The sequence below is a fragment of the Phoca vitulina genome, unplaced genomic scaffold, assembly GCF_004348235.1.
Source record: "Phoca vitulina isolate PV1807 unplaced genomic scaffold, GSC_HSeal_1.0 scaffold2, whole genome shotgun sequence".
Taxonomy (NCBI): domain Eukaryota; kingdom Metazoa; phylum Chordata; class Mammalia; order Carnivora; family Phocidae; genus Phoca; species Phoca vitulina.
The window spans coordinates 84,308,771-84,591,916 of NW_022589705.1; the positions used below are offsets into that span (position 1 = coordinate 84,308,771).

Genomic DNA, 283,146 nt, shown 5'->3' on the forward strand with positions numbered 1-283,146 from the left:
GGCCCCCAGAGTGCATGTCCTGGCTCCGACCTCCTCCCTCTCCCGTCCTCCTCCTCCAGCAGGGGCTGTGAGGCCCTGAGTAGAGGCAGGGTCCTTCGCTGGCTCTTCTCCCTCCCAGGAAAGCCATGTCTGGGTCTGGGCAGCAGATCTTGGGGGTTGTGGCGTATAGGACGCTCCAGGCCCAGCTGGAAGACCTACCCTGACTTTGCCTGGCCCACCTGGCCAGGTATTGAGGAACAGGCCTGGATTGTAGCCTTGGGAGCTGTGGGGTCTCCATAGGGTGGCTCTGGGTGGGCTGCTGGGCCCCTGTGAAGTATTAAGTTCCTGTTTCTTCTTACTAGATCAGCTTTCCCGAGGCAGCCTTCATGCTGTGAAGCTAAACTCAGAGAGACTCAGGGTCGGGGGGGGGGGGGTCTTTCTAATTTTCCTGAAAGCTTAGCTCAGTCTGAACACATTCCTGAGGGTCAGCCCAGCCCCCACTTCTTGGGTCTTAATCCATGTCTGAGTTCGGGCATCTTATCTGACGATGTCTTGCTTTTTGCTAATCCCTGTCTACGCCAGACCCTCCCTCCCAGCAGACATCAGGGCACAGGTTGTCATGGGAGAAGTGAAGAGATTTCTGTGTCTGGAGGAATCTCCTGGAGGAGTTTGTTAAAAATAGATGCCCCTGGGGCTGGCCTCGGGGATTCTGACTCAGGGAATCATGGTGCAACCCAGGAATCTGCAAGATGAACGGCCCAGGAGACTCTAACACAGGGGGCCATGGCAGACATGTTGAGAGATCCCATGAGGCGGGAAGGAGGGAACCTAAAGGCAGATGGCTTGGTTGGAATGCTCTGGGAATCTGTTTCCTCACTAGAGGAGAGGGGATGATAACACTGGTAAGAGCCCCACATGGGGGGTCTGGACTATAGACGAGCAGTTACTGCAATGTCTGTGGCATCAAGCTCCTGAGGCGAGCCTCCCACGGCAGCGTCCCTGAGCCTTCCTGTGTCACAGAGCAGAGGCCAAGTCATTGTCCTTGGTTTCCCTTAAAGGGAAACTGGCCAGCTCCAAGGCCACTCTTCACGCCAAGTGTTATGGCAGGAGCCATTTCATGGGAGGCTGGGTCAAGGCCAGCGAGTGGTCTAGGCATGCGTAGTGTGGCTCCCTAACCTCCCCTTGGGTTGTCTCAGCATAACACACTGTTGAAAACAGCAGGACCCCAGACAGACCCTTCCACCATGTCTGGGTAATCTCAGCAGGGCCAGGCCTCCCAGAGCAGAGATGGGCTTCTTGAGCAGTGTGCATGCCACCCATCCAACCCCTAGGCTCTGCTCACCCCTGCACTCTGCTCTGTGCCCCCAGGGCTCCGCCATGATCACCGGCCCGCCTTCCCATGCCACCACCACCATCCACACCCACTCAACTCGGGTCATGCCTGGCAACTCTCAGCAAGGCCTGGCAGGAATGGGGTGAGCATCAATTGAACACAGCTGAATTAAGAATCAGCACAAGTCCAACCCTGCTGTTGCAAGCAGCTGAAATGACTCTTTGGATTATCTGCCTCAGTGAGTGAGGATGGAAATTGAAGCGGCAGGGCTTGGGTTCTCCTGGAATAAATGAGGGCTTTTCCAGGGGGCTCTTCCTCCAGGAGGAGAGGGGGAGATGTGAGGCATCCTGCCCCCATCTGATGGCCGAACTGACTGTTCCTCCCGGACCCACTGCTCTTCTCCTCAAGAACTGGCTGTAGCTAGCCTGGGCATCACATTCAAGCTACCTTACTCTCTTAAATCAACCCTCACTCCCCACCACTCCTTTGGCTCATCCACACATGACTCCTCATGGTTGACCATTCTGGCCTCTGTATCTTTGGTTACATTGTACCTCCCACCTGGAATGACCTCTCTCTCAGTTTCTGTCATTTTCAAGACAGCCTCCTCCATGAAGCCCTCCCTGACAACCCCAGCCCATCTGAGCTCTCTCTTCGTTTACCAGCCAGCATCAGACACCACGTGCTTTATGTCATCTCATCGAGTGTGGTGGAGTGGGCATTGGGAACAGATGAACACAGCCCTGCTCTGCCCCTTCCTGGCTGTGCAATCCTGAGCAAACTACTTCCCCTCTCTGAGTCTCAGTTTCCCCCCTACCCATGGGAGGAAATAGTCCCTCCTCACAGGGCGGTGTTGTACAAAGTGTTTTGCATGCCTGGTGCACCCAGTCCAATTTTCTCATTTCACAAATGGCAGATGGAGGCTCAGTGAGGGCAAATGACTCACCCAGATCCACGTCTCACGTTAGTGACAGGAGCTAGACTGCCACTCTGGGGTCAGGATGCATCTTCCCTAGCATCATGGGGCATCCTGTCCTTTGAATGCATTTACATTATTCTCTCTGGCAAGAATCTTCCAGCCTTTAGTACAGTCTGGGAACCACAGGAACCCGGGAGAGAGACAGGAGTGCCTGAGGGTCTAGCACTGGGTGGGTGTGTGTGTGGGGGGGTGGCCTGGGCCCTGGGTCCTGCCTGGGCTTTAGCCAGGCAGGGGAAGGGCTGCTGGGCAAGCACAGGAGCTGCCAGTCTTCTGGGATGAGCCCCTGATCTGAGAGGGTGCAAGGCTAGTGACTGCACACAATGGGGTGGCAGAGAGCTCCCTGAGAGGTGGCAGCATGGGGACCAACCAGAAATGATGGGGAAAGTCCAGCTGATGCCATCTGAGCAGGAGGCACCGCTGGTTAGTAAACCGCACTGTCCCTTAAGTGTCCCCAACTGCCCTCGCCACCCAGCCCCTACTCCGAGGCTTCTTGGTCTATAGCACTAAGACCATCCTCTTTCTGATAAATCTGCCCACATCTTACCAGGTGATAGAGATTTTGAACATCATCCCCCAGGAAGAGCCCTGCTGATTAACAATAACCCCATCTGGGGGGCCTCGTGGGCAGTAGGAATACCAGCCTGGCCCTCCACAAATCTGCTTGTCACACCCCCTGAGAGCAGCTGGTCCCCATTTCCATGGTGCCCTGGCCCCTGTTCACAAGGCAGCTTTCTTTCCCCCGGTACCAACTGTGTGCAGAGCAGCCGGAAACTCCTCTGACACTGCTGGGCAGGTGGGGGCTGGCACTTGGGGAGGTTGAGCCAGGAAAGGATTAGTAACCAGGCAGCGGGAGGCTCAGAGCTGTGTGCCCAGGCGAGTGGGCCGCATCAGTGGAAGGCGCTTGGCAGCATGGTTTGCCCCTCCCCACCGAGCAGCGAGCAAGAGGGGGTGGGGGGGGGCTGCCCTGGCAGCAGGGAGAGGTGGGCATCCGCCCGCACCCGAGATAGTCACAGTGATATCTGTTAACCCTGAAGTGGGGACACAGAGGGTCTGGGTAGCACCCTCACTCCGAGAAGCAGGCACATGGGGGCCCAGGCCCACTGAGGACTCGGCCCTCAAGGGTGGATGGGCAGACGAGCTGGCTAGCAGACACCAGCCTTGCAGCTTAGGACAGGAAGCCATCTGACAGCAAGCACCGAGTGCCAGCCCCCTGTGGGGCCCCAGAGTAGTGGGGGGCGGGCTGGGGAGATGGAGTTAATCTGAGGAGCATCAGGGCAGCTCCCTCCAGAAGGTGACCTTGTGTGCTGGGACAGCTGCCACCCGTGCTGGGCAGCTTTGGGGCACAAAGGGCGGCTGGCTGGGCCAAGGCTGGCCAGTTCGTGGGCAGCCAGCCAATGCCTTCCCCGTGGCTCACTCTGCTGTTCCCCCCAGGGGCCCCTGCTCCCCTCTTAATCCCTTCCTTCCCTTTCCATCTTGGGTTCTGGAGAACAGGTGAGTGACAGACGACAGGCTGGTTCAGGCTGCCCCACGGGCCACCTGCGGCCGGGATCCTTCCCACGGGTCAGTCTGCATGGACAAAGGGGGACGGTCCCGAGATGTGGAGTCTCTGCCTCTCCCTCCCCAGCTAGACTTGATATCCACAGCACATCCTCCAACCACCCCCGCCACCCCCGCCGCCGCCTCCTCCTTCCACACAAAGATTTCTGATTACATGTGAGTAGGAGCGCATTTACACAGAGATTAGCGTTGACCAGGATAAGGTGATCTTACCTGTGGCTATGACTGGGGGGGTGGGGTCCATGGGTGCTCCAGGACCCCCACACTGCCACTATCACAGCTTACATAACACCCCGACCCCCTTCCTCTGGCCCGGGAGAGCCGAGTGCACCCCTGTCCACTCCCTGCTCCCGATGCCCCCCGTAGAGGATCCCCCTGCTTTGCAGGGCATCGGACGCTGAACTCTGAGCCACTCTCAACTTGCTTCTTTTGTTGCCTGTGCTTTGGACAAGCCAGAGCCAGAAAGGCCACGTGGACCTTTGGGGTCCTCCATGTGTTTTCTCAGCCCCGGGCCTTCTAGAACCCCGAGGAAGAAAGGGTCCCTTAGAAGAGCACCATGGGTCACTGGACATGTCCCAGGGTGTCAGGGTCTCTCTTGGAACTTACAGAGAACAGGGGTCATTTTATAACTAAAGTGTTTATTTCCATTCAGTTCACTAACCGATTGTTCTGCTCACATGCCTGCTTGTTTGCTCATAGGAGGGAGTGTGTGGCCAGACCCCAGGGCTGATGGATTTCCGCCCCCCCACCGCCCCCCGCCCCGGGGCTAAGACCTTGAGACTTGGGCAAAGTTGTGGGGGGTGGGGGGGAAGGGGGTCGGAGAGAAACCATACGCTTTCCCCTGGTAGAGGAAAGGAGCGTCTGCGCACGTCTCTGAGGGTGACACTCTGCAGGGCTGGGCTATCACAGTGAATGATCCAGGGCCCGGCTTAGGCTCCCAGAGGCGAAACTGGGTTCTGGCCATCTGAGGGCGCTCAGGAAACTCCAAGGGGCCTATTTGCCTGGGAGGCATTGGGCAAGGAGGGTGGAGAAGAGGATAAGGTGTGTGATTCTGCAGCCCTAGGGCCTGCTTCCTTCTCAATCTGGTGCTTTCAAAAGCAGTCCTGGGTGGGGGGCTCCTCCACCCTGGCCCCTCATCCTCCCAAACCTCACTCAGTCTCTGAATGGCCCAGATGGGCCCTGTGGCAGTTGGCTTTGGTGAGACCTGGCAGCGGGGGGGATCTCTCTGCAAGGGGAGGAGGGAAGAGTGTCAATGAAAACCATATAAAAAATCCAGAAATGTGCATATAAAATCTCGCCCTTGGTGTATTGCCTAAGTCAGTAAGCAGAAAGCACCTTCTTCTGGGAGAAGGATCAAGTCCTCAAAAGGTAGGAAATGTCAAAGTGTCACTTCATTGTCATAAAAAAAAAACCCCAACAAACAAACCCCCCAAACCAAATCCACCCCTGACCAAAATACCCCCGAGTCCACGAATTGCTGTAAACAAACCCAAATGCAGGAGCAATTCTTCTCAGTGGCAGTCATAGCTGATGGCAGTCACCCTGCGACAGGCCTCCAGGCGGGGCTGCCGGGCACCGCGCATGTGCGACAGGGACGTGGCGCTGCAGTCTTGGGGGGCTGGTCATCCTCAGGAAGGCTGACCTTTCCGGTGTCCCCACGGTCTCCCTGACTGAGGAGGACAAAAGCCCCCTTTCAGCCCCATGAGCCGACAGGAGAAACGAGTCTTTTTCATCGGAGTTTCTGAAATAGTCTCCAAAGACAGAAATTCTCCGGTTTGCCCAGCGGCTGCGGGAATGGCTCCCGTGGTGGCTGCCCGTCTGCCCGCCTGCCCCGTCTGCCTGGCATGTGGCTGCTGGGTGAGGCCTGGAAGAGCAGCCCAGGGACGGGAGAGAAGGGTGGCCCCTGTCTCTCCCTTCACATTGGTTTTCCTGAAACTGTTTCTTGGCTCTGGCCAGGTCGCCTTCCCAGAGGGAGTTGGAGAGAAACTGCTTTTGGTGTCCGATTGGGACAAATCGCGTGGATCTCCCAAGCCCTTTTTTTTTTTTCCCCTAAGAACAATGATCGCTTTCCTTATGAGAATCCTCTTTAAAAAATATTCCTTGTATTTCCCGCCCCCTCCCAGGATCTGTTTCCTTTTGTCCCCGTTCCCTTTTTTCCATCATCTGAGTTGCACATATTCCTGGTGACATCTCATGGCTGGAGCGCTGCTTGGTTCTTCCTGCTGCCCGTGGCCTCCTGGCAGGTGGCTGAGCCTGCGGTGGACGTGGACGGAGAACCAGGGGGCCGGCGTGTGGGGCGGAGGGGGCGGGGGCCTGGAGGAAGAGGTGAGCTGAGGCAGGTGAACGTCAAACCTCCACAGACTGGATCTGGTTCATCTGTGCCCGCATCACCTGGATACTGTTCAGGATTTTTTTCTGGTGGCCAGCCAAGGTGACCCCAACCCGGAGAATGTCCCTTTGGGAGAGAAGCATGTGTGTTAGGGAAATGTGGGGGTGGTGGGGGACTTGGGGCCAGGTGGAGAGCTGCCTGGGCTTCTCCAGGGGTTTCCTGCTGAAGAGAGCAAAGGAGGGGGTGAGTGGGTGGATTCCCAGTGTTGGAGTGACTAGTGGGGATGGAAGGAGCACGAGAATGGGAGTCAGGACACTCAGGGGCACGGGGTCTCCTCTACTTCAGGGAAGGAGAAGGGAACTTGCATTTATGAAGTACCCACTCACTTTATATCCCTTTGATCTTCCTAACAACCTCCGGTTTACAGAAGACAACTGGGGCTCGGGGAGGTTCTGATTTGCACTTGGCCATAGGCAGACCTGGGTATCGATCTGAATGTGACTCCAGAGTTGGCCATCTTGCTCCTTGGTCCCACACATCCCTGCTGGGACACTACCTATTCCTCGCCCTCCAGAGCCCCCTGCTTGGTGGGATGGCTGGGGAGGAGTACTGGTAACGGTGGGTGGAGGCAGCTGGGCACTTACTCCATCATCATCTGTGACACAACATCGAAGGAGGTGAAGCCGGCATTGGCGAAGCTCTCCTTGTACTGCCCCATCTTGATGGCCTCCAGCCACTCGTCCACCGTGTTAAAGCTGGTGTAGTCGGGGATGGTGCGGTCCAGCAGCGGCAGGTTGATTCTGGAGGCGGGGGTGGGCAACAGAGATGGTTAGGGCAGGTGCCGGGAGAGGGGCGAGGGTGAGCATGGGCGCCACTGCAGCTTTGTACCGGCACGTGTGTATCCACCTGCGTGGACAAAGGTGAGTGTATATGTATGTATTTCTGTGTGAGAGTGGGTGTGCGTTTGCACCTACATCAATGAGCACACGTATGCGCGTGAGGATGTGAGCGTGAGTGTGTGTGCAGGACTCAATGCTGAGGCCACCTGGAAAGCCCGGGGATGCCTCTGAAGGGGCTGCTGGGAGGCTGGACACAGTGGTGAGGAACGAGATGCTCCTCCAAGCCTCTGATTGTCAGGAGGAGGGAGTTCGGCCGGACTAAGTGTGCTACAATTCGCTGTCTCCTCCATCCTTCTCCACCCTGGGTGTGCTCTGGGAACCTGTGGGTTGCTCCTCCGAAGTCTAGACAAGGCTGGCGGTGCTCACGGGAGCTGGCCAGGAGTGAAACGACCCTCACAGGGCTAAAAGCTCAGAGTGATTTTATGCAGAGAGTCACGAGTGGCTGATGCAGGGTCATGGTGGGGAGTGACAGGTAGAGGCAAATGCAAACTGTGGGCCACAAAAACTTGGCAGGTGAAGGACTTGGGCCCAACAAGTCTCTGGACCAAGCCAACCCTGGACCCTGAGGACCCCTGGCTGGACACCCCTCAGAAACTCTGATAGGGTCCCAAAGAGAAAGAGTGTGCAGGGCCAGGAGGGACAGGGGTCGGGGACAGCCACCCAAGCAAGGCAGTGGTGGCCCCAGGTCTGAAGGAGCATGCCCGGGGACCACTGGGAGAGGGCGGGTCTCAGCATTGCTAGAGCCAACACTGGTCCAGCTGGGCCAGTCTCTTTGAGTTGGGGATGGAGACTGTGTGTGTTTATGTGTGGTATGTACTTCTGAACACGTGTGGGCTTGGGTGCCCAGGGAGTGTAGGCGTGAGGGCCTGAGAAGGGGTGCGTATCCGTGTGGGTGTGATTGTGTGTGTGGGAGCATAAGCATGAGCTCTTGTGCCTAATGATGTGCAGGACTGTATTTGTATAAGCACGCCTATGTGTGTGCGTGCACGTGCACGCACGTGCATGGCTGTGTTGAGGAGGATGCAAATGTAAATTAGAGGGTCCAGGTTTGAGCGTGACGGCAGCCAGGCAGGAAACCCGGTGACCAGTCAATCTGTTTACCAAAAAAGATTCTGGTAATTTTTCTTAAATGCCATCCTCTCTGACCATGCTTTAAAAAGTGCTTCCTTTACCATCTCTACCACTTCCTTCTCCTCTTCTGTGTCCTGGACTCCTCCGCACCCCAAGGCAGGTCTTCCCGGACCCCAAGCTGTAGTGCAGAGCCCTGCGTCAAGCAGGGGGAGCCTGGGCAGGGGCGGGGGGGATTTGGAGAGAGGAAGGGCCAGCTGGGGACGGGGCGGAGACGTACTGGGAGGAGGGGGTGGGGCCAGACCAGAGCCGTACCCAGAGGAGAGGGGTGCCATGGCTTTGAGGCTGTTGGGGTTTCGGATCATCTTGTCCAGCGTGTTGACGATCTGGCCAAACTTAGGCCGGTGGTTGCGGTCCTTCTGCCAGCAGTCCAGCATGAGCTGGTGCAGGGCGCTTGGGCAGTCCATGGGGGGTGGCAGCCGATAGTCCTGCTCGATGGCATTGATTACCTGGGAACGACACAGGGCCAGAGTGGGGTGGGGCGGGTGGGATAAAAAGCATCTGCCTCTGACCTGACCCATCCCCCCGCCCTCCATAGCGCAGGACAGACCTATTTGGTTGCCATGGTAACTGCCTCCGCCTCCTGGATGCAGCCCCAGGGATGGGCCTCACCTGGGTTCCCACCATCTATGGCCTTAGTCTGACCCGGGGTCTGTGTGCTGGCCCCCTTTCCCAATCTCGGGAAAACCGGCACCCTGAGATAACTTTTGCCTCAGGGTTTACCAGGTTGACCCTCCTGTGGACCACTTTTCCCCTCCCTTTTCTGAGCCTCCTCCTGGCTTTGATGGCCCTGAGGACTCCTCTCTCTGGCCCTTCACCCCAGGGTGACAACAACTCTTGTTTTCAGTGCCATTTACTGCTCCAGGTGAGAGATGTGTCTCAGGCCAGGCCCCTCAGCATGGCTGCACAGGGCCCCACCTGGCTTCTCTGTCAGGAAAAGGAGCTCAAACGCCTCTCTCTAATCTGTCCTGCCACTAGGCCCAGATTCACCTTCCCCAGCTGGACTGTGGGTCACCCCTCCTGTTCAAGAAGCTTCTTCAAGTCCTTCCTGTTCTGTGTCATTGCAAATCAAAATTTGTTGGGTTGGCTTTCAAATGCCCCATTATTGAACCTTATCATCCTTTCTGACCACATTTCTACTGCTCCCCAGCACGATCACTTAGCATCCCACCTTTGGGCCTTTGCACAGCTATTCTGCCCATTCGAAGCCCTCACGTCTCCAAGTCCTACTGCTGTGTGTGTTCCCCCTGTCCTGGGAAGACTTCCTGACTGACCTTGCTCACGTGGCCCTTGACTCAACACCTACAGGACTCGACACCTGCCTTCTCCAATTTAGCACCGGATTGTAAAGTTCCTGATAATAACAACTGGTTCCTGGAATAATTGTCTTGCCCCCCACTTATGTGGAAAACACCTCAGGGGCAGATATGGTCTCATTTGGGGTTGGCCACCAGGTGAACGCATCTTGAAGATTTGCTAAATTGTGGATGTGTCGGCCTTTCCTACTCTTGACCCCTGGAGAGTCCAGAATCCTGTGCAGACATTCGAATCAGCCAACATTGGGCTGGACCCAGCCCCCTTGGAAACTTACGTCTTGGTTGGTCATGTCCCAGTAGGGTCGTTCCCCGTAGGACATCACCTCCCACATGACGATACCATAGCTCCATACATCACTGGCTGAAGTGAACTTCCGGTACTGGATGGCTTCCGGGGCCGTCCAGCGGATGGGGATCTTCCCACCCTGAGGAACAGAATGAGGAGGGTTAATGGGTGGGAGGCTGATCCATCTGGCCTCTACTCTCAGTACTACTCTTCATCCTATGTCCCGTGCTGTACCAATCCCCATGAAGCACCTCATTCTTTCTCGAACTCACCATGCTGCTTCAGGCCTTGGCAATTTGCACATGCTGCTGCCCCCTTCATGAAATGCTTTTTCTCACTCTACCATCTGGAAACCTCTTCTCATCCTTTAAGTATCTCTGAAAATCGTTCCCTAAGTCCCAAAAAGTTACTCACTCTTTTTAATCCTACAACTGTGTCCCATATCTCTCCATCAAGGAGGCACTTCTAGAGAGCAATACTCAAATCATTTGCCTGTGTGCTTGGCTCTTCTTGTACTATTTCTGAGCTCTTTGGGCAGGGGCTGTGTCTTATTCCTTTCTGTTTAAAACTCTTCAGCAGGAAAGAGTCCTGAGCTTAGGCATCAGGGACTGCAAGATCAGCCCTGCTTGCCTCTCCCGAGTTACTGCCCACCGCCTTCCTGCTTACAGTCTGTGTTCTAGTCACATCTGGCCTTGAGAACATGGCATCTGACAACCTTTCACTGGCCCTTCAGCTTTCAGCTCAGATATCACCCCCCTCTTAGTAGGGGTCTCCCAAGACAGGAGTCCTGACTTATAGCTCTGTTAGTCCATGTTTCTCTGCACATCTGTGTCCCCGGACAGCCTATGAGCTCCAAGGCGGCAGAGACTGTGGGTGTCTCTATGTCTCCAGGGCCCAGCGCAGTGCTTGCATGAGCAGGTGTCAGTGAAAATGTATTGAAGGGAGAGATGGACATCTATGCCCTCTTGCCTGGTACTGCGACCCCACTGTTCTCTGCTTCCATCTTACCAGCGCACTGGTGTAGGTGGGGTCTGAGGTATCATCCTCCAGAAAGCGTGAGAGCCCAAAGTCAGACACCTTGCAGACCAGGTTGCTGTTGACGAGGATGTTGCGAGCGGCCAGGTCGCGGTGGACGTAGTTCATGTCTGCCAGATACTTCATGCCGGCCGCGATGCCCCGCAGCATGCCCACCAGCTGGATGACTGTGAACTGCCCATCATTTTGCTTTGGGAGAAGTGGAGAAAACATACAGTAAATGGAAGGGCATGAATCAGAGCTCTGGATCATCCACACAATGGAAAACCAGGGCAGGACCCTGCCACCCTGGCCTTGTGCTCGCTGTGGGAAGGATTCAGATGCTTGCAGCGGGTGGAGGCTTAGAGAGGCCCATGAGAGGTCAATTTCAGGGTGGTGGAAAGAACATGGGCTTTGGAGTAGACATAGCTGGTCTGACGCTGGCTCTATCCTTTGCTGGCCGTGCAACCTTGGACAAGCGATCTGACTTCTTGAGTCTGTTTCTCCATCTGTGAGTTAAATGGGGATAAGTTATACCCACCTCCCAGGGCTGTCTGAGTTAAATAAGAAGGTGCATGGAAGGTGCCTGGCACATACTAGATGCTCAATAAATGTTTGTTAAATGGCAACTAGTCTAGCAGCATGCTTCTGTGCTCTTTGTCCAGCTGGTTGACTGTGATCTGGGAGGATCCGGAAACTTTCCTCTCTTGACTTTGTGCTCTGGACTCCATCCCCCAGCACATAGAGCTTTGGAGAAATCCAAAATCTGGTGAAAACCCTGGGCCAGGATTCAAGAGACCTGGTTCCAGTCGTGGCTCTCACTTTGACCCTCTAGGTAAGCTTGGGCAAACTCTACCTGTCTTGGAGCCTCACTTTTCTCTTGTGCATAATGAGAAAGCTGGCTAAGAGCATAGATGGTAACAGATTTCAGGCTGTATGCCAACTCTGACTGACTGGTTGTGGTTTCCTAGATTGAAAAGGATTCTGAGATGGCTTCCTGGTTTAGTGGGACAGAGTTCTGGGCTTGATTAGCGATGCTTGCCACGGGGAAGGGAATGGAAAGAGGCAGCCTGCAAGCCATTCCTGACTTAGATCTTTCCCAAGACCCCATCAGGCTTTGACGCCATGAAGCTATGTCCACCGCTCCTTTTCCTCCCCATCCATGGGCCCCTGGCACTCTTGGCTTCCCCTACCCGGAGGAAGGAGTCCAGGGAGCCGTTCTCCATGAACTCAGTGATGATCATCACAGGCGTGCTCTTGGTAACAACACCCTCCAGGTGGATGACGTTGGGGTGGTCAAACTGGCCCATGATGGAGGCCTCGCTCAGGAAGTCCCGGCGCTGCTTCTCAGTATAGCCTGACTTGAGTGTCTTGATGGCTACAAAGATCTCTCTCTTGCCTGGTAGTTTTAGGTGGCCACTGCATACCTCGCCGAACTCCCCTAGGACACACACACCGAGAGAGGCAGGATGTCACTTGCCAGGTGGAAGTGCCATCTCCCACTACTTGTAGCCTCCACTCCTGGGTCCTGAAGGACCTTTTTCTCCCCAGTGGTCAACTCATCGTCTTAGACAAAGAACCCCTTTGTAGAATGTGGGGACCCAGAAAGGTCCTAGCCACTACTAGGAGTAAGAGTAAATACTTCGCAGGTGTCCCATGTTATTTGGCTGGGCATGGGGTAAGGCTGTAGGGGAGGCCGGGGAGATGGAGAGAGGGACCTGGATGAATGGTGGGAAGAACAAAGCACTAGACTGAGTCTAGAGAATGGGGTTCTAGACCTAGTTCAATCTCTGACATGATATGCAAGCTCCTTCCCAGCCCCATGCCTCAGTTTCCTCATATGTCGATGAGGTGATTTTACTGTATGTCTTTGAGGACTTTTCTACCTTGGGTATTCTGAACCTTCAGGTCTTGGAGGATCCTCTGAGGTTCCTGCCCCACATCCTGCGCTCTGCCCCAAGAGTACTCCCCACTCATGGCTGAGGCCATGGTACCTGGGAGAGCACCAGCCACCTACCTGCTCCAATCACCTGCTCAATTTTGACACAGGAGATGTCAATTTCCTTGGCAAACTCCCGCACTGCCTCATTGGGGTCCTCATAGGTGAAAGGGTCGATGTAGATCTTCATGCCTGGGGTCACTGGGGGATAAGATCAGGCTTGGTCACATGCACAGACTCAAGATGTGGACAGATGGAAAGTCTAGAGCTGGTCCCTCTGTGGAGGGAAATACACTCCCATGTGGCCCCATAAGAACTAGGCAACCCTTTGCAGGTCACTTGACCTCTCTGGGCCTCAGTGAGCAGATGGGCATTGAGCTGAGTAGAAGGGTGAGGAGAGCAGAGAGCTCAGCAGAGAGAACAAATAGGTTCTAGCTCTTGTTCCAACTCTAACTGATTAGTAATGTCTTCCTAAAGGAGCTAAAGGACTGTCAGGATTGATTAGCAATGTCTGTTAAGGGTATGGGCATAAAAGGATAGATAGGTTTGTCACTCTTGTGTTAGAGAATCAGGGGGTGCAAAGTAAAGGAAGAGGAAGTCAAGAAGGAAGAGAGATTTGGAACAAAAATACAGAAAGAGCAGGCAATAGCCCATGTTCTTGGGAGTCTGCTAAGGAGACCTCCCTTTCTTTTAAGGCCTAATTTAAGCATCCTCTCCCTTTAGGAAACTTCCTGGCTGTCTCAGCTCTCCCAGGCAGGCCCCAGAGCCTGGAGGGCTGCCCACTCACCAGGGTCTGAGGACCCATGGTTTCTGGGTTCACTTCCCAGGTTCCTCACTAGCTAGGTCTTAAACCTTTCTAGATCTCAAATTCCCTGGTGATCAGTGTGAGGCTGGACACGTGGCCTATTAATTTGACTCTTGATTTGATGTACTTTTTTATTTGATGCAGAAATTAAGGATGTAACTTGGATGCCAAACACCTAATTCTGACCCTACCACTGAGCCAGCAAAACACTTGGAGGGAAGGGAAGGATGATCCATCCCACATTCTCCCTCCCATATAACTGGTCTTCTGCTGCCCAGGCCTCCCTCTGGCTTCCCCAGCAACTTGCCCACGTTCTCCCATTGCTCCAGGAGCCATGACTTTGGAGGCAGTAGCTCTAGGAGTAGGGAGCTGGAATTCCTGGGCCATAGTAAGGCTTGACTGGTTGGTGAGTGGGGCCATCAACCCTGCTCAGCTGTGTGACCTTGGACATGTTAGTTGACCACTCTCAGTGTCTATTTCAGACATTACAAGAATCTAAAGTTGGAACCTCTAACACGTGGGTTGGCAAACTGGCCCACTGACTATTTCATAAATAAAGTTTTATCGGAACACAGCTGCATGCATTTCTTTGCCTGTGGATGCTTTCACACTCCAGCGACTAAGTTGAATAGATACAATAGAGACCGTATGGCTATCAAAACCTAAAATATTTACTCTCTGGTCCTTTACAGAAAAGTCTGTCAGCTGCTGCTCTAATACATTAGCTTTATTTTGGATTATTTGTGTGGGTGTTTGTCTAGCCCTTCATTTTATTTATTATTTAAAAGATTTTATTTTCGGGCGCCTGGGTGGCTCAGTTGGTTAAGCGACTGCCTTCGGCTTGGGTCATGATCCCGGAGTCCCGGGATCGAGTCCCGCATCGGGCTCCCTGCTCAGCAGGGAGTCTGCTTCTCCCTCTGACCTTCCCCCCTCTCATGCTCTCTCTCTCTCTCTCATTCTCTCTCTCAAATAAATAAATAAAATCTTTAAAAAAAAAATAAAAGATTTTATTTTCGAGTAATCTCCACCCGCAACGTGGGGCTCGAACAAAGCTCTGCACACAATATGCACTCAATGTCTATAGGGCTGAGAAGAATCCAGGTGACAGAGATAAAAGAAGAATGATTGCAGCTACCACTGACCGAACCCTTGTGCCCAACACTGGGTCAGGCTCTTTATATGCATTATCTCATCTGCACCCAACAACTCTTGGAGGAAGGGAATCATTATTCTCATTTCACGCATGAGGGAACTGCAGCTCAGAAAGCCTAAGTCATCTGCCCGGGGCCACACAGCTAGCAAATGGCACAGCCAGGACTTGAATCCAGGTCTGTCAGACGTGAGCCTAGGGCCAATACTCTTAATCATCACGCTCATGGCCTCCTGCATGCAATCCAACCAGATCTGGCCCAGGCCTCCTCCTCCTGGACTGTTCAGCCATGACTCCTTCCCCAATCAGCACTCCTCAGAGCGGGGACATCAGTTCCTGGGAGATGCTCTTTCTCGCTCAAACTCAGTGCCTGCTCTGTGGTTCTTGGTGACTTACTTTCAGCCTCCCTCCAACAGGATTGAGGGAAACCTTTTCTGTCAGGCCAGCTGCAGAGGGAGGACAGGAAGAGGTCAGCCCCGGGAGCTAAGGAGAAGTGCAGCAGGAACTCAAAGCTAACTCGGGCACTGCCCACCGATCAGATGTCATCCCTAAGCCTTGGCCCGGAGGGCTCTCTGTTGCTTGCAGAACTAAGGCAAGTGCCCTCACCTGGCATGCCAAGCTCTCCGTGTTGGGCCCCAACTACAGCTCCCTGCCCCTCTGTATGCCAGCAAAAAGAATTATTTACCCAGAGGTCCCAGACACACCTTATAATTTCTTGCCTCTGTGTTTTGTTTGTGGGGTTACCTTCACCTGCAATACCCTTCTCTTCCTCTCTGTGTCCAGATCAAATACCACCTCCTCTGTGAAGCTTGCCTGGATCCTTCCAGGGGAGATCCATGCTTTCTTTTTAGGCTCTGGAGCCCTGTCTCTGAACCCACTTATATGGCCCTCCTATCTTGTATTAAGTCTCCCAGATACGCATGCCCACAGCCTCCTGCCACCCCTTTCTGGAACACTGCTGCCTGTGAGGACTTGCTTTCCACTCTCTCCCTCAGGGGGATGGAGGCCATGTCTGTCTAGTTCGTGCTAGACCCTGGCACATAGAGGTGCTCACGAAATGCTTATTGAAAGAGTAATAGCATTACCTACTGGAATGTCCTCTTTTTCTCTTTCTGCCTGTTTGGGATCATGAATACCTTTGAGAATCTGACAGAAGCTATGAATCTGCTCCTTGGAAAATTATTCACCTGTGTGTCACACTCCCAGATTCAGCATATAATTTTGGAATGTTCACGGGCCCGTGAAGCTCTTGGGGTCTGTGAACCCCAAGTTACGAGCCCTTGCTCTAGAATGTTTTCTCTGGAGTACACATGTGAAGTGTAGATACTTATTGAATGTATGGCTCTGAGCTGTCCCTGCTTCTATGACCCTCTGGTTTCATCTCCTCATTAATAACACAATCTGCTCACAATTCAGTGTGGATTTGCCAGGTAGCAGGCCCTCGTAGCAGGTCTAGGTACTCTACAGGTATCTATCCAATTAACCCTCCTGAAAACCCTACCAGGTAAATGCTATTATTAGCCTGAGCCTTATGAAATTGTTAGTATTTGACTGTTTCTGACCTACAAAACGGGCAATTTCATTTGGCCAAACCTAATATTATCCCCGTTGTTTGGAGGAGGACACTGTGGGATAAGAAAGGTTAGATGACCTGCCCAAGGGGACATGGACAGAGCTGATAAGTGGCACATGAGGGGTTTGAATCCAGGTCATGTGGCTGTGAGTCTACACTTTCAACTGCTTCCCCATCCTGTATCCTGGAATGGAAGCGGAGCTCCTTGCGGCCGAGCCTTGCTCAAGGCCCGGCCCCCAGGACGGTATTTGCTGCACTGAAGCTGGATGAGGATCTCTGAAGTCAGAGTCTTCAGAAAATACTGAGCTGTTGTTTGGATGACTTACGACTGTCAGGGCCACTACCTACTGTCCTGAACCCAAAGGGGAAATTCAGGGAGAAGGAGGCAGGAGGAACCAGACATTCAGAGACCTGGTTTGAATTCTGGATCTGCCAGTAATAATAATCATAAATAAGCTCCTTTATGAGTTTGAATTGAGGATCAACCACAGTATTGATACTGCTGTGTGCCCTTGGGCAAATTATTTAACCTCTCTGTGCTTTACTTTTTTCCATATCTACAGTGGAGCTCATAAACAGCACCTACAAGGTGCTGGTCTAGGTACTTAACTGCAAGGATTAAATGAGAATCTTTTTAAAGGGCTTAGTATAGTAGTTGGCAAATAGAAAACACTGAATAATTGTTACCTGCTATAGAGAAGAGTTGGCTATTATTAAATATTATTAGGAAGCACTTTCATATCCATTAATCCATTTAATCCTCACAATTCTGTGAAAGAAGCATCATTCTGGCTACTTCCCATGTAAAGATGCCAAGGTTCAGAGAGGCTCGATGACTTCCCCAAGGTCACTGCCCAGTGGTGGAGCAGGGATGAGAAACCAGGTTGGTCCCTCTGGGTCACACCCAGGTACCATAGACCTTGGTCCTCACTCAGCACCTGCTGAATGATGGGACACATGAGCCGGTGAGGGTGACTTCAAGCCAGCCACGCACATCTCCAGGCCTCAGCTTCCTTCTCTGTCCCGGCCACACAGGGTTGCTGGTGGGTGTGGGACCACAGGGCTGGTAGTGCTTTGAAAAAACCAAGGCCCTTTCTTAGATGCAGGGAGTAGGAGCTTGAGCTTTAGAATGTGTTGATCCATGAACAAATCCTGGGCTCTATTTTAAAAATAAATCCCTGCTGTCCCCTGTTTCCTTGTTAGTGACTCACACGCTCAATAGTGATGCTCCCACATGGCTCCAGGTGACAGAGCATGTGAGCCCACCTTTTTCCAGCTTAGTCGGGTGTGGACAGCACGGCGTGGCGAGGAGTGTGGACCTCAGCTCCGGCCCTGAGCTGCTGTGTGACCTCTCTGGGCCTCAGTTCCCTCATACTCAATTATATTACAAGGATAATTATAAGGATTAAATGAACAAATGCACGTAAAGCATTAAAAGAGTTCTGGGCACACCGAACACCCTCAATACAGTTAGCTCTAACTATAACCATGATTTCATTACTTGGGGAATAAGAGGGGGTGACGTAATTTATGACTTTTACTTTTAATGTACAGGTGATTTCTAATTTCGGTGTAGTTAAATTGTTCTGCCTTTTTCTTGTGAGCCTTCCATTGCTTTTAGGCTTAGAATATCAGTGAAATAGTTAGCTAAATTGTCTTCTGAAAATTTTAATGGTTTAATTATTTTTTTTTTTTTTTTTAAAGATTTTATTTATTTATTTGAGAGAGAGAGAGCACATGAGAGGGGGGAGGGTCAGAGGGAGAAGCAGACTCCCTGCCGAGCAGGGAGCCCGATGCGGGACTCGATCCCGGGACTCCAGGATCATGACCTGAGCCGAAGGCAGTCGCTTAACCAACTGAGCCACCCAGGCGCCCATGGTTTAATTATTTTTTACATTTATTGTCTAAAATGGTTTTTTAAGCTCAGGAACATTTACTTCAAATTGACTGTTAACCCAGAGGCTCGATATCTAGAACTCCTTGACTCTGCTCTTTCTTGCACCCCCACATCCAGTCCTGTAGCAAATCTAGTACTTTTAGAACATGTCAGAATCCAGAATCTTCTCTGGATGATTCCAACAGCCACCTCACAGATCTCCCTGCTTCTGTCCTGCCTGGTGTCCTACAGCCCCTTCACTCCATTCTCCACACAGCAGCCAGAGAAGTCCTGTCAAAACTGTAACTCAGACTGTGTCAGTCTTTGGTTCAGAACCTTCTAGAGGTCCCCCATTCCACTCAGAATAAAAACCGAGGCCCTGCCATGGCTGACAAGGACCTGTATGCTGGGGCCCCTCATACCTGCCCCTCCTGCCTCCCCACTCTGCTCCAGTCACGCTAGCCTCCTGGCTGTTCCTGAAACCTGCCAGGCACACTCCAGCCTCAGGGCCTTTGCACTGGCTCTTCCTTCTGCCTGGGAGGCTCTTCCCTCAGGTCTGTCCATGCAGCTCACTCCCACAGCTCGTTCGTGTCTTTGCTCAACTAAAACCCTCTCAGTGAGGCCGCCCCCAACTGCCCTATCTGAATAGGCAGTTCTATTGACCTTGCAATTCTCAGCCCATCACCCTGTTCTACTTTGCCTTTTGCCGTAGCACTTTCATCTTCTAGCACGCCATGTGCTTTTCTCATTTACGACCTGTATTTCTTTTGTTCCCCGGCCCTCTCACCAGAATCTAAGTTCCGCAAGCATGGGGATATGTGGTTTGCTTACTTGTGTATCCCCAGCTCGCTAAAACAAGTGCCTGGCATACACAGCAGGTCACAAAGACTGTGTGACATGTGAAGGGCTATGCCGATGGCCTCTCTTACCCAGCGGCATCTCAGAAGCCCCAGGGTACCCCACTGAGTACAGTTTGAGAAGCTATATCGGACCCATTTGGAATTCCCATTTGCTGAGCGAGTGGAAGAGAGGATGAAGGTTCTCCCTGCCCTCCTCCCCCCAGCCCGCCCCATGTCGGTTCTGCCAGGGTAAAATCGAGAGGAATCTATGCTCTGCTTCTGCCTCTGCTGGGCCCCTAGAGAGGGGCTGTCTGCTCTGGGTGTGCAGCTCCTGTGCCCCCAGTCCTGGCCTGGGATGGGATGGGACAGTGGGGGAAGTGGAGGCACTGGGTGGGGGGCAGTGGCTACCAGAGGGGTCACCAAAGAGGAGCGACAGGGCCTGCCACCTCCCGGGCCAAAGCCTGGGGTCCTCAGCATCTCATGCAACTCATGGATTTATTGTGAAAATAGGGATCTAGTGTCTGCTAAGTGCCGGGCAGCGTGCTGGTGTTCGGGGGCACAGGTGAGTGTCAGAGCCACTTTCATGTCTCCGGGTGCTCCCACCATAATGCTGCGGAGACAGGGACATGGCCATCACGATGCAGGCAGGTAAGGGGGGCGCTGTGCAAGCACAGACGGGGCCCTAAAGCCAGGGTGGGGCGGGGGTCAGGGGAGGCTGCTCAGAGCGGTTTGTATGTGCTGCGGCTGAGGGAGAGGCAGTTACACGGGTAAAGAGAAGGCGGGTGATGCTCGGGGCAGAGGGGACGGCAGGTGCAGAGGCCAAGAGGGTAGAGTGAGCTTGTCCCGTTCAGGGAACAGCTTGACGTTGAGTCTGGCTGCAGCAAGATGGGAGGCAGTGGAAGGAGGCTGGAGAGGTTGCCGGGGAACTGACAAGCAAAGGGCCCGGGGTGCCGGCCCTGCTGGGGTGTACATACTGTGGCCACTGGTGTAGTGCTGCAGCTTGTCCGTGTACTCCGAGTCAGCACGCTCAAACCCCCGTCTTCTGGAACAAGAGCAAAGGGCTGGAGCCACCTGGAAGCCCCGGGGAGCTGGGAGCCACAGTAGGTGATAGGGAGAGGGAGGGCAGGCCCTCAAAACCACACCCCTGCCAGAGGGCTCCCTGCCTTCCCCTGGCCTAGCAGCCTCACCCTTCCTGGCCACTACCCTCCCCCCCCATCCCTTCCCACCTCTCCAAATCCAGGCTCACCATTGCCCCATCCCCTCTTCAGCCAAGCCCTTTTCAAAGTCATCTCTCATGGCCCCAGAAATCCCAGGGCTTCTGTCCATCTGACCTTAGGGCCCTGTCTGATCTAAGGAAGAAGAGCATTCCTTCATGCTGAAGTATTAGGGTCTCTATGTGCCACCTCCATGAACAGTGGGCTTGTCAAGGCAACTCTAGCCCAAAGGGATGGACTGGAGCTAATGGTGGCCAAGTAGGTGGGAGAGTATCCGGGCCAGCCCAGGCCTCTCCCTGGCCCTGGGAATGATGGGAATATCACTTCGGCTCACAGACACTGTTCAGGAATGGTTGAATAGATGGACAGCCAGGCCTGGACGGGGCTGGGGACACCCACCCACCTGTTGCACACGATGGCAATGACGACCACAGCAATGAGGAAGACCAGGCCAGCCGCCGAGGAGCCGATGATGAGTGGCAGCTTCTCCTGGATGCTTGTCTGGTACTCGGCTGGGGGAGAAAGCACGTGGATGTTGTCAGCCTGGCTCTGGGAGTCCTAACGCCTCCCCCCACCCCACCAGGCCTCCTGGGATCCCCAGACTCTGTTCCCACTCCTGAGAGAGCACCTGTCCCATGCCGAGATGGAGAACCAGCTGGGACACACTCACAGGTAACCTTGGACAAGTCCATGGACTGTCCAACCCTTAGTTTCTCATCTATAAAATGGGCATAATACCTCAATGTCGGTATGAAAATCAACCATAATAAGAAGCTGACATACAGAGAGGCAGCTGTAAGCACAGACTCGGAGGCCAGACTCCTTGGGTCTGAGCCCCGGCAATGCCTTCCTGTCTGTGGTCTCTGGTGAAGTGACTTGCCTCTCTGCAGCTTAGTTTCCTCATCTGTAAAGTGGGGAGAAGAGTCCCCATCTCAGAGGCTGGTTGTATAAGCACTTAGAAGGACAGGTGGCAGGATAGTAACCACTCAGTAAATATGAACTATTATTGTTATTGAGCGTTTCATTTTTTTGGTCACTGTGCTAAATATGTTACGTATCTTGTTTGATTCTCAGAATCCTCCTATGATTCAGTGCCCACGATCACCCCATGTGCAGATGAGGGCACTGAGGTTTAGCGATGCCATGACTAGCTTGGGGTCACAGAGTTAGAAAGTGGCCAAAGCCAGCATGTGAACCCAGGTCTGTGTATGGGCTTAAATGAGATAATGCATAAAATGCACTCAGCATTGGCCCGGCTCTTCGAAACCACTCAGCACATTTTCAATGCCATCAACACCATCATTGTTTTTAATTTTATTATTATTACTTCTCATTTGCTTCCATGACCAGACAAGAGCTTGTTGAAGTCAGGGACCGGGTAAGTTCTGGGTCCTTAGCACCAGCGCACATTTGCTGAGTTAATAAAGAAAGGATCTTGGGACAGTCCCCCACGCCCCAGGTCAATGACATCCATCCAACATGCAAGAGGGCCTAGAGAGGTGAAATTGCTGGCCACAAGGAGGTGGGGCTTTACAGAGGAGGTGCTGTTAGCGGTCCAGCAGAGACGGTGGAGTCATTAGGGAGGATGTTTGTGATGAGATGAGAGTTCATGGGTGTAGGAGCCTCTGAGATGTTCAGCTAGGCAAAGGCCAAGGCCCATGAGCAGTGGTTAAAGCAGACGCTAAGAGATGACGCTGGAGTCTGGTCATAAGTCAAGCTACCCTGGAGCTGGGCTGGTTGGTGAAAGGGCCGCTAGACTCACAGCAATGACAACTATGACCTCAACTACTATTCGGTGAACGCTAACTACGTGTGAGACCTAGTGCCAACCCTGGGCCAGGTTCTATATGTTTAGCCCCTATCTTTACACCATTTTGATAATGATGATGATAATGAGATAGTTGTCACCATCCCCATTTATAGATGAGAGAACTGAGACTCAGAGCTGCTCAGGGCCACACCGTTAGGGCTGAATCAGCACTGTAATTTCCATCTGTCCGGCATCAGAGCCCATGCTCTTAACTCTGCTGGTCCTCAGAGATTATTAGAGCAGGAAGGGTACTTAGAGACCATGGGGTCCCAGACTGGGAGCCACGCAGCATGTGGGCTGCAGCTTCCCCTTCTCTTGCCCAGGGCAGACATCACTAATCCATCCCAGCACTTCTTCCTGCTGAACTTCAGAATTCTTCTCAATCCAACTGCAAGTCACTGGAATAGCGCACGGGTGAAACAGGTGTGCTCTCAAAGACTGAACATGATGCTTTCAATTTGGAGATGAGAAAAATTTGGGCCAGGGGAGGGAAGTGACTTGCTCAGAGTGTCTCCGCAAGTCAGGGCTGAGCTCCTGACGGTCCTGCAAGAGGAAGCTGCCTGGCTGACAGGATGGCAACGGGGTAGTCCACGTGCTGTCCAGCCACGGACACCAGTGGACGGCTCGTTTCCGGCCAGCAGGGAGGGTTGACATCCAGAAGAGGGAGCGCCTTTTCTAATTTGTACAAAGGCACTTTGAAGGAACGGGGACCTTCAGGTTTATTCTGTTTGTGGAGCCGATGGCCTCCTCTTGCCCTCTGGACGTCGCTCACCTTCTGTCATGGTCTGGAAGTACATCTTGCCGCTGTAGCGCCCGTAGCCCGCCACGGTGCGTGCCCGCACCTGGAAGACATAGATGGCGCCGGCTTTGAGGCCCTGCACGGTGACCGTGTTGGTGGGGCTTTTTATGGCTGTGGCGTTGTACTCACTGAGCTCCTGCCGAGGAACAGAGAAGACCATTAGCAAGGTGGTTGCCCGCAGCGGGCCCAGAGCCCACTCCTGCCACTTGGGGCGGGTTTGGCCACTAAGATAAACATCTGTGGTTCCCAATTCTTCGCTCCCTCCCTGTAACAGAATTACACACCCATACTTTTTGCATGTGACTTCCCACAAAAGAAGGCAGAGTACGTTTCTCTGCCTCGTGGATGCCAAATTTATCCATGTGTCTTGCTTTGGTCCTTGGAACATTCTAGAGGACAGGATGCAAGTGGAGGCTTTACATGTGCTTGTTGAGCTGGCTTGGCCTCTTGTGCTCCTGCCTTAGGCCATGATGGGGCTGAACCTGGGTAACAGCTGGTTCCAGAGTGAGAAACATGTAGGGAAGACCTTGACCTAACTCCTAGGCTGAAACAGGGCCACCTCAGTTGACCCACAGACTCCAACCAATGAGCAAGAAAATCGGCGCTTAGAAGCCATTGTATTTCGGGGACTGTTTATTTTGCAGCATCATCCTCACTGATAGCTGATTAATGCACAGATGCTGAGTGGCCTAGACCCTGAGGTCTAGGCTGTGAGTTCTTGGAGACAGCAGGAAGAGGGCCTACCTTACCCACTTCTGCATCCTCCTCCCTGCCCCATGCCTTGATAGGTTACATGGAAGGACCCCTGTTCAGCCACAGTACACTTGAGTGAGGCAAGAATTAAGGCCCAGACAGGGAAAATGATGCTCAAGGTCATGCTTGAGCTTGTGGCTGCTTTGGCACTCAAAACCAGGCTCCTACATGGAGCTACCTCTAATGTCCAAGGCTTGAGTACCCAGGACCTAATGTTCCCTCCTTTGAGAGCTGCAGAATGCCAATTCTGACCTGAGGACTGCCCAGGGTGACCCAAGGAGTACGGGACAAGACAAAGCTGAGCTGCTGCAGTGGCAACAGAGCTGTGGTTGAGTTGGATGCAGGTGTCTGCCAGTCTATATGATGCTTGTGCAGACAGCGGTCAGCTACCCCCCAAACCATCCCCAAACACCCTCTTCGCACTAGGCCCTGGGGACTCCGAGGGACTCAGGTACGGGCGCTGGATTCAGAGAGCTCAGTTCAGAAACACAAACAGTGTGGAGACTTCAGCTCTTGGAGGAAGATCACGAACGCCTCTGAGAAGCTGATGAAAGCTATGAACCTCTGTGCAGAAAAATGCACACCTGATTGTGCATGCCGGTCACGTGCCCGTGTGCTGCACAGAGCCCTTGAAAACTCCCTTGAAACAATGAAATTCAGTGAGTGCAATGTCATTCTGGGCATCATAGCCTAGAGGTTCAGATCACAAATTGGAGCCCGACTTCCTGGGTTCAAGTCCTGACTCTTCTACTTACTCTCTTTGTGACCTTGGGGAGGTTTCTTAACCTCTCTTTGCCTCCTTTTCATCATCTGTAAAATGGGGATAATAATGGTCACAGCCACTTCAGAGGGTTGTTTAGAGGATAAAATGCATTAATATGAATAAAGGTAGGGTAAGCACAGTGTGCTGCGGGCATGTGACCTCGCCTGGGTGGGGGCCATCGGGTGACGTCAGGCAATGCTCTCTGCAGAGTGGGGTTATGCAATGGAATTTTGAAGAACAGACAGAAGTCACCCAGGTCAAAAAAAGGGAGGGCATGTTTGGCAAGGAGCACCAGGTGCGAATGCAAGGAGGTGAGAATGAACTTGGGATATGGGGGGCTAGAGAAGGGGCTGACCTGTGGGTGTCTCCTTCCCACCCCCTCACACCTCCCAGGGAGCAGCAGTACATAGGAAGTCTCTTTTCTTTCTTTTTTTTTTTTTTTTAAAGATTTTATTTATTTATTTGAGACAGAGAGAATGAGAGAGAGAGAGAGCACATGAGAGGGGGGAGGGTCAGAGGGAGAAGCAGGCTCCCTGCCGAGCAGGGAGCCTGATGTGGGACTCGATCCAGGGACTCCAGGATCATGACCTGAGCCGAAGGCAGTCGCTTAACCAACTGAGCCACCCAGGCGCCCAGGAAGTCTCTTTTCTTGAGCCAGCTCATCTGCCTCCTCCACTAGGAAGCCTGCTTGACCTCTCAGCCAGATGTGCCTCCCTTCCTCTGAGCCCTGGAGCACTTGCCTGGATGCCCTAGGAGGGGGTTTCTGCTATGTCCCCTCATCCTGGGCACAGGCTGATCGCACAACCTTGACCGTAAACTCCTGAAAGGAGTGGCTGTGTTTTATTCCCCTGTACTAAGCACAGAGGCCTGCACACAGAGACCTGCCCCGACGCCCACAGGGTAAAGGCTGTACTCCTCAGCTTGGCATTCCAGACCCTTCATGACTCACCCTTTGCCAATCTTGCCTGCACATCTCCAGTGTCCTCCCCTCCCTTTCTTGGTAGGGCTGCCAGATTTAGCAAATAAAAATGCAGGATGCTCAGTTAAATCTGAATTTCAGATAAACAATGAATAATTTTTTTGTATAAGTTTTTCCCATGTAATATTTAAAACACAATTATACTAAAAAATTATTTTAAAAAATTTAAATGTAACTGGTGTCCTATATATTTTTTTGGCAACCTTACCTTCCCTGGACACTCTGAGCCTTGGCAAGTGTTGTTTCCCCTATCTGAAATACCCTTTCCCCATCTGCCTGTTCATCGAGACTTAGTACAAGTACCACCTTTGCTGGGGAAACTTCTCCGATGTCCCAGAAAAAGTTGCAGGTCCATTGTCTCCTCTCCCACCTGTTGTTCTGATATGCATGTGTTTTCTCTAAGGACTATAGGTTTCCCGAAGGCAGAGACCTTGTCTCATTCATCTCCGGGACCGCAGACTCAGCACATAGTAGGTGCTCACTAACTACCGCCAGGAACAAATGAATGAACATCATAGACTATTAAAACAAAAAACAAAAAACAAAAACTACGAACGCAGGTTGCAGTATCAAGACTGTCCACTAGGTGCCGCCAGCCAACATGGAATCTGCTGGGGTTTGAAAAGAGGATGGAGTCTGCAGACTGCGTGGGTGGGTGTCCACTTAGAGAGGGTGGAAGTTTTAAGTTCCTGATTATAGGATGGAGATGGGAGGTAACTGCCAGGGGCATAGGTGCCTCAGGAGAATGAGGAACGAACCTCGTGGATCGCTTTTCTAAAGCAGGGAACAGGACAGAGCGGGGGATTGGAAGTCATTTCAAATGCTGCTTCTTCCCCTTACTTGCATTGTGACCTTGGGAGAGACCCTTCACTCCCCTGGGCTCCTGTTTTCTACTCCACAAAAGGAACAATAAACGCCAACCTCTCAGGGTTGTTGTGATCAAGTAGTGTCTGGCACAAAGGAACTGCTCTGGAGACATCAGTCCCCTTCTCTCCTCCCCCGTGGCTGAAGCACCTGTATCTGAATAAGGACTAAGCATTGATGGGTTAGGGGAAGAAATTTAGTATGAAATCCACTAGTCTGGGGCACCCAGGTGGCTTGGTCGATGAAGCGTCGGACTCTTGATTTCAGCTCAGGTCAGGATCTCAGGGTTGTGAGATCGAGCCCCACATTGGGCTCTGTGCTCAGCGTGGAGTCTGCTAGAGATTCTCTCTCTCCCTCTGCCTCTCCACCCCTCCCACTCACTCGTGCTCTCTAAATAAATAAATAAATAGATAGATAAATAAAATCTTTTTTTTTTTTAGATAAATAAAATCTTAAAAGAAAAAAAAAAAAAGAAATCCACTAGTCCTTAGTTTGAATCCTTACCCGGAGACTACGGGCCAGTGAGTACTGGGTGCATTTCTTAAGCTCTATGAGCCTCAGTCTTCTCATCTTTGAAGTGGGATAACATCACCATATGCCACACAGAGTGGGTGTGGAGATTCAACAGGAAAAAAATGGGTAAAGCTTTTAGCATAGTCCCCAGCACACATAGGGACTTAATAAATATTGGCCATCGCCCTCATTGTTATCAACACCGTGACAGGGTAAGCCTTCACCGATGTTCATGAAATGGATGAATGAATACAAAAGTGAGCGAGTGTCAGAACAAACCTCTCCTTGTCCACACTGGACAACCATCCACACTGCTCCACGTACCCTGGACAACAACCAATGCAGCCTGGATTTTCATAGCTCATCCCCACCGCGCCCAGCCTTCCTTCCCCTCTGCTCTGCCAAGTAGAAATTTCTGTTGAATAAACACAAATCGATGAGGCCTACAGGGGCCCATCTGCCATAGGTGGCCCCACAAATGAATCTTCTGGAGCGCTGGGGGAGCCAAAGGGAGCATGAACCTGCTCTGGGGCAGCTACCAAAGGAGGCCAACTCCCCTAGGACGGTGGAGCCAATGGAAACAGCCAGCGCGGGTCTGGCCAACACCATTCGTCAGCAGCATCCAGAAGCTTTCCAGCAAAGTGGTTTGTAGCTCCGGGCTCCGGGCAGGCTGGGAAATCCCCAGTGGAGCTGGGGAAAGGCCAAACGGAGAGCCCGCTCCAAAAAGAGCCCTTTCTAAAGAAGGAAAGGAGGAGTGGGAAAGATGGTGGGGGCGGGGCCCACACGGGACCGCAGAGCTCGCTGCCTAACTTCCCTACCTGGGAAGATCTGCAGCCTTCATTAAAGAAATCAATGGCAGGCACTGGCCGGATTCTGAAGTGTTAGGGAAGAGCCGGCTGTGGACTTGTCAGAAATCCATCCCGCATTCTGGCTGTCCCTCCGTGATGGAAGCCCGAGAGGCTGGGGACCGAGACTGCTCCTTGCCCTGCACAGCCATCTCCCCTGACACTTGCCATCAACTCCTTCTTCTTTCTCTCCTTAGATCTGCCATCTTCCTGATTCTGTCCGTCCATTTCCGTTTTATCTCTGCACACCCTCTTGTCTGTTCTTGGCTACACCTTTCCACCCCCGGCAAGCACCACAGCTGCACCTCCATATCACAAACCCACACTGGCCCCAGGAAAAGGCACCACCATCCATCGGGAGCTGTCCTTCACACTTCCCTGGTCCCCTGAGTTTCAAAACACCGTCTGAATCTGTGGGCTTCTCACCATCTCTGCAGCCAGCCCCTACGCCACGCCACCATCATTTCTCACTTGGTGTCCCGTGAGAGCCCTCTAAAGGGTCTGTGTCCCCAGGACCCCCTTCCAGTCTTTTCTCCACACAGTAAGCTACAGGGATCTTTAACATAATCTGAGTCAGATCACGTCATTCCAGAACCTTCCAACGGCTTCCCGTAGTACTTTAAATTGAATCCAGACTCCAAAGGCGTGGAAGGCCTACCACAACCCAGCCCTGTCTCCCTCTCCAACTCCTTCCCTACTAATCTCGCTCTTGTTCATATTGCTCCTCCACACTTGCCTTCTCCTGCCCCAGGGCCTTTGCATGTGCTGCTCTTGCTGTCTGGAATGACTGCCCTCAACCCTTGTCTGTCCGGTGAACTCCTAGCATCTTTCAAGGCTCAGCTCAAATGTCCCTGGAATGAAGATTTCCCCTCACTTATACCCAGATCATGGGTCCCTCCTTGGTGCCCCTAAGGACCTTTGCTGGCCCTTCTGTGACTGTGTCACAACTGGTCTCATGGCTATTTATGTCTGGATCTGTCGCTTCCCCTGGACTGTGAAGGCCCTGAGGCCTCTGGGCATGTCTGGCTAATCACAGGATTCCCAGTACCGAGCCCAGGGCCCAGCCCAAAGTTGGTGACAGTGAATACTGAATGAACTGGTGTCCATCTCCCACTGGCAGATGCCAAGCTGCCTCTCACTGCACCCCGGGCCCTGGGAGGAGGGGCTGACTGAGTAGGGCCATGTCTCACCACGGTCGCACCACCCTAGTCCTGTCCCTCTCTCGCCATTTGTACTTAAGCTCCTCCTTCAGAGCCTGGTCCTGTCCACCTTTAAACGGTCATCCCAGAAGCATCCCTGAGAGAAAACCAGAAGGCAGGAGAGCCAGGTGAAGAGCGAGGGCATAGGCCCAAATCCGTGCTCCCCCACTTAGTAGCTGGGTGCTCTTGGACAAGTCGCACAACTTCTCCCTGCCTCAGTTTCCCCTCCCATCCCAGTGGGGTGAATGGCACTGCTGTGAGGAGGAGCGACACGTTGGAGGCGGTGTGCGCTCATGACATGTGAGCAGGTGGTGGCCGTGGCTGCTGCAGCTGGTGGCCTGCTGGTCCTGCCACGGCGTCGGAGGCCTGGGGTTGCCGGGGGGCAGCAGAAAGTAGGGCAGAGCGGCCTCCTGGTTCGCGTCTCCAGCAGCCTCCCCAGCCCCTCCCGTCTCGGTAGGAAATGGGTCGGAGGCAGGACCCGCGCCGGGATTCCTCATTTCCGCTCTAGTCTTCGGGGACAAACACTTTCGGTTTCGTTTAATCATAAAGCTTCTTAATTAGTTTTTTTCGTTTTTGAATTCTGAGTTGCTAAGCTGTCCCCGCCAGAGGGGGTGGAAGCGCTGGTTCCTGCAGGGCCCGGGGCTTCCTGGGCCTGGGAACAGCTGGTCTGGCTCAGGCTACAGGATGCCTGGCTCCTTCCAGGCCCTGCTTCCCTCACATCCTCCTCAGCTCGGGACGTCCAGCAGCACCTCCTGAGCACCTACTGTGCGCCAGGCTGGGGAAACGGCAGACGTTAAGGCAAGGTCTCCTCCCTGGAGGAACAGGCCCTGGGAAGGGATCCATTCAATTATTCCTTCAACCAATATTATCAAGCGTCTCTTTGGTGCCGGGCCCAGGGTGCTGGGGGGAAGACAGTGAATGGGACAGATATGGTCCCTGGCCTCTCGGAATGTGCTGCCTAGAGCGGGGGACGAGCAAGGACACCAGAAATCATAAACCAGCTGGGTGAGGCTGCATAGGAGTTTGCAGCCCCCTGAGACCACGGGAGTTGTGCTGAGCCGGCAGTTAACAGCGTGGAAGGGTGGGGCTGGGCCTCAGGAGGCAGGGCTCCAGCCAGGGTGGCTGGAACTGCTTCCATCTCTCTTCCTCTCAGCCGTGGGGGAGAGCCTTCTTATCCATTTCCAGGTCCCAACCCTCAACCAAAGCACTTCCTATAGTCATTCACACCTTAGTCTGAATGCGATCCCCATGACACTTTTCCCAGGGGCCCTTGCAGCCTCTGTGGCTGTTTGGTGCCTCAGGACGCAGGGAAGAAAAGTCTCCAGTCAGAAAGAGAGTTTCCTGGACCTCTGCTGTCGAGCAGCTCTATCTACCCCCGGCCCCCACACCGAGCAGGCCCCACGTTCAAATGTATGGACCTCACCTGGACTCACAGGTGTAGCTCATGCCCACCATGCAGCAGGCAGGGCAGACAGGAGGAAGGGAAAGCACACTCCGCTAGGGCCGGGAGCCCAGCCGGGCACCGTCCCTGTCCCTGTGCAGCCCCCAGTCAAGACAGCCAATCTCCTTAGGACTCGACACAGGAGGAAATAGGCTCAGAGAGGGAAGATGCCTGCCCAAGGTCACACAGCCGGTTCTGGATGGAGCTGGGATCTGAACCTACAGCTTCTCACTCCTAGTCCAGTGCCCCTCTACAACACCAGGGGCTTCCAACCCCGGGTCCCCGGGTCCTAGAGGGCCCTGAGGGGGTAACAAGGGTCTGATTTTAAAAGCTCAAAGAGAAATTGCTCTCTCCCCGTACAAATGGCATCCAGGCAAATGAAAACAAATGTTTTAGCTGGAATCAGAACAACACGGGGAGGGAGGTCTACTCTCACCCTGGAGAGAAGCTGTCTTGAGCAGTTTTAAATCTTGGCTTCAGAATGGGTGACTATTTTCGGGAAACCAGTTCTTCAGAACCTCAGGCCCACTGAAGTCAAGAGGAAGGGTCTCGGTGAGGAAAGGGCCATGACCACTGCCTTTTACTGAGATTGCTGGCCCGGTGCCCCAGCCCAGAAAAGCACGACTCAGAGAGGTCAAGACACCTGCCTGAGGTCCCACAGCTGGGGAAGACCAGAGTCAGAATTGAGCCCGGCAGCCTGACTCGGAGGCCAGTGCTCTCTCTGAGGCACCAGGGGGTCCAGTCTTGCGGGATGGTAGAACCCCAGGCCCCAGGGAGGTGGGGGTGGGGAGTGCGCCCAGGAGCACAGGTACCTTCTCATAGTACTGCAGCTCATAGTCCAGGATGACACCGTTGGGCTGGTCAGGCTGGGACCACGACAGGGTGATGCTGTCCACGGTGCGGCTCACCTGGTGCATGATGGACACGGCCGAGGGAGCTGGAAGAGAGGTCAGAGGTCAGGGGTTGGGGCAGCAGGAGAGGGTGCAGCCTCTGGCCCCACTTTAGAGGTACCCAGACGGACAGAGTGGAGGATCAGAGAGGGGCAGGCATCTGGCTGAGGCCACACAGCCTGCCTAGGGGGCTGACAGGGGGCAGAGGGACTTGTGGAGGACCGTGGGTGCTGCTTTCATGAAGTACCTGCAGATTTCAGACACAGACAATGCTGGCCGTCCCCGGGGAGCTCAAGCCACACCAAGTGAGAGATAGATGCACTGGGCCCTTCTCTGGCCTGGCCCAAAGCAGCTGGATGAAAGGTGTTCATTCTCTCTTGGAGCTTACAGCCTACTGGACTCGGGAACTTACAGACCCAAGACATGATGATGGGACTGTGGCAGAGGGGAGCAGAGAGGGTCGGAGACGCCCCTGTTCCTTCCACAAATGTGCACCAAATGCCTACTATGCACCAGGGAGCTAGCACTGAATAAAAATGACTGCCAAAAATAAATTTATAAAAATAAATCCATAGCTCCTATGGAAAACAGTCTGGCAGTTCCTTCAAGAGTTAAACATAGAATTACCACATGACCCAGCATTTGCACTCCTAATTTTATATCCCCAACGACTGAAAACAGGTACTCAAACAAATACTTGTACATGAATGTTCATAGCAGCTCTATTCACAATAGCCCAAAGGGAACAACCAAGGTGTTCATCAACGGATGAATGGGTACACAAATTATGGTGTACACATACCACAGAATCTTATTTAGCCATAAAAGTAAATCAAGTTCTGACAGGTGCTACAATGTAGATGAACTTCAAAAACATGCAAAGTGAAAGACAGACACAGAGGTCATATATTTTAGGAGTCCATTTGCATGAAATATTCAGAATAGGTAAACCCACAGACAGCAAGCTGTTGGTGGTTGCCAGGGCTGAGGGTAGGGAGGAACGGAGAATGTTCTGGGCTTAGAGAGAGGTGGTGGTCATACAGCACTGTGAATGCACTAAATGCCACTGAATCGTACACATGAAAATGGTTAATCGGATAGGAATTCTACCTCAACAAAATCCCTCCCTCCCTCCCCCTAGTGCTGCTAGTTAAAGGAAGGGGACAGGAAGTCAGGGCGGCCTGTTTAGTGCTAGGAGGACTCTTAGACATAATTTAGTCCCGTCCCTTCATTTTACTGATGTGGAAGCTGAGGTCCAGGGAGGGGATGTGAGCTGCCCAAGATCGCACGGTGAGTTCATGACACACAGCCTTTTTCTGGATTCCTTATTTCATATTTCACCCGGGCCTATGTTTCTGGCCTCCTTTTCAAGTGGAATGAACCTATGCAAAGCACCTACTATGCATCACCCACAGCCTGGGGCCCTTTGCATCTGTTTCCTGAGCTGACCGTCGGTGAGGGTGCAGCATCGACCCCACTGACAAGTGAAGACCCTAAAGCTCAGAGGGGCAAGGGGCCTCCTGAGATCACACAGCCCCCACATCCTCAGTAGGGGAGCTGGGATTTGAACCCAGGTCTGCCGGGCAGGACTTGTCCCATGAGTTGGAGGGGGCCGGGGTAACTCCTGACGCGGTCCCTCCCCACGGTGTGACTGGAGTAAGCCTCCCCGCCTCTCTGGGCCCGAGGTTTTCATGGTCTCAGGAGCGGCTGAGGACTCACCAGGGTGAAGGGAGCAACTCCTGCAGTCTCTCTTGGCTCCTGGGCAAGACTGTGACAAGCAGATGCCCTGTCTCGGCCCACACAGGGGTGTCTGAGGGTTGAGACGGACCCTTTTCCTCCTCATCCAAATCTTACTTCCCAGGTGCTTTGTATGGATGTGAGCATGGAGCAGGGGCTGGTAGGAGCTCATCGGGACTTGAAGCCTGGCAATGACTCACCTGTTCCCTGCTCTGTTTCTGTCGCTTCAGCCTCAGGGTGGAGGGAACACTCTGTTGCTTAGAAGACCCAGGCTCTGCTCCCTGGCTTGCTGCTTACTGACTGTGTGACCTTGGGCAAGCTGTCCCCCATCTCTGGACCTGGCTTTGTCCTCTGCACCAAGGGCAGGCTGCAAGATCCCTGAGGTCTTGCAGCTCGAATGCTCCCTGCCTGTCCTTCTTCGGCAGCCCTCGGCCTGGAGTTGGATCAGCCCAGAGGCCAGCATGAGCCTGAGCAGGTTCGGCTTCCCTCTAGCACCCCTAGTACCAGTGGGAAATTGGCCCAAGACACCCGAGACAGGGTGGCAGCACCAGCAAGAAGGAGTGGACCTTGGTCCCGGTGTCCCTGACAAGCCTCTGTTTCTTCTGCACCTGAGAGTGTGCTGCCTGGCTCTTAGCTTGGCTCCTGGCCCTGCCTCTCGGGAAGACCAGGCCCCTGCTCCCCGCAGTTCTCTCCTCAGTCAAACAGGGGGACTCTGTCTTCCTTACTGCCTCCCAGAGAATCAAGAGACCCCGACGTGCGCGAAGGGGCCCCGCTAACCATTGTTTATTGAGCACCTACTACATGCTGGGCACCGTGCTATGCTCTGGACATGCATTAACCCATTTAATCCCCACCACAGCCTCGAAAGCAGACCTCCTTGAGCCCATTTTGCAGATGGGGAAGCCGAGTATGGAGTAAAGTGTCTTGCCTGAGGCTATGCAGAGTAAGTGGCAGAACAAAGCAATACATTCTCACCAGATGCCTGGGGATGCGAGGTGACATTTCTCGGGCTCCAGGAAGTCACTTGAAGGACTTTCAGGGCTGTGCATACATGTATCATAGTAACAATGATAAAGCCACGAACCTAACACTGACTGAGCCCTTACTCTGAGCCCAGCACTTTTCTAGGCTCTTTACACCTATCAACATAGGTGTAACAGAATTCTCACAATTGCCCCATTAGCTGGGGGCTACTAACATCCCCAGTTTATAGATGGGGAAACTGAGGCTTGGAGCTGTTCAGTAACCTGCTCAACGGTCATGCAGCAATGCAGGGCTGGGCCAGACTTGAACCCGGCAGCTCAGGCTCTTCACTGGCACAGTGCCCGGCTCCAGGGAAATGCTCCCCGGAGATTAGTGAGGTTAACTGCTAGAGCCCAGTGGAGGGGCGGTCAGAGTGCTCCGTGACTCAGTTTCCTCATCTGTAAAATGCGCCTGAGGGTAACGTGCCCCGAGGGCTGTTGCGGGGAGCAGATGTGTGAACTCGTGTCCACTGCTCAGTGTGGCATCTGGCAGGTGGTCAGCGCCGGGAGTGTTCACCCGTGTCACTGGGTTCTTGCCACCGTGCACTGAGCAGCTGACCCATGTCACCCCATTGGGTCCTCTCAACAACAATGCGGGATGGGAGTTAATATCCACAATTTGCAGAGGAGGAGACTGAGGCTCAGAGAAGCATGGTGGCGCCGAGCTGGGCCTGGAGCCAGGTCAACCCGCCCCAGCCATGCTCCCTGCCACTGTCCCCTCATTCTCTGATCCCATCTCCAGCCCAGACCCGTCTCTCCCTCTGGAATTGAGCACTCTGTTCTTCAGGGCTGCCGGAGGCCCTGGCTCCTCTGTGGGGCCAGGCCGTCCACCCTCCTCTCCCGCCTGCTGTGGTCTGCGTCCACGGGCAGAGTGCGCCGTCACTGCGCGTCTGTCGTACCCGTGAGCCTCGGACACACACTGCACCCACAAGCATGGGTGACCCGTACTGTCATCAAGCCACAGGGATGTGACCTCAGTCAGGTGGGGCTTTCTGCAGGCAACTGAACCCTCAGTTGAGAAGATTTCAACCTGGCCCCAGAGAGGCAGTCCGGTGCAGTGGTCGGGAGCCAGAGGGTGGAATCAGACTTGCAAGGAAATCTGCTCCCCTCTCCCTGGTGCTGTGGCCTTCAGCAAGTTCTCTCAACCTCTCTGAGCCTCCCTTCCTCCCCCGGCCCATCCACTGCGGACCCTTCCCTGGCAAGGATGTCATGAGCACGAACGGAGAAATGCATGTAAAGGCTTCACCACGGTGCCTGGCACCATCAGGAGGGACAGCTTGTTAAACACACGTCAAGGGCCGCCTGGCTGGCTCAGTGCATGGGGCACACGACTCTTGATCTCGGGGTCGTGAGTTTGAGTCCCACATTAGGCGTAGAATTTACTTTAAAAAAAAATTAAAGAACACTTTTAGAGGCAGGGGCGGGGGGGCGCCTGTGTGGCTGTCAGTTGAGGGTTCGACTCTTGGTTTCAGCTCAGGTCATGATCTCAGGGTTGTGGGATCGAGCCTGCGTCCAGCTCCCTGCTCAGCGGGGAGTCTGCTTGAGATTCTCTCTCCCTCTGCCCCTCCCCCCACTCTTGCTCTCTCTCTCTCTCTCTCTCTCTCTCTCAAATAAATAAATAAATCTTCTTTTAAAAAGAGGAACATTTCAAGAGTATAGAATGGTGCCAGGGGCTGTGGGCTGGGGGAAAGGAGATGCTGGTCTAAGAGCACAAACTTCCAGCTGTAAGAAGAATCAGTTCTGGGAGCTAATGGACAGCACGGTGACTATAAGAAACAATACCATAGGGGCGCCTGGGTGGCTCAGTTGGTTAAGCGACTGCCTTCGGCTCAGGTCATGATCCTGGAGTCCCAGGATCGAGTCCCGCATCGGGCTCCCTGCTCAGCGGGGAGTCTGCTTCTCCCTCTGACCCTCCCCCCTCCCATGTGCTCTCTCTCTCTCATTCTCTCTCAAATAAATAAATAAAATCTTTAAAAAAAAAAAAGAAAAAGAAACAATACCATATTGTATAATTGTAAGTTGTTAAGAGAGTAGATCTTAAATGTTATAACCACACACGCAAAAATAGTAACTATGTGAGAGGTTGGAGGTGTGAACTAACCTTACTGTGGTAATCATTTAGCAAAATATACACATGAATCAAGACATCACATTGTATACCTTAAACTTTCATGTTATTCATCAATAATATCTCAATAAAGCTGGAAAAATATTTCAATTCACAGAGTGGCTATGGGGCCAGCATGATGCTGGGTTCTGGGGCTCAAGAGAGGAACCTCTCAGGTCCCTGCCTTCCAGGGGCTCGGGGTCTAACGGGAAAAAGCATATTTTTTCACACAATGATTGCCACCTCCAGGCTGGAGCTCCTGGGTCCATGCCCCCGGGTCAGGACTCAGCCAAGGTGATCCAGGCCTAAGAAGGGGCAATGTCCTTCCCTTAACTTCTCTCCCCGTGATTTCACCTCCCAACAGTGAAGTGGCAGAATTCATCCTTAAAGATTAGTGCACTTTTCAAACTTGAGGGGGCATAAGGAGATAACCAGGAGACTTTGTTAAAACTCACTTTACTGGGCACTCCACCCCTCTCCCCAAGATTCTGATTCAACAGGTCTGGGGTAGGGCCTGAGGATCTGCAGTTCTAACAAGCCCCCGGGTGATGCCGATGTTGCTGGTATGTGGACCACACTTTGAGGAGCAGTGGATTCAGGACCAGAGAAGGAAGGGGACTTGTCTAAGGTCACACAGCAGCTAGGGGCTGGCATAAGAGCCTAGACTAGCTGAATCTTGATTGAGTATATTTTCCACCCACAACACCACTTCTCACAGCCCGGCTCCTGCAGAGACTGGCCCTCTCATCTGCCCAGGCTAAACTTCTGGAACCTGCAGGTCTGGAGTGTCTTGAAGCAGGGGTACAAGAAGTCGTTGGGGAGGTGCAGGGCTGAGGCTGCCCAGGAGCCTGTCCTCTCCTGAAGGCACTGGGGAGCCACAGAAGGACTGCAGTGGACAACCTGCTCCTCAAATAAAAAGCTTGTCATCTTCACAACACCTGTATGCTCCCACGGTGCCCAGTGGAAACACAAAAGGAAGGCCAACCCCTAACACCTCCTTGTTCACTCTGTGCCAGGCGCTTTTCCAGATGCTTTACGTAGTGAACTCCTTTGACACTCATATGGACCCTATGAGGCGGGTATTATTATTATACCCATTTTATAGATGAGGAAATGGAGGCACTGACGTTATGAAGTAACTTGCCCAGAGTCACACAGTTAGCAGGCAGCAGAGCTGGGATTTGAACCCTGGCCCATTTCAATCCAACGCATCCTTCCCTTCGTTGACTGTGGCTGATACGGGCTGAGCAGGGAGGTCTGGAAACCAGTGGTCATCAGAGGGCCTCTGAGGACACCCTGGTCTGGTTCCCGTCCTGTTGCTGCCAAGCGCACTCCGCCCGGCTCCCGCTGACTCACCTCGCCCACCACCACCCAGCCCGCCTCGGCTCTGGGAGCTCAGCTGTTGGTGGGGCAGGTCCCACACAGCCATGGGGGTCTGGGCTTGGTGGGCTTAGCTGGCAGGCTTGGGTTACAGACAGCTCACCCGGGCTCTGATCCCATAAGCCCCGTCACCCTGGGCGTGGCAAGGAGGCGGCATTTGCTGGGAAGATGATCAAGGCGGGCCAGTGGGGGCCAAGCAGGGCTGGCCTTTCTCCTGGAATCCGGGGGGATTGAGAAAAGGGAACAGCTGGATATTCTCCCATCCCTCCTGCCGTCCACCGCCCACCCTGGGGTATCAGGTTTCCCTGTAAGTTGGTCTTCAGGGAATTCTGGTATTTTCAATTACCAGCCAGGCACGCTGGCAGGGGGCTGGGGTCAGTGGTGCCCTGTGACCCCTGCAAGGAGATGGAGCCCCAGGGAGCAAGCACAAAAGAGGCTTGTGGCTGAGAGGGGAAGGGGGAGGCCGGCCAGGCAGGGCCTGCTTGGCTGGAGCAGGTGGTCAGGGGCCCTGCTGCCCCCAGCGAGCCCTGGGGGAGCATCCAGTCCCTTCATTAGCTGAGACTTGGGGAAGTAGCCTTCCGCATGTGCCTCCGTTTCCCCCTCTGGGCATGAAGGGGTTGAATGAGGAGGTCTCTCAGGGCCTTCTGGGACTAGGAGCCTTTGACGGGCAGGAAGACAGGAGGCCCGAGACCAGAGGGTGTGGGTTTGGGCTTTGTTCAGCTTCGTCTCCACAGCCCCGAGCTCCGAGGCAGGAAGGAGACCTCCGAGAGTACTTGGCCTTTACCCTTTCACCGGTCAGAAGACCCCAGGAGCTTAGAGGAGTAGGGAGAAGTCGCTGGGCATTGGCAGTGTGAGACCCCCACCCCAAGCCCCAGTCTCAGATCCCGCTACCTCTGTGACATCTTCACTGCTGTCGACAGCACGCCGTGACTTCCCACTGCCCCCCAAATAACACACAGATGCTCCACGTGGCCTCCGGGCGCACCTGCCTGGCACCCACCACCTCCATGCACGTGCTCCTCCACTCCCAAGTGCCGTCCACACTGGCCACCTTTCTGTTCCCTATCACACCAAGGTCATCCTTTGCTCAGGGCTTTGGCCCCACGGTGTTTCTGCCTGGACGCCCCTTGCCCCGGATCTCCATGGCCCTCAGGGAGCCCTCCCTGACCACCCACCCGCTCCCGTCCCCTGCCACCCCACAGAGGCTTTCTTTGCTTTGCAGTGTTAACAGGGACCTTGTCTCTCTTGTTCAATCCCTTATCCCTAGTGCCTGGGATGGTGTGACAGTGTGTGGCTCAGAGTAAGCACTTATCCATATTATTGGAGGAAGGAAGGAGAGAAGGAAGGGTAAGGCTCTCCCCTTTTTTAGCACCTTCAGGAACCTGGCTGAGTCACTGACCTTGGGGGCTGGGAGCCAGGGGAAGGCAATGCAGCTTCCATGATGGGCACTAACCATTCGCTCTGCCTCAGACCCAGAGCCCACTTGTGATGTGACCTGCTGCAGTGGCCTGGAGCCTCCCGCCGACCAGCTGGCCTAAAATACCACAACAGGGCATCGCAATTGCGCTTGCATTCTCCGGGACTCCTGGAGTTTCTGGTTGATAGCGGGGTCGCTCTTTTAACTGTGGCAATACATTAAACTCCTGATGATCCAGCTGCAATTCTGGGTGACCTGAACATAACTGTCACAACAGAATTTCCACAAATAAAACGCTTCCAGAAAATGGGCCTCATTTCTTTCTGATTGGACCAAACATTTGCGCTGTGGGTAGAACAAGGAAAAGCTGAGAACTGGTGTCAAGGTGGCACTTTGCTATGAAAAAAAGGAGTTCTGTGGCCAAGAAAGGTACAGAAACACAGAGTTCTAGACCCCTGCTTATGAGACCCACATTGTATTTGCCTTTGTTCAAGGCTCTGAGAAGTCCTGCAGGGGAGAGACCCAGTTAACCTGGCAGTCGAGGTCTCCTTTGGCTTCAGAACCCCTTTTTCATGTAATAGTTATTAATGTCTTTTGGAAGTAGCAATTTGTGGAACATATTTTTTTTTTTTTTTGGAAAAACCCCAAAACAACAAAAACTGGGTCTAGGAGATACTGTCTTTTTCCTTGAACCCAAGAAAAGCTCCTGTCTGCGGTGGCTGTTCATCTGCTCATTCATTCTTCCCTTGATTCAGCTTAGATTTAACAGCACCTTCTGGGTGCTACACAATCAGATGCAGTGAGGTTAATCACGTCTGTTTCACAGATGAGGAAAACGAGAGTCAGGTCAAGTCTCCTGCCTAAGGTACCTCAGCTCACAGGTGGGATCGAGACACAGACCTGCCTGACTCTACAGCCTGGGTTGGTTTGTTCTCCCTGATTTCTTGGCCTGAGCCATGTGCATGATCAGAGCAGGCTAAGGCCAGGCCCTGGGCTCGGTACCATGGATACATCCAATGGCCCACCTGCCCATGGGATGCTGGACAGCCTTGATCTTGCCTGTGGCTGCTGGATGGGACCCAGTCCTACCCCAGCACCTGGACTAGCAAGGTGGTAAGAGCCTGAGCTTCAAATCAGGTAGCCCAGGCAGCATATCTCGCCCTTTGGTGCCTCCGGTTCTCCTCTACAGAATGGGGACAGGGCATGGATGTTGGGAGGTTAAATGAAAACCTGCATGTCACTTGCTTAGCACAGGCTTAGGTCCAGAGTCAGGGGCCAGGGGACGTCTGTCATATGGAGCTGTCTGGGCCGCTCAGAATCTTCTAAATCTTTTTATTTTTTTAAAATTTTACTTATTTATCTTAGGTAATCTCTACATCCAATGTGGGGCTCGAACTCATGACCCCGTGATCAAGAGTTGCACGCTCTCTGACTGAGCCAGCCGGGCGCCCCTGGGCTGCTCAGACCCGTAAGCAGCACTGTGAGTAGCTGAGTGGTGGTAATGGTGGTGGTGGAAGGGAGGAGACGCAGCATTCATTCAGGGTTCAGATCCCAGCTCTCTTATGCCCCGGAGACTGTGTGACCTCAGGCAAGTTACTTTCCTCTCTGAGCCCAGTTTTCTCACCTGCAAAATGGGATGTGGCAGACATGACTTACTGCCTGCCCAAATATCCATTCTTTCTTTTTCAAATTAACAAAATCTTGGTTCTTAGCTAGGCACATTATGCCCCCAAAAAGACTATATTTTCCCCAAACTCTCTGGTAGCTACAAGTGGCCATGTGACAATAGGATTGCCAATGAGATATAAAGCTAATGTAATATGTGGGACTTCCAGGAAGTCTCTCTTAAAGGGAAGGGACTTCTCATTCTCCTTCTTTCATCCTGCTGCCTGGGACATGGATGCGATAGCTGGAGCTCTCGTAGCCATTCTGGCCCATAAGAACAAGAAGCTGTGTGCTGGGAAGCTTGGATCCCTGATGATTCCACGGAGTTGCCCAAACTCCCATCTTCTGACATCCTTTACATATAAGAAAAATAAACTTCCATTTTGTCTAAGCCACTATGGTAGACTGGTTGTATTATTATTATTTTTTTAAGATTTTATTTATTTATTTGACAGAGAGAGAGAGAGAGAGAGAGAGAGACAGCAAGAGCGGGAACACAAGCAGGGGCAGAGGGAGAGGGAGAAGCACGCTTCCCGCTGAGCAGGTAGCCCGATGTGGGGCTCGATCCCAGGACCCTGGGATCATGACCTGAGCCGAAGGCAGATGCTTAACGACTGAGCCACCCAGGCGCCCCTGGTTGTGTTATTAATCACGTCCTTATATCTTCACTCTTTGCCCTATAACTTGTGTCAAACTGTCCCCCAACTTTGGGCTGAGCCATGCGACTTGCTTTGGCCAATGGGATATTAGCAAACACGATCTAAGCAGAGGCTTGATAAGCCCTTGCATATATCTGCTGGCTCTCTTGGTTCCCTGTGATTGCCACAAGAACATGCCCAGGCTGACCTGCTGAAGAAGAGATACGCAGAACAGAGTTGTTGCCCTAGGGGTCCCAGCCAGGACCATCCTGACCATCTGACAGCAGCCAACCCCAAACGTGTAATAAAGCCCTGAAAATATCCAAAGATCTGCCGAGTGACCCAGAGTGCAAACCCATGAATGCACCCCCACCAGGACCCGCCCGGCCGATCCGGAGCCCCGTGTGCTAGAAAAATGCTTCTTGCTTTTATGCTGTTGGTGTTGTGGTTGATTGTCCAACAGCATTACCGTGGCAGCAGCTATCTGTTATTTTTTTTTTCCTGTTCTGTGCAGCGAAACTCAATCTTAACTGATACTCTAGGCCAGCAGTGCCTTCCCTGCAGAAAGCTTGGGGGGATCAAAGAGGCCGATGTGTGCGGAGGGCTTAGCCTGGGGAGGAAAGTGCCCTCTCCCTCTCCCTTCATTTCTCCAGGCCTGGGTCTCACCGGGGGCTCTCTCGGCCCATCTTCCTCTGATCCTCTTGGCCCCCAGGGAGAGAAGTAGGTGAATACATGCTCATGCGAGTTCTAGAGACTGAGCCACTGTATGCCTGCCCCCCAGGAGGGCAGGAGGATCAGAGGAGAACACACTGGCGGAAGGGGCTTTGGAAAGTTGAAAGTCTTTCCATGAGAAAGCCATGCGGAGTGGAGTCCTGGACAGGGGCCATGACGCCTGGCTGGGGTGCTGGAGACTGGCTCTACCACCATCTGCTGGGTCATCTCGGACAGCCACTTAGGGACCTCTCTGGGCCTCAGTTTTCCTCTCTATAAAAAACGAGGTGTGCACTTCAGGGCCCCTGACAATGCTGATGTGCTTTAATTTGGCTTATGTTACCTTCTGTAATAGGCAGAATGATGACCCCCAAAGATGTCCACATCCTGATCCCAGAATCTGTGAATATGGTACCTTACACAGCAAAAGGGTTTTGCAGATGTGATTAAGGTCATGGTCCTCGAGATGGGGAGATTATCCTGGATTATCCAGGTAGACCCAATGTAATCTATTGAGTCCTTAAAGGAGGAGAAGCTTTCGCAGCCGAGAGTCAGAGAACCAGAGGGCCAGCGCGTGAAGAGGGCTTGTACCCCGTTTGTAGCTTCTGAGATGCAGGAGCCACGTGCAAGGACTGGAAAGAAGGCCCCTCAGGTGAAGGGCAGTGGCCAGTAGGCAAGGACAGGGACACCTCACTCCTACCATCCCATGGCACTGAGTTCTGCCAACACCTGAATGAACAAGGAAACGGATCCTCCCTTAGAGTCGTCAGAGAGGAACGCCGCCCTGCCAACAGCTTGATTTGGGCCTGTGAGATCCAGACTAGTCTTCTGCCCTACAGAGCCGGGAGGCAGGAACTGCGGCTCGTTCTAAGTTGCTAAGTTTGTGGCATTTTGTTACAGCAGCAAGAGGAAACGAAGACACCTTCTGGTTTCATTTGAAGCCTAGCTGCCATGTCTCATCCACGGACTCTGTGCTGGGTGCTCTGTCTACATTATTGCTGATCTGGCCACCATCCAGCAAAGCGGGAATGATATAGATCGATGCCCATTCTGCAGGCGCGGACCCTGAGGCTGGGGGAAGCGAAGCCTCTCATGCAGCCTGGTCACACAGTGAAGACAGGGCCGTGCTGGATGAGGGCTGAGCCCAGCACTGATGACGCCTTTTTGCCCACATGACTCACTAGGACGGGACAACAGGGGAACTTCCTAACTAGTCAATCTCCTGTTCAGTTCTGGTGATGCCAAACACCGCCTTTGCCACCTGGGCTGTGGTGTGCACCGGCCCCTGCTCACATCCTGCCCGGCCTCTGCAGAAGGCCTGAGTCCCGCCAGCACTGGGCCCCAGTCTGCCACAGCTGGCCTGGTGACTGGGGACAAGTCGCCTCCCCCTCGATGTCGTAATTTCCTTACCCATGAGACAGGATAATGATAGGACCCACCTCCTAGGGTTGTCGTGAAGATGTATCATCAAGGACTCGGGATAGTGTCTGGCACGGAGTAAACGAACCATGGGAGCCATTATTATGATTAGGGGGGTCACAGAACGATCTCCGCTTTCTGACCGCCTGCATGTACCAGGCAGCCTGGGAGGCACCTTGAGACATGAGCTCAAAGCCTCCCAGCAGTCCCGCGAGGAGGGGTGGTGACGCTCACGAGGAGATGCATTCAGACGTGGGCTAAGTGACTTGTCTAAGGCTGCGTGCCAGTGAGCAGCCAGGCTTGATTCAAAGCCAGGTTTGTTTGCCAGATTCCCAAACCCAGACCCTCCCCACCCCTGCTGGAACTGGGCAGAGGTGCGGCTGCACGGAGCTTGCTCCGGGTGAGACCATGTCCGGCGCAGCCCTGGAGGGCGGCCAAGAGGACTGGACGCGCCCTGAGGACGAGCCCCCCGTTACTGAAATGCCGCATGCGCCCCCTGGTCTGCACGGCTGTCTCTGCCTTGTGATTTCGATCTCGGCTTAAATGCCACCTCCTCAGAGAGGCTCTCTTCTGATGCCCGCCCTGAGGGTCGCCCTCCTCCCTCCCATCCCCTAGGTTGTCTGGTTTGTTTGTGTCAAGGACCAGAGACTCTGGACAGGAGCCTGAATCCTGGGGCTGCCTCTTCCCAGCTGAGTGACACTGGGTGTGTGCTTGACCTCTCCCCATGTCGGTTTCCTCTTCCGTCAAGTGGGGATGTGCGGCCCAGCCTGGCCTCCTCTCTCCAGGGGCCCCCGAGAGGACGCATGAATACGGGGCAGAAAGGTGTTCTGGAATGGCAGAGTGTGGTTCAGAGGTGGCACGATGGCTTTATGAAGTCAGAAGACAGCTCTGGCCCCGGTGAATGCCAAGGAAGGGTGAGCAAGGCCCAGCCACTTGCCCAAAAGGAATACTTTTTCCTTTTAAGGCAATGAGCTAGGTATTTATATATTGAATTTTAGGGTCTGATTAAAACCGACCACTGAATGCATTTGTCTGGAAATCAAGTCCCCAGCCTTGCTTTCCAGCCTGTCGTACTTCTCTACACCCCACCTCACTCCACGCTTCTCTGAGCCCTTCTGCAAATGTTCACTGAGCATTCGCTGTGGTGCGCCCCTGGCCAGGTGCCGGGAAAATCGTGGTAAGTAAGGAAAAGCAGACCCATTGTGTACCACCACACGCTGATGGCGGGGGAGACAGACAGGAACGACATGATCAAAGACTTAAGGCTAAAATCTCAACCAGGGAGGCTTGAGGGCCACAGTGCTGGGGGTGTGTGATCAAGTGAGGAAGGGCAATAAAAATGAGCTAAGGTCTGAAAGAAGGGTGAAGAGAAAAGCAATCCAGGCAGAGGGACCATGTGTGGAGGCACCTCGTGCTCAGGAGGAACAGAAAGAACTCTCCCTCTAGCCTGCCTCCTGCACTTCCCTCTCCTGGGACACCTTCTCCTTGCACGATTCCATCTCTGCTTCTTCTAAGCATGTCCATTCTGCAAAGCCAAGCTCAAATGCCTCTTCTTCCAGGAAGCCTTCCATGATTTGCCCTTTTCCCATTCCCTAGGAGGCAATGCTCTCTCCTGCTTGTGATCTCTCTCCCCTCCCCGATACCTCCTTGGGCCCTCTTTCATGCCATCTTGTATGTAGATGCTGTGTCCATGTCTCATCTTCCCAACCAGGGCATAGATCATCAAGGGCAGGAACTGTGTCTTCTGCAGTGTAGACTTGCAGTCCCATAGCTCTGGGTTTAAATCCTAGTTGGCCTCAAGAGAGGCCTTAGTCATGGCTCCACCTCTCTGGATCTGTTTCCTCATCTGGCAAAGGGGGATAAGGTGGTGAGGGCGTGGTGTGGCTGCATGGTCCCCAGCTGGGCTCTGACCATCTGAGAAAGAGTCGGCTTGTCAAGGGGCTTGAAACAAAGAGGAAGGAGAAAGGTATTTATGATCCAGAAAGCCTCAGGGCTTTGAGGTCATACAGGGGCTTAGACCTGAGTTTCCCAAATCTGCCAGATGGTAAGAAACTCTTGAGCCACTCGTTAAACATGCAGAGTCCCAGGACCCACTTCTGGAATTCTGATTCCACAGGTCTGGGGTGGGGTCCAGGAACCTATGTTCTGGAAAAGCTCTCGTATTGTTCTGATGCACAATGTGGTGGAAAAATTGAGGCCATGAGGGAGGCAGTGATTTCCATGTGTGTGATGGGTTGGATCGGTTTTCTCAGTTTCACCTCTTGGAATAGGATTATGTACCCACACCCCTTGCCAAGTCACTCTGCAGGGTTCATTTGCTGTGGGTGACTGTGCCACAGGCGGAGGAGAGGCATGCATCTGTGTGCCATGGCTTGGCATGGATGCTTGCACTCCCAGCATCCACCATGACAGAAACAAGCCTGGGTGGTGGCTGGTCCAAGAGGAATGGGAGACATATGGAACAGACTGAATCCAACCCACATTCTGGAGTCCTGCCCAGCCCAGAGAGCCCTGCTGCAGATTAGCTAAACCCTAGCTGCCCCAGATGAGCGAGTGAGAAAATAAATATTTATTGTTGTAAACTACTAAGGTTTGGGTGGTTTTGTTATGCAGCATTATTGTAGCAATAGCTGACTGATACACTGAGGTCACACAGCAAATGAATGGCAAAGCTGGGATTCAAACTTGGGTCTGAATCCAGTGCTTGTTTCTCACTGCTTCTGTCTTTCAATTCTGAGGGCCTCCCCTTTTCCCCCCACCCCCACACCTTCCTTTCTGGAAGCCCCTCACTTCCACTCCATCCCACCTTTGTTCTCTGGGAACTTCCAGCTCCAGAAAGGAAGGGTCCACTTCAAGCAGCCCAGACTCTACTCTTTGCTACTAATAAGCTGAGGCTTCTTGAGTAGATAGTTCCACCCTCAGGGCTCCTGTATGGGTGTAGAGGAGGTCCCTAGAGCCAGGGAAAGAACCCCCACCCCTCTACCCCCTGGAGCCTGTGGGGGGTAGTAGGGAGCCTGGGCTTCCCTAACTCAGGGCCTCACAGCTGAGGCTTTGTAATCTGTTAGGTGTCTTTGCCAACAGTTTTTGGCTTTTGAGGGTTCTCTTGGATTGCCTGCCTTGAGTCTACTCCCTCTGGACCCCACTCTGAGCGGGGCTTAAATGCACCTATGACCCTGCAAGAACAGCAGACTCATGCTCACAACTATGTCCTCTCGGCTACAGCAATACCACAAACACTCACGAACAAAACCACACTCCTCGTACACAAACACACGGACAGACAGGACCACATTCAGACATACAAATTCATGCTCAAACACACCCCGTTCCAAGCCCCTCGGATTCAGACACACCCATGCTCATGAATGCATGTATAAATAAGAAGCCACATGGCCACAGAACATGGGATCCCAATCATAAACACACGGTCACCCAAACACATACAGTGACACACCCACACATTCTTACAAATACACTCACTCACATGCACCATCAGACCCATAGTCACACTCAAGGTTCCTTGGACATACCCTGGATTGTGCCCAAGCACTGGAATCTGGTAGACTTAGTTAACTCCTGTCCCTTACCCTTCCTGCTTTGTGACTCAACTTCTCTGAGCATCATCTGTAAAATGGGGACATGGATGCCTCCTATTCAAGGAGGCCAGGGGTATGCAGTGAGGTCATGTATAGACAGCACCCCTCAACCTGGAGCTGGTTGGACCCTCTTTTTCCATGTTCTTGTTCATGCCCTTCCTCGATCTCAAAAGACATTTCTATCACTCCCTTAAACATTTTATTAGTCCTTTAAACTGCAGGCCAAATCCTGCCTCCTCCAGGAAGCCTTCCTAGACCTCCATCTCTGGATCCCCTGAGCACTTACTGTGTGGGCCCCACTTGACATTCAAAAGATAAGGTGGGTAGCCCACTCACTTTCCCTCCCAGAGCCTGGCCTCCCTTGGCTCTTCCTTGGACAGGGCCCAGACCATGCTCTCAATAAAGGCTTGGCAAGGGTTGTCGAGTGAATAACTGAGGGCCAAACACACAGTTTTCAATCCACAGGTACCATGAGGTCCTTGAAAATCTCATGTGGTCCTTGGTTGGGGGATGAGGCTGGGAAGTGTCACAGGTGACCCAGGGGACAGTGGTCTCGGTGGAGAGAAGGGGCCGGAAGCCTAGGAGGAGTGGACTGAGGAGGGAATGGCAATAGTAGTGAGACTGCAACGTTTGGCAACTTTTTTGCCACGAAGGAAGCAGGGCAGAAGATGGAGGGCGACGGGCGGGGGGGGGGTGTCCCAGAAAGGATTATGCAAGATGAACTGAGGGAGAAAAGCTTGCTGGAGCTGGACTGGGGTGGGCTGAAGGCTCCTAGAAGGCGCCTGTGGAAACTGCTAGATATCTACTGGCTGTCTCCCCACCCCCCACTGGGAAAGGATCACATCGCCCAGCCTCCTTTGTGGCTTGGTGAGGCCACGTGACCAGGTTCTTTCCAGGGGCCCGTGCCCAGAAGGGATGGGTTCCACTCCTGCTTCCCTGGGTCCTCTCTCTCCCAGCCTTCCTGCAGACAGACACACCTGTGCCTCAGTTTCCACCATGCACACAGGCGGGGAGCGTGGGGCTTGCTAACGCCAACGGAAGACCCCAGGTCCCTGAATCTCCGAGTGGATCCGACCTACCCATGAGCCTGGACTGCTCACCCCTGGGCTCTTCCATGACAGAGGCCACCGAACACCGGGCCTTTTTGTTAGAGCAGCTGCACGCTTACCTTCAACAGCACACGCTCACCAAACGACAGCGATTATCATAAACACCACGGCAACGGAGAGGTGACGCGTACGCTCCCAGGGGAGGACGGCCTTGGAGAAGCGCAAGCCGCTCCGCAGCGGGGAGGGAGGCTCGGAGCGGGGCCGGCAGGGTTCCCGTGCGGGTTCACGGCCCTGCTCCCCCGGAGCGGGCATCTCAAGTGCTTACCCGCCTGGTTGGTGGTGATGTTCACGGAGGCGAACTGAGGGGAGAAGGGGCTCTGGTCGGTGACGCCGTTCACCGCCTGGATCTCGAAGGTGTACTGCGTGTGGGCCAGCAGGTCGCTGACGTAAATGCGCGGCTCGGTCAGGCCCAGCTGCCGGGGCGCGTACTGCACGTTGTCCCCGCAGCGGGTGCAGGCGCCCCGGCCCGAGCCACAGCTCTTGCAGATGATGTTGTAGACCAGGTCCTCGCGGCCCCCTGAATCGCGGGGCGGGGTCCACTCCAGCATGAGCGAGGTCTCGTTGACGCTGGAGATCACCGCCTGGGGCGCCGAGGGGATGGCTGAGGGTGGGGAGAGGTGTCGGTCAGTGGGGGCTGCGGAGGTACATTCCTAAGAGACGGCTCTCCGCCCGCTGCCCTGGCTCCAGCCCAGGCCCCCAAAGGCTTCCTTCAAATCCCTTCTCCCCTCCATCCCCCTGAGAGATGCTTCTAGAATATAACTCTCGTTTTGCTGCACATCTGCTTAACGCTTTCCCCTTGGACTCCAACCTCCTCGGTGTTTGTTACTAGGGCCGGTCTTTGTGTGTTGGGGATCATACCCACCCGGGATCTCTTTCCCCTTCTTCCTTCTAACAGAACCCAATTTTATTCAGGGTGGTAAGATCTCCAGCTAGGAGACTAATTTCCTAGCCTCTTATGATGAAGGGCTGGCCATTGATATACTGCAGAAGTTGTTGGTCAGGACTTTTTCTTAAAAGGAGACCACTGTAAAATGTCCCTTTGTCCCTTTCCTTCTTCCTCTGTCTAGAATGTGTGTGATGGCTGGAGCTTCAGCAGCAATGCTGGACTATGGACTATGAAGTGACCCAAAGGATAGAAACCACACACTGAGGATGGCAGCCCAGAAAGAGTGAGCCAGGTCCCAGAGAACTCCATGGATTTGTCGTAATATCCCAGGACTGCCTATCTTCAGGGTTCTGCTATGTGAGAGAATAGAGTCCTATGGTTTAAGCCACTGGGGTCAGCTCTCTGTTGCTTGCAGCTGAATTCCATTCCTGTCTCTACAGGAGATGGTGAGATTGCCCTCCTAGTCACTCCTTTCTTAGAGAACCTTGGCCTGAGATTCAGGCGGCCGCTGCCAGGTTAGAACACTGGGCAGGCTTTTCTGTCACACACACCACCTGTGTTGGTTCTCCTTCTGCCAAGCCTCCCATTCACTGTCCCTTTGTGAATCGAGACCTTGACTTTATCCTCCATGTGACTGGCAGGAGGAGGTACGGAGCCAGATGTCAGCTCCACGGTCGCTGCGCATTGGCAGGGCAGAGACCCCAGGATGGTCCTTTTCCAACCAGTTTTTCATTTCCCCTCCCACCAGGTGATGGGCCGCTCCCCGCTCAAGAAAGGCTGGCTGGAGCCAGGCAGCCGCCCACCCCTTGCTCCGAGCTTTCTGCAAGGGGACTCGGGACGCAGTGGGGCATCGCCCTCCAGGGGCCCCGAGCGTACTTGTGCAGGGCATGTCGAGGGGGTCCAGGTCTGCTCTGTAGTAGCCGTTGCGGCAGACACAGTTGGTCGCCCCTTCTGAGGTGGTCCGGCTGTTGATGGGACAGTGCGTGCAGGCCTCGTCCCCTTGGTTGGCCTTGAAGGTTCCAGATGGGCAACCTGGGAGAGAAGACAAGGAGAGTCGCTGGGAAAACCAGATGAGGACTCAGGGGCCACAAGGCATGGGGAGACCATGTAGTCTCTTGGAGGGGCCATGAAGTGCAACTGTTGGGAAACCCTGTCTCCTAAGGCTCTTGGGGGTCTCCAGGCTCCAACAGGGCAGTCCTATCTGTGCCCAGAAGGTTCTAGGCTACCTGGTTTCTTGTCTCTGAAGCTGTCTATGGGTTCAGCGGGATCCCTCGCAATCCCTCTTCACCTTTTCCAGGTTGGCTGTGGCACTGCTTCTAGGGTCAATCCTGACTTACTCTGAAGACTCTGAAGAGGTCTGGGGCAGGAGCCAGGGTCCAGTCTTGCTCACTGATGGCTGGCTGAGCCCTGATTCTTGTAACTAGATTCCTGGCTTCCAGAGGATCGTGATGATTACATTACAGCAGAGACTTCCTAGCACAGTGCAGGCCACACAGAAATGCGATGTTATAGAGCAGAAAAGAACACGGTCTTTGGAAGTAGACAGACCTGGGTTTGAGTCCCAGCTTGGCCTTGTGCTAGCCGTGAGGCCGTAGACAAGCGGCTTAACCAGGCCGAGACTCAGTTTCCTTATTTGTAAAATTATGATCCTAAGACCCATTTCTGAAGGCCCCTGGGGGAATTTGGTCCAGTGTGTAAGGCACATGGCAGGAGGCCTTGCACAGTAGAGGTGCCCAACGAATAGTAGCTGTTACTGCAGTAGGTGCTGGATCAATGTATCTCACCAAAGGGAGCCTGCAGTACCAGGGACAGCCTGAGGAGGGAAGTGTTTGCACTTGATGGGCATTCAGCAACCTGGGACCTCCCAGGGGATTCGGCCTTCTTCCCTGCTCTGGGAGGATGCTCAGGATGTGGGTTCAGGCCCTGCAGCTCAGGGCTTAGGTTCTACAAGCAAGGACCACTCCTGTGTGGACCTGTGTGCAAATCCACCCTACCCTAGCCCTGGGCTGGGCATCAGGAAGCCTGGGGTCCAGGCCCTGCCCTTTTCCTGGCCTCGGTTTCTTCTGCTGCTTACTGGGGTTCATCATCCCAGCTCTGCTGTGGAGCCTGTGGAGGGGAGATCACGTAAGGGGTAAGTGAGAAGGTGGACAGGGAAGAGCTTTGCAATGGGCAAGTTCCTCGTTGGGGTGAAAGGCGGCTCAACCACGTACAGGCCGGGGGGTTCACCCGGATCACATTCCAGGCCTGTGCGCTCTGTCACCTCCGGCAAGCCACTCCACCCCTCGGAGCGTCCGTCTCCTCACGTGCAAATGGCTAACATCCATTTCCCTAAATCATTTTTCCAGCCCCAGCCTTCCAGCTTATCCTCCGTGTTCAAATCTTAGCAAACTGCCCTCCCCTCAACCCCTCAATGAGCTCCAGCCTCAGAGGCCCCCCCCCCCCCGCCCCTGGTGCTTACATTACTCGAGTTCAGAAACCTTTACTCCCCTGCCACAATTATTCATCAAGGGGTCCCCTGGCCACGCTCTTGGCTCCCTCGGGATGGGAGCTACATCTGATTCACGGCTCCTTCCCCTGTGCCGAGCACAGAACCCGGCACTCAGCAGATGCTCCATACATACATCTTGAAGCTGCCTGCTAAAGTGGGAAGGGCTTGGGCTTTGGGGATCGTGTGAACAGAAAGGCAGTGAAGAATGGTGGTTAGTGTGCAGGCTGCTTGGCAAATCCCTGATCTGCCTGTGCCAGCAGTGTGACCTCGGGCCAGTCACTGAAGCTATTTCCTTATCTGCAAAATGGGCACAAGAGTATCTACCTCCTACAATTGCTGCAAGGATTACAGTGGTTAAATTTAGGCAAAAATGCCTAGAACAGTTCCTGGCATTACTGAACTGTATCTGATTCAAACACCAATCTGCTGGGTGACCTCAGACAAGGAGTTCAACCTCTCTGAGCTGAAGTTTTCTCATTGGGATGAGAGCATCTACCCCATAAAGTGGCCATGAGGACCCCATGCGATGGACAGTGTCTGGCGTGGGGCGGGGGAGAGATTGTAGTTACAACTCAGGGCTTGCTGGATAAAACAAGCACTCAGTGTATATGCCCCAGACAATTCCCCCTGGGGCACTAGAAAACAGCACCCTCCCCCTGGGGCCCTAGTTTACCTGCCTTTTGGAGGGGGCTTCCAGTAGGTGGCAGCCAACTTAACAAAGACACTGGCTGATGCCACCCTGACCAGGCCCCACGGGGATCTCGAGTCCAGCTCCAGTCCAGTCCTTAAGGAACTATAGGCAAGAGCAGAGTCAGGACTCTGATAGAACCACCCAGGCTCTCGTGACTCCAAGGAGGATGATGAGTGCTCTGGGGGTTATTAAGTCTTCCACTGGACAGATGGGGAAACCAGGGCTTCAGAGTGTAAATATGAAACAGTCAACATTTATTGAGTTCGTATAAAATCCTGGCACTGTCCTAAGGACTTAGCCCATAGTAACTCATCCAGTCCTTACCCAGCCCTGTGATGGAGGGAAGGTTATCACTCCCATTTTCAGATGGAGGCGTGAAGGCACAGAGATGGGAGTCATTTGCTAGGACGTGAGCTTACAGCGGCTCGGTCTCAGGTGGTCTGACTCTAGAGGCTTCCCTAACCACCACACTACACGGCCCTGTGCAACCTGCGTTCCTGTCAATGGTCCAAGAGCGCTGAGTGGGGATTGGTAGCTCTAGTTCTGGGGGCCCGCCCAGGGCTCTCGCCACTTTGCTGCACTGGTTTTGGGGTCCTGAGTGCTCCTGTCCTCTGCTGCCTGGCTGAAGAGGCAGCCCACCATCTTGGCACAATCCAGTCAAGACATGCAGCCTGCAGCTCTGGCTCAAGTTAAGCAGATGACGTCTCTGAGCCTCAGTTTGCTCTCCTGTAGAATGGGGTACAGGGCTCCTGTGGGGATCTAGGATCATCCTAATAGATGCCAAAAGGTTTTGTTCCTAAGATCAGGACCCTCCTGGCTCCCTTTCAGGCAAGAGCCTGTCCAGCTTAGCACATCTCTTCCATCTGCTGGCAATTCCCTGGGCCCGGCTGGTGGGTGGCTGCCCACTCTCCCCTCCAGCCCCTCCATCTGGGCTGCCTTCCTGGCTGTCCTCTCTTGTCACCATGTCCTGGCCCCATCTCAGACTCCCCGGGCTGCCTCCTCCAGAAGCCTTCCTTCATTAGGTGTGCTGCCCGGCCACCCCTCCACCTTCCCACTGGGCATCTATGGTTTCTCTATCTATCAGCCGGTGCTTCACCAAACCTGTTCTTTCATCTGGGAAGGTGACATCACTCTCCACCCAGTCACAGGAACTCTGGATGCCTCCTCCCTACCCTCAGCCCCTGCTGCCAATTACCAGGTCTCCCCCCCCACACACCGCCCGTAGCAGTGCCCCATCCTGGCTCTTCTCTGCAGCTGTTCTACCCCTTCGGGCATCCAGAAAGCTCTTCCTACCGACTCCTTAGCCTCGTATGGCCATCTGGCCTCCTCCTGCCCACCCCCACCCCCCCAGCCAGCTTTCTAAAGTCCACACCTTTCTGTGTCACTTAAAAACCCACAATGGCACACAATGGAATATTATTTGGCCATAAAAAGGAATAAAGTACGGATACACACCACAACATGGATGAACCTTGACGACATTGTGCTTATGAAAGAAGCCAGGCACAAAAGGCTACATAGTGTGTGCTTCCATTTATAGAAAAGTATCCAGAATAGCCGTCTATAGAGACAGAAGTAGATTAGTGGTTGCCAAGGACTGGGGAGAGCAGAGAATGGGGAGTGACTGCTAATGGGGAATAGGGTTTCTTTTTGAGGTGATGAACGTGTTCTAAAATTGATTGTGGGGATGGCTGCACAATTCTGTGCATACGCTAAAAATCACCGGATTGTACGACTTAAATAGCTGAATTCTACGGCATGTGAATGATGTCACAATAAAACTGCAATTAAAAAAATCTGCAACTCCTCAAGGACCCCAGAACCCCCGGGTGGGCACCTGCCCATCTCTCAGCACCCACCACCCCAAGCCTCGTTTCCCACTGCTCCACACAGTCGACTATGTATGGTGCCTGCCCCAGGCCCACCTCCACACCTCTGGCCTCTGCCCATCCTGCCCTCACTCCCTGCAATGCCCTCCCGTTGTCATCAAACTCCTACACCCCTTTAAGACTTGGTGGCAGGTACCACCTCTTCCAAGAAGCCTTCCCTAAGTCACCACTCAGGGGCGAGGTGCCTATTTTAATTCCTTACTCATGAATGTGTAAGTGCCTGGCTGGACTGTCAATTCCCAGTAAGATGCCGGGTACCTAGTGGGTGATGAAGGGATGACGTGATGAGCTGGAAGGGCATCCAGCTCAACCACCTTGTGTGACACTTGAGGAAACGGAGGCGCAGAGAGGAGCAGGCCTACATGGCTCTTCGGCAGCAGAGGCAGATTCAGATCCCAGGTGTCCTGTGTAACTGTGGGGTGTGAGGGGCCTCGGCTCTGGTCGGCCATCTCTTGGCCCACAGAGAGGTCTGGAACAGCTGCCTGCCCTCAGTACCCAGTGCCCCAGGGGCCGTGCTGCTCTGTTTCTCACCTGGGAGGGCACCCAGTCCTGCCAACGTGCAGGTTTCAGGCACAGAACTGGGAAGTAAACAGACTTGGCAGCTGCCCCCATGGCCCCCAGGCAGGCGTCTTCTCTGAGCCTCAGTCCCCTCCTCCGGAAAGGGGGCTGATGACACATGCAAGGTGTGGGTGCGGTCAGAGTCTCTGAGTGGGTCTCCCTGCCCCAGTTTGGCCTCCCCGCCAATCCCCCACAGTCGCTGGGGAGATCTGATTAACATGAATCGGACCCACCACACTCTGCTTATTTTAAACTCACCCGGGGCTCCCCGCGGCACTGAGAACTACCCCACCCCCAGCCCTGGCCCACGAGGCCTGCCAGACTGGCTCTGTGGTCTTCCTGTCGCTACTGGACACTCCCCTCGCTCAGCTGTGCTCCAGCCCCTCGGTGGGCAAGAGCGGTGTCCCTGCTTCCCATGGCTGATCTTCTTCCTTTAGGCCCCCACTTAAACGTCACCTCCTAGAGAGGCCCTCCCTGACCACCCTGGCCAGAGGGCTTCTCTCATGACACTTTGTCTCAGTCTCTGTTTCCTTTGTTGACCCTCATCACAAGTTGTAATTACATTAGAAAACAGCTTGGGGTGCCTGGGTGGCTCAGTTGGTTAAGCGACTGCCTTCGGCTCAGGTCATGATCCCGGAGTCCCGGGATCGAGTCCAACATCGGGCTCCCTGCTCAGCAGGGAGTCTGCTTCTCCCTCTGACCCTACCCCCTCTTGGGCTCTCTCTATCTCACTCTCTCTCTCAAATAAATAAATAAAATCTTTAAAAAAAAAAAAGAAAGAAAACAGCTTATAAACTGTGTGCTGTCTTTTCTCTGCCTTGGATGTGCCTGCAAAGGGGAAGAGGAACCAGGTTTGTCCAGCCCTCAAGGTTCCCTAACTCCTGGCAGACTGGTGGGAACATAGTGGGTGCTCAATACATACGTTTGTTTGAGGAACGAATATGCCCCTTATGGGTGTCCTGAGAAAATACGTGGCCAGTGAAGGCCACGTTCGGTGCCACCATTACCATGTCAGTTTCAACAGGCCGCGTGGCTGCTCAGATCCCGCTTTACCTCTCGTCTTCGCTCCCCACGGGTCGTCCCAGGAGCCTGTCCACTATGGTGACAACGCATCCTGCTTTTCAGACTGGAAGTCCCGTGTCCCAGAAATGCCCTCAGTCTCTGGTAAGCCTCCGGTATGCATCTCTGGGCCCATCTGTTACCCCCTTTCACCTGTTTGCAGTTCCCTAGATGTCCTGGCCACACATACACACACACAGGTCCCTTTGCCTGAATGCCCTTCTCTGCATCAACCTGCCCCCTGGGACGGGGGTCTGACATGGATGCCTCTGGGAGGCCCTCCTCCACTTGCTAGAGCAGACACCTCTGACCTCCACTCAGTACCCCAGACACACGCTCTGGGCAGTGGTGTGCTGGTACGTGGCTGTCTGCAGTGGGGAGGGGGGAAACCCTGATTTGTTGTTTGCCCATTTCTGTGGCATAAAGACTCCCACCAGGGCAAATTTCATGCTACCCACCTGACGCAACTGAACGTTGGATTGGGAAGAAATGAGCATAGTCGGCTCTTGTCAGCCAAGCGGGCACCAACCGGCTCCATCCTACCATGGACCTAACCCATATGTGACTCATCTCTGTGCTGCCCATTGGTTGGTGGACCCTGGCTGGGGCAGGGGCTGGGTCTTTAATCTCCACATCTAGCAGCTAGTGCAAGGTGTGGTACACAGTAGGTGCTCAGGCAGCTCGGTTTGCTAAATGAAAGCAGGTCCGTCTCCCCAAGCGGATAGTGAGGGACTCGAGGGCCGGGGCCGTGGGTCCGATCGGCTGATATGCACACAGAACACGCAGCAGGTACTATGTAAATGTCATCTGTTATTACTCATCCAGCAGGCAGGGACAATCCTAATTCCATTTACCACGTGCTTTCCAGGTGCTGAGCCCAGTGCAGGTGATTTGCATGGATTCTCTCATGAAATCTATGTGACTACTCGCTGAAGTGGTATCATTATCACGCCCCCCATTTTACAGATGAGGAAACTGATGCCCTGAGGGGGGCAAAATGTGCCAAGGTCACATAGCTACTAAATGACAGAGCTGAGGTTTGACTCCATGTCTTTGTGATTCTGAAGATCTCATTCCCAGGTGCTCCTGGATGTAGAAATTATCAGGCAGCCTGAATGTCAGTACTGAAGACCATGTTATCAGGCCTACGAGGGGACAGGGCTTGCTGGGTCACTCAGCAAGACAGAGGTAAAGCTTGACCCCCAAACACAGGACCTGGGACCGAAGCAGCCAGCTAGCACTGGCCTTCTGCAGACGCCCAGATCCCTTGGCCAGGCAACCCAAGGCACGGATGGCAGCCGGCCGGGAGAGGGAGGGAGGATTATGGGGAAACAGATTTTCTCCCCACCTGCCCCCCGGGCTCCAGGGATAGGTGATAATTGACCGAGTGAGCCCTGAGTCAGGCCGAGGCAGGGCTCCATCTGGACTTGGCACGGCGGGGCCGCTAATTGGCACTGGGTGATCCTTGCAGCCTCCTTGGCAGACCTGCTACACTGTTCCTCACTCTCTTCCCAGAGATGCTGCTTTAATCCCCAAACCACTGAGGGCATAGCGGAGTCCAATGCTCCGTCAGGCCCTGTGTGCCAGGCCTTGTTCGGGGAGGAAGGAGCTTCTCTGCCTTCCTGGGCGTCCTGTGGAGCAGACGGCTCTGTCGGGGCAGAGGCGGGCTCACCGTCTAGCTCCTGGGAACCCGAGCAGGAGGTCTGTTGGAAGTGGACCTGGGTGTAGACCGTGGAGCTGGCCTGCCTCTCGCTAACAGTGTGACCAGGGCAAGGTCCCTCGCTCTCAGTTCCCTTGTCTGTGTAACGGGGAGAATGATCACACCGACCTTCTATTTGGGGGGAAGACTGCGTGAGTTAATCTGGAGAAAGCACGTGCGGCAGCACCTGCCTGGATGACACTGAGCGTGACACAAGTGTTCGTGTACTATCTCCATTCAATCCTGGCCCGCCACTTGCCGTGTGCTAAGCCCTGGTGATGCAGAGACCAAGAAGCCGTGGTCCCTGCCCTCAGGTGCGTGGGTCCAGTTGGAGAGATGCTGAGTTATGAATTCATGCAGTAGGCATGTATTAAGCCCCGATTCTGTGGTCAGGCACCGCGACGTGGAGACAAAGCCCCAGGCCCTGCCCGTAAGAGGCCATGACCGAGCAGGGGGCCGGCACACCTTCCTTTAACCAGGCCTGACGCTGGCCACGGTGAGCGGAGGGAGTGGGTTCCCGGCTCAGCCGTGCCCGGTTTGATGGGATCTCTAAGACGTTCTGGGTTTGGGCTGGCGAGAGGAGTTTGAGTGGACGGAGGCGAGTCCTGAGCCCAGAGAGTGGGGGAGGCTGAGCTCGGATGCCCCTGTGGCTCCCTGCTCTCTTTGCTCTGTGAGCCTGGGCCCCTTCCTGCCCACTCTGGGTACGGCTGGGACCATCTCTGTGGCCTCTGCCACCTGTGGGACTCTGGCCATGGACAGGCTCAAGCATCTAACCCTGGGCCCTCTGTTCTCCTTGAGCTGTGGATAAACTGATGCATATATTTTCAGGGCCTTATGCTGTGACTACGTCTGAGCTGAGCTTGTGGTATTTCTGCGGTGGAGCAAGAGGGGTTGGGGGGGTCTTCCTCATGCAACATGGCTTTTGCATTTCGCATGCTTCCTGCTTTTGCTGCTGAGGTTAAACCAGTGGAGTCAGCTGCTCTGGTCAGAGCTGGGCAGAGTGCCTGATCCTCTGTGCCCAGCCATGCTGGAAGCAGGTGGCAAGCTTTTGGGCTAGGAGGAGATTCCGATCACTGTGTACCTGCCATGGGCCTGCCCGGTGCTGGGCCAGCAGCTTCTCCTGCTCATAACCTCACTCAGTCCTCACCATCTCTCTGTGTAGTAGGAGGGGTTGTCCCCATTTTCGAGATGAGGAAACTGAGGCTCATAGAGAGGAATGCCTTGTCCAAAGTGACTCAGAGCCTGTGCCCCCACAGTCCATGTTCTTTCTAACTCCTGCTTCCGAAACCCTCAGTGTTCTAACTTGACGAAGAGTGCCCCACTCTGCCCTTTCAGTGTTCTCCCTCTCTCCTCCCCTGAGAAGGGGGGCCCTGCCTGGTCAGGTTAAGTCCAGGGAGTGCCTCAGGCTCATTCCCCTGCTGTGGGAGCTCCTACTGGGACCACCCAGGGGATGTCAGTCATCCCCCCCACCGCCCCCACATGCCCGGGCTACCCTGCCTGCCCCTGCCGGGTCCTAGGCTCTGTGGATCCTTGCCAGCCCCTGACAGAACCACAGAAGTCAGAAGGCAGCTGCAGGAACTGTGTTAACACGTCTCCCCTTTGCCTGAGGGGGGATCCCAGGACCTCCCAAAGCCAGTCTCCGCACTGGCCATCTGTGGCGTCCCTCCTCTACTCAAGACCCTTCAATGGCTCCCTTGTGCCTGTGGCGAGCCCAGCCTGCCTTGGCCTCCGAGCTGCAGCCTGGGCCCCGGTCGCTGCAGGTGGCTTCCGGCTCCCCCACCAGCTGTGTTCCATCTCCCGTCTCTGGGCCTTTGCTCAGGCAGTTCCCTCTGCTTTCTGCCCCCAGCGCCAGCCTGCCTCACACCTTTTTATCCTTCCAAACTCGGCTCCACCCAGATCACCTTTTGACCTTCTCCTGGGATGCCATCCCCGACCTGGTTTGGGGCCTCTTGCCCGTGCTCCCGAAGCACCTGGGCTTTGCCTCTCCCGCCGCATGATTACAGGTTCTGAGAGTCTGCCTCCTGCACTCGGCTGTAAGCCTGGGGACAGCAGGTACCAGCAATGTCTAGAACCTCCCAGCACCAGCGGCTGAGACGTGATGGACAGGAGGCCTCAGGATGTCTGTGTTGATTGACAGACTGAGACTCAGAAATATGGAATCTTAGGCTGAAGGTCACTCAGCCGGTGTGTGGACTGGAGACTTGGTTCTAGGCCTCTGGAGCCCCCCAGACCATGTCAGAGCCCCCAGAGCTCCTCCACGTGCCCCGAGGAACAGGGTCTCAAGCCATCCCACCCTCATCCTTCTTGGCACTTGGCTAACACCTGTCTCTACCTCCCCCCTTCCCACCTGCCCGACTGTGAGCATCGTGAGGCAGTCACCATACCTGCCCTGTTCACGGACTGACATAGAGCCTGGCACAGGGCAGGCCCTCTGTGACACCTCACTGAATGACAGGCTACAAGGCCTGTGGGTGCCTCAGCCCCAAGGCCAGAGTCATCAGAACTTTCATGACCATTGGGTCTTCTGACCTCTACTCCCCAGTTGTATTCGTGTGTGTGTGTGTGTGTGTGTGTGTGTGTGTGTGTGTGTGGAGCAGGGGTGGAGCTCACAGTCTCCTGGGGAGCCAGACCCTGAACCCCACAACCTGCAAAGGCAGGTTTCACACCCAGTGCGTCCAGCCCCTGGATCCTAGGTTGGGCCCAGGTCCCGGGTCCCTGCCTCCCTTCCTGCCATCCCCACACAGGGGCTGAGAGCTCCCGCACGCCCCGCAGGCAGCCCCATTCCTCCAATTTCCTCCCAATTAATCAAGCTCTGAACTTTTTAATTATCTGCCTGCAGGGTGACTCCCCATTCTGGTGAAGCAATTAAGGACATTTTCAAGTGCTGAGTGGCTGCCGGGAGGCAGCTTTGACCAGGCCCTGATGGAGGAGGTGAGTGGAGGGAGCCGGCTGGTGACAGGAGGGGTGGGCAGGAGTGCCCTTGGGCCGTGGGGCTGCTGGGAGGCTGTCCTGAGGTCCTGGCCAGGGCCACTGCAGGAATCTGGGGCCACATTGTTCTGTAGCTAGAATCCGGCTTCACAGATCCCACGCAGTGACTACGTGCCAGGCACTGGGTTAGATGCTTTACAGTCTCACTGCATCCTCACCTTGACCCTGGGAGAAGGAAATAGAATTCTCTCTGGTTTACAAAGGAGGAAACAGAGGTTCAATAACATTAGGCGGTTTCGGAGATGCAGCTGGGATTTGAAGGCAGCTCTGCGTCCACAGCCACTTTATCTGCTGTCTCTTGGAGATTGGTAGGGCCTGTCAGAGTGCCCAGGGTCACTGAAGAAGGGCGGTGGGTCAGGGGAAGACTTTGGAGATGCCACCCGAGCTTGAGATCTGCTGAAGAACATGGGCTCTCCACGTGAGGGGGGTGGGGGGTGGCAAAGGGTGTTGCAGGTGGAGGGGGCGGCCTGTACACAGGCTCAGAGGCGTGAAATGGTATGGTGTGTGTATGGGGAGCTACAGGTAGCTCAGGGTCACTGAAGCATGAAGCTCGAGGCTGGGGAGGCACGTGGGGTCTGGGTCACCGGAAGTCAGGAGAACCTTCTCGATATTCTGGTCCAAGCTCCTCATCTTATGACTGCAGAATACACAACCCAGAGAGCAACAGTGACTTGCCTAAAGTCACACGGCCAGTTAGTGGCTGATGGAGCCTGGGCTGCAGCCCAGGAATCCTGACGCCCAGGTCGGAAGGGAAGCTAAGGGGGCAGAGGAGTGGTGGCCATCAGATCCCTGGTTTCCTGCCTCCCACCCTTGCCTGCTTACCTCTCCACTTGCCTTTAGCTGCAATCTGTACTCAACACAGCAGCCAGAGGGATTCCTGCAGAACAGGAATCAGCTGTGTGGTGCTCCTCTGCTCAAAGGTCTTTAACAGCTCCCACCTCAGAGTAAAAACCATAGCCGACAAAGCCCACTTTACCTCTCTGGTTAAATTTACCCATGGTATTTTATTCTTTGTGATGTAACTGTATCCCCCTCACCTCTCTGAACTCACCTCCTACTGCTTTCCCTCTTGTCTACTCCACTCTGGCCCTCTGGCTATCCTGGAGCCCATCAGGCCTCCTCTCACCTCAGGGCCTTTGCATGTGCTGTTTCCGCTGCCTGGTTCAAGTCCTAGCTCAGCTACTTCTTCACTGTGTCCCTCTCTGAGCCTCACATCCCTCATCTATAATTGGGGTTAATGCTGCACACCCCACCTGCCTCCCCAGGCTAACATGGAATCCTGATGACAAAGCAGGGAACAGAGAGAGCTCCACAAAGACCCTCCCTCCAGCTCTAGGCTATCACTGCAAGAAGGCTTGTAAAGGTCCTCACTGGGTCCTTGAGAAAACAGGCCCTTTGATGAGCAGTGGGCTCCAGGCCCCCAGACCTTAAGCTGGATCCACATGCTGGAGCCTCCCAGCCTGTAATCCTCGGGACTCACAGATGCTGGAAAAGCAAGTGTTAAATAATAATCACGATGTGCCGGAGGGGAAGCCGGATGTGTTGGAAAGCTTGACACATCTGGCAGGGCCAGCCCTAGTCCCCCGGCACATCTGGCTGCTGTATTGACAGGTGGTGCAGTGGGTCACTGAGGAAGGGCCTGGCGGGTCCAGACCCAGTGCCACGAGGGGGGGTGATGGCCGGATGGAGCCGAGGAGCATCTCCCACGCGGCCCACAGACCATCGCCCTCTTGCCGGTCCCCTTCGGGCCATCTGCTGTACTTTGGTGGCTGTGCTCTGAGAGGCCAACTTAGGATCCAGAACCTAGTCTGCCAGATTCTAAAACCCCTGCAACGTTTTGTCGGCACCAGCTGCCCCTGCCGGGGCTTGGGGAGCCAGGAAAGGCCCCTCCCCTCTCCAGCTCGGGGTGGGGGGCGGTGTGGATTTTCGGGGTCACCTCATGTAGCACTTCCCTTTCTATGGGATCCAGAAATGTGGTCATCAGCTCTACCTGAGGGAGCTCCCTGGGCTGAGACTGGCTTCCTCCCTCCTCCCACCTGCCCCAAGAAAGCCATGGTCATTAATAAAGGACACAATTAGCTGTCAGCGGAGAACATGTCTGGAATTTTTTACCTGCTCTGTGCGCTCGGTTAAGGCAACAAACCCCCGGACCCCCCGGGGAAGCAGCTACCACACACCTTTCAGGGGCCCCTTTGCCTGGGCCCAGGGCAGGAGGCGCCTGTGACTTTTTCAGTGTGGGCTCCACAGGCCTGGGCCTGCGCAGGACAGTTTTTTCCAGGCTAGTGGAGAAAGTGACCCAGTGAGAGAGAGTTCCTGGCAGAAGCCATTTTTTTTTTTTTTAACCCAATAGGCAATACAATTCAATACAGTCTTCTCCCCCTTTCTGTGCCGACTTTGAGTCTTTGGGGCTAGAAGGACTTTAGAGAAAAGCTAGTTCAGTCTCTCATTTCACACCTCATTTTACAGCTGGGGAAACAGAGACCCAGGGAGGGGAAGTGACCTTGTTTGTAGCACAGGGAAACAAATATGCTTCTCTTTAATGCAGTTTGGATTTGTAGCCAAAGTCTGAAGGAATGTTTCCAAAGACCCTCCCAGTCACTCTCCACACGCCGCCAAGCCCCGGCTGTGCCGAGGCCGGGGAGGAAGAGTGGTGAACGAGGAAGATGGGGGCCCTGCCCTCATGGAGCTGAGGGTCTAGGACCGTGACGGAGGGAGAGAAGCACCAGACAAACACAAGCACTCCACGGTTTGTGATGGCCACGGAGGGGACCACCAGGTGCTGAGGCAGGTGTAGGGGGGTCACCTTAGGGAGTGTGGCCTTTCTGAATGGTGGCATCTAAAAAGACAATCCCTGGGGAGAAGCACATTTGGCCAAGCAGGAGCAATATTTGCAAAGGTGGGACAAGCTCAGTGCCTTAGTTTCTCATTCAGTGTAATGGGGGAGAAGCTGGACAGTACTGGGCACTTGGTGCCCATTTGGCCCCACTGTCTTTGACCCCACACAGACACTACTATGCCTGGGAAGACACTTGCTGCCTGGGCACCTCTGTCCTAACCATGCCACGAGGTCGGGATTTGTCACCCCTATTCTGCAGATGAGAAATGGAGGCTCAGGGCAACGAAGGGCCTTTCCCAGGGCATAGGGACCGCAAGCTCAGGAGCCCGGGCCTCCAATACCTGCCTCTCTCTCCCTGACCTTCTGGGTGCTTCCAGAACCACTGCTTTCCCCAGGAATGCAAAGTTGGTCTGCCTGAGCCCTGGCAGCCTGTGACTTTAATGCTAATGAAAATCCCACTCAAGAGGGATGCCTCGAGGAAAGGAGGAAACAGGCTTAGAAACACAAACAGGGAGAGGGGGAGCTTACCCACATTCACACTGAGGCTCTTGGGTTGGGGGCCTGCAATCGCTCTCCCTCCTAGGGGTACAGAAACCATCACCTCCTCCCATTGGCTTCTGGGGAGCAGGAGTGGGCCTTAGTGAACCCAAGCCATAAATCAAATGCACAAGATGTGGCTTGGCAGCCATCCCAGTGAAAAAGATCTGGGGGTTTGAGTTGACCACAAGCCAAAAGCTGCTGAAAAAGCCAATGTGGTCTTAGACTGTAAGAGTAGAAATAGAGTGACAGCCCAGCATCCTCCCTGTTGTTCAGGCAGCGTCAGTCTTGAGGTCCGCATTTTATGGAGGTCCAATGAGTGACAGTGGCCAGGCTTCCAGCTCGTTTTCCATCTGCAGCCATCTCTGGGTTGTGCTGGAGTTGCTTGGAGTGGGGTCCCTGGTAGGAACTCTCCCAGACAGCATTTTCTAGGCCCACAGCAGAGTTCCAGAGCCCCACTTACGCTGGAACATTCTCTTGTCTGGATCCCTGGGAAGGATGAGTTCTCTCCTGAATCCTGCTCAGATTTTGTCTCCGTGTTCTAGCACTCCTGGACACTGGAGATTTGAGATCATGTGTGTGGTTTCACTAGGGCCCGCCCTTGATTTGAGGATGGATTTACTCAATAAAAAAAAGCCCAACAAGTTTTTCCGAAGTAATGACTTTGCATCCAGCTCTGTGTGGGGCACTCGGCACAGAGTGGAATAAGACACTAGCTTGAAGTCCACTTCAAGAAGGGGAAGAATGGATATGATCAGCTAGGGGTATCAAAGAAGGTTTTCCAGAGGAGGGGCCATTTGAACTGGGTATCAAAGGATGAGTAGGAGTCCATCAGGGCCGGAAGCAATGAAGGACATTTCAGGCAGATGAATAGTGTGTGCAAACGTATGGAGGGGGGAAGGGCAGGGTAGGGTGGCTGAGCTCGGATGTGTGTGTGGGGGGAAAGGTGGGATACAAGGCAAGAAAGGTGATCTGGGGTTATACCACCATGGGTTTTGTGTGCTCAGTGATGGGAGTCTGGGGTTTCATTTTCTAAGAGCAGGGAAGCCAGTGGTGGTCTTGTGCTAGTGCTCAGATGGCCACCCCGGGGCCCTCAGTGCTTTCCCCTCAACAGCCTCCCAGGCCCTCGCCAACTCATGCCCCAGCCCTGCTGCTCTAGCCTCTGCCCACCTATCCTCCAGTCTCGACTCTTTCCCTGTCTCCTCTCCTTGTTTTCCCCCATTCTCCCCTCTTGCAACTCTCAAATCCTTCTTCCTGTGTTGTGACCAGTCCCAACTCTTCCATCTAAAAATGGACTATAAAATGAATGAGCTATTAACAATTACTGACAATGGCCACCACCATCTGTAACAAGGACCTACTGTGTGCTGGGCGGAGGGCTCCATGCAAGTTATCAGGGAGCCCTGCGTCATAGCGGTCAGGGGCACAGGCTCTGGAGTCAGGGTTCATCTGGCCTTGAACCCTGGCTCTCCCTACTGACCTCAGGCAAGTTACGCAACTTCTCTTTGTGCCTCAGTTCCCTCATCTGGAAAATGGGTCTACCGATAGGACTTACCTGGTGAAGATGCAGAGTTAATACAGTGAGTTAGTGTCCTCCAACGATTCTTTTTTTTTTTTTAATTTCATTTTTTAAAGTCATCTCTGTGCTTTAGGTGGGGCTCGAACTCATGACCCCAGGATCAAGAGTCGCATGCTCCATCGACTGAGCCAGCCAGGCACCCCCATCAACAATTCTTAGAGTGATTCTATAAGGTAGGTCCTACTGATAGTCGCATTTATAGAAATAAGTAAAGTTCAGTAAGGAGACGTAACCCACCCTCAGGCAGCCTCAGGGCTGGGAGGAGAAGAGTGGAGCCCTACATCTGAGGCCAAAGGCAGGGTCTTAACTACTCAATCCCATGGCCTCACATCTTCCAGGCTCATGCCTGGACTGGGCCTAGGGACCCAAAGCTCAACAGGCTTCCAGCATGGTGGGGAAGATGCCCAAGTAAACAGGCAGTTTCCACAGAGTGTGATTAGTGCCAAGGGATACATGGGGGGAGGAGGTGCTGGGCTTGGGAGCAAGGAGGAGGGCACCTTCCCATTGTTATTTCCTGGAGGTGATAATATTACAACTATCTTGCAAGACAAAGAAGAAAGACAAGACAAAAGAATGAAAGGAGGGACATGCTGGGCAGAGGAACAGTCTGTCCAAAAGCGTGGCGATGAGACACTGCATAGCAAGACTGAGGACCCGCAGCGGGAACTTGGAGTCTGGGTATGCAGGGGTGCAGGGTACGAGGCTGGACAGGCGAGCAGGGTCGGGCAGCAACAAGCCTCCCGCCCAGCACTGGACGGTGTGCCCACGCCTTCATGACCACCTGCAGATCAAGTAACTCTGTGTATGGCATGATGGTTTGTGAACCTGCAGAGAATTGGGAAGAGGCTGGTCAAGTCCTTGGGCTGGAACATTCTTGGATCATAAAGTCCCCCATGGCGGGGCAGGGACCTGGGGATCCTAGCCTCCTCTGCAGAGCTCCTTCGAGCCTAATCCCAAACTTTCCCGGGGATAGATGGCTTCTTAAAAGGTTATTTAAAAAATACCCCATCCCCGAAGTTTATAAAAATCCCACACCTCAGTTTTAAAGGGTCAAAAGCTGAAAATTATGAGCCAACAGCAAGAATTACAGAAAAAATGATCTCTGGCAATAGCCTGAATACTTCATGACAAATTGCCCAGACATGGTCATTTTAGAGTGATCACCTTTTTTTTTTTTTTTTTTTAGATTTTATTTATTTATTTGAGAGACAGAGAGCATGAGAGGGAGGAGGGTCAGAGGGAGAAGCAGACTCCCTGCTGAGCAGGGAGCCCGATGCGGGACTCGATCCTGGGACTCCAGGATCATGACCTGAGCCGAAGGCAGTCGCTTAACCAACTGAGCCACCCAGGCGCCCGAGTGATCACCTTTAAATGATGCTTCCACTTTCCCCTAAATGTCTCCTTTATTTGAACAGTGTGTTTATAGGGCCTGGGGCTTCTCTTTCCAGCTTGCACTTCGGATTTTTAAAAGAGGAAGAAACTGGGAGAGAGAGAGGGAAGGAGAGAGAGAAAGAGAGAGAGATGGAGAGAGAACACGAGAGACATCAAAGCAGAGGATGATGACAAACCTCTAATCTCATAAACTCTTATATCAATCTTTATAAAAATGGGGAGGCCTGGTTGTCTCTGAAAGCTCACAAACTTGACAAACACGGAGCTCTAGCTCCTATAGGGAAGGACTCTAATCCTTGAAAAAAACTGGAGATGTAGATCGGGGAGGCAACTTCTGGTGAAGGGCAGCCTGCAGAGATAGCCCATGCTGTCACCAAGTGAGGGCTCGAGAGCACAGCTTCCCAGCTTACTTTCTCTGACCTCATGGCAACCCTGTGGGAGAGAGTCTCCTTGGTTACAAGAGAGGCCAGAACTAATATTTTAACATTTGTAATCTTCTGATAAATAATAGCTCACACTTAGAGCTTACTCTGGGCCAGGCTCTGTTTTAAGTGCCTTATGTGGATTAATTCATATAATCTCAAATTATACTATAATTATCCTCATTTACAGGGGATGGAGGCACGGAGTGGTAAGTCACTTCCCCAACGTCACCGATTTGGTGAACGGTGGCGCAGAGATTTAAGCTGAGGTGGACGCCATGTGCTTTTCCTTACCCATTGCTTGCTCACTATTTGAGGGGTGGGGCTCCAGACTGGGGTGGGGGTTTTACTCAGCTCTGTCAGCTCCTCTCCTCTCCTCTCCTTACAACATCCTGATGAACTTCTGGCGCTGTTTTACAGCTGAGGAATCCATGGCTCCAAGCTGTAGGCTTTGTTTACTTGACTGGGCTTGGAGTCCTTTTCTCAACCTGACGGATCTGGAGCCCTGCCCAGCTTTGGCTGGCTCCTCAGAGAGGCAGTACGGTGCAGTGGTTAGTGCCTCGGTTTAACTCTGCTTCGACACTTCCAGGCTGGGTGACTGTGGGTGAGTCACATAACCTCTCTGTGCCTTAGTTTTCTCATCTGCAAAATGGGGACAATAAAGCTATCTCCCTCCTAAGATTGTCGAGAAGATAGCACACACGAAGAATTTAGAACACTGCCACACATGCAGTAAGCGCTCAATAAATGTTTGATAGTGTTTTACCGTCCTCCTCTCTCTGAGGGTGTGCTCTGTGCCCTCGACCCTGCTGTCAAACCAGATAGCCACTGCTCAGGCCCCTTATATTACAGACAGCTACCGGGCTGGGTCCTGCCATCCCTGTCCCCGTAGAGAAGGCAGCATCTGAGTTCAGATCCCAACCCCACCTCTTCCTGGCTGAGGCCTTTAGGCACATGGGCACATCTCTCGGAGGCTCCATTATCTGTAAAACAAGGGTAGTAGCACCTGTTTTAATAACACAGACGTAGGAGCCGAGACTTAGGCTCAGAGAGATCTGGGTCTCTGCTTCTTACTATCTGCATGACCTTGGGACAGTTGCTTGAACCCCTAGGGCCTCAGTTTCCTCAGCTGTAAAATGGGCACATGCCCTTGCCAGCCTTTAAGTATGAGGACCAAATGAAGTTACAGCTGGATGATGCCATGGGCCTGGCAGGTCTGGTCAAGTGGCTGTCGATGTTAACCATGTCTCCTGCAGGGGTCATTCATTCAACAGACCTGAAGCCCTACTAGGTGCCAGGCCCTGTTCTGGCTGCTGGGGACACAGCAGCCAGCAAGACAAGCTAGTTTGCTATTCGTAGAGCTTCTACTCAAGTGAGGAAGATGGACAATAAACAGCACATACATGCAGGGCAACGTGCTAGAGGGTGCTGAGGGGGCACTCTTCCAGCTGGGGTGGTAAGGGAGGGTTTCTCTGAGGAGGTGACACATGAGCTGAGACCCTGAGGCAGAGATCTGGGGTGGGGACCGCACAGGGAAGAGGACTCTAGGCAGAGGGCACAGCACGGGCAAAGGCCCTTCCTCAGGAGGGACTAACAAGGATGCCTGTGTGGCTGGACAGGGCGAGCAAGGGGCAGAGTGGGAGGAGGAAGCCGAGCTCTAGGAGATGGAGCTTGACTCTAAGTCCACGGGGAGCCACTGGAGCGTTCTGGGCAGGGCTGCGAAGTGACCTGAGATTGAAACAGGTCCCTGTGTGTGTGTGTGTGTGTGTGTGTGTGTGTGTGTGGAGAGAGCAGGGAGGCTGCACCATGGTCCAGGTAGGGGTGACAGTGGAGGGACAGGGTGATGACAGGGAGGGTAGAGAGGGGGTCGGGTTTCACGAGGACCCGCGACCACCTCTTCTGCCCACGGTAGCACCCCGTGTGAACAAGAGGGGGGGCAAGGTGAGATGCCAAGCTCCGCTTCTGGGAAAGGAATACGATGTGTTTCCTTCGGAGCCCTTCACTCGTGGAGCAGTGCCTCCTCCCCAAGGACTCTCCATCAGCGAGCTGACTGCCCATCGAGAGCCAGTAATTAGGCTTCTGGGACAGGTGCCCGGGGGGCTGGCAGAGCCTCTCCTCTCTGGGCCGCGTGGAGCCTGTGGCCACGCTGCTCCTTGGCAGAAAGTTGAAAGGGAAGAAAGCTGCTCCCAGCATTCCTGGCCCCATTTTAAGGGTCCTCCTCTTGCCTCTTGCCCAACCCCAGGCATGCAGCTCCCCAGGCTGCCCTGAGGTGCCGCAGGACCCCTGCTCGAGGTCTCAGATCTCGCCCACCTCCCGGCATCTGCCCTCTGTCCCCAGCTGTGTCTCATTCCCTCTCAACTCAGCTCAAGCTGAGAGAGGCCAAGGTCGCCTCTCTGCCAGGGAATCAAAATGTTACACTGGCCGTACCCTGTGAGCATTCAAACAGGAGCCCTCCTGGAGACACCAGGCCTCCATCCCAGGACTTAATCAAACGGTGGACTTTTCAGGCACTGTGACAGGTAGGGGAGGGTGACCTTGGGGCCGACAGGGCCCCGGGCTGCCGTTCATATCTCCTATGGTTCCCTACTGCACCCACCTTCAAGACTGACCCCCCTGCTCCTGAAACTGGCCTGTACAGCATGACTTTCCAGAACAACCCACCCTCCTCCTTCCATGTTCCCTGAGCATGGCCACGGGTGCGCCTTACAAGGACACGTGAGAGGGACATTATTATTATGCCCCCAGTGCTGAGGAGGAAAGCAAGACCCAGAGAGAGAAGTGACTGCCCAGGGTCACATGGATGGTGGTGGCGGAAGTGGGCTAAGACCTCCACCTCCGGCTTTGAATCGAGTCTGGTCTCCTTGCCCCGGGGCCCTCCGCCAGCCAGGTTCCCTCCTGCTCTGCATGACAGACATGACAGCAGGAGGCCCTGGTTAGGATCGGAGGAGTAACTGAGAAGGCCACTTACGGGTGGTGACAGACAGGAATGGGCAGCAGAGCACGGGTCCTAAGTGAGCTTTAAAACTGATCATGATATTCGCTTCGATACGACACAGCCATCCTGGATGATTTAGGCACTGACCCACTGCCCTCTGTCTACTAATTGATAGCATTATGGGAGCCTGCCACAGTGCTCTAAGGGTGGGTGGTGTGCAGATTCATTCGTTCAGCTGTTCATTCATTCACTCCCCAGTGATCGAGAACCTGCCATGTGGCAGGTACCTCGCGGGACAGAAAGATGTCTGACACAAACCCTGCCCTTGGGTGCTGCTACCTAGTACCACAGCTCTGTTTCTTCCTTTTTTTTTTTAAGATTTTATTTATTTATTTGAGAGAGAGAATGAGCAGTGGGGAGGGGCAGAGGAAGGAGCAGACTCCCCTGCTGAGCAGGGAGCCCGACACAGTGCTCAATCCCAGGACCCTGGGATCATGACCTAAGCTGAAGGCAGACGCCTAACTGCCTGAGCCACCCAGGCGCCCCTACAGCTATGTTTCTTACCCTGGACTGGAAGCTTCCCCAGTGGTTAAGAAAGTAGCTTTAGGAGTCAGAACATGTCCTGGGTGTGTGACCTTGGGCAACTTGCTTCACCTCTCTGTGTCTCAGTTCACCCCTAAGAGAAATGGAGATGGTAATGCTGCCTATCACATAAGGTCATCGTGGGGGTTAAATGAGTTAAAATGAGTAAAAGTGCTTAGAACAATGTGTCTGGACAAAGTGCTTAGCTCTGTCCTTCTATGTTCTCAAGGGCTTGTAGGGTTTCCCGACCAAGGTCTTACTGTCCTGATGGGAATCACTGAATTTTATTTCTAACAATGGTTACAAATAACAATTTCAGGTGCCCTCCCTTTTTTTTTTTTTTTTTTTTAGGGATCCTGGCAGAGATCATGCAAAATTCATTTGTCAGGATCTATCTGCCGAGAGTATCTTTGCATTTGAGTTTAAACAGTCATCATTATCCCTTCAATAAATATTTTTTTTGAATACCAAGCAATATTCTAAGGGCTTTAGCAGCATTATCTTATTGAGTCCTAATAATATCCCTGTGAGGTTGGCACTATTTCCCCCATTTTGCAGAGGAGAAAACAGGCTTAGAGAGGCTCCATGACCATCCACCCATCCATTCATCCACCCACCCATCCATCCATCCTTCCATCACCCATCCATCCATCCATCCATCCATCCATCCATCATCCATCCATCCATCATCTATCCATCCATCATCCATCCATCCATCCATCCATCACCCATCCATCCATCCATCCACCCATCCATCCATCACCCATCCATCCATCCATCCACCCACCCATCCATCATCCATTCATCCATCTACCCATCCATCCAAGATTTATTGAGTACCCATTATGAGCCAGGTAAGCACTGTGCCAGTTCAAGTCCCAGCCAGTAAGAAATGAGACATAGTCTTTGCCCTATCAGGGCCTCTGGTCTCGCCAGGAAAAACCTACCTTTGTTAGATAATGAGCAGTATGATGAGAGCCACAGTGCAGGAGGGCACGGGTGAGTTGAACAGGGGCCAGACAAAGCACAAAGCTGGGTATATGTTGTTGGGTTTCAGCCCAACTAGGAGAACAACCTAGGAACTCCCCCTTCTACCTCCTAAGCCACTCCTCCTGAGCCCCATCTTTGCCCCATCAACATTGCAATATTCGTCAACATTGCAAACTCTGTTCATTGGGGTGGTGGCTCCCCCTGTAATCCCTTCTTGTCACCTCCTAGGCCACAGAGGTCACTGATCCCCGAAGAAGGCCAGTGTATCTGGACTCTATACTGGGCCTCGTGTTTATCATGTGTTTGCTGGCTGAGTGCTGACTGTAATGTCTCCACTTTGGGAAGTCTTCCTCAACGACCACCCAGTCGCCCTACCCTGTCCCTGGGCCCAGAGTTGCTCTCTTTGCATTCCCACAGAAACGTGTGTGTATCTCCAACCAGCCTCCCTTAATTACTTTCCCTTTGACTTTCTTCTGCACCAGACTATGAGCCTCTAAGCAGGCCTTACTCATCTTTTTTTTTTTTTTTTTAAAGATTTTATTTATTTATTTGAGATAGAGAATGAGAGAGAGAGAGCACATGAGAGGGGGGAGGGTCAGAGGGAGAAGCAGACTCCCTGCTGAGCAGGGAGCCTGATGCGGGACTCGATCCTGGGACTCCAGGATCATGACCTGAGCCGAAGGCAGTCGCTTAACCAACTGAGCCACCCAGGCGCCCTTTTTTTTTTTTTTTTAAGATTTAATTTACTTATTTGACAGAGAGAAAAATAGCAAGAGAGGGAACACAAGCAGGGAGAGTGGGAGAGGGAGAAGCAGGCTTCCCACGGAACAGAGAGCCCGATGCGGGGCTCGATCCCAGGACCCTGGGACCATGACCTGAGCCGAAGACAGACGCTTAACGACTGAGCCACCCAGGTGCCCCAGGCCTTACTCATCTTTGAGTCTAGCACAAAGCCGGGTATGTGGTGGGCACTCGATACCAGCTGGTTTCAGAAATAAGTGGAACGGCCGAGTGGGTGAGAAAATCTAGGTCAGAGTCCCAACATGAATGATTCTAGTCAAAGGCCTCAGAACAAGGGCAAGATGAGGATTCAGGGTTGGTATGCAAATGGTTTCATCTTGTGCTCCCAGTTCAACCCCTTGATTGGTAGCTGCCTAGTATTGTGTTGAGAAGGATCCTGGAGTAGCACTGGATTTAGTGGGCAGAGTATAATGACTGATTCTCAACGTCTGGATTAGAGTCAGGGAGGAATGGCAATGGGCGCTTCTCATTTCTGATATCCTGGGAAAGCCGTTTTCCTCTTTAAGACTTTGTTTCTTCCCCATCCACAAAACGAGGAGACTAGACTCAATTATATCTGACACTCTAGGATCTGAGCCCTGCATCTCTTCTAGTGTTGTCTTTCTTCAGGGACAGGAGTCACGTGCCAGCCTCGCCCAGGGCCTGGTATACAGCAGGTGCTCAGTGAATGCTGGTGGGATGAATAGTCCTCATTGGTCATTGTGAGACTTGGGGGAGAATAACCTTCCCGCCCAGACTAATATGAGGAAGGTGGGACTGACAGAAGCGAAGGGAAGGTTCATGCCCAGAGCCAGCTAGAGCCTCTTCTTGTCCCTGGGTCTTCTGACCCCCAGGTCTGTCGCTCCTGCCCCTGGTTGGTTGCACGTACCTATCTAAACAGATATTCCCCTGACGCCGATCAGATAATGATCCCAGCCACGATCTGTGTTGCATTTTGATTCCACAAAGCATTTTCGGCATCATTATTGCACTCAAGCTTCACAAGGACTCTGGCAAGAGAGAGCGCTAACCCTCACCCTCAGTCGACAGACTGGGACACGGATGCTCAGAGAGGGCATGTGATTTGCTAGGGTCACACAGAGCCGGTCTCGAACCCAGGTCTTCCGTTCTAAAACCTCATGCTCTATCCACCTGCCCCTTACCAGCCAGCTCCTCTGTTCCGCTGCACTGCCTCTCTCCTCATGGCCACCTCTGCATTTTCAGTAAAAGAGCAGAGGCACAAAGGAAGTGTAACAGGAGCTAAGCTCTCCTCTTCTGTGAGGCCAAACCCCACCTTGGGCCACATCTTTGAGGGAGAGGCCTTGGAGGGGAGAGAAGGGGTCATAAGACCTGAACAGCAGGATGCCGGCTGGACGACTGGCCTCCCAGGTCCTTGCCTGCGACCCCGGCCTGGGCTCACACCAGCTGGGTAAACAGGAGCCAGCCCATCCGGGGGCGGGGGGCATTCCTGCCCCTCTCAGACTGCCTGTCTGTTGCTAAGGATTCTGGGAAAGAGGGGGGAAGGCTAAGGTGAGCAGCTGACGAGGAGAAACCACACAGGAGGACTGGTCTGGAACTGTCCTCAGGAAGACAGGGATGACCCGGGAACAGATGGGAAAATGGCTGGACCTGGTCTGGCATCCACCCTCTGCCCTCTCTCCTGCTCCATACAAGCCTGGTTTCATCTTACTCTAAATATTCTACAACTCTGGGTATGTTACTTGGTCTCCTGTGACTCAACTTTCCCATCTGTAAAAAGGGCCTAGGGAGAAATCCTTCAGGACCAGAGACACTCTCTTTTCTCCCATCCCCACCCTCTTTTGAGAGATCCAGGCCCTCCAGGTGGAGCGGCTCCTTTAAACTTATGACCCTGTAAACATCCCCTTGTCCCTACCCCACATAGCGGCCAGCCGGACCAGGGAAAGCAGATGTCTCCGTGTGTCTCTTCCTACCTCCTGCACCCCTTTAGGACTTTGTCTGCATCTCTGAGAACACGAAAAGCTTTCTGCCTTTCTTATCACCGCCCTGGACTGCCCACCTCCTCGGACTGGTGGCTTTTCAAGGCAGGGCTCTGTCTTATCCGTCTTAGTGTCCCTAGTGCCCAGCACAGGGCCTATAGCGTTATGGGGTTGTTCGCTGGACAGAAGAAATGAGAAAGAGGGCCGATCACACCCCCTCCCCGGCCCTGGGTGTAAGTTCCAAGGTGGCACCACAGCTCTAAAATCCCCTCCTTTTCTTGAAACACGCAGGAACGGTGAGACAAGACGTGAGCCCAGGCAGTGAGGGCTCAGGGTTTGAGCCATCGGCTGGGATCTAAGGTCACAGAGCACAGGAGGGCCCCAGAAGGTCAAGTTCAATTAATGGCTGGCTCTAAGACCTTAGCTGGTTGATCCCTGACCCAGCAGCCGCCATGACGCACTTCCTCGGCCTGCGGGTTAAAACCCACCAGTGCAGAGCGTGGATCTCGGCTCACCAAGGAGGCACCCCTCACGACGCCACAGTGGCGCTCTCCCCCCCAACAGTGTTCTCAGATGCTGGGAAAACGGGGACAAGCGAGGCGGCCCTGACTCCTTGTCCGGTTCATCTTTGCGCCTCGAGTGCCTGGGGCGGAGCAGGACCCGGCCGAGCCCGGGGAATGAGGGGCTGACCCCGGCACCGGAGTGTGAGCCGAGCGCTCAGCATGCCTCCCCTCGGACAACACACGCTCTGTGAGTGCAGACGATCAGAAGGCTTGGGGGAAATCAAAAGCAGCTCCTCAGGAAAGGCCGGGCCCCCCCCTGCTGCAGAGGCTCCTCTGTGGGGGGCAGCTGGGCCCCCGGGCCGGTGATTCATGTCTCGCTTGCTCGGGGTGGGAGCACCGGCCGAGTCTGAGCTGAATTCATAAGACCTTCTCTGTTTTATCTCACAGATGTTTCTGGGATGGATGTGTCAAGGAAAAAAAAAGGCTGAAGTTGAAAAATCCCAACTCAGCACATGTCCTCCAGCCCCTGGAGACGTGACAAGGGATTAAAACGCCTTTCTCCTCATTTGCCCAACATCTCAGGAGAAAGCTAAATTGCATGCCCGTCAGGGCTGTTCTGGGCACCTGCTGGCTACGAAGACGACCTCCTCATTAGCGCAGCTGCCCTCTGGAAGCAAGTGCACAAAAACCGTGTTATGGGTACGCGTGCGAACGTGTGTGAGCGGGCGTGGCGTCACGCACTCCTCGCTGTGTCTCCACGACCTGTTCCCACACATGGCAAACGCGAGCTTCGGAGCTCCCGCTATGCGAGGCACTGCACCCAGCACCCTGTCATTTTATCCTCACCGCCCAGTGAGGCCTATGCTCTGATTTTCCCATTTTCTAGAAGATTCGCCTCCATGCAAAAACGCAGGCTCACGCACGTACACGTCTACTTGTGTGCACAAAACATGCTCGTATGTACACCTCAGGCTTTCTCCATGCATCCATATGCAGACAGATCTACACACGTGCATGTGCCTTTGTACATACGTGTGTCACGAGACAGGCCGTCCATTGAGCTCATTCCGTACAAGTCGCTTTGCTTCTATTCCTGTTCTTTATGTCATCCCTAATCCTGGCAAGGCAAAAGGTATTATCGACATCGGGGGTCGACAAACTATGGCCCTCTGGCCAAGTTCGGCCTGCCACCTGTTTTTGAAAATAAAATTTACTGGAACCAGCCATGCCCATTTGGTTATGTATTGTCTATGGATGCTTTTCTGCTACAATGGCAGCATTGGTTATATATTAACTCTCTGGAGCTTTACAGTTTGCTGACGGTGAATCTGTGTTTTTCACAGGAAGAAACTAAGACTCAGCTAGGGTATTTCACTGACCAAGGTCAGGGACCAGGTAAGTGTTTAGTTAGCTGAATACCTGGCCACACACACACCTTTTGGGTGTCTTTGTTGGTGTGAACTGCAAGTGTGCCCCCATTCTTGTCACTCTCTGCCCGTGCATGCTTCTGCACCTGGGGGAAGGCCGGTGGGTCTGTGCCAGTGTGTCAGGAATAAACGTGCAGCATTTATAGGTTGGGTTCAAGGTTCTTATATGCAGGTCATTCGAGTCTAATAATGTGTGTCTACTTAGTCACTTTCTGAGAAAGCTATGCTACAATATCTTACTAAGAATGTGAACTTGACAATTTCTTCTTGCAAGTATATCACTTTGAGTATTTTTTTTTTTTAAAGATTTTACTTATTTGACAGAGAGAGAGAGAGAGAGAGAGAACAAACAGGGGAAGCAGCAGGCAGAGGGAGAGGGAGAAGCAGCTCCCTGCTCAGGCTCCTTGAGTGTTTTTTAAAAACTTTTGAGGGGCGCCTGTGTGGCTCAGTTGGTTAAGTGTCTGCCTTCAGCTCAGGTCATGATCTTGGGGTCCTGGGATCGATCCCGTGTTGGACTCTCTGCTCAGTGTAGAGCCTGCTTCTCCCTCTCCCTCTGCCCATTACCCCCCCGCTCATGCTGTCTCTCTCTCTCTCAAATAAATAAATAAAATCTTAAAAAAAAAAAGCTTTAAAAAAATAAAAACTGTTTTGAAACTATGCTGAGAGTGCATGCAACGTCAGGATTATTATACCTTCCTGGTGAATTATTCATTTTGTCATTAGTAATGACCCTCTCTGTCCCCAATAATGCTTCTTGTCTTAGTCTTTTTATTCCCTGACATTTATCTCGCTACCAGTTTTATTACAGAGAACATTTTCTGATGCATCATTTTATATCCCTTTCTTACACCCTTTGCACATCTTTTAGCTGTGTCTCTTGTAAACAGAGATGGAATTTTTCTCCACCTAAACTAAGAATCTCTGTTTTTAAACAATTGAGTTTAATCCATTTCTATTTATTGTGGTATTAATAGACAGTTGACCCTTGAACAACACAGTTTTGAACTATGCGGGGCCACTTATATGTGGATTTTTTAAAGATAAATACAGTACAGTACTGTGCATGTGTTTTCTCTCCCTTATAATTTTCTTAATAATATTTTCTTTTCTCTGGTTTACTTTACTGTAAGAATACAGTATAGAATACAGATAACATAAAAATATGTGTTCATCGACTATTTATGTTATTGGTGAGACTTCTGGTCAACAGCAGGCTATTATTAGTAGTTAAGTTTTGGGAGAGTCAAAAGTGATACACAGATTTTCGACTGTGTGTGTCGGGGGACAGGGTCGGTGCTCCTAACCCTGGCATTGTTCAAGGGTCAACTGTATTTGACCTTATTTGTACTATCTTATGTGTTTTATTTATCGTCAGTTTAAAACTTTTTTCTCCTTTCTTGCCTTCTGTGGCATTGGCTGAATTTTCTTTATGTTTTTTAATTTCCTCTGCTGGTTCAGAAGTTTTATATTCTAGTCTTTTATGGCCGTCCTTACATTTTTAACATGCATATTTATCTCAACCAAGCCAAAAGTTACTTGATGTCCCCATCTACTTCCCAAACAATCCTAGCATGTTTTAATTCCAGTCTTATTCCTCCTATCTTTCATTTTATGGCTATATTTTTGTTCCACCTATTACTTAAAAAAAAAGAATCCCCTAAATTAAAAAAAAAAAAAGTCACCCAAGGATTTTCCTTTCTTCCAAGCTTTTGTCAAGATCATCTCCAGTGTTGTGTGTTTGTATGCGTGTGGGGAGGCGGGGGCATCCAAGTCAGCTCAATCTGCCACATTCCAGAAAGTTCACCCTTTATCTGTGTACGTGTGTACTCATCAGCCCCCATGTGTATAACTGTGTATATGCAGGACTGAATGCTTACATGTGACTCTATGTAGACCTGCATGTCCCTCTGTATGGGAGCAGCTGCCGTCATTAACAAAATATTCATCATGGCCCCTCCCCTTCTATAAAAAGCATGGGCTGGGCTCTCAGGGTCTTAGATGGGGGTACCTAACAATTGTGACAATGTCTGATAAATGCTTTAAAAGAAGAAGTCTGGAAGGCTGTAAGAGAGGAGGAGAACTTAACCAGGCTGTGTGGTCAAGGAAGCCTTCCTGGAGGAAGAGGCACCTGACCTCACTCCTGAGAGGAACAGACTGGAGAAGAGAGGCCTGGTGGGGGTGGCCCACTCTATGACCATCACTGGGTTTCATCCCTGCCCAAGGGTTAGAAACCATGTGGGGCGCCTTGGTGGCTCAGTCGGTTGAGCGTCAGACTCTTGATTTTGGCTCAGGTCATGATCTCAGGGTCCTGGGATCAAGCCCCAGTTGGGCTTCCCACTCAGCGGGAGTCTGCTCGTCTCCCTCTCCCTCTCCCTCTGCCCCTTCCCCCCACTCACACGCTCTGTCTCTCTCTCTCAAATAAATTAAAAAAAAAAGAAGAATCCTTGCATTACTTGAAGAAATATTGTGATGCCAACAAGAAAACGGATGTGAATGTGCCAGACAAGCTGAGAAGGGCTATATTGAGGTCACAATGTTAAAATCACGGCAATGGTAATAGCCACCATTTCTTGAGTACCTACTACGTGTCTGGCACAGTGTTACTTCTGCGCAGCCTGAAGAGGTGACACTGGTTTGCCTTTCCTACTAAGGAAGTACCTAAAGATCAGAGAGTTGATGTGACTTATCCAAGGCCACACAGGAGACGGGGCAGGCACGGTGACTCGGGGCTCTGTGCTCTAATGGCCCTCCCCCCGCTGCTGCACCCTAGCCTGGATTCTCTTATCCCTAATTTCTGGCTCTCCAACCCTCTCCCCACTCTCTGCTCAAAGAGCCAGGGGCCTCCAAGGTCCTCCCGGACTGCAAGAGAAGAAACTGATGCTATTGGCTGCTTCATTCAGGGCCTGGGGAAGCCCAATTCTTCCCCTCCCCAGCCCCCCTCCCTCCCGGGGCTCCCTCTGCAGGTTTATGTGGGGCAGAGAATCAGGTTAATGGAATCCTGGCTGCCTCTGGCTAGGCGGGGGTGGTGGTGCAAATAGCCCCCCTCTGGAACCCATCATGGTCAGCCCTCGGTCTCCAGCCCAGACTAACCCAGCTCCCTTGAAGAGCCCAGGGGATGGTGTCAACATTTCACACCTTCCCGAGGAAGCCCACATCAGCCTCTCCCAAAGGCCTCCCAAAGGCCTAGCAGGTTGCCTGGCACATAGTAGAAACTCAATGACGATTTGTTGGATAGATAAATGTTATTATTCTAAAAGAGCATGCAAAGTGCCTACAGCTGAGTTTTTGTGCAAAATGCTGCCATTTAGGAGGGGTGGGGTCAGCAGAGGACAGTCATTCAAACAGTTTTGTGTTTGTAACTAGTGCTCACTTACCTGACCATAATCTCTCCCAGAGCCTGAACACCTAACCATGTGCAAGACACTCTTCGAGGTGCTTTATAAAAACTGAGGGACAGAATGGAGAGGCTGCTGATCTGGACCTGTACAGGCCTGGTCAGGGCCTGCTGAGCTCATCCAGGGAGCTCTGGGGTTTATTGCTTGCCTTGTCATCCCAGGTTCGGATTTGGGACTTCACACCACCCCTCTTCACTCACCTAGCTCCCCAGCTCTGGGCAACCAAATGATGGGCCATTCTGCCTCTGAGATATCTGCTACCGTTTTCCGGTTTCTGTTTGCCAACCTGTAAAATGGGGTGGTTGGACTAAATGTTCATTGTGGATTCTAGGACTACTGGTGTAAAGGGAACACACAGGAATTGTAAGCCTACTGGGGCCAAGCATCCATTCCCTCCTAGCAGCCCTGTGGGGGAAGTTTGATCATCAGCCCTCAGTTGGGGAAACTGAGGCTTGGGAAGGTAATGTACCTTGCTCAACTTACTCAGCCATGTGAGGCCAGTCTGGGATTTGAGTGCAGAGTTGTCTGGCCCTTTTCCTGGTATGCATGGTCTCCTGCTCTGAGAAAACAACCACAGAGACTGCCAAGAACTGGAAGAAATCGTGCGGTCCCCGAGCGGGACCTGTTCAATGCCTGAGCACCTCCCCTTGCGCCTCAGAGCATGGTGTCTGCTGCCGGCCTCCGTGGACAAAAGCTACATTGCCAGCACCCCTTAGCACAGCCCTGGAATTCCCGCGAAAGCCCTTTCTCTGTGTTTTTGGAGCCCAGCCCAGGGTTGGCCCACCAGTCCTGGGAAGGAATTGGTAGTTTCTCATTTCGAAAGGAAGGAAAAGCAAACCGTACATTCTAGTCCTCCTTCCCTCCAGTCAGACTCAAGCACTGTCGTGAACCTGCGTAGCAATTTACCATTTACAAATCCCAACCTCCTTAGCCTGGCACTCCAAGCCTCCACCCAGTACTCAACCTACTTCTCCTGCCCCATTTCCATCATCATTTGGCACCTTTCACACTGCCTGAGCAAAAGCTCCCTGATCATTCTTGAACACATCCCACACACAGCTGTCTCTGGGCCTTTGCTCCTTCTGTTTCCCCTGCATGGAATGCCCTCATCACCATCCCTATATATCCAGATTCTGCCTACTTCTAAGACCTAGCCCCTCCACCAGGAAGGCCTCCATGATGCTCTGGCCGTTTCTCCCGCCTCTGACCCCATTGCACTTTCTCTGTTTTCCCAAACAGCCCCCACCACGCTGTTTCTTAGGGCAAGGGGCTATTTTGATTCATATTCATCTCCCCAGTGCCCAGAACAGGGCTTGGCCCTCAGAAGGTTATCTGAAAACAGTGAATGAATGAATGAATGAATGGCTGAATGAACAATGAGGGAAGGGTGTTGGGGGAAGATCAACATGGTCATCTGCATACCAGACAGGAAGGTGAGGGTCGGGGCAGGTGGGGGAGGCCTTTGGGAATCACGCACCCACGGCCCCTCACACCCTGGCTAGGAATCTGGGTGGGGCCTGCAGAGCCGACCCCATGAGGCCTCGGGCTTCCTGCCCACACACTGGAAGCTGACTGAGCAGGCCCCTAAGACTCAAGTTAACAAAAGGAGAAACACCATCCCATGCTTCCCCGCTCTGGGTATGTGTTGGGGGCTGTGAGGGGCCAAGCACAGGCTCAGGCAACTGCTCCCACCTTCCCAGCCAAGACTCCAGCCTCCCGGCCCCGCCCTGTGGTCTTGGAGTTGCCCCTTCATGGCTGCTGTCAGAAGTGATGAGTTAGTGGGTGTCCCGTGCTTTGCACAATACATGTAAGAGGTTCTCCCCGCTCTCACATTCCCTAATGCTTGACTGTGACATTATAGCACCTGAAGACTGAAGTATTCTGCACTTCTCCACTATGACATTCTACTCCGGTAGCATTCTAGAATTCCTAAGACTACAAGCGAATGTTCTGTGTATGTGCGTGTTTACTGTAACAGGCCACAGTTCGATGGCTGTAACATTCTAAAATTCCTGCTTGTAAAGCTAAATTTTTAATATTCTACACCTGTAAAATTCTATAATTCTATGATTATGATCTTTTATGCCTGCAATGTTCTAAAACTCTTGCTTCTTAGTCTTTTATGTGCTTAATTAGTCTTCTTAGCTCTTCTATGATTACATGATTGTAACATTCTATAATGCCATGATTATAACCTTTCCAGGACTGTAACATTCTAAAATTCTTGCTTGCCTGTGATTTTAATGCTGCACTATTCTGTGGCCATACGGGCAGCGACTGTAACATCCTGGGAGCTTGGGATCCTGGGGCGCCTGACCTCTGACATTCCCCGACCTCCAGCCCCTGGCTGTTTGCACTTCCAGCAGGACTCACAGTTCCTCTGAAAGGTCTCCGGCTTTCTTCCAGAGTCTGGGCCCTCGGGCCTCTTCCTGCCAGAACGAGGATCAGGCGAACTCAGTGCTCATCAGTGCTGATGTGAGAGCCCTCAGGAGCTCCTGGGGTGGGCTGGGCAGGGATTGGGGGCTTCTGGAGGAGGCCTGGATGCCTTGGCTGGTTTCCTGCCTCGATTGTTGGGAGGGTCTTGGAGCAGCCCAGGCCCTGCTGGTATGTCCCACCAGGGTCCACGAACACGCGTGTGTACCCCCAGAAGCCCCAAGTCAGAAAAAGCCAAACTACCATGCAGTGCCCCCAATACCTGTGGAGCTGAGACCCTGGTGGCGTTTCCGCTCCAGGTACCGAAATGAGATGGAAACAGCCCTGACCCCCTAGGGGCTGGCTCAGCCTAGACAGAACCGAGCAGGTGTGGTTGACCCCCTCCGGGGACAGAGGGGACGCAGCACAATAGAGACTAGAGTTCTCTGCCCCGCAGCTCCTGCTTTGAAATGTTTGCCTTTGCCTGGCAGCCATCGGAAGTGGCCTCCTTCTCCTTCTCCCCGAGCTGTGTGTGTGTGTGTGTGTGTGTGTGTGTGCGCGTGCGCATGTCTGTAGCTCTGGTCCATCTCCGTGGGTGTCTCTGTGCATGTCCCTGGTATGTAGGTCTCATGCTAAAGCCCCACAGGACAAGGCCAAGGCCAAGGGTCTGGTCACCTTTGGGCTGGTAATCCCTGTAGTAGTCGCCTGGGCCCTGGCCAGCAGTCTCCTGGTGAGTGAGAGAGGGAAACACAGGTCTCGCACAGGCCCAGCCCCTGCACTGAGAGCTGGGCTTTGCACTCCACACTGGGTCTGTGTGAAGCACCCGCCCCCAGACGTGGGGCTCCCGGGGCGCTGGCTTGGGGCTCTCGTGCTTCCTCCCTGCCATCCCCGGCTGGTTTCATTGAGCACTTACTATGTCCCAGACACTTTCCGTGGATTTCCTCAGTTAAGTCCTCCCAGAGATCCCAGGAGGTAAGTGCTATCATTACCCATTTTCCAGATGAGAAAAGAGAGACTTCAAGAGATGCGGCCCAAAGTTGCCAGTGAACTGGGGGAGAACTGCAGTTGAGCCCCAGGCCCGATGCCACCCATGACCGATATGCTATCAGCCAGGCTGGTGGCCACTGGCCCCTCTCCTGAGAATCTGGCTCCCAGAGCATGTCTGTCCACCAGGCTGGGGGTGAGGGATACGTCTCTTCCACCTGTTCTGCAGCCTCCCTGCTGTGAGCCAGGCACCGGGTGGGGTGGGGGAGGCTGTCGGGAGGGAGTAGGGGACACAGAGATGTGAGCAATTCAGTTCCTGGATGTGAAGACGGACGACACAAGGTGAGACAGGGGTCCGGGGAGCAACACATGTTCCCGGGGCTCCGAGGTCTGACTGACACATCCGTCTGGGGAAACCACGGAGGGCTCTCTGGAGGTGGCGTGGTCTGAACTAGACCTGGGGAAATGTGCAGGGTTGCCATGGGGCAGGGCACAGGAGAAGAGAAAGGCAAGTTTTCTTCTCCTTTTATAAGAGTTTTGTGCACCAGTGTGTATGTGGGGGGTGGTGCGGGAGTTCTGAATTCCACACTAATTTACTGAGAATTTCAGGAAAAACTGGTTTGGCTCCACTGGCCGGAAAACAAAGATCAACTGGAGGTCAAAGGCAGGGGGAGCGGGCTTGTGGGGCATCCAGAGAGAGAATTCAGCTCAATTCACAAACCCTGCCTGGGTTCAGACCTGTGTCAGGCCGTGGGGACGCTGAGACGGGCCAGAAATAGATTCGGTGTTGGAAGAGCTCGCTGTCCTGAGGGAAGGCGGGTCTGACAGCATTTCTCAGAGCTGGACAAGGCTCAGGCCCTTCGGAAAGGGAAATGTTCTTTTGTGGACCTTGGAGACTCTCTCTCCAGACCTCAGATGCCAGGCTGGGAAACAAGGATGTGTGAGACCATTGCAAAATTAGTGCTACTTTACAAGTGGTCAGAACAAAACAAAATTTTTTTGGATCAGCATTAAAATCTAAACATAAATGTTAAATTCTCTTACAATTCCTAGACCCCTGAGAATACATGTGCCCCCCCGCCCCGATCCTGGACTCTGCAGACCGAGTCTGAGAAAGCGTGAGATACAACCTCGGAGCTGGTGCCACACAGAAACTATTCTCAGAGAACATATTGGTGAAGCCCAAGGCCATGGGGAGAGGGAGGTGCACCCTGCCTTTTCTAAAGAGCATGCACTTTACATATATTAGCTTGCTGCTTCTGGAAGTCTTGCTGAGCTGACTCGGCCTCTGCAAGACTTCACTGCCTTGAGTAAGACAGCAGCCCCATCGCAGGCTTCTCCTGTCTCCTCATTCCACTTCACTCACCCCCTGCCGGCGGCCAGTCTCCTGATGGCGCCACACTCCCGCTCAAAATCCTGCCATGGCTCCCCAGTACCCTCAGGGTTACAGCTAAACTCCTTAGTAGGCATACCTGCCTCAGAGAGCGCCTCCTCACTCCTCGAGCCTGGGCCCCCACTCCCTGCCCTGCACTCATAGCTCCCAGCTAAGACAAGGTGGATGAGGGGTCCCGACTCAGCTTCTCACTCCTCCGCACATCTTCTGCCACTTGCCAGCCTCCCTTCAGACGATCCTCATTTGTCTAAGTACCTTGGCAGGTGCTTCTCTGGCTCCCATCATGGGGCGGGCACGTTGATTTGTTTCCCACCTGCAGCAGGACCTTGTAACGAAGGCAGCCACATCCTCCCTGGTAGTGCCTACTTTGCAAGGCAAAGTTCAGAAGCCTCACCTGACCCCCAGGCTGGCCCTAGCACCCAGTTCCCTCCTAGACCTCCTGCTCCAGATTTGGGTTCTCTGAGCCAGCCGCACAGCAACTCCCCAGGCCTGGGCAGAGCATGGCGGGGCTCAGCGCATCTTATTCTCCCCTCCCCTGCCTCTTCTGGCTTACGGATGCGAGCAGGGCAGAAGCCCAGAGAGGTTGTGAGATTTGGAGTTGTAGCAGAGCTGGGATAGGGACCTGGGCGTCCTGACTCCTGCTCAGGGGCTCCCCTCACCTGATGTAGGCTCCCTCTAAGGCCTCTCCATTCCTGCCGAAGGGTGGCTCTGCCTGGACCGTGAGGGAGTTGGGTGTGCAGCTCACCCCTGAAAAACTGCATCCTTGGTGGGAACAGGGCGCAACACCTAGATATCAGCTCAATTTCACAGGGGCTCAGAGAGGTCAGGTGCTTTTCTTAAGGCCACACAGCTAAAAAGTATCAGCACTAAAATATGAATCCTGGTCTTTCGGGAACGCAGAGCCCATGTCCAGAAAGTGTGGTCAGTTTATGGAGCCTGCTTGAGACCGAGACATGGTCACAGGCTGTGCTCCTGACTTACGAATGTTCTGGAAGCCACTGGTGACCTGCGAACACTCCCTTGAGATGGGGAGAAAAGTGTCCAGTCCCCAAGTTCTCAGCCCTCAGGGCCAAGGAGGAGCCAGGCTCTCTGTGACCAGCTTAGCCCAAGCCTGGGCTGCCTGGCAATCCCCCCTAGGAACCTGGCTTTGGCCAGTCCACCCTGCCCTGGCCAGGGGAGCCCTGGGACAGAATGCTCACCGGGCTGCCGTCCTGGGCAGGAGCTGAAAATTAAATTAAAACCACGACAGGGACAGTTAATTAAAGCAGATTAGCGCGAGACTAATTAGGGACACTGACACTGGAACTATCGCACTCCAAGATGTTAATTAGCTGTTCATTAATGTCAGCTCCCCGTTCAAGAGAGAAATATGAACAGCCCTTCTCCGGGGCTTCATTCCGGAGCTGAGTAAACGGGCGGCTGCCCATTGGCAGCCTGAGCCCCAACCCATGCTCCCTCCCTCCCTCTGGCCCTGGTGTCTGCTCACTCCCTTTGTCTGCCTCCTACATCAGCTTGAGTATTGACACTGCCAGAGACCCTGGGCTCACGGGAAGGAAGAGCTCAGCTGGGGCCCAACACACCGAGGCTTTAGAAGCAAGGTGGCTTATCTGTTTTGCAAACCAACGTTGAGCACAGGGAACCCCCTCTCCCTGCCTTATCACTCTTTGGTCTGGGTCAGGAGGAGGCCATTTGCTCTTCCTCCCTCCCACTCTCCACCCCCTTCCTTCCTTCTATACATCCATCCATGCTTTAGTCCCTTCACCCAAATGTCCTTTACCTCCCATACACACAAATGCACACACGCGTTCTGTGTACAATTTCCATCCAACTATCCATCAGTTCATCTATTCGAACATCCCATAATCCCCTATATGCACACATCAAAATTTGGTTAAAATTTCCATCTGTCCATCTGTCTACCATCCATCCACCCCTTCTTCCTTCCATCCATCCAGCCATCCTTCTACCCATCCATGCACAAATCCATCTGTGAGCCACTGAGTCACGTATTCATCCTTTTCACCCATCCACTGATCCTTTCATCGAAAACCCACCTACTTATCAACCCACCGCCAAATATCTATCCTTCTCTCTGCTGATCCATTCATCTAGACATTCACCCATCCACTCCTCTGTGAACCCATTTACCAGCCAACCTTCCATCCACGGATCCATCCATCCATCCATGAACTTACTGGTCCACCTGCTGAATGTTCACATAGCAGGTGGACCACCCCCCTTGCCACTCATCTAAACACAGACGCCTCTATCTGCCTACCTTGAGAGCTTGTTTGGAGGTTCTAGCAGGGGAGCGCAGCTACTCATATACCCTTGACCGAAGAATGGTCCTCCTCTATCGGGGAAGGTCGTCCTCTTCGACCGAGCACGCAGCTTCGGGAGGGACACACATGGAGCGGTGAGGGAGGAAGGGGACACCTGCCTAGCCAGCCAGATCAGCCGAATCAACCCTGGCGATCAATGGGGTGACAGATGTCGCAGCCAGATCGCCCTCACATCCTCTATCCGCCTACCCAATCACCCACCCATCCACTCCTCTCATACATGTCCACTGAACACCGACTCTGTGCCAGGCCCTCTGCTATGTAGTAGGGCAAGAGAAGGAATACAGAAATGAGCAAGAGCTGAGACAGTGGGATCCCTACTCTCATCTCCACTTTACAGATGAGGAAACCAAGACAGAAAGAGGCCATCCATCAAATGACTCATGCAACTGGTAATTACTGCCTATTACACACAACTGGAGGACACAGTGACAGACCCGGTTCCTAACTGCAGGAGCGCACAGCTTAGAGCAGTGATTCTCCAGAGAACACGGTGTGGGCTGCTCCCCCAAGTGCCCGTAAGCACACACAGAAAACATTCTGTGGACAATTCTAGTGAGTCTGCAAACCTCCCGAAAGCCCATCCACTCTGCTCAGGTCAAGATCCACGGTGCTGGTTGGGGAGACACACAAGTAAATACAACGTCAAACCCCGAGTTCTGCACATTATATGGCTGACCCTTGAACAAGGAGGTTAGAGCCTCCGATGCCTGCACAGTCAAAAATCCATGTATAACTTTGGACTCCCCCCAAACTACTAACAGCCTACTGTTGACCAGAAGCCTTACTAATAACATAGAGAGTCATCAAAGGCTTCCTGGTGGAGGTGATGCCCACGTTGAGCTGGGAAAGATGGGCAGGGTTAGCTGAGTGGAGGCTAGCCCAAGTCCGTTTGCATGTTCTGTGCGCATGCCAAGCGTAGAGGAGTGAGGCTGGGGAGGGTGCTGTCTGGGACCGGTGGGAATGCTGGCAGGGCTGTGACCGACCCCGCTGTGCGCAGGGATGTGGCCGAGTTAAGACCTGAACCTGCCTCTGGCCCCACTTTTGCTGTTTCTCTGGGACTGGCTGGGGTATATAGGGGGCTCAGGGGGGGCTTTCGGCTTGGGGATGGGCCCTGACTGCTGCCAGACGGTCTCTCAGAGACCCCCGGGGCCTGCTGTCCTCTGCCAGGCAGAGGGAGCTCTGTTCCAGGCATGAACCTCAGCCATGAGGCTCTGGGGGCACATCCGCCCTCATCCTGACCTCCATCTGAGGGTAGGGATTGGGAAGCAGGGGTGGGAGTCTCTGTGGGCACTGGGCCTGGAACGGTGCTGGAACCAGCTGAGAGTGGGCCATGGCAGGCACTCTGGGAGTCAGTCCAAACTCTGGCCCGGAGGCCAGGGCATGTCCTACTCAGGGATGGTCCCTCCAGGGCCAATTCAGCCTTCCCTTCACTCTTGCCTGCTCCAGCCTCACTCTGATGGCAGGCACCTGGCTCCAGATCAGTAACCTATCAGGTCAAGGTCATGACACCGGCTGACTATTGAAGGCAATTAGATCTTCCCAAAGAAGCAGGAACTTAGGAGACAGAAAGACCCAGGTTCAAATCATACCTCTGCCATTTAGGGCAGACATAACTTCAAGAGAGTCACCTTACTGTTCTGAGCCTCAGCCTTGAAAGAGGGATGATGAGGATATTGCCACCCCGGCATTCTTTTCCCATCTTGATTTTTAATTTGTTTTTGGCATTTATTTTTGCTTGGTAGGCCTCTTTCCATCCCTTCACTTTTGATCCTTCACCATTTTGCTTTAGATGTGTCTTTCAAAAAGGACATGGAGCTGGATTTATTCTATTTTTAGCTCTATAGAAGAGTCACTGTCTATTATTAGGAGATATAACCTATTCACATTTATTGCAGCACTGTATTGGTGGCTAGTAAATGCCTGACAAAGGTTATTCTTTCCTCTCAGCATCATCCAAGGGACATCATCCTCTATCCACTGCCCCTCCCCCAAGTACTGCCTCTGGAGCCTCATACACTGACACTAGGGTTATATTTGCTAAGCAAAAACTACCGCTAGCTTCTGAGTATCTCATAAGCTGACTGTCAGAGCAGGAAAGATCTTCAAGATCTGCAGACCAGAATACCAAGGGCCAAGGTCAGCCATCATTATTATAGATGTTGGGAACAGAATATAATTCTCTGTTACTCAGTCCGGGGGTTAAAAGAAGCCCCAAAGTGCCACTAACCAAAGGCCCTGGACAGGGAGAGGGGAAAAGGGGAAAATGAGAGGACTAATCCAAGAACCAGAAGAAAGGTCCCAGAATATTGGAAAGATGGAGGGTGTTGTGCTAAGAGCTTGGGTTTTGTTACTAAGATAGGTTTCTGAATTTGGTTCTGCCCCAATTTTCTGCTCAATCCTGGGCAAGTCACATCCCCTCTCTGGGCTTAGACTCCTCTTCTGGGCTATCAGGAAGTTGGGTTCAGTGACTCTCCAGACTGTACTATAAAATTCTGCTTATACATCTAGAGGGGCAGTTAGAGTGATGCTAATGGATTTCACTAATGATTGTCCCAAATCTGATCTCTCCTTCCTTAGTAACAGCGCCTGATTTTTAGCTGGGCACGTGGTTTCCCGGAATCAAGCTTACATTTCCTACCTGTGTCGCACGTGGGCACGGTCATATGATTTAGTGCTGGCCAGTGAGATGTTACAAAAATGGTAGGTGCAATTTCTGGGCAGTGTCCCTCAAAGAAACATGTGTGTCTGTCATTAATCCTCTCTTCTTTCTTGCAGGCTGGGGTATGGATGTGATGGCTAGAGCTCTAGCAGCCAACTCAGACCATGAGACCAAGACAGAAGGAGCATGGGACCTTGATGATGGTGGAGTTGTCATCCAGCCTTGAACTACTTACCTGGGACTTCATTTAGTTCAGAGAGGAATAAATAACTTATCTTGTTTAATTCACTATTATTTGGTTTTCTGTCGTTCACAATCCAAACTGAAACAGTTGGTTAAAAGCATATGTTGTGGATTCAAACAGACCTAGTTTGAATTCTAGTTCTAACACCAACACTCTGAGTCACCTAACCTTAACCTCTCAGTTTCTCTATCTGAAATGGTTATAACAATGCATATTTCTCAGGAGGATATGAACTACAGGTATAAAATTGTTGGCATAGTCTTTGTTTCACAATTAAGGGCTTAGTAGGTAATAGCTGCTGTTGTTGTTGCCCATATTATTCTCATCAGCCAATCCCATTCTTAGGAGCTCCATGAAAGCTGTGAATCCAGGAAGGGCCTATGGCGGGGTCACTCCCGGAGGAAGTGGGACATGAGGCTGTGCCTGTAAGTGCTGAATGGACGAGACATGGGCAGCGTGGGTATGACCAGCCCTGCTCTCGGCTTTTCTGGAGAGTAAAGTCATGCGATCACTCATCTTTTGGCCTAACTAGCCCTGAGGGGGTGGTTAGGATGCAGGGAGAAAAACCAAAGCTCCATTAAAAAAAAAAACCAAAAAAATCCAATCAATTTGCAGCAATCCAAATAAAAGCCATTAGATGTGGCTTCCCCACTGGAGACACCCAGGGGCCTCTTCCCCACCAGGATCCCAGGAAATTGATTGGCAATTACTGACACTAATGGGGGCCAGAGAGGCCTGGTGACTTCCCCATCACTCTCTGGGGACAGTGATGACATGTGAAGATCTGTCAGGCTGAGTCCATCCTGCGGCGGTCGGGACCCCAGATCTGGCCAGAGACGGGGCAGCCAGCTGGGCTCGGGACCCCTTGGGACCCTCACCCCTTTACTTATTTATGGCTTCGTTTGACTCATAGTGAGTTAATGGCCCTACTGGGGCTGTGCAGATGGCAGGTCCTGCAACGGGAGGCTGGTAGGGGGACCGGGGAGGCTTCCAGGCCTGCCCTTCGACCTGGATCTGGGGTTGCATGAAGGAGGCCTCAGTCCTCACGGGAAGTCTGGGGCAGAAAGGGACAGAAAGGCTCACCCAACAGGCCGAAAGAAGTTGTGAGAGGCGGTGCCTGGAGACGGAAAGAAAAGGCACACAGGGCCACGGAAAGAGGAGCATCATAGGAGACCACGCCGTGGACCTGTGGAGTGGGCAGAGCCCTGGGTGGTCTCCTAGTTCAGCGTCACCTTTTTACAGATCCTCGGCAGCGAAGGCACGGAGAGGGGAAGGCACCGGCCCCAGGTTTCAGAGCACAGCCCCGGAGCAGCTGGGACTAGAGCCTGACCGGCTGGTAGTGAGCACGGAAGCGAGATTTGCCCTGGTACAGGGCACCTGGGAGGCCATTCACACTCACTTATAAGGGCCATCTCGGAGCCTGGGGAGGGGTGGGTCTGTCTCATGGGCAGGGAGACGTGTAAATAGATGATGAGAATGTGCAGGGACAGTGGCTGTGCTGGGGTGTGGGAGCTCAGCATGGCCCAGCCTTGGGGAGTGGTGGTTAAGGAAGGTTCCTGGAGGAGGTGATGTCCAAACTGACACCTGAGGGATAAGCGGGTATTAGACAAGAGGGGAGGAGGAGGGGGAGGAGAGAAGGGAATTCTAGGCCGAGAGAACAGCGGGTGTGTGCAAAGGCTCAGGGGTAAGCCCGAGCACATCTAGTGGCCCAGCGTGGTGGGAGGCAGAGGGGTGCTAAGGGGAGAGGTGGGCGAGGGGGCTGGGGCTGTCTCCAGATGGTGACAGGCCTTCCCTGCAGCATGGGAAGGAGTGTGAGCTTTCCTCTGCGTGCAGTCAGGATGCGTTAGGTAGACGCGACCAGCTTTCCATTTTAGGAAGATGGTTCTGGAACTGCCAGAGGGGAGGTGGGGGGAGGCAGGAAGCAGTTAGAAGGCTGCTGCCCAAATCCAGGGGAAAGACGATCAGGCCTGGACCAGAGCAGGGACGCAGAGGGACCTGAAGGAGAGGTGGCTACTCCAATATTCAGCAGGGGAAAATGGACAGGATTTGGCACCTGACCGCATGGCAGGCATGGTGGTGAGGGAGGGCTGGAGGAGGACTCGGGTGGGACTGAGGGAGGCGGCAACGGGGGGCTGGCCAGGGGCACAGGGCTTGAGGGATAGAAGGGACAGGCACGATGACTCTGAATGAGGAGGATCCATGTGGTCTGGGGAAAGGTGAAAGGGAGGTGATAGACTGAGGCTCAGAGAGGTTAAGTGTCTTATCCAAGGTCACACAGCCAGGAGGGGCCCAGCCGGGTTTAACCCCAAAGCCTACAACATTTCCTACCACTTACAGAGAAGACTGAAGGGCCAGGCCCTTCCCACTCAGCAGCTCCACATCTTTTTTTTTTTAAGATTTTATTTATTTATTTGACAGAGAGAGAGACAGAGAGAGAGACAGCAAGAGCGGGAACACAAGCAGGGGCAGAGGGAGAGGGAGAAGCAGGCTCCCTGCTGAGCAGGGAGCCCGATGTGGGGCTCGATCCCAGGACCCCGGGATAGTGATCTGAGCCGAAGGCAGACGCTTAACGACTGAGCCACCCAGGCGCCCAGCAGCTCCACATCTTGTGCCCTGACCACCTGTCCCCGCTCCCAGCCTAACCCCGGGAAGCTTAGGGCTGTGGTTTCTCCTGCCTCACCTGGGAGGTGTGGGGCTGGCAAACCTCAGGCTGGCCCGTTCTTGGCTACAGGCACGCCATCCTGTGGCAGATGGGCAGTGAGGCTGAGCTCACTGCGGTTTAAGGGTTTAGGCCCCTGAGACTTCATGCCCGCCACAGGCTCTGCCACGTCCAGAGTGACCTTGGGGGCCAAGTCTACCTTTAACCTGCCTGCCGTGAGCTCTGGCAGAATAAGGCTGAGGATGGGCACCTGCTGGGTAGGTGCCTTTCTCAACCTGTCAGGGAGTACCTGGCCAAAGCACATTCCAAGCCCTGAAAATATAGCTTCGGAGGCTAAGCCCCAGTGCCCAGAGTATAGAGAAGACTGGAGATGGGGCCCCAAGTGGGCCTTCTGAGTGAGAAGGGGCCTGCTGGGGGTGTGTGTGGCCACAGAGCGCTCTGCATGACTAAAAAGGCAGAGTACCCTCGCAGCAGCATGGGCTTTGGGTCAGGCAGGTGCAGTGGGATCCGGTTCTGACTGGGATACTTCCTAAGCTGTGTGACCCTGGGCGAGTCACTAAACCTTCTGTGTCACATTATATATCTATAAAACAGGGATGATGGCAGTACCTGCCTCAGGGGGTGGTTGTGAGGATCCAATGAGTTAACACATGCTAAAAACAAGCTTAGCAGGCTGGGTGGTACAGTAATATTGCTTGGGTCCAGGGATGATGATGATACCACAGGTGGTCACATCAAATCCACATCTTTCTGGTCTGGCCTGGGCTGACCCTGCAGAGGGAGCAGGCCTGGCTATATTTATTCTTGGCCCATTCTCCCCCTTGGGGGCTGGCTGTGGCATTGAGCGAGGCTGCCCATCCTCCGTGGTATCGATCTTCCTGTCTCCCAGGAAGGCACGATGCATTTAGCGCATCAGTCAGCTCCGGCGGATCGTCCCGGCTGGGAGCCAGCCTGCCCATCTGCAGCTCCGCAAGTGGGTCAGGAAGTTGGAGGAAGTAAAACTTCTCAGACGGGCCCCGAGGATGGTCCAGGGCTCCAGGGGGTAGAAGTCCTCAGCGATGTCCCTATAGGAGCCTTGGACTGCGGATCTGGTTTGGCACCCAACTCCCCAGGGTGACCTTAGGCAAATCACTCAGCCACCACTGGCCTTGTCACTTCTGAGTTTATAAACCTCATTCCTATCCATCACCTCATTTGACCCTCACAATCACCCTGGGAGGTGAACAGAGCATGACTTATCATTCCCCCTTTATAGAGGGGGAAACTGAGGCTCAGGAGGGCTCAGCCACTAGCTTGCCCAAGGTCACGCTGCAGGTAAGAGGCCTGGTCAGGCCTTGTGTCTGTCTGATTCCACACCCAGGCCTACCCCACATGGGTGCTGTGGGGAGTTACCGAGCAATAAGAATGTTAGCTGAGGAGGTGACAGACCCTGAGAGTGGACCGTACCTCTCTGCTCAGTGACACGAGAGAGGCAGTGGGAGCTGGTGGAGAAGGAGCTGAGGGGACCGAGGGGGGCCATGGGGGTGTGTGTGTGTGCACATGCATGTGCAGTGTGTGTCAGGGTGGAAACAGGCATTCTGGGCAGAGGGAATGGCATGAGCAAAGGCCTGGAGGAAGCTGAAGGCAAATCTGAGACATCAGGTACAGGTGGATGGGGATAGGGTCCTTGGGCCAATGACAACAACTGGAAGGAGGAACCCCAGGGATGGCAGTGAGGTATGGAGAGGCCAAAATGCAGGGGTAGGGCTGTGACCAGAGAGAGCCTTCCATGGTGACATGGGCAGGTATGAGCTTTCTGATCAACCAGGGCCTTCAGCCCGGCTCACGGTCTCCCCTCTCCCGGCCCCCCCGCCAATGACAGGACGCAGAAGGGCTGGGCCTCAGGGTCAGGAAGGCCTGGTTGAGGGGGGCTGGCAGTCCCATGACTGCAGGTCAGGCTTCCAGCCTGGGTAGGGACGGCCGAATCCACATCCAGAGGCAAGTGTTTACCTGGGAGGGGGCTGTGCTCTGACTAGTCCCCCCAGATGCCTGAGAGGAGATGGGAGCGGGAGAGTTGGGCCTGCAGAACAAGTGGGAGAGAGGGGGGCCCAGAGAGGTGAAGTAATTGGCTCCAGGTCACAAAGCCTGTGAGTGGCAGAGCTGGATTTTAAACTCTGTCCCCCTGCTGCCAGCGCCCACGCTCCTTCTGCTCCTCAGAACAGCACACGCTCCAGTCAACTCATGGCTTCGCAGGCTGGGTCTCAGGAGAGAAAGCGGGGGGCTGGGGCTGCCAGGACTCCACCTCCAGTGCCAGGCAGGGCTCACAGCATGCCTCCAGCCCCGGACCCCCACCCTGCCTCGGGGACCTTCAGCCCAGGACCTCAGACCACTCTGGAAACCACGAACAACAGCCTTTGTAAACACAAGATTCTGGAAACTTTAAATAGTTTTTGGAGCCTCCAAACAGCTTCCAGGACTGACAAATTGCTTCCAAAATGTTCAAATGCCTTTGGAATCTTTGAACAGCCCCTGAGACTTGGACCCAGATTGAGAGCCAAGAAGGGCCCGGGGCCAAGGCAGGACTCAGGCCGCCTTCCCAGCCGGCAAGCCCTCCTGCAAACGTGGGCTGGCTGCTCTCTGGCCGTGGCCTCTGCAGCGGGGCCCAGCCACACCTCAGGTCTGACTGAGCAGCTTCATGGTGGCCCGGAACGAGCACTGGACTCGGAGGAGGGGGCGACCAGGCTTCCTCCGGCCTCTACTTTGTTGGTGACCTCGATCAAATCACTTCTCTCTGGGCCTTGGTTTCCCCCACTTACAGAACGGGGTAGCTGTGTGAGAGTTTTAGGGTGTATGGATGTGCAGCCCATCTTTGGGATTCAAACCCGGCCCCCCCCCCCCCCCCCCCAAGCCCCAGTTTCTGCCCGGCTTCAGCTTGTCCAGAGTCCAAGGGCAGTGGGCTCGGGGAAGAAGCACTGCTTCACCGGGCAGAGCAGGCACGTGGGGCCCGAGAGAGGCGCCCCTCCAGCCCACGGGGCTCTACTGCCAATGCAGTGGACTCTCGACATTTTCGCTTGTCATGGGAGCCGGATTCAAACCCCCACCCCTGGGCCTCAACAAGTGTGTCTGAGGAAAGGCCTCTGTGGGTGCCCCACCCAGCGTGGCGCCGACCCCAGCACCTGGCAGCCTTTCTGCATGGCCACAGAGGGCGGCCGGTTCCAGCCACCCAGAGCCGTCTCCATGGTGACGGGCACGGAGCCGAGCTGGGCTTTTGAAGAACACTCATAAAGACGCAAACTTACCCCAGATGAGCCGTCGTGCATTTGTGAAGCAAAACATCTCGGGCCAGCCCCGTGCCTTGTAAAACCACGGCTGGCCAGTGGCCTCGGCTGGCCTGGCGAGGACACAGCTTCTGACCTGCCAGGCGTGGAGCTCCCGCTTCCTCACCGTATCTTTGGGCCCCACCCCCGGCCCACCCACCCCACCTTGGCAGCTTTGGAGGTAGTTGCAACTCAACTGGAGTCGGCTTCTTGGCTGTGTGACCCTGAGCAAGTGCATTCACCTCTCTGAGCCTCAGCGTCCTCATCTGGAAAGTGGGCAGGAGGCTAAAATCACGCATTGTAAGGGGGACTGACAGAGCGGTGGATAGAACAGGCACAGCGTGGTACAAAGGAGGTGCTGGCTTGCCTCCATTTCCCCCTCCTTCTCAGCGTCACCCCTGCATAGGTGCATAGGGCCACTTCCTCCTGGCGGTGTCAGAGGCCCCTGTCCCCTGCTCCGGCGGCACCCTGCATGTCTACCTGCATTAGAGCACTCAGCATCCTGAACTGCAATGTCTGTTTACTCGTCTCCCAGCCAAGCCTGAGTAACGGGCATTGGTGCCCTACTATCTTCACCGAGCCACGCTCGAGGGTGGCACTTGATAGGTCTTCAGTAACTATGTAAGAGCAAACCAATAAACATGGTGCCTATTGCTTCTGAAGCTCAGATCGAGGGGTGTGGTCTAGGGAGCGTCAGGGGGCGTATTTCAGGGTGGAGGGTGAAGGGGATGACGGTTGGAATTGAACTCAGGTGAACTGATGGGGGTACAGCCACGGGGCCCTGGTGCTTCTTGCAAAGGGCTCTGGATGCTAAGCTCCCCAGCTTCCACTGTGGCTTCCATTTCGCAGAGAAAGAAGCCAAGTTCTGAGAGGTGAAGTCACCTGTGGTGGGGGACAGTGACGTCAGCGCCCATGCTGCGGCCAGGAAAACCCGGGCATGCCCGCCCATCTCCCGAGGCCTGCGGTGTCGGCCACCATTCCTCCTCTTCCCTTCACCGACATGCCCTCAAATGCCGGGCCTGAGGTCCTCCTTCTGTGGCCCAGGCCCCTCTTGCCCCGACAGAGACACTACAGCCCGGAACAGGCATTGAGCTGCTCCCACCCTCAGCCTCTGACCTGTGATACCCAACCTCACCCCCTTTTTCTTGATCCCGCCCCCTGTGGCTCCCTTTCCCTCCTTTACTGCTTCGTGTCAGGCTCCAGATTGCCTGGAATGTCCCCACCCAGAATGATCCACTCCAGTAGACAGGGCACCATGAAGACAAAAGACCCAGACTTTGAATTCTGGCCCTGCCACTTATGAGCTGTGTGATCTTTGACAAGTTACTGAACCTCTCTGAGGCTGGATTTCTCTCCTGGAAAACAGGAGGAGAAGAGGACCTGCCTGACAGGCAGTTGGGAGGGTAAGGCAAGTTCATGGGTGTGCACGTGTTTTATAAACAGAAAAGCACTAGGGAGGTGGTGGACTCCAATTAAAGAACTATAATGGACTGTGATATCGAACCAAAACCTAAATACATAATATGCCTAATTCTAATTAATTATAAATAATCACTGGAAAGGGTTGTGGCTGTCAGCAGCTGGCTAGGGGGCTGTGGGTAAAAGAAGAGAGATATATAATGCAGATTTCAGCTCCTGTGCCCGTAAGTAGGGTCTGCAGTCATTCATTCATCTCTTTGTCCGCCGGTCTGTCCATCTACCAGCCCACCAAACAACAATCTGGCCATTCTACCAATACTCATCAAACCCCTGCTGGGTGCAGGGTGCTTGCAAAGCTTCAGATGGGGTTAGCAGCAGCGCCCCTCCCACCCACAATGAAGATCAACACCAGCGACTGATCACGGAGCCCCAGTGACACCAGACGTGTTCCCAGTCCTCCTTTAATCCTCACGCCCATTTTACAGATGTGGACACTGAGGCTCAGAGAGGCTGAGGCCAGGGTCCAGCGACTGGGAAGGTCCTCCTCACCTCTGCGCCACATCCCTCTCCCTCACTGGCTGGCCCTGAAGTCTCCTCCTATCTTCATTGGCAACGTCATTTCATTGTGATTTCCGAGCACCTCACTCTCCACAGCACCCACTCCCAACTTCCCTCATTCTGAAAGACCGCCCCCAACAATGTAGGTGGGTGGGTTTGGCAGCCCTTACCCCTGGTTTCCAAGGGCTCACAATTTCCATTTCCTTCCTTTCCTTATTAATTTTCCTTCAAAATGTGTTCCATGATTTTACTGACATCACTGCCAGGCGCTCTGAGTGGGAGACCTGCAGAAAGTTCCCAAGCGGGCCCCAGAAGGGCCCCCCAGCTGCCCCTTCCCTGCTTCCTGCAAGGCTCTCTGCTGTCCTCTGCCAGGCGGGGCATCTGGGGCAAGGTGGCCCTGGCTGGCAGGGCCTAACTCTGCTGTCAGTTCTTGCTCCTTCTAATATCCAGAGAGGTAGGTGCCTGCATTTTACGACAAATGGCCAGGGATGTGAAGATGGGAGCTGACTGGCTCAGGGCCACACAGCTGAGCAGGGCTGGGGCAGAGGCTAAGCCCGGGTCCAACTCTGCGGGCTCATCCCCATTGGCCCAGTGTACGTGGTTTTCGCCCTCCACTCCCAGTGCCCAGGTGGGGTTATTTTTAGCTCTTTATCTTGGCCCAGCCACTCATGAGCACAGACTGGCTGGGGGACCAGCCATATTGACAGGGGAAAGTGAGGGAAGAGATGACATTCTGGCCCGGACATCCTGAGTGTGAGGGGCCGTCGCTGACCTGCTCTGTGGTCCTGGTCATCAGGGCGTGAGCGGTCAAACCTGGGTTAAATGCCGAAGCAGAGTTGACAAGTTGTGGAGCTGGACTTGGCCCTCAGGGATGTCCTAGGGCGGCAGTGCTCAACGCACAGAATGGTTGGGGGCTTCTTCAAACCAAGAGCATCAGAGATGGGCTTGGGGCCTGGGAGATTCTCATTCATCTATCTGAAACCCTATCACTGTACAGCGGAGAAAATGGAGGCTCAGAGAGGACAAGGAACCCACTCAGGGTCACATAGCAAGTGGGCTAGCAAGCTGAGACCAGATCCTGTTTCTTCTGATTCCCCAGTATAGGTCCTTGTCACCTCACTCCAAAGACAGGGAATAGGGCATTTTAAAAAGGGACCCCTCGGGGCTGCCAGTGGGCTGGGTGGGGCGGGGATGAGGACTTGAAGTCATCGGGCTCCTGCCCAAATATATACCCACTTTGGTGTGTCAGGATATCAGAAAGTCCCTCATTTGAGCTTCTCCAGCCTTGTGGTGGGATGACAGGAGCTAAGTGACACCTCAGGGGAGATTAGGTGACAAAGAATAAGATGGGGCCCAGATTGGGGTGGGTCAGGGAGGCAGAGAGGTTGGAGGACAAACTTCCTGCCTTGTCAGCTCTGCTGAGGGTAGCTGTCACGGGAAGTCCTTAAACTCCCTGTCCCCATCCCCACCCACTGGGGAACTCCCCAAAGGCAGAGCTTTGCACTTATTTCCTCAGAGAACTCTGGGATGCAGAGGCGTAAGGGCCTTAGGAGACCTCTGGTTTACTTCCTTCTTTGACTTTTGGGGAGACAGGGAGGACAGATGGATTTGGAGCTCCTGGAAGACAGCAAGGAGGAGGTGGCTCAGTGGCCAAGCAACCAGCTTGTTCCTCCCCGGCCACCAGGGAAACAGGAGAAAGGCCAGCGGCCTGGGGCACCAGCTCTGCGGTCCTGAGCTGGGAGGTGGGTCCTTCCTGCTACAGGATGCGCTCGCAGCAACTGGGCTCCAGCTCCCAGCCCTGTGTCCCTTCTCTAGTGCCCAGTCCAACCTGCTCAGCCTGCAAGGCCCTTAACCATCTGTCCCACTGTCCTCTCTGCTCTCTCTCCTCCTTCCGCACCCCAGTGATGTCACCAGACACCAGACTGAACCGGGCGCCATTTCCCCAGCACACGGAGCACTGGAGTGTTCATGCTGAACTCTGCGCCTGGAGCGTCCTTTGGCCCATCTTCACCTGGCAGGTTCCTATTCAGCCTTCACAGTCAAAAACAAGCTTTGTTTCCTCAAGTGAGGCCCTGCCTGCCTTCAGATCCTATTCGAACTGACCAGACCTTCCTGGGCCCATGTATCAGACGACATACACCTCTCACATGGCACCTCCCAGGGAAGGGAGGGGGTCTCCCCTTCGTATTCTTCTCTGTGCCTGGCGCAGTGGAGGCGCCCAGCATACACTGGGTCTTTTCTTGCTCGTGGATCATCCTAGGGGCCTAACACAGTGCTACATATACTCAGAGACTGGGAAGGAGACCCACTCTATGGTAAGGAGCAGAGCCTTGGAGTCAGATGGACTTGCGGCCAAATTCCAGCTCCCCTGTGTGACCTGGGAGAGGTCTCCTAACCTTGCTGGGCCTCAGTTTTTTTTATATGTAAAATGGGAATAACTATGTCAACCTTGCAGAAAAAAGGAGAGGATTCAACAAAGGAACCTAGGTAAGGAGCCTAGCACATAGAAAATGCTAAATGAATGAATGTATGTGTGTATCCACACACCCACACACACACACACACACAAAATATATGTTATATGTATTAATATATCATATACTTGTAAGAATGAATAAAGACCCCAGTTCCCTGGAAACTTGTTCTCAGGCACTGATCCCTTGGAAAAACATCTTAGACGGGTTTCCATCTGATCTGTAGACATCTCTGCACCCCAGCCTAAGCTCCACTTAATTGTCTTGCTCCGAGGGTGCCGAGTAAATACTCCAGGCCAGCTGGTGCCTGGAAACCGCCAATTGCCGGGGAACAGCTCGTTAATTTTCCCGTCTCTGCATACAGACCCCGCAGCTTCTGCAACTCATCTTGGGAAATTGAGTGAAGCGGGTCAGGCCGGGGCCAGGGGTCACAGGAAGTGGGGCTGGGGGTGCCAGGGGACTTGAAAGGACCTGCAGACAGGCACCACTGGGAAGTGGTCCAGGCTGGAGGAAGTGGGCCTGGAGCTGCCGAAAGGCAGATGGATCCCAGGCCCAGCCTGGCCCTGCCGGCTCTGACTCAGCTTTTGGGTCTCCATTCGGAGGGGAGGAAGCTGGGGGCTCACAGCAAGGCTGGACGCACACCAGCTCTCAGGGCAGCCAGCTTTGGGGGCCAGGAGGTCCCATGCCAATGGAGGAGAGGCTGGGTGGTGTGGTGGTTGAGAGCCCGACTCCTTGGGTTTGAATCCCGGCCCTGCTCTTGGGTCAGTTATTCAACCCCTTTGTGCCTCAGCTTCCCCCTCTGCAAAATGAGGAGGAAGAGGGAGACTCATGTCACAGGGTGTTGTGGGAATCAAATACACATTATGAGCTTAGAACGGTGCCTCGCATGTGGAAATTGCTCCGTAAATATGAAGCTATTAGTACCCTGATTACCATCCCTTCCTCCCCGTTTGGAAGCATCCTCCCTGGAAATTCTCCTCTACAGATGTGAGCCTGGACTAGACTGCAGTACCACACACACGTCCCGACCCTTGCCAGCTCCGAGGGGTCTGCCTGCAGCCCTTCTAGAAGGGGTGGAGGAGTGCGGCCGTGGACTTGGGATGTCTGCCCTGGGCCCGAAATGGAGAGTGGAAGCCCAGGGGCCTATCACATGCCTTCCCTGGGACACTTTCTTTACTCGCAGAGATTTACTGAGCTCCCGCTCGGTGCCAGCACTGGGCTAGGCCCGGGGATACAAGGGTGAGCAGAAACAGACAGGGTTTCCCACTGGCATCAAAAGTCCAGTGGGGAAGGGGCGCCTGGGTGGCTCAGTTGGTTAAGCGGCTGCCTTTGGCTCAGGTCATGATCCCGGAGTCCTGGGATCGAGTCCCACATCGGGCTCCTGGCTCAGCAGGGGGCCTGCTTCTCCCTCTGACCCTATCCCCTCTCATGCTGTTTCTCTCTCTCTCTCTCAAATAAATAAATAAAATCTTTAAAAAAAAAAAAAAAAAGTCCAGTGGGGAAGACTCTCATTAACTGGTCTCAAAAGTCTCTGTCAATTTAGAACAGTGGAAAGTGCGGAGAAGGGGAGGAGGGTGCAGTATTGCCTGGCGGCGGGGGACAGGCCCCCTCCCTTCCAGCACTACTGTTCTGTGTGACCTTAGACCAGTCACTCAGCCCGCCTGGGCCTCTGTCCCCTCATCTGCAACGGGCACGGTGACCCCTGTCCTGCCTGGATGGCTCATCTTTCTTGAAATTTGCTTTCCTTTTATGCTCCTGCCCTTTGCCTAGAATGCTTTTGCCCACTGTCCTCTTTTTTTGAGAATAACTATTCATCCCTGAGCATTAGCTCAAATATTCCCACCTCTCCCTGCAGTCACTCCTCCCTTTGTGGTACTAGAGAATTCCGCAGAGCCCTCTGCTACTGCGGGGTGCTGCCACGGGTCTGTCTGTGGCATCTTCCCTTCGATGGGAGCTCCTGGAGGGTACGGTCTGTCTGCGCCTGCTTCGACAGCCCCAAACCCCACAGAGTGCCTGGCACATGGCACAGACTCAGTCCACGGGGGCTGAGGCAGGTGGGGAGCAGGACCAGAAGACCCTTTGACCCCTAAGAGGTTGGGCCTCTAGTATGCTTAGATCCAACTAGTGCACTCTGGTCAGAAGGCCTGGCCTTGCATGCTGGTTCTGCTACTTCCTTGTCACGCTTGGCTAAGTTACTGAGCCATTCTGAGCCTCGGCATCTCCGCCTATAAAATGGGGATACCTCAGAATTTTGTGCAGACTCAGAGTCCTAGCTTACAGCAGGTGCTCAACAGAAGCCATTTCTCCCTTTTCCTTCCTTCTTAAGGTGGCCCTGGGGGCCAGCATTTGTGCCCTGCAGTGCCCAGGTCAGACACAAGGTTCTGGAAGAAAACACATGGGTAGCTTGTATTCTGAGAAGCAGGGCCCAGAAGACCAAGGAGACAGAGGGGGAGGAAGGAAGGTGGCAGGTCCCTCGAAGGTGCCCTGCCAGAGTTGGCACCCACAGGCTGTGTCTCATAGAGGAGGACCCACGGCCCACGTGGGATAGGTCCCCCGTAATTCCCGAGGCCCAGCCTCTCTAGAAAGTGCTCCCATCCTTCCCTTGCGTGAGCCGCCCGCCTCTTGGTGCTGCAGCCTGAGTGCTGATAATAAAGGCACCTCTGTGTGTCTCTGGGGAAGCGGGGCTAGGGGCGGTGGTGAGGGGGGGCCCACAAAGCTCCCTCAGCTGTGTGTTTGCAAACAGGGGAGCTGAGCTGTGCAGAGGGGCTGAAAGCACTGATTGTCTTTAATTAAAGGAGGTTGGAGGCAGCGCAGGCTTTGACAAAAGAGGTTTCCAGCCTGTTAGCAGCTTCAGCCTACGCGGAGGCTGGGCCGCCCAGGCGCGCCCCCGGCTTTGTCCCCATGGGGCCTGGCCCCGTGGAGGGCACAGCCAACACCTGCCTGGTGGGGGTGGGGGTGGGAGCCAAGCACACACGCAGTAGGGCCGAACGAGAGCGCTGGGCCCCGGGGCCTGGGAAGATGTCCTTGTGGCGAAGCCCCCTCTCACTCACTTGCTCATTCACTCGTTCGCTCAACAAGCATGGCCGAGCACTTGCCATGTGCCGGGCCGCTGCTCAGACCTGGGGGCACAGAGATGTGACAGTCCCTGAGCTTCGGGGCCTCCATATCTTAAGAGGCCGCACAGTACAGTGACTGCAAGCACAAGCCTGGCCTTGAACCCTGGCTCTGCCATCTACGAGCTGTATGGTCTTGAGCAAGTCACTTCGCCCCTCTGTGCCTCAGTTTTCCCGTCTGTAAAAGGAGGATGATAAACACAGCACAGGCTTTATGGGCTGTGTGCGGATTACCGAGGTAGCCTAAAATGTTTGCCCACCAGGCCGCGTTACAAACATCAACCGCCATTATTCATTCCTTCATTTATCCAACTCTGTCCCTAGCTGGAGTCCCCGGAGGCGGTCAGTTACGGAGAAGAACCCTGGCCTAGGAGGCTGGCCGGGCTCTAGTCCCAGCTCTGCCAGTCACTTGCCCTGTGGCTTCCCAGCCTCAGTTTCCCCACCTGTAAAATTGCGGCTGGGCCCTGTAGACACAGATGTCTCAGTGATCCCTCCAGCGTCCTGGGAATTGAGGCTGCTCTGAAGAGCCTGTCTCTCTGGGCTCTTGCTCCGGCTGCATACAAATGGGCTCAGCTTCCCACCCCAGCGGCTTCTTCAGCTCACTCCATTCTTTTGTCTTCTCTCTCCCAGGCTTGCCTTCCCGGGTCCTCAGACACATCTGCAGCCCCCTTAGCAGGCCCACGTGCACTGGTGATCTCTCTCTCTCTCTCTCTTTCTCACGCACGCACACCTGCCTGATTCTCACCCTCACCCCCACCTGATGGAATCACAGTCTCTGTCCTCCTCCCACAATTCCAAGGCTTGCTGACTCCCTGGGTCCAGGGTGGGTGGGAGCGGGGGAGGTGGCTCGCAGCCTCTGATGGCCTCCAGCCCAGCTGGCTGGGCTGGGTGGTCGCAGCGAGGAGGAGAGAGGGGGCAGAGGGCCCCAGCGCTCTGGGGCCAGACTCCTCAGGCAGTGGGAGGGGAGGTCAGTTCCTGAAAGAGAGAGCCCAAGTCGGGCCATAAGGAGAGGGCAGGTCTGGAATCTGCACGTGGAGGGAGAACTGCTGGAGGCTGGGGCTTTACCCAACACCCACTCTGGGCCCACAGCCCCTGTTTAATCTACTCAAAGGCCCTGACGGGGAAACCGAGGCTCAGAGAGGATGATGTGGCACATGCTGAACCAGGACACCACTCGGGCCCTTCAGGACCCATTTTCTGAAGTTCCTTCAGAATGAACAGGCCAGGCCCCCTGATAGAGATGTCAGGTGGATCATGTGGACTCTAGGGGCAGGGTGACTCATCCCATACCTGCAGGGGACACCAATGCAAACCTGTGGGAATCTAGCCTTGGTGGGAAGGAGAGGAGCAGACAGACAGACAGACTCTATGCTGGCCAGGCCTTAGTCTGCATCCTCAGCAATGGCTCCCATTGAGGCCCCCACCTCAGCATCACTCAGGACTGAGGCTGACCTCTTCCCTAGGACCCCTGACCCCCACCCAGTCCTTCAACCTGCTCTTTATGTTGACCTCAGGGGCAAAGGGCTGTACCAGTTCTCCAGAGCCCGAAGGGGAATTCTCCCAGTTATCCACCTTCCACTGCACTGTGAGTCCCCGAGGGCAGAGCCCAGAACTTCTGTCTTGTCTTCCATGGTCACCCTGGAGCACCTACTATGTGTCAGGCAGAAACAATGAGCGCTCTGCCTGCTTCAGCTCATCTGAGCTCCACACAGCCCTTCCAGCCTGAGTCTCCTGTCCCTATTTCACAGACAAGAGAACTGAGACTCAGAGGTGGAGGCTCCTGCTCAGAGCATGGAGGACATCTGAGGCAGGGCTATGTGAATCCTGTGGAGTCTGTGTTGGCTTCCTCCCAGGCCTCACCTGGGCTGGGCATGGCGCCGGGGCTGCTCAGCAAGTGTGTACAGCAAAGAAGCTGGTGAGTAAGGAGTGTGCTCAGCCTGCCCAGATGATTCCACCAGTTGGCAGGTGAGGAGACTGAGGCAGCCAGACCCCCTCCCCCCACCTGGATGTGTGCACCACACCCCTCCCTAAGGGAGAAGGTGGGGGGCTGCTGGACCCCTGAGGATCTGGGTAGAGGACACTCTTGAGCCTACAGCTCACTACCCCACCCCATCCAGGCAGGGGCAGGTGGTCCCCTTAGGGCCTGAGGGAAGAAGTGGAGAAGGGTGTGGGGAAGGGGTAAGGCTAGGAGAGTGGAGGCAAGATGGAGAGACTGAGGACAGTCAGATGATACAGCAAGAAGGGCAGACAGAGGACTAGACCAGAAGGTGGATCAAGGCAGACAGCAAGGAGGAGAGAAGAAAGGAGAACACAGAAGAGTAGGGGAAGGAAGGACCAAAGGAGGGAGGAGGGAAGAAGAAGGCGGGAAGGGGAGGAGTCGAGTTCAGAGGGAGTGGCAGGGGGCTGCTGCTGTGGGAAGGGCTGGCAGGCCAGGGCTGAGCCCAGAGAGGCCCACTCCGAGCTGGGGGTGGGGGGTGGGACGAGGTCCCTCGAAGGTTGTCACTGGAGCTGCTATCCTAGCCTGAGGCACCAGCTGGGAGGAAGGCTGGGAGTGGGTCTGTGCGGCTGCATGTGTGTGTTTCAGGGTATGCATGTGTATCTCAGGCCCAGACAGGTGTGGGAAGCACACCGGAGTGTCTTTTCTTGCTCTCTTGAGTCCACATGCCCTTCTCATTTTGTATTCACAACAACCGAGCTGAAAGATTAATTCATATTTAATATAACCTTCACTGGCAGGATGGGGGTTGGCATAGTTTATGATTTTAAAAAAAGGCACCAGGTAAGGAAGAATCGATCAACTGATTGATGTTTTATCCATCCATCCATCCATCCATCCACCCACCACTCATTCACTGAGCACCCACCATGCGCCAGCCACCACGCTGGGGTGAGAGCACCCAAACCACAAACCCAGTATACTCAGATCTCCACTGACTGCCACAGCTTGGAGCGGTGGGAGAGGTTCGTGGGGGCCCTGAGCTTTAATGCTGGGTCCATAAATCAACATGCTCTGTCAGTCTGGGCAAGTCCCTTGACCTCTCTGAACCCATTTTCTCACTTGTTACACCGGGTGGCGATTCCTGCCCCCTGGGGTTGGTGTGGGATGAGGCGATAGTGCAGATAAGGGGCTTGGCTAGACAAATGTTGGTCCTCTGATACTGTGCTCTCAGGCACTGTGGCCTCCTAACCACTACGACTGGCCAGGGACCACCTGGGGACTCCCCTGGCTCTCCAGTCCCACCCTGTGGTGATCCTTACCGAGGATGCTGAGCATCCAGAAGCTGCCACGTCTGTCGGGCTGGGGAGGCGGCCACAGCTGTGCAGGCCCGCTGGAGTGCTGGGGTGGGAGGTGGGTCAGCCCTACCTAGCCCAGGCAGCTGTGGAATGATGGGGATGGGGGTGGGCAGGTGCCCCACCCTGGGAAGCCCCACATCTGCCCTGCCTCTCAGGCCTGTAATATCCAGGGTTTCCTCAAGCTATTTCTGCTTGTCCTCTAGGTCTTAGCTCAGGTGTCCCTTCCTCCAAGAAGCCCTCTGGGACTCCCAGGCTGAGTCTGGTCTCATCCCCACCCTCTAGGCCTCCTTGTGGGTTCTCATAGTCCCAGCTCCCCCGTTCACACCCTCTATCCTCTGGACATCAAGGTCTTGTCTTTCCTGGTCTCTCTCCACTAAGAGCTCCTGGAAGCAGAGACCATGTTGGATCTCTCCCCTGTGTTCAGGCCCCGCAAGAGGCCCAGCACACCATAGGCTCTGGCCATTTCCAGAGGTGCTGCGGCATTTGCTGGTCATGGGCAGAGGGCCAGATCATATTCTGTCTGGTGCTCCTGGGGACAGGGATGAGGCTGCTGCTTTCCCTGACGGCCAAAAATCCACTTCCTCAGATACCATATCCCTCCTTGGGGAGGGGACATAGGGACTCTCCTTGGGATCAAGAGCTTGGGGGTGGGGTCAGAGTGACATCAGGGTTAGGGATAGGGAATAAGGAATTCCAGCTCTGCCCTGACTGGCCTCATTTTCCTTAGCTGTAAAGCAGGAGGGAAACTTCCCGGTGGTGGGTGGAGAAGGGCAGGGTCTTGGTCTTAGCCTCGAGGCCATGCCAAGGAGTGGCTTGTGGTGGCCCTCTCTTTAGATATCATCTTTCATTGGCTGTCCCCTTCCCATTACTTGGGATCCCCCCCCCATATGTAAAGTATTTAGCAAAAGAAACTTCTAGGGGTGCCTGGGTGGCTCAGTCGTTAAGTGTCTGCCTTCGGTTCAGGTCATAATCCCAGGGTCCTGGGATCGAGCCCCACATCGGGGTCCCTGCTCAGCGGGGAGCTTGCTTCTCCCTTTCCCACTCCCCCTGCTTGTGTTCCCTCTCTCGCTGTCTCTCTCTCTGTCAAATAAATAAATAAAATCTTAAAAAAAAAACCCAGAAACTTCTAGACAATAGCCCATCCTCGCAATCACATCGACCGGGGAAGCCTCTCCTAGGTGGATATTCTGGTATCGTCCCCCACAGTAGGCAGACCCAAGCTTGGTGGCCAGCTCTTCTCCATTCTAGCTTTGGGCCTTGACCCTCCAGGCCCCAAATGGGGAACCAAATGGCCCAACTGGACCCTCACTTCCCCAAGCACCCCCTACAGGTCAGAGTGGCCACTCCTTACCGAGCCAGCTTGCCTCCCACCTCCCTTCCTCCCTCATCCCCCAGCTGGATTCCGCACTGAGCAGTGGGGACGTGACATTCACCAGCGTCACTTCTGGTCCCATCTGCAGAGCGCCCCCCACCCCCACCCCAGCAGCTAATCCCCACAAAGCCCAGCGCAGGGCCCGGCATGACAAGCAGGCCCTGCGTGCCTGCAGCTCTAGCGGGCGTGCTCAGAGGGGCTGAGGCGGGATTCGGCGCGGCTGTCACTCTCTCTGTCCGCTCCTCTAATTGGATTCCCAACACGCAGAGGTCAGCAGAAACGCTGGAGAGAAGAGAATCAAAGGGAAGGGGCATTGGGGAGATAAAGAGAGGCATTCTTCCTGGGCCACAAAGACCGCAGCTCGAGGGGTGGGGGGGCCCCATCTGGAGGGGGAAGGGGCAGGGAGAGCCTGAGCAGGCGGCGCTGGGCGGCGGAGACCACACGGGCTTGCTTTCATCCAGCCTGGTGCTTCCTCACCTCACTCACACCGTGCCTTGGCTTGTGCGCCATCCTGCCCCCCATGGGGGTCTGGGCATCTTTCAAGGCCTGGCCTCTTACTCCTGCCCACTCTAGGAAGTGTTCTTGGAATGCGGCAGGAAGGCTCGGGAGATGGATGGACCTGGGTCCCCATTCTGGCTAGCCACCTGCTGCCCCCGTGGGGTTCAGGCAAGTCCTCGCGATTTTCCTGCCTCAGTTTCCTCCTTCGTGGGATGAGGATAACACCAGCTGCCACAGAGGGCAGTGGCCAGTGACATGAGTGACATAGAAGTGACATTAGCCCAGTCCTTGGCACACATGTGCCCTTCCTTCTCTTATAGAAGAACCACGGCTCCTCCACTGGCCTGTCCAGGACCGCCTGGCTTTGGGGTATTGTGTAGACACAGCCTCTCTCCCAGGAAGAAGGAGAAAGTGCTGCGTAAACATAACACCCGAGGAGACAGATGTGAGAGGAATGACAATCCCCAGCCTGGGCGAGGGCTTCATCATCAGGCCTTTTCCACCCTCTTTGGCAGACAAGAAACTCTGGGCTCCGGGAAGTGAAGGGAAGTGCCCGAGGCCAGCCAGTTGGAAAACAGCCCCAGATGAGGACCCTGACCCCATCCCAGCACTCTCACCGAAAGCCCCCAGGGTCCCGCATGCTTTCCCGTGAATGATAAGCACGTTCTGCATATCCGTGTTGTCTGCACAACCAGCGGGGGAGGCGGGCAGGCTGGCCTTGCTACAAAACGGGCCCTGTTTGCTTTAAGAACATTGCAACTGCTGACTTTGGTTCATGAAAGAGACATGAAGAGGACCTCAAAGGGAATTTCTAAGAGACAGAAAATCAATGGCCCTGACATCCTGGCCCCCAGAAAGTGTGTGTGTGTATGTGTGTGTGTGTGTGCGCGGTCCGCTAGTTGATCCAGTGTATGCACACACACACACGCTCACAAATACTCACTTTCAAGTGCATGTACCCCTGGCTTCTGGCTGGATCTCCCGTGGGCGGGTGTGCACAAATGCACACATACCTATCTGACCCAGGACACACACACCCAAGAACACAGGCAGGGACCCTCACGTGCAAGGATGGATGCACACACTTGTTTGATGTGGCACACACATTCCTTTACACAAACCGGTCCAGCTGATCCAGCACACGCATGAGTGTGCGCCCCCCTGCACACACACATGCTGGGGCAGGTCAGGGAGACAGAGAAACACACAAACACAGGGGCAATAATGGCTTGCAGTGGGCCCCAGGGTGACCTGCTTGGACAAGAGCCTGTATCTGTCCCACCCGTGAAATGTACGCACCTGCTCATACGTCCGGAAATGTTCCAGCCACACACGTGGATGTTGGGTCAGCGGGTGCACTTGTACACACACAGATAGGAAAACACACCGACGGCAGGCCCAGCAAACACTCTCAGACACCGAATGGGGCCAGCACACACACATACACGGATGCATGCATGCACACACACGCACGCACACGCACACGCATGCATGCACACACACACGCATGCATGCACCCACCCACACGCATGCATGCACACACACGCACGCACGCACACACACACGCATGCATGCACACACACGCACGCACGCACACACGCACGCACGCACACGCACACACGTACATGCATGCACACATGCTGGGATGCTCCGCACTGACCCAGCACATGTGTGTACGCACACCGCTCCCAGGCCTCCAGGGAGCTCCCACAGACAGACAGCTCTGACAGCAGGGTGTGGGGGGAGGGCAGCAGCCCAGGGCTGGGGTTGCCAGGGATACGGATGCGGGGTTCCCAAAGCTGCACGGCCGCCCAGGCAGCGCAAAAAGGCCAGCGACCACTCTTAGGTCTTGAAAATGTTGCTAAACAGATGGCAACACCTTTAAGGGAAGAAACTTGAGTCTGGTTTCCTAGAAGAAGCCAGGGTAACATGAGGCTCTGGGCCAAGAATTTGCCGAGGACATAGGGACAGAGGTGAGCAGAGCTCTGATGGCCCCCAAGGCCCACCCAGCCCACTACCCATGTGTCACTGCATAATAGGTTATGGGGCCTTACTTGCTGTGTGGCCTGGAGCAAGTCACCTGCCCTCTCTGAACCTTACTTTCCTCCTCCGTAAAAGGGGTTGGTAAAAGCCCTGAGGGATTAGATGGCAAGTTCCAGGCACTGACCCCACGCCGCCTACTGGGTGCTGTGCCTAAAGCTCTACTTTCATTATCATTGAGTCCTCACGGCTTCGCAGGTAACATTCCATTTATTATTATACCCACTTTATAGATGAGGACATCAAGGCTTTGGGAAGTGAGTCACCTGTCCAGGGTCACAGGGGTAGTCAATGTTGGAGCCAGGATTTGCACCTGGGCAGCTGGCTCTCAGCTCTGTCGCTACACCCTCCCGGCGGGCAACGTGGGGTCATTATCCTCATGTCACCGATGGTCACAGCTGCCCTGCTGGCCTCACCTGGGGCACCGTGAGGACCAGGCACTGCAGGACCAGAGGCTGTTAGCACATCGGAGTCAGTCTATAGGTGGTGACGCGGACCCCCAGAGGTAGGACGGGAGGGCGTTGCTCTGCTAGGAACCCAGGGCAGGGGGGGCAGAGCCCAAATTTTGACCCAGGCACCCTGACTCTGTGAGCTGCGCCTGTGCTGCTCAATAAAAGTACCCTGTCTGGTTAAAATGATGACATTCCACAAGTACATATTAGGCGCCTGCTGTATGCCTAGACTTGCTCGTAACCGAGAGGGCATTATCAACCAGCCCCTGCCCCCTGGGATATGGACACGCAGCTTGTGCTCCAGGAGCTCTGCCAGGGCACTGACGGGTGCCCGCCCGAGAAACATTCCTTCCTAGAACAAGAGCACCACCTCCCCTCCCTTCCCCTCCCCTCCCCTGTCTTCTGAGCTCCCTTAACTCCTCTGAGCCTCCCCCGAACCTTGTGAAGCTGGGACCACAGGCCCCATTTAACAGCGAGGAAGCCGTGGTTCTGACCCACTGAGTCAGGTAGCAAGTTCGGGGCCAGAACCCACGACCAGGAGAGACTTAGGGTGCTGGGCGCCTCCTCCCTGTCTCTTCCAGGTCTCTGTCCTCACAGACCTGGGCACAGGGTGGGCTCCCCCAAGCTCCTGGAGAGAGATGGGCGCCCCAGCAGGCTCTGTGCAGGGAGGGCAAACACTGTCAGGCGGGCGCAGGCAAGGGAGTGGGGGGCCGGAATGACGTTTGGTGAAGTAAGAACACGAGTAAGATGGGAAGATGCTCTCTGAGGCCCCCAGCTCCGAGAAGGATTTGGGATTTTATGGGAAATGGTGAGTATCAAGAATAAGGACCCTCCATCCATGCCTAGAAACATCTGTCCTAACAACAGACAGACCCGCTGGGCATTCTGGCCATGGTGGTCCCCCCCCAGAGCCCACCAGAGGTGGTAGGAAGAAGCCCAGCCTCACCAAGGGCCTTTGCTAGTATCATCTAGTCTCTGAGACGGGGTGAGTGAGCTCTGCAATAAATCTTGATTGAGTAGCTCCTAGGAGCTGGCACTACTCTAGAAAGTGGACACAGTGGTGGATAAGACAGAAATGCCTGTCCTTAGGGAGTGCACATTCCGGCTGGGAGAGACAAGTAGTAAAGGAACAAGCAAGTGAGCACACAGTATGTCTGATGGGGATAAGGCTCATGGAGAGAAATGAAGCAGGGAGGAGGGCAGGATGTACATAACTGTGTGTGTATACACAGGTGCACTCTTTTCAACACTAGGGCAATGGGGGGTCTTGGTGAGAAGGTGACATTTGGGCAGAGACCTGAAGAAGGTGAGAGGGATAGCTGACAAAAGAACATTCCAGGCAGAAGAAACCACCAAGGAGACCCGTGTGTCTGGAGTGGAGAAGGCAAGAGGGAGATCTGTCAGAGAGACAGAAGGGAGGGACAGCTCTGTAGGGCCTTGTGGGCCATTTTTAGGACCTTGGCTTTTGCTCAATGTAAGATGAGGGGCCTCGGGGGTTCTGAGCAGAGGAGAGGTATGATGCCCCTAATTTTTAGATGGAGCTCTGGCTGCAGGGCAGAGAGGATACTGTAGGGGGCAGGGGCGAATTAGGATGGAGATGTCCAGGAGGTAGTTGGGTACGTGAGTCTGGCTTCAGAGATGGAGTCCAGGCTGGAGATAAGCCCAGAGAGGGCATCTGAAGCCAGGGGCCTAGACAGAATTACCCAGAGACAGGAGAGAGAAGAGGAGGCCAAGGACTCAGCACTGGGTCTTTTGAGGTGACGATGAGCTGGAACGGGCTACCCAGAGAGGCAGCAGGGATGCCAAGAGACAGCGAGGGCCCAGAAGACGCAGTGGTCACTTTGTCAAAGGCTGCTGGGAGGTCAGGGAAGCTGAGGCCTGGGAACTGACCCCTGATTGGTGACGCGGATGTTACTGGTGGTTCTGATTTTGAGCAGTTTTTTTTTTTTTTTAAGATTTTATTTATTTATTTTAAAAAGAGAGAGAGAGTACAAGCGGGGGCGGGGGGTGGGGGGAGCGGCAGAGGGAGAGGAAGAGGCAGAGAATCCCAAGCAGACTCTGTGCTGAGCCTGATGTAGGGCTCGATCCCACAACTCATGAGATCATGACCTGAGTGGAAACCAAGAGTTGGATGCTTAACCGACTGAGCCACCCAGCCAACCCCGATTTTGAGCAGTTTTAATGGAATGATGGGGCAGAGGCGTGACGTGAGTGGGTTCAAGAGAAGCCCTGGAACAGGACTGAGCTGCACAGATGGGGGGCTGGGAGGGTCAGTGCCTGGGCACCAGGGTCCAAGAGGCCTGGCAACTAGCCATGGTCCCAGTTCTGACCCTTCCCAGCTGTGAGCCTGGGGCAGCTCACTCCACCTCCCTGAGCCTTAAAGTCCTCATCTGAAGAGTGGGGGTAAGACCCTCTTACTTCCTAGGTTGTTGAGAATCAAACAAAGTAAGAATTGTGAGAACATTTTTCTGACAATGAAACACTGTACATATATTCCAGGGGGAAAGAGGACCAGTTTTGGATTTCATTTCTGGCTCATCATCCATTAGCTGTGTGATCCTGGGCTAGTTTTTTTTAACCTCTCTGAGCCTCCACTTCCTCCTCTCTAAAAACGAGAATATCGACCGTAGCCAACTTCTGGGGCCTGTAAGGATTCAGTAAAGTATCATACACCAAGCCTGGGGCCTAAGCCTAACGACTAGCAGGTGGTTCTACCCACCAAGGTGTGTCCCTTCTTTCTTGGGCTTTTGTCTCTGTTATTTACAACTGGGGTCTGGCAGGAGATACAGGGAGCTGAGGTAGGACCCTGACAGGATGCTGGGTCCCTGGACGGGCCATTTCATCTGACATCTTTGGGCATCAGGTTTCATAACCATGAGGCTATCGATCAGCCGCCGCGGACCCTTCACTTGAGGGAACAGAGAGGACAGGAGACAAAGCGAGTGTGCTGTTTAGACACTGGTGCAATAGGAGTGTGTGTTTGCAGACCTGTCGGTTGGCTGGGCAGACAAGTTACCAGGACCAGGAAACAAATCCATGTGATTAAAACAATAGCATCATGCAACCTCCATGGAGCTCCATGGAAAAAGACTGGAAAGGCTTGGGAGAGACACAAAGAGCCGGACATACCAGACAGGGTAGGAGTCCCAAGGCCAACCCACCTTTCAGGGGAATCCCGGCTGGTCCCCCGGCCATGGATTGGTTCATCAGCAAGGTTGTCAGGAGCAGGTTGTCACCTCTCACCAAACCCACCTCCCCACCCCTCTGCACACAAACCTTGCTTTCTCTGACCTGCGAGGGACTCTTCCCTGGGGCAGACCACCTGTTCCCACCCAGGATGGAGACTGAGGTCCCCTGCGGTGTTTCAGGCTGTCTCTCTGAACATCTCAGAGACAAGAGTCTCCAAAGGGAGCCCTGCAGCACTGGGTTCTAGTCCCGCTTCCACCCCAAAGTGCAGTGTGACCCTGGGAAAGTTAGGTCCTCTCTTGACTTCAGTTTTCCTTGTCTCTAAAATGGCGATAGTAACCTTCGCTTTGCTTCTCTCCTGTGGGTATCATGCAGATCAAAGTATCTCATAGGGTGAGACCAAATGCTATACAAAAGCAGCCTCTAATCTTTTCTGGAACAAGGCAGGGTGTAAGTAAATAAATACTGTACATATGTAAGACATTATAATTACAAATGGCATTTCCCCCCCGAGCTATGGAAAAAAACCCACCAGTTTGGTAGAGTGCGAAGAATTCTCATTAGGACTTCGGGAGGCCTGGGTTCTGATTCTAGCTCTGTACCTGACAAGGTGAATGAATGTGGGCATCACCCCACCCCCTGCCTGTCCAAAGCCTTGTAGGGATGGAACACATGTTGCTCCTAGAAGGGCTCTGTCAGTTCTGCCGGCGAGGAATTAACAGTATAATGCCCCCCATCTCCCCGGGAAAGCAGTCTGGGGGGGCGGGGAAGGGACTCAGGCTTTGGCAGGCAGGTCAGTTCAAGCCTCTTAACCTGCTGTGTGGCCCTGGCCAACTCCCGGAATTCCCCTCTCTGGGCCTGTTCCTCCTCCGAAGTCAAAGTTCATCCCTAAAGGTTCCGAGTAGGGGGAACCCGGGAGAAACAGCAGGATGGGGGCTGAGGACAAAGGGCCCTGGGGAAGGGGTGCCCCAGCAGGGTGGGGTGGAGGCCGGAGTGGGGCCTGTGGGGCCTGAGCCAGCTGCCGCAGAGCAATGAAAATCTCTTAACCACACAGAATTGTTAACGGCTCCCAAATCCTGTTGTACCACAGGCTTAGAAAGGCTTAAACTGTTAAATGCATAAACTTCCTCAATAAACGGGCCTCTCTCGCCAGATGTAAAGGCAGCGGCTGAAGGGAGGGGAGCTTCCCCAGCTGTTTATGGTCTTGCCGGAGGGCTATGGAGACAGCCTGTGACCAAACCGTCCACCTGGTGCCTTCAGGGTCCCCTGCCAGGCCGGGGCGGAGAGAGGACAGCTCTCCAGGGGGGCTCCAGGGGCAGACGGCCCGGGTTCAAGGCCTGTCCCTTCCTAACCGGGTCACCTCAGACAAGCTGCTCACTCTCTCTGGGCCTCAGTCTCCTCTTCTGTAAAACAGAAATGATGATCCCCGACCCCAAGGGGGACTGAGAGTCAGTGAGACCCTGGGTGAGAGCGGCCTGGTCCACAGGAATCTCCTAACAAACGTGAGCACTGGGTGCCCGCCACAGAGCCTTTCTGCCACCTGCAAGAGCGGGAGAAATCAGAAGTGGGGGGCACGAGAGTGCACACCTACCTCTGCCACCTCCAAGGAGTGTGACCATTGGCCCCAGTCTACTTCCCACTCCGATGGGGGCGTTCAATAAGATTAGTGTGCTGTTAGAGATACAAGGTGAGCATTCGGAAAATGCTGTGTGGGGGCCGACGGGCTCTTCTGTCTGGCCAGAGGTTAGCCACAGATGGGTGGGTTTCCCTCCTGGAGGCCTTCTCCCCCTGAGCAGGAGGAGAAGAGACCCCCAGAGACTTCTCCACCCCTGAACCTTTGCCCTGGGACCGCATTTCCCCGTGCTCAGCATCTCCATAGGAAAGCACCTTGTCCTTCAAGGCCGACACAAGCCTCCCTCTTCCACCCAGGAGACCTTCTAGTTGCCCCAGCGGGGTGGCCACAGTCCTGAGCAAGAGTCCCTCCATTGGTTATTTGTCAAACCTTTCACTTCCCCCATCTCAGGTACCCCCCCCCCCCCCCCCCCCAGTAATCTGGGAGGTGAGCAGGACAGAGTACATTCAGGCCTCGCCCCATTCTGGTTAATCAATTGTCCCAGCAGTTGGAGAAAGCCAGGTTCCCATTCTGCCTCCACTGCTTACTGGCCATGTGATCTTGGGCAACAGGCTGACCCTCCCTGGACCTCAGTCTTCTCATTTGTAAAATGGAGCTAATCTTATCAATAGAAGATTCCAAAGGTAATAGAGTACAGCATGGAACACAGAGCTGCGCACACAGGAGGGCCTGCCCAGTCCCAGCCCTCAGGACTCCTTGCAGCCTCTGCCTCACCCAGCCCTTTGACAACATGGAACTAAAAAGCCTGGCAGCCCCTCTAGCCTTCTCCTTTAGCCCAGCATTTCTGCTCTCCCCACCCCCCACCCCTAGTTGGCTGCATTTTGTCTGGGGGTCAGCAAGAGGCCAGAGTTAAAGGTCAGTATCATTTCTGATCATCTTTTTTCTGGACTAATTCCTGCCTTTGGTTCCTTCCATTTTCCAAAGCCCTGGGAAAAGAGCTCCTCCTCCAGGTAGTCTCCCTAGCTTTCCCCTGACTCCCTCCTAAGTGCTCCAAGGCTATAGTTACAGATAGAGCCATCTCCCCCACCCCAGACTGGAAGCTCTAGGAAGGAAAGAAGGGCCTTCATCATCTCTGCAGTCCCCACATCTGGCCCAGGGTCTGGTGCACAGCAGGTCCCTGGGCGGGGGGGTTGTTACGAGTATCAGGGGCCAAAACTGTTCAATGCTTCTTGCCCAGACCCCTGAGGGAATATGAAGACCATGTCATCCCATGACCTGATATCCAGATCCTTCCATTTGGTTGACTCAGAGAGGAAACTGGGCTGAAGTGGCCCTCCCTCCCTTTCTAAGAACACCCACTCTGCCTGCCTCTGGGTCTTTGCACCTCCTCCTCCTCACCTGGCTAACTCCTGCTCCTCACTTGGCTTCCACTTCAACAGCTTCCCTTCCCGGAAGCCTTCCTCTGAGCACCATGACCCCAGACGATGCTCCCCTAGGTGGGTTGGGTGCCTTTGTGTGCTTCTACCTCCACTTTCTGCAGATGCATCTGTCGGTATCTCTAGACTGGGTGGTCCTTGAGGGCAGGGGCCATGACTGATCTTTCCAAACACCCCAATGCCTGGCACAACACATGGCATGAGAGGCACTCACTATGTCTTAGCCTCTTGGCCCTCTGTGAAGACATCACTGACCCCTCCAAGAAGCAAAAAAAAAAAAAAAAGAAAAAATCAGAAGCTGGTGTTTAGTGAATCCCTGACGGCTGGCTGGTTGGACAGGTGGACCAATGTACAGACAGACGGATGGATGGTTGTACACAAAGATGCTTTGGGAGCATATAGGAAGGAGAAGTGGGGGAAGGGGCACTTCAGTTTTTAAGAGCCAAGAATTGAATAAGCCGAGTGTGTTGGCCAGGCTCCCCATCCAGTCCCCTTCTCAAAAGGCTGGCCTGTGTGGTCTCAGGCCTGGCCTGAGCCTGGGGCTTTGGAGAGGGTGTCTGTTAGCCCTCCTCCTCCCCTAGCTGGGCGTCTCCACCCTGCCCTTGAAGAGATGCATCAGAACTTCTGTGTGGGGGTCTGGGCCTCTCCTCCCACCCACCCAGCATTCCAACCCTCACACCCTTTCCCCAGCCAGCATAGGCCCTGCCAGCTGGCGGCCTCCCTCCTCCTCACCCTAAGACTGACCGCACCCTACCCCACGGACTTGCCAGATGCATCTGGGCCACTGGTCCAGCCTCTATGGGAAGGGCTGGAGCTGAGAGCATGCTAGGAAGGAGGCCACCCCAAGCGTGGCCCAGAGCCTAACCCTGAAGGCCCAGAGACATCCCTGGGTCTCTCCCTACCTTGGCTGAAAATAAAGCGGAAAATAAAGCGACAGGCAGATTATCTCCTGCTGGTGAGCATGTGGGGAAAGAGGCACTCTGGAAGTCTGCTGCCAGGAGGGTACCCGGGGCCGTGCCTTTTTGGGGGGTACCTTGGCAGTGTGCATCAAACCTCTAAAAAACATACATACCCTTTGACCCCACAATTCCACATCTGGAAACATATCTACTCAAATACCAGGAATAGTGCACAAAAATTCAGGGACAATGACATGCATCCTGGCACTTGTTAAGATAGACAGTGAAAAATGGCCAGCAATCTACGTGTCGATCAACAGAGGATTGGTAAATAAAGTATGACACATCTTTCCTATGGAATTCCAAGAGCCTTCCAAAATGATGCTGGTGATCTAACATGACATGGGAAAGTGTCCACAAAATATTAATCAGTCAAAAACCCTTGTGTATTTTTAGCAGGAAGTTCACTTTTTCTTTAAACATAATCAATATGTGTAAATACACCCAGAAGGATCTCCACCAGTGGCTATCTCTGGATGATTTTAATTTTCTCCTTTTTGCTTCTCAGTAATTTCTAAAGATTCAACAACAAACCTACATTGCTTTTGTGATAAGAAAAAGTTTTTTTTCCCTCAAAATAAAAAGCTCATCAGAGACCAAAAAAAACCCCAAAACAAACCCAAACATTCACAGCAGAAGACAGTTTTGGTAGAAGTCCCTGTTCTTATTTTTATAACACTTCTCTAGGTATCTTCTCATTTACTCCGCACGGCAGCCTTTGTGTTTATCCTGTTTTACAGATGGAAAACAAAGGCTGGGAGAGTATCAGTTGCTTGCCCAAGGTCACACAGTTAGGCAGAGCTGGGGTTTGAAACCAGGTCTCCAAGGCCAAGGTCAAGGAGAGGCCATGGCTGCGGGAGGAGAGCGGGGCTGGGGGCTGCCAAGCAGGGCAGGGTGGAGGAGAGGGAGAGGCTGTGAGAAGCCCAGCAGCTGGGAACTGGGAGTCTAAGCTAGAGCAAGAGGATCAACATGTGCGTGCAACCGCCCCCCACCCCCGGGCCCCTCCCCACTGGCTCGCAGCCCCTCTCCCTGTCCAAGCTAAATATTAAAAAATCCCATTACGCCCCAACAGCACGCAGCAATCAGGATCGCTGTGGAGCTGCCTCCAGATCGGTTATAGATGCGGGTCTGCTGTTGGGAGAAAGGAGGGCAGGGCCCCCAGCAGGGGTTAGGATGGGAATCTGATGGGCAGGGGCAGAGCAGGGGCTGAGCTAGGGAAGGACAGACCAAGAGAAATAGGGCTACGGAGACAAACTTGGAGACACTGAGGCAGGCACCTTCCCAATCGAGCCCATGAACATCTGGAAAGAGTCAGACAGACTTGAGCTTGGGGGGAGCTACTGCTGCAGGGGAGGAATTCCAGGCCCCCCCCCCCCCAGCAGATCTGCTGGCAGTGAACCCCAGTGGGGACTGTGGTGCTGAGGAGACTGGGGACTTGGGGAGGAGAGGGGGCCAGAGTTCTTCTGAAGAAAGTCCCCAGAGTCCCTCACCTGGCAGCTGTATGGCCAGTGCAGGTCCTGATCAGGCGCCCAATAAAAAGTGAACCAATGCCTGAGTAGGGAGAAGTCATACCTTGACACCCGCCCCCGGTAAGGCACAGGACACCCACCAAACACACCCTCTACTATCGTACCTTGGGGCCATTATTCATGCAGTTGGTTCTTTGACCTACAATGACCTCCCTCCCTTCACCATCCAAATCCTACTCACTCTTCAGGGCCTAATTCAAATGCCACCTCCTCCGTGAAGCCTTCCTAGACCTCCAGTCAGAAAAGATGCCTTCTTTCACATATTCTCAAAGTGCTTTGACTGGATATAATTCATTTCTGGAAGGACCACACTCTGCCGCCTTCTCCATGTGTCCAAGTGCCCTGCTCACCCAGGAGCCAATGAGCCAAACCCTGCATCTCAGGTGCTCTCCTCCAGCCTTCCCAGGGTGGCCACTGTCAGCTCAAATGACACGTCTTCCAAGAAGCCTTCCCTGGCCCACCTGGCTAAAGCGAGTCTTCCTTTGACCTCTATTGCTGCATCTTTCCCCCCCTTTCATTCATCACAGCTTTAACTATTTTATTTATCTGCTCACTAATTTTTTCCCTCCATCTTCTTCTGTCCTCCGACTCAGACTAAAAACTCTGGGAGGGCAGCGAACGTTGGTATGTGCCTGGCTCATAGATGGTACTCAATACATACAGATCTGCCTCGACTTACCATGGGGTTATGTCCTGATAAACCCACCATAAGTTGAAAATATTGAGTGGAAGAGTCACTTAATACCCCTAACCTCCCAAACATCAGTTCTTAGCCTAGCATACCTGAAGCGTGCTCAGTTGAGCAACATCGTCTAACACAAAGCCTGTTACAACTCATGCAATTTATTGAATACAGTACTGAACGTGGACAAAAGACCGGTCACGTGGGTGCAGAAGGGATGCACGTGTCACTTGTTTACCCCCCTGCTCACGTGGCTGACTGCCCAGCATAAGGAGAGAGTATCCTGTCACCAGCCCAGGAAAAGATCAGAATTCAAACTCTGAAGTACGGTTTCTGCTGAATATGCATTACCATGGCACCGTTGGAACGTTGAAAAATGACAAGTCGGACCGCTGTAAGCCGAACCATCGTAAATCGGGGACCGTCTGTATTGGCTGGAGGGCCAAATGGCACACGGAGGGTATGTAATACATGCTTGTTGAGAGGTTGACTGGCATCTCCAGGCCCCTCCCTTCCCCACTATCCCTAGCACACTGTTGGCACTGGAGGAAGTTGGTCAGATTTCATCGGTGTAGCCTACAGTTTTGGGAAACGCTCAGGGCGCTGGGAACTCCCGGCCCTTCATTAGCTGCCCTGCCCACCCCTGGGATGGCTGTGCCACTCCCGTGAGGACTCACCTACTTGCCATCTGTCAGGTAGACTTTATCCAGCCTTATCTTCTCAAATTTGTATTAACGAAGCAATGGATTTTTTCCTATCAAATTATGGTTCAATATTTTTCTAAAGATTTTATTTATTTATTTGACAGAGTGAGAACACGAGTGGGCAGGAAGGGCAGAGGGAGAGGGAGAAGCAGACTCCCCACTGAGCCAGGAACCTGACGTGGGGCTCAATCCCAGGACCCTGGGATCATGACCTGAGCCGAAGGCAGACGCTTAACCGACTGAGCCACCCAGGTGCCCATTATGTTTCAGTATTAAATGGATCTTTCCAAACCACACTCTCCCAGAGATTCTGCTAACAACCCTTCCATCCCTTAGGGTGGATGCTCTCTGGGGTGGTGGTGGCAGGGGGGGTGCTCGCCCCGTGGTCATCCGTCTGGCCCTGAGTCCTGTTTGTCTGACTGACGGTATGTTACCACATCACGTGTAAAAGCTAATGGTCCTGTTACAGAAGCATGAGGGCTGCTTGTTTAAAAATGTTGATTCTTGGCTCCATCTCAGAACCACAGAATCAGACCTGGGGGAGATGTCTGCACCAGACCCAGGAATCTGCATTTTAACGAACTTCCCAGTAGATGCTGAGGCAGAGTCAAGGTTGAGAATCCCTGAGCTGGAGACAGAGAAAGCACTCTGTCAACCACCATTCCTCTATACCCCAGGCCAGCAGGAGCGGTGCCTGTGGGACCTGGGCTGGAGCAGCCCCACATTTGGGTGGCTGCAACATAGGCCACAGCATGAGCTGGTGTCCTTCTGGCTTCCTGAGCTCATTAATCACAACCTGACTGGCCTCCATTCACACCCAGTGGCTGGCTGGGCCTGGGCCTGGGGCAGGCAGGCCAGAGGTCCAGGGAGGTGGGTCAGAAGGGGCCAGGGCCTACTCGTGAGGAGAAGCTCAGCCTTGGAGAACCTGCCTGTGCCAGGCAATCTCTCTGATGGCCCCGGTGACCCCAGCTCCTGGCACTCACACCCCATGTAATGTAATTCCCTCTCCTGGAGTGGGGCCTGAACTGTGTGACTGGCTTTTAACAAAGAGAATATGGCAGAAGCGATGAGATGTCACTTTTGAGATGAAGTCATAAAAAGATTATGGTTTCTGTCATGGGTGCTCTCTTGACCTCTCTCAGGTCAGTCGCTCTGGGGGAAGCCACTGCCCACGTGAGTCCCTGTGGCGAGGGACTAAAGCCTGCAAACAACCATGTGCGTGAATGTGGAAGCAGACCCCACCCCAGCACTGCCATCAGATGACACTGCAGCCCCAGGAGAGACCTTGCACCAGAGGTACCTGCCCTGAGCCATACCTGGATCCCTGGCCCTCAGACACTGAGATTACAAATGCTTGTTGTTTTCAGCTGCGACATTTTGGGGTGACTTGTTGGGCAACAACCGGTAACTAATGTACCTCTTCATCTGGGCCCCATCCAGGGACAGCTCTTCCCGCATCGCTTCCCGAGCCCTTAGCCACGGTCGTGCCGGACACTGTACTAGTCCCCCCAGTGGGACGTGCTGCTTCACGTCCCCAGATCCTTGCAGATCCCTCCTCTGGAAGGCCGGGGCCACTAGTCAACATATCCCTCTCCCAGGACTCAGCCCCAATGTTACCTCCTCTGTGTCACCTCCCCACCTCCCTCCACCGATCCGCCCAGCCCAGGTAGTTCCAGTCAAAGCCAGTCAAAGGCATTCCCTCCTTTGTTCACTTACAGCCTGTCCCCCCGCTAGACGGTGGCTCCTAGAAGGCTGCACCACAGTCACGTTCTTCTGTCCTACCTGATGTTCCGCACAAGGTCTGACACAGAGCAGGCACGGGTGAGGTTTGATGAGCGAATAAATAATGAGCAACGAGTGACTGATTCTGCCCCCCACGGCCTGCCACCTCCCAAGGCCGTGCTCTTTTTACACTTAAGTACAGAAAACCAGCTCTGTTATCCTCCCCCAGAAACCAGCCTTTTTTCCCAATGCCCCTGACTCTTTTCCAGGACCATCACCTCCCCACAAGCTGGAATTCCCTCCTTCCTCCTTCTAGCCTGTGTGCTCACGCCATTCTTCACATCCCTTGATCCTAGCACCGTGGGTGGCCCGGCCAGACAGCCACCATCTCTCGAGAGCACGGCTACAGCTGTCCCACGGGCCGCTCCTCCTCTCTTGGGCACCCCCGTTTATCCTCCTGGGGACCTCTAAAATGCTGCTTAGAGCATAGAGGGGGGAGCCATGGGGACGGTGGACACGACAGCATTTTATAAAGGGTAGGATCCCTGCGGCCACCTCAGGCCACACGGTGACTGGCACCTCAGGAACCCTAGAATTGGGTCCAAACTCTTAGCCTGACATTTGGAGGACCCCCAGGATCTGACCCCAACAGGGAAGGCAAGAGGAGGTGGTACAAGTAGGCTTTAAATCACCATCCAGCTCACACCGTGGAGTACTTGCACCAGGCCAGGCTTCGTACACATCACATCTCATTTTGTTAACATTTATTAAACTCCTACTGCGTACTACAAGCCATTTAAGTGCTTTACAGCCTTGAATTGTTGAGTCTTCACAAATGCCCTAAGAAAGACGGTTTCATGCGCAGCCCAAGACAGACAGCTAATAACAGGCAGGGCTGGGATTTGAACCCAGGTCTGTCTACCTTCTCAGCCTTCTTACCACCATGCAGTCCCTCTTACAAACTTATGTTTGCCAACCACCTTCACGATTGTTTGCCACAATCAAACAGCACCTGCACTATTGCTTACTTAGGACTTCTTATATCACACCAAACGGTGCGGTGGCTAAGGGGTGGACTTGGAATCACACTACCTGGATAAGACTCCTGGCTCCCCCACTTAACTCTCTGAGCCTCAACTTCTTCCTGTAAAATAGCACCATCCCTCCCAGGGTTCTTGTGAGGAGTAGTAAGTTAGACATACAGAGTGCTCAGCACATAGTACGAGTGGCGGTCAGGAGGCCTGGCTTGCGGCGGGCCTGCGCATCCCCCTGCTCCTTGCATCGGAAGGAAGCGTGTGACTCGCCTGGGCCGCTGAAGTGTGCAGGGGAGCGGCGCGTGCGCCGCGGCAGGCAGAGCTCGGGAGCCAGCATGCCATCCACCTCACACTCCTTCTCCCTGTCCTCATGATCGCCACACTCCAAATGGGGGCGCCTCCATCCTCTTGGCTCCCTGAGTGGGGGATCCCCAGCCGACCCCCGATGGGCAGGGAGCATTGAGTGAGAAATAAACCTTTATTGTTTGGTCACTTCCGTCGAGCCTGGCCTGTATTGACGGATGCAGCAAAAGTCCAGTAAACATTAACTTATCCCTGTTATTTACTAGGTCTTATTTCCTTGATGAAACGACATCACTTTTGTAAATGAAGACATACAGCACCACTTGCTGTTGTTAATATTCACATAATAATTAAGATGAGAAACGTTTATCCCTGTGCCCGCGAAAATCACCTTGCCCGCTCCCGGTCGGACATCCGTGTACCACCATTCTAGAAGTGCTCTTCAAACGTTGCCCTCTGAGACATGGAACATTGGCTGCAGATTTGGGAAGCCCGGCCAGAGAGTGCCTCACGGTCGGCTCCAGGCCACTGCCCTTGCCAGCCTGAGTCACGCCCCCCCAACCCCCCCAGCCCACGTCTGCAGCCGAGCGCAGCTCCACGCCCGCACAGGGGCACCTGCCCCGCCGCGGCCCTTACCTCTGCAGACCGTGCCATTCTCCACCGCCTCAAAGCCTGCTTTGCACATGCAGCGGCCAATGGGCACCAACCACTCGCCGTCCCCGTTACAGTAGAGCTTGATGGGCACGTCCACCTCCTCGGCGTTGGCGATACAGCTGCCCCGGGCGGCCACCAGCGAGGTGCTCTCGGCCCCCGAAAGGGTCTCCTGGAAAATGGCGCCATTCTGGATGATGCGGGGGCACTTGCGGTAGAAGACGCGCACAGCGATGAGGGACATGCAGCCACCATAGTCCTGGAAGGCCAGGTAGAAGCCACTGCGGGACACAGGCCCAAAGCTCCGCACCTCCGTGTTGATCTTCATGACCCGGCCACCCAGGTCCACCTGTGAGAAGCTCTCGTCGGCCGCGATGGTGTCCACCTTCACCCATGGATTCTCCATCCAGTTGGGGAAGGTCTTGGTGGCCGAGTCAAAGTCGGCCTCATAGTAATAGAGGTTGAAGGTCTCCTTGCAGGAGCCGGGCACGCTGGGAATGCTGCTGCAGTCACGCACCGAGAACTTCATCTCCACGTGGATGCGGTGGGCGCCGCGGCGCCGGATGAACTTGGTCCGTAGCCAGTTGTTCTGGCTCGACTCAAACACATTGCACACCTGGTACGTGCGGATCGTGTTCATGTTCTCATCGTAGCCACTCACCTCTTCCCACTGTGGGTGAAATGCTAGTCAGGTGGGGGAGATGGGGCTCAGCCCCGTGGGTCGTCTGGCTAGAGGGGAGACACAGACCCTGTCTTAGGGAAGCCTTCAGTCGGATGGGGGTAAACAGGACTCTTACCACTGGGGGCCTCCTAGTCTAATGGAGGAGGCACACACTCTACCTTAGGCTGATGATGGAGACATGATTCGTATCATCAGAGAACTCCCAAGCTGAGGAGAGACATGGCCTTGGCCCCGAGGAATTCCCCAGTCTGTGAGGGAGACATGCCAATCTGATGGGAAGGGCACACACCCTGTTCTTGGTTTTCCCCTGATTAATATGGGAGATGTGACCCTCCCCCCTGGGGTGGAAAAGGAGATGTGGCCCCCGATCCTGGGAAGCTCCCACCTAGAAGGGAAAATAGGGAGAGGCCCACCCTGAGGGAATTCCCTCTGCTGAGAGCAGACATAGCTCTGTGCTTGGGGAGTACTAGTCTGATGGGGCAGTCAGAACGTCTGCCTACTGGGAGCTCCTATTCTGACCAGGGAGACACGGTCCTTGCCCCAGGGGATTCCCAGTCTGACAGAAGAAGAGCCCTTATCCCCACGATGCGGAAGATAAGCAGTCTGTTCTGGGGCCTTACGTGGTTAAGATACCACTAAAGGTTAGGGGACCTGGAGAGAGAGACTTGCTACCCTTCCTGCCTGTGGCAGGTGCCTCGGCACCCTCCCTGGGCCCCAGACTGGCTCTCTCACATGCAGCTGAGAGTTCCTGAGCCCCGCTGCTGGGGGTGTGGGGCAGGGCCATGGAAGGCTGGGGATGAAGGGCACCGGCCCCATGGTGTCTCCTCACAGACCCTCACAAGCCAAGCTCACTCACATGCTGAGCCTTTGTTCACAATTCTGTGCCCTCCTCGAGTACCCTCTCATCTTCTCTGTCCATCCTTCTGGAGCCTCTCGCAGCAGAGTTTGCATTTGCCGACTCTCCCGTGGGCCTCTGGGGACACCAGCCTGGGCGAGGGCCGGGCACCCTGGGCCTCTCGGCCTGGTCTCCCCAGTGGGGCTGAGAGCTTGCTGAGAGTAGCTCCATACCCCTCCTGTGTCCCCATTGGCACTGGGCTGGCTTTCCCTGGGCTAGAGCCAAAAGAGCCGAAACAGCAGAGCACCCCCTCCCACCCATGCAGGCCTGGGGTGGGTGCTGGAACAGGACCTCATTTCTTTGTCCTGATTATCGCACATGCGATATTATCATCACCATTTTACAGATGAGCGGGTAGAGACCAGGGAAGTGAGGCCACTTGACCCAGATCCCACAGACCTAGACCCGTTCCCATGCTTGGGCACGCTGCCTTGAAACACAATGACCCACAGGTACCCCAGGAGTCCTGGGTTTTGTTCCAGCTCTGTTAACTTGATGCATGGCCTTGGGCAAGTCACTTCCCCTCGCTGGGCCTCTATTTTCCCAACTGCCAAATGGGACTGTGGGTGGGGGATGGTGAGGCAGGTGGTAGTAGAGGTGTCACCCTCAAGTGGGTGTTCTTTATTCTTCTGCCTTCCTCAGATATCTGGGCCAAGTCTGTGTGGGGCGGTGTAGTGGCTGCTGGCCTGGGGAGGGTTGATGTTGTGAAGGGCCAGTGCCTGTGGGGAAGGCCGAACTGGAGCCTGCTGGCCCAGCCTCGACGTCAGCGGTGGCTCTGAAGCTCCCTACATTGCATTTTTTTTTTTTTTTGGTGGCACCATGTGACAAAGTCAGCCCCTTGTTACAACCACTGCTCTTCTTCAGAACTTAATTAGAGCACTTAATTAGAGCACTCTGCCTTTCTCCCCTCTCTCTAATTAACATGCGGAGGCCCTGCAGCCTAAACACCCCAAATAATTGCGTCCGGGGGCCCTGCAGCCGAGCCTGGCCTCATTCCTGTTAGGGTGGGGCTGTGGGCCTGGCCGCCTTCGCAGATGGAAAACTGGTGACAAGAAAGAACCACAGAAAGAGGCCTGACCCTAGGGCCCTGCCTATTGAGAGCACAGGCCTGGGGTGGGGGATGCAGCTCTTTGGGGCAGCAGCCGAGTCCCAGTGGGAGGAGCTGGGATGGGAGGAAGGGAAGGGAGGGGCTGGGGGAGCCCAGAGCCCTCTCCCGAGCCCAGGGGACGTAATGATACCCTGAGGACGTAATGACATAGAAACTCATGACCGTGACAATGATGATGGTGGTCCGACTACAGCTACTCATCGTGGGGGAGGTGGGGAGGGGGTGCCCTCTGCCAGGCACTGTGCTAGACACTGTGCAGGAAAACCTCACATCAGTCCGGTGCAGAGGACATGACCACCATCATTTCATAGATGAGGAAACCGAAGCTCAGACAGGTTAAAGAACTGGCGCCAAATCATGCAGCTGGTGAGTGGCAGAATTGGGACAGAATTTCAGGCACGTCCGGCCCCACAGCCTGCATGTAAGTCGGTGCTAGAAGAACGAGGAATCTCAAATTGTGCCTGTTCTTGCTCCTGAGCGATTCACAGCCTACCTGGGCTCAAACCACTGGCCCCAGGGAAGTAGGGGCCTCATGGAAGTGTGAGAATAAGAGCTCAGGGAGGGGGAGTCTTGTGTTATGGGGACCCAGAAAGGGGGCCCGGAGGACTCAGTCACAGCCCTGGATACAAACCTGAGCCCCATCACTAACTAGGTGTAACGCCCCTGGCAGGTGGCTACAACTCTCTGAGCCTCAGTTTCCTTACCTGTAAAATGGAGGTGTTTCCTCCCCATATGATTGGAGATGATGTGTATAAAGGCGCTTCCTTGATTCAGTATGTAATACAGTGGGTGCTCAGAAAATGATAATTCACTTTCCTCATCTGTAGAATGGGGGCAGCACGTGTTCCTACTTCTCAGCCTCGCCCTGAGGATGCCACGGGATAAAGACTGAAAGCAACCAGCATGTTGTCATGGTAACCGGTGCTCCATCAATAGTAGGGGACCAGGAAGGTGGGGCAATGAGAGGCCAGCCTCGGGCCCTGAAGGAGGGAAAGGAGCTGGAATTTAGGGGCATCCAGGCCCTGCAGCAGAACCCGAGGTCTTCTGAGGGACCAGGCAGGGTTTGGGGACCACCAACTCACCCCTGATGGAGGATGCACGATCCAGCCCAGCTCCGCTGTCGCTGTGGTTGAGTCCATCAGCGTTTCTGTGAGGAAAGCAAAGAGTCACTGCCGCCCACCTACTGAGTGCTGTCAATCACCCCAAGACCCCCATCCCTCAAGGGCCTCCTTTACAAAGCGTCACCTACTTCCATTGCACCAATCAATCATCTGGCTATACTCCGGCAGACTACCCTCCCTCTAGGTCTCCCACTCCATGATCCCACCCACTCCCACGTTCCGGCCAATCGTCTGATTCTACCTCTCCAGGCTCCACCCCTTAAAGCCCAGCTTCAGCCCTTCTGCCCGTGGTCATGCCTCCTCTCAGCCCACCATGTCCCACCAACCTGGCTATTGACATTTCCCTCCCTTGTTGGTGGAGAAGGGTCTTAACCTGGACTCTCCTGGGTGGGCTTCAGAGAGTCCACCAGGCAACCCTGGAAATTTTACATCAAACTCAGGGTGTCTGTTTGCTTTTCGGCTTGCATCAAATTCTCAAAAACTGGAATGTGGCCCTTAGAAAGGCCTCTCTTTGGTCCCATCAGTTACCCCACCTTGGCTCTCTGGCCTAAACTTCCTATCAGGGACACTCTCCCCCCTTCTCCAGGCACCTGGAGTCCTCCATAGCGTCCCCACACTGGGGCTCCCTCCCCGAGGGCTCGGTCAATTGTGCTCCTAGGATAGGGCCCTAGGAGTGGGGTGGGGGTGGCTTGGTGTTGAGCGTGAGCACTGTGCCAAGTAGCTCCAGTCTGTCACCTGCCCTCTGGGGGTTGAAGAAATTCAAATGAGCTTCGGAACCAGCCAGGGCCCCACCTGCCCCTCCCCCCACTCCAGCAGCTGGAAGGAAGGAGCCACGCAGCCTGTTGATGAAGACCGCCAGGGCCAGAGAGAGGCCCATTCTGCCCCAGATAAGGCCCAGGACCCCTTCCCGCTACCCCATAGGGAATTCAAAACACTTCTTGAGCTGAACTGCATTGAGCAGATTTTTTTTTTTTTTAAAGATTTTATTTATTTATTTGAGAGAGAGAGAATGAGAGACAGAGAGCATGAGAGGGAGGAGGGTCAGAGGGAGAAGCAGACTCCCTGCCGAGCAGGGAGCCCGACGCGGGACTCGATCCCGGGACTCCAGGATCATGACCTGAGCCGAAGGCAGTCGCTTAACCAACTGAGCCACCCAGGCGCCCTGCATTGAGCAGATTTAAATTGACCCCGTTCAAGCATTCATTCAACACATATATCCTGATGCTCCTATGTGCCAGGCACTGGGGACCCCGAGAGAGAAAACGGTGAAGAGTAAGGCCCTACTATGGAGTTGTTCACAGTCCAGTAGTGGTGATAAGGTGTGAATACAAATAGCCATGAGAGGGTGGGCAGAGAGACCTAGAAGGTCCCAGCCGGACCTTCCACACCAGCTAGCTTGGTGGGCATGGGTGAGAAGTGCTTGCTGCTATGCTCGCCTCTGGGCCCCAGCAGGCCTCACGAATCAATGCCCACACTCTGGCTGCACGAGGCTCCTGGCCTCTGTGTGCCAGGACGCTAACACCCACCGCTTGAGATGCTATCCGGGCCCAGCCCCACTGCTTCATTTCGGAGATAGGGCGGCTGAGGCACAGAGAGGGGAAGAGACTTCCTAAAGATCCCGTAGGAGTTGGTGGCAGAGTGGGAGGTACAGACCTCCTGCTTCCGACCCTATAAACTTCTAGATACTTAGTTGGATAGCCTGGGCTGGATGAACTCGGCTGAGGATAGTGGGGGCAGGGTGCACAGTGCCCAGGCCGCCGTGAGGGTCGGAATGGGAGCAACAAGATCTTGAACTAGGGCAGGAGCGGCGTGGATGGGAGGAAGCATTCAGCCAGAGGTGACCCCAGTCAGACCCACGAGCTGACAACAGAGGAAGCAGCAGTGTCCCCATGACCGCCTGTGGCTTATGTCTGCGGTCACTGTGTCCCTTTGCACGGGGGGCTAGTGAGGGGGGAGGAGGGGTGCCAGGGACGGTGGAGTCCAGTGCCAAGGGCGTCTTTTTGATGGCAAATTGGAGGGAAGTTCTATTGTGCTGCTTTGGAGCTGAAAAAAGGGTTCCTTTTCACACTCCAAATGCTACAGATTTTTCTTCCTGGAGAGAACAAGGGCTGAACTTTTAACCTGTTTTCTCTCATCGGCCTCAGCCAGAGACGCGCCAAGCCGGGCTCTCTGCCTGGGCCTGAGGAACAGCTGCTGGGAGCCGTGTGGAACAAGGGAGAGGAGACTCCGCTTGGGACTAGAAAGGGCTCGGGTGGGGGAGGCAAGCGTGCCAAGCAGGTGGCCCCACCCCTTGGCTGGATTCTTGGGCTGACCCAGAGGCCAAGCACTAGAGGATTCCATGGCCCAGAGGAGGGGCTGTGAGCTACATCCTCATTGTATGGGTGGAAGCTCAGGCCCAGAGAGGGCAAATGACTTGCCAAAAGTCACAGACTAAAGCCTGGTGCTCAAACTCCAGGCTCCCAGGGAGCTCAGGCTGGGGAGTGCTCCACGGCCCCCCCTCTGCCTCCCACCACACCTGGAACCAGCAAGGGGAGAATCTCAGGAGGCCGGAAGTCAAGGGGCTAGTTGGTTCACAGATAGGAAGGGGCTAAGAGGGAGTGTGAAGTTTGCAGATCCCCTGGCGGGGGGGGGGGGGGGGGGATGCAAGAGGCTCCCTTCTCCCCATACCAGTCCTGGCTTTGCCCGGAAGCCTGCCTCTGGGAAAGCTGTTACCCCTCAGGGCTGTGGCAGGAGGACACCCATGGGTGCTCTCCCCCCCCCTTCCCCTCGGCCTTTTGCTTTTCAACGTTGACACCTCCCTCCACCCACCGCACATAAGGCCGGTAGGCAGAGCAGATAAAGTAGGGGTCAGGAGGTCAGAGGGACTTCGATTCTAACACCCGCTCTGCCACCTACTCGTCTTGTAACCTTGGACCTGTAACCTTCCTAAGCCTCGGTTTCTTCACCTAGAAAATCGTCATAGTGCCTTCTGAGTGGGGCCAGGAGGACGGAAGGACAGGGAAGCGTGTTAACCTGGAGCCCAGCGCAAAGCAGAGCCTCGGTGAGTGGCAGATATTCTTTTTTTAGACGGAGCATGGTGCTTTTTGTCTGACCCCATGCCTGCACACATGCCATTTCCTCTGGGCTCATGCGGTGGCCCCTGAGAGTGAGGCTCCCCCCACACTCCAGACGGCGCTTGCCAACATCTGACAAACATCAGCCTCTAGCCCCAGCGCCGCAGCCTCCGAGGAGCTTTCCTGGTCCGTCTGATGCTGCTTTCCTGGGATGTCCTGCATTTCCTCTTTGTTCCTCTCAAAATGAACACGAAAGTCACATTCAGTTCCCCAGGGAGTCTGGGGCTAGTCATTCTTGCCCCAGGAACCTGGGTGGGTTCCGGGAGCCAGGCCTCCTTCCACCACCAGCATTTCCTTCCTTCTCCCCATATCACCCCAGACATCTCCCCTCCAGCCCCAAAAATCTGCAAAAGGGAGAGAACTCATGGTCACAGAGATGGAGACCTTTCTATTAGGGGCTGGAGACCCTCACCGACGTTCTTCCAACAATGCCAAGACATAGTTGATACAATCCCATTTCATAGATGGGAAAATTGAGGCTTACAAAGGCTCGGGAGCTTGCCCAAGGTCACACATCTTGCATTCACAAGCTGTGCTCCAGCTGTACGGACCCTGTGGCGCTCTCTCTCAGCCCTGTACCCCACACATACTGTTCCTTCTGATCGTCTCCCCCTCCACACCTCCTCTGCCTGCCCCCAAGACCCAGCACAGGGCTTGGCACATAGTAGGTCTACAGTCAGAGGCTGAAATCACCCCCCCACCCCCGGGCTAATGTTGTTCCACCAGAACAACATTCATGACTTCAGCCATTGCCACCTACAACCTGCGCTGTATTTAGCTACTCTTTTTCTTCCAGCTGACTCTTCTTTTAAGTGCATTTTAAGGAGGAAAAAGTTATCATTATTATAGACGGGAAACCAATATCACTTGCCATAAAAAGAAGGAAAATAAACACACGACTATTACAATTCAAAATGTTCCTCTGCAAACTACCTAACATCATTTCACTTCCCACACTTTGGGGACCGCGAGACTGTGCCGAGCTGCTTCTGAAGTGCTAGAAATGTCCCCATCACATCCCCGCTGTGACAGTGACAATCCCTCATGCAGGGGAAGCTGTTTTCGCTGTACACAGATAATTAATCACCGTACGATGTGACAAAGACTGTGACAGGGACGTGCAAGGGGTACTGTGGCTGTGGAAGGAGAGGAAGAAAATGCTCAGCTTAGGGATGGCTTTCCTGGAGGAAGTGACGCTTGAATGGAGGCTTGAAGAATTAGTTAGGAGGGAGACAGGAAAGGCTGAATGGGAAGGGCATGTGAGGCAGAGGGAACAGTGGAGGCAAAGGCGAGGAGGTGAGTGACAGCACGGTCCGTGGGAATGAGTAAGTGTTGGCAAGGGTTGGCAGCTCTCTGAGGCCCCCTGGCTGGACTACGTCCACCTGCCCACATCCCTGCCTGCTCCTCTGGTGCTCCCCACCCCTGCCCTGCTCCACACTGCCCTTTTCCTCGCCTCTGTTCACTCCCACCCCAGCGAGCCCTCTGGAAATGTCTGGTTTGCAAGCCCTGAATGTGCTCCGTGACCATCTTTTAGAATCCCAATGGCTGGATGAGGAGACTGAGGCTGTGCGGACAGATTCTCAGCACTCCGGAGAAAGCTGGAACCAGGGCCTCCAGCCGCCAACTCGGACAGCCCGCCTCGGTGGGAAAACCGGGTTCACACCATGGCAGTGGCTTTGGCCCTAGCCCCGCTGAGCCCACACCCCCTCTCCTTCCTGGAGACTGCACAGAAGAAAGCAATCAGGAGGCCCTGATTGCACAGGCTGGGGAGGCCCGTAGGCCCCTCTGGCTATGTGTGAACGAGCAGTGTGCATTTCAGAAATATTTGAGCTAAAAGGGGAGACACACTGAAGTCGTTAGTGTGGAGCCGACAGGAGGGTGGCTGCACGCGGAGGCCCTGGCGGACGCTACCACCACCCCGTTTCAGGCTGGGGCAGGCGGCCACCGTCTACTCCCGATCCAGCCCTGGTCAGCTTTGTCTGACCCCTGCGGGGGCCGCGGACACTGTTTGTCTGGACTAATGGCAGTGTGTGAGAGTTCCAAAGAGACGAGGAGGAACTTTCATTAAGCACCTACTGTGTGCGGGGCATTGAGACAAGCACTCTAAATACGGCTTCGGCTCATGACGACCTGTGGGGTATATGCTATTAACCCCATTTTATAGATGCAGAAACTGAGGTCAGGGAGGTAAAGCAACCTTCACAAGGGCACACAGGTGAATCTGGCATTTGAAATCACATCTGTCTCATTTTACATCTGCAGGACTGCTTTTTTTTAAGTGAGAGAGTGCAAGTGTGGGGGGGGGGCAGAGGGAGAGGCAGAGAGTCTTAAGGAGGTTCCACACTCAGCGCAGAGCCTGACGCGGGGCTCGATCCCACGACCCTGAGATCATGAGCTGAGCCGAAATCGAGAGTCAGACGCTTGACCGACTGAGCCACCCAGGTGCCCCCATCTGCATGGTTTTTAAGATGTTGCAGCTATAGCCTTAAAAAAACAGACAACATACACACGCACACAATCACTAGGGCTCTCTGTATGTTTATTCTCCCCCTCTGTGTGGGCCTGAGTGAGGACAGGAGGGGAAAGAGGGGAGGGCAACAGGGGAGTGGGGCTCAGACAGTCCAAGCTAGAACCTTAGCTCTGGCACTCTCCAGGGTATGACCACAGGCGAGCCTGTGTTCCTCTCTGGCCCTCAGTTTCCCATCTGTAAAATGGGTCATGTGAGCATTAGGTGACATCAGGTAGGGGAGTCCTACCGACCTGCCGTCTCCCAGGGCCCTCATTTTCGGGGAGTTTTGTCTCTGCCTCCTTCACTGCTGTATCCCTAGCACCGAGAACTGGTTCTGGCCCCCAGTAGATGTATTTGACCTCTACGTGGCAGCTGGGTGATGTTTCTAAAGTCCATGTCTGATCATGTCTTAACTGAGCTTAATGCCCTTCAGAGCTCCCGCTGCTGGTGAAAGTCTTAGCCCTTAGCTCCCTGCCTTCAAGGCTCCTGCTGGCCAGGCCAGTAAATTATCTTCCAGCCATACTCTCTTGTGTCCCTAGTGTCCAGCCACCCTGAATTTCTTCTGCAAGCATGGCCCTGGTCACTTGACCATTCCAGGTTTCTCTGCCTAGAATGCCTGGCCCTTCCAGCTTTGTTAGCCTGGCTAACTTCTCTTCCAAAACTTAACTCGAAGGCTCTTTCTTCCTGGCAGCTGTCCCTGAATTCTCCTGGGTTAAGTAACAAGATCATGGTCATTCCATGAACATCTAATCTACCTAATGTGTGCCAGGCCCTGTGTGGGGCACTGGGGATGTCAAAATAGATCAGCAAATCCTTCCCTCAAGGAGCTTCCAGATTAGTGCCTGACCCATGAACTTTCTACACAAAGAGGCAGGGTGAGAATCCTGGTCCCGGTCGGGGCCCAGGAAACCCAGGGGCAGAAGGCATTAGCTTTGACCAGGAAATTAGCAAAGGCGGAGGCAGCGTTTGAGCTGTGGCAGAAGACGGCAAGGGCATGCCACGTGCAGGGCACAGAGGCAGCAAAGGCTCAGAGGCGGGAAACTGCAGGGCACTTTGGACAACAGTAAAACCTGAGGAGTGGTTCTCAGTCGTGAGCTCTGGGCTAAGAGTTTAGCATTCGTTATCTCGTTTCGTGGTACCGATTTGTGAAGTAGGTAGTACTGGATTATCTCCCTTTACGGATGGAAAAACTCAAGTTAGGAGAGAGGGTTCAAGGTCTGCACGGCCAGGGAGGGGTGCATCTGTGTCTGCCTCCCGTCAAAGCGCATGTACTTACCCCTGCACCATGCTAGGGTTTCTGTCCCATGTGGTAGAAACAAAATGCTTCATGGAAGGCTGTGGGAGCTTAGGATGGGGCCAGAACTTGTAGGGCCCTGAATGTGAGTCTAAGGAGTTTGGATCTTGTCCCATAGGCAATGGGGAGTTATGGAGGATTCCTGAGAAGGGTAGTGACGTGGTCTCTCCTGAAAATGGACAGACTCCTAGTAGTTGTTCCCTGGGGTCTTTGTTCCAGACTGGCCAGCAGCCCACAGCCCAGGTAGCAAATCAGCCTGGTGCATGACCCAAGCAGCAGATGCTGCTCTGGACCCTTTCCGGCTGCTCCCTGTCTGGGGCTGATAGGGCTGCGGTGACTCGAACACAGGCCTGTCTACCCTACCATGGGCCATACCAGGCAGTCAATGGCTGGGAGTTGGAGCATTCTTTCCACGGTCCACAACCACATTAGAAATTCCAAGAGGAGGCAACAGGCAGGAACCAGGAGATGAAGTTCAAGGCCATTGACAAACTGCATGACTTGGTAAAGTCACTTCACCTCTCTGAGCCTCAGTTTCCTTGTCTGTAAAATGGGGATCACAAAATCCTTGTTCTGTGTACTTCGCAGGGTTGCTTTGAAGATCCAAGGAGGCATTGGGTGCAGACTTTTTTTTTTTTTTTTTTTTTAAGATTTATTTATTTATTTGAGAGAGAGAGAGAGGAGTGCATGAATGGGGTGGGGCAGAGGGAGGAAGAGAGTGAATCTCAAGCAGACTCCCCACTAAGCATGGTGGAGCCCGACGCAGGGCTCGATCTAACGACCCTGAGATCATGACCTGAGCCCAAATCAGGAGTTGGATGGTTAACAGACTGAGCTACCCAGGCGCCCTGCAAAGGGAAGGCAACAGTGAAAATGGCTAACGCTCATGGAGGCTGATGGTGGGCAGGTGCTTCATCCGCACTGTCTATCTCACTGTCACCCCAGAGCAAGCTTCTGGGGAAAACGAGGCTTGGAGCGAGAACTCCCCCAGGACCACATGGCCAGTAAGGGGTGGGGCAGGATCTGACCCCTTTGGTCTGACCTGGAAACCACCAGGCTATGCCGCCTCACAAATGGGAGGGAAAAATCACAGCTTCATGTCCCATGCCCTTGGTCCACGAGCCAGTCACACCACACACCCTGCGAAGCTAACACTATTGTCCCCATCGTGCGGATGAGGAACCCGAGTTCAGAAAGGCTAAGAGCCTGCCCAAAGTCACACAGCCAGAAGGAAGCAGAGCTGGATTTGAACCCAGATCAGCCCCATTGGCTTCCCCAAGACCTCTCCCCTGAAAACCAATGAAGATCCGCGGCTGCCAGAGTCTTGGCCCAAAGCAAGGCGAGTGGGGGGTGGCGGTGCCCAGAGGAGCCCCGAGCTGGCTCCAGGAAGACCGCGGACTTTCTAAGGTGACACCGGCCAACAGGCAGCACGTTGTTTTTCCAGCTCGGGCCCCCCTCTCCGCCCTCAGGCTCACGGAAAGGGGACCCAGCTAATGTAAAATCCTTCTGCCCCTACCCCTCCTCTGCCTCGGTTGCCTGCCTGGAGCCGGCTCTTGTTTTCTCAGGCTCAGGCAGAGGAGTCCCCGCGACGCCGGTTCCTCTGCTCCGTCCCCCACCTGCCCGCTGCTGGCCTGGGCATCCGCCAGCGCCGGCCGCCCGCCTGAAACCCAATCCTCCAGGCCAGCCGGGTTGCTCGCTAACAGCGGGCCGCATTGTGCGGCAGGGGCTTCGGGAGAGTTTGGATTCGCTGCTTGGGGACCCACTTAACCTCCGCAAAGGACAGGATGATGGATGGAGGTCTGGGAAGGGGTGGCTGGGGGTGGGGCGGGTGGTAAATGAACACCAGGGCTTGCTTGCGGAAGGTGGGGGGGGGGAGGGTAGCAGGCACGAGAAGAGCTCTGCACATAGAAGAGCTTCGGGAGTCCTCACGACAACCCTGAGGGATGCTGGTTACCGGTCCCACTTGATGCACAAGCAAGCTGAAGCTCTGAGAGGTTAGGTGACTTGGCCAAGGCCGCACAGCACAGCAAAAGTTGAACCCAAGCCTATTGCCCTTGAGCCTTCCTGATGCACCAAGCTGCCTCCCGCAGGAAGCATCGGCGCTGTGATTTTTAACCTTTAAAGCCCCTTTCCTTAAGTGAATCCACAGACCCTTCCCACCTATTAAGTAGGTAATAAAAATAAAGTGATGGCAGTCGGCATTACTGAGCACCAACTGCCTGCCCTGTGCGGTACCAAGCGCTCTTTGACTTCATTTCCTGAGATCCTCACAATGACCGATTAGTTCAAAACAATTGTCATGGCCATTTAAAAGGAGGGGAGAGAATGTCAACTATACTTCAATAACAAAATTAAGAAAATAAGCAAGAGGAGAGGAAACTCGTCCCCCTGCCCTGCAACCTTGACTCATCAGCCCAACTGGACTGTGAGCGCCTTGCGGCCCAGGCTGAGTGTGGCTCGCTGCTCAAACCATCTAACCCCCCACCCCGTCCTCCCCCCCCCCCCCCCCCCCCCCCCCCCCCCCCCCCCCCCCCCCGGCCCACCCAGACATCAGATGCTCTCTCTTGCTTACACCATCAGTCTGGGTGTCTGGATTTTTCCTCCGGGAAATATGGTCTTTGGTATCAAGATGACTCCATATACTATGTCATTCGAAGTGCTTACTTAGTGCCAACCACTGTGCTGTCACCGCTCGGGTGCTCACAACACCCCATGAGACAGAATTATTATTATTGTCCCCATTCGCTCATCCACCCGTCATCCGTCTACCCATTCATCCACTCACCCTCACTTACCCTCTCCATCTGTCTGCCGTCCCACTGGCCCAATAACCCACCACTGGTTCGCCCATCCACTGGTACATCTAGCATCCCACTTTGGTAATCCATTCATCATTCATACATTTCTCCATTAAACCAGCTTCCCTTCCTTCCGTCATCTCTTCCTCCCCAGCTTCCTACACATGTGGGGAAATGAGCTGCAGAGAGGTGAAGCACCTTGCCCAGTGTCACGTAGCTAGTGAGCAGCAGATCCGGGAGCCGAACACAGGTATGCTTTGTAGCCTCCCACTTTCTCACTTTATTTTTAACTGTCCTGTTGCACGCAGGTTTACTATTACGTCACCTGAAATCCTTCTGGATGTGTGTGGAGTGTAAATTACAAATCAATAAGACACAGGCCACTGTAAGTCCAAGCCAGGGTCTGTCAGGTTGGAGTCAATTAGCAAGCCTGCCGCAGGACCTGCTGGGACTGGATTTATTTGCCTAATTGGCACTGGTTTCTCCCAGTGAAGGGCAATTAACTCAAATCCCAGAATCCAGACCACCCCTCTGCTTCTGGGCAAGATGTCAGGCATTTAGCTACATGAAATTTTATTGTTCGTTCATCTACCCACTGACCTACACCCCCACTCATCCATCTTTCCAACCATCCAATCCTTGCAATCATCCATAAACTATCTTGCTATCTACTCACCCATCCACCTATTTACCCACCTGCACACCCTTATCCTTCCATCCATCCATCTACCCACTCACTTACCCAACAGTCCACCCACCCATTCATCTACCTACCCATTCTCATACCCATCCATCCACTGAACCAGCAAATCCAAGCAAATCCTTAGGAAATCATTCTGCCTTCTCACCATTTGACCATTCATCCATCCATTCACCCTCTCACTCACCCCATCCATCAGTCTATTATTCCATTCCCCAATAATCCACCATCCATTTGCTGTGCCATACATCTAGCATCCCACTCAGGTATCCATCCAGCCGTCCGCCATCCATCTTCCCATTGAACCAACCTCCCTCCTTCCCTCCCTCCCTACCTTTCTTTTCATTTATCTACCCACCTGACCATTCACTTACCTGTCCTTCCATTCACACCACTTATATATCTAAAAATCTGCTACCCATCTATCTACTCCTGCCATCCAGCTAGGTTGCATTTATTGAACACCTACTATGTGTTAGGCCCACGCTAAGTATTGGAGAATCAAAAATATACACTGTCGGGGCGCCTGGGTGGCTCAGTTGGTTAAGCGACTGCCTTCGGCTCAGGTCATGATCCTGGAGTCCCAGGATTGAGTCCCGCATCGGGCTCCCTGCTTGGCAGGGAGTCTGCTTCTCCCTCTGATCCTCCCCCATCTCATGCTCTCTCTCTCTATCTCATTCTCTCTCTCAAATAAATAAAAATAAAAAATCTTAAAAAAAAATATACACTGTCACTTTCCTTAAGAAATGTTCTGATTTGGGACAAACTCAGAGGAGACTTCCCAAATGGGTGACACCTGGCCTGAACCCCAAATACTGACTAGGAGACAGCTAGGCTGGAAGGAGGGCAAAAAGAGGAGAAAGGAACAGCTTGTGCAAACGCCGGGAGGAGAGAATGTGCACAGCCCCTACAGGGAGCCATAAGAGGGAGAAGGAAGGCCTAGGAGAAGAGACTCCAAACACCACAAGGAGCCTTGAATGCCTGGCCAAATGGCTAAGATCATCCTGAGGGCAGCAGGGAGCCATTGGAAGGGGCCGGGGGGGGGGTGGCCTGATTCAGCTGTCACTGCATTCTCTTGAGTCCATTGATTCATGGGTCTCTTGATCCATTTTGTAGATGAGGAAATTGCAGCCCAGGGGTCAGAGAGGTACAGAGGACTGTCCCAGGCTGCACAGCTGGTCATGGGCAGAGTAAAAATTCCACCCCAGTTTTGATGGCTCCAAAGCCCTCGCTCATTCTGAGAGTAGCCGCAGTTTCCAGAATGCCTGCCTCCGCCCTATGTTAACACTCCCCTCCAGTTCCGTATCTGTGGCCCTCGGCAGCAATGGGTGCAGTGACAGAACCCCCAGGGCACCGTCTCTGCTCGGCATGACTCCACCTTCTCCCTTGGGGTCCCTGGGCTCGCTTGCCAACTGCGCCTGGCATCTCGGGCGGGTAAGCGCACATGGCTCTGCTGGGGCATTCGCTCATGTGTCCGTGTTTCACAGGAGAGCCACCCAGCAAGTTCCTGTCATTGTCTTCGTGATCAGAGCCTCCATGTCTTTGTCATCAGCTACTGCTCATTCCCCACGGCCCCCAAGCCCTGAGATGAAGCCAGACGAAGAGCCAGGCCTGAGAGCTCCCGGCATGAGCTGCTGGGGCTTGCGGCATGGCTGTGCTCAGAAGCGTTGATGACAAAGGAAGGACCTGGGAAGGAACAGGGCTTGAAATGAGGGGGCTTTTAGGGTGGGGAAGACACTGGGGGAGGGACACCCTGAGCCAGATATAGGGAGGGGACAGGCCAGACAGGGAGGGAATGCCACCCCCGCCACCAGCATCCCCATCACCATGGAGAGACCGTTCACTGAGCACCTACTCTATGCCAGGCCCCGTGCCATGCCATGGACATCCAGGATCGCACCTGAGTTCATCCAAGCTTCCCAAAAACCTTCAAGGGATGTAGCACTGTTCCCATTTTGCAGATGAGCAAACTGAGGCTCAGCGAGGCCAAGGTAGTGGGCCAAGATGTCCTACAAGTCGGTGATGAAGGTGGACTGATTTCTGAGCTGTATGACCCAAACTCTTTTCATGACTCCAAGGCAACTCTGGGGAGTCCACAGGCTGCGGTGGGGGGGCAGTGGGTGAGGGCCAAAGCAGGTGGTGGGGTCAGGAAGTGGGAGCTTCTAGGTCTGAGGGTGGCAGCATGGAATCAGGGAGTAGGCATGGTCTGATCTGGAGGTGGGAGGCTGTTGCCAGGGAGGCTGAGTGCTGAAGCTGAGTCCTGTGCTCTTCCTACCGCAACTGAAGGTGCCTTTGCAGCCTGATGAGTGTGAGGAGGAGGGCTCTGCCTGCCCAGGAGGTACCCGGGGTGGGCTGTGATAGTCACATCACCTGCAATGGGGCTTTTCTGGGCTTCTGGGAGTGGCTGGCGGCAGAGGAGACTTCTTGCCCATGTGAGAGATCCTTTCGTTTCATGAAGTCATGGAAAGCTTCCAAGGGGAGTCGGCCACCATGTTGGGAGGGCAGGGCCCCTCTTCCTCACCTATGATTTTATAGCCCTGCCCTGGGAAGCTGACCAGGTATTGCTGGGCCAGGCAGAGATGCTGCCATCAGTCGTCCTGAGGGGATGATCCAGACCTGTCTGACAGTCAAGACCTTCTATGGGCTGGCCCTGGCCTCTGACCCCGACTGCACCTCCCCCCACCCCACAGGGCCAGGCTCCCTGTTGGAGGCCACGCCTTCAGCTCTCCCATGGTTGAGCCTTTGCTGTTGGTCATACCCCTGCCTGGAACACCCTCTCTGAAAAGGTGGGACCATGGCAGGCAGGCATGCAGATAGCAGGAGCGAGGCCCAGGGCAGGAAAGAGGAATTCCTTAAATGTGGTAGACACTTCTTTTGCCCCCATCGGCTGCCTAAGCTGCTTCCCCTTTCCCCCTACCTTCTTCACTTGGAAAATTCCTCTTTACCCTTTAAGACTTAACTCAGGCATCTCTTCTTCCAGGAAGCCTTCCCTGACCACCCTTGACCCCCTTCCCTGGCTTGGGTTAGACAGGCTTTCTCTGGACAACAAGTTTGTCTGATGCCCTTTCCTAGCTGGTATTTGGACAGGGCAGGGGTCCTGCAAGGCTGACTGCTGAGTGGAACATGGTGGTCCTTGGTGTCCAGGGTGACCAGGAGCTGGCTCCCCCCGGGGCACAAGGAGAGGCTATATCAGACAGTGAGCAGATGGCCTCAAGCTCACAAACATGACAGGCTCGGCCTGCCTCAGAGCTGAGCCAAAGAGGAGCCTTCCCAAGCTGCTGGCTGGGCCTCTAGGCTTGTCTATCAGGGAGCAGGAGGCCACAGGACCTCTGGCCGCAGTCAGGCCAGCTTCCTGCCCTGATCAGCCCTCAATCCCGCAGGCCCACATGGGCCTCTCCCTCACTGGGAATTCTGTGGTGGTGGTGGTTGTGGGGGCAGCTCTGGCAGACGCGATGCTGGCAGCAGGCCAAGGAATTCCTGTTCTAATTGAGAAAGTGGGTCTGGAACCTCATGCGTCTCAGCACGCTGCTGTGTACCCTACTAGGATGGGATGCTTCTCTGACAGGGTCAAGGTGTGTGGGGGGCGGTCCTGCGCCCTCATGCTGACCGGAGCTCCTGATCCCTTCCCTGCCGGCCCTCTCCTCCCCACACCCACCCCGGGTCTGGCACTTCCGTGACCTCATCTGGGAAATGGGAGCACTAAACAAGACTTACCCCTAGGTGCGGATGCAGAGCTCTGATCTTAGCACAGGGCCTGGTACAGTCACCCTGGCTCGGGAGAGGTTAGTACCAGTTTTTATCACCCCTGCTTGCCAGGAGGCCATGGGACTGAGAACAGCTCCCAGAGAAACCTCCGGGTAGGGTGGGACGGGCAGCTGCGTTTGAACAGGGATAATCGTCGGAATCCGGATGTCCGGCTACTGAGTACCTACTATGTGTCAAGCACTATGGAGCTGCCATTTGGTCCCCACTCGACAGATGAGAAAACTGAGGCTCAGAGAAGGCCAGCGACTTGCCTGTGGTCTCTAGGGAGCTTGTGGTAGCATGGGGATTCTGAGCGTGGTCTGGGACTTCCTGCTACCTCCCGTCAACACTCAGAAAGTGCCCCATGCTGGGCCTGGCAGGGAGCATTAACTTGGCCTTATTTAAAGTTGCAATTATCTGTCCCATTTCCCGCTGGTTATAGCTGAGCTCTCCGGGGAGGCAGGAAGACCCTGATGGAGGATGCCACGAACAGGGAGTTTCTCAGGAATCCTCCCCTGAGCCTGTGACTAAGTGAGCACAGAGGACATGGGTTCTCTTCCTGTTCCTGGGCCTCTCTCCCTCTGCCCCTGCCCCAGGGAGCTGACCAGGCCAGCACGGCGGCTGGGAGGGTGGACGGGCGCCTTGTCAGTCCTGCAGAGGCGGCAAAGGGCTCACACCACAGGCCAAGGCACAAGACAGCTCCCAATGTAGAGATGGGGAGACTGAGGCTGCAGTGTGCATGGAACACAGACCCAGAGATGGGCCTCAGAAAGCCCACTGAGAGGTGGAAAGACGAAGCTAGGGAAGGGCCCTGAGGACTGAGCAGAGAGTAACAGGGCTCAGAGAATGGATTCGGGCTTTTCAATGGGCTGCTGCCTCCTGAAGGCCTTACAGGGGACAGAGTGCCATGGGAGCCCCGTTCCACAGACGAAAAGCCTCAGAAAGGAAGGGCTGGGCCAAAGATGCATGTTGGCCGCTCAGTGGTATGGCCAGCATCGGGCTCAGTGAAGACAAGGCAGTGGGCCAAGATCCTGTGCAAGTTGGTTGGGGAAGGCAGACTTGATTTCTGGGCTGTGTAACCCAAACTCCTTTCCTGACCCCCAAGCTCAGATAGTCTGACTCCCCGTCCCCCTCTTCCCACTCAGACACAGGATGATCCAGGCACACACCCACTCCTCTTTCCTGCGTGCAGTCTCAACAACAGCCCCCACCCCATCTTCTCCCCTCTGATTCCAACAGGCTCCCTCCCTGCGCACCTGCCGTGCATCTGCAGCCCCTGCCTGGAGGCTCCCAGGCTGGCTAGAGGGATACCCCAGCAAGCAGTGCTGGTGCTTGCCATGAGGGTGAGGCGCACACGCTGGGCTGGGGGACAAGAGGAGCGGGAGAGTAGGAACCCAGGTGTTTGGTCCAAACACAGGGAAGCAGCATATCCTGCATATCCCAGGGAGCGGACGGTGTGGGATCAGCAGCCAGATCTACATTTGAACCCTTCTTCCTACCCCAGTGACCTCAGGCAAGCCACTTCCTTCCCTCTCTGAGCTGTGGACTGGGGATAACATTAGCACCTGGCAGGTGGCTGTGACAATTAGTGAGCTCATACACGGAGGATGTTTAGCTCAGTGCCTGGCTAGAGTAAGTGCTCAGTAAAATACTGGCTGTCATTACTAAAACTCCAATTTCTACACAACCTGGCACAGTCGCTCAGTAAAGGAAGTTTTGGTATTGTGATTATCCCCAACATTAGCCAGACCCCTCTGGTCAAGGCTAAAGCAGACTCTGGGTCTGTGGTAGACAGAACTATGTCCGCCCCTCCCCTGCCCCCCACCCCCCGCAAAGGGGTCCCTGTCCTCATCCCCAGAACCTGTGATGGTTTTACAGAGCAGAAAGGACTTTGCAAACAAGATTAAGTTGAGGATTGTGAGATGGGGAGAGTTCCCTGGATTGTCCAGTTGGGCCCAGTGCAATCACAAGGATCCCGGCGAGAGGCAGGAGGGCCACAGTCCGAGAGATGGGGGGATATGAGCAGAGGGCACAGACGGCTGGAGGGGCTTACCAGCCAGGGAAAGAAGCTGGAAGAGGCAACGAAATGGATTCATCCCCAGAGCGCTGGGGAAATGCAGCCCCACTGACACCTCGATTTCCGCCCAGGGAGACCCAGTTCCGACTTCCGAGCCCCAGTGCTGGAAGATAGGAACTGTGCTGTTTTGAGCCACTGACGTGTGGTTGTTTGTTACAGCAGCAGTAGGAAAACCACGAAACCATCCTTAATCGAGAAAGTGCTCCTTTCTGGCACCCTGGCAACCGCCCCAGCCTTAAGAACCCATCGAGGAAAGGCCCAGCCCCTCTGCCGAGAGAGGGCAGCAGTGGGGGCTGGGGGGTCCGCGGCTGTGCTGATGACAGTCCCCTCTCCAGCGTTCCCAGCCCTGCCTTCCAGCGGCACACGTGTCCAGGAGAGGCCTGTGGCTGTGGCAGGGCAGATACTGGTCCCATGTCACTGGGCACCGCTGGGCCCAGCAAGTCTCTGTTCTGGACTCACGAGAGAGCCGGTAGGGATGGGCTATTCTAGAGGCCACCGTCTATCCAGTACTTACCATGCGCCAAGCCCTGCCCAGGGCCCGATCTTCACAGAGGCTGGGAACTATGAACCAGCCCCATCATACAGATGAAGAAACCGAGGCTCAGAGAATGAAGCAACGTGCCCAAGGTCGCCTGGCTTCCACAGGAGCAAGCACAGGCGTGGGCAGTCGCAGCCCTCTCTGGATTCCCTGTCTGCAGCCAGTCCCACCAGCCAGGGGCCCTCCGTCGCAGGCCAGGCTGTGGCACCTGGGGCTACTCCCTGCCCCAGATCCCTTGGGGCCTCGGGGGTACGAACTGTGCTTCCTCGGCCTCGCAGAGGTCGGCACAGTAGGCAAGGTCACAGGGCGGGAGGCCCCTCCGAGTGCTGGGCCCCGCTGGGGTGGAAGAGGCGCTCTGAGAAATCGCGGAACCAGGACCCCTGGATGGATGCCAGGCCTTGCTCACGGGGAGCCGCGGCAGCTCCGTGCAAAGCCCCCTCCCACATGACCTCACTCAGCCTTCCTCCAGCTCACCGGCCCCTTCCCATCTCACAGAAAACAACGAGAATGAAAATGATTAGAGTAAGGGCCACTTTCGGAGCCCCTAACCATACCAGGCGCCAAGCTAAGAGCTGGTCGCGGTCCTCTCATTCTGTCCCGTGACGCATCCCCTGGGAGGACACTCCGAAATCACGCTCATTTTCGACTGGCACACTGGGGTTCAGAAGCCCAGCCCTGCACCCCTCCGGGCCTCCGTTAATGTCCTTGCTGTACAGAGGGGCGAATGGGCCCAGGGAAGTTCTTGGCCTGCTCCATGCCCAGCAAGTGAGCACAGGGGCGGGCTGCGAACCCAGATCTCCGGGCCCCAGGTGAGTCCACCTTCCTTTGGGCCACAGGGCATCCCCTCGTGTGACATCCTTGGGAGGCAGGGGTTCCAGCTGAATGCCCTGGGGACCTGGGTCCGCCCAGTGGGGTGGCATATGGCTCTAAATGCATCTTCAGCAGGACCCCACAACCCTGGACACGAGCAGCTAGGAGCTGGGAAGCTGGAACTGGGGTGTCCCCAGTGAGCCCTGGTACTAATGGGGACTCTGCCTGTACCCCAGCCCCTCCTAGGAGCCGTTCGCCTCAGATGACTTCCCGGTGGTGTCGGTGCCAGGCTGGGAGGAGGGAGGAGGCAGGCTGCGCGTCTCTGCCACAGCAGGGCCTCAGAGCCCCGCTCGGAATCCCAATTGAGCTATTTTTAATGTGCTTCAATTTTCATTTTCTTTTATTGGAAAACACAGATGGTGACTTGCTGCCCCTCACACACTGAGCAAGGCGCCAGCAAGGAGAGATGTGCAGCGAACACATGTACACGCCTCCTCCCGTGGTGGGGGAACCGGAGCCAGCAACCAGGTTCTGCAGCTGCTCTGTGCCTCAGTTTCCCCAGCCGCAAAGTGGGGCTGGCTGAGGCGGCCCCCAAAGCCCCTGTCGGCCGCACAGTCTCTGAGGGTCTGGGCTAGAGCAGGGGAGGAGGCTCCAACCGGACGCTGGCGGCAAAGGGTGTCCAGCGAGAGGGACAGTGTCGCCAGAGAAAGAGAGGAAGGACAGTCGCTGGCCGTGGGGAATGATCCTATTTAGCACTTGCAGCCACACTTTGAGGATTTCCTATTTCCATTTTACAGATGAGGAAGCGGAGGCCCTGCCCGAGAGCCCAGTAGCTGGGGAGGGGCAGAGCCGGCCACTCACTGACCCAGGTCTGTGCGGGCACATCGCCGCTTCTCATTCTTGCCCCTCTCCAAATTGCTCCTGTCCGCTGTTATTTACTTTTCTCATTATAAAAGCAATACATGCTCATTACAGACTATTTGGAAAACGTAGCAAAGTCAGAAGGAAATGTGAAGTACAAAATCATCATCTCCCCCCTTTTGCCCCTCCACCCCATGTGACCTACCGCTAACATTTTGGTATGTTCTTTCTGCTCTTTGTTTTTTAATTCACATGATTTGTGATGCTTTTAACAGCATCTGGTGGTGGCGGCACAGGGTAGGGGCGGGCTGTGCATCACAATGGACTCAGGTGCCTTTTAAAAACACCCATCCTGGCTGTCCCTTACCCCATAAGACAGAACGAATTAGAATCTTGGAGAGGCTGAAAGTTGGTGGCTGGGAATCTGTATCTGCCACCAGCTTCCCAGGCAATGCAGAAGCAGCCTGCCTGGATCAGCCCACAGACATGCACTCAGTAAGACCGTGGGCTCCCGAGACGGCTGGAGCCACCTGGCTGGACCATGGTCTGAGCTGTGTGGCCTTGGATGAGTGAATCCACCTCTCTGAGCTGCAGTTTCCTCAACTGGGAAAATGGGAACCTCCTCTGCAGGGTGATGGTGAGGAGGAGAGAAAAAGGCCAAACAGGATCTTACACCCACCTGACACACAGCCACCCTCCCAAGGCTGTCATCCTAACTGTTCCAAAACCACCAACGTACGTGTCCTAAGGCCGCTTTTCTGGGGTACAGCTGGTACGGGGGAGAGGGTCCCAGAGGAGAGAGATGGATACAACAGAGGAAGCAACCACCATAGGACTTGGGGGATGATCAGCTGTCTCATGTCCCCAGGCACATCAGCCCTCCCGGACTCAGGAGCACCTGGGAACCACAGGCACGTGCCATCCCACCTGCAGCCAGGCAAGACAGGATGCAGATTCTTGGGGCCCAGGCTTTGGGAAGGATGGGAAGCTGCTCCCTGAGGCTCGGTGTAGAGCCACCTGGAGCCAGGGAAGAGGAGCACAGGTGAGGCAGGGGGCACTTTGAGAAGGAAAACCGCAATAGATGTTGACCAAGACCCTGTCTCTGCCTCCCCAGAGCATCCCTTTCCACGACACAACTCAGACCCTGTCACTCCAGGATTATCGGTGGCTCCCCACTACCACAGGTGGAGGGCCAAATGAGACTAGTAGTCATTGCCATTCACTTACTGAGAACCCACTATGTGCCATGCCTCTAGAATGAAGCTCCTGCCGTTCCCTTCCTTGCTCCTACCTGCCCCTCCTACTCCATACACCAACCACTCTTGTCCTTAAAAAAACAGGCCCCCTAGGGGCACCTGGGTGGCTCAGTTGTTGAGCGTCTGCCTTCAGCTCAGGCCATGGTCCCAGGGTCCTGGGATTGAGCCCCGCATCAGGCTCCCTGCTCGGCGGAAAGCCTGCTTCTCCCTCTCCCACTCCCCCTGCTTGTGTTCCCTCTCTCGCTGTGTCTCTGTCAAATAAAATAAATAAAATCTTAAAAAACAAACAAACAAACAAACAAAAAACAGGGCCCCACTGCCATGCCTGGAGTTGACCTTAACCCAGCCCACCCTACCTGCCAAAATTCTGTTCATCCTTCAGGGCCTGGCTCAAAGGTCACCTGCTGGGCTCCCTCAGCCCCCTTTCTGTGTGTCCCCGCCCCTGACTAATGCTGGGATAGAATGGTTTGAGTGCCCCACTCCCAGCAAACTGTGGGGTCTAGGGGGGCAGAGTTGGGTCAGATTCTGTTCTCTCTGAATAAACCAAGCATGAGCTTCTCTCTAAGCCTCAGTTTTCCTAGCTGTAAAATGGGTGAGTCATGTTATTTCTCTCACCTGCCTCAGAGGATTGTCATCTATAGCAAATTAGAAGGTGTGGATACATTTTGAAAACTGTAAAGTACATAAGCCTTAAGCTGATGGGCAGAGAGAATGTTGCATGGGTGGGATCTGGAGCAGGTCCCTGAGGTCCCCCTGCCACACACACACACACGCCTGCTGTCAGCTGGGCCCAAAGTCCGGCGTTGCAGGCCATGGGCTGCAGGAGCCGTTGGGCAAACGTGGTTGCGGTGGGGGTGGGGGGCCCTCTGGAGGGTGCTATTGTCATCAAGGGAGGTGAGCTGCTCAATGCCCCATGTGAGAACATTTCCCACATCTCCTCTACAGTGTGTCGCAGACCACAGTGGGGGTGGGGGTGGAAAATGCTTTGAATTCTCTGCCCAGAGGCTCAGAGACGCATAGAGGGGTAGCCCTTAAAGGCAGAGCCATGGAGGGTAGGTGGTTGGTGTGGCCAGGGGCCAAGACAAGACTCCTTGCAGATGGTGGCCCAGCGCTCCACAGTTTACAAGGCACTTGCCCCTTCATTGTCTTATGCTTTTCTTACCACAATTCTGCAACATGGACGTTCATTCATTCATCAGACCTTCCCTGAGCATCTACTGTCTGCCTGCCTCGTGCTGGAGGAATGGGTTCCAGCCCCTGGGGCAATGCAGACTAAGAGGATGTGGGGACAGGAAGAGCATGAAGCAGACAGACCACCCTTACATGCAATAAAGGGTAACACGTACCGGCACGATGGGCGCACAGGGACACGCAGGAAACAGGTCTCAGTGGCCTCATCGTACAGGTGAGGCCAAGGGTTTGGCTCAAGGCCCGTGGTGACTGATGGCTATGCTATGCTCTTTTGGGATGCCTTGTGGCCGGTGAGGGAGTGAGCCAGAAAAATAAAGGGAAAAAAGGTTCCAAGCAGAAGAAAGAGGAAGTGCAAAGGCCCTGAGGAGGGAGTAGTCATTATCTGATTCCAGTGTGTTCATTGGCTACGTAGTGGATGGGCGCCATGGTGTCCTACTTGGGGGTGTCACGGACCCCCATTCGGGAGGCAGCGCCCATGCAAATGAGTGCCGGCTGCCACCTGACAGCTGGCCCCGTGGGGCTTTGATCCAAGGACTGACTGCCTGGTGCTCTTGCCAGGTGTGGCCCATCTCCCTGCCCCCGACCAGCTGCCTAAGGAAGCCCTTCCCAGGAGGAACTGCCTCCCTCCTATGTTGCTTCACGCAACCCTCTCTGACCCACTGCCTTTCCAGGTTGAGATGCTGGACATCTGGCAGGGTGCGCTCAAGTTCTGCAGGGTCATCCCCAGCTTTGTGGACCCGCATACCTGAAAATAATAGCTTACACAGAGTGAGCACAGTCTTATTTTTAGTAACATTTAGGATCCCCATTACACAGATGAGAAAACTGAGGCACAGAGAGAGGACAAAATTTACTCAGGGTCCCAGAGCTGGCAAGTAAAAAGAGCGAAGATTTGCGTTCACACCTGACTCCAGACTCTAGTCTGCTCCAGTCCTTCTAGAACGCCCTCGCTCTCTTTCCGATCTAGCCAAATCTTACCATACTTCAAGGGCCACTGCCTTTGGGAGACCCTCCTCGACTGGCCCAACTCACCTCAATGCTCCCTACAGCCTGTCTGCATGTGGGTCAGCAGGGTCTCCTGGGGGTGGGGGGTGGGGCAGGGCTCTCAGCAGAGACAGAATGACCCAAACCCAGAGTCCCCGGCAATAGCAGCCCGCCCATCCCCCAGAGCATGGAGAAGGTCCTCCCTTCTCTATCTGACATCGCACCCTGCCATTACTCTGAATTTTAAAAACATAGTTTTTAAGTGAAAGACGTATATGCTTATTATAAGACATTGAAACATTATTGAAGAGTATAAAATGGAAAGTCAAAGCACTTTCTCCAGAGGGAGTCACAATTAGGAATCATTTAGACATTTCCCGTGCATAAAATGTATATAGAGAGTCATAAATGCATATCTATCTCTTTGAAAGTCACAAATGAAATCATACTCAACATACTGCTTATAACCTGCTCTCAATGTTTTATAGACATCTTCTGACCCTGGTACAGAACGTTCCGGCACATTCTTTCTCCTGGCAACTGGTAATCTAGTGTGGGACAGCTTCCTCGTATCTAAGATTCGAGATGCAGCCCCTCTCTGCTCACCCCTCAGGGAGTCTATGAGGAGAAACTGAGGCAACAGGTGGGGGGGGGCTCTCAGGAATGGTGGGTGGAATAGCATGGGGTTGTGCCCTCTGCTGGGCCAGCTGGGTTCCAAGGTGGAAGTGGGGTCAGAGCAGGTCCACAGGCTGGAGAACATCCTCCCACTCTCCCCTCTTCTAACAGGCTTGTCTCCCGCGCCCACTACCCCCGCCTGCCCGGGCCCACGTCCCCCACACCTCATAAATCTGCAGACAGCCAGGCCTGCTCAACCCCGCCGGGACACCCCCCCGAGACTCCCAGATAAAGCTGCAAACTGGCAGAGAGTTGGGTCTCTAGGGCCTGTTCGGCACCTCCGGCCCAGGCCCTGATCCAGCTGGGCCTTGCCCCAGGGGGTCCTAGGGGTCAGTCTGACTGAAGGTTGCCTGTGCATGTCTCAGGGGACCTTTCCAGTCCAGCTGCCCAGCTAAGCTTCAGCCTCCCCTCTGGACCCTTCCACCGCCCATCCATCCTGAAACCGCAGCTACACAGACCTTTCCCGAACACCCCTTTTATCATGTCACTCCCTGCTCGTGGCCTGTTGGCGGCTCCCCACGGCCTGTGGGAGAGAGTGCACACTTCCTCCTCCCACGGCCCTTCCAGCCCCATGTCTCCCCACCCCCAGCCACCCCAGGGGCCCTCAACCCTGCGGGCTGGGCTCCTCCCACTGCACGTTCCCACCTTCCCACTCTGCCTAAGTCCGCGGAGTGAATACCCATGTGCCCAGAGACAGATGTGGGCAGCACCCCCCCAATGATGTGACCGTGGGCACATCCCTTACGCAGCTGGAGCCCCATCTTCTTATGGGACGAAGAGCTGCCTTTCTAGAGTTGTTGTGCGGACTGCACAGAAGGAGCTATGCAAGGGCGCCCGGGTGGCTCAGTGGGTTAGGTGTCTGCCTTCGGCTCAGGTCATGATCTCGGGGTCCTGGGATGGAGCCCCTCATCCCTCTCCTTCTGCACCCCCTTGCTTGTACTCTCTCTCAAATAAACAAAGAAAATCTTAAAAAAAAAAAAAAGAATGAGCTCTGCTGATTAGAGGCCCAGTGCTTGGCCCTTCACAAGGACCTCCTTCCTTCCTTCCCCGTGCTGCTGCATCATCGTCGTGACCATCATATCAGCAAACACACACCGTGCTTGTGCCCGGACAGCTGGAAACAGTTACTGTATCTCACTTTATTTAATCTTAATATTCCTATAAGACAGGCACTGTATTACCCCCATTTTACAGGTGAGAAAACTTAGGCTGAGCGCAGTGAAGTAATTGTCCAAGGCCATGTGACCAATCGGCGGCGGGGGGGGGGGGGGGGGGGTGCAGAACAAAAACTTGAGCCCAGGGGCACTTAGCGTCCCCAGGAAGCCCCTCCTCCAGAAAGCCTCTGGAAGCTTAGTGGGCTGGTCCCCGCTTTTTTTTTTTTTTTTTTTTTTTTTAAAAATGAATACATTTTATTATAAATGAAATTGGTTTCCAAGAAATTCCTAAATCCTTAAGGCTGGAAGGCACATTGAAGGTCATCTCATCCATCTCCTAGGACTCGACTGTTCCAGGCTAGTCATCATGCAGAACTTGCTTGCCTGAGTTCAGTGAAGGGGGACTCACAGTCCATGTGGCCTCTCATTCCACCTGAGGACAGCAGCAACCATGTGGATGTTCTTCCTGCCGCAGAGCGGCAACCTGCCCCTTCATAGTTCCCTCCACCAGGCCCATTCTGCTCCCTGGAGGGTCACGGTAGATGCCCTTCACTCCGGCAGTTGAGAGCCCACCATATATGTGGCAGCTAATGCATCTCTTCCTAAGTTTTCTCTCTCTCTCTTTTTAAAGATTTTATTTATTTGTTAGAGAGATAAGAGAGAGGTCCCCGCTCTGTCTTATGTCATTTCTCTCATAGCAAGAATTCAGAGTCACCCTGAGGGCACTGAACCTGGGTGGGGGCAAAGGGTGGGGAGGAGGAGGGACAGTTGGGACAGATGAGCCTTTCTTTCTGAGGCTCTGTCCTTTCCGCAGACCACAGCTTTGCAGATGGCAGCCTCTTGCCTATTCAATTTTGGGGACCCCCCTCTCCTGCATCCATGTAAAAAATATTTCCTGGTCTTTATTTTTCAAAACCCTGTAAAAGTGAGTGAAAATGAATCTGGGGAAGGCAGGTCAGTGTTGTGAAAGGAGAACGGAGCTTTCCAGCTTCCACGTGACTTGGACAAGCCCCTTTTGCTCCCCGGACCTGTTTCTCACGGGGGCAGTCTTCGAGAGGATTCAGGGGGACCAGACACCGCTTCCTAGAACGCTGCACAGTGAGACCGTTTCTCCCTGTCCAGTTCCCTTCAACCCCCTGCCCTCAAAGAGAAAGCCTCCACTGAGGGCTGCTGAGACTTTAACACCTCCCTGAAACATGGCTGGTGTTCTTAACAGTGAGCAGCAAGTGGGCCTCAGACTCAGGACCTGTGAAGAGCTGCCCCTGGTGCTCCCGCTCTTCGCCTCACCTGCAGACCTTTCCTTCCTGCCCCAGTGCCTAAGGAACTTCTACCCTTTCACATTTAGCAAACAGGGACATGCATGGGAAGCGAGTCCGTGTGAGCAACCTTGGCTAGGGAGGGGGATGGGGTGAGTCTGAGGCTCTGCCCCGACATCCTGGTGAGACTGAGCCCCAGGTGCCCGCAGCCGTGATTGGCTTCGGGCCATGCCTTTGCATGGCCTTTGCTTGCTTCCTGGTGCCCCCCTGGCCCTCTAAACCCCGCCTCGGGCTCCCGTCCTTTCTGCCAGGGCCCAGCTAGGAGAGGGAACATTGGGCTGGAGCTGGACCATAACCATCCTGTCCTATCTCTGCTGTGTTTATAGTTAGTTACCTTCTGCTTGTGTCGAGAGATATTGCTGTTTTATTTATTGCCGTGATACGGACTTTCCTTCTAATACATTTACTCCAGTAAACAGAAAAGTGAGTCATTTCAAGAACAGCAGTGAGAACATTGCTCGAGCAGGTAGAAGTTGAGACTGACAATCGGGTGCCACAGGACGAGAAAGGTTTCTGTGCCCCTTTAAGCCCTAACATTCTGGTTTGGTCTGGGGACATTCCTGCTATTTTTGTGCATTGAAATAGCTTCTTGGCTGCCCCGTCTCTCTCCTGGGGTGGCCACAGTGGGCCTGACATCTCTGCGGTGTCCATGAAGGGCCCACTGATGCCCCGGCATACAGAGTGCTCAGGATCAGGCTGCAGGGTCCTGCAGCAGAGCCTGGAGCCCCGACCCTGAGCCGAGTGTCTCAGGCCCAAGTAAAGATGAAGCCAGGGTCAGGGAGCAGACTAAGTCCTTCCCTTGTCCCCCCAATCCCAGCACCCTCTGGGCTCGAGGTAGAGGTTCTGGGAAGGCCTCCTCACCACATCTGGAGCTCATTATGCTGAGAAGCTGGAGAGTCTGAGGATATAAATGGGTCCAGCAAGGGTTTAGATAAATACGGGGATGATAGATCCGCACCAGGTTATTGAGGGGAAGTGAAAGGATGTTCGAGGAAGATCCTTAACCTTGTCAAGCTCCTCGACAAACTGTCCCCAGGGGGGCCGTCTACTCAGCAGCCTCATCTCCTGCCTCTCCCCCACACGCAGCCCAAGTGTGGCCAAAGGCAGAGACAGCTCCCCCTCAAGACGCCAAGTGTGGATCCCTCTGCCTGGTGAGCTCTTTCCTTCCCCTTTCACTGGTCTCTGGGAAGCCTTCCCTGGCCACCCAGGCTGGGTGTGGCGCCTGGCCTTCCTCCACCAGCGCATGGGACTGATCGACTTGTATGTCTGCCCAACTACTCGACTCGGCCACAAGAGTCTAGTGGAGGGCCCAGGGTGTCGTAGTATACGACAACAAGAACTGCCCCCATTTAGTGAGTGCCCGCCATGGGCCAGGATGTACACTAAGCATTCCACAGGCATCCACTCATCTAATCCGCACAACACCCTGGTCAGGCAGGGCCTCTGATCATCCCCATTTTACAGACAAGGAACCTGAAGCTCAGAGAGGTGAAGCAACTTGCTCAGGGTCACACAGCCAGAAAGTGGGGCACGGAGCTCAGGCTCTTTCTTCTACACCACGATGCTTCACCCAAGTTGTGGGTGAACAAAGACTGTGCTCCGGGAAAGTGAATGGGAAACCAAGTATCCACTCAGATCCAACTCCGTAGGGTCCTTTCCAGAGCCTCTTACCAAAAAGGGGGTTTTAATTCCCTTGTATGTCTTGTCTACACGGTAGGAGTGCTGCACAGTGATTTTTCTGTCACACAAGGCACGTAGATGGTCATAAATAATCTGTAGAGTGCCTTGGACATTACAGAGAACATTCATCACGTAAGTCTCCAAATAACCCTGTGTGGTAAGTTTCACTTGACAGATGAGGAGATGGAGACCGAGGAGGAGAAACAACCCACCCAAGGCCACAGGCGCTAGCGTTCACCCAGGGTCCAAAGCCGTCCACAGGGTGACATGCAGACCACTGCCCGGCTTTCAGAGGAGCTGCCCCCCACCCTTGAAGCCTAGGTCTTCTCATCTCACAGTGACCCCTATTCAGTCTCCTCTTCAGCGGAGACTTCTGCCCTTCCAGGACAGAGGTGGCCCTATGGCTCAGTGACTCCGAAAGAAGCTGAGCAGTGACACCCCCTTCCTGCCTTTCTGTGTGGCAGGCCCACTTCAGCTCACGCACCCCCCCCCACCCCAGCTAACTGTCCCTGATCTTGTTTATCCTCACTTTACACATGAGGACAGCAAAGCTCAGAGAGGCTAAGCATCTGGGTCCACGGCAGGACCACAGTCTGAACCCAGCTCAGTTATGTCCCTGCGAGGCAGAGGCTGTGGAACCTTCTGGAAAGGTATGAAGGTGGGAAGGTGAGCAATGACACGCAGTTGAGGACAGAGCTCTGCACTAAGGCTGAAATGAGTCCTGGGAGAGGAGGTAGAGAATGTGAGGAAAGTCAGCTCAGAGGAGGCCAGGGCCTGTCTGTGTTGGGCACGGCAGACACGGGGATTGTGTTACCAAGACACTTGCAGGCAGATGAGTGCCTCTCAGCACTCCTGCTGCCTGGTGCCCCATCAGCCCCCGTGCTCAAGGGAAGCAGACAGGTGTGAGCTGCAGGTGAGCGTCCCACCCTTTCTGCCCTGGTGACTGTGTGACCTCGGGCAGGTCCTGTCCCCTCTCTGGGCTTCAGCTTCTCCATCTGGTATAGGAGGGGCTTGGACTAGAATGGAGCTTCTCGAACCTGTCATTCCTGAATTATTTTTAGGACTTTGGTCACATCCATGTAACCACTTGAACTCTGCTTTACTTTTAAATTAAGTCACCTGTTTTTACTGAAATACGCTCATTAGCGAAGGAAAGATTAGGTTGCTACTGTAACTAGAAGAAAGCCAGCACCGATTCCTATAACCAGACATAGTTCGGTGAAGTGGTGGAGAACATAGCCTCAGCCTATTCATCTGTAAGATGCAGATAATAACAATGCTGATCTCATAAAGTTGTTATGAGGATAAAAGGAGTTTATATTTGCAAAGCACCGGCACTTAGCAAGTGCCGTATACGTGTCTGTTAAATAAAAATACGAAAACAAGCTAGGCACCCTGGAAGCAAGACGACACCCTGGCATTCCAGCTCCCCAGTAGGGTCTGAGCCTGAGGCCTGCTTTTCCCTATTGAAAAGAGAGATTAGCGGCTGTCAGAGAGGTGTGAGAGACATGTTGGCAGGAAACAGAGACTTTCCCTGTGAGTAATCAACAGGCGAGAGGAAGGGAACTTTCTTACTGTGTGATTCAGTGTTATTTAATGCCATTTCCGTGTCCCCCCTCCTCCCCAGAATCTGTGCCGTTGGGACACCCTGGAAAACACAGGGCCAAAGCACATCCATCCCAAGTCTGGCTCTGAAGCCCTGGGACTCCAGGAAGAGAGGAGAGCAAACCTCTGACGCCACACAAGGGTCCGGGCCAAGGCACCCTTCGACCCCACGCCCCTCCCTGTCCTGTCCTGCCCGCTGAAGACCCTCCCACCACCCGCCCTGGATTTTCTCGGTCAGCCCCATTTCAACTGTCCCACTCCGTCTCTCTTCACAGGGAGGTGGTACCCGGTAGGCATTGAGCGTAAAGATTCTGGACTTTGAATTTCATTTCTGACTTGCCTCAGGTGAGTCACATCCCTGGCTCTGCTGCATTTCTTCACCTGCCAAAGAAGGATAAAAGTACCTACCCGAGGGGGTTAGCGCAGGCGTCAACTCGAGAATGCCGCTTAAGGGCTCAGCACAGCTCTGGGCACAGACCTAGTGTACAATCAATGATAGTGGCCATTGTTTCAGATAAATGCAACATCTGAGAAAGGAGTCCTTTGTCCGACCGTGCGTCTTGATTACAGTAACTGTAATACTTCATGCATCCCCTCCTCATACCCACCCTTCCGTCCGTCTGTCCTTCTGAGGGCTCCATGAGGGCAGGGACCAGCTGGCTCCTGTCGGCACCCTCAGCCCCCAGCGTAGGGCTGGAACCCCCCCCAGAGGCCCAGCTGCCCGAGTGTTTGTTGAATGAATGAATGAAGGGGGGACCTAAGATAGCCAGAATGAATGAATCAAGGGGACCTAAGATAGCCTGAGGACAGGGAGAGGTAGTGTCTACCTTTCCCCATCCTGGGCCCCATCTCTTCAGCTTCCTTTCCCTTTCCCTGAACATAGCACTGAGGGACAACTCTCCTCGTTGGGAGCTGATGTCATGCCAGGATTTGTGATGTCACACCACCAAAACCGCCTTCTGTCGTCACCCACAAAATTGAACACCTTAGTCGGAAACCCTTGATTCACGCCCATATCTCTGCTGGAGTTTTTGACTGGAGTGTGGGGGGAGAAACGCCAAAGGAAATGCACATCCCAGGCTCTGCCTGCCGTTCCTCTCTTTTTCCCGGGTACCAATATGTGCTGGTGACCAGCAGTCACGAAGTACAGAAGAATGGGACAGGCCCTGACGATACGAGCTCACAGATAAGAGGCTCCATGACATGTGTAGCCTGCCCTGTTGGGGGAGTATTTATAAAATACTATATACTCAGCTCTTTCTAGAAAGAATTTGAGGGAAATTTATAATTTAAAAAAATCTATATATGACAGCTAAATTACATTTATGTAAAAAAAAAAAAAGCATCCCCAAACCCTTAGCGGTAAGGGAAAAAGAACTATTTCATGAATCAGGGATGAGATCGTGACTGTAATCAGGAAACAATGTTTTGCCCTGAGCTTCCTGGCAGCCAAAGTGAGAAAGGAAACAGGTTGAGGGGGGAGAAGAGGAAGGAAAATCAGAACAATGGTCAAAACTTATTGAGTGCTCACTCTGTGTCAGGTATTAAGAGCTTTATGTGTGGAAACAATATAACAATATAACAAAGTAGCCCAGTGAAAGAGATAAGATCATCTGCCTCATTTTACAGATGGCGAAACGGAGGCAAGAAAGGCCTGAGTTGCTTGCTCAAGCGGCCAACAAACAGGGGAGCAAAGACATGAACTAGGGGATGCAGCTCCAGAGTCTCGCTAGCGGTGAGCCACTATGCTGTTCCGCCACGCCTTGTTCCCACGCTTTCTCCCTGGCTTCGCTCAAGCCTACCAGGCGGCGTGATTCTCTTCATCTGCCATATGATGTAACTGAAGCACAGAGAGGTAAAGTGACCTCCCCAAAGTTACACAGCATGCCAGGGGCACAGTGGGCCCTGGCCAACCTCCCTGTCCTTCCCCTCTGACTCAGCTCCACAGCACGATAGCTTTTGGAGTTCATGCCACCGACAATAGGAAACAAAGAGTTCATTCCAGGTGACAAGACAGGTCACATCTCAGTCCCCAAATGGCAGGGGCATCCTGGTAGCTAGGCTGCCTGCTCGCCCACAGGCCGCCCCCTGCCGGCACAGGTCCCTGCTGACTGGGGGTCTGGCAGTGCCGGTTCGTAGGCCACAAGCCACGCCGAGGTGTTTGCTTTGCTCGCCTGGGTGGGTGAGTAATCTCAGAGCCCCTGCCCCTTGCCTGTAGCTGTGTGGGGTGTCCGCAGAAGGGATCTGGAGGATTCCAAACCCCTCTGGACTTGCCCTACCAGGATCACAGAGCCCCTGGAACAGCCTGGCCAGTCCAGAGTCCACAGACCTTGATGGAGTTTGACCTTGGGCATGTAACTTCATTACTAGGGGGTAACATCAAGGACCAGCTAAAATAATTCAGTAAAAGCAATTAGCACAGTGGCTGGTACATAGAAAGTGCTTAGCCCATTTTAGGTATTATTAATGCAGTTAACGTGGCCTGGGCCTCTCTGGGGTCCACAGCTGCTTCGACCACGGTGGACAGACATGAGCCTGCCTCACTGGGGGGCCCCAGCCCAGGGACGGAGGTCAGAGCAAAACACAGTTCTGTCCTGTCTACCGCTCCTCCTGGGTTTCTGGTATAAAGCAGCTGGGGCAGAAAGTGGAGTTTCCATCCCAGCCCTGCGTCCAGCTGGCTGTGTGATCTGGGGTCAGCCCATCCTCCTCTCTGGGCTTCAGTTCCCCCCCTTCTATAAAATAAGAGGCTTGGACTGAGGGGCTCCCCCACCCTGATCGCTCATCACTTCATCCTTTACCCCATCTGACTTCCCAACACCTCCAAGGAGGGAGGCAGCGCGGGTCCTGACCCCCCTCCAGAGAGGAGGGAAACACGACTGAGTGAGAAGTGAAGGGATTTATACCCCGAAGCTGCTGTAGAAAGAAGGGCGCAGTAGGAAGTGTGTGGACACAGCCTCAGACAGAGCTGGGTTTGGAGCCCAGCCCCTCCACTCCCTAGCTGGAAGGTTGTGAAGGAAATGCTTCACACCCTCCTGACCTGATTTCTCCACCTTAAAGGGTGGGAGTGAGACCCCTTTGCAGGAGAGGGTCAGGAAGAGGAGTGTGGCCAGAGGGTCCAGGACGGTACATAGCTCACCCTAGGTGGTCAATGAGGAGGCTTTGTTATTCTTCTCAGAAGACCGATTTCACCATCTCCTCTCTTTCCTGCAGGAAAGTCTGCAATGGCTTCCTGTTGTTCCAAGTATGAGGATACACAGGGTGGGGCTTGACCAAGAGCTGCAGGCCTCTCTGCTTCATCCCCTCCTCTCCCTCTCCAACCCCCTAGATCCTCTGGACCACCAATAATCCACGCTCCTGCTGGGTCTTTGCCCAAGCTCTGGCTCCTGCTTGGTGTACCCTCCCCTCCCTCTGAGCCAGGTCAGCTCCCACTCATCTTTCAGACCACACTTGTATGTCACTTCTTCCAGGAAGCCTTCCTTGGTCTCCCTATCAGATCCAATCCTCCCTTACAACCTCTTCTGAAGTAGCTGATATGTGGTTGTCCCATGTCTGTGAGGTTCTTTGATGATTGTCTGCTCTGCCAGCAGGCTCTAAGTTTCTTGAGGGGCAGGTGTCTTGCCTGATCTTCCCACTGCTGTATCCAGCCCCTGGCTCAGGGCTGGCCCACAGTAGATGCCCAGTCATTATTGGATCTTGATCAGTGCAGAGCCAACAGAGCTGATCACTATGTGGCTGGAGGTCCTGTTCACCAAGCCTTGGTGGCATATTGAGAGGTCAAACTGATCCCACCGTGTCCCCACTTTGCAGACTGATCGCAGGGGTGTGGAAATGCATAGGGCGGGGGCGGGGGGGAGACATGCTTTGAAAGATTAGCTGCAGGTTGTCACAGAAACTAGATGAGTGTCAGCTAGCCACTCCAGTCACATCTATAGGCAGAAACCAGCCCCTCCTAGGCTCAAGCCTGCCGACCCCTCTGGGTCCAGCCTGGGCCCCGCAGGACATCAACAAAGGTCCCACTGCTGAGCAGCAGCTGTGTATCAGGGCCCTGCATGGATCACACTTCTCTCATTAAATTCTCACAACCCCGTGAGGTAAGGATTGTCACCCTCTTCTAGAGATGAAGGGAACTAAGGCTCGGAGAGGTGGAGTCACTTGCCCAAAGTTACAATATCAGAACGTGGAGAGGGACACTGTTTGGATTGCTTATCTTTTCATTTAGGGATAATATCCACACAGTAAAGTGCACAGATTGACGTGTATAGCTTGATGAATTTCTCAAATGTCTATACCCACGTAACTACTACCCAGAACGTTCCCCATGTCCCCTTCCCCGCACTGACCACCGCAGGCAGTCACTAGCCTGACTTCTACCACCATTGATTAGTTCTGCCTGTTTGTGAAGTTCCCATAAATGAATCACTCAGATTGTATTCTTCGGTGTCTGGCCTTTTTTGCTCAGCGTAGGGATTTTAAGATTTATCCACAATGCTGTGTTACCAGCAATTTGTTCTTTTTTATTGCTGTGTGGTATTCTCTTGTGTGGATACACCATGATTTATTTACCCAGTCTTTGTGGATGGACATTTGGGTCTTTTCCAGTTCGGGGCTATTATGAGCAAAGCTTCTGTGAACATTCTAGCCCAATACCTGCCCTGGTGAGCGTGTGCACTCATTTCCTTTAGGTATACACTAGACAGGGAGTAGGACTGCTGGGCCATGGGGACGGCATACATCTAGCTTTATTAGAAACTGCAAAACTATTTTCCAAAAGGCTTATGTGACTGTACTCCCACCATTGTCCCAATCTGTTTCTTAGGGAAATCATGGTGTGGGGTGATTTTGTTATTTTGGATAAAGGTGATTTATTGTGTTAATAATCACATGTGATTGGACTCTTTGCAACACTGCCGGTGATTTCCATTAGAAATAAACTCACAGATCCCTTTGTCAGACTGCCTACATGCAATTTGGGGGTTCAGACAAATGTGGTCCCATTGATAACTGACCCGGACATCAGGTCAGGCTCTCCGACTCAGAGCCGGGGGGCCCCAGTCCAGAAGCTGAGGAAATGACCATTTGTAGAGGTGTAGGAAGAGGCCCGGCCCTGTACGCAAGGCTTTTATTTATTTCCTTTAATCCTCCCAAATGTATTGTGAAGCAGTAATGACTTTCCCATTTTACAGAGGAGGAAACTGAGGCTCAGAGAGGGATGTGCCCCAGCCTGGGTCTGACAGGACATCAGTGCATGGAAAGAGTGGCTTCCTGGTGTTGCAGGTCAGAAGCCGATTAGGACATTAAGAACAGCCCCGGAAGTATCGAGCCCTAGGTTACTGTGACCACTAACAGCCACTGCGTCCCCCAGCGAACGATGCCTAGGGCAGTCTGTGCTCAATAAAGGCTTGTGGTAACTGAAAGACCAAACGAGTGTAGCTAATGTCAAGATAGAAACAGAACAAGGACCCTTGGGCAAAGTTGGGGGTTAACTTCCCTGCGCAGACAGACGATATCAAAGCACTTGGAATAGAGGGTCAATAAACACTGTTCCTCTTTCATGCTGGGGGAGGCCCAGGAGCTGGGAATGCTGTTCAGAGCTCCAGCTCCCGGTGTTGCCCCCACCGCAACCATTGCCACCGACATTCCATCCATTACTCCTGACTGGCCCCCTATGCCTGCCCTGACTGCAGAAATGGCCGTCTGTCTCCAACATGTCTCGTTCCAGGCACTCCCCTCCATCAACCAGGCGGTCTCAAGGCCAGTGGCTCTGGGACGTGACCACACCCCGAGCCCAGAGCTGTGCAGGGCCAGGGCCAGTGTGGCCTCTGGGCTCATCCAGGCCAGCAGGGGGGTATGCTCTGACTTCGGGAGCTGGGGCCCTGGGGCTGGCCCAGGCTTGGGGGGCTTTAGGTAGGTTCCCCTCTCTGAGCCTGTTTCCCATCTGTAACAGGACGAGTTTGCAAGGAAAGTAAAATAGTGCAGAGGGGATGTGCGGCAGTGATGATGTGCCTGGGCCTTGGAGGCCCACGCTGGGTTCAAAACCCCACTCTACCTCGTCCCTTCTGGGGCAGGTGCCTTACCCACACTGAGCTTCAGCTTTCTTACGCCTAAAACAGGGAGAAAAAATAGAGCCCACCTTACAGATGGACAAGAAAGGCAATTAGCCCGGTGCATGGCACGTTTCAAGCTCTCGTGCAGGTTGAAACTATTCCTGTTGCTCTCGTCATTACTGTTCTGCTCCGGCTGGAGCCGACGCGAAAAACTGATCAAGTTTTTCGCTGGGAAGAAAACCGAGCTGTCAGAGAGAATGCATCCTGCCTTCCCTGAGGCTTTTAGATTTCATTCCAAATCTCTGAACAGGAGGAACAGATGGGCCGCACGGTCCATTCCCTCACTCAACAAGTATTTGAGCGCCTACTATGTGCCAGGAGTTATTCTAAGTGTCAGGCAGTGAGTGAGTACCTCACATGTGACTGCGGTATCGGTGGGGGGCAGGGGGCGGGGAGAGGGAATCCCCTTATCTCTCAAGGAGAGACAAGATGGCTTGGGATTTAGATAAGAGGGAGACGGGGGGGACGGGGCTGGGAGGAGAGCAGCCAGGTGTCAGGAGGGGAGGGAAAACAGACGGCTCCAGGAACTCGGTTTTTAGGAGTTTTACTTACAAGGAGGATAACGTAGAGGGGACAGACTCTCAAGGTGTCAGTTTAGGGAGACAAGTCCCAGCAGCCCCGGGGTGAGTGAGGAGACCTCTCCCAAGGCTGCCGCTGGAGGGAGAAGCTCTGGGTGGCAATTGGATAGAGTAAGACGATAAGAAGGTGGGGGTCTCTGAAGCCAGCACCAGCCCCACTGACCACCTTTAGCCCACACCCATCGTGCCCACAGAACCCCACGCAGCCAGGCGCCGTGGTTGCTGGGTAGGAGGAGCCCCTGGAGGGCGGCTCACCCTCACCGGGTGCTTACTTGACCGGGCATCAAATCAAGAGCTTTGCACAAACCCCGCCCCACAACCGAAGGAGGAAAGTTCTATTCTGCTCCTCCTCTTACGGATGAGGAAAATGAGGCTCAGGGAGCTGAAGAAAAAGTCCAAGGCCACACAGCAGTAACTGCTCCAAACAGGGGCTTCTGCGGCTCTGGAAGGGAATGGAGCGGGTGGGGAAGGGCATTCCTGGGGAGGGAACAGCAGGAGTGCAAGGGCAGGGCAGTGTGAAAAGGCAGGGTGAGTAAAAGGAATAGCAAGACACTGACGGTGGCAGGACACGAGGCCATAGAGGCAGTTTTGGTCGCCGTATGGACAACAGAGACGCTCGGGCACGCTGGCTCACGGCCGACGGCGCGGTGGTGCCGTTGGCCACCGGCTAGCTCGCAGGACCCCCGCGTCATGGGGCCAACACCTAAGAACTGCGGAGGCACAACAGGGGCTGCTCTTGGCATTTACAGGGTGGAGTCCGGGGTGCGAAATATTCTGCAATGGGCAGGACAGTCCCACAAGAGGAAGAACTGTCCTGACCCAAAATACGAAGAGCAACCTTGTTTAAGAAATAAAAGTAGATTAGACTAATCATGACACCCACCCCCCAAAAGGAGAACCATACCCCAGTGACCCTATTTGAAGAGAATTACAATGAGGTCGAATGACGGGGACATCACCCAGACAGAAAGGACCTGGCCACGTTGTTGGTACCACTGAGAGAGATCTCAGGTCACTGGGGACCTCAAGCTGAGTACAAGGAAGCAACAAAAGGCTCAGGCAAATCGTTTGGGCCTGAAGCTTCAAAAACGGGGTTTATTTAGATAATCCCTCCCCAGGCCTCCCTGCCTCAGCGCCTGGTTTCTCTAAGGATTTATTTTGTGAAAATGTCTCTCTCAACAAGTAAGTTATCCTACCCTGAGCCGATGAGGGAATTCTTCTCTGCGTTCAAAACCACAAACCCTGGGCAGCCCTTCTGCGGCCCAGCAAACTTTCTGCAGCGTCAGGTTATGAATCACTCAGCAAATCCAAGTCTGATTCCAGGCCAGGCAGGGTGTGGGGGCAGGGAGCCTGAGCTGTGCTCCCAGCTCCGGGGCTGGGGCTGGGGCCGGGCTGCTGTGCAGGGCAGGCTCAGACCAGTCTCTTCGGATCCTGACTCCCCAGGGGTCAGCCCTGTGGGCCACCAGAAGTACCCAGGCTGGCTTGGGTCTGACCTCTGATGCCAGGCCCTCCACACAGATGAGCTCTTTGGGGCCTTGGAATGGCCAGGTGAGCGGGGCAGTTTAGCTCATTTCAGAAATGAGGCTCAGGGAAGGGGGAATGTAGTGAAAAGGAGGTGGCAGCTAAGCCTAGAAGCTCTAGGGGCCCACTCCATAGCCCTGAGTGTGCCTCCGTCTGCCAACCCAGACTCCCGTGCACGCTCGCCCCCTCGCTGCTGATGTGCCAGGGGGCACCATCCCCAACCTGCCAGACTGCGGGGACACCTGGACCCTCGGGGCTCCTCCATCATGGCTTGATAACACCTCTCCTCCTCTCTACCCATCTCCAGGCCCCGCGCTAGTCTCCTCTCCCCTGGAAACCTCTACAGCAGAGCCCCGGCACATAGTAGGTCCTCAGTAAACATCTGCTGAATGCAAGGCATGAATACGTGATCGGAATGGCTGACGATGGCACAATGCTCTCTCGATAGCTAACGAATGAATAAATGAAAGGATCGAAGGCTGCCGTGTGGTCCCCGAACAGAAAAGTGCAAGGAACTCCTATGGAGATTTGAATCCCGGCCCTGCCACTTACTAGCTGGGTGACTTCAGGGAAGTGACCTTGCTTCTGGGAACCTTGGTTTTCTCATCTGCAGTATGGGGAGAACGGTAGCACCTACTCCAAGGCGCTGTTCTGAAGATGCCATGGGATAAGGTACCAGCAGAGCTCAGTACAGCACCTGCCACGCAGGCACGCTCAGAGATGGAAACTACTACTCTAGTAACCATCATCCGTATTTACCACTGATGCTTGAGGGCTTGGGACCAAGAACATTTGAGGTTTCCTGGCTTTGGAAGGATCATCAACACAGACATGGATAGAGCCAGGCATATTTAGGAAGAAGAAAATGATAAAGGGAAGAGAGGAAGGGAAGGCGAAGACCAGACTGCCAAGTGAATAAAGCCGTCAGTGCTTATGTGAAAATCATCCCCAAAGAGGGGGCTGGGCCAGGGTGGGCCCCCGAGAAGCTCTCCAGCCCCAAAGTGGGGATTTCTCATCTCTGAGACAAGTTGGTGTTTTTCACCTGTAAATGGCTTCATTAGGTTCTGCTCAAGGCAGGGCATGAACTCAAAGAGCTTTTGAAGGCTGGGCTGATAAAAGAGCCACCTTGTTCTGGCCCGAGACCCAGTTCCAGTCTCCTTCTAGGTTCTGCCTAGTTTTCGTTGCATCGGGAACAGCCTGTGCATTATGATCACTTCCTCCCACTTCCAAGGTCTTGAGAGGGCGTCACGCTGAGTTGTAAACGCTTCTAGGATAGAGGAGGAAGTTATTTTTATGGGCAGACAGTGTCTTCATTCATTCCCTCATTCAAAAAGCAGCGGTTTAAGAGCCTGCTGGTAACAGACCTTGTGCTGGGCATTGGCAGCCCAATGATGAATAAGATCAGAAAGTCTCTACATTCTAGTCTAACAGGGAGGCCAATGTGGACAAAATTAGCTACACTTTGTTGTTATAAGGTCATCTATAAAGGAGTTGTGAACAAAGGCCGAGGGTGGGTGCAAAGCAGGATATACTAAGGGGGGGGGACGTTTGAGTTGGGCCTTGAAGGATGACTAGGAGTTTGCTAGACAGAGACGGGCATTCATTCTAGGCAACCGCTAGAGCCTGAACAAAAGTCTGGGGGCACAGGAGTTTATGACATATATGTATGGAATCTAGAGCTTATGGATGAGAATGACAAGGACCAGCAGGGAGGTCAGCAGGGGCCAGGTCACCAAGCAGCTGGGTTAGTAAAACCAGGAGAAGGTATTTGACTTTGATTTTTTAGACAACGAAGAACCCAAGGTCTGAGAAGGGGAGTAATATGGTCTGAGCTGCAGTTTTGAAGACTCAGTGGTGATGCTCTGTGGGGTCCAGAGATCACTGAGATGGTCCAGGAGAGGAAGGGTGAGGCCTTGAGCTCAGGTGGTAGCTGGAGGGATGGAGAGTCAGGGAGCAGGTGGAATGGCCAGGGAGAAAGGGAGGCACAGATGAAGAGGACTGTGCTCACTCTGGCCCGGGGACTCTCCCAAGATCCATAAGCCAGTCAAATTAGGAAACTGAGGCATTGGAGGACTGGCCCAAGATTCCCGGTCAGGCCAATGGCTGGATTCACAGATACCCAGAGGCCTCTAGGGGGAGTCTCTCTTCAGAAAGAGCCATTGCCAAGGTGGCAGCTGACATTTCTAAGCCAACCAGCCGCCCCCCAACCCCCCCTCCCCGCCCCCCAGCTCTGATGAGGGGCAGTGAGGGGGCAGGCTGGGTCCTGTGTCTCCATCAACGAAGTTCCATTATCTTCCGAGGCTGGGTGACCCCCTGCCGCCACCCCACAGTGCGCTGGGAAGAAAAGCTCCTCTCTGACAAGAAAGCCCCATTCCAGGCTGGGCCCGGGGTCTGGGCAGCGCCTTTATCCACGGTGACCCTGCCACAGTGTCAGGGCCACAAACGTGTCGGGCTGCAGAGGCTGCCCCCACCCCCAAAGGGCCTTGTACTGAAGCTGTGAAGGGGCCTCCTATGGGAACCAGACTGCGGCCTGCAGGCCCCACTGGCGCTCCCAGGCCTCGTCCCACCCCCCGGGGGAATCATGCTCTGGCTGGCGTGGTGACCAAGGCGGGTTGGTGAAGTGGGGGGCGGGGGGGGAGCTAAACAGAGCCCCTGCTTATGTGCTGGGAAGGGGGCCCCGAGGAATTCTTTGTCAGCCTCTAGAATTATTTGGGAGGGAATTTGAAGGGCCGAGTCTTTTGTGCCTCTGGGCCCAGCCCCTGGGCCTCACTCCCCACACCAACCAGGCAAGAGGGGCCTCCTTGTCCCCAACCCCTCCGTCCTCCCCACTGGCCTGCTCGCTCCTCGCTCAACCCCCTCCAGGTACAGCCTTGCCAAGGAGGAAAGGGAGGCCTCACCGTGACCCGCCTCCTGCAGACACGCATCCAGTCACGCAATCCCTTATACACACACACCCGCTCCGCCTACGGCACCAGTAATGACGACCAGCCCATTGCCTTTATCCAGCACTTCCCCTGTGCCAGGCGTGTGCTGTGTGTGCCTCTTTGTGCTATATTATCATCCTCAATTTACTAACGGGGGACTGAGGCTCAGAGACAGAAAGAGGCCTAGCTGAGGTGACAGAGCATACAAGTGACTGAGTCGGGATTCAAACCCACGTCCGTCAGACTCTGGAGCCAACGCTCCAAACCACCACACAGACTCCCGTGGCCACCCTGCTAATGAGGGGTGAACTGGCAGGGGCTCTGCTCTAAGTCCCGTGACCTCATCACCTCCCTGGCCCTCGGGCAGACTCATTTCCCAAGAGCTCTGAGGGCCCTGGAAGAATGAGGAGGTTACCCTGGGGTGGGAGGGGTGGTTTCAGGGAAGACAGGCTCCCCAAATTAGATAAAGTACCATCTGGATAAGTCCAAAGGAGTCCAGGGTAAACCGCAGATTTTCCAGTCATATAGAACGGAGAGGGGCTGTCCCCAAATCAGACCCCTTAGAAGCAGATGAAGAGCCACCATGCTGGGAGTTCCCAGGGAGTTAGAGAACCAGGTCTTCACTCGAGCTCCCTGTGCTCAGGACCCGGGGTAAGGCAGCACTCCTCTCTTGAAGGCTGAAGAAACTATGGACTTTGAACATCCTCCGAGCCCCTGGTTCTCCACAAGAGCCTCTGGAGGAGGCTGTAACACTGTGCCCCCCGCCCCAGGCCAGGGGTAACGGATTACAACCTGCAGACCGGGGCAGGGCTGTCTCACATCCCCACTGGGCAGGCTTAGTGAGCGCCACCCTCTCTGAGCCTCAGTTTCCCCGCCTCGCAGGGCTGTTAGGAGGATTAAATGAAAAAAATGTATATAAGCATCAAACACTCTGCCTGCCACAAAGGAGACGCTCAGTGAAAGGACACCGTCGTCATTATCATTTGACACCCCAGAGCAATACCAGAGGCTCTGAATCTGAGTCCCCTAAAATTGTCACAAAAGCATGTGTGCTTGTCTCCAATTTTCTAGGAGGTGGGAAGTTCACAGCTTCTTAAGGTTCTTCATGACTCCAAAGAAGTTAAGAACTATAATAAAAAAACACTGGTGTTTCTATAGCACCCTCCTGGGGTATACGTATCTCTGGGCCTCAGTCTCTCTAAGACTGCGGGGCTCCGCCCTGCTTGTCTCGAGAGGATGTTCAGAATCTCAGTCAAGAGTGGAGGTAAAAGGACCCTGCGAAGTGTTGGGGTTGTTCCTGAGCCCCACACAAAGGGGCCTGGGAGAGATACCAGCCCCCTGCCCCAACCCAGGCTGGCCTCTAGTTGGGGGGTGGCCCAGGGCACAGCTCTGTCCTTCCTACTCAGGAGCTCCTGATGGGGGTGGCCTCTTGGGTGTAGTTTTATTTCTGGAAACAGGAGGCCAAGGGTCCAGAGTCCTGAGTTCAACTCCTGGCTCTAGTCCCCACCAAGTCCCACCAGCCTGATATAATAGTTTTGAGCATGGGCTCTGGACTCAGAAGATCATGGGTTCAAATCCACAGCTCTGCCACTTACTGGCCACGTGGCCTTGGGTGGTACAAACCTCTCAGAGATTCGGTTTTCTTATCTTGAAGGCAGAGATAACAATAGTCCAGCCTCACAGTTGATTCAACAAGGCAATGTAACTCACACAGAGTAAGGCCACAGTATATGCTCAAGATGATTATGAGAACCTACTTTATAAAGTTAACACCGTCTTAATAGTTTCTGTCATTCCCATCATCACTCATCCCTGTGGGACCTTGCACAAGTCCTTTGTCCTCACTGGGTCTTGCCCTCCCCATCTGAAAATAAATGGGCTAACTAGAAAGGGCAGACATGAAGGGGCAGCCGAGGAGGGGACACACAGAGCAGGTGAACAGTCCTGGGTTTGAATCAGAGCAAAAATCCACTTGGGCGAGCGCTATCACCTCTCTGAGCCTCGGTTTCCCCATCTGTACATGGGCTTCATTCTTCATCTGTATTTGACAGACACTGACTGGGTTGATGTGTGGAACATGCCAGGTCCAGGGCCAGATGCTGCTGGCAGAAAGATGACGATGGCGGGGTGACCCTCCAGGTGGTGGATCATGGTGACTCCGCTCCCAGGACTGCATGCAGGAGGGGCAACTCAGACAGGACCTGTGAACGCGCCTTTTACACTGCCGAGAGCTGCGGTGTCAGCCTTGCTACAGGTCCCTCAAGGGCCTTGGATTGTAAATCAGAAAATAGACGGGAGGTCCCCTAAATATTTCCCTGCTAGGCAAAAACAAAACAAAAAAAAGAACCCTCCGGCAGAGCCACAAAAGGCAGCTTTAACTTCTAGTCCTCTGTGTGCGTGTGTGTGTTGGGGGGCGTGGAATGAAATGAGGTCATATGGAAATGGACTCTTTGTGTTTCAACACCAGCATTTTAAAAATACTCTTAATTATATGAAGATGGGGGAAAGGTTTTCTCAAAAAATTAAAGAGAACTGTTAGAGCCGCCCTCTGGTCGCCCTCAGCCCTCCCTGGGTCTTCCTGCCTCCCATCTCCAGCCATCTGCTCGCCACCTTCCCTAGCCCCCCCTCACCTTTCCCAGGGCCCTGCAGCTCTCCTCTCCCACTCCTGGGAGGCAACTGGCCCACACATCTGGGCAGAAGGGAGCCAGAATTCACTGAGCCCCACCCTCTGAGCCCTTTCCAAATTTCATCCTCACAGAAACCCTGGGAGGCAGCTCTTCTTATCCCCTCCTCACAGATGGGGACACTCATCACCCCTGGAGCTCAGAGAGGCTGTGTCTCCAGCCTGAGGTTACACAGCGTGCACACGGTCTCTGGGGCCCTGAAGCTGAGTCCTTTCCTCTAGAGGGCGCTGGCTCCTGAGCCCCCAGGCAGCCGGGCTGGGCATGGTCTGAGACCCAAGAGAAAACCCTAGGACTGCGGGGACCCAGGATCAGGCAAATTCTCCTCGGATGTGGACTGGGTTGGGGCATGGCCTGGACAGAGGCCTCCCCACCTTTGGCTTCTGTGCCCTGCCCTCTACCCAGTGCTGATGACCATTTATTGAGCATTTACTATGTGTCACAACTGATTAAGTTAAATGCGGACTATCATCATTCCCCATCTACAGGTGAGAAACTGGGATTCTGAGAGGCAAAGCCACTTGTCCCGGGTCACGTCTAGTAAGAGCTAGCGCTAGGACTTGAACCCAGCTGGTGTGGTTGTGGAGCCCCCCTCCCCCCCCGCCCAGGTCAACCACCCTTCACTGCAGCCCACAGCCCGGCTTTCTTTAATCATCTAGGATCTAATACACGTCTAGTGTTCAACCGAGTCTTCTCGCTGAGACTGACCTCCCTGAGGGTGGCAACAAGGCCTAGTCCTCTGTGTATTGCTCTAAGGATCTCAGCACACGCCAGGTGCTTCCTAAGCACGGGTCCCAGGATGCCGGCCACGGCAGAAGGTCCCAAGTCTCATCCTCTCATTCTAGATAGACGAGCCATAGCCCAAAGAGGGAAAGGCACAGTGCAGTCACCCTGGGGGTCCTGACCAAGGCTGGGCCGGGACCCAGGCCAGGCCGGTCCCCTGCCCTCTGCCCGCCGGTCCCCCAGAGCGGCCCAGCACGTGGTGGAGTTGCCAGCACAGCTGCCAAGAGATTGAGTTGTCAATAAATTATTAATTTATGTTAGAAACAAGAAGACAGATACTGCCACATCCCAAATGCCAATAGAGCCTCCTGGGGCAGGTGGAGGGGTAAGGGGTCAAGACCAGAAGAAATGCACTGTGCTTCCTCCCCACCCCTCCCTCCCCCCAAACTGAATGCAGCAGTTCAGGGAGCAAAACCAGGGCAGTCTATCGACAGCTTCTCACCCCGGCCACCACCATCTCTGGCCTGGACCCCGCCTTGCTGCGTCTCCGGGCCTGTTCTCTTCACAGCAGTCAGGGCAGCGCCTTGTGAACACAGGTCAGATCCTGCCACCCTCTCAAAACCCTCCATTGCTCCTATCTCGTCAAGGTGGAAGCCAAGTCCTGACGGTGGTCCCTGTCCCCTCTGATGTCATCTCCTCCCACTCGCCTCCTCCCACCCCTGGTCCTCCTGCCCCAGTGCACTGGCCTCATTGCACGGTCCTGCCTCAGGGCCTTTGCACTGACTGTCCCTCTGCCTAGAACACCCTCCTCCAGGTCTCCACAGCACTCCCTCCCTCACTTCATTCAGGCCTCTGTTCAAACATCGCCTCCTCTGAGAGGCCTCTCCTGACCCCTCTCCTCTGCCCTAGTTTTCTTCTCAGCACCCTTACCACCCACCCGGCTCACTGGATACTATTTCCAGTCTTGCCCACTAGAAGGAAATCTCCCTGGGTCAGGAAAGTCCATACTGCCTACAGTCACACAGGTAAGAGGCTTGGATGTCAAGGTACCAGGCTGCAGACCCCCAGAGGCCAGGGACCTGCTGGCAGCCCCCATCTGAGTGAGAAGCAGGGAAAGGGTCAGCAGGCTTGATGTCCACCATATCTGAGTGTACATCTGTCCCCACTTACCCACTGTGTGGCCCCACCAAGCTACTTCCCCTCTCTGAGTAGCCAAAGCCTCCTCAGTCCCTCTAGGAGAATAATCCCAGTGGGCTCTTCCTCCCAGGGGGCTGTGCACATCCAGTGTGCGAGCTCCTGAAGGCAAGGCCCATGATGCCTAAAGCACTGTGGATCTCCCCACCCCCACCCTGGGGTCTGGCCCTGTGCCAAGCCCCTGCACACTTCAATACCAGTCTGTTCAATTAAAGAGAGATGACGGATGTCACAGCACTCTGCCAACTGTCACCCAAAAGAACAAACAGAAGCGTATCCTCCTTTCGTTTATCCTGAGAACTATTTGTTCGTTCATTCATTCATTCATTCATTCATTCTTCCAATCAGTACATATTTACTGAGCACTTACTATGGGCCAGGCACTATGCTAGGCCTGGGGAATCTAGTGATAAAGCAATTCAGCAATGGTCCCTGGTCTTATAGAATTTACAGTCTGATGGGAGGGACAGATGAGCGAAGAAACACACTAATTATTTTAAAATAATGACTTTGACAAATGCTGCAAAAGATTGGCCTGTGGAGCTGTCAGGAAACTCAAGGAACTTTCCCTGGAAAAGTGGAGGATGGGTAAGAATTATCCAGGTGATGCGTGAAGGAAACAGCATTCCAGAGAGGGGGACCAGCCAGTGCAAAGGAAGTGCTGGAAGGGAATGTAAGGGATGGAAGGTAAGAGGGGCCGGAACCCCTAGATGAGGTGGGTGATGGAGACAAGCTAGAAAAAGGGCAGTAGCTAGACCAAGCAGGGCCTCTGGGCCATGGCAACAGCGGGTTTTTATCCTAAAAGAAATAGGAAGTCATGGGAATGTTTTAGCGAGAGAAGGTGGAATTCAAAATCCAATTCCAGGCTATGTTCTCTCAACATAGGTCCATATGTTTCTGTGTCTGTGTCCTAGGGTGGCCAGGGTTGGTGGGGTCAGGCTCAAGTCCCCATCAGATTTGGAGGCTTCAAGGCCAAAGATCCTCTCCTCCCAGCATCTCAGGCCAAGGTGAGAATGCCTGCCAGGACTGACAGTTCCCAAGGTGTTTCGGTGTCTGCTGCCTGAGGTCTATTTGCTGACCAAGGTCTCCCCAACAGAGCAGTTGTCACAGAGAATTAAAATCCGCCCAGAAACTCAGGAACCTCGGCACGGCTCCCCCTGTGATCCTAACTGGGAGGCATTACCCCGAGTGAGCAGATTATCAGGATGTGTAATTTCTGGAATAAACACAGCTGTGTTTGTTTCTCCGAGCAGCGCTCCAGACAGAGCGGCAGGCCGGCCGCCGCGTGCAGCTGAAGCCTCGCACCTTGGGACGGCCGCCATCAGGGAGAAGACGCCCCTCCCGAGGGACACCGGGTGCTGCCGCCCAGGTGGATCTGTCTGGAGGCCAATTTGGGGCCCCTCAGGAAGCAAGCAGAGAGACCATGGGGGTGCTAGCGCCCAGGAGAGGAAGTGAGTGTTGAGCGACCTCCAGAGGCCTTTCCTCTTTGGGCTGGGTGTTGGTCACAATCGGCAGGACACCCGGCCATAGAGTTGTCAGCTGGGACGGTGGAGGGGAGGGGAGGGGAAGGCCCTCCTTAGTGGGAGAGGGCCTTGCGGAAGGACCCTGGGAAGGCCAGCGTCCAGCTCGGGAGCTTTCCAGATAGGCAAACCAGGGTCTGGGGAAGGAGAGTGGGGGGAGAACAGAGCGAGAGATGCTATAGCCCCAGCTCTGCCTTGTGCCCGGCCCTGAACTAGGTCCCAGAAACACCGTGGCGTTCCCTCGGCTCTGTAGCACCTATGCATCTGTGGGGTCGCCCAGAGCAGGGCTTACGCCCAGCAGTATCGCCCAGGGGCCCTGTGATCAGGGGCAAGGCATAGAGACGCTCTGAGCCTGAGCTTCTTCGTCGGTACAGTGGAGATAATCGTACCCACTCCGTGGGCTGGTTCTGAGAGGAAGCAGGGTTCTGCGCGGAAAAGGCTCTGTGCAGTGTCCAGCACACCGTAAGGGTCCACGAATGACAGTGATTCCTTATTCATCCGTGCGTTTGCTGATGATTGACGCTTACTATGTCCCAAGCACCATGCTGGACACTTGCAGACAAGAGACAAAAAGCCCCACCTTTACGAAGCTTAAAATCTTACAGGGAGAAAAACAATGATGAACTGATGCTCTGGGTTTTTTTCCCATTATTATTATTCTCATTTTACAGAAGGGTAAACTGAAGCCCAAAATGGTTAAGTCATTTAAAAAAATCTCCATTATTTATTTTTATCGCACCTCGCTCTCAAAAGGACTAGAGAGGCAGATGTTAAATGCTTAATTCAAGTCTCTACGGCAGGGAAAGGGAGCCGCTAACTTTAACGGTCTTATCCCCCTCGTAAAGAGTTTTAATGGCTACGGACCCAGCCCCAGGGTCCAGGCCTACAGCTGGCTCTGTGTGACCTCAGGCAGGTGCTGTCCGTTTCCAGGCCTCAGTTTCCCCACATGTCCAGCTCTAGTGTTTGGAATGTTGGGATGGTTCCCTGTGTGCTCCTCGGGTTGTCTAGGCTCTGTGGAAAAGCTGAGCCCCAGCAGAGTGCCCACAGCCCTTCCCTGGCACAGAGGAGTGAAGTGGGTGGGGGTGGGGGTGGGGAGGACAGGATCCCAAAGAGCACTCTGGGAGCTGGAAGGCTCCAGCGAGGGAAGAAGGGGCCAGGCAGCTGCCCTCCCCTGACATGTTCACTCTGTCAGGGTCCCCACCATTCTGGCCCACCTTCCTAGTGTATCTGCTACATTCTGGCCCTGCCCACAGCCGGAATAGCTGGCTGCACAGGATTGCCCTGCACCCAGGGTCTGGCTTATTTGAGGCCAGACCTGGGCGGCCCCTCCCAGCCTCGAGCCTGCCTCTCCTTGCTCTGGATCTGCCCCGGACACCAGCCTCCACGGCCACCTTCCTGGACCCTTTCCTGCTTTTGCTTGCTTTCCGTGGCTCCCCGCTGCCTCCAATACCAAGCCCAAACACCCTGGCTTGTACTCAAGGCCTCTCTTCCCTGGCTCAAGCCTCCTCTGCCAGCCTCACTTCCCATTTCTCTCACATACCTTTGTTCACTGTGGCTTCTGAGAACCTGCCCTCTTCCAGCCTCTAGGTCTTCGCTAGGCTGTTCCCACTGCTAAGAATGCCCTTCATTCCATTCCTTGTGTGTCAAAAATCCTATGTAGACAAATATGCCTCCCCTGACAGCCCAGGCTGGAGGACATCTCCCCTTTGCACTCAGTATATTCCATCATCTCTGAACCTGCTTTTCACCCACAAAGCAAGTGTTAAGAACTATTACGCACAGTTGTTGAGGGGACTCAGTGAGAACATGTCTGAAAAGCAGCCAGTATGGTGCCTAGCCTGTAACAGGGACTCAGTGGTGGGAAGCGGTTATGATGATGAGGTTAATGAAGGAAGAGAAGAAAGAGAACAAGAAGGGGAAGGGAATAAGAGCTGGAAAAGAAAGAAGAGGAAGGAGAGCTGTCCTAACCCTCTACTGGGATATAACTCGTTGACATCAGAATGTGAATTCTGTTTAATTCCTGTGTCCTTTGGCATCCTATAGGCTTTCATAAATGACTACTGAATGGATAAACAAGGGATGGACGGATGGATGGACAGATGGATGGATGGATGGATGGATGGATGGATGGATGGATAGAAGGAAGGTGGAATATGGAAAGGAAGGAAGGATGTATGGGCAGATGAACAGAAACAGATAGGTCTGGAGGAGACTGAGCATGCTATCCCAGAAGCCTAGCAGCATAGCATCCCACTGGCAGATGAGGATTCTGGGACCAGATGCCAGATCTGTTCCCCCTGGCTCCAAGCTCCTGTGCTCCTGGCCAGCATCAGTCTGCTCTCAAGGTTGAGTGAGTGGAAGCTCAGGGCAGCTGATGCCCAGGGGAGTTCCCGCTCTTCCTCCACCTGTCACCAGCCTCTGAGAGCACCAGCCCCTGACAGCAGGAACATATCTTCAAAAGTATGAGCCAAGTCAATGGGAAAATAGGATTTACTTTACAGAAATTCACTTTGGGGGCCAACTTCTCCGGAACTCCTCAGTACAGAAAGTTTGGCAAATCCACCGTCAATGGCTCAGAAGATTTCTCTAAACCTGGGGAGTATGCTGTTTGCCAGCTCTTTCGAGGGCCAGAAACTGGAGAATAAGGAAATATTACAGTCTAGATACAAGAGGGCATCTAGAGAGGTAGAGAACTGAACTGTGGTTCTGGTGTTTGTTAATTTTTCCACCCATTTATCCACCCAACTATCTAAAACATGCAACTATCCACCATTATCTAGCCAGCCAGCCAACCAACCATCCATCCATCCATCCAATCAACCAACCAACCTTCAAATTGTCTATCATTCATCCCACCATCTAATCCATACAACTATCCATTCACTCATCCTCTATCCATCCAGGTACTCACCCATCTAACCGTCAATCACTCAAGCACCCATCCAACTGTTCGGCTGCTGTCCACTTATCCAACTGTACACTATCCAACCAGGATGGTTCAGGACCTCCCAGTATGGTTGTGGGGAAGGCAGACATGTTGACACAGTACACAGTATGGTCTAAACTACACATCATAAAATAGGTATGTGCAAGGTGCCACCAAGATCACAGAGGCCACCAAGGATAGTAGACTCAACACTGCACACAGAAGCAGGAGGGACCAGAGAGAGAGGTCAGAGCAAACTTCAGACAGGAGGAGATGCTCAAGCTTGGTCTTGAGAAGCAGCAGAAATTAGCCAGAGAGAGGGCCACCCAGGCAAGGGGGCAATAGGAAATAGCATGGTGGATTCTAGAAGTCCAAAGGCTTGAGTCCTCATAACCACCTGGTTAACTGTGGACTGTGGGCCAGTCCCCACTTTTTCCAAGTCCACTGGACTCTATAATTTCCCCTCAATTCCCAGGAAGAAAGGGCCACATCCTCCTGCAGTTGGGAGCCATGTTGTCATCTGCTGACCTGGGTTGCGTTCTAGTGGTTACAATAGGGGTACATCTGGAAGGGAGAAAAGTGGGTCCCCCAGCGTTTTGTGGGACAGGCTTTGCTGTCAAGCAGACACAGATGTATATCCCAACCTCATAGTTTGCTCCAAGTTACTTAACCTCTGAGTCTTTCTTCCTTCTCCTGAAAACGAAAAAGCCACGGCTAGCTCCCCCCTTGGCCACGGTGGGCACTGAATGAGCAATCTAGGCTGGAGGTAACCCTACTTACTCTTCCCAGCTGCTGCCAAGGTTCAGTGTGTGATCTAAAACAGTGGTTAAGAACATGGGCTTTAGACATACATGCGTCAATTCTCAGTAAACACTAGTTCTTTGTCCACGCATGTAACTTCTGGTCAAATACGCATATACACACACACATACCCGTACATAGAGGGATGCAGATGTGGCAAAAACGTTCACAACTGTTGACTCTAGGTGAAGGATCCATAGGTGTTTATTTTACTACACTTTTAACTTTGCTGTATGTTTGAACTATTAGAGAAGAAGAGAAGAAATCAGCTCTTTGTTGATCTGTCTTGAAGTCAGGCTCCCTGAGTTTGGGTTCAAGCTCCATTACTGACTGTAGGAAAATTATTTAACGTCTCTAAGCCTTAACTTTCTCATCTCTAGGATGCAGGTCATTGTAACCCAAACACCGTGCCTGGTCTCTAGCAAGTCCTCGATAAATGTTAGTTGCTGCTTTATTATTACTCTTCTCACGGAACAGCTGAGAAACTGAGGCTGGGAGAGTTCAGCAAACACCTGCCTTTCCTACGTTCTCTCTTTTAATTCCCCAAACGACACCACAGGGTGGGTGAGATTATCCTCATTTGACAGACGAGAGGAAACCAAGGCGGAGGAGGATGAAGTGACCCACCCGAGGTGATACAGTGGGCACATCGAAAAGCCAGGATTTGAATGGTCTGCCCATCTCCAAAGTCCAGGATCTTCCTCCAGTGTCTCCTGCCTCTTCCACGTCCCTGGACCCAGGCCAAGGGGACATCAGAACCCTTTCAACTCCAGGCATGGCTGGGCTTCCGGGCCGGCTCGGGGACACCCAGCGTCAGGGCCTTTCGGCTGTTCTCCCGAGAGCCATGGGAGCTGCCATCTGAGGCCGTGGGGAGTGACAGCTGACACTGATGGGGACAGGCAAGGGGATGGATCGGCCGGGGCCCTGACTCGAACAGACTCCCGGGCCACGGCCTTTCCTGGGTTCCAGAAAGGCCCTGCGGGCTCTGGCCGAGGCTGTTCCCAGGCTCTGCCTCCCTGTGAGAGGCGGAGAAACCCCATTCAGGCGGGACGCATCCCACTGTGAGCTAAGCCGCTTTCTCCCCACTTACACGTTTCAGATGCTTTTTGTCCTTCCGGCTTCCCATGGACTCAGGCCAAGTGACAAGTTGGTGCTGTGGACATATGTCGTCGCCATAATGGGAATGTTGACCCCACGCTCTCTCCCTGCTGCGGCCAGGCAGCTTGCACCCCGCCCTGGTGCTTGGCATGCCCTGTTCTCAGCCACACAGGACTCTCTCCAGCTCCCCAGTGCACCACGCACTCAGGGGCCCGCATCAGGACCTTTGCAGATGCCCTCCCATTGCCTGGAATGCCTGCCTTGCTGTTTCTTCCCTGGCTATTCCTTAAGAATCATCTAAGAAGTCGCTTCCTAGGAAGACTTTCTAGCCCATTTCACAGAGGAAGAAATGGAGGCTCAAGGAGGTAAGTTAAAAGGGCCAAGGTCATGCTGTAGAGTCAAGCCGAAGGTCCAACCTGGCATGGTTCTATTGCAAGACCAGGTGCTTTCCACTCCAGCAACTCTGCCCCAAAGAAGAAGCCCAACGGAAGACATGCCCTCTTCCTTCAAACATGGCTGATATCTGCAAGAAGGAGCTTATGCTTCTGGGTTGTTCCGGAAGGCAGGAAAAGGAAGCATGGAGGAAGTTACAGGAAAAGAAATCCCCCAGTTCAAGGTTAAGAGGCATTTCCAGCAACCTCTCTACCTACCAGCTGTGTGACCTGGGGCAAGTCACTTTAGCTCTTAGCACCCCAGTCTCTCCATCTGTAAAATGGAGATAACGATGCTCTTGCTAGTTCGCTCCCCCCGACACACCTGAACTAGAGCTTGTAAACTGCCGGCCAGCGAACCAGATCAAGCCAGCAAACATGGTGTGGGTTGACCAGAACTATATTTTAGGATGCACTATGCAAACATTTAAAAGCTCATTTTTCCCACACACATCAAAACTTTGGAAACCAGATGTGGCAAAATTGAACCCCAATTCCGGCACAGCAGCACGGTCAGGAGTGGGTAGCACCTGCCTTCCTTGGAGGACAGGTACCATCTCTGGGACACTGTTGTCTGTCTAACACCCGGCTCCCACTCAGAGCTCAGTGTCTCCCCCCCCCACTCCCGCCCCAGCTCACCACTGACACATCTCTATGTGCTCTGGGTCAACCTGCGGTCCAAACTTAGATCTGACAGCAGCGGGCCACTAGACTTCTTAGTTTCCACCAAGGCTTCCCTAACCCCTGTGGTGGCCCTCGGCCAAGGCGGGAGTGACAAACCAGTCACACTGTTACAGGCTCTTTTACACTTGAATGAAGAACACAGTTGCTCCTTGCCATGGCTTTCTGAGGTGGGTGAAATCATGATCCTCAATTTACTGATAAGGAAACTGAGGCCCCGAGGGGCGATGTGTCCCACTCTAGGCCCCAGGGGGGCCTTGGCCCCATTCTTCAAATTTGGTCCCACCAGACCAGGGCCCCCTTCTCCGACCCCATGCCTCATGCCAGATCTTGAATATCTATGATTCTGGTTGCCGTTTTTAATTATTTGTCATTTACTGCATAAACATCTATTTTGTGCCTGTCATGAGCTTTGTGCTGAGCATGGGATAAGGTGAAGCGGAGAGTCCCTTGCCCTCTCAGGGGAGACAGATAACCCTGGAAGCCAGTGCAGGGAGGTAGTTTGGGGGGGGGTGCAGTGGGAGGGAACAGAAGGTAGGGAATGAGGTTTCTGGCTTCCTATTCCCCCCACCCCTGCACCAGACTATAAACTCCCTGTGGCAGATTGTCTCCAAATATGGCCACCAATGATGCCTCCCATTGCTAAACGCAAAGCCACTCCCCCCATTAAGGGGGGGGGGGTCTAAGCCTAAGTTTGGACCACAGGTTGGCTCAGAGCACATGGAGATGTGTGACAGTGGTGAGGTGGGTGGGTGGGAGATACCGAGCTCTAAGCATCCCTCCAAAGACGTGTTGAAGACTGTGGGCAAAGCAGAATCTTAATGTGTTATGCAAGAAATGGGGCTTTCCTGGGAGCACCTGGCTGGCTCAGTAGGCAGAATGTATGACTTTTGATCTCAGGGTCGTGAGTTCGAGCCCTATGTTGGGGTATAGAGCTTACTGAAAGAAAGAAAGGAAGGAAGGAAGGAAGGAAGGAAGGAAGGAAGGAAGGAAGGAAGGAAGGAAGAAATGGGGCTTTCCTTTAATGATTGAGCAGAAAACCAAGCCCAGTGTATTTCCCCCCCACCTTAAACCGATGAGGAAGTCTGGGAGGAATCTGAGATGACTTTGTGACCTTTTTTTGGCAGCAGGGGTGATGTTTTGTGACGTTGGAGCCTGGGTCTTCAGAAGTCTGGGCAGCTTCTGCTTCACCATCCTGGAAGCCAACCACCATGGAAAGCAAGTCAGTCTGGACTACTGCTGGTGAGAGATCCTGAGGAATATGAGAGCGGGCCCAGCCCCTGCCATCCCGACCAGGGCCTCAGAGAGGTTATGTGAGGCCATGATGGACCTTCCGGCACAACCTAGCTGAGTGTGGCCTCGCAAGTGATCCCAGCTGATGCTGCACGGAGCAGAATAAATGCCCGGTGGAACCCAGCCTGTCCATGGAATCAGGACAAATAATAACTCATTGTTTTAAGGCAGTAAGTTTTGGGGTGACTTGTTATGCAGCAAAAGATAACTGATACACTTTCCAGGAGCAGAGTCCTGTACTTTTTATAGCTCTCCCCTCCCCTGCCTGGAGGCTGGCACTGGGCATTGAATCCAGGAGCTGGAAGGGGCCTCCCAAACCAGAATCCCACCCCTTCACTTTATGACAGAGGCAGCTGAGGCCCAGAGAGGAGCAGTAATTTGCTCCAGATCACACAGAGAGACGGGGGCAGATCTAGAAGGGAAACTTGAGCCTACAGGGGCGAGAAGAGTTACACAAACGTGTAATGCAAGTTGGTAGCAAGTTACCCCTAGCACTCATGCCCTCTGAAGAGGCAGCCACCATTCGGTTCCAGCTGACTGTGGCCATGTGGGACGTGGGCCCAGGGAAGCCAGATTGTCTGACTTTTCACAGAAGCTGGAAAGAGGATTTCTCTCTAAAATCTCTTGATTTTTAAATGTTGGCTAAGAATTTAAATTGGATTGATGAGCTCTGGGCCATTGAGACCGGCCTGGGCTTCCAGCTTGGTCTGGCGGCTGACCTTGGACAAGTAGTGTTATCCCCCCGGGCCTCAGTTTCCTCATCTCTAAAATGGGCCCCCTGGCTCCTGCCCACTTACTGGGTTGCTGCGAGAACCCGATGAGCTAACGGGTTTGGAAGTACAAGCTACAAATGGCCCTGTGGCTCAGTTCTCTGTGGAGGCGCCCCTTACAATGTAACGAGTTAACACCCGATTTGTCTAAGTTAGAACAACATTATTCTGGCCATTATGACAGAGATTGCATTTTTATGGCAGGTTTGTGAGTTCCAGAACCCTCCCGCTTGCATTATCTCAGGATGTTGATGGAGTCAGAGGCTGGACGGCTGCCTTGGAGACCCTCGCCAGAGCCAAGCCCTTCCTCCGAGCTGGGGAAGCAAATTCCAGAATCGGCTTGAGTGGCGGTGAGGAGCAAGAGCTTTGGAGTCACCCGGACCTGGGTTTGAATCCCCGACTCCCACTGCCTAGTTTTAGGTCCTTGGGCTAAAACTCTGAGCTTCAGTTTTCTCATCTGCAAAATGGGCATAATACTAAAACCGCGTGGTGGCTCCTGGGGCAATTGCTCCAGATGACACACACAATGCCCTTAGTAGAGTGTCTGGCACAAGAATCCATGGCCGTTATCATTACCATGGCACGGAAGTTGGTGCCTGGCCGGCAAGGGGCCCAGAAGGAAAGCATAGCCATAGAGGATCCTACCGCTTTCCTGAGGTTAGGGAGGCAGAGCTGGGGAAGGGATGGGTCCCCGAGATAGAGGCTGGAGGGGCCTCTCAACTACCCAGGAAGAGTCAGATCCTTGCCCTATAAGGCTCAGAACTTAATACTGTACCTCTGGTCTTTCCCTACGGTCAGTGAAGAGGGGTGACGGAGAGCTGGAGCCGGAATCCCCCTAGTGAGACAGCACCCGCGTTCCCCGACTCTGAAGCCAGTTTGCTGTTGGTATCGGGTACTGCCGAGCGGTTAATATTTACGGCACGCTCATCACACACAGCCGAGGCACACACTCGGCTTTATCTTGTAGGGGTTAACACATTCATTCCTCACCACCATCTCAAGAGCTGGAACCTACTGTTATCCCCATTTTATTTTATTTTTTTTTTAATTTTATTTATTTATTTATTTGAGAGACAAAGAGCGAGAGAGAGCACAAGCCGGCGGGGAGAGGCAGAGGAAGAGGGAGAAGACTCCCTGCTGAGCAAGGAGCCTGATGCGGGGCTCCATCCCAGGACCCTGGGATCATGACTGAGCTGCAGGTAGACACTTAACTGAGCCACCCAGGTGTTCCTGTTATCCCCATTTTAGAGAGGAGGGAGCTGGGACTCAGACAGGTTAAGTAATCCGCCAGGGGACACACAGTAAAGGCTGGTCTGACTCCAGAAGCTCTTCTTGTAGCCCTCAGGCTATGCTGTTTATGGAACAAGAGAAAAAGTGATCAGGGCTAAGCTAAAGGGCTGTGGGATTTCAGAGAAAGGGGCAAGTACTCTGGCAAGGAGTGAAGATGCTGACATTTCATATCAATGACAATCAGTGAATATCGGGGCCGGCCCCGGGTCAGGTTGCACTGCTGGTCATTGTATATAGCAGCTCATTTAATCCTCGCCACGAGCCGCTGAGAAGCAGATGCGTTTACATCTCCTGTTTCTAGATGAGGAAGCTAAGGCTCAGCACACCACTTGTTCAAGGCCACAGAGCAGGCGAGGGCTCCTCCCTGAGGACACCCCCACCCCCAGGGGGCAGCAGCAGGGCGGCCGATGGTTCCAGGAAGCTCACCTAGCATGGCCCAGGCTAAGGTGGCCTGGGCAAGCTCCCCAGGTGACACAGGGGTGCCAAAGAGACAGGTGTCCCTTCTCCCACCCTCCAGAAGGCAGCTGCCTTAAGAGGCCCTAACGGGCTTTCAAGCAGCCTTATCAGACTGAACCGATCCCAATCAGGAAGCTTCCAGGTGCTGTCACATCAACGGCCCGCCCCACCCCTGGGAGCTGTGCAAACATTCTTCCCTGCCCTCCCCCAGCCCAGCCTCTCTGTTCACCAGCAGGCAGGCAGCCCGAGCAGGTGGCGCTAACTCTGATTGATTTCACTTCATTTCAGTCTTTTCCAGTTTCCCGCTGTGGCTTCTCTTCCTTTTTCCCAGGAGTCCTGTGGTTTACCTTAGGCCTCTGGGGGACAAATCTGCCTGCCCAGTGGAAAAGACCAGGGGAATGTGTTAAAGATATAGACTCCCAGGCCTTGTTCCTGATCTACCAAATCTCCAGCTAAGTCAGGCAAGCGGGCCAGGCCCACCTCTGCCAGGAGGCCGTCCTGATCTTACCCCTCCACCCAGGGAGGAAGCACAGCTCCCCTGCTTTGCCCGGTGCAGGCCTCCTGTCACCAGCCAGCTCCATCCACACCTTCCTGCAGCCTAAACTCATAGGTGAGCCCTGGGTGGTAGAGTTGCCCAGCTGCCACCCTGGGCTTTGCTGAGGGCCTAGCACAGCGGCAGAGAGAACCTCACCCCACCCCTACTCTGAAGCTGATGCAAAACCTTGATGAAGTTGGTGAGGGGGAGGCAAACGCACCAGGAAGGACAACCTCGTGGGAGGGACTGGGGCCACAACAGAGCAGAAGGGCTGGCAGGGGTGGGAGCGAACCTGGGATTCCAGAGTTAGGGGAAGCAAGCCCCCCCGCTGCGTGCCCTGGTGTAGGCTGGTGTTTTCACCTTTAGCGAGCAACTTCTGAAAAGGACCCTCTTCCTAGGAAAATCTGCATTAACATCCAGTATTCAATTATAATCTCGGGGTGATCACAGACCCCCAGAACTAAGGAGGCCTGTGGACCCCTGTTGAGAGTCCCTCTGGTGTGAGAACCCAAGCATTTGCCCCCAACAAGGCCCTGGAGGAGGAGACAGAGATGGAGCTCTGGGCCCACCCACACTTGTGGGGTTGCCATCCCAAGACTGGGGGACGCTGGGAGCCTGAGCAATGGGTTGAGAGAGACATTGAGGGTTGATTTGTTGCCTGGACAATCCACATGCCAAAAAGGGGGCCATATTAGGACACGGCCATCACGGGCTACGCCTACACTCCAGAGGAAGGGACCTCAAAAGGGCTGAGAAGAGCATCTAATGTCCACGGCCATGTGCCTGAGTGTCTGACACTTTCTGTGGGTGTCCACAGAAACCCCTGGGGTAAGAAGTCCAGGGAATCTGAGTTCCTTGCCCAGGACACAGCATGCTAGGATTTAAACCCAGGTCCAACTGCCTTAGAACGTGGTGTTTCTTCTCTACCCCACACTGTGAAGTTGGTTGGCCCTGTTTCACCACCCAAGCCAGAAAGCCTTCCCCCTACCCCGCACCTGACACGGAGTGCTCATGGATGGATGGGAGAATGAATGAATAAGTCAACTTGCTTCTGAATTCTACAGCATTTGGGTTTTAAATCTAAGCCCAGATTTCCCGGCTAAGACGGATACATGAAAGCAGCCTCCTTTAAAAATGAAAAGCAGAAGAAACAAACATAAAAGGAAAACCAATTCCAAATTAATCCCACTGAAGGTCGACGGGTCTTAGATAGGTAATGCCCAAGAGGTGGGCCCAGGAGAGAGCCGGGAGGGGGGTGGGAGAGACAGGGGGAGGGCGGGCTCCCTCTAGCCTCACCAGGAGGGGACGGCGTGTCTAGCACAGAGCTGCTGCTCACCCATTTGAATCCTCAGCCCTGGCTGAGCTGTGTCCTGTATCCCCATTCCAGCCAGGCCCTCGGCTTCTCCCTCCAGGAAGACTTCCTTCATCTCCCTGGCCAGGTGGACTCTCCCCTTCATCCCCGTGTCATTCCTCTGATACTTATCACATAACACAGTGTGATATATTCGTTCATGCGCTCACTTGACATACATTCATTCAGTGTTCCTTAGCTGAGTGTGTCATTCAGTTCCTGGGGACCCATGGGACTGGGCACCGTTCTAGGCACTGGGCATGCCACAGCAAACATGGCTGATAAAAGCCTCCTCCCTCCCAGAGTTTATAGTCTACTGGGCAAGATGGATACAAAACAAGGAAAGGAACAAAGCTCTGATACGGTTTTGGGTGGCCATGGGTGTTATGAAGCAAAACAAAGCAGGTAGGTTAGAAAGTGGCCGAACTAAGTTTGTTTTAGATGAGGTAATCAGGGAAGGCCTCTGGGGAGGTGGCATTTGAATTGAGCTCTTTTTACCACAACTGTGGACATAAAAATAAGCCAGGTGAGCTCCCTCCGGGAGCTCACAGTCTAGCAGGGAACAGCCAAGCTGGCTTTTTCTCAAGTGTGCGGGGCCAGATTTGGCTCATCTGAACATCCCACACACCGGACGGCAGAGATCTTTCCAAACACAAATCTGGCCAGGTCCCTCAATGGCTCAAGAATCTTCAATGGCTCCCCATTGCCCTCAGCATCAAGTCCAAATTCCTCAGCCTTCCGTCCTAGCCTTTCAGGACTTGCCCTGCCCTCCACCTTCAGGCTCTTCCCCGCCTTGCTGCCCTCAACACCCATCCTCCTCAGATGCACCCAAGCGAGTCCCCAGTCCACGCCTCCACGTCCCTACACATGCTGCTTCTCTTTCCAGGTAAAATTCTCCTCATCCTCTAAGTCCCAAAGGCAACCTCCTTAACTTTTGAGAACACAGTTCTTTATTGTGACAGGTGGCTGAGGAAGTTTCATTACAGGGAGAATGAAACAGGGAGAGAATGAGGCAAAGAATAAAGCCATAACAGAGGAAATAGCCCTCTTCCATCCTAAACCTACTCTGCCGCCCCAGGTGGCGCACAGCTTCCTTCTGGCAACACTCTGGGACACACTTATCACACTATATAGTGCCAACTGTTTTCCCTATCAGCTTGTCCCCTATCTCCCTGCTGGCCCCAGGGTCCAGCACCACACTGGCCAGAGAGGAGGCTCCATAAATATTTGGAGACCAAATGAGCAAATGCACGGAGACTGATTTTCTCTAGACTTCAACCTTTGGATTCCATCTAGTGGCTGGTCTGTCACCGGCCTCTTCTCCTGTTGGATGTGTCCCCAGGGCATTTCCATTCCTCTCTAAGCCCCCACTCCAGATGCTCCAGACTGTGTTTCCCTGGGGGAGGAGTGTCTCATGGTTTGGGGGAGATGCTGAGCTCACCATATTAACCCTGGAGCCCCCCTCCCTCAGTACACATATACCTTCTCTCCCCTCTCTCGTTCCAAAGACTGGGGGTTTCCTAGGGTCTTCATGCTCGGGACAGCCTTGCTACCTCAGGGTATGAGGAGCAGGAGGGGAAGGGAGTGCCAGCCGTGGGATTCAAGGGACTGGGAGCTGCAGGGGCAGCCCTCCCAACACCCCAAGCTTCAGACCTGTCTCCACAGACTGCGCTGTTCCCAGCTGAACCCCATCTCTTCTGGGATGTGCCATGAGCAGCCCTACCCATCCTCATCTTCCACCCCCCAAAGGCCACACATTGTTCCTCAAGGTGGGCTTTTCTCGTACGCTACGTGGTCTGAATCTCACAAACAGAGGCAGGATGGGCGCTATGATGATGCCTTCATCTGATGAGGAAGAAACAGGCTCACAGAGAGGAAGTGGATGCATATCATGGAACCCCAAGAGATCTCCTAGACCATTTTACGCACAGGGAAACTGAGGCCCTTATAAGGGAGGAAGCTGGCCTAGGGTCCTGTAGTAAATTAGAAGCAGGACCCTTGACCTCCACCTCACACCACATCCGCATCCATTTGGCCAGCTCCTTGTTAACCCAAAACAGACTAGATTCTTTCGTGTCTTGGGGGTGGGGGGCAAAGAAAGAGCCCGAAGCAAGGTTTGGAGTGCCCCCCCCCAGCAGCCATCTCCTCCTGTGATGTCAGCAGCTGATCAGCCCTGTGTCCAGGGTCCACAGTCCAGCCAGGCCACAGCCCACCAGATCCCGACTATCCCCAGCCAGGGCCACGGCCGGACAGGCATGGGCCTTCCATCTACCCCATGGTAATTAAAAACACACCCAGGCCTCTTCCAATGTGAGAGGGGCCAATTTTCTTCCCCTCCAGCACTGCTGACTGCAACCTAAATAGCAATATTTATGCCAAGCTCCCCATAATACTGTAAACATCCCAATGTATAGCGGGCCAACACATGAGTCATTTCCCCAAAGCCATAGTTAATAAGTGGTACCTCAGCCATATTCCAGGGAGCTCCCGCCAGCAGCCAGGCCCCAGGGCTGCCCTCTGCACCCAGGACCCGTGGCACCCTCGGTGCCCCAGTGGCCCCACTCTGGGAAACCACAGGCAACCGCCAAATCCTCCAGGAACCAGAGGACAGCTGCCTGAGTTCGAGAAACTGACTGCCATCTAGGGACACCCCTCCGCCCCCAAACTGCGGTCACTAAAGCGCTCATTTACTGAGAGAAGAACTAAAGTTACAGCATGGGGTCCCCCATCATGCCGTTTGCAGAGGCCACAGTCCTGCGCCTGGTCTGATCAGGTTTTTGTTCTGTTTTTGTTGTTGTTGTTGTTTTGAGTTGCAAAAGGGGAAGGGGCTTCCCACCATCCCAAAGCGGCTTGAGATGAGGGAATGTATGCTTCACCCCTCAGCCCGTGGTGGCAAAATCCTAGAAGGGCTCACCCTGTTTAGGGGCAAGAAAAGCCGGCAATTCAACAGAGCCTGGGCTTCAGAGACCTCAGCCCTGGGTTCTATTTTTATCACCCAAAGGCCATGGGTGAGCCACTGACTTTTCTGAGCCTCAGTTTCCCTTTCTATTAAAAGGGAGGAACAATCATACGCACCTGGCTTCTGTGGACGACTTATTTTGGGGGGACTCCAACAAAATTGTGGGTGGGAAAGCACTTTGCCAAGCTTAAAGTACCTTGTCAACTGTGCAGCACGTTGTAAACCACAGCGAGCTGCATATAGTGCGAAGTACTTCATAAACTGTAAAGCGGGTTGGAAACTGTAAAGTGCAGGACACATGAGAACCATTATTCATATTCCTTTCTTGCCCTACAAGCTTGGCCATTTCTGGTGGACACACCCAGACCCCACTAACTTTCCCTCCAGAGCAAGCGGCCCTGGGAGACCTGGCAGCCCCCCTGACCCCTTGGGGGTCGGGTGGTACCAACACACGAAGCCATGGGGAGAGGGACCAGCGACCCTGGCCAAGGCCAACACATGGCAAGAGCATCTGGTCTGGCCCTGGCGGCAGCTGGAGAGTTCCCGGGGCTCCAGCGGCCACGCTGAGCTCTGCCGCCAGCGGGGCGGTGGCCGGCAGGGGTGCCCGGAGACCCCGCGCCGCGGAGAGATGCCCACGGACCCATCCCCCCCACCCCCGTAGTCCTCCCGGGGAGGGGACCCCATTGTACGCCGCGGGCGATGGGCAGGCACCGGCGCGGGGGGGCTGGCGCGTTCACTTCCACTCTGCCCGTCTCCCCCCGCTCTTCGGGGCGCCGGCCGCATCCCGGGGGCGCAGACCGCGGGCCCCCACCCCGGCCAGCCGCGGTGCCTCCCTCCCTCTGCTCCCTGCCAAACTTTCCAGCCCCGACTGCGCGCCGGGCCCCCGGGCCGGCGCCTCTCCACCCCGTGCCGAGCCAGGCCAGGCCCGCACGGAGGGGGTGCCCGGGCCAGGGACGGCGAGCGCGCGTGGGCAGCCCCCGGCCCTGGGCGGCGCTCGCCGGGCTGGCTACAAAGCCTCGGCAAGATGGTCCCTTCGCCTCCTCCTGGCACAGTCAATCAGCGCCCGCCGCTCCCCGGGCGCCCGCGGGGCCCGCGCCTCCCGGCGCGGCCGGACACACCTCCCCGCGGCCACCTGCGCCCGGCGCCCGCCCCCGGGCAAACTTTGCGGGCCGCGGGGCGGAGGTGGGCGCCGGCGGCCGCCCGTGCCCGGCCGCTCCCCGCCCCCATCGCCCGGCCGCCCGCCCGCCCGCTCACCTTCCACCGCGGCGAGCAGCGGCAGCAGCAGCAGCGCGGCCCCCAGCCTCCGCAGGGCCATGGCTGCGCTTCCCGGGGCCTCGGGCCGCGGCGCCGCGGGGCCCGGGCGGCAGCGCGCGCCCCGGGCTCGGGGGGCCGGGGGGGAGCGGCGAGGCGCGGCGCACACACAGCCGCCGCCACCGCGCAGCCAGCAGAATGAGCCATCCAGCCCGGGCAGAACGGGGACCCGGGCTCCGCCAGCGCTGGGCACAGCCCACCTGAGCCGCGGGCGCGGGGGGAGCCCGGCCCGGCCGCCGCCCCCCGCGCGCGCCCGGGACCCCAACTGGCCGCGCGCGCCCCCGCGCCGCGGCCCCCCCCGCGTCCGCGGGGCCACCCCGGGGGCGGCGCGGGCTCTGGTGCGCGGAGACCTCGCGCGTCGGGGCGACGGAGACCCCGAGCTCCCCCCGCGCAGCAGTGGTCTCTCCCGGCGCTGTGGCTCCTCCAGATAAAGCAGCGATTTCAGCCCAAATGTTTCTGAATTTTTATTGAATGCTGCAAAGCCGGAGAGCGTCTGGCGCGGCTGACAGGGGCAGGGAGAGGGGACCCGGGGGGAGGGCGGGGAAGGGGCTGCCCAAAGCGAGGGCTGGCCCTACCTGTCAGGGCCGGGAGTGCCACCCCCTTGCCTCAGCCCTGCCACCGGGGTCCCTGCGCCTCCGAAAGGGACCGAACTGCAATGAATGAAAAAAAAAAAAAAAAAAAGAAAGAGAGAGAGAGAAGGGAGGGGGGGTGGAGATGGGAACAAAACAGGCGGCTTTCCCAGGCGCTGGAGCTGGGCTGGGGCCTCCGCCTGGGAGAGTGGGCCTTGGCGCTAACACGAGGGCCTTGGGGGGCCGGGGGGGTGTCAATCCGGCAGGGGTGGGCCGGGCCTGGCAGACAGACCCCAGGCCTACCCTCCCTGCCTTGTTCTGAGCGAGTCTGCGAGCCCCTCCCTGCAGACCCTTCTATCTGTACATTAGGTCTCTTTCTCTGTTCATCTTCTTTCTAATGCAGTTTGGGGGTGAAAGAGGCGGATGGGGGGTATCGGCGGAAAGCTCCTTCCCCCCCGTGGAATGGACCTCTCTGTGCAGCCATGGTTTTGTGCATGGCTGTCCCTTTAGGGAGGACACAACCCCTTTTCCATCCCTGTGGGCCCAACCCTGCTCTGACAGCCTTCATCACCATCATCATTAACAGGCTTTGCGGAGGCCGGATGGTCGGCAGGCTGCAGGGGGCCTGCGGGAATCACGCAGGCAGGGCCCCTGGCCTTTTCAAGCCCCCTCTTGAAAAACAAGACTTAACCAAGAGCTTCCTGCTCTGTGGAGTGGGTGTAAGAGCCCAGTAGAGGTACAGATGGTTTAAATTCATTCTACACCACCCAGACCTCTCCTGTCCCTTTGTCCCACAAACTCTCAAAATGTCCCCGCAATCCCCTCCAGACCCCATCCTACAGTCCTTACCAAGAAAAGGGCACCACAGACTCTGAGATCCCATCTAAGGTTTGGAAAATTGGGTCATCTTTGGAAGCTTCAGGAGTCCAATCCTAGAAGGTCACCAGGAGGAAGTGGGCCCTGACTGCTGGGGGAGACTGCTTGGGAAGGAGCCAGAGGAAGAAGAAATTGGGGGGGGGAGGTATATCCCTCTCCCAAGCCTGTTGGTTCCTCCTTGACCAGGGTCAGGATCCGCTGGGGTAGGGCTGATCTTTATTTTCAGTTTTTGCTTGTCAGACTTTGCAGAGGACCCAGGGTTTGAGAGACCCTGAGCTTGGCTCATCCTGGGGCAAGACTCCCTCTCCTGGGCAGAGCCGCCCCAAGCTATTGCACACACTGGAGCCATCATCCAGGTGCCCCATCCCTTCTCAATTCAACAAATGTTTCTTCAGCACCTGTTACTATGTGCTCGGTGGACCCAGCTCTTCTGCTCGGTTTCTGTCCCTCACCACCTACCCACCCTATCTGTACCTCCCTCTTTGACCCAAAATAGGAACAGCAGTGGCATTAATCACGGATCTGGTACCAGGTACTAGGCGAAGCTTTGTTTATACCTTGTTCCCTGAACCTTTCAACCCTGTGAGGTAGGTGCTGACCTTTTCAGATAAGGAAACTGAGGACCAGATAACTCGTCCAAGGCCATGCAGCAAGTCAGAGCTAGGGTTCAACGCCAGGCTTGTCTGACCCCAGCTCTGGCCCCTCTCAGGCCTTTCATGGATGCTTCGAACTCAGGGAGTCATTTATCAACTTCCTATATCCCCTCTACACTGATAAGGAAACTGAGGCCTGAAGAGGGAAGTGACTTACTCAACATTATATAATTAAATACAGATGAGTCCAGGAGCTTTAACTGGCTAAAAAGAAAAATAATGATAATAATAAAATAAAGCCCCCTTCGCTCCCATCTTTTTCTCCCTAAACAATATCTTATTCCCCATTTGGGATCCTACAGGGTGGCAGGGTTCTGCCGTCTGGCCGGGCCTCTCCTCACTGGTCTCTGGCAATTGCCCTCAGTGGCGCCTTTGTCCCCGCTGTGCACTCCACCAGGGTGCCCCCTCCACTCTGCCGGCTTGGATTTGCGCCCCCCCCCCCCCCCACCAAGAGCTTTAATTGAGCTTGGCCTCACTCCCTCTCTGAGCCTTTGCACTTTTCTGTTTCCTGAAAGATGGTCAGCCCCCTGCAGAACCTTTGCTGGGCTCTCGGCTTGTTGGTTTCTGATTTGCATCTTATCTCCACAACCCCTGCAGACTGGGAGCCGCCTGCAGGCAGTCCCCGGACTCAGAGCAATACACTCGCAGGGCAAGAGGCCCCAGAGAGCACCTGACCCAATCCCCTCAGCAGCGAGGAAGAGGCAGCTTAACTTCATTTGTCTAATGACAACAGCTACTCACATTTGCAATCACGCTTTAACAGTTTACAAAGCAGTGTTCACACCCATCAGCTCGACTGATGCTAATTCAACCAGCCTATCCTGCCAGCCAGCCTGGCAGCAGTGGAAACTCCATTTTTCAGAAGGGGAAACTGGGGCCCAGAGAGGGAAAAAAAAAAGTCCTTACCCAAGGACACACAGCGGATTTGGGGGCGGGGGTACAGCTGCAACTAGCCTTCAGTCACCTGATTTGTCCAGATCTCTCAATCAGATTTGATTAATAAACATCAATGGGGCACTTCCTACATGCTAGACATGGGGGAGGCAGGCCAGCTGTGAAAAGGCCTTGCTCTTCTAGAACCTTCCTTCTGCCACATAAGACCTATATAGGGACAAGATAATTAAGGTACTGATACATGCCAGGTAGACACTAAAACAGGGTGATGGGGCCTTGAGTGACTGAGGGGAGGCGGCTACTCTAGCCAGGGGAATCAGAGAAGTCCTCTCTGAAGACTGAAACATAAACATGACAGCTAAAACCTGGATGATGAGGGGTCCACCATGTAAAAGCGTGGAAAAAAGAGTTCCAGGGAGGAACTGCAAATGCAAAGGCCCTTAGGTGAGAATATCCTGAGCACCTTCTAGGAATAGTAGCTGAAGCACAGCAAGCAACCGGAGTGGGGAGCAGATTAGGTCAGGGAGAAAGAACATGGATTGTATTTTAAGCACAATGGGGAGGCATCGAGGATTATAAGGGGAGCATCGTTGTGTGACCTTAGGCAGTGCACTTACCCTCTCTGGGCCCCACTTGCCACGAACGCAGAATGAGGGCATTGGCTGAGGTGGTTTTGAGGCCACTTTCTGCTCTGACTCCCCGTTGTTGTGGATTCAGTGGAGACAGCAAGAGCTGTGTCCTCATCTCCCCCACACCAGTGGACGACAGTGAGTCCTGGGCCCCCTCAGCTCTCCCTGAGGCCTTCTTCCTGAGGGCTTTCTGAAAAGGAAATGTGTTATGCTGAGTGACAGACATAGAGGTCACCTCCCAGTGAATTAGGTCTCCGACTCCCATCCTAATGCCCCTTCTCTGCCCACATGCAGGACCCATGGGGGACACGGCCAGTGGTGGGTCAGACCACAGCTGGAGCCAGCGTGAGACCAGGGGGAGTTCAAGTGCTAGTTCTGTGTTCAAGTTCTAGTTTTGTCACTCATTTGCTGTGAGACCTTGGACAGGGCCCTTCCCCTCTCTGGACCTGAGCTGGCACAGGCAGATCTCTCCTCACAGATCCTTCCTCATGAAACTCATAGACTGGCACTGTCCAATAGGATGCAATACAAGCCCCAGACACGATTTTTTAATTTTCTAGTAACCACATGAAAAAAAGAAAAAGAAACAGGTGAAGTTTGTTTTAATATATTTATCTAACCCAGTATGTCCAAAATACTACCTTTTCAACATGCAATTAATGAACGATTTTACACTTTTTTTCATACTAGGTCTTTGAGATCTGGTGTGTATTTTATATTTTAGCATCTCTCAATTTGCACCAGCCACATCTCAAGTGCTCTGCTCTTAGCTACACGCGGCTAGTGGCTAGTGGTTACCATATTGAATAGCATAGATTTAGACACTGACGTCAATAATTACCCTATGGAGCAAAAAGTGCTCTTTAATACAGACTGCGCAAACGCTCGAGGGGCACGGGGGAGGAAGTCACCCCCTCCCTCCAGAGAAGGAAGGTTTCCTGGAGGAGGTGACAATTGAAAGACAAAAAAATCTTACTGACAACCAATATCTTTCCTCTCTCCTTTAAGAAAACGTTTTCTACCTCATGGTAAAAGTGGAACATACCCACTGGTAAAGAAATAAAGAAGATATAAAAAAGTTCAGAAGGAAAACAAAACCACCCATAACGTCCCCAGCCTGAGAGCCATTGCTAATGTTTTGATCCATTTCCTTTCAGGCATTTTTCTAGACACAAGTATTTTGCATATAACTGTAGTCTTACCGAATGCACAGTGCTGGGTCCTATTTTTTTTCTCACCTAGCACTGTGGGGCGAGCATTTCCCTGGGTTGTTAAAAACTCTCAGGCTTCCCTATTGCTATCAGCTGTGTACTATTCCAGGGATGGGATGGCCATAAAGCTGGCAACACTTTGTGCCTTGCAGGTACCTTCACCTAAAGGTACCTGCAAACCCAGCTCCGCTTTGGATGCCCCTCTGAGCATAGGGCCTGCAGGGATTGCGGCGAGGAGCAACCAGGAGAGGAGGGTCCCCTGAAAGTTTCGCTGTGCCTCACTCCGCACTACGTGCGGGCCCTGGGTCTTTGTGACTTGGAGCTGAAGGCTGGGCTGGGCTGGGCTGAGGCTCTGAGCAGCCAGACTCCCCACTGCCACCTGGCGGCCTCTGGAGTTAATGCACCCTCCGGAAGCGCCCACAGAAGGTAGAGGCCCAGGCCAGGAGGTGCTGGGCTCCGGGGGTTTCCACTTTTGACCCCTGGGTCTCCATCAGACTTTGTGATCAGCCTTCTGCAGTGGAGGTCATCTGTGTGTCTACTCTGGAGAAGAGCTTCCCTCCTGCTCTCATTCTGAAGGGCCATAGGTTTGCGAGAGGGACAGCCTGGGTTCGAACCCAGCTCCACCTTTTATGAGCCCTGTGACCTTGGGCTAGCCCCTCCACTTTTCTGTGCCTCAGTTTCCTCATCTGTAACAGAAGCTAATAATAGTGTCTTTCTCCTAGAATTGCGAAATGAGACATTACATGAAATGCTCACCATGGAGCCTGGTCCTCAGAAGGTGCTCAGTGTTTTAAATTATTTGACATCACAGGGAAACTAAATGCAAAGTTTAGGGGATGGATCTTATTTAGCCTCATCCTCTTTCTCTAGGTCTCTGCTCACGACCCTCCAGCTCCTGGAAGTTTTTCCTGAAACTCTAAATCTTCAATTGAGCCACTTTCTTGCTCAAAAGTCCTCAATGGCTCCCCGTTGCTCCTTGAAATAAATACAGACTCTGTAGCTTGATATTCAAGGTCCCTCAGAAATAGGACCCAGCCCACCTTCCCAGTCTTGCCTCCCACTGTTCACTTCTAGGTCCCCTCTGGTCCAGCCAAAGTGTCCTCAGTGCCCCAGGGGCACCCTCCGTTTTCCCACATCCAGGCTCTTCTCACACCCAGCTTCACCCCGGACCACATGCTCACCATCCTGTCTTCAGAATATTACTCAGCTTCCAAAGGCCTGATCACATACCACCTCCTCACAAGGAACCCTTCCATAGATCAACTCCCCCTCTCTCAGGGTCCTCAGCATCCTGATGGCACACACTGTAATTTCCTTCATCTTGTGTTCTTGCTGCCTCACGGAGTGGCAAGAGTCTGGCCTTTGGAGTTAAGGAAGGTACGTGTTCAAATACTGTGTGATCTGAACCTCTTTGAGCCTCAGTTTCTTTCTTTGCAAAATGGGCCCTAATCCTTACATGTTTGTTATGAGTACAGAATGAGAGGGCATAATGCAAAATGCCTGCCCCGAGCAGGTACCTGTAGGATGTTACTTTCCTTTTCCCATTAATTCGTGCTCTCTCTAGACAGGAAGCCCCTTTGGGGCAGACTGCGTTCTGTTTACCTCTGAACCCCAGAGGGCCTGGCATCTGGGGACACTGTAATTGATTGCTCTAGTGAGTTGCAACTTCTCTCCCAGCAGCAGAAAGAACCTGCTTGGCATTGGAAACAGGTGGTAAAATCCTCCTCAGTATCCATGAGCCATGGGAGTTACTACTTAGAGCCAAAGTCACGTCCCCCTGGGAGCAGTTCGTAGCCCAGGGTCCTGGTAGGGGACGGTGGGTAAGGATTCTGGTGGGCAGCGTGTCTCCACAGCCTGTTCCCACCCTTCATCTGCTTTGATCCTCACAACAATCTCATGAACAGGGCAGCCTTCCCTACTTTATGGTGGAGGAAACAGCAGCTGGGGGAGGAAGTGACTTAGCTAAGGTTACTCAACACACTCCTGAATGCTGGGCCAAGAGCCAGGTTTCCTGACCCCCCCAATGAAGGCCCTTTTGAAGCCCTTTTAAAAAGGCATCAGATTAAATGTTAGGAGACCCGTGTTCAAATCCTGATGCCGCTGTTTACTTTCTGCGTGGCTTTGGGTGGCTGTGTCAATTCCTGAACCTCGGTGTCCTTTCGGCGGGGCCCCCATTGGGAGATGAAAGGCGCAGGAGACGGGAACCGCCTCTGTAAACTGTGGGATGCTGGATCCAGGTAAAAGGTTGTTGAGGGGTGCCCATCTAGCCCGATAGAGGATGCTTTGATCTTTGCGCCACTCGGGAGTACACAGGGTTTTTATGGCCACTCACCTGGCCAGCCGTTTCCTGATTCACCTACCGCTTGGGGTCTGAAAGAGCTGTTTGGGTGGATGCCTGGTAACAGAGGTGCACCAGGTGGGGTTGCTGGGTGGGAAAGCTGGGCGCTGGGTGTGGAGGCGCTGAAGACCAGGAGGGCTGCCCTCCTCCAGGCACACTCAGTAAAGACCCAGGCTGGGCTGGGCACTGGGGTTGTGGGAGCACAAAGAAGGCTCAGGCAGTCTTTAAGGACCATTGCTCATGAACAGAAAAATCACAGAATCAGGTGTAGCTCAGCTCTCTGGAAAGGTTCCGGGGTAAGAGTGGAGCCCCAGCAGGGCAAAGATTCTAGCTGGTTCACATTGAAACAGGACCAGGCACGGGGAGATGTTCTAGAATTATATACCAGCCAGGAGAGTGGATGGATGGATGGATGGATGGGTGGATGGGTGGATGGAGAGGAGGGAGGATGATGACAAACAGGTATGCTTCCAGACAGTGATGACATAGGAGTTGTGATCATTCTCTGGATCATGAGAAATGGAGTCAGGACACATCTGGCAATCAAAAACCAGGAAGCTCTACTCTGTGATCAGGACTTAATAGAACCCAGCAAAAGGAGGCCTGAACATGACTTGTGATCATTCAGAGTTGAGGGCATCTCTAACCACTGAGATTATGAGAGTAATAATGATAGTTGTCATGGGCTATGCTGAGCATTTCACCAATGTGATCTCATTTACCCCTCAAAAAAATTCTCCCAGGGTGCTTACCTGAGGCTTCTGGGCCCTTCCTTCTCTCTGCAGACTGTTCCCCCCTGCACGCACCCTGACTGCCTGACTCTGCTTCTTGGGAGAGTCTGGGGTTGGCCCAGCCAACACTTCTATGCCACATGGACAGAGGAGAACATGCCACCTCACGGGCTCCTGACCAGTCCAAAGACCTGCTGCCCTTCGGTCTTGTGCTGTCCAGGGTCTCAGGTGGGTCGGAGCAGTGTCAGGACTAGAACTCAGATCTCCTGGGAGCAGGCATCAGGGGTCCAGGACAGGTTCTGAGAAGAGGAAAAGAGAAGGGGCTTTGAGGCAGTGGGCCCAAACTTCTCAGCCTTCCCAGACTTCCCTCGGTCAAGATGTGCCTCAATACAAGTGATGATGAGGATAGAACCGGAGAATTTCTAAATTTGGAAGAGCCTGGCATCAGCTTCTCCACCCCTCTCATTTTAGAAATGAAGGAACCGAGTCTCAGAGAGGGAAAGTGATTAATTCAAGGTCACACAGCAAGTTAGTGGTAAGATGTTCCCTGGGTTATGGAGTGGAATTAGCAAATGGCTTCAGACTTCCAACTATGGGGCTGGGACAAGGAGCTCAAGGGGAGTCCAAGGAGACCAGGCAGGTGGCTCTCATCTTTCTGGGACCATTGCGGAGGCTGAGTGAATGAAGTTCAGCGCCGTAACTGCCTGAGATAGCTTTGGAGAGCAGCCAGCTTGTCAATTCTACCTATTAACTAATAGTCTATTATTTTCCTCTGGGATTAATTTTTAAATGCAAACGGTATGTTTTATCACACATCTGAACACTTGACATCCACCGATCGCTGATCTTTGAGCGGGGGCCAGGCCTTCCTTCCTCCAGTGGTTCCAGGGTCCCAAGCAGCCCCAGGGGAACACAGGAATGGAGGGCCACGCGGCTGCACGTTCAAACCTCTGGTGCCTGAATCTGGATTCTGCACCATACCCATGACATATCTGGGAGGGGTGAGCAGTCGGGATAGCCTTAGGGGACAATGCTTGAAAATCAGGAGCCAGTCTTCTCCCTGCCCCGGACATTTTCCTCCACATAATTAATATCACAAAGAGAAGCTGAGTCTGCATTGGATTGTGGGGATTATGCAAATGAGGCCATAGAAAGGGAGATTTCCGAGCTCCTGATTGCTCTGCTTGCAGGAAAGGCCTGTCCAGGAAGCACCCAACACGGCCACAGCTGGGACAAGGACCATGGGGAGGCAGTTGGAGGGACCCTGACTTAATAGGGCCCAGCCAAGGGCCAGAAATTCTAGAGGGAATCTGGAGGCAGGTTTTCCTGGCAGAGAGGAGCTTGGACGGAGGCAGAGGAGAAAGGGTGAAGCCCTTGGAGTCAGCATCGGGTCTGAATCCCTGCTCTGCTACCTGTTGGCTGTGTGGCCCCGGCCGAGCCACCTCACTCCTGGAAGCCTTGTGTCACGTCATCTGCGCCACCCTCCCAGGGTTGAGGTGAGCACCAAATGAGATGACATCCATTAAATGGTGCTTCTCCTCTGTCGCCTGCTTCATGTGGAAAGAACATAACCATGAGTCACATAATATAATAATGGTAGTAGTATAAACAATATAATAACCTAACATCAAACTGTATGTAGACACATACACACATGTCATATAGCAGTGAACGCTTGAAGAGTACCTACAGGAGCTGGAGACTGTTCTGAGTTCCTTACGTACATCAGCTCATTTGGTCATAGCAGCCCTTTGAGGTAAGTACTAATGCACCCATTTTATGGATAAGGAAACTGAGGCAAGTTAAGAGACTTGCTAAAAGTCACACAGCTGGTGAGTTGCCGAGCTGGGATGGCTAGCTGATTCCTGAGTGTGAGCCCTGCAATCACGTTTCTCTCACCCTCCTCAGCTAAGGGAGGAGACCTGGGGTCTGGGCCTGGCTTTCCCTCAGAGTGTGGGGCCTAGGTGTCGTAATCTGGCATCCCCGGGAATGTGTGCGTAAGGAGGGACACATTTGTTATGTTCTCACCTCTGAGCAGAGCCTGGGTGGTTAGGGGCCCTCATTGCCAGCTGTTTATTTTTTTATTTTTTGTTTATTTATTTGACACAGAGAGAAAGACAGTGGCAGGCAGCGGGAGAGGGAGAAGCAGGCTCCCTGCTGAGCAGAGAGCCCGATGCGGGGCTCCATCCCAGGATCCTGGGATCATGACCTGAGCCGAAGGCAGACGCTTAACCGACTGAGCCCCCCAGGTACCCCTCATTACTGGCTGTATCGATGCCACAGAAGGGCCCTAACATTCATCAGGTTTGACCTGCCCATTTTACAGTCGGGAAACTGAGGCCCAGGGAGAGAGAATAACCCATCCAAGGTAGAAGCTGGAGTTACGAGCAGGTCTCCTCCCTGCCCCCACTCACACAGGTGAACAGATTTCTGAGCCACTAACTGCCTCACGGGCTGAGAATGTTTGCTGAGCTTGAGTCACGAGCTCCGAGCGAGACCCTGGGGTGGGGACAGGCACGAAAGCTGAACAGCCTTCACACTTGTCTGACCACAGAGAGAGGCCCAGACAGAGAGGGGAGCTCTGGGTCAGGTGCCGGGGCAGGGGGTAGGCTGTGTGTGTGGTGGGGCGGGGGGGGGGCAGAGGTGAACAGAGCCTGGGTCCTGCCCTCCAGGAACGCACAGCCTGGTGGGATAGTCAGACCCGTGACTGTCACACTCGCCACCGCCACGGTAGCATTTATCCAAAGCTTACCCTGTGGTGTGCATTGTGCTATAGGCTTTATGCTCATCCTCCTCATTAGTCTTCACCCCAATCACTGGCTGGTATAATCGTAATATATAAACCAATGATATAATAATAGTAGCACATATGGAATATAATGGTACAGCCCTATAGAATCATATCACATCTAGAAATCATAGCCATTTTATAGATAGAGGCTTTGAGACTCAGAGAGACTGAATCACTTGCCCAAGGCCACACAGCACTGCAGCAGGTGAAGGAGGGGGTCCTCACGCCCGCTTCTGCGGGTCCCCAGGGCCTGTGTTCTCCTACTATTCTGTCCAACGTGGTGGCCACAGGCCACACATGATACTGAGCAACTGAAATGTGGCTAGTACCAATTGAGATATGCCATAATGTAAATAGACACTGAATCTCAAAGACTTAGTAAGGAAAAAAAAAGAATGTAAGCTATCTCATTAATAGTTTTTTAAAAAATATTGGTGACATGTTGAAATAATATTCAAGATATATTAGGTTAAATAAAATGTTATTAGAATTGGTTTTACCTGTTTGACTTTTTTTTTCTTTTAAATGTGGCTACCAGAAGATTTAAAATTACCCACGTGGCGTGCACTTTAATCCTTCTGGACGGTGATAATAGGGCTTTCTGCAATGATACAAGGGACCATTCTGCATGGTCCACTATGGTATTACTAAGTCACAGATGGCCATCGAGAGCTTGGAATAGGACGATTGTGACTGAGAAAGTGAATTTTTAATTTTATTTCATTTAATTAATTTATCTTTCAATTTCAGTAGCCGCCTGTGGCTAGGAGCTGCCTACACACGGCGGAGCTCCAGACCATTATGCTTTTCTGCCCCGTGAAGACAAATAAGCACCCCCGTGCATTAGAGGATTCCTGGTAGATGTGTCTATACTGGGTCTGGGGGCTCAGTGGGTATTGCTGTCTCCGTGTAGCTGTGGAAATGGAGGCTCAGGGAGGTTTAGAGATTGCCCGGGGTCACACAGCTCAGGGGTGGTAGTCAGGACAGCCTCACTCCAAGCCCCAGGCTTGTCCTCAAGGTTTGTCCCCTCCTTTGCTGGGGAGACTGTCTCCAAGGACACTGGCCTGGAACCCCCCACCCTCCCCCCAGCCCCAGAGCCCGCCCCAGAGCCCGCCCAACCTCCCGTCACCCTGCCGGAAATGCTCAGATGGGATCACCTGCATCTGTCTGCTCTCAGGTACTGCTGACACCTGCCACAGGTCTCCTCGTCGCTTCCCCGCCTCAGCCCTCAGCACTTCACGCTCCATGGCAGCTTCTCCGCGCCGGCCACACCCTGTCTCGTCCCAATCCTCCAGCACGCTAGCCAGACCCTTTCCATCCTGTGCCATCCTCTTCTCCTGGAAGATTCGCCGCCTTGCTCATGACCCGCTGGATTTCCATGGCTTCTCAAACATCCCCCTCTACTTGAGGATGCAGACCCTGAACTCCTGTCTCATGGGGAAGCACTAACTGAACACCAGGCTGACGGTGGCCCGGATTCCAAGCCCAGCTCTGCCACCAAAGTCTGGGTGACTCTAGGCAAATCATGTCTCTCTGAGCCTCAGTTTCCTCATCTGTAAAATGGAAATAATGACCCCAAAGGGTTCTTCTGAACATGCAGTGTAGTAAGGGATGCAAAGAACCCTGTTAATTATCAAATGAAACACAAATAGGACAAAGGATTATGGCCCTCGCGGTGAACACTCACACGGCCTCCACCAAGCATTTTCATGCTGTCGTGGTTTGAAAATATGTCCCCAGATTCTTAGGTCCTCTTCCCTTCGGGAGGTGGAGGCTAATTCCCTCCCCTGGAGGATGGTCTGGACTTAGTGACCTGCTTCTAATAGCACAAAGCAGGAGGGATGCTGTGTGACTCCGGAGACTAGGTCATAAGGAGGCATTTGACTTTCTCCTCTTGTTTGGATCATTCTAGGGTAAGTCAGCTGCCATGTCTGAGGACACTCAGGTACATATCCGGGGGCCCAGGTAGAGAGGAGCTGAGGGTCCCGCCATCGGCTGCATGAGGGAGGCATCTGGCGAGTGGACCCTCTACCTGCAGCCAGACCCTCATGTGACTGCAGCCCTGCTGACGTTCTGACCATGACCTGGTGAGACCCTGAGCCAGAACCACGCATTGAAGCCACTCCTGAAGTTCTGACCCACAGAAACCGCCATATAATAACTGGTTGTTGTGTTAGGCCAAGAAGTTTGGGGGATAATCTGTTACACAGTAATAATGAAAACACACATAGAATCACATTTAACTTTTGTAACATAATGATGTAGGTGATATTATCCCCATTTTACAGATGAGAACACTGAAGCTCAGAGAGGAGAAGATGCTTGCCTAAGGCCACTCAGTAAGGATGTGGTGGACTCGAGACCTCAGCCCTGGCCCATTTGAATTAAGAGCTGTTATGAGTGGAACCGTGTGCCATACACCTCCTAGAGGGGCTCCCATGATTGAATACAGGCCTTCCTGGGCTCCATTATAAGCTGGCGGAGTCCCAAGAACAGGGGCTGTAAACTACACATCTTGGCCTCATCCCCATGCCTGGCAACCAGTAGGTGCTCATTAAATGCGTGTTTGAATGAGAGACAAGACATTTGGATCACGTGTGGCCCTGGACAGTTCCCTTGGCTGAACTCATCCAGACGTCCAGGGGTCTGAGGAAAGATACAAATGGAGTTCCTCATACCATATATCTGAACATTTAAAATGTAAAAAGCAGGGATGCCTGGGTGACTCAGTCAGTTAAGCATCTGCCTTCAGCTCAGGTCATGATCCCAGAGTCCTGGGATCGAGTCCTGCATCAGGCTCCTTGCTCAGCGGGGAACCTGCTTCTCCCTCTGCTGCCGCTCCCCCTGCTTGGGCTCTCTCTCTCTCATTCTGGCAAATAAATAAATAAAATATTTTAAGAAATAAACGACATTTAAAAAGCAAACCAATCAACAGTAAATGAGTTATGACAAATATACCTTTGTCATAACAAAATATAAAATATGTATAATTTATGGTTTCTATATGACTGAAAGTCAGCAAAATATCAAAGATTATTGGATCGAATTATTACCACACGTCTGGGCTATCTCTTGAGGGGCTGATGATATTTGAATGAGTGATAAAATTTCATAAAACCCCCCCATGACTCATAAATTATATATCTACTCTATCAATTTTATTTTTCTTGCCTTTATTTCAGCAAAATCCGTAATTGTGTTGTTATAATCAAGATTTTTCACATAATTTCTGTTCTGCTGATAGTAATGTGAAATTAGACAACCTTTCTCAAGTCATTGTATTTCTTAGATGGTTTTTAATTAATTTCAGTTTGGGAAACACTTGCTCTGTTGAGAAGGTAGCAACAAATTGTCGATAATATTTTTAAAGCAATATTTAGATTAGGAAATGAGCCATGAATTTTACATGGCAAGCTTGAATGTTATAGTGGGGTTGCATAAGTTATGATTATTATGGAAAATATTACAAACAGTTGAAGTTCTTCATATAAATCCCATCATGTGTATCTCGATTTTTACTATCAAGGCAATATCTAGACCCAACAGTCATGGAAGCAACCGGCATCATGCTTTAAGCTTGTTACATCTGGACCTCCATATATACAAATGTAAGAGTATTATGAATTATTTAATATTGTGATATCTTGAAATGTTCTTCAGCTGTGCAACTCTTGTGGATACCAGGCCCTTTTTGGAGTAACCTCGGGAACCATAAGCTGGAACATGAAGAGAAGCAAGGAAATGCATGCTTGGTCCCACTGAGCACTGACGGCATTTGTACCGATAGGAAGGACTTCACAAGTGAATTATTTTGTCTTTTCTCTTACCTAAGAGCAAAGGCTTTCCTCACCCTGCTGAAAGCCTCCCCCTGCGCTCCAAGGCAGCGTCCCCCTGCAATGTCGGCCGCCCCACAGCCCACAAGCGTTGGTGGCATCTGGATGCAGCCGTCCTTTGTGTCGAGGACACGGAGCGAGAGATGAGCAGAAAGCGTTTTCCTCGCCTCCCTGGGGCCTGAGCCGCGTCAGTCACGAGAGCGGATGTTGATGGTGAGGGGCTGTGCTGGGGCCAAGTGACCGGGGCTCCACGTGTTCCTTAATCAATTGTTTGCGTCTGTGACATGGGGGTCTCCATGTCCCTCCTGTGTGGTCTGGTAGGGCTGTGGCTGGTGCGGGGGCTGGCAGAAACCCAGAGGGTTTCCAAACTTTCATAGCGAGAGGGCTCATGTTCGCCATTCTAGTAATTCCTCTTTTTATAATTATTTTATGAAATGTTCTAAGACAAATAAGTTTCTCTCATTTCTGGCCTAATTTTAGTGCCATTGCTTTATGAAGCATCGACTGTCATTGCAGAAGAGCATTTTACATATTGGCATCTGTATCGTTGCGAGTTATAAAACTTTTTTTTTAATTGTGGTAGAAAACACATAATATAAAATTGACCATCTTAACCATTTTTAAGTTTAGTCGTTTAGTATATTCATGGGCTTGTGAGACGGATCCTGAGAATGGTTTCGTCTTTCCAAATGGAAGATCTATACCCTTTCAACAACTCCCCCCACTCCCCAGCACCCCGACCCCAGCCTCTGGTAACCACCATTCTGCTGTTTCTATGAATGTGACCACTTTAGATACCTAGTTTCTAGTAGTTCATTTTTATTGTCTTTTATAAAACTATCAGTAGTCTACAACAGATCGGAAATTTGCAAAACAACACAGTCCTCCCCAATGGTAGTTTGAGAAGCACCGCTCACAAAGGGCAGAGCCTAGGACAGAGTCCTTCTTGCCCAGGTGGGTCTAAAGGCATTTCAGATTGACTTTGCTGGACCTCAGTTTCCCGAGTGTAAAAAGGGGTGACAGAGTAGTAGTGCTCTGAAGGGCTCTGAAGCCACATCACCCCAGGATGCTCCAGTGATTGGAATTCCCCCAGTCAGGACTGGCTGACTGGCCGGGCAGCCACCCTCCGTCCCCTCCCGGTGGGCTCTGCTCCAAGTCCCATTTCACGCACTGAGGACTCTTTTGTCTCCACTGACACCTGGTTTCCTGCCTCTGCAGTCACATAAGGGCCTTCTCATGGATGACACATAAGGGCAACTTCCACTGCTCATGTCCTGGCCAAAGGTTCACAGCACTCCCCCCACCAAATCCACATTCCTCTTCAGTTGACTATCACTCCTGTTTGCCATGATTCACACGAGGGTTAATGAGGGTGCAGCCAAGGAGGGGGGCCACCCCATGCTAGAATTTCAGAGCTGAAAGGGACTTGATTCTATTTTTTCTCTTATTTCACAAGTAATACACAATCATTGCAAAACAACGCCCAAAGATGGTAAAGGCGGTATGCTTATATTCTTCTTTAAGATCTTATTTATTTATTGGAGAGAGAGAGAGCAGAGCGAGAGAGCACAAGCAAGGGGAGCAACAGAGGGAGAAGGAGAAGAAGACTCCCCACTGAGCAGGGAGCCCCACGCTGGGCTTGATCCCAAGACCCTGAGATCATGACCCGAGCCGAAGGCAGACGAGTTAACCTACTGAGCCACACAAGCGCCCCTATAAACGTATACATTTAAAAGCCACCCATACTCCCAGCATCCATTGATAATAACCTTTAACATTTCAGTGAATATTTTGCCCATTTTTTCAAACTTACATTTTAAAACAACAACATTAACAGGAATGTGTTACCTATGTTGTTTATAATCTGCTTTTTCCATTCAACATTTTTTCTGCATCTGAATGTATATTGCTGCCTCATCAGTGTGAGTGGCTGCCGAGTATTCCCTTGTGTGTATGTTTGGCAGTTGACAGGACCAATGTCCTTTGATTGAACACCTATTCTCTCTCTCTCTCTTTCTCTCTGTCTCTCTTACCTGCTTCCTCACTGTTATAAACAATAAGCAACATTCCTGAAGTCAATTTTTTCATCTTTTCCTCAGAATGAAATTCCAGAAGTGGAGTCTCTAGGCCAAAGGATATGCATACTGTATTTAAAAGACTTTGGCGGGGCGCCTGGGTGGTGCAGTCGGTTAAGCATCTGACTCTTGGTTTTGGCTCAGGTCGTGATCTCAGGGTGGTGAGATTGAGCCAAGTGTCGGGCTCTGCACTGAGTGCAGAGTCTGCTTGAGTTTCTCTTTCCATCTCCCTCTGCACCCCATCCACCCCAATTCTCTTTCTCTCTTTCTAAGATAAATAAAATGAATACATCTTTAAAAGACTTCGGCTATAGGGTCTGACAGTATTGATGAATGTCGCCTTCAAGAGTATCAAGAGTGCCAATTTCAGCTCATGCCTGCCAGCACTGGGTATTATCACTTTTTGTTTCATTGTTGTTTTAATTTGTATTTCTTTGTAGGATGTTGGACATGTTATTATGCTTATTGGTCAATTACACTGAAAAATATTTTGGAGCTTATCTATCCAGCCCTTTATTTTGACAGCTATGAAAACAGGCACAGAGGTGAGGAGCTTCTTCCCCAAGCAAGGTAGGGATAGCCCAGAATGGAAACCAGATTTTCCAATGCTTGGTAAAGGAGGTTTTCCCATGATCCTGCGGTCCCTTGAGTTGACAGAGGGAGATGCAGTGTTATGAGTCAAGAATGGAAAAGGCTCCGCCTGTGTTCCATGTCACTCTGCGGCATGAAATGAGTAACTCCTCCTGTCTGTGCCTCAGTTTCTCACCTGTAAAATGAGGAGGCTGAATGAGTCAGTTGTGCAGCTCTTTTTTGCCTCTAAGATTAGGCTATCCTACCATCTCCAAGTTCCTTCCCATTGCTAATAGTTATAATGAAAATCTTACACGTGCATAGCCCCTTCCGGTTTACAAAACATTTCTGTGAAGTAGAGAGGAACAGTTGTGTCATTAACTCCATCTCACCAATAAGCCAACGGAGGTTCAGAGAAGCTCACATGGCTTGACCTGTAAGAACCACCACAACTTGGGGGCAAATCCCCTAGCCATCCTCTGAAACACATTCTAACAAGATAGTTGCCTCGAAACTTCCATTTAGAAAATCTGGATCCACCAATGTCTATCCCCCTGGCACCTGTTCATTCAACTACAAAATCCATGGAGCACCCACTGAGTGCCAGGCTCTGTGTCAGGGGAGGGCGTATAGAGATGAGCAAGGAGCTTGTACTCTGGGGAGGGAGACACACCAAAATGGACCCTTTCAATAGAAGGCAGTAAGTACTTTGAAAGAGGGCAACGTGAGGGTGGTGGGAGCCCACCCGGGGAGATGAGAGGCATCAGGGCAGGCTTCCTGGAGGAAGCGATGCCTGACTCTTATCTTCAAGAGAGAGTAAGTGATAGACAGATGAAGGACAAAGAAGGGATTGGGGTCAGAGAGAACAGTGTGGGCAGAGATCTAAAGACAAAAACGGGAACAGCACCTGCGGGGAATATTAAAAAGGTCACGGAGCTTGGATTCAATCCAGTAACTGAGCAAACTGAGAAATACTTATTTATTAATTCATTTCAAAGTAGCAATAATAAACCCATTACATGTTAAAATAAATAATAGATTTTTATTAAAGATAACTGTACTTTCCAATATAAAAGTCTTTAGTGGGCAGAGTGACATTGTTTTAAATCCTGGCAGATCTATTTTATGTCTGGCTTATTATCATGAAAAACTTTTGATCTCACAATCTCCCCGAAGGGGTCTTGGGAATCCATACTCTGAGGCGGATGAATGGATGAGGGCATTCTGGAGGCACAGGGCCAGCGAGGAGGTGGTTTTGTATCCCATCCCCTCCTGGGAGCAGGGCAGTGCGATGACAGAGGGCCAGGGGAGGAGGAGGAGGAGGAGGGAGGCTCACAGGTGTTCGTGGGGCTGGGATGCGGAGCCTGGGTGCCTGCTTAGCTGTTGGGTGCTGGCTGCTGAGCCAGGGCTCTGGTGGAGGAGCAAGTTTAGGTAGGCGATGATAAATCGTGTTTGGAACTTTGGGGGCTCAGAGTGTCTGTGGTCCCCCACAGACTGGCGCCTGGGCCTTAGAAGGGATGGGTTTGGGTGGGAGAGAAAGTGCCACTGAGGACGAGGGGAATGGTCCCCAAGCTGGGGTGCACCTACCGCTGTTGTGGGACCAAGGGGAGAGGGTGGTAAGGGGTGTGTGTCTTGGGCTGCTCACCAGACAGCCAGGAGCCATGGGGGGGTGGTGCGTAGCTGTGGGGTTCTGTCTCTTCCCAGCCATGCTGAGCTGCATAATCCAAGCCAGCTCCATGGAGGACCAGCCAAGGAGAAGCTTAGTGAGGGCTCAGCTCGGAGGGGAAGTGGGGACACGGTGAGGGGTGAGCTGGGGGCCCAGAAGCTGAGTTCTGGGGAGGTGGTGCACGAGGTGTTCAGGGGTGAGAGACATTCAGGAGAGAAGCACATTCAGGCCTTCAGTGATGAAGAGACTAGAGAGCGTTCGCCTCATCTTTGAATTTCTGCTGTGTTTCGAGAATTTGGACACCTTGCCAGGTGGAGGCAGAGGCTGAGGTAGCGATCTCCAAGATGGGCCCTTCTGGCATTAAGCCGTGGGCCCGACCTCAGCTCTCTGCACTGCTACTGTTCTGTGGGGTCTCTTACGGTGGAGCTGGGTTGTGCGAATGCCAGCCCCAGGCTGCCCTGGTCCTTCCTCAGGCAATGGGGTGAGCCCCCCCCACGTGCTAGCCCCACGCTGGCGCAGCTGGCCCCGGGCCCTCACGTGATGTCAGCAGTCCGCTTGCCTCGATTTCCCTCCTCAAGGGCTTTGTCCTCAAACATTCTCTCCCCAGGTGTTGGCAAGAGGGCTTCCTCCGTAGTAAGCCAAGGAAAAAAGAGGACTCCCTCTTCTCAATATTTGTCCACAGAATTCCTGGACAGATTGTTGTTGCCTGGACATGAGTCACGTGCCCACTTTTGAACAGGTTACCACGGTCTGAGACTAATGGACTGTGCTGACTGGCCAGGCCTGGGATGTGTGCCCACCCTTGGACTGGGAGGTGGGATGGGTGGGGGCCGCAGTGTCAGCCCCTCCAAAATGACATAGACTGCCAGGAAGGATAAGAGTTCCCCAGAGGAAATCTGGGAGACTGCTGCCAAGAGAAGGGGCTAGGCCTTGGGCCGCTGACAGCCATTCCCTCAGGCTGAAGCCCACGGAGCCGAGGGTCTTCCTTGCCCATACGTAACAAGCGTCTAGCCCCCTCCCTTACATGTAACATAGAGCCGGGGTCCCCACATAGCACTTGGGCGTCGGTCAGACTTGGCTTCCATCTCGGCTCCCCAACCCCTGGCTGTGTGACCTGGAGTGAGTCATTTCTCTCTGGGCCTCAGTTTCCTCCTCTGTGGAAGGGAGGAGAGGACACAGAGGAGAGGCCGTGTGAAGACAGACGTGGAGACTGGAGGGACGCTGTCATCAGCCAAGAAATTCCAGGAGCCACCACAAGCTGGAAGGGGCAGGGAGGGGTTCTCCCTTCATCTTCAGAGGGAGCGTGGCCCCGCCACACTTCGGTTCCAGACCCGGGCCTTGGGACCTGTGAGATGCTCTGCTTCAGTTCTTTCAAGTCACCTAGTCTGTGGCTATTTGTCGCAGCAGCCCTGGGATACCGATACACTATCGGAAATTTTATTTACTTTTTGTTTTATTTTTTATTTTATTTATTTCTGTGTTCATTCCCCATGCTTGTCCCCAAGGGATCAGCTTCATGAGGCCAGGCGCCACCTGTCTTTGTCACTGCTGTGTCCCTAGTATCTGGAACAGGACCTGTTGCATAGTAGATGCTCCCGAAACATTTGGCTAAATCAAAGAATGGGTGAATGCATGAATCCCCCACCTGGCATTCTTGAAGGACATTTTCTCAGCCTGGCCCCAACCGGCCATTCCAGTCAGGCCCTTCCCAGACCCTTCCTCCCACACTCCCCAGGCATTTTGCTTTGACAAATGGCAGTGGTGACAGGCCATGTTCCCATCCCCTTCTTCCCCCCAGACACCCCCGCTATCCCTACAAGGACAGTGCAGTCTGGTGGAGACGAGCTCAGAGGTGTGGGGACCCCAGACCTGCTTTAAATTCTGGCCCTGGCTTGCCCAACAACATCACTCAGACTGGTCCTTTAGCTCTCAGTTTGTTCCTCTGGAAATGGGGATAGGAACCCCATCCTTTCAGTGCCTAGAACACAGTAGGTGCTCAATAAATGGTAGCTATAGTCAACTCTCCTTGGACATCCTATCTTCCCCACGAGGCTGGCCTGAGTCTTTTCCTCCTGCAGGAAGCCCTCCCAGACCACTCCCACCCTGACCCCAGCTCTCCACAGCTGACCCTCTGAATGGCTCTCTTGCTGCTCAGCACAGTCTGCCTGGGATCATTAATTCTCTTTTTGTGCATACGTGGCCCGTCTCCCTGGTTGCCTCAGCCGTTGGCCATGTTTTAATGAGGATTTCTCTTTGTGAATAAAGAAGTAGGCCTTTGATCTCCCTTCTGGAATTGGCTGTCTTTGATAGTCTGCACTGAGTAACTGCTGAGAGCCAGGCCAGAATTCAAGTCTGGGCACTGCTGCTGCTGGCTCTTGGACCCTTGGCAGGTGGCCTTCCTTCTCCCAGCCTCAGTTTCTCCTTAAGTATAAAGGGCTCATGCTGAGCAGACATTCTGTTGTATGTAAATTTGCTAATCCATGAATTCAGCGAAAAGTCACCTTAGCCTCCGTTTCTTTTGTAATAGCTGCTTCTTAAATTTCAACTACAAATCAGCAATTATCCCCAGCTTACTGATGAGGAACAGTGAGGCCAAGAGAGGTAAAGTAACTTGTCCAACCCCCTCAACCGGGTATGGATGGGATAGAGGCAGGATTTAAACCTTGGTTGTCTAATTCCTAGCCTCATTCCCGTTACCCTCACCCCCCAAGGCCAAGGTTAACGGGGAATGCTGTGGTCAGCTGGTGGCATCTTGGGGTGAATCAGAATCAGGACCCCCAGGCTCACTGTGCTCTGAGAAGGGGAAATCTGAGAGCTTTGGGCAAGAGGTCAGGTTGGGTGATTGAGATGGGGGTCTCTGGGGGCACAGTGCATGGGAGGTTTGTCCAGGGAGGCTGGAAGAGACACCAGGATTTGGAGGAAGAACCGTTTCCAAAGGTGAATAAAGTTCTTATATAACTTCTCCAATCACTCAGTGGCCCTGGTTCTTGGGGATGGAATGTTTGTGAGACCATGTACCCCAAGCTGGGTACCTTGGACCTTCTGAGAGGCATGGCCCCTTTCCTGAGCCTCAGTTTCAGCATCTGTAAAATGGTCGGAGTTGGGCCAGCGGGGGTGTGTTTGTGTAGAGGACAGCATCTGGCCTCTGATATCCTGGATTCCAGCAGTCCTGGGCTCAGGGCCTCACAGGGCTGGGAAGTGGGGGGTGGGGGCAGCTGGTCCACAGTTCCCTCCTTGGAAGGGATTCAGCCTGGACCTCAGCTGCTATCTCCCCTTCCACATCCCAGAGCCTCCCTCCCCTTCGCCTGGCTCCTTCCTCACACCACCAGATAAACCTCAACCATGGGGGGAAAATGAGTGTTTGGGGCCAGCCATCAAGGGGCAGAAACTCAGTGTTTGCTTCTCTTCCTGTTCTGGGGTCCATCCTGCTCTGGCCCATTTAATACCGACTGTGGCTGCCATTATTGAGCACCTACTGTGTGCCAGGCCCGAAACTAACGTGTTGAATGTGTCCTCTCATCAAACCCTCAGAATGACCCTCTCTGCAGGTGCCCACTTCACGTTTGAGGAGAGGGAGACTGGGGGAGCGCTGTGACCAGCCTGAGGAGGTGAATCAGAGATAGCAGAGTGGGGCCTGGGGCCTGTGTCAGGGGTCCCCCAACTCCAGGACCACAAAGGTGCTGGACAAGCAGCCAGAGAGGTGACTTTGGCCCCGGTTCTGCTCCTACCCTCAAGTACGTCACCCTCCTGCTCTGAACCTCAGCTTCTTCATCAACAAGACAGGACAAATAACATTATCTATCTACTCCTCAAAACTATTGTGAACAGTTCCAAAATCAATAACAGCTAACACTGTGGGACACTTAAATGTGAACTAGACACCATTCTAAGTGCCTCTAAGTAATGATTTAATTAATTTAGTGCTCAGTACAACCCTATGAAGTGTTAATATTACCCCATTTTACAGGTGAAGATCTTGAGGCCCATAGAGGTTAACTGGCCCAAGGTTGCACATGGAGTTATGGGGCCCGGGACCAGGGGGCAGGACAGAGCCACGACTTTATGAGGTCTGTGACCTTGGGCAGATCACCTTCTGTCCCCGGGCCTCAGTTTCCCCATCTGTCCAAGGGTTGTTGTGAGAAACAGAGGTGTTGGAGAGCCTTGGCTGAGGGAACCGCAGTTACATGGATGAGCGAATTGAGATTCGGCCCCAAGCTGAGATCCCAGCTCTGCCATGTAGCAGCTGGGTGGCTCTGGGTGAGTGCCGCCTTGCTGAGCCCATTTGTCAAACAGGGTGCTGCAAGGAACACAGAGGTCTGCATACAAAGGGCCCCACTGAGGGCCTGGCACTTGAGGGAGGACCTTGGATCACAGCCCCTCTCCTCCTCCCCTGTCCGTTTGCCCCAGCCTGGCTTACGGGTGTGGGAAGGGAAGGCACAGGGCAGGCAGGGATTAGCCTGGGGTCCCCCTCCTGGGGCGGTGCTTTTAACCGTGTTCTCCTGCCGGCTCAGCCCTGCCCCCTCCCAGGCCCCGGGCCAGGCCTGTGTTTGCCGTGGGGATCTGGGCTGGCCAGGCCGGTCTTTCATTCCTGGGCAGCTTTTGCTTGCTTTCTGCTGTGGGGCCGGCCGGCCGGCTATGCCCGGCTCCCTGGGAGCAGATGGGCCGCAGTGGGAAAGCTCGGCGCTGGCCCTAAGAGGATTGGCGTCTTTCTTCCCACCCTTTGTGCCGCTCCCTGAGGCCGCCTGAGCCCAGACCACAAAGGCCGCTTGTTTGACTGCCTCTGGGGGCGCAGGGGTCACAGCTGACAGCGGCACCCCGTGTGTGCTGGAGCGCCCGGAGCACCCAGGCTCTGGGAAGGACCAGAAGTCCTGGCTAACCCCTGGGGTTAGCAGAAAGCACGCTTCCACGCAGGGAGTAGGGGCGATGCTTAGGACGCGTTCAGAGAGGGTCTGCGTCCCCGCTCATCACCTCGCTGAGAGCCTGAGACACGGAGGGGTTAGGGCAAGTTAGTGCCCTGCCCGTTCTTGCGTCCGGGGCCCCCAACACCCAGCTTTTCCCTTCCATCTTCAAAATGTGCTCTCCCTTCTCTGCGGGCTCATTCCTCATGAGAGTGGGGATCGGGAAAACCTGCGGAAGGAAGGTTGGGACAGCAGAAATGGGAGGGACTTGGCAGGCTGCAGCCGAGAGACGAGGGAATCTGAGACCAGGCTCCAAGTGAGAAGTGGCCGCTGCGGAGAGGAAAGGGACAGGGATTATCTCACTGATGGGAGAATTTATTACAATTTTTATTTAGGGGCACCTGGGTGGCTCAGTTGGTTAAGCGTCTGCCTTCAGCTCAGGTCATGATCCCAGAGTCCTGGGATCGAGCCCCGTATCGGGCTCCCTGCTCAGCCCAGTTTGTCCTCTCTCTCTCTCGATCACTCTCTCTCTCAAATAAATAAATAAAATATTTTTTAAAAATACCAAAAAAATAAAATAAAATTTTTATTAAAAAAAAAAACAAAACTGTTGAGTGCCTGCAGAGGAAACAGAGAACTAAGATCAGATCCCCAGGGAGACAGATTTGAATGTAACGGACTCTAGACCAGGGGTGCTCCGCCTTGGAACTACGGACATTTTGGGGCAGATAATTCTTTATTGTTGGGGCTGTCCCACTAGCTCTCAGTAGCAACTCCGCACCCCCCCAGCTGTGTAACAAACCACATCCCCAGACATTGCCAAATGTCGCCTGGGGAGCAAAATCACCTCAGTTGAAAACCATTGGTCTGGACAACAATTCTGTCCTTCATCTGTTCATGTATTCGACATGTTTCCCGAGCTCCGAGTGTGTGCGGGGCGCTCTTGTAGGACCTGCGGCTTCAGCTGTGGGGTTCCAGATGTTGAGTTCATGCCCATTACATTTGCCTGCTGGAGGAGGGAGGGAAATATGTCATGCATGGATAAAATTGGGGGTCAGGGTGACCAGAAGGCTCCGAGAAGGCAACATTTACCCAGGCCTGGAAGGATGATTAGAAGGTACTGGGACAGAGAAGATGGAAAAGAGGGACATTTTAGGCTGAACAACATGCAATGGCCATTCCGGATTTGTTCCCCAGAGGTTCACGGAGGGCCTGTTGTGTGGGGGGCATCTCCGAGGGTGCAGATGGACAAAGACAGGCCCTTTCTGGCACGCAGAGAAGGGTCTTCACCCTATCTGGAGGCTGCAGAGGGATCAGGAAAGACTTCCCAGAGAAGGGAAGACAGGAGCCAAGTCTTGAGGCTGAGCAGGCAGGGGAGAGAGAGAGGAGACAGGGGAAGAGGGCACAGTCCCGCGCCGCCCCCCCCCCCCCCCACCCCGCATCAGCCGGAGAGCCGGAGAGCGCCCGAGGCTTTGGGGGAACGGCAAGGTGTCTGCTGGGGCAGGAGCACAGCATTCTGACAGCAGAGGGAAGCAGATGAGGCTGGAATGGGAAGTGGGGTGGAGTGAGACACAGCTACAGAGCCTGGACTTTTATCCTGGGGGTGCTGGGCAGCCATGCGGGGTATTTGAGCAGGGGAGTATTTTTATTTTAGAAAAATCACTGTGGCTACAGTGAGGAGATGGGGTCTGTGGGGAGCAAGTCGAGAGATAGGGGCTAGTGGCAGAGGTTCAGGAATGAGATTAGAGTGTCAGTGAGTCTGGAGTGGAGGGGGGCAGATCCCCGCAGACATGTAGGAGGCGAAAGCATTAGGGTATGGGCTTGAATGTGGGGCCAAGTGAGCTGGAGGCAGCATCTGGGCAGACTGGGGGTGCCTAGCAGTGCAGCCCTGAAACAAATCACCAGATAAAAGACCAAATAGAGAAAGACATGCCCATGAAATCTCAGAATACAAATTATTTTTGAAACTTGCTCTCATGCATCATCTTTAAATATTAATAACCAACATTTTTTAAGAGCTTAATGCTGTGCCAGGCACTGTTCTAAGCACTACATGTGCATTAACTCGTTAAGTCCTTACAACAACCCCGGAAGGGAGATACCTTCTAGCATCTCCGTTTTGCAGAGAAAGACACTGAGGCACAGACACAGCAAGGAACTTGCCCAAGTACACACCTAGCAAGTGACTGAGCCAGGATTTGAAGTCAGGCAGTCTGGTTCCTGAATCTTTACTATCTGCTGTTAATACTGGCAACATGAGGTTTGTTTAAAGTCTGCTTAACTTCAGCTATTTATAAAGTCCTGCAACCTTAATATAAAAGTAAAAAAAAGCAACGGCATTAGATTTTATAGGTTGTGGAGGAATATAAACTGGAAAATCACCTTCTGGAATCTCAGGGAAACCCTACACCTTGGCAGTGACTACTGCCACCTGGTGGCAGTGTACCCCAAATGGAGGCGCCATGATAAAGGCCAAAGCCCAGTATATTTGGGTGTCGCATTTATGAACCCCGAAGCCAGGGTGATGAGAAGTTGCTAATACAGCTAGTACTGTTGTAAAAATGTGTCTTCTCTTGGACAGAAAGAAAGAAGTGAGGCTCCCATCCCAATGCCCAGCCTGCAGGGTGTGGGCTCTAAGGGACTATGATTGTGGTACTTGGGATTGGGGTTGCCAGACCCCATCCACACCCCTTCATCAGTTCCCTAGACAACCAGCGTCAGGCATTTCTGAAACAGCTGGTGGGAGCTAGGGATGGGGTGGGGTGTTACTCTGCAAACATGGGCTGTACCCATGACCCCGACCTTCTAATCCCAGGGCTTAACTGACTTCATTAACTCCAGGGGGCTCAAAAGAGACCCCCCAAATCATTCTCTGTCAAACCACATTCATAAAAGTCCCATTCCTGAGGGTTGTGTAGGAAAACCTCCTGCCTAAAGGCAAGGGACTGGAGGTGGTGACCCTTGGATGTGAACCATCCGTAGGCTAGTGACAGGGCAGGATCGACCCCCCCCACCCCCGGCCTGCTGAAGGGCAGCGAGGGAGAAAACTGGGTGAAAGCAGAGCATGCTGGGTAGCCTGGTCAGGAGCTGAGCGGTCCAGCCTCCCACCCCCCACTGTGGTTACCATGACAACCGAGTGGGGGAGGGAGGAGGAGAGGAGAGACCACTTGCCCCTCAGACAATGGGAACCTATTCCAGATCACCCTTGGCCTTGTCTTCAGGGACTTGGGGTGGTCAGGAGTCCTGGGTTCTTCATACTCTGCAGTATCAGGATTTGGGGGAGTAGCCTTAGCTCAGGCCAGGCCTGGTGAACCCAGAATGAGGGTCACAGATAGGATCCCTGCCCCTGAAAAATCCCAACCCAACCAGAGCCTCTTCCCTCCCGAGCTCCCCGATGAACTAACATAGGCTAATGCCAGGCGAAGTTCGGTTCATATTCTGAGCCTCCCCCCAACACTGAAGAACTTGACCTGGTAGTGGGGGATGAGCAGCAGGCGTGGGGAGGAGGTAGCAGTCACTTTGGGGACAGGCCAAATATTTTATGAGTAATTTAATATCTGGAGCACGAACCACTGAGCAGAGAACCCATCAGCTGCCGGGAGCAAGGAGCTGGTCTGGTCCTCATAATGCAGGGGAGAGGGATGGGGATGACGCGGGGCTACAGGGAAGTTAACCCTCTGAGGGCCCTGGGAGGGAGCCAGGAGGGGGCAGGGCAGGTCTCCACTCACGGTGTACCCGCCTGGTCCAGGATACCATGCACTTCTGATGCGTGGAGCACTTGAACTCGGGAGAGAAGGTTTGCCCTGTTGAGAGTCAATGGCGTTGAGACACATGGACCTGAGTTGGCCTCCTGCTACGTGTGTGACCCTGGACTGATGACTCCACCTGTTTGAGCCTCAATTTCCTCATTGAGAAAATGAGGGTGATAATAATGGCACCTACATCACAGATAAGAACTCGGTGACGGCAAATACAAAGAATTTAGTCTCATGTCCCGGACACAACAGGCACTCAGTGAAGACACCTGCCCTCGTGACTCTGATGCTGTGTGAACCTCCGGACAGATCTTCAAAGTTCCCAAACTTCCTTCGTGGGGGCCTCCCCACCCCCTCGCTATGTTCTGGGCCCTTCCTTCCTGGCCCTGGGGTAGGGCCTAGTGGGCTTTCATCACATCTACACAGCGGTGGTTGGGTCTCTCTTGACAAACCTGCTTTAGCACCTCCTGAGAGTTTCTGGGGAGGGGTCCTGCCTAGCCTGGTGGCCTAGGGTCCTGTCCAGGCCCTAGACACAGGCAGGCCTGGGTCAGAATCCCAGTCAGCCACATTCTGGCTGTGTGACTACAGGCAGGCGCTGCACCTCTCTGGGCCTTCATGTCCCTATCTGCAAAATGCGATCAAGGAAACACCTTCCTCATAAGGATGCTGTTACAATTACAATGAAAAGAGATCATTCAATAAAGATGAATAGAGCCTGTCACACAGTAGGTGCTCATTAAATGATTCATCATCAATACTCCAAGAGAGCAGCTTAGGGGCCACACTATTTTAGTCCATGTTCCAAATTACATAGCCTTCCTGTACCTCAGTTTTTATACCTGTGAAATGGGCATAATATCAGTGATTGCCTCATGGGAATTAAACAGATATAGAAAGTGTCGAAAACAGAGCCTGGAACAAAGGAGGAGCCTAGTCAATGCCAACTGTTCTTATTCTCTGTTTCTGAGGTTAAGAAGCAGTTGGGAGGGGCGCCTGGGTGGCTCAGTCGTTAAGCGTCTGCCTTCGGCTCAGGTCATGATCCCACGGTCCTGGGATCGAGCCCTGCATCGGGTTCCCTGCTCCGCGGGGAGCCTGCTTCTCCCTCTCTCACTCCCCCTGCTTATGTTCCCTCTCTCGCTGTCTCTCTCTCTGTCAAAAAAAAAAAAAAAAAGAAAGAAAATAAAAAAAAGAAGCAGTTGGGAAAGGAGTCTTCACTCCCCTCCCCTGCCCTCATCCTGCTGTTCCTGGGTCTGGGATGCAGGTTTCCTCACGTTACCTTTGTCTGGGGCTCCAGAGGGGAAGGGTGGTTCACAAAGCCCCATAGCAAGTAGATGCTCGGGCCAGAACTTGAACCCAGACCTCTGGCTGCCAATCTAGTGCTCTTTCTCTACGTCAGGCTGCCTCTGGGAGCCTGGCCATAACAAATGCCCAATCCTACTGAGCGTATGGAGATCCAGAGATGTGAGGGGACTGGCTCATAGCCCCATAGCCCATGAGGGGGGCAGGATTCAAACCCAGATCTGGGGAGCACCAAAATCTGAGCATGTTCTATGCCTGTCCATCAGGGCCAGCAAGGACCTGGCAGGCCAGTCTTCGGCTTAATCACAGTGCTCCAGAAGAAAGAGCCTGGGCAGGCCAGGGATAAGCCCCCTATTTTACAGATGAGGAAACTGAGTCCCAGAGGGTAGAGTCTCTTACCAGAGGTCACACAGCGGGTCAATTTTTGTTTTCCTGACTTGCAGTGGGCGCTTCCTCTGTGCCAGGCTCTGCCCTGGGTACCTTATGAACGTTCTTTTTATCTTCTCAGTAGCCCATGGCACATAGATTATTGCCCCTATTTTATTTTATTTTATTTTATTTTATTTTATTTTATTTTAATTGTCCCCATTTTATAGATGAGGAAGCAGGCTCTAAAGGGACAGGTGACTCCAGGTCACACTCTTATCCTCCTGGTTGAAGGCACACTGCCTGGCTTGCCGCTCCTTGCAGGCTCTTACAGACCTCCAGCCCTGCGAACCCCTCCATACGAGCCATCGATGGCCTGAGCCATGACACAGAAGGAACAAAGACATAGTTTTCAGGTCTCCTTCCCCCGAAACCAGCTGGGGTGGGTCCCGGCAAAGTTGACAGTTATGTACTGTCTTTAATCACATTAGCCAAATTGTTCTAGGCAAGGTGTGCAGGCGCCCTTCTGACGAGGGCCCAGCTGTCTCTCTCGTGGGTCCCTGGGCCTATAGGGAGAGCTGCCCCAGACTCTGGGACCTGGAGCCCGTGGACTGGCCTGCACCGTGACACAGCCCACACTCCCCAGCTACCGGCCCGTGCTGGAGGGAGGACGGGAAATTCGTCTCACGGCGAGCACAGGACCTTTCCATTTGCAAAGTTTTTTTGTCCCTTGTGGCCCATGCAAAGAAACTTCAAAAAACCGATAGTCCCGCTTTATAGACGATAATGCTAATATGTGTTGAGGACTTACTATGTGTTGGGTGTGGCGCGTGGTTCTTCATGACAACCACTCTTGGTTGTATGCGAGGCAGGCACTTCACATACGCTGGCTCATTTAGTGCTCACACCAATATTAGCCGGTACCGCTCCATTTTACAGAGCTGGGATGACTTCCTTGCCCAGCAAAGCTGGATTTGAGCCCCGTGGGGGCCCTTGTGAGAAGCCAGGAGGGAACGTGCATGGAGCACGGAGCACGGGGTGGGAACCTGACGCACAGCAGGTGCTCTGGGCGCCACAGTCCGCTTCTCTTGCCCTCGGTCCGCCGTAGCCTCGTGTCTGTCCTCTCTGCTCCCCAGATGCCCTAAGTGCTCATAGGGACAAGCACGACGACATGGCACAGACAAGAAGACTCTGTGACAGACCTCGGGAAAACAAGGTGGGGGAGGCAGGAAGATATAGAATGGAAGGGGGGAAGGGGGCTCTCAAGACAGTCTGTTCCACATGGACCTGCATGCCCGTGGCTGGTGCGTCCCTCTGGAGATTCCCTGAGTCTCTGTTCTCTGCTGCATCATTGGGGGGTAAGTTGTAGTCTCTGTGTGCCTGGGGGAGGGGGGCAACGGCGCCCATGTCAGGGTCGGGGGGTGTTGTGAGAATTATATGGGCCCACTCCCGACCTCAGTTACATTTCTCCCTGCCTGCATTTGTTTCCCCTGGAAATGCCAAGCCTTCCCATTGAAATTGCCCCAAGGGCCTAGGAAATATTATTACACGGCCTCTTCTTCTAGGCAGGACATATATATATATATATATATTTTTTTTTTTTTGAGAGGGAGGGAGAGACAGGGGGAGGGGCAGAGGGAGAGAGAGAGAATCTTAAGCAGGTTCCATGCTCAGCATAGAGCCTGATGCAGGGCTCGATCTCACGACCCCGAGATCACACCCTGAGCCGAAACCATGACTTGAGCTGAGGCCAAGGGTCGGATGTTTCACCGACTGAGCTACCCAGGTGCCCCAGGCAGACATAATTTTGGCATTCCTTCCATTTTGTCTTTCTTCCTTGCACTGAACTCTTTCCTCAGCATATATGATGTCTATCTGTCTCCAGGCCCTGCACGCTCTGGAGTAAGAAAGGTTTATCAATCAGTAAATGATTCTGTACAGCTATGCTTTCATTCATTCGTCTGATAAACATGGATCTTCTGGGCTCTCTGGGCTGTGACATGTCCCTGTCTGGCCTCCTTTGTTCCCACCTGGGCCCTCGCTGTGTTCTGTGTGGGTGGGGCGGCCGGATAGGTGAGGTAGGATGGGGGACTTGGCCACAGCTTCCTCCCCCGTCACGACCCTGTCAGAGCCCTTCTCCCTTCTCCGAAGGGGGTCACAAGCTCCCCTAGGTTTCTTTTTTTTTTTAAAGATTTTATTTATTTATCTGACAGAGACACAGCGAGAGAGAGAACACAAGCAGGGGAAGTGGGAGAGGGAGAAGCAGGCCCTCCACTGAGCAGGGAGCCCGATGCGGGGCTCGATCCCAGGACCCCGGGATCATGACCTGAGCCGAAGGCAGATGCTTAACGACTGAGCCACCCAGGCGCCCCTCCCCTAGGTTTCTGATCAGCAGGCTTGGGATGGGCCTGAGAATCTGTGTCTGTCCCAGGTGAGTCCAATGCTGTTGATCTAGTTCAAGCCCCTCTTTCTGTGGGGGAAGTCTGAGCCTCAGAGAGGGGTAGTGACTCATCTGAGGTCACACAGTAAGTCAGGTTCCGAGGCCAGCCTAGAACTGGGAGCTCTTGACTTGCCATCCAGGGGGCTTCCTGCTCTGCCAGGTCCCCTCGCTGTGGGTGTCCCTCCCTGGGTGGGCCCTGCTGGATTTCTTGAACAAACACCCCCTTTTCTCCTGCATCTGGCCAACAGGGCTGTCTATGAGAATGCCTCCTGGCTACGTGCAAAAATAAACGCAGCTTGCAGCTTGCTCTACCAGGAGGGCATGTGTTTGTGGGAGTGTTGGGTGGGGGTGGTTGAAGGCAGGGCACCTGGTGCCCTGTGTCAGCGGGACACCAGAGAGGCGAGGATGTGGAGGAGAAACGGGGTGAGGCCCGAAGTGCTCAGAGCAAGGGGTGCTCAGGGGCAGGAAACCGACCACCCATGCTTTGTCCTTTCCTTTGTCTGCCTGTGAACTCCCTCGCTGTTGCCGTCAGGACATAATCACAATGACCACAGTGGCAGCAATAACAGTAAGAGGTTCATCACCGAGTGCTTGCCCGGGTATGAGAGAATTCCAGTTCACGGCTATCAGCAAGCTGAACCAGTGCTCCTAACCCTGGTCACTTCCAGAATGGTCCCTAGCCTAGTCCCGGCCACTTCCAGAGTCCCCCCTGGCCTAGCCCTGGCCACTTCCAGAGTGGTTCCTGGCTCAGTGGCATCACCAATTCCCTGACCCCAGCTTGTTAGAAAAAGCAAACTCTCAGGCCCCACCCCAGGCCTCCTGAATCAGAATACGCATTTTACCAAGACTCCAGGTGCAAATCATTAAAGTTTGAGGAGCCCTGCCCCTTGCAGCCCCTCAATTCTAATTGCAACCCACCCGTAGCTGTGGCTCATACTTGTGGAGGACTTCCTGGGTGCCACGGGCTTTGCACATAGAATCTCATTTAACCCTCAGTCAGCTTTTTGGGGGTGGCTATGATTATCACCCTCATGTTACAGATGGGGAAACTATAACTCAGAGAGGTTAAGTACTTAGCTGGAGGACGCACAGCCTGTAAGTGACAGAGGTGGGATTTAAATACAGCGTCTCTGTCCTTCTACTTCCCGAGCCCCCAGGCTTCCCTCCTTTGTTGCATTTCTCATCTTGGATCTGTTCCAACAGATAAGAGGTCTGTTCCTCCTTCTTCCCTCAGCCCCATAGAGCCGATGGGCTTCTGTGGATAGATACTGGGCTACTCGTGGTCACACTTTCAGATCCATTAGCTCAGCCTTCACACTGGCAGAGAGCCCCCTCCACTGGCTTCACCTGGGGTGTTTGAGAAAAGTGCAGATCCCCAGGCCCCTCCAGATTCTACAGAATCAGCACCTCTGGGATGGGGCCAAGATACTAGCCGGTCTCCAGGGGATTTCATTGCCCTACAGTTAGAGACCCGGTGCCTCAGATCACTCAGGGCAGGGATTGCAATGCCCGTCTTATAGTCGAGAGTTTTCCTGTCCATGTCCCAAGGTTGGAACGCTGCAGACTGGCCTAATGGAAGGTGCTTGACTTGGGAATTAGGCAGCTGTGGGTTCAAGTTTCTGCTCCTCTTCTTCGAAGCCTAGAATCATACCTGGGTCTAGAGCAGGTTGGCAGATCTAGCCCACAGATTGTGTGCAATTTGCTAGCTAAGAATGGCTTTTACATCGCTACATGGATGAAGAGAAATCCAAAGAAAAAAATATCTTGTGACATGTGAAAGTGGTGTAAAACTCTCCTGCCAGTGTCCATAAAGAGTGATTGGAACATAGCCATTCTCGCTTATTTATAGATTGTCTATGGCCATTTCCGGGCATCAGAAGCAGGGCTGAGTGGTTGCAACAGAAACCGTATTTATGGCCCACAAAGCCTGAAATCGTTCCTGTGTGGCTCTTTATGGAAAAAGTTTGGCAACCCCTGGTCTGCAGCAGTAATTCTCACACTTTACTTCCCTCAAAATCACCTGCAGGGCTGTAGAAACGGACTGCAGGGCCTCCTCCTGAGTCTGAGTCACCCAGCCTGCCTTTCTAACAAGCTCCCAGCTGATGCTGTTGCTGGAGCCACGATTTGAGGACACTGGGTCTTCGAAGCTGACCTTCGGCCCCACCTGAGCAGCTCATAGCCCAGGCTGGGAGTGGGGTGGGCTTGGGGAGAAGAGACAGCGGAAGGTGGAGCTCCCACCATTTGGGGCCCATCTGACCCACCAGTCCACGAGCCCCTCTTCCAGGCTGTCCTTCTCGTGGTGTCTGCTCCCCCCTGGTGGCAGCAAGCCTGGAGCTGGCCTGGCTTGCTCAGGCCTCATCGCCCACCCCTGCATTTGGAAATGCATTTCAAAGCTTTCAAAGTTTGCACACCCTTGCCCTTAGGGAGTCCACTTCTAGGAATTTAATCTGAGAGAAGACTCAAGGATGCATAGCAGGATGCTCATGGCTATATTGTTTGTCTATAAGAGGGTAAAATAGGAAACCGGGGCAGTCACTTGCCATGGTCACACAGCTGGTAAGAAGCCCAGGTGGGACTTGAACTTGGGTCTGTCCGATTTAAGAGCTGGTGCTCTTAAGGGCTACACCACACAACCCCTTGGCATGCTTCCCACCTGCTGTAGCAGAGCCGTGACCAGGAGCGTGGCCTCCGGAGCTCAACTGCCTTGCGTTGAATCCCGTTTCTATTACTAACTGTGCAATATTGGGCAAGTCACTTAACTGCTCTGTGCCTTAGTGTTCCCATCTGTGAAAGGGGAACATTACAAGCATTAACATGAGTGCTCAGAGCTGTGCACTGTGTGAGCTGTTATTACTGTCGTTCAGCCCCCACCTGACTTCTTCTTTGCCCTTTACCCTCCTTTCCTCTTCTTTTTTTTTTGTCTTTTTTTTTTTTTCTTCAAACCCTTGTGTCGAGGGCTGACTTTCAATAGATCGCAGCGAGGGAGCTGCTCTGCTACGTACGAAACCCCGACCCAGAAGCCCTCCTTTCCTCTTCTTAACGGGCCCCTGAGGTCTGGGCAATAGGGGACAGAGCTGAACACGTGGACTGCTGGGTCAGATAGGCCTGGATCTAAATCCCAGATCTTCTATGTGACATGGGCAGGTAACATCCTCTCCCTGCACCTCAGTATTCTTTTTTTTTTAAAGATTTTATTTATTTATTTGACAGAGAGAGACACAGCGAGAGAGGGAACACAAGCAGGGGGAGTGGGAGAGGGAGAAGCAGGCTTCCCGCAGAGCAGAAAGCCCGACGCGGGGCTCGATCCCAGGACCCTGGGATCATGACCTGAGCCGAAGGCAGACGCTTAACGACTGAGCCACTCAGGTGCCCCCTCAGTATTCTTATCTATAGAATGGGAGCAGGAAGATAAGAGCAGCGGTTCTTGAAGTGTGGTCCTGAGGGCCTGCGGCGGCACCAGGACAAGGGAGATCTGAAGCAATGTTAACTCCAGCAAGCCCTCCCGGGGCCTGTGATGCTCTCGCAGTTTGAGAACCACTGGTTAGAATATCTACCCCTTAGGCTGATTGCAACTAGTGCAGGAGAGAATGCTCGCCAGGCCTTATGAGCTGTTGTCATCGCCATAGGCTTGCGCCTTCTTGGCCTCTGCTGATGGGGCGGGGAGTATCCCTGTTCCAAAGTGGGCCAGTTTGATCCCCTCTCCTGGGATCTGGGAATTGGAGACATTAATCTCCTTGTCACTCCTTCGAGGGGTAGGGGCTAAGCTGGTGGGCAAGGCCGTTGTTTGGGGACGTGCATTTTTCTCCACTTGCCTTAACAGGTGAGAGGGCCAACCTGCAGAGAGAAGCACAGAGATGAGATGCCTCAAAGGGAGACCCGATGGCCCTGGGCTGGGGCCACCCATGTCTGGATCCACGTCCATGGAGATCGAGCTGTCCCACCTGCTCCTGGGTCCTGTAGGACACCTCTGGGCTCCCCTGAGAAGTTCCTCCTTTGCTCCTAAGTTGGATCGAGGAGGTTTTTCTCACTTGCAACTGAAAGGGCTCTGGCATGTGGAGGGCTGGGAGTCAGGGTCAAGGGGGTGTGTGCAAAGGTCAGGGGTCATAGACCTGAGGGGAACCACTTCCCTTCCTTCCCCTGCCCAACTGCTAGCCCAGCCAGGAGATCTGAGTTTCAACCCCATCTCCATTCCCTGTGAGAAGGGGGCAAAGGAAAAAAGGAGGCATCGAGGCAGTGTTGGGATAGGCAAGGTCCTGAGAGCTGTTGGGGGTCACCTCGGGGCTCCCCTGTTATCTTGGTCCTGGTTCCTGTGCTGAAACCCCAATCTCCCCAATCTTCCCAGAGAGCCGTAGAGGAGAACCCTCCCCACTGGCTGGGAAAGAGCAACAATAAAGGTGAAGGGTTTCGATGTATTCATGTTTGTGGACAGGCAGGTGTATTTGACAGGGCGGGCACTGCTGGACACGCAGGGAGCCCCGGAGTTCTGGCAGATCTGGGAGCAGACTGAGGAAGGCACAAAAGGGGCGCTGTTAAGAGGGTCCTGCCTGGGGTGGGGGTGGTGGTTCTGGTGGAGGGAAAGTGGCAGCGTCAGGGGTCAGAGGAATGTAGGTCCTGCAGGAGAACCAGCTGGCTTGAGGCACCATTGGAGACAAGCGCTGATTTCTTGGCCGCGGCCAGCTGTGCCTGGGTCCTTGCAGCAAGAGGGGTGCCCTGCATGTGCTTGACACCAGCAGCCGGGTCTGCCCCTGGGGGAGGGGAGTACAGCCCTGCATAGACAGATCCAACTGCAAAGGCTCAAGAATCCCCACCCCCCAAGGTCCGATGGGTTTGGCTGAAAGGCTGGGGGTCTATGGAGGAGGCTTCACAGGTTTAGCAAGAGCTTTGAGACAAACGGAAGCAGGCTCCAATCCTCGCTGTGTACCTGCAGCTGTGTGACCCTGGACAAATCACTTGCTCCCTCCGAGCCTCAGATTCTCATCTGTGAAATGGGATAGTACTTTGTATCCCCTAGGGTTTGCGGTGGAGATTGAAAGAACTAATGTACGTTGAGCAGTAGGGGCACAGTAAGTCAACTGTGGGGTTATTGTAACTGCTACTGCCAGAGTCAGAGGCCAGGCAGACGCTTTGTACTGAAATCAAAACCACACTGAGATACCACCTTACACCAGTTAGAATGGCAAAAATGGACAAGGCAAGAAACAACAAATGTTGGAGAGGTTGTGGAGAAGGGGGAACCCTCTTACACTGTTGGTGGGAATGCAAGTTGGTGCAGCCACTTTGGAAAACAGTGTGGAGGTGCCTCAGAAAATTGAAAATAGAGCTACCCTATGACCCAGCAATTGCACTCCTGGGTATTTACCCCACAGACACAGATGTAGTGAAAAGAAGGGCCATATGCACCCCAATGTTCATAGCAGCAATGTCCGCAATAGCCAAACTGAGGAAAGAGCCGTGATGCCCCTCAACGGATGAATGGATAAAGAAGATGTGGTCCATATATACAATGGAATATTACTCAGCCATCAGAAAGGATGAATACCCAACTTTTACATCAACATGGATGGGACTGGAGGAGATTATGCTAAGTGAAATAAGTCAAGCAGAGAAAGTCAATTATCATATGGTTTCACTTATTTGTGGAACATAAGGAATAGCATGGAGAACACTAGGAGAAGGAAGGGAAAAATGAGGAGGGGGAATTGGAGGGAGAGATGAACCATGAGAGACTATGGACTCTGAGAAACAAACCGAGGGTTTTAGAGGGGAGGGGGGAGGGGGGATGGGTTAGCCTGGCGATGGGTATTAAGGAGGGCACGTACTGCATGGAGCACTGGGTGTTATACAAAAACAATGAATCATGGAACACTACATCAAAAACTAATGATGTATGGTGACTAACATAACATAATAAAATAAAATTTAAAAAAAAAAGGGTTGGACAGCAAAAAGAAGGCCCAGGCCTTGGAGAAAAGGCTCCTGGTCTCTGTTGGAAAGTCTGAGGTTGGGGCAGGTCATCAAGGCCAGGCCTGAGGCCCAGGAGACCAGAAGCTGTGCCTAGTGAATGGAGTCCTGAGAAAGAGGCCAGCTTCCAAACAGTCTGGTTGCCACGACCCCACGTGAGAGGCCGGAGTGCCTTAAATCCCTCCTGCCCCAGGTCAGGATCAGTCCACGGTCTTGTGGACTAGGGCTAGTAGGAGGGGCTACAGCGAGCCGGTACAGGGGCTGGGACTCTGGAGGGTCCTATGCCTGTGTCCTTGGCCAATCAGGCACCGCGTCTTTATGGAGTGGCTGCTGTGCCCATTGGGCTCTGTGGGGTTCAGAGGTGGGCAGGGTAAGGAGCTCACTGCAAGCTGGGCAGATGGCTGGGCATGAGTGAAAACCCAGACGCAGGCTGTGTGTGCTCAGCCCTGCACACGTGAGGAATGGGGGCAGGGGGTGGGGGTCAGAGGAGCCAGAAGAGTGACTTAGGGACGGCCAGCTGCAGGGAGATGAAGTGGCTTGAGTGGGGCTGTGCAGGACAGTAAGGCAGGAGGAGCAGAGGGGAACTGTGGGCATAAGGGCACCAAGGTGGGACAGCACGGGGCTTGCCTGAAAGATAGAGGACCCGGCAGTCTCGAGAGGAGATAGTCTTTGTCCAGGAGCAGAGGGGGTGAGACCAGAAGGCCAGCCCACGGAGAGCCTTGAAGGCCAGGCTCATGGGCTAGAACTATATCCAGTTGGCAGTGGGGAACCACCGAAAGTTATTGAGCAGGGGAGTGACGTTTGTTCTAACTGGATGGCCGAGCTAGTGCCAGGCTGGGGAGGGTTTGGGTGGGGGGTGTGTGGGGAGAATCAAGAGGGGAAGGGTCTTGGTTTCATGGTCAGTTAAGATGTTGCAGGAGGACCCCTTGATCCCTTGGGCAGGGGTCTGTGACGTTATAAGCAGAAAACCTCTGTAAGTGGGGCGCCTGGGTGGCGCAGTCAATGAAGCCTCTGACTCTTGATTTCGGCTCAGGTCATGATCTCAGGGTTGTGGGATCGAGCCCTGCGTCAGGCTCCATGCTCATCATGGAGTCTGCGGGAGATTCTGTCTTTCTCCCTCTGCCTCTGCCCCTCCCCCTGCTCACATGCTCTCTCTCTCTCTCTCTCAAATAAATATACAAATCTTAAAAAGAAAGAAAGAAAGAAAGAAAGAAAGAAAGAAAGAAAGAAAGCAAGCCTCTGTAGTGGCCGGCCTCAATACGTTGCCTTGAAAGAGGTCTCAGGTCATCAGGTGGTCCGACCCTGTTCTGTTTGTGGGATCGAGGACGGTCCCTTCATCCCTCTGACCCTCAGTTTTGTCCTCTGTAACTGGGTGTGATGCAACGTATCTCCCAGGATGAGTGTGAGGCTTAATGAGAGAATGAAAGGGTCTAGTCCAGTGCTTGGAACATAATAGGTGCTCAATAGATGGTGTGTCTTCCCCATCTCCCACTGTGTGGCTGTCACGGAGCTGGGCACAGAGTCTGGCTCTCCAGTCACCTCCAATCAGATAGAGTTTCTGCTTTCAGAGGTCATTCATTCATTCATTCATTCAACCAGCATTCAAGCAGCATTTCTGAGCACCTACTGTGCCCCGGGTGTTGGGACACAGAGTTGAATTAGACCACTGTCCTTTGGCCTTGAAAAGTTTATTTACTCATTCATTCAGCAACATCCACGGAGCCCTACTGTGGGTTTTGGCCTGGTGGGGGTGGCGTTGGGGGTAAAAGTGAGCATTGCTGGTGGGGGAGGGGATGAGGAGGGGTGAACCAGCCCCACAGCTCATGTCTCTGCGTCTGGGAAGAGCAGGAACCCGGAGAAGATGCTATTGGCACCTTCCATGCCCAGCAGGGCGTTCTTGTCTGTGGCCTGCAGGAAGACGTTCTCCCCCTCATTCAGCTTGAGGACCACACCGCCCGTGGTGACCTGGAAGGTGCTCTGGACGTAGTCGCAGAAGGTAACCACCTTCTCCATGCGCTCCCGGCCCCGCATGAAGTTCACGCACAGGTTCCCTCGAGAGCTGGCGTGGTAGGTAAAGTAGTAAATGCCGGGCACGCTGCAGGTGAACTTGCCACTTCGAGGTTCATAGTTGCGGTTCTCGTTGGTGATCACGCGGTCGAAGCGGATGGTCTGGTCCCGCCGCAGGGCACTGTTGATGGTCCTCGTGGCAGAGAAGGCGATTTTCCGCGTGGCCTTATAGTACCCTGATTCACCCTTGGGGCCGCGGGCTCCAGGGGGCCCCGGGGAACCTTTGGGGCCAATGGGGCCCTTGGGACCTACTTTGCCTGGTTTCCCAGGAGTCCCTGGGTCTCCCTTCTCCCCATACTCGCCATGGTCTCCAGCCAGCCCTGGCAGCCCTGGAAAAGGAGAGACAAGAGACATGATGGGCTAGGGATCACTGAGAACCAAAGGAAAGAGCCCTGGGCTGGGAGGCCGGGAGCCTGGCCGTGTGACCTTCGATGTGTCCCTGCTCCTTTCTGGGCCTCAGCTTCCCTGTGTGGAAGAGGGGGCATGGGGGGGGGGTCTCCCCTCAGCCCCGCTTTCCTGACAGCAATGGGACCTGACGCCTGAGGCGCGGACAGTGGTGTCTCCTCAGGGGAGGTGCTGGGCCTGCACTCCTCACCAGCTCATACAGTCTCCCTTGTTCTGGCCTGGAGCTGGATAATGAATTCTTGGCCCACGTGCTATCCCTCCTCACCCCCTCCCCCAGGGCAGACGACTTTACTCAATCCCGACATTCCTTTCACTGGAGCGTGGAAGTGGGCCCTGGAAACCTTCTCACGGCCACTCCAAGCAGCCGCTACCCCTCTGTTTGGCACAGTGTGAGAGAAAACCTCTTTTCCAGGAAAGTGGTGGAGTATCGTGGCTGAGAGCAAGGGCCCGGGGGACAGACAGATGTCCTGCCACACCTGCCGTTATTAATCGTGTCACCTTGATGGAGTCACATTCTCTGGGGCTCAGCTTCCTCCTCTATAAAACGGGCATGAGGATATTTTGCGGGATTGTGAGGGTTACTTGCGATTATGTGAGGACAGCAGTTGGTTTTGGTTAAATGAACGAATGAACTACATTTTACGGGGGGGGGGTGGTGTCTTGGTGGGAAGTCTCATTTGAACCCTGTGACAACCCCACAAAGAATCTGCCCACGTTTTATAGGTAAAGAAACCGCATTTCAGAGAGGGGAAGCCACCCACCCGGGAGGCAGCCCGGGGTTCTCTCTCTCTGCCTGGAGTTAGGGGTGAGAGAGCCACGGTCTGGTCTCAGCCTCGACACGGACTGGGCTCCCTTGGGCAAATCAGTAGCCTTTCCAGACATCAGTTTTCCAGGCTGTAAAATGGGACTTGGAATTCCCTCTTCACAGTCATTGTGGAGTGTTGGGGTGGGGGGAGCTTGGCAAGCTGACGGATTTGCAGGTGCTTTTGCGATCGCTCGGGTTGGCAGCTGTGACCGGGGAGGCAGGAGATGGGGCCTTGCTCAATGACACGAGCGTCTCTCCCCACAGCCTGCGGTACCTTTCTCTCCCTTTACCCCCGGGGTCCCAGGTTTGCCATTGGACCCCGGTGCGCCGGGGAGGCCGGGAATGCCGGGGATGGCCGGGTGTCCGGTACAGCTGCTCTGGGCCCAGGAGACATCCGGCAGACCCAGGACCAGCAGCAGCGCCAGAACGCCGCCCCCCGGGGTCTTCATCACCGCCCCGTCTCAGTTACCTCCTGCAGGGGAGACAAGACGATGGAGTGGGTTACTACCATGGAGACTCGTAGCATGGGTTCAATCATTCATTCACCCCTTCACGTATTCACTGAGTGTGTCCTTTCCACCAGAGCAGACCCCGCGCTGGGTGCTGGGGTAACACAGATACGGCTCCTGCTTTCATGGGGCTGGCGGTCTTAGGGGAAGGCGGACGATAAACAGGTCAACGTACAAGTAGAGGGAAGTAGAGAGAGACTGTGCAGAGCTCTCTGTAGGAAACGCAGGGGTGCTTGGAGGGAGAGGGAGAGCAACTAGGGTTGAGGGGCAGGTGGATGGTTTTCTGGGGTGCGGGGGCGGCGGGCAGCCTCTCTGAGAGTGGTGTTCAGGCTGAGACCTGGAGGTTCAGGAAGGGCTGGAGCAAGAATGTTCTGGGAGGAAAGGAAGCAGGGGCAAAGGCCCAGAGATAAGACAGCGCCTGGAGTGTTGAGGCCCCACAGGGAGGCCAGTGTGGCTGGAGGGGAGTGAGGGGTCAGAGGGATGAGGGGTCAAGGTTGTGGTTCTCGGGCTTTGGGTTTTCTTGCAAGCGTTCCTATTCATCAGAGTTTCTGAGTTCAGGGTGCCTGTGCTGTTTCCACAGTGGGCCACTTTACATCCTCAGAGCAGCCCTGCCCGGAGGAAGCTCTTGTTTTTATACCGAAGAGGACCCTGAAGCTCAGGGAGGCCCAGACACTTGCTCAGGGTCATACAGGAAGGACTGTCGCCAGGACTCAAACCCAGGCCCGTCTGCCTCTGAAGCCAGCTTCCCTGCCAGCACACCAGGCCGTCTCTGCTGATGGGATATTCTCAGGTCCCTCCAAAGGCCCGGGTGAGAGGGAAGTGCAGGCCCCTTCTGCATCCTGGAGAACTAGGAAGAACTGAGCTGTCTCGGGCTGGTCAGCACAGCCAGCTCCCCATAGCATTGGTTCTCAAGACAGAAGGGACCTCAAAACTCATCGAATCCAACGTTGCTTTAAAAATTTGAGGTGACGAGGCGCCTGGGTGGCGCCGTCAGTTGGGCATCTGACTCTTGGTTATGTGCCGCTATCTCATTTCCCGTGGTCCTTCCCACAGCCCCCCAGGAAGGCAACCGGCTTTCTCCTTCTCCAGACGGGGACACGGGGTATTAGAGAGGGTGGGAGCCCCGTCAGGGTTGCGTGGCCGCCTTGTGGCTGGGATTCCAACCCACGTCCACTGGATCTTAAAACCCACAGGGTGTTCCCGTTAAGAGGCCGCTGAGCTTAGTGGTTCAAACGTGGGCTTTGGAGCGGACAGGCTGACGGGCTACTGTGCAGTGACATTTTGAGCCGCGCTGGGTATGGGCGGCCGCTCAGTGGAGGAGACGTCTATCCTTACTGCTCAGCAGGCTCGGCGTCAGGGGCAGTGGTGAGAGGCCCCGGTGTCAGAAGGATAGCAACGCTACCAGGGGCCGAATCAGCCTCTGCCACGTCTGGGTGAGGGCCTCAGGCAGGTCGCTTCTCTCTGGCGCCTTTCCCCTTCCATTAAATGGGGATAATACTAATCTCTGCCACGTAGGATTGGTGGGAGGACAGATGAGGTAGGGCCTGACATGGTGGAAATGCCAAATGAATATTAGCTTTTTTTGTATTATCCCCATCATCCAAGAATCCCCAAGCTTTGGGATATGACGGAGGATGGTTGGAAAAGTATAAAACAGGATCCAGCCCCTTTGGGAGATGGGGCTCGGGGAGAGGAGGTCTCAGGTGGAGGCAGCCCAGGAGTGGAGAGCTCCAAGTGGGGGGTGGGGGGATGAGGGCAGTGGGTCCAGACCCACCATGAGACTCGGGCTTCCTGGGGAAGCAGGAGGTGGGGTGGGGGGATAGTGGGAAGATCCAGGTTCTGGCTCATCTCAGGGGCCACTGAGTCTCAGATTTGGGCAGGGACCTAGGATTCATCCGGTCTGACCCCTGTCCCCGCCACCCGTCACCACCGCAAGCCTTGCTCCTCATATCTTTCCCAGGTCACCAGTCCTCCCATCTCCTTCCAGCCCCCAACAGTCCCTTCCCACCCCCTCCCCAACTTGGAATCAGGCCAACTGGACTTTGAACTCCCGCTCTGCTGCCAGCTCGCTGCATGACCTCAGGCAAGTCCCTTAACCTCTCTGAGCCTCTCTAGCCAAGCTAACTTCTACCTGTCAGGGCTGAGGATTAAATGAGGTGGAGTCTAAGAGGAATGAGGTCTCTTGTGGGGTGTCTGATCCCACCCCCTCCTTTACAAACATGATTCGGTTCACTCAGTGCTAACTAATAACTAATCTCAACTCCACCTACAAGTCAAATTCGTTCCTTGAAAGAGTCAAGCTGAGCTTTCTCAGCAGACCGAGAGGACATGAGAGAAGGCAGGTGTTGGAGAAATGCTGGGCTGGGTGGAGGGGGACCTGGGTTCTAATTTCACCTCTGCCTCTGACATATCTTGAACCAAGTCATTCGCTAAACTCTGGGTGAGCTTGGCCTCCTTCGGGGCTCCCAGTGCCCCTAAAAGGTTCTATTTTTCCCAGAGAGGGTCCAGGCTGAGAAAAGTTACATGCCTCGCCCCAGGTCACCAGCATCTAAGAGACAGGAGCAGGACTCAGCTTGAGTCTTGGTGGCTCCCATGTTAGGCTGCCTCCCATCACTTGGGGCCCCGGATAGCAGTAGACTCCCAAGCGCATCCCCAGGGAGTCTGACTCCCCAGGTCTGGGATTGGGCCCGGGGATCCACACGGTTAATCGCCCCCAGTGGCTCTGAGGCAGGGGACGCAAGGGCTCCCCTTTGGAAATCATCACCCTCTGCCATATTGGTCCTGCTGGCCGGTCCCCCCAGGCGCCGAACCCCATCCTCACCTGGGAACCTGGTGTCCGGTGATGCCGCTGGGCCGGGCAGCAGTGGGGCCAGGAGCCAGGTCCTTGCTGCTCTCAGGCCAAAGCGGAAGTCCCATTCCCCAGGATAGGAAGGGCCTTCCCCAGACAGCCCCCACCCACGGGCCCAGCAGGACGGCCCCCTCCACTCTTAGCCCATCCAGGCAGTTTCAGGTCCCATTTCTGCAATCTGGAGGGGTTTACTGTAAATAGGGAGGGTGGTTGTCCAGTTTGGTTTCGCCAGCTCAGCAGCTGCTGGGGGAACAGCCTGTGCTGGGAGAATGTCCACAACTGGTGGCTTGCGTGCCGGGGCCCCCGGCCTTGTGATCCCCTCCAGCAGACATGGGTGTTCCTCACTGAAATGAGAACATGGCTGGCCTGATGCCTGAGCACTGGATTTGGAGTCAGAAACCGTGATTCATATTCTGGCTCTGCCACTCATGAGAGAGCTTGATTCCTGAGGTCTCAAATGGGGGCCTAAATGTTCTCCGCCAAGAGGACTCGAGGGAGTCCCAGTTTCCTCTGCTAGATGATGGGACTATAATGACAAATGCTCCATAGACGGCACAGGGCACTGGGGGGCTCATTTGCGATCGTGGAGGAGAAAGTGGAGCATAAACTAGAAAGTACAAGGCACGTGTTAATTGTTAATACCATGACATGTCTCAGGCTTCCCTTTTCTGGGCTCATCTTCTCTGCCTTCTTCCCATTCTATACTTCCGCTCTTGCCCTGTTCTCAGAAAATTATCTAGTAATGAATTTTAAATGCAGTCATTATTTATTGATAGCTCTTCCTCTGCTTACAGCAAGGCTCAAAGCTGATGGCAATGATGGGCATAGGCATGGGCTTATCGCTTGCTGATCCTGGAATCACACCAGGTCAGGGCTGGAGACGGGCTTGGAGGTCAGCCAGCTCATTCCCCTCGCCTTAAATATGGGAAAACTGAGGCCAAGAGAGGAGAAAGTCATCACTGAACAAATGTCTATCACGAGCCTCTCCGTGCTAGGTGCTGGGCACAGAGTCACAGGCAGGTCAGCCATGGCTCTTGTCCCCATGGAGAGTTTCTTCTGCTGGGGGAGACTGGTGTTAAACATTGAATGAAGCAGTGGTCTCATGGCCTTTGCGATAAATGTCAGAGAAAAGAGGGGACTAGGAGCACCTGGGTGGCTCAGCTGGTTGAGCATCGGACTCTTGGTTTTGGCTGGAGCCCACACCTCATACAAGTGGCAGCTGCAGGACTCAGAGACAGGGATCCCTGGCACCAGGGTATCAGCCAGCTTGCTGAGGCTGCATCTAAGGCAATATGATGCTCCTCGCAGGGATGGGTGTCCTTCACAAGGATGGGTGCCCCTCACAGGGATGGGTGCCCCTTGCAGGGATGGGTGCGCCTCGCAAGGATGGGTGCCCCTCGCAGGGATGGATGCCCCTCGCAGGGATGGGTGCCCCTCACAAGGATGGATACCCCTCGCAGGGATGGGTGCCCCTCACAGGGATGGGTGCCCCTCGCAGGGATGGGTGCCCAGCCAGCGCCAGGAGCTGCCACAGGTCAGGAGGGCCCCACTTGACATCTGTGCTTGGAGACAGAACATCTTTGGGCTTGTGGATGCGGATTGATGGAATTTAAGGGTTACCTGCAGTGGGTATTAGGGAAAGAAGAGACTAGTTTGGTAAAGCCAAAGGGTCTCTGGGCTCGGCCAACTATAGACTCGAAGGGACTCGGCCTGGATGAGGAGGGGAAGACAGTGGATTCTGAGCAGGGAGAAGGGTAGAGTTCCGTACCACTTAGTCTCTGAACCTATAAAATTGTAAATTCGTAGGTTGCAGGTCCAGGGTTCTTCTGAAGGTCCCCAAGGGCCGCCTGGGCTTCTAATTCTTTGGTGGCTGATGGCAATGAGAAAAGGTGAGTTTGAACTTGGGGTTCAAGGAGACAGCTTGAGACTAAGAGCAGGAGGCAGCAGGGAGGGGAGGACGGGCATGGGCTTAGGAATCAGCCTCTCCCAAGTTTGAATCCCAGCTTTGCCTTGGTCTAGCTATGTGGCCTCAGGCATATTTACTGGCCTCAGTTTCCCCATATATGAAGGGAAGGCATGGGTTGTGGGGGGCCAGTGAAGTAACCTGGCACATCCAGGGCCCAACCTTCTGCAGGCCCCCCATGCGAACCTGGGGACAGTGTTATATATATGAAGAGAAGACCGAATTCTTTGAGCCTGGGTGCATGGGAGCCATGCCTGGATCAGGGACCAGGAGTGGAGGGGTGTCTGGGCCTCGGCCTCTGAGTAGGAGTCAGCTGCTCTGCCTTGCATCCCTGGCACAGAGGGGATGATCCCTACCGAGTGTGGGAGAAGAGACGTACAGCTTCTCAAAATTCTGTGGTCTAAAAGGGATTCCTTGAGGCTTGGGGTGTCTTTTTCTTCTTTTTATTGATTTTATTTATTTTTTTGTTCGGTGGGGGAGGGGCCGCAGGAGAGGGAGAGAGAGACTGTCAAGCAGACTCAAGCCACCCCTTGGGGCGTCCTATTCTTGTTCCTGTCCCACCTCCACTCCTCCTCGCCTGCCCCCCTTCGAAGTCCTCGCCGGGTTCCCCTCAGCCCAGCAGACAAGCTGGCATTTTCAAAGGCCTGTCTCTCCTGACAAAGCGAGCACAACAAGGAAACAATTATGGAAAATAAAAATGGCACAAAAATTGTCGTTTCCAAAGTAGTTGGTTTGGACCGGTTTCTGATCTGACACTGTGGCCTACATAAACGGTGTATTGATTTTTTAAACAAAAGAGAACTGAGAAGAAAGATGTATCACTTGGGGCACTGCTGGGTGGACTGCTAAGTGGCTGATGGAGGAGAGCCGTGAGGGGTGGCCCCGTGACTGGCCCTGTCCCTGCCAGAGGCACCCCCTGACCCAGCCAGGGTTCCTAGGCCCTTGCCTCTGTTTCTACTCTGTGTGTGCATGCGTGTGTGTGCACACATGATTTTGTTGTACCACCAGATTTGGGAACCTAGGCTCTAAAAAGTCACCTAGTTTGTGATCCAAGGCTCTGGAGGGCACTGCGGGGACACACATGGGAGAATCAGGGAAGGCATCGTGGAGGAGGTGATCTTTGTGTTGACCCCTGACAGTTGAGTGTGTATTATCCAGGTGGATGGAGGACTAGTGTGAGCGGGGTGAGGGCTCTGCAGGATGAAGAAACAACATGGCAAAGGCAGGAGGGTGTGGACTGGCTCCTTTCACAAACAAAGGAGCCAGAGTGGGTGGAACTGGTGGTGGGGGCTGCAGCGGCAGCCCCCGTGGCTCAGTGCCTCTGTGAGCTCCGTGGGGTCTCGTGGAAGCAGGCTGAGATCCCAGCCAGGCCGGGGCAGGTTCTCCTTGGGTCTCCGTGGGTCTGAGGCCGGACGGGCAGTCTGCCCAGGAAAGTGACACTTTTTATCTTTTTTGAACTTGAACTGTCAACCCTTCTCAGGGTCACCACAGTGAAAGGGCTGTGGCTAGTGTCGGGCCTCCTGGTCCTCCAACAAGGATCATGCCAGCCGGGCCCAACCGTCAGGAGCCTTGCATGGAAGCCTGCCGGCCTCGGGGCAGCACTCGTTTTCGTTGAGCTCCTGGGGGCTCCCAGAGTCTGTCAGTTGTTTGGGGTGAATCAGACAACTGGGGGGACAGATTCTCTCTCTCTTACTGGCTCATGCCCATCTCACTCATTCATTTACTCTGCTTTTAGTCACTCATTTACCCACTATTCATTCATTCATTCGCCCCAACTAACTCATTAATTCGGCACAAATCCACTGCACTTCTGTTCTTGGTCTACATTGGGCTTACCGGAGTCCCAACCCCTCCTGTGACAGGTGCAGCCACAATTCAACATAGGTCTGGGAATTCAAACACTCCCGTTTACCTGTGAGCATGGATAACTTTAATGACAGTAGCACCTCTCACCCAAATAAGTGACAGCAGATGGCCCATTGGGGACCTCTTGCAGCCTTCCATCACACTCTCCCAAAAGGCCACAGGATGCTGAGTGTCTCAACATTGGCGCCAACCTTTACTGAGCACCAGCTAGAGGCTCTGTCTAAATCTAGAGCCTGCAGATGGCTGCGGCAGGTGCAAAGCTGAGGATGAAGAGGCCCGCTTCTTTGAGAACTTGGCAGTGAGAAGCCTGAGCCGTGCATATTTATCAATTTATTTATTTATTTATTTCTATATCTCCTTGCGTTTCCCAAGACTTGGTGTTGTGTGGGGGGGGATCCACTGACAGTATTAGAAGGTGTTGGTTAAGTCTCAAAGCAGTGACTCCTGAAGGAGCTCAGAGGAGGGAGAGAATGTGGGGCAGGGGGTCAGGGCGGGCTTCCTGGAGGAGGAGTCCATCAGGTGGGGAGAATGGCCCGAGCACAGCGGTTCTTGCAGGGAAGCTGAGGGAGGCGGGACGGCCCTGGGGCTGGAGCGGGCCTGACCGTCCTAGTCAGGGAAGAGCAGGAAGCCGGAGAAGACGCTGTCCGAGCCTTCGGTGCCCACCATCCCGTTGTAGTCATTGACGGCCAGCCACACCTGTTCGCCCACCAGCAGCCGCAACAGCACACCGCCCGAGCTGACCTGCTTGCTGTTGGACATGTGGTCACAGAAGGTGGTCACCTTGGCACCACTCCGGTACAGGTCCACGCACAGGTTGGCCGTCTGCGACGTGTGGTACACGAAGTAGTAAAGCCCCGGGACTTTGCAGGTGAACTTGCCGGTGCTCGTGTCATAATCCCCCTGCGGGTTGGTGATGACGGTGTTGAACCTGACCAGGCTGTTGGGCCTGGGGTACTCGGCCGTCTGCCGTGTGACTGTGAACACGGACTGGTGCTTCTGCTTGTATCTGCCCTCCTCGCCCGGCTCCCCTGGGGGTCCTATGAGACCGGGAACCCCTGGAATCCCAGAGGTTCCCATGGGGCCATTTTTCCCGGGAAAGCCAGGTGTGCCGGGTTCTCCCTTCTGACCCTTGGGTCCTCGTGTTCCAGGGATAGCTGGGATTCCTGGGGAGAGAGCAGGTGGGAAGGAGGTGATGGGGCAGGGGACAGGGACCCTGGGGGTGTCCTCCAGGGGACATAACACCAGAGTTTAGCCTCTGGAACCTCCTTCCCCAGATGGACTATCACCTGGAATCCTGCCTCCCTGTGGACTTGCCCTCTGACCGTGGCTAAGGTGCTCCCCTGTCGGTCGGCCTCAGTTTCCACATTTATGATGGAGAGGGTAAGCCTAGCCAGCATGAGGATGTGTCGGAGCTCGTTCTAACACGATTTTGTAGCACGTAACCAACCCCTTCCCCGCAAACAAATGTACCTATAATTTTGTATTATTTTTTAAAAGAGGGCCCTCAACATTTTATAAGCTTCAGAACTCCACAAAACTTGTGTCCGTTCCTGAGACGGAACCACCCCGGACCAGCCTAGCACGCGGGAAGCACTGGATGGAGCCGAACGGAAACTGCCCCACTAAGGGGTTGTTGTCTCCCCTGGCCCCATGCAGCCCCCCAGAGCCCCTTATGACACCTGGGCTGGTTCAGCTTCTCTCGTGGTACAGATGAGGAAACTGAGGCCGGAGACTCGCTCAAGGCCAAGCAGCCAGTAGGAGGTGGAGTTTGGATTGGAAAGTCAATCTGGCTGAGTCCTAGTCCCAGAGAGTGTGATTCTTGTGACAGCCCTGATTCTCTGAGCCTCTGTGAGATTTTTCTCCCCTTGTCCAAACCGCACTCATCTTTTAGGGCCTGGCTCTAGTCTCCTCTTGCCGGAAGCCCTCTCTGGCCAAGCCTACCAGCCCTCATGGCCGCTTCCTCCTCTGACTTCCTTACGGTTGGCTGTCTTTGCCGACCTATTTGTGACAGATCCTCCCTCTATGGCTTTGTGAGCCTTTTAGGTCCTGGGGTTAGGAGAGGCGGATCAGGATCCAACGGACCTAGGTGAAAGCTGCCTGACCCTGGGCGGTGACCTCGCCTCCCTGAGCCTCTGCATGACCAACTGAGGAAAGGGCGTAATAGAACAGATCCCAGAGAGCTGCTGGGAGCTTGGAGCGGGAGAGTGAGCGTTCCAGGCACCGCATAGGAAGTGCTCAGGAAGGTCAGCTCCTGGTGAGGCCTGCGAGGTGTGCAGGGCCTTGTCTCATCCTTCAGGGCAGCTTCCAGCAACTGATCGGGAGGGGGAGGGGCTTGACAGGCAGTGCGGAGGGTAGTGGCTAAAGGCATGGCCTTTGGCGTAGGACAGGAGTCCACTGTGACTTTGGGTAAGTTGCTCAGTCTCTCTGAACCTCAGCTTTGACGTTTATAAAATGGCCGCCAGGCACTTTTTAAAAAGGATTTTGGCCACAGTTTTCTCACTTGTAAGACAGAGTTAACAATTTCATCTACCCCATAAGGTAAACATATGCTGAGCATCTGGAACCATGCCTGGAATATAGTAGGAGCTCGATAATTGGTTGCCATCGGCCACCCTAGGCCACGAGATGGCCAGAGGCAGCTGTGCAGTCTAAGTTCTCGAAAAATGGCAGACCTGGGGGCCTCATCTGGCTAACCCTAAATCGGAGAATTCCTTCTGGAATGTTGGCAAAATTCCATTCTAGTGCCAGGAGTGAAGATGACAGTGGGGAAATTCCTAAGGACATTCCTCGTCCCTGGCGTGCCCCCACGCCCCCGCCTCTGCCGCCCCCCATCACCTCTGTCCGACCTCACCCCAGTCTCACCCACACTGGCTCCAGACACACCTGCATCCCAGATATGCACCTTCTGACCGAGAAGGCGCCCCCAGACCCCAGCGCTTGCCCGGCACCCGCACCCCCTCATGTCCTCAGCCCCCCTTTGCTCACGCTAGGACTTGCCCATCGTTCTGCAATCCTGACTTCTCACTCCCCGTGCCCCCAACTAGGGGGATGGAGGTGAGCACAGATCTCCGATAAAAACAATACCAGCTATAACATGCAGAGCCTATGCATCCCCGAGACCTTACCATGTGCGTGGTGCTGTTTTACATTTCAACTTGTTTAATCATCCCAGCACCCCTATGCACTAGGTACTACCATCTCCCCATTTGACAGATGAAGACACTGAGGCACTTCGCACAAGTGGTAGGGAAGTGGTAGGGCTGGGATTTGAACCCTGGCCATCTGTGTGTTGTGGACACTCACTGTGTGGGCCCCACCCCCCAGAAGTCCATGCTGCAGGGCAGGGGGTAGAGGGGCTGTAATCAAAGAGCACAGCACTTTAGAGTTTGCCAAAGGTCTTCAGGATCATCTCCTGTGATCCTCCCTGCCACGTCCTGGCACGGGCGCTCTTGTTTGCTCCCTGCTGTCAGACGAGACCCTGAGGCACAAAATCGGGGAACAGGGAGGACCGAGTCCCTGAGAAGAAATGGGCTACACCTGCCAGGAAAGCTGGACTCTGCTCTGGGAGTCTTGCCAACAGGTCGCTGTCCTCCTCCCCCCAGCTTAGCCCCAGATGGACACTTTGCCCGCTGCCCCCAGGCCTCAGGTGACCCCTTCCCAGCAGGCCGGCAGACTCACCTGGCTCACCCTTGGGCCCCGGCCATCCATCGTATCCATCCTTCCCGGGGGCCCCTGGTAGGCCTGGCATCCCGGGGATCCCGTAGCAGCCTGTGCTGGCCCGGCTCCCAAGTGGCAAAGCCAGCAGGAGCAGCATCAGGTTTAGTCCAAGGCAGGGCTGGGAGCTGGACCCCATGTCCATCCTGGGGAAGGATCTGGGTGGGGAGAGAGCTGAGTTGGCCCACCCAGCCCCTCATCCACCCTCCTCACTCTCTTGTTCCCCAGGCCGGTCCTTCTCAGCCCTCCGGAGCCTACCTCCCTTCCCCAGGCCCCTTGCCCCTTGGGGTTTGGGACTGCAGGATGGATGGGGGATGGGACCTCTTCTCTGAGCCCAGGCCCTTAGCTCTCAGCGATGGGGACCCTCCTTCCTCTCACCAATCAAGTTGTCCCCATGTTTCAGGGAGGCGGTAGGGGGAAGCTGCCATTTGCCCTCGCCTGGGGTTGGGGGGGTTCTTGGCCTCACCTGGGGTGGCAGGATCCTGGTCTGGTCACAGAGATGTCCTCAAATCTGCTTCCCCTCTCTGGGGCAGGAAGACACCGTGTCAGAGTAGACACAGCGAGGAGGGCCCACAGCAGACTGGGCGGCCCCCTCCCCTCTGCTCACCCTGCCCCCAATCCCACATCCCCTTTCCCATAATTTGTCCTGACTCAATACTTTCTTTTGGGTACTGAGCCCGGCTGACCGCAGCGATGCCCCTGTGTTCCCCACCCTAGGGTCATGCGTGTCTGAAATGAGGAAATGTCCACTGCCCCGGATCTGCTGGAGGGAGTGTGTGTGTGTGTGTGTGTGTGTGTGTGTGTGTCCCCAGTTCAGCCCAACCCCATTTGTTGGGATTTACTGTGCCTGAGACAGCTGTTTTACAATGTCCCTAGGAGGAAGTTATAACCCCCTTTGCAGATGAAGAAACTGAGTCTCAGGTGGTGAAAGCCCTTACCAAAAATCACGTGTAAATGGTTTCTTAAGGTCCAAAGCCTTGCTCTGGCCCCTCTGCTTAGCTGCTCCCAGAAACAAGCCTCACACACACTTGTCAAGTGGCAGGCTTTATTCTAGAATCTTCCATGAGCCCCCCTCATTTGTTACACTTGGGAGTGGACACCCAGGATGGGCAAGACTCGACAGCAGGCAGCCTGCTGTGGTGGACAGACTCTTGCTATGAAGTCAGTGGCCTTGGATCTCCTTCCGGCCCTGCCACTCGCTTGCTCTGAGGCCCTCCGCAAACCACTCTAGGCTTCAGTCTTCCCCTCTGTATACTGGGTGGTGGGGGAGGCCCAGGCTTTGCACGTGGGTGCCTCTTCCTTTGCTGGGGCCCCTGATGATCCATCTCAGGCACCCCTGCATCTGGTCTTGGAGTCTGTGATGGTCGGTGCAGGGTTGGGGGCTGGGGCCAGGCTGGCAGAGCCGGGAGAGGCTCCTCTCCTCTCTTCCTCTTCTGCTCCTATGACATTCTGAGGAGGAAGGGGCTGTTGAGCAGTTGAGGGTTCCAACCCTGACCCCCCACCTGCCACCAGTGTCCCTCAGGGTGAGGCCTTCGATTTCTCTGAGCATCGGTTCCTCCTCCGTATATGGGGGTTTCCAATCACTCCCATGCGGGGCAGTGGTGAGGACCCAGCGCGTGAGGCATGTGCAGTGCTTAGCCTGGAGCAGGAGTTCACAGCTCCGCCCCTGCCCACCAAGTGACCCTTAGGGCCTCGGTCTCCCCATCTGTCCCTCCACCCTGTGGCCCAGGGTTGCAGAGTGTGGGCTGAGAGTAAGGATGTGAATGAAGTTGGCCTCAGAAGTCCCCAGCAGGTGGAGGGCTGGGAAGAGCAAAAACGACACAGCCTTGGTGGGGGGCCCCCCATCTTCCATTCTCGGCTTGTTTGCGCCTGGGTCTGTGTTGTCCAGCAGGTGGCAGCCTCAGCCCATGCTCAGCCTGCCTTGCCCCGCAGCCAGGCTCCAACTCCGCCTGAGCCTGTTCCCCTCCTCCAGGCCTGGCCAGCGATTTGCCTCAGGGAGGCTGGGGGCGGGGGTGGGTGGGTGGGGGGCTGCATCTCGGTGGAATTTAGGATAAGGAGCAACCAGACACTCCCTGCACTCACGTTTCTCTAGCCTGGTCTCTCCCACCACTTACAGGGGCTGCACTCCTGACATCTTCAAGTCCCATTGCAATGAAAGGAGCTCCCCACTTTGGGGTCCGGCAGAGCTGGTTCAAATCTAGGTCCTGCCACTCTCTAGCAGTGTGACCATGGGTAGGGATCTCCTTTCTCTGAGCCTCAGTTAAGAGGGATTGCTGAGATTCAGTGCATCAGTGGCTACGATTCATGTGCACCAGCACATCGTAGGTGCTCAAAGATCTGTTTCATTTCCTGGTCCACGGGAGCGTGTATTCTGGGCAGGGAGGCAGAGAGCTGGGGCAGAGCGGAGGCCCGAAGGAGGCAGAGGGGCCGGAGGAGTCCAGCTCGGAGCTGGGGCTGCAGCGGGGTCACCCTCTTCTTCCCGACCCCCAGAAGCTGTTGGTGGGGCAGCCCTGCCCCAGGAGAGGGTCTTGGGAGTCTGTCAGAGGCCTGGGGAGGGGGGAGGTATGGGTTTGTGAGGACTCCCAGGCTGCCTGTGTGTCAGTCAGTAGGTGGGAGAGACCGTTCCTGTGGCTCGGAGTATGGCCCAGTGGGAGCACGAGCGTGTGTGAGGGTCAGCGGGTGAGAGAACCGGGGCATTTCTAAGGCACATGCGTGTTGGAGGGTGAGGAGGACGTGTGCACCTGCGCGGCAGGGGTGTGTCTGGGACACATGTCACGAGGTTGTGTGTGTGTGTGTGTGTGTGTGTGTGTACTTCTGACAGTTTAGGAGGGGCACTCGGGTATCTGAGGCAGGGAGCACCTGGGTATGACAGCACGTACACCCCAAGTATGTCTGTGTGTTTGAAGGTGTAACGAGTGTGCATGTCCAGGGCTGTGCACGGGGCGTCAGGGAGTGGCTTGGGTGTGTGCTGAGGGAGGGGATCACTGTGCCGTGTTTCAGTGGGGAGTCGGCAGGTCTCAGTCCGGGAATGTGGGGCCACGTGCATCTCGCGGGAGACGAGTGTGCATGTGTGGTGTGTGTAGAGGGCACAAATGGTTTCCTTTGGGAAAATGCACAGGGCATTAGACATCCTCAGGACTGAACTCCCGGGCTCCTTATTGTCTTCACATTCAAAGGACATGGTGGGGCTTCTTGCCTCTGAGCAGCTCTGGACAGGCTAAGTGGGACCCTGGGAATAGGCACCATGAGCGCTCCAGACCTTCTCAGTCCTAGCCCGGGAGGGGTGCCCAGCCCAGGAGGGAGGCAGCCTCAGCCTCCATGCCTGCTCAGGGGGAAGCCCAGGGCTGGACTCAGGAAACCTGGCTTTGGGGAGGACTTGGGCCAGGTTGGCTTGGGCCAACTGCTCCCCATCTCTGAGTCTTGCCCGCTGGTTCAGGGTTGACAAGCAGGTGTCACTTGTCAGGCATGTGGCTGTGGGGGCTGGCAAGGATCACAGTTACACACACACAGGCTTGGGTACCAGTAAGATCCGGGTTCAAATCCCAACTCCTCTTCTTCAACACTGACCTTGGGCTTTATGTCCACCCCCACGCTCCAGCCTGCTTCATTATCTGGAAAGTAGGGTCGTGATACCCGCCTCACCCCTCAGCTGTACAGATTAAACAAAATACAGTAATAGCTCAAACTTCCATAGCCCTTACTATGAATCAGGCACTGCTCTGCAGTTTTCATGTACTAAGTCATTCAATCCTCCCAACAAGCCTTTGATTAGGAAGTGCCGTTGTTATTCCCGTTTTACAGATAAGGAAACTGAGTTCCCTGAAGTTATATCATACACACACGGTTGGCCAACTGGTAAGTGGTGGCCCTAGGATTTGAACCCAGGCCGATGAGGCTCCTAGGACCTGCTAAATACATGTTGTAAAATACAAAATATGGACCTGCCTTGTAAGCACTCAACGATTGTCATTCTTATGCTCCCTCTCAGCGTCCAGCGTAGCAACCGAACCTCAGGCTCAGCACACACGGACTCAGGTGTTTATTCTAGAAAGAATTCTAAGAAATCCATCTTCTTACAGTGTGCAGTGGGCAGCAAGTTCTCGGGGCCCCGGGAGCCAGCCCTCTCCCTCAGACAGCTAAAGCAACAGCACCCCCATACAGAGCAGACCATAGAAACCAGAGAGGTGGAGGGAGTGGGCCAGAGTCACACAGCAGGAAGCATGTGCAGCCAGGGGCGGGAGGGTCCTTCCCGGGCTCAGACGGACGGGAAGATGAGGAAGCCGCTGAAGACGCTATCCGCCTCAGAACCCTGGTAAATGCGGCCCTTGGCGGGGTCTTTTTCAATCCAGACCTGGTCCCCTTGCTGTAGCTGGAGAACCATACCCCCGGACACCACCTGGAAAATTCCCTTGCTGTTGGTGTCACAGAAGCCCAAGGAGCGCCGGAACGGGCCCCTCCCAGACGACACGATGGACAGGCAGATGTCCCACTTGGACACCACCTGGAAAGTGAAGTAATAGTAGCCGGGCACAGCACAGAGGAACCGGCCCGTGTGGTTCTGGTACGGGCCTTCCTGGTTGGTGATGACCGTGTCGAAGATGACCACGTTGCCACCCATTGGTGGGTTCCGCCTTATGGCTGAGAAGGCCGGCCGTGGCTGGTCCTTGATGTTTCCTGGGTTGCCCTTGATGCCCTTCGGTCCTGGGAAGCCAGGGAGCCCCAGGGGGCCACTGGGCCCAGGGAAGCCCATGTTGCCAGGGCTTCCCGGGGACCCAGGGTCCCCTTGGTCTCCTTTAAGGCCTCGGATGCCCGTCCGCATGCCAGGAGCCCCTGTGGGGAGAAAGGCCAGATCTGGAGGGGGAGTCCAGTGTCTACCAGTCCTCAGGGAGAGAGCTGGGACTCTTGACTGCTGTGGGATAGAGGATGGGGGAGTGCCTGGGCCTTCAAGACCTCGATTCTGGCTGGCTGTGTGACCTTGGGCAAGTGTTTCAACCTCTGAGCCTCAGCTTCCTTATCTCTAAAGTGGAGAAAAGTGGGAACAGGTACTTGGAAGCTGTCAGGTTCTGGCAAAAACAGGACACGGGCTCCTCCGCTGGGCCCTGCCCATGGCTGTGTCCTCCACACCCCGCTGGGCCACTGCCCTTGACTTCTTCAGCTTCGGGACTACATTTAGGAGGCCTGGATGCCAATTATTGCAAATGTCTATGCAGATCTTTCTGGTCTGCTATGGACTGGGAGGCTCAAGGGGACTGAGACTTTCCCTTTCCGCTCTGAGCATGTCCTCCTCCCTTTTCCTTCACTCCCAACCTTTTTTCTAGAATGTGAGTTTCTGAAGCCGGAAGGGGCTGGGAATGGGGAAGCAGGGACAGAGTTGGGTGGCAGAGGGGACCTGGAAGGAAGCAAAAAGGATAGTTGCCATGAATTAATCCTTTCTATGTGCCAGGTGGGTTTATTGTTTCGTTTTATAGACGAGGAAACCGAGGCTCAGAGAGGGTCAGTAACTTGCTCGAGGTCACACAGCAAGATGAGTCTCCTGAGTCTAAAGGCTAGCGCCTTATTCATTCTGGTAACGGAACAATAACCCAGGACTGTGCACTGCTCCAAGACCTTTCACATTTGTTGCTTGTGGTGGTCGTGAGAAAGAGGACTCAGGCAGGAACGGAGAGGCCTGGCAGCCTGGGGACATGCTGAGGGAGGAGGCTAGGTTCCCCTTGGCCCCTGGGACCAAGTGCAGAGTGTGGGGGCTTCACGCGGGGGCCCAGGTGGATTCCTGCTTCTTGGTGCCACCCCCAAGCCTCCACCCGGAGGCCAGGCCCAGCCAAGGGATGAGGGGCTGGGGTCTAGAGGGACGGGCTTACCGGGCTCCCCTTGCTCCCCCTTGAGGCCTGGCCGTCCGTCTCGGCCGGGTGGTCCTGCAGCCCCATTCCTCCCGTTCGGTGCTCGGCACACATCCTGGGTCACTGCAGAGGCCAGGGATATGGCCAGCACACAGACCACCAGCCAGCCCCACGGGGCCTCCATGATGCCACTATGGAGACATGGGGCAGGGCTAGACCTCACACACTCACACACACCCAACTCGTACGTACACTTGAATCCCACACCTACAGTGATATCTACACATCCCCCCACCACCGAGGCACATACACACCTCAAAGGCCTTCGATGTCTGCCTTCCACCGAGCTCCAGTGACCCCACACATATATGAAGAACCAGAAATTTGCACAGATACCCACAAACTGAGCACACCCACAGAGTTACACACTTAGATGCACAAACCTAGCCTCTGATCCCACACCTACAAACACAGTGAGCAAACTCAAAATCCACTACACACTCCTAGATGCACAAATTGACACCCAAATAGACTCCATCTCTCACTCGGCCAGACACCCACATTCATATACTCCTACGGATGATCAATTCCATTGAACAAATATTTATTGAGCGCCTACTCCTTATTTAATTAACACTCTCTCACCCAGATGGCAGAGCTGTGCGTACACACAGGAATTCACAGCCCCCTGACACAACACGTGTGCTCATTCTCCTACACACTCGGCCCCTTTCAGCACCCACCGGACCCTCTATGGGACCCCTGTGCTGGCTCTGACACTCCCAGCCTTTCTCCAGCTTCTTGTGTTTTTTGGGGGGGCGTCCAAACCCAGGAACTCTGGTTAGAGGGGATGGGTCTACGTCACCACCTCCCACTATCTCCCAAACCTGAGGAATGAAGAAGGTCCCCCCATTCACTTATTCTGGGTCCTGGATCAGGGCCCCCATGCCCCTCCACACCCCGCCAACTCTGTCCTGGCCCAGAACCCCGGGGCAGTGTTCTCCCTCTCTTGCCTTCGTAGTCTAGCCCCCTAGGCCAGCTCCCCTGGCTCCCTGAAATTCACAGCCCCCTCCCCCCTCCTCGGGCGCTGGCCTCACCTGCCTCAGCTGGGCGACAGTTCAGCTGGATGCTCCTGTCCTCCACCCAGGGGCCCAGGGACCGCTGTGGGACACCCAGCAGGGGTGGTGCCTGCCTGGCTGTGGCCAAGTTTCACATCCTTTCCTACTTCCCCTTCTCCTTCCCTGGGCCGCCCCGCCATGCCCCAGGGGCCAGAGGCCTCCCGGAGACAGTTTGAGCAGACCTCAGCAAGACTGGGACACTGGACGTCCCCCCTCCTCCCCGCCCATGCATGCAAGCTGGTGTGGGGGCAGGGACAGCAAGGCGGGAGTCTGCAAGGACGGAGGCCAAGGAGGGGGTCCTGGGTGGGGTATGAGAACCAGGGAAGCACAGAACATCAGGGCAGATGGAGTTTTTAAAAGTCAGTAACTTGTAAGACTTTTTCACGATTATGAAAGCAACATGTATTCATTGTCAAAAGCTTGGAAAATACAGAAAAACACAAAGGACAGTGCGGTAGTGAGGAGAAGCTTAGTAATCAGCTTTCTAGACCTGCCACTTCCTAGTTGCCCTTGGGAAGTTACTTAACCTCCTGGAGCCTCGGTTTTCTTATTCATAAATTGGGAACAACAGATTCTACCTCATCGGAGTATTATAAAGTTTCAATGACATAATATACATACAAAACACTTGGCACGTGAGGAACACTTCATAATTAGCTTTTATCAAATTTAAAAAACAGCAACAAAAGCCCACAAATGCTACCATCTAAAGAGTTACCCTTTGGCTGGATCATCTAGCCTTACTTACTCTTGCTGACAGGGTGCTCACTACCTGTCGGCCCACCTCACTTCACCAGCTTGGACCCTGAGCACACTTTAGATTTAGCTACTCTGTCTCCCCAGGCTGGAGACTGATATGTTCAGTCTTTCTGTTTCTTCCCATGACCATCCCCCCACCCCCACCTCCAAGGGAAGAGGAGGAGGGGAAAACTGAAGGCTATTGACATGGGCAGATGAAGATGGTCTAGGGCCAGGGTTTTCAAGCTTCTGGGACTCCTTTTTCATTTGCAATCCTGTGTGGCACCCAATATGTATCTGTCAGATACAAATGGGGGTTCCGTGGATAAGAGTGGGGGCCCAGAGCAACTCCTATCAGCCCCTCTCTTGCTCCCAGGGATTCAGGAGGTTAGGAGAGCAGGAATCTCACAGGCTGTGCCCACATGTAAATCACTGTGTAACCTCGGGCAAGCCACATCATTTCTCTGGACCTCAGTTTCTTTATCTGTAAAATGGGGATGATACAGCCTCCTCATTGGGCTACTAAGGGATCCTACGGAGAAGCTGATACTGTCAAACACCACATTAAAATAAGTCATCATTATTAATAATATCTGTGTGACCTTGGGCAAGTTACCTAACCAGTCCGAGCCTCACCCCCATCTCTCAAGGTGAGGGAGTGGTGGGAGGCAGTAAGTTTGCCCCCGGTAACACCCCTCCCAGCACCCATCTTCTCTGACTGCAGCATGTCAGTCTTGCGTCCCTGCAAGAGGGGTTAGAAATATCACGTGTTGGAGCCAAAAGGGCCAGCCTGATGGCTCCCATTTCACAGATGAGGAAACTAAAGACCAGAGACAGCAATACTTGCCCAAGTTCACAAAGAAAAGTGGGAGAGTCAGCATGAGGAAAAACCAAATACTATGAAAAGCTTTTCAAAGTATAGTTTTCAAAATTGTGACTACACCATTCTTATAGAAATATATAGTAAGCACATGTGAATTTTTTGTGTGTAGCTTATTAATGAAGGAACCAGCAGGATGACAAAGCTAGTTCAACGAAGGATACGAGAAGAAAACACTTATATGTACCTATATAGAGAGAGAGGAGAGAGATTTAGTAAAGACAAAAACAACAATAACCCAAAAACTAGAATTCTGGAATATTCATAAGGTTGCTAAGTTAGATGCAAAACTGGTGAATGTTTATAGGGCAATAAAATCATAATGTTGGGGGTTATCTTCTTTATTATCATTTGCATGATTTCTCTACCAGACAAAAATAATTTGTAACTTATCAGTTTTCTACCAGCTAACAGCGATCTTTACAGAGCCTGGGCCCTGATCAATAGCAAATAATAAGTCAAGCAAAGTGACATACCCCTAGAGTGTCAAATGACCCTTAGAAGGGCTTGTTAGACAATGTTTTAATTTGACTTTGAAAGGACACCGGTTATCTATTTGCCTTATTTCCAAGTATTGGATGATTTTACTTATCAGGCTGTTGCAAGAGTATAAACGCTTCCAAAGAAATAAAAGCCATCGATAGTAATGAACGTATCAGTGTGAAAGTAAATGGGTCACCGATAGCCCTGTGAATGTCACATCAGAGATACCTTCAGTCAGAAGGGATGGATGGTGTTCTTCATTTTCCTCCAGAGCTTGGATCCTGGAGGAGAGAAGTGGGGTTGGGGGAGGTGGGGAGGGTGGGAGGAGTGCGGGAGGTGGGGGAGGTGGGGGGATGAGAGGCCCTGTAATTCTTGTAGAGTCATGATCCGTGAGGCCCAGGTGTAGTTAGGAGTCTAAGCAATAACCAAAAAACAATTTTTAAATCACTCACATTCTTTATGGTGGAGTCACATCTCACCCAAGGGTTGGGTTCCAAAAATCAGCATATTAGGCAAAAATTGTAAATGGCCAGTATTACCACTGGGAAAAAAAAGAATATTAGGAAAGCGCCATGTTGGAGACCATATTATCACTTCGCTATAGTTCTGCACTATCAGTTTTGGCTTTGACGTTAGAACAGAGTTCTCTTTCTTCAGTAGGGTAGCAATTGGCTAATGGATATCCCCCTCACCCTCCAAAACAAGAACGGAATCTTGAAAGACTGGGATCATGCACTGCTGAGATGTTTAGACCATGAGGGGCTCATGGGATGAGAGGCAGACTTGGGGAAGACAGGTCCATTCAGCTCTCCCTGTCCATGCTCACTCCAGAAATAGGCTTCTTGAGGGTCTAGGGTGATGGCAGCATCCCCTACCTTATTGAAATTGGGATTTGTAACTCTTTGTCTCTCTGAGTCTTATTAGGCAAAACGCAGATTGTCAACTGTTATAGAACATGGCTCTGAAGTTCTTGTATTTCTTTTTTTAATCAAAAAAATTGAAGTATAATTTACATACAGTAAAATGCAGAAATCTTTTTCTTTTATGAGAGAGAGAAAGAAAGGCAGAGGGAGAAGGAGAGAGAGAATCTTAAGCAGCCTCCAGGCCCAGCGGGGCTCGATCTCACCCCCCTCCATATGTGTGTCTGTCCGTTTCTTATAGCTGAGTAGTGTAAGTGCATATATCACACCTCATCACGCCCTTCCCCATTGGTGGGTATTTTTGGTCATGATGAGTTGAGCTGCTAAGAACGTTCTCCTACAAGCCCCCCTCTGCCTCTGCAGCCCCCATGCACTCAGTTCTCTGCTGTGCTGTTTGCACGCCATGAAGGAGGCACAGAGTTCACACCCATACCCCGTCCCCCCCATCCACTGCCACGCATCGCTCTCTTCAACACCCCCCCTCAAAAAAACCCACAAACCTCCTGGACCCTCCGCCTGAACCTCTTTTTCTCCTTCTCCCCCCTTCCCATTCCACTCCCCCTTGCTCTTTATTATGGAGATTGTCTTAATCACAGGTCTTTCTTCTTTGGGGCTAAATCCTTCCCCGCCTCTTGGGCCTTCTTCACCACCCAATAAGATCAGGGTTCTTGTTGGCAAGGTTGGCAGGGTGGGTTGGGAATTGGGGAGGGAGCTGTCAGAGCCTGCCACATGTCTTCAGCTCACAGTCTTTATTCTTTGCCTCTCTCGGCAGATAAAAGCGCTTTAGGGGATTGTTTTATGAAAAATGGAGGGGATTGTAAACAACAAATAATTTGTTGGGGAGATGAGAGGCAGCATGGGTTCAAATTCAGCATCCGCCTTCCGTTTGCTGTGTGCTCTTGCATGAGAGAACTTCTGTTTGGGGGTGACAACTGACCCTTCCAACTGTGACGAGGCTTCGGATCTGTGTGACTTGTCCCTGGTGCCAGGTAGGCACTTAGCAAATGTCCTGTCTTCTCCTCTTTCCCCTACCTGCCAGTCAGGGCACCTGGGTACAGTTCTAGTTGAGAAGTTTGGGAAAGAAAATGTAAAAGGAAAACAAAAGAAAGCAAAAGCAATTTCACTGGGGGAAGGTGAAGAAAAATAGGAAGAAAACAAGCCCCCTGTAACTGCTGGGGCCTGCTGAAGCCCGGCATCCCGGACACCCAGAGGGAAGCAGCCACACCTTCTTTCCTTCCTTCCAGGGGTCAGGTGGAGCCCCAGGAGAAGTTCCCAACAGGCAGATCTAGCGGGAAAGGCGCTAATGGAAGCTGCCAAGCATGCAGGTGGGTGAGATGTAAAAAGATTAAGAGTATTAACAGAATTAAGGACACAAACTGAACAGGTGGTGGGAGAGTGCAAGGACAGATTGCCTCTGATTTGGGGTGGCCCTGCCGTGGGTTCTGAGGGCTATCGGGACACCATAGCTGGGAAACGTGACACCTTGAAGGTCAGAATGATGCCCACTTCCAAGGAGCTCACACAGATGCAAGGGAAACACGCCCCCCCGCCCGCCCCGCCGCCGCCACCATGCAGAAATGATCTCCCTGATCTGCCCCTCACTTGGCCTGAAATTCCAGTTACCCATTCTTTCCATGGAGTAAGCACTGCTGTCTTGGGGTGTTTTAAAATTGGAGCTGTGTCTTGGTGCATTTGCAAGATGTTAACCATCACTCCTTAGTAAGCCCAACCACTAGGCTTGCTACCAGTGCTTAATACAAGACAACCAAGGCTCAGAGAGGGTGATTCTCATAAGGTCACACAGCCAGTCGGTGGTAGAGGTATTTCTATCATATTGAAAACTTTTCTGAAGGTGGTCCACTGGCGGTGTGGGGGTGGGGGGGTCTAAAACAGGGACTCTGAAAGGGAGAGGAGCATGAAAGGGCTATGGGCCCTGTGAAGGCGATCTCCCCTGGGTTGGGCATTTTACATATATCATCCCATTTAATTTACACGGTATCCTCATAGGGTAGAATTTTTATTCATTTTCAAAGGTAAAGAAATTGGGGTTCAGAGAGGTGAAGTGACTTGCTCATGGGTCTAGGGTTGCCAGATTTAACAAATAAAAATATAGGATGTCCAGTTAAATTTGAATTCAGATAAACATCAGTATGCATGGGATATACTTGTATTAAAAAAATTATTTGTCCTCTATTTTCTCTGGCAACCTACAGAGGTCACACAGCCCGATAGCGGTTGTCCCACATGTCCCTGAGTCACTAGGAAGCCTAACTTGGGATGGAAGGGTGGACTGAAGGGATGGCTCCTCTCTGCCTCCCGGGTGAATATGGGCCTTTGTCCCCACCTAGGGTCCCAGTTATTGCTCTTGTGGGTGAGCCAAGGACCCCAGCCAGGTTTCCCCACCATGACCCCTACATCATTGCCATCACAGGCTGTCCTCTGGGGGATCTCTCCCTGCCCCAGACTTTCATCAGAAGAGTCCCCAGTGAGCTGGAAGCAGGGGACTTGTGTTCTATTTCCAGCTCTGCTGGGTGTGGTCAAACAAATCACCTTTCTGGGCCTCAGTCTCTCCATCTGTGAAAAAGAGGGAGGAGTTGAACCAAAGCAATGGTTCCCTTGGGTCAGAGTCACTGGGACACCACTGCCCCAGCTGCTCCCCTCTCTACTGCTTTAGAACCCCTGCCTGCTGGGTTTATCATAGGTGCTCTGGGGGATCTCACGCGGGAGGCAGCTCAGCACCTTTCTGGAGCTCTGACAGCAACTGAGAATCTTTCCAACCTTGACACATTGTTTGGGCCACCCTGGCCCTTTGGACATGACCATTCTGCATCTTACAAGTAGAGACCAGGGGCAGAAGGGTCTAGAAACGCCTCGATGGTGTAGGAGAGGGGGGCAAGTCCTGATATGTTGGGTGGGAGGAGGAGGGAGGGAAGGTCACTAATCTCCCCTGAGGCTGAGACCATTTCCAACCTGGGAATCCAGAAATATGTCTTACCTTTGAGTAGAGATTTACGTTTTTCACAGCCCTGCATGGCTCACATGATTCCTGGCCAGGCTGTTAGCCCCCCTGATGGGAAGACCAAGGCTCAGAGAGGGCAGTGGGTTCCTGGTGTCACACAGCAGAGCCGGTCCACTCTCCAGTCTCTGGGGCCAGGACTCCACCCAGCAGCCCCACCCTTGGGTGGTCCTGGAAGGTCCTGTCCCAGTCCCTTCCCTTCCCAGGCTCCTGGGTTCTGGGCATTTCTTCATTGTGATGTTCTGAGCCCGGTCTCTGTCCCACCAGCTGCTCACTGGGGGCAATTGTCCCACACCCCCCTGAGCTCAGGTCCAATCAGCAATCATCCATCCTCCTTTCCCTGAGCCAGGGCACACCCAGGGTCACATGGCAAGCCCCAACACAGAGCCGGGACTGAGTGAGGGTCTGGAGTGGTCCAGCTCACACTCATCTTTCCACCTGCAGAGCTGCTCCAGAATCCAGGCTAACGACAGCTGCTTCTGCCCTGTTTCCTCCCCTCTTCCAGCCCTCTGCTGATTACAAATAAACACCCGGTCTACTCGGGAGAGTAATTAACTCTCCAGTGTGGGGAGAACTAATCAGCCTGGAGTTTGCTGCAGGTGGGAAAAGCGAAGGCTTTTCCTAAGTAGTATGCAAATGACACCCGTAGTATGCAAACCAACCTCTCTGGGCTGCTGGGAAAGGCCGCCAGAGCCTCAAGCGCTGGCTGCCGAGGAGGGACAGGCTCTGGGAACAGTGGTCCCTGCTCCCGAGACCCCATCCCTCAGGTTGAGGGGGGCTGGAGGGGTCAGAATAGGAGTGGGGGTGCACCTTCTGGGTTCCCCAGTGCACCTGCAGTCCTTGTGTCTGGAGCATTGTGGGGAGGCTGCAGGGGGTGGGGTTGGGGAATAGGCTCAGAGCTCAGAGAGGACTCGCTTTGAGTCTGAGCCCACTGGTCCTCACCTATGTGACTTGGGCAAGTCACTTGCACACTCCTGAGCCTCAGTTTCCTCGCTGAAAGATGGGGATAAAAATACATACAATTTAGGCTTGTACTGAGAGCTGGACAATACATAAAGTGCCTAACGTGGTCTGGTGCTTAGTAGGTGTTCCACAAATAGGAGAAATAGGAGTATCAAGATTGGCCCATAACAACCCTGTGGCTATGTGCTACCTGGTCAAGGCCCAGTCCCCTTGGGGGCTCATCACCACCTGGTTTGCCTTTCAGGGGTATGGTCAGCCTTGTGATATAAGATGTGAAAGGCTTCAGGAATGACCTCCTGCTCCCAGGCACGTATGTCTCCTGGCTTGCCTGAAATTCTGCACCGGGGCCACGGTAAGACAGTGAAGCTCCCTGGGAGCCAAATTTCCGGAGGCATTCACTCTCAGGTTGTGCGTGTGCAGAATCGACCCCGGGAGTGAGTACCTGCTTACACTGCTCTGCCCCAGGCAGGCATCTCACTGCCCTCCCCTTGTCCAGGTCCTGCTGGCCCTCTACTTCTGTTGAGTCAACTTCCCTCAGCGTTCAGCATTGCACTCTTAGGCTGCAGGGGCGGAGGGCATGAGCACATGTTCTGGGTCATAGAAATATTTTATATCCCTAACTGAAGTGTCAGTTACTCAGATGTATCCCTTTGTCAGAATTCATCAGATGGTACATTTAAGTTATATGCATTTCACTGTATATAAAATTGACCTCAATAAAACAATTTACAAGTAAATCAAATGTAGGTATCTTCTGGAAGATATCACACATTAATGTACAATGATGATGATGATGACGACCAAAGTGGTCATCCAGGTTCTACTTGTATACTTCTTGTGATGGGGAGCTCACCACCTGTGGAGCCAGGATATCACTTGTTTGGTGGTGGGACTGGGATTTGAACCCAGATCTGACTCCAGGGTCCAAGGCCTTGGTTTCTTCTCTACTGACTCTCCCAGGACTGTGTGTGCTCAGGAATCGTCCTAGGTGTGATACGTGAAATGTTTGTCACTTGTGAGATAGTAAGAGCTCCTGCACACCTGGGACACGGGTGAGCTGCACTTCCCCTGCCCATCCTTGCAGCTAGGTGGGGTCTGGACTAGTTCGTGCAATGACGCTGAGCAGAGTGACACCAGTGGAATGGATCTGCCAACACGCTCTTGCCCTGCTGCTATTGTAGAGACCTCCTGTTGTGATGGCGGAGCCCCAGGCTCTAAGTGGCTGGGCTTGCTGAGTGCCTTCATGGAGGACAACTGTCCCAGAGGGTCGTCTGGGTCACAGCAGACTTTATAGGAGGGATGAGTAAACCCTGGTGTTGTTAAGCCACTGAGGTGTGGGCTGTCGCTACAGTGTAACTTACTTATGCTGACCGATGGGCCTGACACTGATATGATTGCCAACCTCATAGTCTTAGTCACCGCCCTCCTCCTCTCCATTTCCAGGGCTGTCATTGTCATGACAACGCCCTCACAGGATGCTTCAGGTGGCTCATCTCTCCTGAGCTGTCCAGGGTCCTGTCCTCGGCCTGAGCCTCCACCACTGCCCAGGCTTCCATCAGTTCTGTGCCATCCAGGCTGAGCACCCGGGATTCTACAATGAAAAATGCCCGGACCCACCTTTGGAGAGCTTACGTTCTGTTGGGGGAGGCAGACGCAAATAACTTCCAAAGTGAGCAGCTCATGGGGTGCCAGAGACACCCAGAAACCAGAGGTGGGAGCTCCCAATAGGTAAGACAAGAGTCACCCCAGGGCAGGAATCTTGGGGGACTCCTTGGAGGAGGGGGAGGGGTTGGAGGAAGGAGGCAGCAGCAGTGACTCCCTCCCAGGTATTCATAGGCTCTCCTCATGACTCAGGTCTGAGTCCTACTTCTTCCACTTTCCACTGAATAATGCCAGGCAGGCATTTTCCCTCCTAAAGGCTTGGTTTTCTCATCTGTAAAAATGGGGACAATAAAAGTCCATCTTCATAGGGTTGTCATGAGAATCGAACAAGTTAATACACGTAGAGTGCTTTACTCAGTGCCTGGCTGTAGCAGTTGCTCAATAAACAGCTGTTATTACAGCCCCGTTTGGCCTTTGCAAAAACCCTGCAAGAGAATTGAAATAACTAGAATTATCTCTGCTTTACAGATGAGATAAAGGAGGCTCAGAGAGGGCCAGTGACTTGCTTAAAGCACACAGCTAGAAGTGCCTGAGCATGCAACGTATGCTGGGCGTGCCTTTCACCAGAGCCTTTCTGGGGTTAGGATTTATATCCTCAGACCTGGAGCCTCACTACTCCCTCTGGCTTGACCGCCTCTCCCACTCTTTCGATGCCTGACCTTTGAGATCCCACTGTTTTCTTATTGTGGCAAAATATACAGAAAAAATGTTTACCATTTAAATCATTTTTAAGGGTACCGTGTAGTGGCATTAGTTACAGTCGCTGTGTTGTGTGGTCATCACTACCGTCCGTCTCCAGAATGGTTACCATCCTCCCACACGGAAACTCTGTCCTCATTAAACACTAAGTCCATCTTTCCCCTCCCCCAGCCCCTGGCAACCACTAGTCCACCTTCTGTCTCTATGAATCTGACGACTCTAGGGACCTCAGATACGTGGAATCATGCACCATTTGTCCTTTTTTGTCTGGCTTATTTCACTTAGCGTGAAGCCCTCGCGTTTCCTCCATGTTGTAGCAGGTGTCAGAATTTTCTTCCTTCTTAAAGGTGAATAATATTTCTTTGTGTGTATATTTCACATTTTATTTATTTGTTCATTCGTTTTTGGACATTTGAGTTGCCTGCACCTTTGGGCTATTGAATACTGCTGCCACAAAAATGGGTGTACCAGTATCCGCTAGGGTCTCTTCTCGCATGAGACCCCGCTGCTACCACGGCCTCAGGGGCCACTCGGAGGGCTTTGCCAGGATCCAGAGTTCCCAGCGATCCAGGAGCCAGACCCCCACCCAGCCTACAGCGCGCTGGCCGTCTTGCTGTCCCGTCAGCTCCATGCCCTTCCTATCAGTCAGTTCCTCTCCTCCTGGCCTGCTCGAGTCTCTGATTACGCTATCAGTGCCTGGTCTCCCCTACACCCTCTCTTCCAGAATTGGGAATTTCCTTTAAATATTGTGGAGATAATGTCCCCTTGAAGAAAAGCAAAAATGAGAATCCCCTTCCAAAATACGTCCAGCTTAAGTGACCAATGAATCTTAGGGTTTTAATGTACCCGTGTGACACATTAGAAGCAATGTGGCTTGCTGGGTCTTGCCACACTCTGTCTTTTCAAGCTAGAAAAAGCAGCAGAGCCATCAGTCCAGTACTTCTTTTCTGAGTGGGACTTAGAAACGAGCAAGCCCTGGGGAGGGACAGGTGGGAGGGCCCCCGGGAGCCGGCCACCCCCAGACTGAAGGGAGGTGCGCAGGGAGGAAATTGTGGGTAAGAGCACCGGTGGCCTCATCTTGCTTTATTGATGGGGATCTGAGGCCTGGCTGCACCCCAGGAGCTCGCCCATGAGAACACCTGATTGAAAAGGGGGCCCAGGCATAACCAAGTTCCCATTAGCTCTGTCATCCCCAGGGAGAAATGGGGCAGGGCAGAGGCAGGGGGACAGGGGACACAGACTCCCCTTTCTGTCCGGCATAGCCCCTGATCCCCAGGTAAGAGACCTCTTATTGGGGGGGGGAATGCCTCAATTGGAGGGTCCTTGTGACTGGGCCCCATGACGGGTCAGGAAGGATCATAACGGACATTGAATTCCTTGAGCCGCATAGAAACCCCAGCAGACTGAATCCTGGAGGGCAGGGCAGGCTGGAGTCACCTTCTCCCGGCTTGCAGTGTGCGGCATGTATGTGCACCTCCCCCACCCTTTCCTCCCGCTCGCTTCCCTCACCCCCACTCACTTGCCAGAGAAGCAGCCTAGCCGCCTGTGTTCACATCCTGCCCCTGCCCCTCCCTAGCTGTGTGATACGGGGCAAGTTACTTTATTCCCCACTCCTCCGCCCCTCAGCGACCCCATCTGTAACCTGGGGGTAGTAAGAGAAGCCCCCTCACATGACTGTGCTGAGGAGGAATGAAGTCAACGTGGTAATGTCTTTAGAACAGTGCCAAGCATCTAGCAAGTGCTTAGGAAACACCAGATATTTTTTATTCAAGAAATATATAGTGCTTGCTCAGGGAACTGTGGCCGAATTAATGGGAGGGCTGAGCCTGCAGAAGGAGCTCGTGTTCAAAGTCAGCAGGTGCCCGGGTTGCCTTGAGAGACCTGCTTTGCCCCCGGGAGTCTCCCTGTCTCCTCCGCAACACGAAGAACACGTTTCCCATTGCCCTCACTGCAAGGCTGTCATGGGCATTACTGGGGGGCTTGGGGTGCAGGCACGGGGGAAGCAGGGCAAGTGACCCCTGGCTCAGCCATGGCCTCCCCTGTGACAGGGGCTTCTGAGCAGCCCTCTCTGGGGATCCCCTGCTCGATTTCTGCAGCCCCATGGCTCCAGGCAGTTGCTGGGACACGCTGGTGGGGAAGGGGCTGGCGGGATAAGCACCTCGGCTTCGTTCTCACCAGCTCCCACAGGAACCAGGGCTGCAGGGGGCTTTCCAGAGGCTGGCCTGACCCGGTGGGGCGGAGAGGAAGCAGAGCTTGTGTGTTGGCCTCTGGGGCCAGCCTGGGCCGTGGGGTCTGCCATTCCCGAGAGCCAGGCCGGGGTACCAGCTACACTGAGAGAGGGCCCGGCTTGAGAGCCTAGAGGCCGGGTGCTCCCCCCGGGCTCGTTCATGCTGCCTCGGCCTCCTCCCCGCCTCCCCGGGGTGTTGGCATCTTCGTCTCTAGCAGGCACTATCCTGCCTGCCTCGTGGGGCTGTGGGCTGGCTCCGTGGGAGGACGCTCATCAGCAGCGTCCCAAAGCTGGGCACATCTAAGGGCATCAGGGTCCTGCCAGTGGGTAACTCGCTCAGCGTCCCCCATAGACGTCAGCAAGATGCAGAGCCAGGTCTGAACTTAGAGACGTCTCTGGAGCAGAAAGCGCGCTGGCTGGCAGTCCCCTGTCCCCTGTGCAGCCTGGGGGGGCTCCTAGAGCCAGTGATGCCGTCTCAGGCTCAGTTTCCCTGTTGCAGAGGGCAGCGGCAGTTAGCCCTGCAGCAGGACAGGCAGGGTTTCGTTTGCTTCGTTTTCTAATATCTGTCACAACTTCTCTGCATAGTCCTTCCCAGTCTACAGATGAGGAAGTGGGGGCTCTGGGAGACGGTGTCCCTTGCCCCAGACCACCTGCTGAAAGACTAGGAGAGCGGAGCTTCCCCTGGGGCTTTAGCACAGGCTGCTGTATGGGCTGGTGTGAGCACTTTGCCTCTGAGCTTTGTTTCTACATCTGCAAAATGGGAGTGGCAGTCTGTCCAGGGCAGACACTGAATAGTGGTAGGCAGCAAAAATCCTAGGAGGCCTGGCTGAGGTTTGAACCGGGGGCTGCAGGACCCCTTGGCCCTACTTGCACACCAGGCAGCCTCTGGCACCTGACGGGGGGGCCGGGTGGGCGCCGGGAGCCTTTGCAGCTTGACTTGGACATTCCCAGGCCTCATCTAAGCCTACGGATTCCTTGAAGGCCTCTGCCTGATTTCATCGGGCCTGCCGCCTGATTTTGCTCCGAACACGGGCTGCAGCCCCCGGGGCTGGTTTCGGTGACGTGGCGGCCCCCCTCTCCCGGCTGTTTCCCAGAGCTCACGTGTGCAGGGTCTTCTGCTGCAAGGAGGCGGTTCGGACCTCCTAGCACTTGCAACATCTGGGAAAGGCTAACTGAGGGTGCCCCTCCAGAGCACCCCCCTTTGCTTCTCAGCAGGAGGGGGCGGCTCAGTTATTTTTGTGATAAAAGTTTAATAAATTGGAAGGCACGGTTTTCATTCTGTGGGTAATTAGCTGCCGCCACCGTGCTCCCTCCTAATTGTCTCTCTCACTCCAGATCGGCAGAGATCAATAGGAAGCGGCCCCTGCACGGTGAAAGTCACAATTAATTAATTGTCGGGCGTGTGTGTGTCTCCATCTCTGTCACATCAAAGGCCCAGGGGCAGCAGCTGCCCACGTTTCTGGCTCTGCTGGGCCAGCCCAGCCCAGAGTCCCCAGATGCACGTGACCGCAAGCCACCATGCACGCTTCCTGTCTCTCCCTCAGGCAGCAGGAGGCTCCTGGAGAAGGGGTCCCCTGAGACCCCAGGCTCAGGGGCCTTCTCTGACAGCCAGCATTTTCCTACCACCCCACCTCGAATGCAATCTCTGCTCTATCCCTGCCCGGGTACCTGTGCCCTGGTGCCCCCCAGCCCCTCACCCCACTTCACCTTTGCCTGTCCCATCCAGTCTCCTGCGTGCAGTCTAACCCAGTAGATTTTCTAGACTAAAACTTGGGCTGTATCCAGAAAAGTGGTTAGCTCTGGTGGTAGGGGGAGGTGTGGGCTGGGAGAAAACATTTTGGGATTCTGGGAATGCTCTACATTTTTGAGTGGTGGTTTCATGGATGTATACCTATGTAATAAGCCGCTTGCACGTGCACACAGACACACAGACACACACACACACACAAATGCCCCCTTCCATTCAGTAACAACAACTCACTTTTATGTGCCAATGTTAAGACATGAGGATGACGAGGAAGGCAGCCAGCACGTGATGAAACCACAGGCCCTGCCGCCATGTATCTTTCCTACTCTTTCCCACGAGGCTTGGAGATAGGTAGTGTCATCCCTGTTTTACAGATGGGGAAACAGAGGCACAGAGAGGGCTTAGAAGGAGGAGAGAAGAGGTTGGCGGTCGGAAGGTTGAGAGGAAGGGCCTGTGGATGCCAGGGGCTTGTGGCGGCCAGCTCGAGCTTTACTTATCTCTACCACTCTTTGAAGGTGCAGCCATGTGTCCCATTTCACAGACAGGAAGCTGAGGCTTGGAGAGATGACGTCCCTTGTCCGAGGTCACAGGGCCTGGGAGTGATGGGCTGGGTCTGGAACCTGGGTTGTTTCTGAAGAGGGGGAGGGAGGAGAGAGGGAAGTGAGGGTGAGAGGGGCCCTGAGGTGGGGTGAGCAATCGGGGAATACTAGCAAGGTGTGATACGAAAGACGTGGTGCTAAAGACCTGTGTGTGGGAGCATGCACGCCCACACACGCGCACATACATGCATGCACACGCACACCCCTGTGCACGCACCTGTGCACACACCCCATCCTTTCTAGCGCCCCATCCTTTCATCCGCAAAGTGAGAGAGGAACCGCGGGGCCTCAAGGTTTGCTGTGGCCAGCTCGCGGCCTGGCAGATGCGGTGGGGGGCTTGGTGAGTGCGCCGGGCCTCTCATGCTCCTCCATCTCAGCCAGGCAGGGCTGTGCTGGGCTCCCAGGCGCCCACCCTCTGCCCAACACCCGCAGCTCTGCAGGTGAAGCCTGGCTCTGGGAGGGGTCAGGTCCCCTTGTCCCAGACCCTGGGCCTGTGCTCTGGTCTCCTGCCCCCACGCCCAGGCGGGCCCATCCACCCCCTGGAACTCAGGGGTTGACAAATATTGTAAGAGCTTCCTCGCTGGTGGGGAAAGGTGGTGCCTGTCCTTCTGTTGGCTGTTTCTCAGTGCCTCCCCTTCATAGCTGGTCGTCAGGGGAGGCCACCTCCATGCTCCTACCTCCGATGCCGCCTGTCATTGAGCCTTTGAAGTGGCGCCTGATTTTCCAGTCTGTTTGAAGTTGCTAGCTGCTTATGCAGCAGCTGGTCCAGAAAGTACCCCCGCCGGGCCTTTCCACGATGGTGCCAGCCGCCAGGGACTCCGGGAGACAGCCGCCGGGTCTCGGTGGGGGGGGGGGGAGGAGGCGGGCAGAGGAAGCCCACATGCCATCTCTGTCTCAGGGTCTTCTAGACTGATTTTGCTTATTTTTTGTTTAAAAGGATGGGGAAAAAAAGAGTTTTCAAGAACCCCAATGTTTTATTCTCTTCAAAGAAAAAGGAATAAAGATTTTTAAAAAGAAAAAAACGAAGGGCCAAAGGTAAAGCTTTTAAATTTCTTTGAACATTTTTACTGCCGTGGCAGCTGCATGGGGGAAGGTGCTGGCCTGAGAATCCTTTCCTGGATGTTAATGTGCTGTGTGACCTTGGGCAAGTCACTTCTCTCTGGTCGTCAGATCCCTAATGAGGGTTTGACTGGTTCTGTCCCACTCCACATTTGGGGACCTTCTCACAGACCGTGCTGTTTGTTTTCCCTGAGACTCATTGCCACAGGCCCCCTCCTCCTTCTCCATATGAAAGCCTTCCTGAGCCTAGGAAATCAGAGAGGCAGGTGGAGGGGCCTCTGGGGATCCAGTGAGCAGGATGATCCCTTAGACATGGGTGCACAAATCTCCATTTTGAGGATGTCACAGCTGGAGATCAGAGGGGTTAAGTGGCTTGCCCAAGCTCACACAGCGGGGGAGTCCATGGTAGAAGCAGAATTGACTCTGTGTCTTTTAACTCCCCAGCCTCATTAAGCTGCCGGAGGAGGTTTCCTGAAACCAGGGGCCAAGTTTATGTGGCTTACATTTTTCAACTGAGGCTCTTGAAAGTGGAATTTAAGGGTGAGAGCTTGGGGTCAAACAGAACTTGGTCTTGCATCGGCTGCTCTGTTTGTGTGAACTTAGGCAATCGATTTCACATCTCTGAGTCTCAGTTTCCCTAACTATAAAATGGGGCTATTCCTTAGGCCTCCTTTATGTGTAGCTGTGAGGGCAAAGGAGAGGATGCACGTGAAGTGCTCAGTGCAGGGCCTGGAACGCATGAGCCCTAAGTGCCGACAGCTACTCTGGCGAGCCTTTAGCGTGGGGCTGGAGCTTTATCTGCTTTCTTCGTCAAGCACTTGGAGAAAGAGGGCACACTGGGCCAGTCTCCGGGGTCTGGCTGTCATGCCTGCCTTTCACGCCACACCCCCTCCCACCAGAGCCCCTTCCTGGGAGACACAGGCAGCCCGTGGCAGGCTGTGTAGGAAATGTCAACCTTGTCTCATGGAGAGGCCTCTGCTGGCACTGATGAGACCCCTGGCAGGTGGAGTGGGCAGGGAGCGGCCCAGGGCCTAGCCTCGCTCCCCCTGGGCCTGGTCTTTCTTGGTCTCCCTGTCACGGCTGTGGCTCCAGCCCCAGGAGGCCACCCTGAAGGTTGCCTGGGGCTGGGGAGCCATCATTCCAGGGGCTAGGCTTAACTGGAGCTGGTGGGTGGGCAGCTGGGTGGGCTTAGCTTCAAGCCAGGGGTGCAGAGGGCAGGTGGCCAGTGGGTATGGGCACAGGGTTCAGATACAGAATGAACTGGGTTGGAATCTTGATCCTGACTCTACCACTCCCTAGCCATGCGACCTGGGGCAAGCCAAGTCACCTCTCTCAACTCAGGCTCTTTGGCTGAAAATGAGGACAGTACTCACTCGGTCTCCACAGGACTGTCGGAAGACTGGAGAACCGCCAGCCCCTGACACATACAGTAGGAACATCATGAGTGGGAGGTGCTAAGGAGGTTGTTATGCTCTTGCTCTCACAGGTGGGCATGGGGCTCTTCATTCACACATTATTCAATGAGGCTTTATTGCAAATTCTGTAATTTGCCTGCCCAGTCCCAGGGACTAGCAAGACATCAGTGAACACAGAAAAGATCCCTGCCCTCATGGAGTTGACATGCTAGTGGGAGAGGGTGTGGGAGATCAGAGGCTCAGGGATGGGGCTGGGGAGCAGCAGGGAGCAGAGGAAAGAACACAGAACCCCTGTGTTCAAATTCCGACTCAGCCACTAACTTGCTGTGTGACTTCAGAAGAAGCACTTCCCCTCTCTGAGCTTTAGTTTCCACATTTGCAAAATGAGATTAATCACCCAGCCTTGCATTACCGAGAGATGAGTCTCCATCAAAACAGTCTTGGGAGGGCACTAGGGAGACCAGTTTCCTCTCTGTGCAGCTTCCCCACCCTGAGAATCAGGGCTGGGCAAATATCAGAAGATGTCACCTGTGACTCTTCTACTCAGCCTGGATGCTCCAGCCCAGGAAACCCTGAAGCCATGAACCTGGAAGCAGATGTTCCACTTTCTCAAGTCTGGCCCTAGGGTGGGAGCAGGAGCTCCACACGTCTCCTCCAGCCCTAGACCCTCCATGCTGGGACCCCTCCTTGAAATCTTATTTCTTCTAGTCACCCTCAGGATGGGATTCTGGGGATCCAGAAGGCCATGCTACTGGAAAAGACCAGTGACATTCATTCATTCATTCATTCATTCGTTATCAATCAGTTGGTCTGTCAACAGACACTCATCCAGCATTTACCATGTGGCAGCCCCACGTTAGGCACAGGAGATCAGGAATGTATCAATTCTTTAGCAAATATCAAGCACCTCATTTGTTTCAGGCTCTGTGCCTGGGACTGAGGACAAAGTGATTAATTGATTTAATGTTTAGAGATGACTGCCATGTGCTCGAGACTGAGGGCCAAACAAATACTGAGGTCCTACTCTGTGCCAAGGACTCTGATGGGTACAGACCCTTGCTCCCCTTGCTCCCTGAACACCAGCTCTGAACGAGGAGGGCTCCCTGAACACCAGCTCTGAACGAGGGAGCTCCCTTGCTCCCTGAACACCAGCTCTGAACGAGGCACGCCACACCTGGGAGAACAGTGGCTGACGTTTTGTGGGCGGACATGAAACCCAGCATCTCCCTGTGGCTAATCATCGGGCTCACAAGAGAAGCGCGAACAGACCCCCTTGTCCATGAATTTGCTAATTGAGCTCCTCGAACTCAGGCATTAACCTGCATTACCATAAATACTGCAGAGAACAGCCATTCACAATTGATGCTCAGTGGTAATGGAGAAAATCAGTAGAGGAATAAAGCTGAAATGGAATCATAAAACCTTATTTTCACCATTAATTTGAACCTAGTCTTCCCCAAATACCTTTCAGTAAATCTTTCTGTAAGACTCGAGGGCTGGAGAGAGGAGGGTAGGGCTGAGTGAAGGGAGAAGCTGTGCCGCGGAGGCTGGGGGCTGAGCTGGGTCTGGAGGGCTGGAGGGGGTTCCTGGCTCACTGGCTGCCTGCTCTGCCTCACTGGGGGCAGCCAGCCCTGAGTCAGGGCCAAGCGAGGTGGCTTTTGGTGAAGAGTGAACCCAGCTCCACACATGGAGAGAAGTGGGGATGGGCAATAACAAGGTGGATAGACAGGCAGACAGATAGGAAGGCAGGACAGACTGACTGCCAGGGAGACAGAGGAAAACACACAAACTCAAAGACAGATGGACAGCCAGGCTGACCAGTAAAAGGATAGTTAACAGACAGATTGACAGACTGTTGTGATGACAGACAGCAGGTAGACTGAGAAACGGGAGGCCAGTCTGTCCATTGGGAGGACAGTCAGACTTAATGGGAAAAGAGAGGAAGACCCACAGAAATACAGACTGACAGCCAGTCTGACCCACAAGGAGCCTTCCAACCGACAGAGAGACTGACAGAATCACAGGCAGACAGACAGGCATAGTGATAGTCCAGAAGCAGATCAAAGGAGAGGTAGGCAGCCAGTCTACCCTTTCAGAGGATAGATGGACAGATGGATGGAGGGGAACAGAGACTGGAGTTGGGGCAGAGGCTGGGGTCTCTGCGCATCCCTAGGTGTGTTTAGGGGGAAGGGGGGAGCTTGAAGAGGAGGCCTGGTGGACGCCTTCCCATTGTGTGTCAAGCCCCTTGCGTGAGGGAGACTGGCGTGCGGGGTGCTCCCCTGGGCCCCAGGCTTCCTGGCTGCTTCCCTGCCTTCTCCTCCTCACAGCCACATGCACTGTCTTGCACGCAATGCAGGGAGGCTCAGAGCTGCTGCTGAGGGCTGCTCCATGGTTGGGGGCTGGGGGCAGCTCCTGGAGCCCTCTGTGGGTCACCTGCACCCAGGTGTCTGTGGGGGGTTCAGACCCAGTGAAAGGTCCTAGCCCTGAGAGCACGGGGGACAGGAAGCCTTGGAGGCAGCCTCAGCCCTGCTGCTCCTCTGCCTCATTTGCACCCTGTAACCCCAGCCACGGCTCTCTGTGGAAGGTTCTGTTGTCCCCATCTCACAGAGGAGCCAACAGGGGCTCAGAGAGGGGCAGTGCTCAGGCCCAGCGCTCTCAGCATGAGGGTGATGGGATCTTTCCTTCTGGGAGCCAGGCTGCCCACAGGAAGCCCATGTGTTTCCCTGCTCCCCTGTGGTTGGTCAGTGGCCTTGTGGCTGCGCGGTGAGTCTGTCGGACCCTGGGATTCACCATAGGAAAACTACTAGTCCTCAGATGCCAGCCCCATCATCCAGCACCAGCTTTTCCAGGGATCGAGATGCCTTTGGCCTCCATCTGAGGGACTCCCACCTGTGTCAGTTAGCTGCAAAGTCAGGCCAGGCAAATTCCCAATAAACGGGGTCTGGTCCAGCAGAATCTCTGTTGCTTGTCCCCCCCCCACCCCTGGTGACATGGTTGGTGGAGAGAAACTGGGGGCTTCCCTGAGGCATGCCCTGCTCCTCCATGAGTGGGCCTCAACTCCAACCATCTTGGTTTTCACCCATGTCTTGTTTTGATCATTAACACTCAGGCTGGGAAATACTTCTGTTTATCAACACAGTGATAGTAGTGCAGTATAGCAGTGGCAGCATTACTACTGGTACTACCAGCAGCGGCAGCATTACTACTAGTGCTACCAGCAGCGGCAGCATTAGTACTAGTAGCAGCGGCACCGTTACTACTGGTACTACCACCAGCAGCAGCATTACTACTGGTACTACCAGCAGTGGCAGGATTACTACGAGTAATACTAGCAGCGGTAGCATTACTACAAGTACTACCAGCAGTGGCAGGATTACTACTAGTACTACCAGCAGCGGCAGCATTACTACTGGTACTACCAGCAGCGGCAGCATTAGTACTAGTAGCAGCGGCAGTGTTACTACTGGTACTACCAGCAGCAGCAGCATTACTACTGGTACTACCAGCAGCAGCAGCGTTACTACTAGTACTACTACCAGTGGCAGCGTTAGTACTAGTAGCAGCGGCAGTGTTACTACTGGTACTACCACCAGCAGCAGCATTACTACTGGTACTACCAGCAGCGGCAGCGTTACTACTAGTACTACTACCAGCGGCAGCATTAGTACTAGTAGCAGCGGCAGCGTTACTACTAGTACTACTAGCAGCGGCAGCATTAGTACTAGTAGCAGCGGCAGCATTAGTACTAGTAGCAGCGGCAGCATTAGTACTAGTACTACTACCAGTGGCAGGATTACTACTAGTATTAGTAGTAGTGGCAGCAGCAGCGTTACTACTACCACCACTCCAGCAGCAGCAGTAACAACAATGACCATTTGTTGAGCGTTAACCAAAAGAAAATAAACTATGTTGCAAGCCCTGGATGTATGAACTCACCTCACAGTGGCTCTGTGAGGCGGGCATCTTCCTCAGTTTACTGGAGGAGAAGCCAAAGTTTATGTGGCTTCTCTAAGGTCTCAGGGAAAGAGGCAGAGCCAGGATCTAGACTCTGGTCTGGCCCAAAGTCTGGGCTTGTTTCCCTGCCCCAGGCTGTCTGAGAGGGGCAGCTGGAGGTCGGTGGAGCTTCTGAGAGCTGTGGCTGGGCCGTGGGGAGCACAGGAGGTGGGGAGGGTGATGACAGATGGTGGGGCAGGGCGGGTCGGAGAACCTGCAGAGCGGGAGGCCTTGGTGACTTGCAGGCAGGTTCCTCCACTGCCCTGGGTTGCTGCGGGTGAGAAACACTGTCCCGTCCCTCATGAAAGAAACATCAGTGTTAATCGGATCAGGCCCCACACTCTGGGCTGGGTGCCTCATCCATTTTTAATTTATTTCTTCCTTAAAACTCAACCCAAGGGGAGGAGGAGGGGAGGGAGCTGAGAGAAGGCTGTGGAGAGACATGAGGGAGAAGGTAGGAATTCTACACCTTCTGGATTGGTCAGGTTAACAGCACATGGAATCACATGCCTGGGTATCATTTCAGCCCAATTATTTGCCAGGCACGGGACCATGAACAAGTCACCTCCCCTCTCTGGGCCTCAGTTTCCTTATCTGTAACATGAAGCTATGATATATATGCCCCTGCATTGTGGCAAGCAAGTGATAGGTGTTCAATAAATGGTAACCATTGTGCCTAAGGGCAGGTCTGTTGTCATGAAGACCCTAGAAAAACTGAGTGTTTTGTCTTTCTCACTTTTGGGAAGCTCTTCTCTTCCTGAAGTCTCCAGTGTGTGGTCCCAGGAAGAGCTAGCCCGAGTCTCTTTCCCAGAACAGTCCCTCCAGGATCTGAAGACAATGATTGGTGACGCTCCGCTTGCTATGACTCCCAGATCACCTCCACCATGGTATACTCTCATGGACACGCTCAAGGGCCTGTTTTATTTTCCTTCAGCTCAGTCCAGCAAATATCAATGAACCAGGACCTTGGCTGCATCAGCCATACCCCACCTTTGAGAAGCTCCATGAGGAGGGGTTAGGCAAGAAAAGAGGCAAGGCTTTAGACATGGCAGGCCAGCATGGTGCATGGCAGGAAAATCACCTCCCCTGACCATGACTCTGTGCTTCCAATAATTCAGCATCAGGTCCTCCCAAAGTCCAGAGGTGACCCCAGATCAGGCCTTGGAGGCAGATGTCGGCTGTGCAGCTTCAGCACCAAGGACAGCTCCACACCATTGTGCGGCTGCACCACTTTCCCCCTGGATTTGAGGCTCAAGGGAGTCTGGGGAAGATGACTACCTAGTCCTTGAAGAGTTGGTTATAGACTGACAGACCGTGTCATCTGGTCACAGGGTGGAAGAGCCGAATAATTGTTGGATGAATAATTGGTTGTCTTCATTTCAGACAGGACAAGAGGTGAATTTATGAAGCAAAAGCTCAGAAAATTAGGGGACCTTGGGGGAAAGCAATTAGGACCTGAAGTTGTAGGCAAGAGTCTTAATTTGTCTGAACCTCAGTTTCTCCAGCTGTGAAAGGATGGGAAGAAGAATGGATACACACACACACACACACACAATCTTTCTGAGGCTGGACCTTTCTTTTTTTTTTTTTAAGATTTTATTTATCTGACAGAGAGAGAGAGAGAGAGAGCACACACAAGCAGAGGGAACAGCAGGCAGAGGGAGAGGGAGAAGCAGGCTCCCTGCTCCATGGAAGAGGGAGCCCGATGCGGGGCTCCATCCCAGAACCCTGGGATCATGACCTGAACTGAAGGCAGACGCTTAACTGACTGAGCCACCCAGGTGCCCCGAGGCTTGATCTTTCTTAAGGATAGAGCCAGAAGTGTCTCCCTGGCTTGGGAGGGATGCTGGGAGTATCTCAGGGTTAAGCAGGACTCTGGGGCTCTGCTGTGCATCTGCAGTTAAAAGTTCCATGTCCAGAATATCGCCTTGAGGATCCTTACACTGAGGCAAAATGACTCTTATTTTGAGCATCTTGACAGACATTCAATTCTGTCACTGGGAGAGAGACTGGGGGAGGGAGGGAATCAGAGGTGACCATCTGGGCTTGGCACACACAAACATACACACATGCTCCTACCTGCCTCTACAAACAGGCACAACATTCATATACTAAGTCACACACTGGCTCATGTTACAATCATGGAAATGTTTATGCACTTCACACATACACGTACAATCATATGTACAATAATATACTTACACCAGTCACACACATTTGTGTGTTTTATATATGTTAGTCACTGAATTCTACATACAAAAACACATCCAGTAATGTCAGCCAACCTCACCTTCATGGTATATGCTTACCCATCACAGTCATACTCACAGACACGTGTACATACAATCATATACCAACAGTCATACACACACTTGGAGATAATGTCACATGTGCCCTTTTGTAAAGTCTCATGTCACCAAATGCACAAAAATGTCCACACAGCCCTTTGTGGTCATCCACTTATATTGAAGCACAAATCTGCAGCAATGGACCCCATTCCACTACTCCATCACTCATCCCCTTTGACCGTGGGTCTCAGATGCTTTCTCCCAGGAGCAACTGTCCAGAAGACAGATACAGGTGTGAACTGCTGGGTCATTCCTGAGCTCAGGACAAAGCTGACATCCTTAACCACTGCCTTCAGCATACCCCACCATTAGTGCTCCCCAGGGAGTCAGGCTGACATGCGTTCAAATCCTGATCCACCACTCATCAGCTGTGTAACATGGAGCATGTTACATAACCTCTCAATGCCTCAGTTTCCTTACTAATGAAAAGGGGATAGTAATGGTAACACTCTCATAAAGTTGTTGTGAGGACTGGAAAGTGTAATGCATGGAGAGCACTTGTCACTGTGTCTGGTATATGAAAAAAGTGCAGTAAATAGTGATTCATTATTATTAATAACAGTAAGCTACCCACGTAGGCTCCCATTACATGCCACACAGACAGCCTTTTCTTCACGGTCTCTTTCATAGGAGTATATGTTTGTGTTGGGGGTGGTGGTAATTACATTCAGCATCCAAAAATAATGTCAGCATTGGGAAGGAGGGGGCTGCACCTGGACTCCTCTACCCTCACTGCCCTGTTCTCAGCCCTTGGGTCACCTTGGCCATGCCTCCTCTTGAACTTTTCTCCTGATGGTTCCAGATGCCTTCACCTGAGTCTCTACATTTACCCAAGGTCCCCAGGCCCCCTTCTCCTTCCTTTGGGTTCCTACCATATCAAAGCAGAAAGGTGGCTTTCTGGTTTATTTTACATTTGATACTGGACCCCTCATTTTTGGTATTCAGAGAGAAGCTCTTGCACTAATCTCTCCACTCTAAATGCTCATCACATTTCTCTTAAAGCCACAGGAGCTCCCCCTATTCCCATCTTTTATTCATCACCTTCCCACCAGCCCTAACACAGGAGATGTGGAAATGCAAACTCTCCAAGGACTGTGAATTTCACACCAGCAACTGACCCTTCCCCAGCAGCCTAGGGTTGGGAGATGGAGGTGTCCCTAATGAGGTACCTGAGCAATGGGGATGGAATGTGAGAGATGGTGGCCCATGGGCCCAGGTCATCACCCCGTGGGTGAAGTGAGAGATAGAGAAACCACAGTGAGGAGACTGTCCTGGGTTCTGGGGCTCTCCACAACTTCCCGCTTCTAAAACTTCACCCACACACCAACAGCCTTGCCCTTACACCATCCCAGAGACACCCAGCCGCCCTCCTCCTGCTATAGTGACCAACACCAGGCACTGTCTCTCTTTCTTACCTTCATATTATCCTCTAAACCTCATGACAAGCTTGTGCAGTGTGTATAAGTACAGACCTCATGTTACAGGTGATGAGTGATGAAATGAGGCTCAACAAGGCAAGTGACATGCTCAAAGTCACATGGAAGGGAAGGAGGAAGAAACTGACCCCACAACAGGGCAGATACCGAGGGCCCCAGGAAGGATTATTTGCCTGTGCCTTTATTAGTCACCGAATCCTTACCATGAGCCAGACCTGGGCTGGGCACTGGGGTTCTCGGGCTAAATAGGGACAGTTTTGACTTTAATCAGTCTACAGTGAAGATGGGAGATCTATCAGAGTGCAATATAACTGCTTTAATGAGGAAGCCTGGTCTGTGGGATCTCAAAGAAGGGAGAAACCCAAACCTAAATTAGGGAGAGGCCTCAGAGGTTGAGAGCTGAAGCATGAGTAAGAATTACACAGGGTGAGAAGGGAGAAGAGGAACATTCCTCTAGTGGAAAACGCACATGGCACAGTCATGGGAGAGGGCCGAGAGTATTTATGGGTCTGCAGGTACTTCTTCCTGGCTGGAAGTTCCTCTGTGGGTTTGCTGGGGAGTAAGAGCAGGGGATGAGACAAGAAATATGGGTGGCACCAGGCCAAAAGTTTTGCTTGTTATCTTGGACTACCCCTTTCCATGCTTCCTCCAACTCCCAACCATATTATCTATTCTCCTCTCCCAGTGGGCCCATTCATCATGGGGGTGAGAAGGTTTGGCTGGCTTTGCCCACACTGAGGGCTCAGAGAATTGTTCTTCCAGGGGGCTTTTGTGTTTTCTCAGGGAAGTCCAAAGACAGCAAGTCTTGCTTCAAAGAGATGAGATCCTAATGGTGAAAATCTAGGCATTGTGTTTGATTAAAAGCTAAAGCATCCATCTGCCTGAGCATTTCCTGTTCCTTCTCAAACCACTCCTCTGGGAATTTGTTTCCCTTCTGCAGGTGGTGCCTAGAAGGGCACTCAAGAGCCAGGTGGTGGAAGAGTGTGGTGGAAGAGCTGCATTGGGGGAGGAGGACTTTCTTTAAATGCTAACTATAAGAAATTAGGTGGAGAATTTCATACCCAGACTATGCCTCTGATGCTGTGTGAATTTGGATGAGCCTTTTTCCCTCTCTGGATAAGGCTGGATTTCTTCATTTAAGAAAAAAAGAAGCATGTGGAGAATCACCAATTTGATTCCCTTAAAGCCCTCTAATTCTATAATAAAAGCAAAGGGGGTGCGCCTGGGTGGCTCAGTCAGTTGGGCGTCTGACTCTTGATTTGGGCTCAGGTCATGATCTCAGGGTTGTGGGAATGAGCCCTGTGTTGGGCTCCATGTGGAGCACGGAGTCCACTTGGGATTCTCTCTCTTCCTCTCCCTCTGCCCCTCCAACTTGCCTCTCTCTCTCAAATTAATTAATTAATTAATTAAAAAATCTTTTTAAAAAAGAGCAAAGGGACTTATTCCAGCATTCTATTATCTTGTGATTTGGCTTCTCTGTTTTTTCCATCCTGTGAGCATCTTGAGGGCAAGAATTATCTTATTTATTCTAGAATTCACATCTCTAGCCAAGCACAGGGCTTGTCACAGAACAGGTGCTCAGAAGGTATACATTCATTTATTCAACAAATATCTGTTGCACACAAATGAGGGCCATCACTGTGCTGTGTGCTGTGGGTAAAGCACTGAGTAAATTAGATGCAGTGCCTGCTTTTTCAAACTGTACTGAATTAGGGGAGCAGAAAAGAAACAAATAAAAAGTGATAGTTAAATCCAACTGGTTGTAAATGCTACAAATACAATAATATTGGGTAACATGGTAGAGAGTGACTCAGGTGGGTGGTGGTCACACTTGGGCGGAACCTTTTGCAGACATGGAAGAACATCCCAGGCAGAGGTAAGAACTAATGCCGAGGCCTGGCACGTTCAAGGAATAGAAGGATAGGCATGATTGAGGGAGAGGATGGTTGGAGGCAAGTCAGAGAGGCCAGCAGGAACTGATCATGTGGGATGTTGTAGGCCAGATGAGGATTTTAAATGTTATTACAAACTTGATAAGAAACTTTTGGAGGGTTATAATTAGGAAAGTGGCATGCCCTGGTTTTTAAAAGATCCCTTCAGCCCCTTGCAGAGAATGCATTACGGGGGTGAGAGAGGAAGCAGGGAGACCAGTGAGGAGGCTCCTGCAGATGGGGGCGGTGCAGGTGGAGATAAATGGTTACATTTGGAACACAGTTTGGAGAGAGCTGACAAGACCTGCTAATTTGTTGCAGCACACCCACCAGCTCCCGCCATTGGGATTCAGCACCACGGACAGCGCAAGCATCGCAGGTCCCCATCCCCGCCCCCCGCCCCCTAAAGCCTGGTCCTATTTCTCAGGAGACACTGAGCTTCCTGAGGGCAGCTCTCGGAACTCCTTCCTCCCTTGTGGTTTTTACACATCTTTATTTTTAATTATAAAACATTTCAATATACAGAAAACTCATAAAGTAACAGATGCGGATGTGCCCCCCAGGATTAAATGGGTGTTAACATTTCCCCATATTTGCCTCACAACCCTCTCTTTTTAAAAAGGAAAACAAATAAAACACAGTCAATCCAGCTCAATACCCCTTGCTCTTCTTCCCCAGAACTGACTGAGCTGAAGCCAGTGTTTTTCTGTCCCGGGCATGTTTTTGTATTGTCATTATCGAGTTATGCATCCAAAACCTGTAATTCTATTGTGACATATATTTTTAAAGTTTACATAAATAGTATAATACTGTATATATTCCTTTGTAGTTTATTTTTTCACTCCATATTATGTCATAGAGACTTATCCCTATTGGTACATGTTGATCTAGTTTGTTCATTTTAACTGTGATAGATGATTTCATTGTACTTATAAAGCAGCTTATTTTCCTGTTCCCCTGCTGAGAGGAGTTAGGCTGCTCCTCATTTTTCTATTACATACTAAGGTGCAGTGAATATCCCTGGACATGTATCCTTTTGCATGTGGGTATGAGTTTCCCTAGGATGCATAGAAAACACTGTGGGTGACCTGCCCAGATTCCTTTGACCTGCAGGTGCACTCATTCTGCAGCTGCCCTAAGGGTTGGCTGCTAAGAGCCCATAGCTGCTCCCTTCCTGGGAACCTCCTCGCCCAAGAAGATATACTATACAACACCACCCACCCTCCCACAATGGGGCAGGCAGCCTATGGGTAATCAATGACTGACAAGGGTACAAGTCTGGCCCCCTTGCTTCAAGGCAGATCAACTCTGTGTTGCTATTAATGCTCCAGAGCTCCCTGTGGCATCAGATTGCAGCTAATCTCCAACAAGAACATATTGGTACCTAGCATTCCCTCCCACCCTATCTGCCTTTCCCTCTCTCTTTCACCTGGGAGCGCTCCCTCAGTAAATCACCTGTACAAGAATCTCAGGCACTACTTAGGGAACTTAATCTAAGACAAACGCACACTAAGGTGGAGCTGCTTGGTCTTAGATTTGCTCATCTTAAAATTTACTAAGTGTTTCCAAATTGCTCTCCAAAGTAGTCGCACCAAATTACATTTCCACTAGTGGTTTATAAACATTCCTTTTCCCCCAACACCTTCATCAATGCCTGCGTTATAGACTAAGTTTCCCAATCAAATTGGTGTAATACCTATGTCGTTATTGTTTTAATTTGCATTTCCATGTTTACTAGTGATGTTGAGAATATCTTTTATACCTTTATTGGCCATTCAAATTTCTTCTTCTTTTATTTGTCTGTTTGAATCTTTGCCCACTTTCTTATGCTTTGAAATGTTTTGGTAAATTGAATCTTTGAAATTAAAAAAAATTTGTTTTGGAAACGAATTCTCTCTTGGTTGGTTATACAGCTTTGCAAATATTTCCCCAGCCATGGCTCTAACAAATCTATTTCTTTTTTGCCATGTAGGAGTTTCCAATTTGATTGAAATAAGGTTTAACATTGTTTTCCTTTATCATTTGTGCTTTTTTGTGTCTTGCTTATTTTCTGCTCTAAGGTTATAAAGTTATCTTCTTGTTTTCCTTTGCAAGTTTTATAGTCTGCTCTTTACATTTAAACCTTAATCAACCTGGAATTTATTTTGTGAGTGGTATGAGCAGGGATCCAATTTTATCTTTTTCTATGGGGGTATTTAATTGTCCTAGTATCACCCATTAACTAGACCGTCCTTTGCCCCTTGTCATGTTTCAAACTCTCATATATATTTGGATCCATCCCTAGGCATTATTATTCTCTATTCTTTTTTTTTTTTTTTTAAAGATTTATTTATTTGACAGAGAGAGGCACAGAGAGAGGGGGAACACAAGCAGGGGGAGTGGGAGAGGGAGAAGCAGGCTTCCCGCGGAGCAGGGAGCCCGATGTGGGGCTCGATCCCAGGACCCTGGGATCATGACCTGAGCCGAAGGCAGACGCCCAACCGACTGAGCCACCCAGGCGCCCCTATTCTCTATTCTTTTTAACTGTTTCTGTATTCCCAGAACCAAATAAAACTATCTTAATTATTAGAGCTGTATAGTAATTATTGACATTTGGTAGGGCGAGGTTCCTTTCCTCTTCCTCTTTTTTCTTCTTCAAAATTGTCTTGGCTATTCTAGGTTATTATTCCATATACATTTTGGATGACCTTGTCAAGTTGCAGAGAAAACACCACTGCAAATTTTATTGGAAATACAATGTATAGATTAAATTGGAGGGGACTAGCTGACTTTATGATAGCAAGGCTTCCTAGACAGGAACCCCATTGTTTCTTCTCTGGCTATTATTCTTCCTCTTCTCTGCATCCATCCTCACACAAGGGAAATGAACCTCCAAATCCTTCTCATCCTTCAATGCCCAGCTGAATGCTTCCTCCTCCAGGAAGTCCTTGGTGACAGCCCTGGCCCTCCAGGCTTTCTCTCCTCTAATTTCCTCTAATCCTTTTGTGTGCCCCATTTCCTGGACACTTAGCATAGCCATCTGGCTGGGGAGCCACTCTTGTGCATTCCATACCTCCACCTAGTTTCGGCTTCTGAAGGGTCTGTCTTCATCTTTGTGTCCCCCAGTGTCACCCAGCACATGGCAGGTGCTCCAGAGGCCCTGACGATTCCTTCCCTTAGGGAAGGAAGTGTGTAGTAACACATTCTTCCTCATAGGAAATGGCTAGTGCCATGGGGAGGAGGCCTGGAGCAGAGTTTAGAGTTTCAGGAGAAACACACCTGGCTAGAAATCAGACAGTTCTAGCTTTACATGCTCATTCTGCCAGTTGGGACACTGGCCTCTCTGAGCATGCTTGTGCCCAACTGTAGGATGGAGACAAAATCACCAATCTCATAGGGCTGCTAGCATTATTAGTGAGACAATGAAGGGAACACAGTAAAATGCTTTCTTTCTCCTTGGTCTACGTTTCCAATTTGAGGGAGGTGCAGGAATGAAGATCCTTCCCTCAGCTTGATGAGCCGCTGGAGATCATTTGCTTGCTCATCAGTAGGATCCCCAGGGGCATCTTCCCCAAATGGACACAGTCGGGCTCTGCTCTGCCCCCAATGCCACTGCCCTGGCTCCTGCTGAGCGCCCTCCCCCAGAGCAGAGATGGGTCCTCAGCCCCTGATGTCACTATAGCACGTGCTTGCATCCCTCCCCTGCCCATGGCACCCAGGTCTCTCAACGGACCCGTTGGTCCCGAGGAAGTTGTTCCTATGAAATGCTCCTTCCTCATGTGTTCCTCCTCCAGAGGAGATCTTTCTTCCATAAGAGCACTTGAGGCAAGGGCGATGCTCGCTTGCAAGCAACCGTGCTCCAGTGCTAAGCACCAACCGCACATCTTGAAAGAGAGAATTTGGGGCCTGTGGGGGTGCTTCCTAGCAGAGCATGGGCTTTGGAGTTGGAAAAACCAGGGTCCTGGCTCAGCGTCCCCCAAACCTGACTTCAGGTGACTTGACCTCTGTAAGACTCAGCCTCCCCATATATAAAATTGGTGCATGAATCCTCTCTCCTGGGATAGATGAGAAGATCAGAGCAGAAAAAATGTATGGGATGCACACAGTAGGTGCACAGCATAGGCTGCTCTCTTACCAGGTGATGTTGAGGTTGAAAGGATGGGGAAAAATGGGGACACAGGCAAAGGTGAGGCAGAATGAGGCAGAATTTATTCTCATTGTGGGCAAGTTCAAGACTCAGGATGAAGACCACAGAGAAGCAGATCCCTGGGACCCCAAGGGTACCTCACGCCCGGGGCAGGGGCCACACTTTTGCAAGTGCCGGGCCCTCCATGTCCACCCTGACTGTGAGGATCAGAGACCAGGAACTGGGTGAGAGTGGGGTGGGGGTGGGAGGCAGACAGGGTCCTCCCTGGATCGTGTCCTGACCATGTTTCCGACTTCCATAGGAAGGAAGAACAGCTCAGCTATATAGTAATATAATATATAGAGGTGTAGAGAGCTGGCCGCAGCACCTAGGCGGGGCTGAGACTCCCCAAATTATTGCAGGAGGAAGGGGGGGGCTCAGTGCTGGTGTCTCTGCGGAACAGCTGTGCTGGCTAGGGGGAGGGCTGGGCAGGGGGTGGGGAGCTGGGCTTGCCCCTCCCTCTGGGGCCGGCAGGGGGCACAAGGCATCCTGCCCAGTGGGGTTCCTTGGGCCCTGCCCACCAAGCTTCCCCTGGGATGGTGCTTTCTCACCCTGGGTGCTCTTAATGTGCTTTGAAGACCATTTTTGCATTGTCAGGAGTGAGGAAAAAATATTCTGGCATGGTAGAAAAAAGATATTTACATACCCTGGTGGGCCGTAAAGGGGAGGGTCAGTCTCAGGGTGGGGGAGCTTCCGAAGCCCCCTCTCACCCACAGCTGTCAGTGTGGGATGGTGTGTGGGGGAAAGAGCCCTGGGCTGGGAGGCAGGCGGCCTCAGCTCTAAAACTTGGTTGCTGTGTGACCTTGGACAAGGCACACCCCCTCTCTAGGTCTTGGTCTCCTCAGGTGGCACAAGAGGGGGTGGACGTGGGGCTGAAAATCTGGGATCTTATGGTCCCTGATCTTAGGATTGAGAAGGGAGGGGCGCAGGCCAGGGCTGGGCAGTGAGAGGTTGGCAGAAGGTCTTCCAAGTGAGGAGCTCTGGGACATGGAGGGGTATTGGGGCCCAGAGGGAAGTTCACGGCCCTGGCCGCTGACCAGGCAGCCAAGTCCAGCTGAGGGCATCTTGTGTACTCTACAGCGATGTCTACACAGTAGGCAGCCAGAGGGGCTGGCCAGGAACCCTGTTTTCCTGTGGAAGCAGCGGTGGGAGCCAGGTGGAGGCTGCAGGTGGCCCCCCACCTGCTAGAGGGAGGGCTCAGACCTGAGATAGAGCCGGGGGAGGGCTCACCCGGGCTGAAATGAGGGTGGGCCTGGTGCTGGTGCAGTTCCAAAGTGGCCCCTAATTCCAGCCTCCAGGTGTGGGGGGAGGTGGGCATGAGCCTCTCCCTAGTCCCTGTGGGTGCTGGGGCCTGGGCCCATACTCAGTGGGCAGCGTCACACTAAGTTCTGTGCTCACAGGCCTGTGACACACGTCCTCATTCATCCACGGTCACGCACGTGTGCCCCCCACCATAATGGAAAAGCATGCACGCCGTAAGCACACATCCGTGCTCGGACCTGATGGGTGGACACGCACACATGGTCACAAATGTTCACAAAGGCTCCCACGACCTCATGAAAACATCCCTACACACACACACACACACACACACACACACACACACACACGCACACATACACGCACACACGGAGGCAGGTGAGTGACGTCTCTGTCAGGCTCCGTGTCACTGAGGCCCCAGCCTCTGGGGAAGAGAAGCCCCTCCGCCCTGGGGGCAGATGTCGCAGCCAGGCTGGGCACCGAACGCCCCTTCCCAGGCAGCCTGACCCCTGCTAAGTCCAGGTCCTGCGGTGGAGATCTTGGCACCTGAGAGGAGGGACAGAGGCTTGGGGGGCTGCCTGACCCCCCGCCAACCCTGCAAGTCCCCTGATGGCCGACATGTCCCGGGTCTGCTTTAGTTGCTGCCCAGGCCCCACTGGCCTTGGGTCAGAGGTGCCGGCGGGGCCCCTGGGTGCTTGTCAGCTGGGCCCTCATGGTCTGGATGCTGCCCAGGATCTTCTTCTGGTGGCCCATGAGGGTGATGCCCAGCGCACGCACGTCCCTGTGAAGGAAGAGTGGTGCTGACCTGGTCGGCCTGGGAGGCCGGGAACCATGGGGCCAGGGTAGACCCATTCCCTGGAGCTTCCAACCTCCTTGGTGGCCCTGCCTCTGGTCCCCTGCCCTCCTCCCCTGTCCGCACCCCCACGGGCCCCGCCCGACCCTTCACTCACTGAGCATTCATACGCAGCACCATGCCCAGGGAGGAGTACCCGCCGGCGGCGAAGTGGTCCCGGTAGCGGCCCATGTGGATGGAGTCCAGCCAGTCCCCCACGGTGAGGCCCCCGCCGCCACCCCCGCCCCCACGAAGGTCAAAGCAGCTCTGGGCAAAGGCAGGGGGCGGGCACCTGAGGCACAAGGGCCCTTGGTAAGTGGCCTGCCAGGGCCTCTGCCCTCCTCAGGGACCCTGGGACTAGCCACCCTCAGCCTCCATGCAGGCTCGGTAGTGGGCAAAGGGTCTGACAGGCTAGCCCCAAGCCTGAAAAGCAGAGGGCTGAGGAAAGCTCAGGCAGGACCGGGTTGAGACCCAGGAAGCTCAGGGCTCAGGGGCCCAGGCAGGACAGGGCTCAGGGGCCCAGGTAAGGCAGGGGTCAGGGGTCCAGCCTTGACAAGGGTCAGGGGACAAGGCAGGTCAGGGCTTTGAGACCCCGGCTAGGTGTGGTCCCATTGTCAGGGCTGACACTAAGTCTGGGCCCTATCTGGGGAAATGCTGGGAGAGCAGCTGGGCTTGGGCAGAGCTGGGGTGGGCCCCAGGCACCTGTTGACAGTGGCAGTGGCCCTGAGACTCTCAGGGCTCTGGATGAGGGCATCGAGGACACTGACGATCTGGGAAAAGCGAGGCCGCTGGGCCCTGTCCTTCTGCCAGCAGTCGAGCATGAGCTGGTGCAGGGCGCGGGGGCAGCCCATGGGCGCGGGCAAGCGGTACCCCTCCTCCACGGAGCTGATGACCTGGGGTTGGGGGGGCAAGCACATTGCTGGGCTGGAGGCCGCCCGCCCCCTCTGACGTCCCATGTGGCCTCTGCCCAGCCGGGGTCCTGGACTCACGTCACGGTTTGTCATGTTCCAGTAGGGCCTCTCCCCGTAGGCCAGCACCTCCCACATGACCACACCGAAACTCCACACGTCGCTGGCCGAGGAGAAGGTCCGGAAAGCGATGGCCTCGGGGGCCGTCCAGCGGATCGGGATCTTGCCTCCCTGCAAGACACACACAAGTCCTGAGGGCTTCTCCCCAGCCCGAGGCGGGGAGCTGAGCGCTGGGTCAGGGCTGGGAACTGGGCAGCCCAGGAGCGGAGCCACGGCCTCCACCTGCCTAGAGCCCCTGTTCTGCTTGGGGGACCCGCACTCATGGCTGTTTTGAAGACTGAGCGAAGGAAGTGTGTGGCGTGCCTGGAACATAGTAGCTGCTCAGTAAGCGCCACTTAGTTAACAGGCTGATGCCCCGACAAGGGACGAAGCCCGTGGGACACGGCTTGCTCATTATCTCACTGCTCTTCCTTCCTTTCCTTCTTGTTTGTTTCTGTTTTTGTCACAAAATCCTTTCTCTAAGGGAAACCTCGTCCAGATGCTCAGATGCTCGGATGCTCAGACCCCGAGGGAAGCTTCTCACTGAGGCAGGGTGGGCAGGCCCGAGCCCCGGCCCACTCAGCCTCCTGCCTTGAAGGTGGCCCCCAAGGCTTCTCTCGAGAAGCCCGCGTCTCTATGGAACCGGTTCTGCAGACACTAGTTTAGCCAATCCTTACAGACAGATGTGCAGTGGATTTGTGATTCAGACAGACACGGACCCTCCCAAAACCTCCCAGAGAGTGAGTGACAGTGGGGACCAGCCCTGGTGTCTCTCCAGGCTACCCAGTATACAGGCAAGGTGGGAAAGGGGGCTCCCAATTCCCAGAGGGGGAAACCGAGGTACAGAGAAGAGGTAGGACTTGCCCCAGGTTGAAGGCAACCCCAACATTTCCAGCTTCACTTCACTACGTGTGGGGGAGCCCTCCCCAGTCCCACTGGAAAGCGGGGGGACCACGCACCGTGGTGGTGTAGGCCGCATCAGGGTCGTCCTCCAGCACCCGGGAGAGCCCGAAGTCGGACACCTTGCACACCAGGTTGCTGTCAACCAGGACGTTGCGGGCAGCCAGGTCTCGGTGGACGTAGCCCAGGTCCGAGAGGTAGCACATGCCGGCCCCCACGCCTCTGAGCATGCCCACCAGCTGCACGATGGTGAACTGCCCGTCGTGAGTCTGTAGGGGGACATGGCTGGGCTTCAGCAAGGCTCACGCCGCTTGCAAAGTATCTTCACTTCTTATGAAGCACGTTCCTGTTTCAGCTCCTTCTCATGGTCTCGTTTACGCTCATAGCGACCCTGAGAGGGAGGTGGGGCTTTGATGACTTCTTACCCATTTTGCAGAAGGAGAAATGGAGGCCCAGAGAGGTG

The 283,146-nt window shown here is 53.7% G+C and overlaps 4 protein-coding genes across 7 annotated transcripts in view; 1 reads left to right on the forward strand and 3 right to left on the reverse strand.

The window, feature by feature from the left end:
- Positions 1 to 6,098: 6,098 nt before the first annotated feature.
- Positions 6,099 to 189,748, reverse strand: EPHB2 (EPH receptor B2). Of its 4 annotated transcripts, none has more exons than XM_032391665.1 (16): positions 189,660 to 189,748; positions 128,226 to 128,290; positions 124,444 to 125,128; positions 49,636 to 49,791; positions 48,139 to 48,474; positions 30,995 to 31,119; positions 22,799 to 22,961; positions 20,620 to 20,728; positions 19,977 to 20,044; positions 12,838 to 12,960; positions 12,014 to 12,261; positions 10,815 to 11,030; positions 9,796 to 9,945; positions 8,460 to 8,653; positions 6,822 to 6,977; positions 6,099 to 6,303 (listed from the first exon to the last, which is right to left on the reverse strand). In XM_032391665.1, exons 1-16 carry the CDS (start codon positions 189,718 to 189,720, stop codon positions 6,195 to 6,197), a joined length of 2,964 nt encoding a protein of 987 aa, XP_032247556.1. In that variant the 5' UTR covers positions 189,721 to 189,748; the 3' UTR covers positions 6,099 to 6,194. The 4 variants fall into 4 exon arrangements, with proteins under 4 accessions (XP_032247556.1, XP_032247566.1, XP_032247539.1 ...); XM_032391675.1 differs by having other exon boundaries at positions 19,977 to 20,041; positions 189,660 to 189,747; XM_032391648.1 differs by having other exon boundaries at positions 22,799 to 22,868; positions 189,660 to 189,729.
- Positions 189,749 to 228,940: 39,192 nt separating this feature from the next.
- C1QC (complement C1q C chain) lies at positions 228,941 to 248,562 on the reverse strand. The gene is made up of 10 exons (XM_032415114.1): positions 248,383 to 248,562; positions 247,307 to 247,476; positions 245,707 to 246,278; positions 242,783 to 242,897; positions 241,915 to 242,047; positions 241,413 to 241,606; positions 238,346 to 238,897; positions 234,698 to 234,757; positions 230,823 to 231,008; positions 228,941 to 229,667 (listed from the first exon to the last, which is right to left on the reverse strand). Exons 2-10 carry the CDS (start codon positions 247,467 to 247,469, stop codon positions 229,093 to 229,095), a joined length of 2,550 nt encoding a protein of 849 aa, XP_032271005.1. The 5' UTR covers positions 247,470 to 247,476; positions 248,383 to 248,562; the 3' UTR covers positions 228,941 to 229,092.
- A 4,165-nt stretch (positions 248,563 to 252,727) lies between these two features.
- LOC116638958 (uncharacterized protein DDB_G0271670-like) lies at positions 252,728 to 268,693 on the forward strand. The gene is made up of 2 exons (XM_032415115.1): positions 252,728 to 252,749; positions 267,921 to 268,693. The coding sequence occupies exons 1-2, from the start codon at positions 252,728 to 252,730 to the stop codon at positions 268,691 to 268,693; spliced, it is 795 nt and encodes a 264-aa protein (XP_032271006.1).
- Positions 268,694 to 280,301: 11,608 nt separating this feature from the next.
- EPHA8 (EPH receptor A8) overlaps positions 280,302 to 283,146 on the reverse strand; it is a 33,611-nt gene continuing 30,766 nt past the window's right edge. The window contains exons 13-17 of the mRNA XM_032418136.1: positions 282,743 to 282,952; positions 281,766 to 281,915; positions 281,479 to 281,669; positions 280,895 to 281,068; positions 280,302 to 280,725 (exon numbers count right to left, since the gene is read on the reverse strand). Coding sequence (XP_032274027.1) covers positions 280,611 to 280,725; positions 280,895 to 281,068; positions 281,479 to 281,669; positions 281,766 to 281,915; positions 282,743 to 282,952 — 840 coding nt within the window. The 3' untranslated portion in view covers positions 280,302 to 280,610. The remainder of the gene's footprint in view (positions 280,726 to 280,894; positions 281,069 to 281,478; positions 281,670 to 281,765; positions 281,916 to 282,742; positions 282,953 to 283,146) is intronic.

What these genes read in the sequence shown, in the direction of transcription:
- EPHB2 (XM_032391665.1), bottom strand. Translation starts at nt 189,720, where the DNA reads ATGGCCCTGCGGAGGCTGGGGGCCGCGCTGCTGCTGCTGCCGCTGCTC. An exon ending in GAATGGCACGGTCTGCAGAG is followed by an intron (nt 49,792 to 124,443) that starts GTAAGGGCCGCG and finishes CTTCTCTCCCAG; the next exon opens with GTTGCCCATCTGGAACCTTC. An exon ending in GGGACATGACCAACCAAGAC is followed by an intron (nt 8,654 to 9,795) that starts GTAAGTTTCCAA and finishes TGTCGTTCCCAG; the next exon opens with GTAATCAATGCCATCGAGCA.
- C1QC (XM_032415114.1), bottom strand. Translation starts at nt 247,469, where the DNA reads ATGGAGGCCCCGTGGGGCTGGCTGGTGGTCTGTGTGCTGGCCATATCC. An exon ending in TCCTCATCTTCCCGTCCGTC is followed by an intron (nt 242,898 to 245,706) that starts TGAGCCCGGGAA and finishes CTTCCTCCTCAG; the next exon opens with AATGTCATAGGAGCAGAAGA. An exon ending in CATCAGCTTTGAGCCTTGCT is followed by an intron (nt 231,009 to 234,697) that starts GTAAGCAGAGGA and finishes GAGGTAACTGAG; the next exon opens with ACGGGGCGGTGATGAAGACC.
- LOC116638958 (XM_032415115.1), top strand. Translation starts at nt 252,728, where the DNA reads ATGGAAGCTGCCAAGCATGCAG. An exon ending in GGAAGCTGCCAAGCATGCAG is followed by an intron (nt 252,750 to 267,920) that starts GTGGGTGAGATG and finishes ATTAACACTCAG; the next exon opens with GCTGGGAAATACTTCTGTTT.